We start from the raw sequence: 281705 nt of genomic DNA, 5'->3' as shown, positions 1-281705 counted from the left end.
TGGCCAATATGCTTGTGCTTGTGCGAGGGTTAGGCAGGCACTTGACAACACAGGGTCTTTAGCTTACCATAAGCTGTCCCTTTGGGCTGAAGCAGGCGGCGTGTGTGGATCACAGCCTGGGAAGCAGGGCCTCAGGGGAGTCTGCCAACAGACTGCCCTCCAGTATGGCCAGCTGAGAAAAGGTGGCAAGGCTGATGGAACCCGCTTACAACGAAATGTTTCTCTTCAGCAGAGGAGGTTTTACTGCCACACGTCAGCAGCTCCTCTCCCTCAGAGTGCTGTTCCTGGGTAGACTAGGACAAGCCACCAAGTTCCCCAGCTTAGTAGAGGCACTTTTCCTAGTTGGTTTCATCCGTGAGAGAGCCAGAAGGGCTGATCTCAACCAGTCGGGCTGCACAGCCTGAGTCCTTGGGGCAGGGCAGTCCTGAGCCATAGTGCCACCTAAGGAATGCAAGCCAAGTTTCCTTGCCACAGGAAAGCACACCGAGGCCTCGTGTTTTCTCTATGAAATTGACGTGGGCTTGAAGGGTGAGGCCTTTACTACATTGTGGAAAAGCTCGGGGTTACGGCTCTCTTTCTCCCTCTCTCGGTCCCATAACCTGGGCTCAGCCTTGAGGGAATGCTGAGTGGCAGAGACTGCCTCTCTGCCGGACTCAGAAGGCTTCTTCCCTTTAGGGCAATGCCGTTTGTGTCTTACTTCGTGGAGGAGGAATGAGGGCGCCTAGAGATATTCTGACATGAAATACCTAACGACAGAGGATCTGGAGGAGCTGGTTTCTCGGTGGAAGGAGCCCAAAAGCCTGCATTGCTAAGGTCTCTTTGAGAGCTGCCAGACACTCTGCCGTCCTAGGCCTAAGAATTGGACATTGTGACGGCATGGCAACACTTGGAATCCTAGGACACAGTGGAAGCGCACCTCGCAAACTGGATGGAAGAAGCTTCCAAGCACAGTGTTCTTTCATGTCCCAAAGAGAACGCTAGTGTCTGAGGCTGGTAGCCTTGTTGCTAGAGAGAACTGGCATCCCCGTGGGCCTGTTGGCTACTTTCCTCTTTCCGACCCTCTCAGGAAACTCCTCCAGAAAGCCTTTAGGACCCGCATAGAGAGAACAGCTGCCAAGTGGATGCACAGAACATTAACCTAGCTCCCAGCCCAGGGTCCCAAGCATCCATCTTTCTCTGGAGGGTACGTACCCCACCCAGGGATTCAAGCACGGAGTTTGCCTTGTACAACTTACACAGGAAATTGGGAGGAGATGTAGGGCCACTCTACTTGCGATCACACTACGTGGCCCGGACAAGTTATCACGCAGCAGAATTCAACCCCCTTCCTCTACACGTGTGTACCCCAAAGAAGCGCTGGACAGTGGGTGTTCTCAGGCCAAGAGCAGTCCTTGTTCTGGGCTGCACCTGCTCTGTGGTTCAAAGTTTCTCTGACTCTGCTCCTTCGGAAGCATTTCAGAGCTGACGCTATCCCTGGGCTGCCAAAGCAAAGAGGCCTAGAGGCCTTTCACACTGAAGGCATGGGTTTGTTTCCCCTGAAGAAAGTGTACCTCGCCCCTCCCAGGCCGGAGGCGTGTAAGATGACACCATTTGCTCTGCCCATGGAAAATGCAAGTAGGTGTACTCCATTTGGGCTGCCTGGTGAAACAACCTGCGCTCACCAGCACCCTGAGTACCTTTCCTGCACTTTGATTCCTAGCTAGGTCAACTCGGCCTTCGGAGGCTAGATGGGACCAAACGTGTTCAGCTTGTGGGGAAAGACTTTGACCAATGGCCAATATGCTTGTGCTTGTGCGAGGGTTAGGCAGGCACTTGACAACACAGGGTCTTTAGCTTACCATAAGCTGTCCCTTTGGGCTGAAGCAGGTGGCGTGGGTGGATCACAGCCTGGGAAGCAAGGCCTCAGGGGATTCTGCCAACAGACTGCCCTCCAGTATAGCCAGCTGAGAAAAGGTGGCAAGGCTGATGGAACCCGCTTACAACGAAATGTTTCTCTTCAGCAGAGGAGGTTTTGCTGCCACACGTCAGCAGCTCCTCTCCCTCAGAGTGCTGTTCCTGGGTAGACTAGGAAAAGCCACCACGTTCCCCAGCTTAGGAGAGGCACTTTTCCTAGTTGGTTTCATCCGTGAGAGAGCCAGAAGGGCTGTTCTCCACCAGTCGGGCTACACAGCCTGAGTCCTTGGGGTGGGGCAGTCCTGAGCCAATGTGCCACCTAAGGAATGCAAGCCAAGTTTCCTTGCCACAGGAAAGCACACCGAGGCCTGGTGTTTTCTCTATGAAATTGACGTGGGCTTGAAGGGTGAGGCCTTTACTATATTGTGTACGGAGATACTCGATTTGGGCTGCCTGGTGAAACAACCTGCGCTCACCAGCACCCTGAGTACCTTTCCTGAACTTTGATTCCTAGCTAGGTCAACTCGGCCTTCGGAGGCTAGATGGGACCAAACGTGTTCAGCTTGTGGGGAAGCCTTTGAAAAATGGCCAATATGCTTCTGCTTGTTCGAGGGTTAGGCAGGCACTTGACAACACAGGGTCTTTACCTTACCATAAGCTGTCCCTTTGGGCTGAAGCAGGCGGCGTGTGTGGATCACAGCCTGGGAAGCAGGGCGTCAGAGGAGTCTGCCAACACACTGCCCTCCAGTATAGCCAGCTGAGAAAAGGTGGCAAGGCTGATGGAACATGCTTACAACGAAATGTTTCTCTTCAGCAGAGGAGATTTTGATACCACACGTCAGCAGCTCCTCTCCGTCAGATTGCTGTTCCTGTGTAGACTAGGAAAAGCCACCACGTTCCCCAGCTTAGAAGAGGCTCTTTTCCTAGTTGGTTTCATCCGTGAGAGAGCCAGAAGGGCTGATCTCAACCAGTCGGGCTGCACAGCCTGAGTCCTTGGGGCAGGGCAGTCCTGAGCCATAGTGCCACCTAAGGAATGCAAGCCAAGTTTCCTTGCCACAGGAAAGCACACCGAGGCCTGGTGTTTTCTCTATGAAATTGACGTGGGCTTGAAGGGTGAGGCCTTTACTACATTGTGGAAAAGCTCGGGGTTACGGCTCTCTTTCTCCCTCTCTCGGTCCCATAACCTGGGCTAAGCCTTGAGGGAATGCTGAGTGGCAGAGACTGCCTCTCTGCCGGACTCAGAAGGCTTCTTCCCTTTAGGGCAATGCCGTTTGTGTCTTACTTCGTGGAGGAGGAATGAGGGCGCCTAGAGATATTCTGACATGAAATACCTAACGACAGAGGATCTGGAGGAGCTGGTTTCTCGGTGGAAGGAGCCCCAAAGCCTGCATTGCTAAGGTCTCTTTGAGAGCTGCCAGACACTCTGCCGTCCTAGGCCTAAGAATTGGACATTGTGACGGCATGGCAACACTTGGAATCCTAGGACACAGTGGAAGCGCACCTCGCAAACTGGATGGAAGAAGCTTCCAAGCACAGTGTTCTTTCCTGTCCCAAAGAGAACGCTAGTGTCTGAGGCTGGTAGCCTTGTTGCTAGAGAGAACTGGCATCCCCGTGGGCCTGTTGGCTACTTTCCTCTTTCCGACCCTCTCAGGAAACTCCTCCAGAAAGCCTTTAGGACCCGCTTAGAGAGAACAGCTGCCAAGTGGATGCACAGAACATTAACCTAGCTCCCAGCCCAGGGTCCCAAGCATCCATCTTTCTCTGGAGGGTACGTACCCCACCCAGGGATTCAAGCACGGAGTTTGCCTTGTACAACTTACACAGGAAATTGGGAGGAGATGTAGGGCCACTCTACTTGCGATCACACTACGTGGCCCGGACAAGTTATCACGCAGCAGAATTCAACCCCCTTCCTCTGCACGTGTGTACCCCAAAGAAGCGCTGGGCAGTGGGTGTTCTCAGGCCAAGAGCAGTCCTTGTTCTGGGCTGCACCTGCTCTGTGGTTCAAAGTTTCTCTGACTCTGCTCCTTCGGAAGCATTTCAGAGCTGACGCTATCCCTGGGCTGCCAAAGCAAAGAGGCCTAGAGGCCTTTCACACTGAAGGCATGGGTTTGTTTCCCCTGAAGAAAGTGTACCTCGCCCCTCCCAGGCCGGAGGCATGTAAGATGACACCATTTGCTCTGCCCATGGAAAATGCAAGTAGGTGTACTCCATTTGGGCTGCCTGGTGAAACAACCTGCGCTCACCAGCACCCTGAGTACCTTTCCTGAACTTTGATTCCTAGCTAGGTCAACTCGGCCTTCGGAGGCTAGATGGGACCAAACGTGTTCAGCTTGTGGGGAAAGCCTTTGACCAATGGCCATTATGCTTGTGCTTGTGCGAGGGTTAGGCAGGCACTTGCCAACACAGGGTCTTTACCTTACCATAAGCTGTCCCTTTGGGATGAAGCAGGTGGCGTGGGTGGATCACAGCCTGGGAAGCAGGGCCTCAGGGGAGTCTGCCAACAGACTGCCCTCCAGTATAGCCAGCTGAGAAAAGGTGGCAAGGCTGATGGAACCCGCTTACAACGAAATGTTTCTCTTCAGCAGAGGAGGTTTTGCTGCCACACGTCAGCAGCTCCTCTCCCTCAGAGTGCTGTTCCTGGGTAGACTAGGAAAAGCCACCACGTTCCCCAGCTTAGGAGAGGCACTTTTCCTAGTTGGTTTCATCCGTGAGAGAGCCAGAAGGGCTGATCTCAACCAGTTGGGCTGCACAGCCTGAGTCCTTGGGGCAGGGCAGTCCTGAGCCATAGTGCCACCTAAGGAATGCAAGCCAAGTTTCCTTGCCACAGGAAAGCACACCGAGGCCTGGTGTTTTCTCTATGAAATTGACGTGGGCTTGAAGGGTGAGGCCTTTACTACATTGTGTACGGAGATACTCGATTTGGGCTGCCTGGTGAAACAACCTGCGCTCACCAGCACCCTGAGTACCTTTCCTGAACTTTGATTCCTAGCTAGGTCAACTCGGCCTTCGGAGGCTAGATGGGACCAAACGTGTTCAGCTTGTGGGGAAAGCCTTTGACCAATGGCCAATATGCTTGTGCTTGTGCGAGGGTTAGGCAGGCACTTGACAACACAGGGTCTTTAGCTTACCATAAGCTGTCCCTTTGGGCTGAAGCAGGCGGCGTGTGTGGATCACAGCCTGGGAAGCAGGGCCTCAGGGGAGTCTGCCAACAGACTGCCCTCCAGTATGGCCAGCTGAGAAAAGGTGGCAAGGCTGATGGAACCCGCTTACAACGAAATGTTTCTCTTCAGCAGAGGAGGTTTTACTGCCACACGTCAGCAGCTCCTCTCCCTCAGAGTGCTGTTCCTGGGTAGACTAGGACAAGCCACCAAGTTCCCCAGCTTAGTAGAGGCACTTTTCCTAGTTGGTTTCATCCGTGAGAGAGCCAGAAGGGCTGATCTCAACCAGTCGGGCTGCACAGCCTGAGTCCTTGGGGCAGGGCAGTCCTGAGCCATAGTGCCACCTAAGGAATGCAAGCCAAGTTTCCTTGCCACAGGAAAGCACACCGAGGCCTCGTGTTTTCTCTATGAAATTGACGTGGGCTTGAAGGGTGAGGCCTTTACTACATTGTGGAAAAGCTCGGGGTTACGGCTCTCTTTCTCCCTCTCTCGGTCCCATAACCTGGGCTCAGCCTTGAGGGAATGCTGAGTGGCAGAGACTGCCTCTCTGCCGGACTCAGAAGGCTTCTTCCCTTTAGGGCAATGCCGTTTGTGTCTTACTTCGTGGAGGAGGAATGAGGGCGCCTAGAGATATTCTGACATGAAATACCTAACGACAGAGGATCTGGAGGAGCTGGTTTCTCGGTGGAAGGAGCCCAAAAGCCTGCATTGCTAAGGTCTCTTTGAGAGCTGCCAGACACTCTGCCGTCCTAGGCCTAAGAATTGGACATTGTGACGGCATGGCAACACTTGGAATCCTAGGACACAGTGGAAGCGCACCTCGCAAACTGGATGGAAGAAGCTTCCAAGCACAGTGTTCTTTCATGTCCCAAAGAGAACGCTAGTGTCTGAGGCTGGTAGCCTTGTTGCTAGAGAGAACTGGCATCCCCGTGGGCCTGTTGGCTACTTTCCTCTTTCCGACCCTCTCAGGAAACTCCTCCAGAAAGCCTTTAGGACCCGCATAGAGAGAACAGCTGCCAAGTGGATGCACAGAACATTAACCTAGCTCCCAGCCCAGGGTCCCAAGCATCCATCTTTCTCTGGAGGGTACGTACCCCACCCAGGGATTCAAGCACGGAGTTTGCCTTGTACAACTTACACAGGAAATTGGGAGGAGATGTAGGGCCACTCTACTTGCGATCACACTACGTGGCCCGGACAAGTTATCACGCAGCAGAATTCAACCCCCTTCCTCTACACGTGTGTACCCCAAAGAAGCGCTGGACAGTGGGTGTTCTCAGGCCAAGAGCAGTCCTTGTTCTGGGCTGCACCTGCTCTGTGGTTCAAAGTTTCTCTGACTCTGCTCCTTCGGAAGCATTTCAGAGCTGACGCTATCCCTGGGCTGCCAAAGCAAAGAGGCCTAGAGGCCTTTCACACTGAAGGCATGGGTTTGTTTCCCCTGAAGAAAGTGTACCTCGCCCCTCCCAGGCCGGAGGCGTGTAAGATGACACCATTTGCTCTGCCCATGGAAAATGCAAGTAGGTGTACTCCATTTGGGCTGCCTGGTGAAACAACCTGCGCTCACCAGCACCCTGAGTACCTTTCCTGCACTTTGATTCCTAGCTAGGTCAACTCGGCCTTCGGAGGCTAGATGGGACCAAACGTGTTCAGCTTGTGGGGAAAGACTTTGACCAATGGCCAATATGCTTGTGCTTGTGCGAGGGTTAGGCAGGCACTTGACAACACAGGGTCTTTAGCTTACCATAAGCTGTCCCTTTGGGCTGAAGCAGGTGGCGTGGGTGGATCACAGCCTGGGAAGCAAGGCCTCAGGGGATTCTGCCAACAGACTGCCCTCCAGTATAGCCAGCTGAGAAAAGGTGGCAAGGCTGATGGAACCCGCTTACAACGAAATGTTTCTCTTCAGCAGAGGAGGTTTTGCTGCCACACGTCAGCAGCTCCTCTCCCTCAGAGTGCTGTTCCTGGGTAGACTAGGAAAAGCCACCACGTTCCCCAGCTTAGGAGAGGCACTTTTCCTAGTTGGTTTCATCCGTGAGAGAGCCAGAAGGGCTGTTCTCCACCAGTCGGGCTACACAGCCTGAGTCCTTGGGGTGGGGCAGTCCTGAGCCAATGTGCCACCTAAGGAATGCAAGCCAAGTTTCCTTGCCACAGGAAAGCACACCGAGGCCTGGTGTTTTCTCTATGAAATTGACGTGGGCTTGAAGGGTGAGGCCTTTACTATATTGTGTACGGAGATACTCGATTTGGGCTGCCTGGTGAAACAACCTGCGCTCACCAGCACCCTGAGTACCTTTCCTGAACTTTGATTCCTAGCTAGGTCAACTCGGCCTTCGGAGGCTAGATGGGACCAAACGTGTTCAGCTTGTGGGGAAGCCTTTGAAAAATGGCCAATATGCTTCTGCTTGTTCGAGGGTTAGGCAGGCACTTGACAACACAGGGTCTTTACCTTACCATAAGCTGTCCCTTTGGGCTGAAGCAGGCGGCGTGTGTGGATCACAGCCTGGGAAGCAGGGCGTCAGAGGAGTCTGCCAACACACTGCCCTCCAGTATAGCCAGCTGAGAAAAGGTGGCAAGGCTGATGGAACATGCTTACAACGAAATGTTTCTCTTCAGCAGAGGAGATTTTGATACCACACGTCAGCAGCTCCTCTCCGTCAGATTGCTGTTCCTGTGTAGACTAGGAAAAGCCACCACGTTCCCCAGCTTAGAAGAGGCTCTTTTCCTAGTTGGTTTCATCCGTGAGAGAGCCAGAAGGGCTGATCTCAACCAGTCGGGCTGCACAGCCTGAGTCCTTGGGGCAGGGCAGTCCTGAGCCATAGTGCCACCTAAGGAATGCAAGCCAAGTTTCCTTGCCACAGGAAAGCACACCGAGGCCTGGTGTTTTCTCTATGAAATTGACGTGGGCTTGAAGGGTGAGGCCTTTACTACATTGTGGAAAAGCTCGGGGTTACGGCTCTCTTTCTCCCTCTCTCGGTCCCATAACCTGGGCTAAGCCTTGAGGGAATGCTGAGTGGCAGAGACTGCCTCTCTGCCGGACTCAGAAGGCTTCTTCCCTTTAGGGCAATGCCGTTTGTGTCTTACTTCGTGGAGGAGGAATGAGGGCGCCTAGAGATATTCTGACATGAAATACCTAACGACAGAGGATCTGGAGGAGCTGGTTTCTCGGTGGAAGGAGCCCCAAAGCCTGCATTGCTAAGGTCTCTTTGAGAGCTGCCAGACACTCTGCCGTCCTAGGCCTAAGAATTGGACATTGTGACGGCATGGCAACACTTGGAATCCTAGGACACAGTGGAAGCGCACCTCGCAAACTGGATGGAAGAAGCTTCCAAGCACAGTGTTCTTTCCTGTCCCAAAGAGAACGCTAGTGTCTGAGGCTGGTAGCCTTGTTGCTAGAGAGAACTGGCATCCCCGTGGGCCTGTTGGCTACTTTCCTCTTTCCGACCCTCTCAGGAAACTCCTCCAGAAAGCCTTTAGGACCCGCTTAGAGAGAACAGCTGCCAAGTGGATGCACAGAACATTAACCTAGCTCCCAGCCCAGGGTCCCAAGCATCCATCTTTCTCTGGAGGGTACGTACCCCACCCAGGGATTCAAGCACGGAGTTTGCCTTGTACAACTTACACAGGAAATTGGGAGGAGATGTAGGGCCACTCTACTTGCGATCACACTACGTGGCCCGGACAAGTTATCACGCAGCAGAATTCAACCCCCTTCCTCTGCACGTGTGTACCCCAAAGAAGCGCTGGGCAGTGGGTGTTCTCAGGCCAAGAGCAGTCCTTGTTCTGGGCTGCACCTGCTCTGTGGTTCAAAGTTTCTCTGACTCTGCTCCTTCGGAAGCATTTCAGAGCTGACGCTATCCCTGGGCTGCCAAAGCAAAGAGGCCTAGAGGCCTTTCACACTGAAGGCATGGGTTTGTTTCCCCTGAAAAAAGTGTACCTCGCCCCTCCCAGGCCGGAGGCGTGTAAGATGACACCATTTGCTCTGCCCATGGAAAATGCAAGTAGGTGTACTCCATTTGGGCTGCCTGGTGAAACAACCTGCGCTCACCAGCACCCTGAGTACCTTTCCTGCACTTTGATTCCTAGCTAGGTGAACTCGGCCTTCGGAGGCTAGATGGGACCAAACGTGTTCAGCTTGTGGGGAAAGACTTTGACCAATGGCCAATATGCTTGTGCTTGTGCGAGGGTTAGGCAGGCACTTGACAACACAGGGTCTTTAGCTTACCATAAGCTGTCCCTTTGGGCTGAAGCAGGTGGCGTGGGTGGATCACAGCCTGGGAAGCAAGGCCTCAGGGGATTCTGCCAACAGACTGCCCTCCAGTATAGCCAGCTGAGAAAAGGTGGCAAGGCTGATGGAACCCGCTTACAACGAAATGTTTCTCTTCAGCAGAGGAGGTTTTGCTGCCACACGTCAGCAGCTCCTCTCCCTCAGAGTGCTGTTCCTGGGTAGACTAGGAAAAGCCACCACGTTCCCCAGCTTAGGAGAGGCACTTTTCCTAGTTGGTTTCATCCGTGAGAGAGCCAGAAGGGCTGTTCTCCACCAGTCGGGCTACACAGCCTGAGTCCTTGGGGTGGGGCAGTCCTGAGCCAATGTGCCACCTAAGGAATGCAAGCCAAGTTTCCTTGCCACAGGAAAGCACACCGAGGCCTGGTGTTTTCTCTATGAAATTGACGTGGGCTTGAAGGGTGAGGCCTTTACTATATTGTGTACGGAGATACTCGATTTGGGCTGCCTGGTGAAACAACCTGCGCTCACCAGCACCCTGAGTACCTTTCCTGAACTTTGATTCCTAGCTAGGTCAACTCGGCCTTCGGAGGCTAGATGGGACCAAACGTGTTCAGCTTGTGGGGAAGCCTTTGAAAAATGGCCAATATGCTTCTGCTTGTTCGAGGGTTAGGCAGGCACTTGACAACACAGGGTCTTTACCTTACCATAAGCTGTCCCTTTGGGCTGAAGCAGGCGGCGTGTGTGGATCACAGCCTGGGAAGCAGGGCGTCAGAGGAGTCTGCCAACACACTGCCCTCCAGTATAGCCAGCTGAGAAAAGGTGGCAAGGCTGATGGAACATGCTTACAACGAAATGTTTCTCTTCAGCAGAGGAGATTTTGATACCACACGTCAGCAGCTCCTCTCCGTCAGATTGCTGTTCCTGTGTAGACTAGGAAAAGCCACCACGTTCCCCAGCTTAGAAGAGGCTCTTTTCCTAGTTGGTTTCATCCGTGAGAGAGCCAGAAGGGCTGATCTCAACCAGTCGGGCTGCACAGCCTGAGTCCTTGGGGCAGGGCAGTCCTGAGCCATAGTGCCACCTAAGGAATGCAAGCCAAGTTTCCTTGCCACAGGAAAGCACACCGAGGCCTGGTGTTTTCTCTATGAAATTGACGTGGGCTTGAAGGGTGAGGCCTTTACTACATTGTGGAAAAGCTCGGGGTTACGGCTCTCTTTCTCCCTCTCTCGGTCCCATAACCTGGGCTAAGCCTTGAGGGAATGCTGAGTGGCAGAGACTGCCTCTCTGCCGGACTCAGAAGGCTTCTTCCCTTTAGGGCAATGCCGTTTGTGTCTTACTTCGTGGAGGAGGAATGAGGGCGCCTAGAGATATTCTGACATGAAATACCTAACGACAGAGGATCTGGAGGAGCTGGTTTCTCGGTGGAAGGAGCCCCAAAGCCTGCATTGCTAAGGTCTCTTTGAGAGCTGCCAGACACTCTGCCGTCCTAGGCCTAAGAATTGGACATTGTGACGGCATGGCAACACTTGGAATCCTAGGACACAGTGGAAGCGCACCTCGCAAACTGGATGGAAGAAGCTTCCAAGCACAGTGTTCTTTCCTGTCCCAAAGAGAACGCTAGTGTCTGAGGCTGGTAGCCTTGTTGCTAGAGAGAACTGGCATCCCCGTGGGCCTGTTGGCTACTTTCCTCTTTCCGACCCTCTCAGGAAACTCCTCCAGAAAGCCTTTAGGACCCGCTTAGAGAGAACAGCTGCCAAGTGGATGCACAGAACATTAACCTAGCTCCCAGCCCAGGGTCCCAAGCATCCATCTTTCTCTGGAGGGTACGTACCCCACCCAGGGATTCAAGCACGGAGTTTGCCTTGTACAACTTACACAGGAAATTGGGAGGAGATGTAGGGCCACTCTACTTGCGATCACACTACGTGGCCCGGACAAGTTATCACGCAGCAGAATTCAACCCCCTTCCTCTGCACGTGTGTACCCCAAAGAAGCGCTGGGCAGTGGGTGTTCTCAGGCCAAGAGCAGTCCTTGTTCTGGGCTGCACCTGCTCTGTGGTTCAAAGTTTCTCTGACTCTGCTCCTTCGGAAGCATTTCAGAGCTGACGCTATCCCTGGGCTGCCAAAGCGAAGAGGCCTAGAGGCCTTTCACACTGAAGGCATGGGTTTGTTTCCCCTGAAGAAAGTGTACCTCGCCCCTCCCAGGCCGGAGGCGTGTAAGATGACACCATTTGCTCTGCCCATGGAAAATGCAAGTAGGTGTACTCCATTTGGGCTGCCTGGTGAAACAACCTGCGCTCACCAGCACCCTGAGTACCTTTCCTGAACTTTGATTCCTAGCTAGGTCAACTCGGCCTTCGGAGGCTAGATGGGACCAAACGTGTTCAGCTTGTGGGGAAAGCCTTTGACCAATGGCCATTATGCTTGTGCTTGTGCGAGGGTTAGGCAGGCACTTGCCAACACAGGGTCTTTACCTTACCATAAGCTGTCCCTTTGGGCTGAAGCAGGTGGCGTGGGTGGATCACAGCCTGGGAAGCAGGGCCTCAGGGGAGTCTGCCAACAGACTGCCCTCCAGTATAGCCAGCTGAGAAAAGGTGGCAAGGCTGATGGAACCCGCTTACAACGAAATGTTTCTCTTCAGCAGAGGAGGTTTTGCTGCCACACGTCAGCAGCTCCTCTCCCTCAGAGTGCTGTTCCTGGGTAGACTAGGAAAAGCCACCACGTTCCCCAGCTTAGGAGAGGCACTTTTCGTAGTTGGTTTCATCCGTGAGAGAGCCAGAAGGGCTGATCTCAACCAGTTGGGCTGCACAGCCTGAGTCCTTGGGGCAGGGCAGTCCTGAGCCATAGTGCCACCTAAGGAATGCAAGCCAAGTTTCCTTGCCACAGGAAAGCACACCGAGGCCTGGTGTTTTCTCTATGAAATTGACGTGGGCTTGAAGGGTGAGGCCTTTACTACATTGTGTACGGAGATACTCGATTTGGGCTGCCTGGTGAAACAACCTGCGCTCACCAGCACCCTGAGTACCTTTCCTGAACTTTGATTCCTAGCTAGGTCAACTCGGCCTTCGGAGGCTAGATGGGACCAAACGTGTTCAGCTTGTGGGGAAAGCCTTTGACCAATGGCCAATATGCTTGTGCTTGTGCGAGGGTTAGGCAGGCACTTGACAACACAGGGTCTTTAGCTTACCATAAGCTGTCCCTTTGGGCTGAAGCAGGCGGCGTGTGTGGATCACAGCCTGGGAAGCAGGGCCTCAGGGGAGTCTGCCAACAGACTGCCCTCCAGTATGGCCAGCTGAGAAAAGGTGGCAAGGCTGATGGAACCCGCTTACAACGAAATGTTTCTCTTCAGCAGAGGAGGTTTTACTGCCACACGTCAGCAGCTCCTCTCCCTCAGAGTGCTGTTCCTGGGTAGACTAGGACAAGCCACCAAGTTCCCCAGCTTAGTAGAGGCACTTTTCCTAGTTGGTTTCATCCGTGAGAGAGCCAGAAGGGCTGATCTCAACCAGTCGGGCTGCACAGCCTGAGTCCTTGGGGCAGGGCAGTCCTGAGCCATAGTGCCACCTAAGGAATGCAAGCCAAGTTTCCTTGCCACAGGAAAGCACACCGAGGCCTCGTGTTTTCTCTATGAAATTGACGTGGGCTTGAAGGGTGAGGCCTTTACTACATTGTGGAAAAGCTCGGGGTTACGGCTCTCTTTCTCCCTCTCTCGGTCCCATAACCTGGGCTCAGCCTTGAGGGAATGCTGAGTGGCAGAGACTGCCTCTCTGCCGGACTCAGAAGGCTTCTTCCCTTTAGGGCAATGCCGTTTGTGTCTTACTTCGTGGAGGAGGAATGAGGGCGCCTAGAGATATTCTGACATGAAATACCTAACGACAGAGGATCTGGAGGAGCTGGTTTCTCGGTGGAAGGAGCCCAAAAGCCTGCATTGCTAAGGTCTCTTTGAGAGCTGCCAGACACTCTGCCGTCCTAGGCCTAAGAATTGGACATTGTGACGGCATGGCAACACTTGGAATCCTAGGACACAGTGGAAGCGCACCTCGCAAACTGGATGGAAGAAGCTTCCAAGCACAGTGTTCTTTCATGTCCCAAAGAGAACGCTAGTGTCTGAGGCTGGTAGCCTTGTTGCTAGAGAGAACTGGCATCCCCGTGGGCCTGTTGGCTACTTTCCTCTTTCCGACCCTCTCAGGAAACTCCTCCAGAAAGCCTTTAGGACCCGCATAGAGAGAACAGCTGCCAAGTGGATGCACAGAACATTAACCTAGCTCCCAGCCCAGGGTCCCAAGCATCCATCTTTCTCTGGAGGGTACGTACCCCACCCAGGGATTCAAGCACGGAGTTTGCCTTGTACAACTTACACAGGAAATTGGGAGGAGATGTAGGGCCACTCTACTTGCGATCACACTACGTGGCCCGGACAAGTTATCACGCAGCAGAATTCAACCCCCTTCCTCTACACGTGTGTACCCCAAAGAAGCGCTGGACAGTGGGTGTTCTCAGGCCAAGAGCAGTCCTTGTTCTGGGCTGCACCTGCTCTGTGGTTCAAAGTTTCTCTGACTCTGCTCCTTCGGAAGCATTTCAGAGCTGACGCTATCCCTGGGCTGCCAAAGCAAAGAGGCCTAGAGGCCTTTCACACTGAAGGCATGGGTTTGTTTCCCCTGAAGAAAGTGTACCTCGCCCCTCCCAGGCCGGAGGCGTGTAAGATGACACCATTTGCTCTGCCCATGGAAAATGCAAGTAGGTGTACTCCATTTGGGCTGCCTGGTGAAACAACCTGCGCTCACCAGCACCCTGAGTACCTTTCCTGCACTTTGATTCCTAGCTAGGTGAACTCGGCCTTCGGAGGCTAGATGGGACCAAACGTGTTCAGCTTGTGGGGAAAGACTTTGACCAATGGCCAATATGCTTGTGCTTGTGCGAGGGTTAGGCAGGCACTTGACAACACAGGGTCTTTAGCTTACCATAAGCTGTCCCTTTGGGCTGAAGCAGGTGGCGTGGGTGGATCACAGCCTGGGAAGCAAGGCCTCAGGGGATTCTGCCAACAGACTGCCCTCCAGTATAGCCAGCTGAGAAAAGGTGGCAAGGCTGATGGAACCCGCTTACAACGAAATGTTTCTCTTCAGCAGAGGAGGTTTTGCTGCCACACGTCAGCAGCTCCTCTCCCTCAGAGTGCTGTTCCTGGGTAGACAAGGAAAAGCCACCACGTTCCCCAGCTTAGGAGAGGCACTTTTCCTAGTTGGTTTCATCCGTGAGAGAGCCAGAAGGGCTGTTCTCCACCAGTCGGGCTACACAGCCTGAGTCCTTGGGGTGGGGCAGTCCTGAGCCAATGTGCCACCTAAGGAATGCAAGCCAAGTTTCCTTGCCACAGGAAAGCACACCGAGGCCTGGTGTTTTCTCTATGAAATTGACGTGGGCTTGAAGGGTGAGGCCTTTACTATATTGTGTACGGAGATACTCGATTTGGGCTGCCTGGTGAAACAACCTGCGCTCACCAGCACCCTGAGTACCTTTCCTGAACTTTGATTCCTAGCTAGGTCAACTCGGCCTTCGGAGGCTAGATGGGACCAAACGTGTTCAGCTTGTGGGGAAGCCTTTGAAAAATGGCCAATATGCTTCTGCTTGTTCGAGGGTTAGGCAGGCACTTGACAACACAGGGTCTTTACCTTACCATAAGCTGTCCCTTTGGGCTGAAGCAGGCGGCGTGTGTGGATCACAGCCTGGGAAGCAGGGCGTCAGAGGAGTCTGCCAACACACTGCCCTCCAGTATAGCCAGCTGAGAAAAGGTGGCAAGGCTGATGGAACATGCTTACAACGAAATGTTTCTCTTCAGCAGAGGAGATTTTGATACCACACGTCAGCAGCTCCTCTCCGTCAGATTGCTGTTCCTGTGTAGACTAGGAAAAGCCACCACGTTCCCCAGCTTAGAAGAGGCTCTTTTCCTAGTTGGTTTCATCCGTGAGAGAGCCAGAAGGGCTGATCTCAACCAGTCGGGCTGCACAGCCTGAGTCCTTGGGGCAGGGCAGTCCTGAGCCATAGTGCCACCTAAGGAATGCAAGCCAAGTTTCCTTGCCACAGGAAAGCACACCGAGGCCTGGTGTTTTCTCTATGAAATTGACGTGGGCTTGAAGGGTGAGGCCTTTACTACATTGTGGAAAAGCTCGGGGTTACGGCTCTCTTTCTCCCTCTCTCGGTCCCATAACCTGGGCTAAGCCTTGAGGGAATGCTGAGTGGCAGAGACTGCCTCTCTGCCGGACTCAGAAGGCTTCTTCCCTTTAGGGCAATGCCGTTTGTGTCTTACTTCGTGGAGGAGGAATGAGGGCGCCTAGAGATATTCTGACATGAAATACCTAACGACAGAGGATCTGGAGGAGCTGGTTTCTCGGTGGAAGGAGCCCCAAAGCCTGCATTGCTAAGGTCTCTTTGAGAGCTGCCAGACACTCTGCCGTCCTAGGCCTAAGAATTGGACATTGTGACGGCATGGCAACACTTGGAATCCTAGGACACAGTGGAAGCGCACCTCGCAAACTGGATGGAAGAAGCTTCCAAGCACAGTGTTCTTTCCTGTCCCAAAGAGAACGCTAGTGTCTGAGGCTGGTAGCCTTGTTGCTAGAGAGAACTGGCATCCCCGTGGGCCTGTTGGCTACTTTCCTCTTTCCGACCCTCTCAGGAAACTCCTCCAGAAAGCCTTTAGGACCCGCTTAGAGAGAACAGCTGCCAAGTGGATGCACAGAACATTAACCTAGCTCCCAGCCCAGGGTCCCAAGCATCCATCTTTCTCTGGAGGGTACGTACCCCACCCAGGGATTCAAGCACGGAGTTTGCCTTGTACAACTTACACAGGAAATTGGGAGGAGATGTAGGGCCACTCTACTTGCGATCACACTACGTGGCCCGGACAAGTTATCACGCAGCAGAATTCAACCCCCTTCCTCTGCACGTGTGTACCCCAAAGAAGCGCTGGACAGTGGGTGTTCTCAGGCCAAGAGCAGTCCTTGTTCTGGGCTGCACCTGCTCTGTGGTTCAAAGTTTCTCTGACTCTGCTCCTTCGGAAGCATTTCAGAGCTGACGCTATCCCTGGGCTGCCAAAGCAAAGAGGCCTAGAGGCCTTTCACACTGAAGGCATGGGTTTGTTTCCCCTGAAAAAAGTGTACCTCGCCCCTCCCAGGCCGGAGGCGTGTAAGATGACACCATTTGCTCTGCCCATGGAAAATGCAAGTAGGTGTACTCCATTTGGGCTGCCTGGTGAAACAACCTGCGCTCACCAGCACCCTGAGTACCTTTCCTGAACTTGGATTCCTAGCTAGGTCAACTCGGCCTTCCGAGGCTAGATGGGACCAAACGTGTTCAGCTTGTGGGGAAAGCCTTTGACCAATGGCCAATATGCTTGTGCTTGTGCGAGGGTTAGGCAGGCACTTGCCAACACAGGGTCTTTACCTTACCATAAGCTGTCCCTTTGGGCTGAAGCAGGTGGCGTGGGTGGATCACAGCCTGGGAAGCAGGGCCTCAGGGGAGTCTGCCAACAGACTGCCCTCCAGTATAGCCAGCTGAGAAAAGGTGGCAAGGCTGATGGAACCCGCTTACAACGAAATGTTTCTCTTCAGCAGAGGAGGTTTTGCTGCCACACGTCAGCAGCTCCTCTCCCTCAGAGTGCTGTTCCTGGGTAGACTAGGAAAAGCCACCACGTTCCCCAGCTTAGTAGAGGCTCTTTTCCTAGTTGGTTTCATCCGTGAGAGAGCCAGAAGGGCTGATCTCAACCAGTCGGGCTGCACAGCCTGAGTCCTTGGGGCAGGGCAGTCCTGAGCCATAGTGCCACCTAAGGAATGCAAGCCAAGTTTCCTTGCCACAGGAAAGCACACCGAGGCCTGGTGTTTTCTCTATGAAATTGACGTGGGCTTGAAGGGTGAGGCCTTTACTACATTGTGGAAAAGCTCGATGTTACGGCTCTCTTTCTCCCTCTCTCGGTCCCATAACCTGGGCTAAGCCTTGAGGGAATGCTGAGTGGCAGAGACTGCCTCTCTGCCGGACTCAGAAGGCTTCTTCCCTTTAGGGCAATGCCGTTTGTGTCTTACTTCGTGGAGGAGGAATGAGGGCGCCTAGAGATATTCTGACATGAAATACCTAACGACAGAGGATCTGGAGGAGCTGGTTTCTCGGTGGAAGGAGCCCCAAAGCCTGCATTGCTAAGGTCTCTTTGAGAGCTGCCAGACACTCTGCCGTCCTAGGCCTAAGAATTGGACATTGTGACGGCATGGCAACACTTGGAATCCTAGGACACAGTGGAAGCGCACCTCGCAAACTGGATGGAAGAAGCTTCCAAGCACAGTGTTCTTTCCTGTCCCAAAGAGAACGCTAGTGTCTGAGGCTGGTAGCCTTGTTGCTAGAGAGAACTGGCATCCCCGTGGGCCTGTTGGCTACTTTCCTCTTTCCGACCCTCTCAGGAAACTCCTCCAGAAAGCCTTTAGGACCCGCTTAGAGAGAACAGCTGCCAAGTGGATGCACAGAACATTAACCTAGCTCCCAGCCCAGGGTCCCAAGCATCCATCTTTCTCTGGAGGGTACGTACCCCACCCAGGGATTCAAGCACGGAGTTTGCCTTGTACAACTTACACAGGAAATTGGGAGGAGATGTAGGGCCACTCTACTTGCGATCACACTACGTGGCCCGGACAAGTTATCACGCAGCAGAATTCAACCCCCTTCCTCTGCACGTGTGTACCCCAAAGAAGCGCTGGGCAGTGGGTGTTCTCAGGCCAAGAGCAGTCCTTGTTCTGGGCTGCACCTGCTCTGTGGTTCAAAGTTTCTCTGACTCTGCTCCTTCGGAAGCATTTCAGAGCTGACGCTATCCCTGGGCTGCCAAAGCAAAGAGGCCTAGAGGCCTTTCACACTGAAGGCATGGGTTTGTTTCCCCTGAAAAAAGTGTACCTCGCCCCTCCCAGGCCGGAGGCGTGTAAGATGACACCATTTGCTCTGCCCATGGAAAATGCAAGTAGGTGTACTCCATTTGGGCTGCCTGGTGAAACAACCTGCGCTCACCAGCACCCTGAGTACCTTTCCTGAACTTGGATTCCTAGCTAGGTCAACTCGGCCTTCCGAGGCTAGATGGGACCAAACGTGTTCAGCTTGTGGGGAAAGCCTTTGACCAATGGCCAATATGCTTGTGCTTGTGCGAGGGTTAGGCAGGCACTTGCCAACACAGGGTCTTTACCTTACCATAAGCTGTCCCTTTGGGCTGAAGCAGGTGGCGTGGGTGGATCACAGCCTGGGAAGCAGGGCCTCAGGGGAGTCTGCCAACAGACTGCCCTCCAGTATAGCCAGCTGAGAAAAGGTGGCAAGGCTGATGGAACCCGCTTACAACGAAATGTTTCTCTTCAGCAGAGGAGGTTTTGCTGCCACACGTCAGCAGCTCCTCTCCCTCAGAGTGCTGTTCCTGGGTAGACTAGGAAAAGCCACCACGTTCCCCAGCTTAGTAGAGGCTCTTCTCCTAGTTGGTTTCATCCGTGAGAGAGCCAGAAGGGCTGATCTCAACCAGTCGGGCTGCATACCCTGAGTCCTTGGGGTGGGGCAGTCCTGAGCCATAGTGCCACCTAAGGAATGCAAGCCAAGTTTCCTTGCCACAGGAAAGCACACCGAGGCCTCGTGTTTTGTCTATGAAATTGACGTGGGCTTGAAGGGTGAGGCCTTTACTACATTGTGGAAAAGCTCGGGGTTACGGCTCTCTTTCTCCCTCTCTCGGTCCCATAACCTGGGCTCAGCCTTGAGGGAATGCTGAGTGGCAGAGACTGCCTCTCTGCCGGACTCAGAAGGCTTCTTCCCTTTAGGGCAATGCCGTTTGTGTCTTACTTCGTGGAGGAGGAATGAGGGCGCCTAGAGATATTCTGACATGAAATACCTAACGACAGAGGATCTGGAGGAGCTGGTTTCTCGGTGGAAGGAGCCCAAAAGCCTGCATTGCTAAGGTCTCTTTGAGAGCTGCCAGACACTCTGCCGTCCTAGGCCTAAGAATTGGACATTGTGACGGCATGGCAACACTTGGAATCCTAGGACACAGTGGAAGCGCACCTCGCAAACTGGATGGAAGAAGCTTCCAAGCACAGTGTTCTTTCATGTCCCAAAGACAACGCTAGTGTCTGAGGCTGGTAGCCTTGTTGCTAGAGAGAACTGGCATCCCCGTGGGCCTGTTGGCTACTTTCCTCTTTCCGACCCTCTCAGGAAACTCCTCCAGAAAGCCTTTAGGACCCGCTTAGAGAGAACAGCTGCCAAGTGGATGCACAGAACATTAACCTAGCTCCCAGCCCAGGGTCCCAAGCATCCATCTTTCTCTGGAGGGTACGTACCCCACCCAGGGATTCAAGCACGGAGTTTGCCTTGTACAACTTACACAGGAAATTGGGAGGAGATGTAGGGCCACTCTACTTGCGATCACACTACGTGGCCCGGACAAGTTATCACGCAGCAGAATTCAACCCCCTTCCTCTACACGTGTGTACCCCAAAGAAGCGCTGGACAGTGGGTGTTCTCAGGCCAAGAGCAGTCCTTGTTCTGGGCTGCACCTGCTCTGTGGTTCAAAGTTTCTCTGACTCTGCTCCTTCGGAAGCATTTCAGAGCTGACGCTATCCCTGGGCTGCCAAAGCAAAGAGGCCTAGAGGCCTTTCACACTGAAGGCATGGGTTTGTTTCCCCTGAAGAAAGTGTACCTCGCCCCTCCCAGGCCGGAGGCGTGTAAGATGACACCATTTGCTCTGCCCATGGAAAATGCAAGTAGGTGTACTCCATTTGGGCTGCCTGGTGAAACAACCTGCGCTCACCAGCACCCTGAGTACCTTTCCTGCACTTTGATTCCTAGCTAGGTGAACTCGGCCTTCGGAGGCTAGATGGGACCAAACGTGTTCAGCTTGTGGGGAAAGACTTTGACCAATGGCCAATATGCTTGTGCTTGTGCGAGGGTTAGGCAGGCACTTGACAACACAGGGTCTTTAGCTTACCATAAGCTGTCCCTTTGGGCTGAAGCAGGTGGCGTGGGTGGATCACAGCCTGGGAAGCAAGGCCTCAGGGGATTCTGCCAACAGACTGCCCTCCAGTATAGCCAGCTGAGAAAAGGTGGCAAGGCTGATGGAACCCGCTTACAACGAAATGTTTCTCTTCAGCAGAGGAGGTTTTGCTGCCACACGTCAGCAGCTCCTCTCCCTCAGAGTGCTGTTCCTGGGTAGACTAGGAAAAGCCACCACGTTCCCCAGCTTAGGAGAGGCACTTTTCCTAGTTGGTTTCATCCGTGAGAGAGCCAGAAGGGCTGTTCTCCACCAGTCGGGCTACACAGCCTGAGTCCTTGGGGTGGGGCAGTCCTGAGCCAATGTGCCACCTAAGGAATGCAAGCCAAGTTTCCTTGCCACAGGAAAGCACACCGAGGCCTGGTGTTTTCTCTATGAAATTGACGTGGGCTTGAAGGGTGAGGCCTTTACTATATTGTGTACGGAGATACTCGATTTGGGCTGCCTGGTGAAACAACCTGCGCTCACCAGCACCCTGAGTACCTTTCCTGAACTTTGATTCCTAGCTAGGTCAACTCGGCCTTCGGAGGCTAGATGGGACCAAACGTGTTCAGCTTGTGGGGAAGCCTTTGAAAAATGGCCAATATGCTTCTGCTTGTTCGAGGGTTAGGCAGGCACTTGCCAACACAGGGTCTTTAGCTTACCATAAGCTGTCCCTTTGGGCTGAAGCAGGCGGCGTGTGTGGATCACAGCCTGGGAAGCAGGGCCTCAGGGGAGTCTGCCAACAGACTGCCCTCCAGTATAGCCAGCTGAGAAAAGGTGGCAAGGCTGATGGAACCCGCTTACAACGAAATGTTTCTCTTCAGCAGAGGAGGTTTTACTGCCACACGTCAGCAGCTCCTCTCCCTCAGAGTGCTGTTCCTGGGTAGACTAGGACAAGCCACCAAGTTCCCCAGCTTAGTAGAGGCACTTTTCCTAGTTGGTTTCATCCGTGAGAGAGCCAGAAGGGCTGATCTCAACCAGTCGGGCTGCACAGCCTGAGTCCTTGGGGCAGGGCAGTCCTGAGCCATAGTGCCACCTAAGGAATGCAAGCCAAGTTTCCTTGCCACAGGAAAGCACACCGAGGCCTCGTGTTTTCTCTATGAAATTGACGTGGGCTTGAAGGGTGAGGCCTTTACTACATTGTGGAAAAGCTCGGGGTTACGGCTCTCTTTCTCCCTCTCTCGGTCCCATAACCTGGGCTCAGCCTTGAGGGAATGCTGAGTGGCAGAGACTGCCTCTCTGCCGGACTCAGAAGGCTTCTTCCCTTTAGGGCAATGCCGTTTGTGTCTTACTTCATGGAGGAGGAATGAGGGCGCCTAGAGATATTCTGACATGAAATACCTAACGACAGAGGATCTGGAGGAGCTGGTTTCTCGGTGGAAGGAGCCCAAAAGCCTGCATTGCTAAGGTCTCTTTGAGAGCTGCCAGACACTCTGCCGTCCTAGGCCTAAGAATTGGACATTGTGACGGCATGGCAACACTTGGAATCCTAGGACACAGTGGAAGCGCACCTCGCAAACTGGATGGAAGAAGCTTCCAAGCACAGTGTTCTTTCATGTCCCAAAGAGAACGCTAGTGTCTGAGGCTGGTAGCCTTGTTGCTAGAGAGAACTGGCATCCCCGTGGGCCTGTTGGCTACTTTCCTCTTTCCGACCCTCTCAGGAAACTCCTCCAGAAAGCCTTTAGGACCCGCTTAGAGAGAACAGCTGCCAAGTGGATGCACAGAACATTAACCTAGCTCCCAGCCCAGGGTCCCAAGCATCCATCTTTCTCTGGAGGGTACGTACCCCACCCAGGGATTCAAGCACGGAGTTTGCCTTGTACAACTTACACAGGAAATTGGGAGGAGATGTAGGGCCACTCTACTTGCGATCACACTACCTGGCCCGGACTAGTTATCATGCAGCAGAATTCAACCCCCTTCCTCTACACGTGTGTACCCCAAAGAAGCGCTGGACAGTGGGTGTTCTCAGGCCAAGAGCAGTCCTTGTTCTGGGCTGCACCTGCTCTGTGGTTCAAAGTTTCTCTGACTCTGCTCCTTCGGAAGCATTTCAGAGCTGATGCTATCCCTGGGCTGCCAAAGCAAAGAGGCCTAGAGGCCTTTCACACTGAAGGCATGGGTTTGTTTCCCCTGAAGAAAGTGTACCTGGCCCCTCCCAGGCCGGAGGCGTGTAAGATGACACCATTTGCTCTGCCCATGGAAAATGCAAGTAGGTGTACTCCATTTGGGCTGCCTGGTGAAACAACCTGCGCTCACCAGCACCCTGAGTACCTTTCCTGAACTTTGATTCCTAGCTAGGTCAACTCGGCCTTCGGAGGCTAGATGGGACCAAACGTGTTCAGCTTGTGGGGAAAGCCTTTGACCAATGGCCAATATGCTTGTGCTTGTGCGAGGGTTAGGCAGGCACTTGCCAACACAGGGTCTTTACCTTACCATAAGCTGTCCCTTTGGGCTGAAGCAGGTGGCGTGGGTGGATCACAGCCTGGGAAGCAGGGCCTCAGGGGAGTCTGCCAACAGACTGCCCTCCAGTATAGCCAGCTGAGAAAAGGTGGCAAGGCTGATGGAACCCGCTTACAACGAAATGTTTCTCTTCAGCAGAGGAGGTTTTGCTGCCACACGTCAGCAGCTCCTCTCCCTCAGAGTGCTGTTCCTGGGTAGACTAGGAAAAGCCACCACGTTCCCCAGCTTAGGAGAGGCACTTTTCCTAGTTGGTTTCATCCGTGAGAGAGCCAGAAGGGCTGTTCTCCACCAGTCGGTCTACACAGCCTGAGTCCCTGGGGTGGGGCAGTCCTGAGCCAATGTGCCACCTAAGGAATGCAAGCCAAGTTTCCTTGCCACAGGAAAGCACACCGAGGCCTGGTGTTTTCTCTATGAAATTGACGTGGGCTTGAAGGGTGAGGCCTTTACTACATTGTGGAAAAGCTCGGGGTTACGGCTCTCTTTCTCCCTCTCTCGGTCCCATAACCTGGGCTCAGCCTTGAGCGAATGCTGAGTGGCAGAGACTGCCTCTCTGCCAGACTCAGAAGGCTTCTTCCCTTTAGGGCAATGCCGTTTGTGTCTTACTTCGTGGAGGAGGAATGAGGGCGCCTAGAGATATTCTGACATGAAATACCTAACGACAGAGGATCTGGAGGAGCTGGTTTCTCGGTGGAAGGAGCCCAAAAGCCTGCATTGCTAAGGTCTCTTTGAGAGCTGCCAGACACTCTGCCGTCCTAGGCCTAAGAATTGGACATTGTGACGGCATGGCAACACTTGGAATCCTAGGACACAGTGGAAGCGCACCTCGCAAACTGGATGGAAGAAGCTTCCAAGCACAGTGTTCTTTCCTGTCCCAAAGAGAACGCTAGTGTCTGAGGCTGGTAGCCTTGTTGCTAGAGAGAACTGGCATCCCCCTGGGCCTGTTGGCTACTTTCCTCTTTCCGACCCTCTCAGGAAACTCCTCCAGAAAGCCTTTAGGACCCGCTTAGAGAGAACAGCTGCGAAGTGGATGCACAGAACATTAACCTAGCTCCCAGCCCAGGGTCCCAAGCATCCATCTTTCTCTGGAGGGTACGTACCCCACCCAGGGATTCAAGCACGGAGTTTGCCTTGTACAACTTACACAGGAAATTGGGAGGAGATGTAGGGCCACTCTACTTGCGATCACACTATGTGGCCCGGACAAGTTATCACGCAGCAGAATTCAACCCCCTTCCTCTGCACGTGTGTACCCCAAAGAAGCGCTGGGCAGTGGGTGTTCTCAGGCCAAGAGCAGTCCTTGTTCTGGGCTGCACCTGCTCTGTGGTTCAAAGTTTCTCTGACTCTGCTCCTTCGGAAGCATTTCAGAGCTGACGCTATCCCTGGGCTGCCAAAGCAAAGAGGCCTAGAGGCCTTTCACACTGAAGGCATGGGTTTGTTTCCCCTGAAGAAAGTGTACCTCGCCCCTCCCAGGCCGGAGGCATGTAAGATGACACCATTTGCTCTGCCCATGGAAAATGCAAGTAGGTGTACTCCATTTGGGCTGCCTGGTGAAACAACCTGCGCTCACCAGCACCCTGAGTACCTTTCCTGAACTTTGATTCCTAGCTAGGTCAACTCGGCCTTCGGAGGCTAGATGGGACCAAACGTGTTCAGCTTGTGGGGAAAGCCTTTGACCAATGGCCAATATGCTTGTGCTTGTGCGAGGGTTAGGCAGGCACTTGACAACACAGGGTCTTTAGCTTACCATAAGCTGTCCCTTTGGGCTGAAGCAGGCGGCGTGTGTGGATCACAGCCTGGGAAGCAGGGCCTCAGGGGAGTCTGCCAACAGACTGCCCTCCAGTATAGCCAGCTGAGAAAAGGTGGCAAGGCTGATGGAACCCGCTTACAACGAAATGTTTCTCTTCAGCAGAGGAGGTTTTACTGCCACACGTCAGCAGCTCCTCTCCCTCAGAGTGCTGTTCCTGGGTAGACTAGGACAAGCCACCAAGTTCCCCAGCTTAGTAGAGGCACTTTTCCTAGTTGGTTTCATCCGTGAGAGAGCCAGAAGGGCTGATCTCAACCAGTCGGGCTGCACAGCCTGAGTCCTTGGGGCAGGGCAGTCCTGAGCCATAGTGCCACCTAAGGAATGCAAGCCAAGTTTCCTTGCCACAGGAAAGCACACCGAGGCCTCGTGTTTTCTCTATGAAATTGACGTGGGCTTGAAGGGTGAGGCCTTTACTACATTGTGGAAAAGCTCGGGGTTACGGCTCTCTTTCTCCCTCTCTCGGTCCCATAACCTGGGCTCAGCCTTGAGGGAATGCTGAGTGGCAGAGACTGCCTCTCTGCCGGACTCAGAAGGCTTCTTCCCTTTAGGGCAATGCCGTTTGTGTCTTACTTCGTGGAGGAGGAATGAGGGCGCCTAGAGATATTCTGACATGAAATACCTAACGACAGAGGATCTGGAGGAGCTGGTTTCTCGGTGGAAGGAGCCCAAAAGCCTGCATTGCTAAGGTCTCTTTGAGAGCTGCCAGACACTCTGCCGTCCTAGGCCTAAGAATTGGACATTGTGACGGCATGGCAACACTTGGAATCCTAGGACACAGTGGAAGCGCACCTCGCAAACTGGATGGAAGAAGCTTCCAAGCACAGTGTTCTTTCATGTCCCAAAGAGAACGCTAGTGTCTGAGGCTGGTAGCCTTGTTGCTAGAGAGAACTGGCATCCCCGTGGGCCTGTTGGCTACTTTCCTCTTTCCGACCCTCTCAGGAAACTCCTCCAGAAAGCCTTTAGGACCCGCTTAGAGAGAACAGCTGCCAAGTGGATGCACAGAACATTAACCTAGCTCCCAGCCCAGGGTCCCAAGCATCCATCTTTCTCTGGAGGGTACGTACCCCACCCAGGGATTCAAGCACGGAGTTTGCCTTGTACAACTTACACAGGAAATTGGGAGGAGATGTAGGGCCACTCTACTTGCGATCACACTACCTGGCCCGGACTAGTTATCATGCAGCAGAATTCAACCCCCTTCCTCTACACGTGTGTACCCCAAAGAAGCGCTGGACAGTGGGTGTTCTCAGGCCAAGAGCAGTCCTTGTTCTGGGCTGCACCTGCTCTGTGGTTCAAAGTTTCTCTGACTCTGCTCCTTCGGAAGCATTTCAGAGCTGATGCTATCCCTGGGCTGCCAAAGCAAAGAGGCCTAGAGGCCTTTCACACTGAAGGCATGGGTTTGTTTCCCCTGAAGAAAGTGTACCTGGCCCCTCCCAGGCCGGAGGCGTGTAAGATGACACCATTTGCTCTGCCCATGGAAAATGCAAGTAGGTGTACTCCATTTGGGCTGCCTGGTGAAGCAACCTGCGCTCACCAGCACCCTGAGTACCTTTCCTGAACTTTGATTCCTAGCTAGGTCAACTCGGCCTTCGGAGGCTAGATGGGACCAAACGTGTTCAGCTTGTGGGGAAAGCCTTTGACCAATGGCCAATATGCTTGTGCTTGTGCGAGGGTTAGGCAGGCACTTGACAACACAGGGTCTTTAGCTTACCATAAGCTGTCCCTTTGGGCTGAAGCAGGCGGCGTGTGTGGATCACAGCCTGGGAAGCAGGGCCTCAGGGGAGTCTGCCAACAGACTGCCCTCCAGTATAGCCAGCTGAGAAAAGGTGGCAAGGCTGATGGAACCCGCTTACAACGAAATGTTTCTCTTCAGCAGAGGAGGTTTTACTGCCACACGTCAGCAGCTCCTCTCCCTCAGAGTGCTGTTCCTGGGTAGACTAGGAAAAGCCACCAAGTTCCCCAGCTTAGTAGAGGCACTTTTCCTAGTTGGTTTCATCCGTGAGAGAGCCAGAAGGGCTGATCTCAACCAGTCGGGCTGCACAGCCTGAGTCCTTGGGGCAGGGCAGTCCTGAGCCATAGTGCCACCTAAGGAATGCAAGCCAAGTTTCCTTGCCACAGGAAAGCACACCGAGGCCTCGTGTTTTCTCTATGAAATTGACGTGGGCTTGAAGGGTGAGGCCTTTACTACATTGTGGAAAAGCTCGGGGTTACGGCTCTCTTTCTCCCTCTCTCGGTCCCATAACCTGGGCTCAGCCTTGAGGGAATGCTGAGTGGCAGAGACTGCCTCTCTGCCGGACTCAGAAGGCTTCTTCCCTTTAGGGCAATGCCGTTTGTGTCTTACTTCGTGGAGGAGGAATGAGGGCGCCTAGAGATATTCTGACATGAAATACCTAACGACAGAGGATCTGGAGGAGCTGGTTTCTCGGTGGAAGGAGCCCAAAAGCCTGCATTGCTAAGGTCTCTTTGAGAGCTGCCAGACACTCTGCCGTCCTAGGCCTAAGAATTGGACATTGTGACGGCATGGCAACACTTGGAATCCTAGGACACAGTGGAAGCGCACCTCGCAAACTGGATGGAAGAAGCTTCCAAGCACAGTGTTCTTTCATGTCCCAAAGAGAACGCTAGTGTCTGAGGCTGGTAGCCTTGTTGCTAGAGAGAACTGGCATCCCCGTGGGCCTGTTGGCTACTTTCCTCTTTCCGACCCTCTCAGGAAACTCCTCCAGAAAGCCTTTAGGACCCGCTTAGAGAGAACAGCTGCCAAGTGGATGCACAGAACATTAACCTAGCTCCCAGCCCAGGGTCCCAAGCATCCATCTTTCTCTGGAGGGTACGTACCCCACCCAGGGATTCAAGCACGGAGTTTGCCTTGTACAACTTACACAGGAAATTGGGAGGAGATGTAGGGCCACTCTACTTGCGATCACACTACCTGGCCCGGACTAGTTATCATGCAGCAGAATTCAACCCCCTTCCTCTACACGTGTGTACCCCAAAGAAGCGCTGGACAGTGGGTGTTCTCAGGCCAAGAGCAGTCCTTGTTCTGGGCTGCACCTGCTCTGTGGTTCAAAGTTTCTCTGACTCTGCTCCTTCGGAAGCATTTCAGAGCTGATGCTATCCCTGGGCTGCCAAAGCAAAGAGGCCTAGAGGCCTTTCACACTGAAGGCATGGGTTTGTTTCCCCTGAAGAAAGTGTACCTGGCCCCTCCCAGGCCGGAGGCGTGTAAGATGACACCATTTGCTCTGCCCATGGAAAATGCAAGTAGGTGTACTCCATTTGGGCTGCCTGGTGAAACAACCTGCGCTCACCAGCACCCTGAGTACCTTTCCTGAACTTTGATTCCTAGCTAGGTCAACTCGGCCTTCGGAGGCTAGATGGGACCAAACGTGTTCAGCTTGTGGGGAAAGCCTTTGACCAATGGCCAATATGCTTGTGCTTGTGCGAGGGTTAGGCAGGCACTTGCCAACACAGGGTCTTTACCTTACCATAAGCTGTCCCTTTGGGCTGAAGCAGGTGGCGTGGGTGGATCACAGCCTGGGAAGCAGGGCCTCAGGGGAGTCTGCCAACAGACTGCCCTCCAGTATAGCCAGCTGAGAAAAGGTGGCAAGGCTGATGGAACCCGCTTACAACGAAATGTTTCTCTTCAGCAGAGGAGGTTTTGCTGCCACACGTCAGCAGCTCCTCTCCCTCAGAGTGCTGTTCCTGGGTAGACTAGGAAAAGCCACCACGTTCCCCAGCTTAGGAGAGGCACTTTTCCTAGTTGGTTTCATCCGTGAGAGAGCCAGAAGGGCTGTTCTCCACCAGTCGGTCTACACAGCCTGAGTCCCTGGGGTGGGGCAGTCCTGAGCCAATGTGCCACCTAAGGAATGCAAGCCAAGTTTCCTTGCCACAGGAAAGCACACCGAGGCCTGGTGTTTTCTCTATGAAATTGACGTGGGCTTGAAGGGTGAGGCCTTTACTACATTGTGGAAAAGCTCGGGGTTACGGCTCTCTTTCTCCCTCTCTCGGTCCCATAACCTGGGCTCAGCCTTGAGCGAATGCTGAGTGGCAGAGACTGCCTCTCTGCCAGACTCAGAAGGCTTCTTCCCTTTAGGGCAATGCCGTTTGTGTCTTACTTCGTGGAGGAGGAATGAGGGCGCCTAGAGATATTCTGACATGAAATACCTAACGACAGAGGATCTGGAGGAGCTGGTTTCTCGGTGGAAGGATCCCAAAAGCCTGCATTGCTAAGGTCTCTTTGAGAGCTGCCAGACACTCTGCCGTCCTAGGCCTAAGAATTGGACATTGTGACGGCATGGCAACACTTGGAATCCTAGGACACAGTGGAAGCGCACCTCGCAAACTGGATGGAAGAAGCTTCCAAGCACAGTGTTCTTTCCTGTCCCAAAGAGAACGCTAGTGTCTGAGGCTGGTAGCCTTGTTGCTAGAGAGAACTGGCATCCCCCTGGGCCTGTTGGCTACTTTCCTCTTTCCGACCCTCTCAGGAAACTCCTCCAGAAAGCCTTTAGGACCCGCTTAGAGAGAACAGCTGCGAAGTGGATGCACAGAACATTAACCTAGCTCCCAGCCCAGGGTCCCAAGCATCCATCTTTCTCTGGAGGGTACGTACCCCACCCAGGGATTCAAGCACGGAGTTTGCCTTGTACAACTTACACAGGAAATTGGGAGGAGATGTAGGGCCACTCTACTTGCGATCACACTATGTGGCCCGGACAAGTTATCACGCAGCAGAATTCAACCCCCTTCCTCTGCACGTGTGTACCCCAAAGAAGCGCTGGGCAGTGGGTGTTCTCAGGCCAAGAGCAGTCCTTGTTCTGGGCTGCACCTGCTCTGTGGTTCAAAGTTTCTCTGACTCTGCTCCTTCGGAAGCATTTCAGAGCTGACGCTATCCCTGGGCTGCCAAAGCAAAGAGGCCTAGAGGCCTTTCACACTGAAGGCATGGGTTTGTTTCCCCTGAAGAAAGTGTACCTCGCCCCTCCCAGGCCGGAGGCATGTAAGATGACACCATTTGCTCTGCCCATGGAAAATGCAAGTAGGTGTACTCCATTTGGGCTGCCTGGTGAAACAACCTGCGCTCACCAGCACCCTGAGTACCTTTCCTGAACTTTGATTCCTAGCTAGGTCAACTCGGCCTTCGGAGGCTAGATGGGACCAAACGTGTTCAGCTTGTGGGGAAAGCCTTTGACCAATGGCCAATATGCTTGTGCTTGTGCGAGGGTTAGGCAGGCACTTGACAACACAGGGTCTTTAGCTTACCATAAGCTGTCCCTTTGGGCTGAAGCAGGCGGCGTGTGTGGATCACAGCCTGGGAAGCAGGGCCTCAGGGGAGTCTGCCAACAGACTGCCCTCCAGTATAGCCAGCTGAGAAAAGGTGGCAAGGCTGATGGAACCTGCTTACAACGAAATGTTTCTCTTCAGCAGAGGAGGTTTTACTGCCACACGTCAGCAGCTCCTCTCCCTCAGAGTGCTGTTCCTGGGTAGACTAGGACAAGCCACCAAGTTCCCCAGCTTAGTAGAGGCACTTTTCCTAGTTGGTTTCATCCGTGAGAGAGCCAGAAGGGCTGATCTCAACCAGTCGGGCTGCACAGCCTGAGTCCTTGGGGCAGGGCAGTCCTGAGCCATAGTGCCACCTAAGGAATGCAAGCCAAGTTTCCTTGCCACAGGAAAGCACACCGAGGCCTCGTGTTTTCTCTATGAAATTGACGTGGGCTTGAAGGGTGAGGCCTTTACTACATTGTGGAAAAGCTCGGGGTTACGGCTCTCTTTCTCCCTCTCTCGGTCCCATAACCTGGGCTCAGCCTTGAGGGAATGCTGAGTGGCAGAGACTGCCTCTCTGCCGGACTCAGAAGGCTTCTTCCCTTTAGGGCAATGCCGTTTGTGTCTTACTTCGTGGAGGAGGAATGAGGGCGCCTAGAGATATTCTGACATGAAATACCTAACGACAGAGGATCTGGAGGAGCTGGTTTCTCGGTGGAAGGAGCCCAAAAGCCTGCATTGCTAAGGTCTCTTTGAGAGCTGCCAGACACTCTGCCGTCCTAGGCCTAAGAATTGGACATTGTGACGGCATGGCAACACTTGGAATCCTAGGACACAGTGGAAGCGCACCTCGCAAACTGGATGGAAGAAGCTTCCAAGCACAGTGTTCTTTCATGTCCCAAAGAGAACGCTAGTGTCTGAGGCTGGTAGCCTTGTTGCTAGAGAGAACTGGCATCCCCGTGGGCCTGTTGGCTACTTTCCTCTTTCCGACCCTCTCAGGAAACTCCTCCAGAAAGCCTTTAGGACCCGCTTAGAGAGAACAGCTGCGAGTGGATGCACAGAACATTAACCTAGCTCCCAGCCCAGGGTCCCAAGCATCCATCTTTCTCTGGAGGGTACGTACCCCACCCAGGGATTCAAGCACGGAGTTTGCCTTGTACAACTTACACAGGAAATTGGGAGGAGATGTAGGGCCACTCTACTTGCGATCACACTACCTGGCCCGGACTAGTTATCATGCAGCAGAATTCAACCCCCTTCCTCTACACGTGTGTACCCCAAGGAAGCGCTGGACAGTGGGTGTTCTCAGGCCAAGAGCAGTCCTTGTTCTGGGCTGCACCTGCTCTGTGGTTCAAAGTTTCTCTGACTCTGCTCCTTCGGAAGCATTTCAGAGCTGACGCTATCCCTGGGCTGCCAAAGCAAAGAGGCCTAGAGGCCTTTCACACTGAAGGCATGGGTTTGTTTCCCCTGAAGAAAGTGTACCTCGCCCCTCCCAGGCCGGAGGCGTGTAAGATGACACCATTTGCTCTGCCCATGGAAAATGCAAGTAGGTGTACTCCATTTGGGCTGCCTGGTGAAACAACCTGCGCTCACCAGCACCCTGAGTACCTTTCCTGAACTTTGATTCCTAGCTAGGTCAACTCGGCCTTCGGAGGCTAGATGGGACCAAACGTGTTCAGCTTGTGGGGAAAGCCTTTGACCAATGGCCAATATGCTTGTGCTTGTGCGAGGGTTAGGCAGGCACTTGCCAACACAGGGTCTTTACCTTACCATAAGCTGTCCCTTTGGGCTGAAGCAGGTGGCGTGGGTGGATCACAGCCTGGGAAGCAGGGCCTCAGGGGAGTCTGCCAACAGACTGCCCTCCAGTATAGCCAGCTGAGAAAAGGTGGCAAGGCTGATGGAACCCGCTTACAACGAAATGTTTCTCTTCAGCAGAGGAGGTTTTGCTGCCACACGTCAGCAGCTCCTCTCCCTCAGAGTGCTGTTCCTGGGTAGACTAGGAAAAGCCACCACGTTCCCCAGCTTAGGAGAGGCACTTTTCCTAGTTGGTTTCATCCGTGAGAGAGCCAGAAGGGCTGTTCTCCACCAGTCGGTCTACACAGCCTGAGTCCCTGGGGTGGGGCAGTCCTGAGCCAATGTGCCACCTAAGGAATGCAAGCCAAGTTTCCTTGCCACAGGAAAGCACACCGAGGCCTGGTGTTTTCTCTATGAAATTGACGTGGGCTTGAAGGGTGAGGCCTTTACTACATTGTGGAAAAGCTCGGGGTTACGGCTCTCTTTCTCCCTCTCTCGGTCCCATAACCTGGGCTCAGCCTTGAGCGAATGCTGAGTGGCAGAGACTGCCTCTCTGCCGGACTCAGAAGGCTTCTTCCCTTTAGGGCAATGCCGTTTGTGTCTTACTTCGTGGAGGAGGAATGAGGGCGCCTAGAGATATTCTGACATGAAATACCTAACGACAGAGGATCTGGAGGAGCTGGTTTCTCGGTGGAAGGAGCCCAAAAGCCTGCATTGCTAAGGTCTCTTTGAGAGCTGCCAGACACTCTGCCGTCCTAGGCCTAAGAATTGGACATTGTGACGGCATGGCAACACTTGGAATCCTAGGACACAGTGGAAGCGCACCTCGCAAACTGGATGGAAGAAGCTTCCAAGCACAGTGTTCTTTCCTGTCCCAAAGAGAACGCTAGTGTCTGAGGCTGGTAGCCTTGTTGCTAGAGAGAACTGGCATCCCCGTGGGCCTGTTGGCTACTTTCCTCTTTCCGACCCTCTCAGGAAACTCCTCCAGAAAGCCTTTAGGACCCGCTTAGAGAGAACAGCTGCGAAATGGATGCACAGAACATTAACCTAGCTCCCAGCCCAGGGTCCCAAGCATCCATCTTTCTCTGGAGGGTACGTACCCCACCCAGGGATTCAAGCACGGAGTTTGCCTTGTACAACTTACACAGGAAATTGGGAGGAGATGTAGGGCCACTCTACTTGCGATCACACTACGTGGCCCGGACAAGTTATCACGCAGCAGAATTCAACCCCCTTCCTCTGCACGTGTGTACCCCAAAGAAGCGCTGGGCAGTGGGTGTTCTCAGGCCAAGAGCAGTCCTTGTTCTGGGCTGCACCTGCTCTGTGGTTCAAAGTTTCTCTGACTCTGCTCCTTCGGAAGCATTTCAGAGCTGACGCTATCCCTGGGCTGCCAAAGCAAAGAGGCCTAGAGGCCTTTCACACTGAAGGCATGGGTTTGTTTCCCCTGAAGAAAGTGTACCTCGCCCCTCCCAGGCCGGAGGCGTGTAAGATGACACCATTTGCTCTGCCCATGGAAAATGCAAGTAGGTGTACTCCATTTGGGCTGCCTGGTGAAACAACCTGCGCTCACCAGCACCCTGAGTACCTTTCCTGAACTTTGATTCCTAGCTAGGTCAACTCGGCCTTCGGAGGCTAGATGGGACCAAACGTGTTCAGCTTGTGGGGAAAGCCTTTGACCAATGGCCAATATGCTTGTGCTTGTGCGAGGGTTAGGCAGGCACTTGCCAACACAGGGTCTTTACCTTACCATAAGCTGTCCCTTTGGGCTGAAGCAGGTGGCGTGGGTGGATCACAGCCTGGGAAGCAGGGCCTCAGGGGAGTCTGCCAACAGACTGCCCTCCAGTATAGCCAGCTGAGAAAAGGTGGCAAGGCTGATGGAACCCGCTTACAACGAAATGTTTCTCTTCAGCAGAGGAGGTTTTGCTGCCACACGTCAGCAGCTCCTATCCCTCAGAGTGCTGTTCCTGGGTAGACTAGGAAAAGCCACCACGTTCCCCAGCTTAGGAGAGGCACTTTTCCTAGTTGGTTTCATCCGTGAGAGAGCCAGAAGGGCTGATCTCAACCAGTCGGGCTGCACAGCCTGAGTCCTTGGGGCAGGGCAGTCCTGAGCCATAGTGCCACCTAAGGAATGCAAGCCAAGTTTCCTTGCCACAGGAAAGCACACCGAGGCCTGGTGTTTTCTCTATGAAATTGACGTGGGCTTGAAGGGTGAGGGCTTTACTACATTGTGTACGGAGATACTCGATTTGGGCTGCCTGGTGAAACAACCTGCGCTCACCAGCACCCTGAGTACCTTTCCTGAACTTTGATTCCTAGCTAGGTCAACTCGGCCTTCGGAGGCTAGATGGGACCAAACGTGTTCAGCTTGTGGGGAAAGCCTTTGACCAATGGCCAATATGCTTGTGCTTGTGCGAGGGTTAGGCAGGCACTTGACAACACAGGGTCTTTAGCTTACCATAAGCTGTCCCTTTGGGCTGAAGCAGGCGGCGTGTGTGGATCACAGCCTGGGAAGCAGGGCCTCAGGGGAGTCTGCCAACAGACTGCCCTCCAGTATAGCCAGCTGAGAAAAGGTGGCAAGGCTGATGGAACCCGCTTACAACGAAATGTTTCTCTTCAGCAGAGGAGGTTTTACTGCCACACGTCAGCAGCTCCTCTCCCTCAGAGTGCTGTTCCTGGGTAGACTAGGACAAGCCACCAAGTTCCCCAGCTTAGTAGAGGCACTTTTCCTAGTTGGTTTCATCCGTGAGAGAGCCAGAAGGGCTGATCTCAACCAGTCGGGCTGCACAGCCTGAGTCCTTGGGGCAGGGCAGTCCTGAGCCATAGTGCCACCTAAGGAATGCAAGCCAAGTTTCCTTGCCACAGGAAAGCACACCGAGGCCTCGTGTTTTCTCTATGAAATTGACGTGGGCTTGAAGGGTGAGGCCTTTACTACATTGTGGAAAAGCTCGGGGTTACGGCTCTCTTTCTCCCTCTCTCGGTCCCATAACCTGGGCTCAGCCTTGAGGGAATGCTGAGTGGCAGAGACTGCCTCTCTGCCGGACTCAGAAGGCTTCTTCCCTTTAGGGCAATGCCGTTTGTGTCTTACTTCGTGGAGGAGGAATGAGGGCGCCTAGAGATATTCTGACATGAAATACCTAACGACAGAGGATCTGGAGGAGCTGGTTTCTCGGTGGAAGGAGCCCAAAAGCCTGCATTGCTAAGGTCTCTTTGAGAGCTGCCAGACACTCTGCCGTCCTAGGCCTAAGAATTGGACATTGTGACGGCATGGCAACACTTGGAATCCTAGGACACAGTGGAAGCGCACCTCGCAAACTGGATGGAAGAAGCTTCCAAGCACAGTGTTCTTTCATGTCCCAAAGAGAACGCTAGTGTCTGAGGCTGGTAGCCTTGTTGCTAGAGAGAACTGGCATCCCCGTGGGCCTGTTGGCTACTTTCCTCTTTCCGACCCTCTCAGGAAACTCCTCCAGAAAGCCTTTAGGACCCGCTTAGAGAGAACAGCTGCCAAGTGGATGCACAGAACATTAACCTAGCCCCCAGCCCAGGGTCCCAAGCATCCATCTTTCTCTGGAGGGTACGTACCCCACCCAGGGATTCAAGCACGGAGTTTGCCTTGTACAACTTACACAGGAAATTGGGAGGAGATGTAGGGCCACTCTACTTGCGATCACACTACCTGGCCCGGACTAGTTATCATGCAGCAGAATTCAACCCCCTTCCTCTACACGTGTGTACCCCAAAGAAGCGCTGGACAGTGGGTGTTCTCAGGCCAAGAGCAGTCCTTGTTCTGGGCTGCACCTGCTCTGTGGTTCAAAGTTTCTCTGACTCTGCTCCTTCGGAAGCATTTCAGAGCTGATGCTATCCCTGGGCTGCCAAAGCAAAGAGGCCTAGAGGCCTTTCACAGTGAAGGCATGGGTTTGTTTCCCCTGAAGAAAGTGTACCTCGCCCCTCCCAGGCCGGAGGCCTGTAAGATGACACCATTTGCTCTGCCCATGGAAAATGCAAGTAGGTGTACTCCATTTGGGCTGCCTGGTGAAACAACCTGCGCTCACCAGCACCCTGAGTACCTTTCCTGAACTTTGATTCCTAGCTAGGTCAACTCGGCCTTCGGAGGCTAGATGGGACCAAACGTGTTCAGCTTGTGGGGAAAGCCTTTGACCAATGGCCAATATGCTTGTGCTTGTGCGAGGGTTAGGCAGGCACTTGCCAACACAGGGTCTTTACCTTACCATAAGCTGTCCCTTTGGGCTGAAGCAGGTGGCGTGGGTGGATCACAGCCTGGGAAGCAGGGCCTCAGGGGAGTCTGCCAACAGACTGCCCTCCAGTATAGCCAGCTGAGAAAAGGTGGCAAGGCTGATGGAACCCGCTTACAACGAAATGTTTCTCTTCAGCAGAGGAGGTTTTGCTGCCACACGTCAGCAGCTCCTCTCCCTCAGAGTGCTGTTCCTGGGTAGACTAGGAAAAGCCACCACGTTCCCCAGCTTAGGAGAGGCACTTTTCCTAGTTGGTTTCATCCGTGAGAGAGCCAGAAGGGCTGTTCTCCACCAGTCGGTCTACACAGCCTGAGTCCCTGGGGTGGGGCAGTCCTGAGGCAATGTGCCACCTAAGGAATGCAAGCCAAGTTTCCTTGCCACAGGAAAGCACACCGAGGCCTGGTGTTTTCTCTATGAAATTGACGTGGGCTTGAAGGGTGAGGCCTTTACTACATTGTGGAAAAGCTCGGGGTTACGGCTCTCTTTCTCCCTCTCTCGGTCCCATAACCTGGGCTCAGCCTTGAGGGAATGCTGAGTGGCAGAGACTGCCTCTCTGCCGGACTCAGAAGGCTTCTTCCCTTTAGGGCAATGCCGTTTGTGTCTTACTTCGTGGAGGAGGAATGAGGGCGCCTAGAGATATTCTGACATGAAATACCTAACGACAGAGGATCTGGAGGAGCTGGTTTCTCGGTGGAAGGAGCCCAAAAGCCTGCATTGCTAAGGTCTCTTTGAGAGCTGCCAGACACTCTGCCGTCCTAGGCCTAAGAATTGGACATTGTGACGGCATGGCAACACTTGGAATCCTAGGACACAGTGGAAGCGCACCTCGCAAACTGGATGGAAGAAGCTTCCAAGCACAGTGTTCTTTCCTGTCCCAAAGAGAACGCTAGTGTCTGAGGCTGGTAGCCTTGTTGCTAGAGAGAACTGGCATCCCCCTGGGCCTGTTGGCTACTTTCCTCTTTCCGACCCTCTCAGGAAACTCCTCCAGAAAGCCTTTAGGACCCGCTTAGAGAGAACAGCTGCGAAGTGGATGCACAGAACATTAACCTAGCTCCCAGCCCAGGGTCCCAAGCATCCATCTTTCTCTGGAGGGTACGTACCCCACCCAGGGATTCAAGCACGGAGTTTGCCTTGTACAACTTACACAGGAAATTGGGAGGAGATGTAGGGCCACTCTACTTGCGATCACACTATGTGGCCCGGACAAGTTATCACGCAGCAGAATTCAACCCCCTTCCTCTGCACGTGTGTACCCCAAAGAAGCGCTGGGCAGTGGGTGTTCTCAGGCCAAGAGCAGTCCTTGTTCTGGGCTGCACCTGCTCTGTGGTTCAAAGTTTCTCTGACTCTGCTCCTTCGGAAGCATTTCAGAGCTGACGCTATCCCTGGGCTGCCAAAGCAAAGAGGCCTAGAGGCCTTTCACACTGAAGGCATGGGTTTGTTTCCCCTGAAGAAAGTGTACCTCGCCCCTCCCAGGCCGGAGGCGTGTAAGATGACACCATTTGCTCTGCCCATGGAAAATGCAAGTAGGTGTACTCCATTTGGGCTGCCTGGTGAAACAACCTGCGCTCACCAGCACCCTGAGTACCTTTCCTGAACTTTGATTCCTAGCTAGGTCAACTCGGCCTTCGGAGGCTAGATGGGACCAAACGTGTTCAGCTTGTGGGGAAAGCCTTTGACCAATGGCCAATATGCTTGTGCTTGTGCGAGGGTTAGGCAGGCACTTGCCAACACAGGGTCTTTACCTTACCATAAGCTGTCCCTTTGGGCTGAAGCAGGTGGCGTGGGTGGATCACAGCCTGGGAAGCAGGGCCTCAGGGGAGTCTGCCAACAGACTGCCCTCCAGTATAGCCAGCTGAGAAAAGGTGGCAAGGCTGATGGAACCCGCTTACAACGAAATGTTTCTCTTCAGCAGAGGAGGTTTTGCTGCCACACGTCAGCAGCTCCTCTCCCTCAGAGTGCTGTTCCTGGGTAGACTAGGAAAAGCCACCACGTTCCCCAGCTTAGGAGAGGCACTTTTCCTAGTTGGTTTCATCCGTGAGAGAGCCAGAAGGGCTGATCTCAACCAGTCGGGCTGCACAGCCTGAGTCCTTGGGGCAGGGCAGTCCTGAGCCAATGTGCCACCTAAGGAATGCAAGCCAAGTTTCCTTGCCACAGGAAAGCACACCGAGGCCTGGTGTTTTCTCTATGAAATTGACGTGGGCTTGAAGGGTGAGGCCTTTACTACATTGTGTACGGAGATACTCGATTTGGGCTGCCTGGTGAAACAACCTGCGCTCACCAGCAACCTGAGTACCTTTCCTGAACTTTGATTCCTAGCTAGGTCAACTCGGCCTTCGGAGGCTAGATGGGACCAAACGTGTTCAGCTTGTGGGGAAAGCCTTTGACCAATGGCCAATATGCTTGTGCTTGTGCAAGGGTTAGGCAGGCACTTGACAACACAGGGTCTTTAGCTTACCATAAGCTGTCCCTTTGGGCTGAAGCAGGCGGCGTGTGTGGATCACAGCCTGGGAAGCAGGGCCTCAGGGGAGTCTGCCAACAGACTGCCCTCCAGTAGAGCCAGCTGAGAAAAGGTGGCAAGGCTGATGGAACCCGCTTACAACGAAATGTTTCTCTTCAGCAGAGGAGGTTTTGCTGCCACACGTCAGCAGCTCCTCTCCCTCAGAGTGCTGTTCCTGGGTAGACTAGGACAAGCCACCAAGTTCCCCAGCTTAGTAGAGGCACTTTTCCTAGTTGGATTCATCCGTGAGAGAGCCAGAAGGGCTGATCTCAACCAGTCGGGCTGCACAGCCTGAGTCCTTGGGGCAGGGCAGTCCTGAGCCATAGTGCCACCTAAGGAATGCAAGCCAAGTTTCCTTGCCACAGGAAAGCACACCGAGGCCTCGTGTTTTCTCTATGAAATTGACGTGGGCTTGAAGGGTGAGGCCTTTACTACATTGTGGAAAAGCTCGGGGTTACGGCTCTCTTTCTCCCTCTCTCGGTCCCATAACCTGGGCTCAGCCTTGAGGGAATGCTGAGTGGCAGAGACTGCCTCTCTGCCGGACTCAGAAGGCTTCTTCCCTTTAGGGCAATGCCGTTTGTGTCTTACTTCGTGGAGGAGGAATGAGGGCGCCTAGAGATATTCTGACATGAAATACCTAACGACAGAGGATCTGGAGGAGCTGGTTTCTCGGTGGAAGGAGCCCAAAAGCCTGCATTGCTAAGGTCTCTTTGAGAGCTGCCAGACACTCTGCCGTCCTAGGCCTAAGAATTGGACATTGTGACGGCATGGCAACACTTGGAATCCTAGGACACAGTGGAAGCGCACCTCGCAAACTGGATGGAAGAAGCTTCCAAGCACAGTGTTCTTTCATGTCCCAAAGAGAACGCTAGTGTCTGAGGCTGGTAGCCTTGTTGCTAGAGAGAACTGGCATCCCCGTGGGCCTGTTGGCTACTTTCCTCTTTCCGACCCTCTCAGGAAACTCCTCCAGAAAGCCTTTAGGACCCGCTTAGAGAGAACAGCTGCCAAGTGGATGCACAGAACATTAACCTAGCTCCCAGCCCAGGGTCCCAAGCATCCATCTTTCTCTGGAGGGTACGTACCCCACCCAGGGATTCAAGCACGGAGTTTGCCTTGTACAACTTACACAGGAAATTGGGAGGAGATGTAGGGCCACTCTACTTGCGATCACACTACGTGGCCCGGAGAAGTTATCACGCAGCAGAATTCAACCCCCTTCCTCTACACGTGTGTACCCCAAAGAAGCGCTGGACAGTGGGTGTTCTCAGGCCAAGAGCAGTCCTTGTTCTGGGCTGCACCTGCTCTGTGGTTCAAAGTTTCTCTGACTCTGCTCCTTCGGAAGCATTTCAGAGCTGACGCTATCCCTGGGCTGCCAAAGCGAAGAGGACAAGAGGCCTCTCACACTGAAGGCATGGGCTTGTTTCCCCTGAAGAAAGTGTACCTCGCCCCTCCCAGGCCGGAGGCGTGTAAGAAGACACCATTTGCTCTGCCCATGGAAAATGCAAGTAGGTGTACTCCATTTGGGCTGCCTGGTGAAACAACCTGCGCTCACCAGCACCCTGAGTACCTTTCCTGAACTTTGATTCCTAGCTAGGTCAACTCGGCCTTCGGAGGCTAGATGGGACCAAACGTGTTCAGCTTGTGGGGAAAGCCTTTGACCAATGGCCAATATGCTTGTGCTTGTGCGAGGGTTAGGCAGGCACTTGCCAACACAGGGTCTTTACCTTACCATAAGCTGTCCCTTTGGGCTGAAGCAGGTGGCGTGGGTGGATCACAGCCTGGGAAGCAGGGCCTCAGGGGAGTCTGCCAACAGACTGCCCTCCAGTATAGCCAGCTGAGAAAAGGTGGCAAGGCTGATGGAACCCGCTTACAACGAAATGTTTCTCTTCAGCAGAGGAGGTTTTGCTGCCACACGTCAGCAGCTCCTCTCCCTCAGAGTGCTGTTCCTGGGTAGACTAGGAAAAGCCACCACGTTCCCCAGCTTAGGAGAGGCACTTTTCCTAGTTGGTTTCATCCGTGAGAGAGCCAGAAGGGCTGATCTCAACCAGTCGGGCTGCACAGCCTGAGTCCTTGGGGCAGGGCAGTCCTGAGCCAATGTGCCACCTAAGGAATGCAAGCCAAGTTTCCTTGCCACAGGAAAGCACACCGAGGCCTGGTGTTTTCTCTATGAAATTGACGTGGGCTTGAAGGGTGAGGCCTTTACTACATTGTGGAAAAGCTCGGGGTTACGGCTCTCTTTCTCCCTCTCTCGGTCCCATAACCTGGGCTCAGCCTTGAGGGAATGCTGAGTGGCAGAGACTGCCTCTCTGCCGGACTCAGAAGGCTTCTTCCCTTTAGGGCAATGCCGTTTGTGTCTTACTTCGTGGAGGAGGAATGAGGGCGCCTAGAGATATTCTGACATGAAATACCTAACGACAGAGGATCTGGAGGAGCTGGTTTCTCGGTGGAAGGAGCCCAAAAGCCTGCATTGCTAAGGTCTCTTTGAGAGCTGCCAGACACTCTGCCGTCCTAGGCCTAAGAATTGGACATTGTGACGGCATGGCAACACTTGGCATCCTAGGACACAGTGGAAGCGCACCTCGCAAACTGGATGGAAGAAGCTTCCAAGCACAGTGTTCTTTCATGTCCCAAAGAGAACGCTAGTGTCTGAGGCTGGTAGCCTTGTTGCTAGAGAGAACTGGCATCCCCGTGGGCCTGTTGGCTACTTTCCTCTTTCCGACCCTCTCAGGAAACTCCTCCAGAAAGCCTTTAGGACCCGCTTAGAGAGAACAGCTGCCAAGTGGATGCACAGAACATTAACCTAGCTCCCAGCCCAGGGTCCCAAGCATCCATCTTTCTCTGGAGGGTACGTACCCCACCCAGGGATTCAAGCACGGAGTTTGCCTTGTACAACTTACACAGGAAATTGGGAGGAGATGTAGGGCCACTCTACTTGCGATCACACTACGTGGCCCGGACAAGTTATCACGCAGCAGAATTCAACCCCCTTCCTCTACACGTGTGTACCCCAAAGAAGCGCTGGACAGTGGGTGTTCTCAGGCCAAGAGCAGTCCTTGTTCTGGGCTGCACCTGCTCTGTGGTTCAAAGTTTCTCTGACTCTGCTCCTTCGGAAGCATTTCAGAGCTGACGCTATCCCTGGGCTGCCAAAGCGAAGAGGACAAGAGGCCTCTCACACTGAAGGCATGGGCTTGTTTCCCCTGAAGAAAGTGTACCTCGCCCCTCCCAGGCCGGAGGCGTGTAAGAAGACACCATTTGCTCTGCCCATGGAAAATGCAAGTAGGTGTACTCCATTTGGGCTGCCTGGTGAAACAACCTGCGCTCACCAGCACCCTGAGTACCTTTCCTGAACTTTGATTCCTAGCTAGGTCAACTCGGCCTTCGGAGGCTAGATGGGACCAAACGTGTTCAGCTTGTGGGGAAAGCCTTTGACCAATGGCCAATATGCTTGTGCTTGTGCGAGGGTTAGGCAGGCACTTGCCAACACAGGGTCTTTACCTTACCATAAGCTGTCCCTTTGGGCTGAAGCAGGTGGCGTGGGTGGATCACAGCCTGGGAAGCAGGGCCTCAGGGGAGTCTGCCAACAGACTGCCCTCCAGTATAGCCAGCTGAGAAAAGGTGGCAAGGCTGATGGAACCCGCTTACAACGAAATGTTTCTCTTCAGCAGAGGAGGTTTTGCTGCCACACGTCAGCAGCTCCTCTCCCTCAGAGTGCTGTTCCTGGGTAGACTAGGAAAAGCCACCACGTTCCCCAGCTTAGGAGAGGCACTTTTCCTAGTTGGTTTCATCCGTGAGAGAGCCAGAAGGGCTGATCTCAACCAGTCGGGCTGCACAGCCTGAGTCCTTGGGGCAGGGCAGTCCTGAGCCATAGTGCCACCTAAGGAATGCAAGCCAAGTTTCCTTGCCACAGGAAAGCACACCGAGGCCTGGTGTTTTCTCTATGAAATTGACGTGGGCTTGAAGGGTGAGGCCTTTACTACATTGTGTACGGAGATACTCGATTTGGGCTGCCTGGTGAAACAACCTGCGCTCACCAGCACCCTGAGTACCTTTCCTGAACTTTGATTCCTAGCTAGGTCAACTCGGCCTTCGGAGGCTAGATGGGACCAAACGTGTTCAGCTTGTGGGGAAAGCCTTTGACCAATGGCCAATATGCTTGTGCTTGTGCAAGGGTTAGGCAGGCACTTGACAACACAGGGTCTTTAGCTTACCATAAGCTGTCCCTTTGGGCTGAAGCAGGCGGCGTGTGTGGATCACAGCCTGGGAAGCAGGGCCTCAGGGGAGTCTGCCAACAGACTGCCCTCCAGTAGAGCCAGCTGAGAAAAGGTGGCAAGGCTGATGGAACCCGCTTACAACGAAATGTTTCTCTTCAGCAGAGGAGGTTTTACTGCCACACGTCAGCAGCTCCTCTCCCTCAGAGTGCTGTTCCTGGGTAGACTAGGACAAGCCACCAAGTTCCCCAGCTTAGTAGAGGCACTTTTCCTAGTTGGATTCATCCGTGAGAGAGCCAGAAGGGCTGATCTCAACCAGTCGGGCTGCACAGCCTGAGTCCTTGGGGCAGGGCAGTCCTGAGCCATAGTGCCACCTAAGGAATGCAAGCCAAGTTTCCTTGCCACAGGAAAGCACACCGAGGCCTGGTGTTTTCTCTATGAAATTGACGTGGGCTTGAAGGGTGAGGCCTTTACTACATTGTGGAAAAGCTCGGGGTTACGGCTCTCTTTCTCCCTCTCTCGGTCCCATAACCTGGGCTCAGCCTTGAGGGAATGCTGAGTGGCAGAGACTGCCTCTCTGCCGGACTCAGAAGGCTTCTTCCCTTTAGGGCAATGCCGTTTGTGTCTTACTTCGTGGAGGAGGAATGAGGGCGCCTAGAGATATTCTGACATGAAATACCTAACGACAGAGGATCTGGAGGAGCTGGTTTCTCGGTGGAAGGAGCCCAAAAGCCTGCATTGCTAAGGTCTCTTTGAGAGCTGCCAGACACTCTGCCGTCCTAGGCCTAAGAATTGGACATTGTGACGGCATGGCAACACTTGGCATCCTAGGACACAGTGGAAGCGCACCTCGCAAACTGGATGGAAGAAGCTTCCAAGCACAGTGTTCTTTCATGTCCCAAAGACAACGCTAGTGTCTGAGGCTGGTAGCCTTGTTGCTAGAGAGAACTGGCATCCCCGTGGGCCTGTTGGCTACTTTCCTCTTTCCGACCCTCTCAGGAAACTCCTCCAGAAAGCCTTTAGGACCCGCTTAGAGAGAACAGCTGCGAAGTGGATGCACAGAACATTAACCTAGCTCCCAGCCCAGGGTCCCAAGCATCCATCTTTCTCTGGAGGGTACGTACCCCACCCAGGGATTCAAGCACGGAGTTTGCCTTGTACAACTTACACAGGAAATTGGGAGGAGATGTAGGGCCACTCTACTTGCGATCACACTACGTGGCCCGGAGAAGTTATCACGCAGCAGAATTCAACCCCCTTCCTCTACACGTGTGTACCCCAAAGAAGCGCTGGACAGTGGGTGTTCTCAGGCCAAGAGCAGTCCTTGTTCTGGGCTGCACCTGCTCTGTGGTTCAAAGTTTCTCTGACTCTGCTCCTTCGGAAGCATTTCAGAGCTGACGCTATCCCTGGGCTGCCAAAGCGAAGAGGACAAGAGGCCTCTCACACTGAAGGCATGGGCTTGTTTCCCCTGAAGAAAGTGTACCTCGCCCCTCCCAGGCCGGAGGCGTGTAAGAAGACACCATTTGCTCTGCCCATGGAAAATGCAAGTAGGTGTACTCCATTTGGGCTGCCTGGTGAAACAACCTGCGCTCACCAGCACCCTGAGTACCTTTCCTGAACTTTGATTCCTAGCTAGGTCAACTCGGCCTTCGGAGGCTAGATGGGACCAAACGTGTTCAGCTTGTGGGGAAAGCCTTTGACCAATGGCCAATATGCTTGTGCTTCTGCGAGGGTTAGGCAGGCACTTGCCAACACAGGGTCTTTACCTTACCATAAGCTGTCCCTTTGGGCTGAAGCAGGTGGCGTGGGTGGATCACAGCCTGGGAAGCAGGGCCTCAGGGGAGTCTGCCAACAGACTGCCCTCCAGTATAGCCAGCTGAGAAAAGGTGGCAAGGCTGATGGAACCCGCTTACAACGAAATGTTTCTCTTCAGCAGAGGAGGTTTTGCTGCCACACGTCAGCAGCTCCTCTCCCTCAGAGTGCTGTTCCTGGGTAGACTAGGAAAAGCCACCACGTTCCCCAGCTTAGGAGAGGCACTTTTCCTAGTTGGTTTCATCCGTGAGAGAGCCAGAAGGGCTGATCTCAACCAGTCGGGCTGCACAGCCTGAGTCCTTGGGGCAGGGCAGTCCTGAGCCAATGTGCCACCTAAGGAATGCAAGCCAAGTTTCCTTGCCACAGGAAAGCACACCGAGGCCTGGTGTTTTCTCTATGAAATTGACGTGGGCTTGAAGGGTGAGGCCTTTACTACATTGTGGAAAAGCTCGGGGTTACGGCTCTCTTTCTCCCTCTCTCGGTCCCATAACCTGGGCTCAGCCTTGAGGGAATGCTGAGTGGCAGAGACTGCCTCTCTGCCGGACTCAGAAGGCTTCTTCCCTTTAGGGCAATGCCGTTTGTGTCTTACTTCGTGGAGGAGGAATGAGGGCGCCTAGAGATATTCTGACATGAAATACCTAACGACAGAGGATCTGGAGGAGCTGGTTTCTCGGTGGAAGGAGCCCAAAAGCCTGCATTGCTAAGGTCTCTTTGAGAGCTGCCAGACACTCTGCCGTCCTAGGCCTAAGAATTGGACATTGTGACGGCATGGCAACACTTGGCATCCTAGGACACAGTGGAAGCGCACCTCGCAAACTGGATGGAAGAAGCTTCCAAGCACAGTGTTCTTTCATGTCCCAAAGAGAACGCTAGTGTCTGAGGCTGGTAGCCTTGTTGCTAGAGAGAACTGGCATCCCCGTGGGCCTGTTGGCTACTTTCCTCTTTCCGACCCTCTCAGGAAACTCCTCCAGAAAGCCTTTAGGACCCGCTTAGAGAGAACAGCTGCCAAGTGGATGCACAGAACATTAACCTAGCTCCCAGCCCAGGGTCCCAAGCATCCATCTTTCTCTGGAGGGTACGTACCCCACCCAGGGATTCAAGCACGGAGTTTGCCTTGTACAACTTACACAGGAAATTGGGAGGAGATGTAGGGCCACTCTACTTGCGATCACACTACGTGGCCCGGACAAGTTATCACGCAGCAGAATTCAACCCCCTTCCTCTACACGTGTGTACCCCAAAGAAGCGCTGGACAGTGGGTGTTCTCAGGCCAAGAGCAGTCCTTGTTCTGGGCTGCACCTGCTCTGTGGTTCAAAGTTTCTCTGACTCTGCTCCTTCGGAAGCATTTCAGAGCTGACGCTATCCCTGGGCTGCCAAAGCGAAGAGGACAAGAGGCCTCTCACACTGAAGGCATGGGCTTGTTTCCCCTGAAGAAAGTGTACCTCGCCCCTCCCAGGCCGGAGGCGTGTAAGAAGACACCATTTGCTCTGCCCATGGAAAATGCAAGTAGGTGTACTCCATTTGGGCTGCCTGGTGAAACAACCTGCGCTCACCAGCACCCTGAGTACCTTTCCTGAACTTTGATTCCTAGCTAGGTCAACTCGGCCTTCGGAGGCTAGATGGGACCAAACGTGTTCAGCTTGTGGGGAAAGCCTTTGACCAATGGCCAATATGCTTGTGCTTGTGCGAGGGTTAGGCAGGCACTTGCCAACACAGGGTCTTTACCTTACCATAAGCTGTCCCTTTGGGCTGAAGCAGGTGGCGTGGGTGGATCACAGCCTGGGAAGCAGGGCCTCAGGGGAGTCTGCCAACAGACTGCCCTCCAGTATAGCCAGCTGAGAAAAGGTGGCAAGGCTGATGGAACCCGCTTACAACGAAATGTTTCTCTTCAGCAGAGGAGGTTTTGCTGCCACACGTCAGCAGCTCCTCTCCCTCAGAGTGCTGTTCCTGGGTAGACTAGGAAAAGCCACCACGTTCCCCAGCTTAGGAGAGGCACTTTTCCTAGTTGGTTTCATCCGTGAGAGAGCCAGAAGGGCTGATCTCAACCAGTCGGGCTGCACAGCCTGAGTCCTTGGGGCAGGGGAGTCCTGAGCCATAGTGCCACCTAAGGAATGCAAGCCAAGTTTCCTTGCCACAGGAAAGCACACCGAGGCCTGGTGTTTTCTCTATGAAATTGACGTGGGCTTGAAGGGTGAGGCCTTTACTACATTGTGTACGGAGATACTCGATTTGGGCTGCCTGGTGAAACAACCTGCGCTCACCAGCACCCTGAGTACCTTTCCTGAACTTTGATTCCTAGCTAGGTCAACTCGGCCTTCGGAGGCTAGATGGGACCAAACGTGTTCAGCTTGTGGGGAAAGCCTTTGACCAATGGCCAATATGCTTGTGCTTGTGCAAGGGTTAGGCAGGCACTTGACAACACAGGGTCTTTAGCTTACCATAAGCTGTCCCTTTGGGCTGAAGCAGGCGGCGTGTGTGGATCACAGCCTGGGAAGCAGGGCCTCAGGGGAGTCTGCCAACAGACTGCCCTCCAGTAGAGCCAGCTGAGAAAAGGTGGCAAGGCTGATGGAACCCGCTTACAACGAAATGTTTCTCTTCAGCAGAGGAGGTTTTACTGCCACACGTCAGCAGCTCCTCTCCCTCAGAGTGCTGTTCCTGGGTAGACTAGGACAAGCCACCAAGTTCCCCAGCTTAGTAGAGGCACTTTTCCTAGTTGGATTCATCCGTGAGAGAGCCAGAAGGGCTGATCTCAACCAGTCGGGCTGCACAGCCTGAGTCCTTGGGGCAGGGCAGTCCTGAGCCATAGTGCCACCTAAGGAATGCAAGCCAAGTTTCCTTGCCACAGGAAAGCACACCGAGGCCTCGTGTTTTCTCTATGAAATTGACGTGGGCTTGAAGGGTGAGGCCTTTACTACATTGTGGAAAAGCTCGGGGTTACGGCTCTCTTTCTCCCTCTCTCGGTCCCATAACCTGGGCTCAGCCTTGAGGGAATGCTGAGTGGCAGAGACTGCCTCTCTGCCGGACTCAGAAGGCTTCTTCCCTTTAGGGCAATGCCGTTTGTGTCTTACTTCGTGGAGGAGGAATGAGGGCGCCTAGAGATATTCTGACATGAAATACCTAACGACAGAGGATCTGGAGGAGCTGGTTTCTCGGTGGAAGGAGCCCAAAAGCCTGCATTGCTAAGGTCTCTTTGAGAGCTGCCAGACACTCTGCCGTCCTAGGCCTAAGAATTGGACATTGTGACGGCATGGCAACACTTGGAATCCTAGGACCCAGTGGAAGCGCACCTCGCAAACTGGATGGAAGAAGCTTCCAAGCACAGTGTTCTTTCATGTCCCAAAGAGAACGCTAGTGTCTGAGGCTGGTAGCCTTGTTGCTAGAGAGAACTGGCATCCCCGTGGGCCTGTTGGCTACTTTCCTCTTTCCGACCCTCTCAGGAAACTCCTCCAGAAAGCCTTTAGGACCCGCTTAGAGAGAACAGCTGCCAAGTGGATGCACAGAACATTAACCTAGCTCCCAGCCCAGGGTCCCAAGCATCCATCTTTCTCTGGAGGGTACGTACCCCACCCAGGGATTCAAGCACGGAGTTTGCCTTGTACAACTTACACAGGAAATTGGGAGGAGATGTAGGGCCACTCTACTTGCGATCACACTACGTGGCCCGGACAAGTTATCACGCAGCAGAATTCAACCCCCTTCCTCTGCACGTGTGTACCCCAAAGAAGCGCTGGGCAGTGGGTGTTCTCAGGCCAAGAGCAGTCCTTGTTCTGGGCTGCACCTGCTCTGTGGTTCAAAGTTTCTCTGACTCTGCTCCTTCGGAAGCATTTCAGAGCTGACGCTATCCCTGGGCTGCCAAAGCAAAGAGGCCTAGAGGCCTTTCACACTGAAGGCATGGGTTTGTTTCCCCTGAAGAAAGTGTACCTCGCCCCTCCCAGGCCGGAGGCGTGTAAGATGACACCATTTGCTCTGCCCATGGAAAATGCAAGTAGGTGTACTCCATTTGGGCTGCCTGGTGAAACAACCTGCGCTCACCAGCACCCTGAGTACCTTTCCTGAACTTTGATTCCTAGCTAGGTCAACTCGGCCTTCGGAGGCTAGATGGGACCAAACGTGTTCAGCTTGTGGGGAAAGCCTTTGACCAATGGCCAATATGCTTGTGCTTGTGCGAGGGTTAGGCAGGCACTTGCCAACACAGGGTCTTTACCTTACCATAAGCTGTCCCTTTGGGCTGAAGCAGGTGGCGTGGGTGGATCACAGCCTGGGAAGCAGGGCCTCAGGGGAGTCTGCCAACAGACTGCCCTCCAGTATAGCCAGCTGAGAAAAGGTGGCAAGGCTGATGGAACCCGCTTACAACGAAATGTTTCTCTTCAGCAGAGGAGGTTTTGCTGCCACACGTCAGCAGCTCCTCTCCCTCAGAGTGCTGTTCCTGGGTAGACTAGGAAAAGCCACCACGTTCCCCAGCTTAGGAGAGGCACTTTTCCTAGTTGGTTTCATCCGTGAGAGAGCCAGAAGGGCTGTTCTCCACCAGTCGGTCTACACAGCCTGAGTCCCTGGGGTGGGGCAGTCCTGAGCCAATGTGCCACCTAAGGAATGCAAGCCAAGTTTCCTTGCCACAGGAAAGCACACCGAGGCCTGGTGTTTTCTCTATGAAATTGACGTGGGCTTGAAGGGTGAGGCCTTTACTACATTGTGTACGGAGATACTCGATTTGGGCTGCCTGGTGAAACAACCTGCGCTCACCAGCACCCTGAGTACCTTTCCTGAACTTTGATTCCTAGCTAGGTCAACTCGGCTTTCGGAGGCTAGATGGGACCAAACGTGTTCAGCTTGTGGGGAAAGCCTTTGACCAATGGCCAATATGCTTGTGCTTGTGCGAGGGTTAGGCAGGCACTTGCCAACACAGGGTCTTTACCTTACCATAAGCTGTCCCTTTGGGCTGAAGCAGGTGGCGTGGGTGGATCACAGCCTGGGAAGCAGGGCCTCAGGGGAGTCTGCCAACAGACTGCCCTCCAGTATAGCCAGCTGAGAAAAGGTGGCAAGGCTGATGGAACCCGCTTACAACGAAATGTTTCTCTTCAGCAGAGGAGGTTTTGCTGCCACACGTCAGCAGCTCCTCTCCCTCAGAGTGCTGTTCCTGGGTAGACTAGGAAAAGCCACCACGTTCCCCAGCTTAGGAGAGGCACTTTTCCTAGTTGGTTTCATCCGTGAGAGAGCCAGAAGGGCTGTTCTCCACCAGTCGGTCTACACAGCCTGAGTCCCTGGGGTGGGGCAGTCCTGAGCCAATGTGCCACCTAAGGAATGCAAGCCAAGTTTCCTTGCCACAGGAAAGCACACCGAGGCCTGGTGTTTTCTCTATGAAATTGACGTGGGCTTGAAGGGTGAGGCCTTTACTACATTGTGGAAAAGCTCGGGGTTACGGCTCTCTTTCTCCCTCTCTCGGTCCCATAACCTGGGCTCAGCCTTGAGCGAATGCTGAGTGGCAGAGACTGCCTCTCTGCCGGACTCAGAAGGCTTCTTCCCTTTAGGGCAATGCCGTTTGTGTCTTACTTCGTGGAGGAGGAATGAGGGCGCCTAGAGATATTCTGACATGAAATACCTAACGACAGAGGATCTGGAGGAGCTGGTTTCTCGGTGGAAGGAGCCCAAAAGCCTGCATTGCTAAGGTCTCTTTGAGAGCTGCCAGACACTCTGCCGTCCTAGGCCTAAGAATTGGACATTGTGACGGCATGGCAACACTTGGAATCCTAGGACACAGTGGAAGCGCACCTCGCAAACTGGATGGAAGAAGCTTCCAAGCACAGTGTTCTTTCCTGTTCCAAAGAGAACGCTAGTGTCTGAGGCTGGTAGCCTTGTTGCTAGAGAGAACTGGCATCCCCCTGGGCCTGTTGGCTACTTTCCTCTTTCCGACCCTCTCAGGAAACTCCTCCAGAAAGCCTTTAGGACCCGCTTAGAGAGAACAGCTGCGAAGTGGATGCACAGAACATTAACCTAGCTCCCAGCCCAGGGTCCCAAGCATCCATCTTTCTCTGGAGGGTACGTACCCCACCCAGGGATTCAAGCACGGAGTTTGCCTTGTACAACTTACACAGGAAATTGGGAGGAGATGTAGGGCCACTCTACTTGCGATCACACTACGTGGCCCGGACAAGTTATCACGCAGCAGAATTCAACCCCCTTCCTCTGCACGTGTGTACCCCAAAGAAGCGCTGGGCAGTGGGTGTTCTCAGGCCAAGAGCAGTCCTTGTTCTGGGCTGCACCTGCTCTGTGGTTCAAAGTTTCTCTGACTCTGCTCCTTCGGAAGCATTTCAGAGCTGACGCTATCCCTGGGCTGCCAAAGCAAAGAGGCCTAGAGGCCTTTCACACTGAAGGCATGGGTTTGTTTCCCCTGAAGAAAGTGTACCTCGCCCCTCCCAGGCCGGAGGCGTGTAAGATGACACCATTTGCTCTGCCCATGGAAAATGCAAGTAGGTGTACTCCATTTGGGCTGCCTGGTGAAACAACCTGCGCTCACCAGCACCCTGAGTACCTTTCCTGAACTTTGATTCCTAGCTAGGTCAACTCGGCCTTCGGAGGCTAGATGGGACCAAACGTGTTCAGCTTGTGGGGAAAGCCTTTGACCAATGGCCAATATGCTTGTGCTTGTGCGAGGGTTAGGCAGGCACTTGCCAACACAGGGTCTTTACCTTACCATAAGCTGTCCCTTTGGGCTGAAGCAGGTGGCGTGGGTGGATCACAGCCTGGGAAGCAGGGCCTCAGGGGAGTCTGCCAACAGACTGCCCTCCAGTATAGCCAGCTGAGAAAAGGTGGCAAGGCTGATGGAACCCGCTTACAACGAAATGTTTCTCTTCAGCAGAGGAGGTTTTGCTGCCACACGTCAGCAGCTCCTCTCCCTCAGAGTGCTGTTCCTGGGTAGACTAGGAAAAGCCACCACGTTCCCCAGCTTAGGAGAGGCACTTTTCCTAGTTGGTTTCATCCGTGAGAGAGCCAGAAGGGCTGATCTCAACCAGTCGGGCTGCACAGCCTGAGTCCTTGGGGCAGGGCAGTCCTGAGCCATAGTGCCACCTAAGGAATGCAAGCCAAGTTTCCTTGCCACAGGAAAGCACACCGAGGCCTGGTGTTTTCTCTATGAAATTGACGTGGGCTTGAAGGGTGAGGCCTTTACTACATTGTGTACGGAGATACTCGATTTGGGCTGCCTGGTGAAACAACCTGCGCTCACCAGCACCCTGAGTACCTTTCCTGAACTTTGATTCCTAGCTAGGTCAACTCGGCCTTCGGAGGCTAGATGGGACCAAACGTGTTCAGCTTGTGGGGAAAGCCTTTGACCAATGGCCAATATGCTTGTGCTTGTGCGAGGGTTAGGCAGGCACTTGACAACACAGGGTCTTTAGCTTACCATAAGCTGTCCCTTTGGGCTGAAGCAGGCGGCGTGTGTGGATCACAGCCTGGGAAGCAGGGCCTCAGGGGAGTCTGCCAACAGACTGCCCTCCAGTATAGCCAGCTGAGAAAAGGTGGCAAGGCTGATGGAACCCGCTTACAACGAAATGTTTCTCTTCAGCAGAGGAGGTTTTACTGCCACACGTCAGCAGCTCCTCTCCCTCAGAGTGCTGTTCCTGGGTAGACTAGGACAAGCCACCAAGTTCCCCAGCTTAGTAGAGGCACTTTTCCTAGTTGGTTTCATCCGTGAGAGAGCCAGAAGGGCTGATCTCAACCAGTCGGGCTGCACAGCCTGAGTCCTTGGGGCAGGGCAGTCCTGAGCCATAGTGCCACCTAAGGAATGCAAGCCAAGTTTCCTTGCCACAGGAAAGCACACCGAGGCCTCGTGTTTTCTCTATGAAATTGACGTGGGCTTGAAGGGTGAGGCCTTTACTACATTGTGGAAAAGCTCGGGGTTACGGCTCTCTTTCTCCCTCTCTCGGTCCCATAACCTGGGCTCAGCCTTGAGCGAATGCTGAGTGGCAGAGACTGCCTCTCTGCCGGACTCAGAAGGCTTCTTCCCTTTAGGGCAATGCCGTTTGTGTCTTACTTCGTGGAGGAGGAATGAGGGCGCCTAGAGATATTCTGACATGAAATACCTAACGACAGAGGATCTGGAGGAGCTGGTTTCTCGGTGGAAGGAGCCCAAAAGCCTGCATTGCTAAGGTCTCTTTGAGAGCTGCCAGACACTCTGCCGTCCTAGGCCTAAGAATTGGACATTGTGACGGCATGGCAACACTTGGAATCCTAGGACACAGTGGAAGCGCACCTCGCAAACTGGATGGAAGAAGCTTCCAAGCACAGTGTTCTTTCATGTCCCAAAGAGAACGCTAGTGTCTGAGGCTGGTAGCCTTGTTGCTAGAGAGAACTGGCATCCCCGTGGGCCTGTTGGCTACTTTCCTCTTTCCGACCCTCTCAGGAAACTCCTCCAGAAAGCCTTTAGGACCCGCTTAGAGAGAACAGCTGCCAAGTGGATGCACAGAACATTAACCTAGCTCCCAGCCCAGGGTCCCAAGCATCCATCTTTCTCTGGAGGGTACGTACCCCACCCAGGGATTCAAGCACGGAGTTTGCCTTGTACAACTTACACAGGAAATTGGGAGGAGATGTAGGGCCACTCTACTTGCGATCACACTACGTGGCCCGGACAAGTTATCACGCAGCAGAATTCAACCCCCTTCCTCTGCACGTGTGTACCCCAAAGAAGCGCTGGGCAGTGGGTGTTCTCAGGCCAAGAGCAGTCCTTGTTCTGGGCTGCACCTGCTCTGTGGTTCAAAGTTTCTCTGACTCTGCTCCTTCGGAAGCATTTCAGAGCTGACGCTATCCCTGGGCTGCCAAAGCAAAGAGGCCTAGAGGCCTTTCACACTGAAGGCATGGGTTTGTTTCCCCTGAAGAAAGTGTACCTCGCCCCTCCCAGGCCGGAGGCGTGTAAGATGACACCATTTGCTCTGCCCATGGAAAATGCAAGTAGGTGTACTCCATTTGGGCTGCCTGGTGAAACAACCTGCGCTCACCAGCACCCTGAGTACCTTTCCTGAACTTTGATTCCTAGCTAGGTCAACTCGGCCTTCGGAGGCTAGATGGGACCAAACGTGTTCAGCTTGTGGGGAAAGCCTTTGACCAATGGCCAATATGCTTGTGCTTGTGCGAGGGTTAGGCAGGCACTTGCCAACACAGGGTCTTTACCTTACCATAAGCTGTCCCTTTGGGCTGAAGCAGGTGGCGTGGGTGGATCACAGCCTGGGAAGCAGGGCCTCAGGGGAGTCTGCCAACAGACTGCCCTCCAGTATAGCCAGCTGAGAAAAGGTGGCAAGGCTGATGGAACCCGCTTACAACGAAATGTTTCTCTTCAGCAGAGGAGGTTTTGCTGCCACACGTCAGCAGCTCCTCTCCCTCAGAGTGCTGTTCCTGGGTAGACTAGGAAAAGCCACCACGTTCCCCAGCTTAGGAGAGGCACTTTTCCTAGTTGGTTTCATCCGTGAGAGAGCCAGAAGGGCTGATCTCAACCAGTCGGGCTGCACAGCCTGAGTCCTTGGGGCAGGGCAGTCCTGAGCCATAGTGCCACCTAAGGAATGCAAGCCAAGTTTCCTTGCCACAGGAAAGCACACCGAGGCCTGGTGTTTTCTCTATGAAATTGACGTGGGCTTGAAGGGTGAGGCCTTTACTACATTGTGTACGGAGATACTCGATTTGGGCTGCCTGGTGAAACAACCTGCGCTCACCAGCACCCTGAGTACCTTTCCTGAACTTTGATTCCTAGCTAGGTCAACTCGGCCTTCGGAGGCTAGATGGGACCAAACGTGTTCAGCTTGTGGGGAAAGCCTTTGACCAATGGCCAATATGCTTGTGCTTGTGCGAGGGTTAGGCAGGCACTTGACAACACAGGGTCTTTAGCTTACCATAAGCTGTCCCTTTGGGCTGAAGCAGGCGGCGAGTGTGGATCACAGCCTGGGAAGCAGGGCCTCAGGGGAGTCTGCCAACAGACTGCCCTCCAGTATAGCCAGCTGAGAAAAGGTGGCAAGGCTGATGGAACCCGCTTACAACGAAATGTTTCTCTTCAGCAGAGGAGGTTTTACTGCCACACGTCAGCAGCTCCTCTCCCTCAGAGTGCTGTTCCTGGGTAGACTAGGACAAGCCACCAAGTTCCCCAGCTTAGTAGAGGCACTTTTCCTAGTTGGTTTCATCCGTGAGAGAGCCAGAAGGGCTGATCTCAACCAGTCGGGCTGCACAGCCTGAGTCCTTGGGGCAGGGCAGTCCTGAGCCATAGTGCCACCTAAGGAATGCAAGCCAAGTTTCCTTGCCACAGGAAAGCACACCGAGGCCTCGTGTTTTCTCTATGAAATTGACGTGGGCTTGAAGGGTGAGGCCTTTACTACATTGTGGAAAAGCTCGGGGTTACGGCTCTCTTTCTCCCTCTCTCGGTCCCATAACCTGGGCTCAGCCTTGAGGGAATGCTGAGTGGCAGAGACTGCCTCTCTGCCGGACTCAGAAGGCTTCTTCCCTTTAGGGCAATGCCGTTTGTGTCTTACTTCGTGGAGGAGGAATGAGGGCGCCTAGAGATATTCTGACATGAAATACCTAACGACAGAGGATCTGGAGGAGCTGGTTTCTCGGTGGAAGGAGCCCAAAAGCCTGCATTGCTAAGGTCTCTTTGAGAGCTGCCAGACACTCTGCCGTCCTAGGCCTAAGAATTGGACATTGTGACGGCATGGCAACACTTGGAATCCTAGGACACAGTGGAAGCGCACCTCGCAAACTGGATGGAAGAAGCTTCCAAGCACAGTGTTCTTTCATGTCCCAAAGAGAACGCTAGTGTCTGAGGCTGGTAGCCTTGTTGCTAGAGAGAACTGGCATCCCCGTGGGCCTGTTGGCTACTTTCCTCTTTCCGACCCTCTCAGGAAACTCCTCCAGAAAGCCTTTAGGACCCGCTTAGAGAGAACAGCTGCGAAGTGGATGCACAGAACATTAACCTAGCTCCCAGCCCAGGGTCCCAAGCATCCATCTTTCTCTGGAGGGTACGTACCCCACCCAGGGATTCAAGCACGGAGTTTGCCTTGTACAACTTACACAGGAAATTGGGAGGAGATGTAGGGCCACTCTACTTGCGATCACACTACGTGGCCCAGAGAAATTATCACGCAGCAGAATTCAACCCCCTTCCTCTACACGTGTGTACCCCAAAGAAGCGCTGGACATTGGGTGTTCTCAGGCCAAGAGCAGTCCTTGTTCTGGGCTGCACCTGCTCTGTGGTTCAAAGTTTCTCTGACTCTGCTCCTTCGGAAGCATTTCAGAGCTGATGCTATCCCTGGGCTGCCAAAGCAAAGAGGCCTAGAGGCCTTTCACACTGAAGGCATGGGTTTGTTTCCCCTGAAGAAAGTGTACCTCGCCCCTCCCAGGCTGGAGGCGTGTAAGATGACACCATTTGCTCTGCCCATGGAAAATGCAAGTAGGTGTACTCCATTTGGGCTGCCAGGTGAAACAACCTGCGCTCACCAGCACCCTGAGTACCTTTCCTGAACTTTGATTCCTAGCTAGGTCAACTCGGCCTTCGGAGGCTAGATGGGACCAAACGTGTTCAGCTTGTGGGGAAAGCCTTTGACCAATGGCCAATATGCTTGTGCTTGTGCGAGGGTTAGGCAGGCACTTGCCAACACAGGGTCTTTACCTTACCATAAGCTGTCCCTTTGGGCTGAAGCAGGTGGCGTGGGTGGATCACAGCCTGGGAAGCAGGGCCTCAGGGGAGTCTGCCAACAGACTGCCCTCCAGTATAGCCAGCTGAGAAAAGGTGGCAAGGCTGATGGAACCCGCTTACAACGAAATGTTTCTCTTCAGCAGAGGAGGTTTTGCTGCCACACGTCAGCAGCTCCTCTCCCTCAGAGTGCTGTTCCTGGGTAGACTAGGAAAAGCCACCACGTTCCCCAGCTTAGGAGAGGCACTTTTCCTAGTTGGTTTCATCCGTGAGAGAGCCAGAAGGGCTGTTCTCCACCAGTCGGTCTACACAGCCTGAGTCCCTGGGGTGGGGCAGTCCTGAGCCAATGTGCCACCTAAGGAATGCAAGCCAAGTTTCCTTGCCACAGGAAAGCACACCGAGGCCTCGTGTTTTCTCTATGAAATTGACGTGGGCTTGAAGGGTGAGGCCTTTACTACATTGTGGAAAAGCTCGGGGTTACGGCTCTCTTTCTCCCTCTCTCGGTCCCATAACCTGGGCTCAGCCTTGAGCGAATGCTGAGTGGCAGAGACTGCCTCTCTGCCGGACTCAGAAGGCTTCTTCCCTTTAGGGCAATGCCGTTTGTGTCTTACTTCGTGGAGGAGGAATGAGGGCGCCTAGAGATATTCTGACATGAAATACCTAACGACAGAGGATCTGGAGGAGCTGGTTTCTCGGTGGAAGGAGCCCAAAAGCCTGCATTGCTAAGGTCTCTTTGAGAGCTGCCAGACACTCTGCCGTCCTAGGCCTAAGAATTGGACATTGTGACGGCATGGCAACACTTGGAATCCTAGGACACAGTGGAAGCGCACCTCGCAAACTGGATGGAAGAAGCTTCCAAGCACAGTGTTCTTTCCTGTCCCAAAGAGAACGCTAGTGTCTGAGGCTGGTAGCCTTGTTGCTAGAGAGAACTGGCATCCCCCTGGGCCTGTTGGCTACTTTCCTCTTTCCGACCCTCTCAGGAAACTCCTCCAGAAAGCCTTTAGGACCCGCTTAGAGAGAACAGCTGCGAAGTGGATGCACAGAACATTAACCTAGCTCCCAGCCCAGGGTCCCAAGCATCCATCTTTCTCTGGAGGGTACGTACCCCACCCAGGGATTCAAGCACGGAGTTTGCCTTGTACAACTTACACAGGAAATTGGGAGGAGATGTAGGGCCACTCTACTTGCGATCACACTACGTGGCCCGGACAAGTTATCACGCAGCAGAATTCAACCCCCTTCCTCTGCACGTGTGTACCCCAAAGAAGCGCTGGGCAGTGGGTGTTCTCAGGCCAAGAGCAGTCCTTGTTCTGGGCTGCACCTGCTCTGTGGTTCAAAGTTTCTCTGACTCTGCTCCTTCGGAAGCATTTCAGAGCTGACGCTATCCCTGGGCTGCCAAAGCAAAGAGGCCTAGAGGCCTTTCACACTGAAGGCATGGGTTTGTTTCCCCTGAAGAAAGTGTACCTCGCCCCTCCCAGGCCGGAGGCGTGTAAGATGACACCATTTGCTCTGCCCATGGAAAATGCAAGTAGGTGTACTCCATTTGGGCTGCCTGGTGAAACAACCTGCGCTCACCAGCACCCTGAGTACCTTTCCTGAACTTTGATTCCTAGCTAGGTCAACTCGGCCTTCGGAGGCTAGATGGGACCAAACGTGTTCAGCTTGTGGGGAAAGCCTTTGACCAATGGCCAATATGCTTGTGCTTGTGCGAGGGTTAGGCAGGCACTTGCCAACACAGGGTCTTTACCTTACCATAAGCTGTCCCTTTGGGCTGAAGCAGGTGGCGTGGGTGGATCACAGCCTGGGAAGCAGGGCCTCAGGGGAGTCTGCCAACAGACTGCCCTCCAGTATAGCCAGCTGAGAAAAGGTGGCAAGGCTGATGGAACCCGCTTACAACGAAATGTTTCTCTTCAGCAGAGGAGGTTTTGCTGCCACACGTCAGCAGCTCCTCTCCCTCAGAGTGCTGTTCCTGGGTAGACTAGGAAAAGCCACCACGTTCCCCAGCTTAGGAGAGGCACTTTTCCTAGTTGGTTTCATCCGTGAGAGAGCCAGAAGGGCTGTTCTCCACCAGTCGGTCTACACAGCCTGAGTCCCTGGGGTGGGGCAGTCCTGAGCCAATGTGCCACCTAAGGAATGCAAGCCAAGTTTCCTTGCCACAGGAAAGCACACCGAGGCCTGGTGTTTTCTCTATGAAATTGACGTGGGCTTGAAGGGTGAGGCCTTTACTACATTGTGGAAAAGCTCGGGGTTACGGCTCTCTTTCTCCCTCTCTCGGTCCCATAACCTGGGCTCAGCCTTGAGGGAATGCTGAGTGGCAGAGACTGCCTCTCTGCCGGACTCAGAAGGCTTCTTCCCTTTAGGGCAATGCCGTTTGTGTCTTACTTCGTGGAGGAGGAATGAGGGCGCCTAGAGATATTCTGACATGAAATACCTAACGACAGAGGATCTGGAGGAGCTGGTTTCTCGGTGGAAGGAGCCCAAAAGCCTGCATTGCTAAGGTCTCTTTGAGAGCTGCCAGACACTCTGCCGTCCTAGGCCTAAGAATTGGACATTGTGACGGCATGGCAACACTTGGAATCCTAGGACACAGTGGAAGCGCACCTCGCAAACTGGATGGAAGAAGCTTCCAAGCACAGTGTTCTTTCCTGTCCCAAAGAGAACGCTAGTGTCTGAGGCTGGTAGCCTTGTTGCTAGAGAGAACTGGCATCCCCCTGGGCCTGTTGGCTACTTTCCTCTTTCCGACCCTCTCAGGAAACTCCTCCAGAAAGCCTTTAGGACCCGCTTAGAGAGAACAGCTGCGAAGTGGATGCACAGAACATTAACCTAGCTCCCAGCCCAGGGTCCCAAGCATCCATCTTTCTCTGGAGGGTACGTACCCCACCCAGGGATTCAAGCACGGAGTTTGCCTTGTACAACTTACACAGGAAATTGGGAGGAGATGTAGGGCCACTCTACTTGCGATCACACTACGTGGCCCGGACAAGTTATCACGCAGCAGAATTCAACCCCCTTCCTCTGCACGTGTGTACCCCAAAGAAGCGCTGGGCAGTGGGTGTTCTCAGGCCAAGAGCAGTCCTTGTTCTGGGCTGCACCTGCTCTGTGGTTCAAAGTTTCTCTGACTCTGCTCCTTCGGAATCATTTCAGAGCTGACGCTATCCCTGGGCTGCCAAAGCAAAGAGGCCTAGAGGCCTTTCACACTGAAGGCATGGGTTTGTTTCCCCTGAAGAAAGTGTACCTCGCCCCTCCCAGGCCGGAGGCCTGTAAGATGACACCATTTGCTCTGCCCATGGAAAATGCAAGTAGGTGTACTCCATTTGGGCTGCCTGGTGAAACAACCTGCGCTCACCAGCACCCTGAGTACCTTTCCTGAACTTTGATTCCTAGCTAGGTCAACTCGGCCTTCGGAGGCTAGATGGGACCAAACGTGTTCAGCTTGTGGGGAAAGCCTTTGACCAATGGCCAATATGCTTGTGCTTGTGCGAGGGTTAGGCAGGCACTTGCCAACACAGGGTCTTTACCTTACCATAAGCTGTCCCTTTGGGCTGAAGCAGGTGGCGTGGGTGGATCACAGCCTGGGAAGCAGGGCCTCAGGGGAGTCTGCCAACAGACTGCCCTCCAGTATAGCCAGCTGAGAAAAGGTGGCAAGGCTGATGGAACCCGCTTACAACGAAATGTTTCTCTTCAGCAGAGGAGGTTTTGCTGCCACACGTCAGCAGCTCCTCTCCCTCAGAGTGCTGTTCCTGGGTAGACTAGGAAAAGCCACCACGTTCCCCAGCTTAGGAGAGGCACTTTTCCTAGTTGGTTTCATCCGTGAGAGAGCCAGAAGGGCTGTTCTCCACCAGTCGGTCTACACAGCCTGAGTCCCTGGGGTGGGGCAGTCCTGAGCCAATGTGCCACCTAAGGAATGCAAGCCAAGTTTCCTTGCCACAGGAAAGCACACCGAGGCCTGGTGTTTTCTCTATGAAATTGACGTGGGCTTGAAGGGTGAGGCCTTTACTACATTGTGGAAAAGCTCGGGGTTACGGCTCTCTTTCTCCCTCTCTCGGTCCCATAACCTGGGCTCAGCCTTGAGCGAATGCTGAGTGGCAGAGACTGCCTCTCTGCCGGACTCAGAAGGCTTCTTCCCTTTAGGGCAATGCCGTTTGTGTCTTACTTCGTGGAGGAGGAATGAGGGCGCCTAGAGATATTCTGACATGAAATACCTAACGACAGAGGATCTGGAGGAGCTGGTTTCTCGGTGGAAGGAGCCCAAAAGCCTGCATTGCTAAGGTCTCTTTGAGAGCTGCCAGACACTCTGCCGTCCTAGGCCTAAGAATTGGACATTGTGACGGCATGGCAACACTTGGCATCCTAGGACACAGTGGAAGCGCACCTCGCAAACTGGATGGAAGAAGCTTCCAAGCACAGTGTTCTTTCATGTCCCAAAGACAACGCTAGTGTCTGAGGCTGGTAGCCTTGTTGCTAGAGAGAACTGGCATCCCCGTGGGCCTGTTGGCTACTTTCCTCTTTCCGACCCTCTCAGGAAACTCCTCCAGAAAGCCTTTAGGACCCGCTTAGAGAGAACAGCTGCCAAGTGGATGCACAGAACATTAACCTAGCTCCCAGCCCAGGGTCCCAAGCATCCATCTTTCTCTGGAGGGTACGTACCCCACCCAGGGATTCAAGCACGGAGTTTGCCTTGTACAACTTACACAGGAAATTGGGAGGAGATGTAGGGCCACTCTACTTGCGATCACACTACGTGGCCCAGAGAAATTATCACGCAGCAGAATTCAACCCCCTTCCTCTACACGTGTGTACCCCAAAGAAGCGCTGGACATTGGGTGTTCTCAGGCCAAGAGCAGTCCTTGTTCTGGGCTGCACCTGCTCTGTGGTTCAAAGTTTCTCTGACTCTGCTCCTTCGGAAGCATTTCAGAGCTTATGCTATCCCTGGGCTGCCAAAGCAAAGAGGCCTAGAGGCCTTTCACAGTGAAGGCATGGGTTTGTTTCCCCTGAAGAAAGTGTACCTCGCCCCTCCCAGGCTGGAGGCGTGTAAGATGACACCATTTGCTCTGCCCATGGAAAATGCAAGTAGGTGTACTCCATTTGGGCTGCCAGGTGAAACAACCTGCGCTCACCAGCACCCTGAGTACCTTTCCTGAACTTTGATTCCTAGCTAGGTCAACTCGGCCTTCGGAGGCTAGATGGGACCAAACGTGTTCAGCTTGTGGGGAAAGCCTTTGACCAATGGCCAATATGCTTGTGCTTGTGCGAGGGTTAGGCAGGCACTTGCCAACACAGGGTCTTTACCTTACCATAAGCTGTCCATTTGGGCTGAAGCAGGTGGCGTGGGTGGATCACAGCCTGGGAAGCAGGGCCTCAGGGGAGTCTGCCAACAGACTGCCCTCCAGTATAGCCAGCTGAGAAAAGGTGGCAAGGCTGATGGAACCCGCTTACAACGAAATGTTTCTCTTCAGCAGAGGAGGTTTTGCTGCCACACGTCAGCAGCTCCTCTCCCTCAGAGTGCTGTTCCTGGGTAGACTAGGAAAAGCCACCACGTTCCCCAGCTTAGGAGAGGCACTTTTCCTAGTTGGTTTCATCCGTGAGAGAGCCAGAAGGGCTGTTCTCCACCAGTCGGTCTACACAGCCTGAGTCCCTGGGGTGGGGCAGTCCTGAGCCAATGTGCCACCTAAGGAATGCAAGCCAAGTTTCCTTGCCACAGGAAAGCACACCGAGGCCTGGTGTTTTCTCTATGAAATTGACGTGGGCTTGAAGGGTGAGGCCTTTACTACATTGTGGAAAAGCTCGGGGTTACGGCTCTCTTTCTCCCTCTCTCGGTCCCATAACCTGGGCTCAGCCTTGAGCGAATGCTGAGTGGCAGAGACTGCCTCTCTGCCGGACTCAGAAGGCTTCTTCCCTTTAGGGCAATGCCGTTTGTGTCTTACTTCGTGGAGGAGGAATGAGGGCGCCTAGAGATATTCTGACATGAAATACCTAACGACAGAGGATCTGGAGGAGCTGGTTTCTCGGTGGAAGGAGCCCAAAAGCCTGCATTGCTAAGGTCTCTTTGAGAGCTGCCAGACACTCTGCCGTCCTAGGCCTAAGAATTGGACATTGTGACGGCATGGCAACACTTGGAATCCTAGGACACAGTGGAAGCGCACCTCGCAAACTGGATGGAAGAAGCTTCCAAGCACAGTGTTCTTTCCTGTCCCAAAGAGAACGCTAGTGTCTGAGGCTGGTAGCCTTGTTGCTAGAGAGAACTGGCATCCCCGTGGGCCTGTTGGCTACTTTCCTCTTTCCGACCCTCTCAGGAAACTCCTCCAGAAAGCCTTTAGGACCCGCTTAGAGAGAACAGCTGCGAAGTGGATGCACAGAACATTAACCTAGCTCCCAGCCCAGGGTCCCAAGCATCCATCTTTCTCTGGAGGGTACGTACCCCACCCAGGGATTCAAGCACGGAGTTTGCCTTGTACAACTTACACAGGAAATTGGGAGGAGATGTAGGGCCACTCTACTTGCGATCACACTACGTGGCCCGGACAAGTTATCACGCAGCAGAATTCAACCCCCTTCCTCTGCACGTGTGTACCCCAAAGAAGCGCTGGGCAGTGGGTGTTCTCAGGCCAAGAGCAGTCCTTGTTCTGGGCTGCACCTGCTCTGTGGTTCAAAGTTTCTCTGACTCTGCTCCTTCGGAAGCATTTCAGAGCTGACGCTATCCCTGGGCTGCCAAAGCAAAGAGGCCTAGAGGCCTTTCACACTGAAGGCATGGGTTTGTTTCCCCTGAAGAAAGTGTACCTCGCCCCTCCCAGGCCGGAGGCGTGTAAGATGACACCATTTGCTCTGCCCATGGAAAATGCAAGTAGGTGTACTCCATTTGGGTTGCCTGGTGAAACAACCTGCGCTCACCAGCACCCTGAGTACCTTTCCTGAACTTTGATTCCTAGCTAGGTCAACTCGGCCTTCGGAGGCTAGATGGGACCAAACGTGTTCAGCTTGTGGGGAAAGCCTTTGACCAATGGCCAATATGCTTGTGCTTGTGCGAGGGTTAGGCAGGCACTTGCCAACACAGGGTCTTTACCTTACCATAAGCTGTCCCTTTGGGCTGAAGCAGGTGGCGTGGGTGGATCACAGCCTGGGAAGCAGGGCCTCAGGGGAGTCTGCCAACAGACTGCCCTCCAGTATAGCCAGCTGAGAAAAGGTGGCAAGGCTGATGGAACCCGCTTACAACGAAATGTTTCTCTTCAGCAGAGGAGGTTTTGCTGCCACACGTCAGCAGCTCCTCTCCCTCAGAGTGCTGTTCCTGGGTAGACTAGGAAAAGCCACCACGTTCCCCAGCTTAGGAGAGGCACTTTTCCTAGTTGGTTTCATCCGTGAGAGAGCCAGAAGGGCTGTTCTCCACCAGTCGGTCTACACAGCCTGAGTCCCTGGGGTGGGGCAGTCCTGAGCCAATGTGCCACCTAAGGAATGCAAGCCAAGTTTCCTTGCCACAGGAAAGCACACCGAGGCCTGGTGTTTTCTCTATGAAATTGACGTGGGCTTGAAGGGTGAGGCCTTTACTACATTGTGGAAAAGCTCGGGGTTACGGCTCTCTTTCTCCCTCTCTCGGTCCCATAACCTGGGCTCAGCCTTGAGCGAATGCTGAGTGGCAGAGACTGCCTCTCTGCCGGACTCAGAAGGCTTCTTCCCTTTAGGGCAATGCCGTTTGTGTCTTACTTCGTGGAGGAGGAATGAGGGCGCCTAGAGATATTCTGACATGAAATACCTAACGACAGAGGATCTGGAGGAGCTGGTTTCTCGGTGGAAGGAGCCCAAAAGCCTGCATTGCTAAGGTCTCTTTGAGAGCTGCCAGACACTCTGCCGTCCTAGGCCTAAGAATTGGACATTGTGACGGCATGGCAACACTTGGCATCCTAGGACACAGTGGAAGCGCACCTCGCAAACTGGATGGAAGAAGCTTCCAAGCACAGTGTTCTTTCATGTCCCAAAGACAACGCTAGTGTCTGAGGCTGGTAGCCTTGTTGCTAGAGAGAACTGGCATCCCCGTGGGCCTGTTGGCTACTTTCCTCTTTCCGACCCTCTCAGGAAACTCCTCCAGAAAGCCTTTAGGACCCGCTTAGAGAGAACAGCTGCGAAGTGGATGCACAGAACATTAACCTAGCTCCCAGCCCAGGGTCCCAAGCATCCATCTTTCTCTGGAGGGTACGTACCCCACCCAGGGATTCAAGCACGGAGTTTGCCTTGTACAACTTACACAGGAAATTGGGAGGAGATGTAGGGCCACTCTACTTGCGATCACACTACGTGGCCCAGAGAAATTATCACGCAGCAGAATTCAACCCCCTTCCTCTACACGTGTGTACCCCAAAGAAGCGCTGGACATTGGGTGTTCTCAGGCCAAGAGCAGTCCTTGTTCTGGGCTGCACCTGCTCTGTGGTTCAAAGTTTCTCTGACTCTGCTCCTTCGGAAGCATTTCAGAGCTGATGCTATCCCTGGGCTGCCAAAGCAAAGAGGCCTAGAGGCCTTTCACAGTGAAGGCATGGGTTTGTTTCCCCTGAAGAAAGTGTACCTCGCCCCTCCCAGGCTGGAGGCGTGTAAGATGACACCATTTGCTCTGCCCATGGAAAATGCAAGTAGGTGTACTCCATTTGGGCTGCCAGGTGAAACAACCTGCGCTCACCAGCACCCTGAGTACCTTTCCTGAACTTTGATTCCTAGCTAGGTCAACTCGGCCTTCGGAGGCTAGATGGGACCAAACGTGTTCAGCTTGTGGGGAAAGCCTTTGACCAATGGCCAATATGCTTGTGCTTGTGCGAGGGTTAGGCAGGCACTTGCCAACACAGGGTCTTTACCTTACCATAAGCTGTCCATTTGGGCTGAAGCAGGTGGCGTGGGTGGATCACAGCCTGGGAAGCAGGGCCTCAGGGGAGTCTGCCAACAGACTGCCCTCCAGTATAGCCAGCTGAGAAAAGGTGGCAAGGCTGATGGAACCCGCTTACAACGAAATGTTTCTCTTCAGCAGAGGAGGTTTTGCTGCCACACGTCAGCAGCTCCTCTCCCTCAGAGTGCTGTTCCTGGGTAGACTAGGAAAAGCCACCACGTTCCCCAGCTTAGGAGAGGCACTTTTCCTAGTTGGTTTCATCCGTGAGAGAGCCAGAAGGGCTGTTCTCCACCAGTCGGTCTACACAGCCTGAGTCCCTGGGGTGGGGCAGTCCTGAGCCAATGTGCCACCTAAGGAATGCAAGCCAAGTTTCCTTGCCACAGGAAAGCACACCGAGGCCTCGTGTTTTCTCTATGAAATTGACGTGGGCTTGAAGGGTGAGGCCTTTACTACATTGTGGAAAAGCTCGGGGTTACGGCTCTCTTTCTCCCTCTCTCGGTCCCATAACCTGGGCTCAGCCTTGAGCGAATGCTGAGTGGCAGAGACTGCCTCTCTGCCGGACTCAGAAGGCTTCTTCCCTTTAGGGCAATGCCGTTTGTGTCTTACTTCGTGGAGGAGGAATGAGGGCGCCTAGAGATATTCTGACATGAAATACCTAACGACAGAGGATCTGGAGGAGCTGGTTTCTCGGTGGAAGGAGCCCAAAAGCCTGCATTGCTAAGGTCTCTTTGAGAGCTGCCAGACACTCTGCCGTCCTAGGCCTAAGAATTGGACATTGTGACGGCATGGCAACACTTGGAATCCTAGGACACAGTGGAAGCGCACCTCGCAAACTGGATGGAAGAAGCTTCCAAGCACAGTGTTCTTTCCTGTCCCAAAGAGAACGCTAGTGTCTGAGGCTGGTAGCCTTGTTGCTAGAGAGAACTGGCATCCCCCTGGGCCTGTTGGCTACTTTCCTCTTTCCGACCCTCTCAGGAAACTCCTCCAGAAAGCCTTTAGGACCCGCTTAGAGAGAACAGCTGCGAAGTGGATGCACAGAACATTAACCTAGCTCCCAGCCCAGGGTCCCAAGCATCCATCTTTCTCTGGAGGGTACGTACCCCACCCAGGGATTCAAGCACGGAGTTTGCCTTGTACAACTTACACAGGAAATTGGGAGGAGATGTAGGGCCACTCTACTTGCGATCACACTACGTGGCCCGGACAAGTTATCACGCAGCAGAATTCAACCCCCTTCCTCTGCACGTGTGTACCCCAAAGAAGCGCTGGGCAGTGGGTGTTCTCAGGCCAAGAGCAGTCCTTGTTCTGGGCTGCACCTGCTCTGTGGTTCAAAGTTTCTCTGACTCTGCTCCTTCGGAAGCATTTCAGAGCTGACGCTATCCCTGGGCTGCCAAAGCAAAGAGGCCTAGAGGCCTTTCACACTGAAGGCATGGGTTTGTTTGCCCTGAAGAAAGTGTACCTCGCCCCTCCCAGGCCGGAGGCGTGTAAGATGACACCATTTGCTCTGCCCATGGAAAATGCAAGTAGGTGTACTCCATTTGGGCTGCCTGGTGAAACAACCTGCGCTCACCAGCACCCTGAGTACCTTTCCTGAACTTTGATTCCTAGCTAGGTCAACTCGGCCTTTGGAGGCTAGATGGGACCAAACGTGTTCAGCTTGTGGGGAAAGCCTTTGACCAATGGCCAATATGCTTGTGCTTGTGCGAGGGTTAGGCAGGCACTTGCCAACACAGGGTCTTTACCTTACCATAAGCTGTCCATTTGGGCTGAAGCAGGTGGCGTGGGTGGATCACAGCCTGGGAAGCAGGGCCTCAGGGGAGTCTGCCAACAGACTGCCCTCCAGTATAGCCAGCTGAGAAAAGGTGGCAAGGCTGATGGAACCCGCTTACAACGAAATGTTTCTCTTCAGCAGAGGAGGTTTTGCTGCCACACGTCAGCAGCTCCTCTCCCTCAGAGTGCTGTTCCTGGGTAGACTAGGAAAAGCCACCACGTTCCCCAGCTTAGGAGAGGCACTTTTCCTAGTTGGTTTCATCCGTGAGAGAGCCAGAAGGGCTGTTCTCCACCAGTCGGTCTACACAGCCTGAGTCCCTGGGGTGGGGCAGTCCTGAGCCAATGTGCCACCTAAGGAATGCAAGCCAAGTTTCCTTGCCACAGGAAAGCACACCGAGGCCTGGTGTTTTCTCTATGAAATTGACGTGGGCTTGAAGGGTGAGGCCTTTACTACATTGTGGAAAAGCTCGGGGTTACGGCTCTCTTTCTCCCTCTCTCGGTCCCATAACCTGGGCTCAGCCTTGAGGGAATGCTGAGTGGCAGAGACTGCCTCTCTGCCGGACTCAGAAGGCTTCTTCCCTTTAGGGCAATGCCGTTTGTGTCTTACTTCGTGGAGGAGGAATGAGGGCGCCTAGAGATATTCTGACATGAAATACCTAACGACAGAGGATCTGGAGGAGCTGGTTTCTCGGTGGAAGGAGCCCAAAAGCCTGCATTGCTAAGGTCTCTTTGAGAGCTGCCAGACACTCTGCCGTCCTAGGCCTAAGAATTGGACATTGTGACGGCATGGCAACACTTGGAATCCTAGGACACAGTGGAAGCGCACCTCGCAAACTGGATGGAAGAAGCTTCCAAGCACAGTGTTCTTTCCTGTCCCAAAGAGAACGCTAGTGTCTGAGGCTGGTAGCCTTGTTGCTAGAGAGAACTGGCATCCCCCTGGGCCTGTTGGCTACTTTCCTCTTTCCGACCCTCTCAGGAAACTCCTCCAGAAAGCCTTTAGGACCCGCTTAGAGAGAACAGCTGCGAAGTGGATGCACAGAACATTAACCTAGCTCCCAGCCCAGGGTCCCAAGCATCCATCTTTCTCTGGAGGGTACGTACCCCACCCAGGGATTCAAGCACGGAGTTTGCCTTGTACAACTTACACAGGAAATTGGGAGGAGATGTAGGGCCACTCTACTTGCGATCACACTACGTGGCCCGGACAAGTTATCACGCAGCAGAATTCAACCCCCTTCCTCTGCACGTGTGTACCCCAAAGAAGCGCTGGGCAGTGGGTGTTCTCAGGCCAAGAGCAGTCCTTGTTCTGGGCTGCACCTGCTCTGTGGTTCAAAGTTTCTCTGACTCTGCTCCTTCGGAAGCATTTCAGAGCTGATGCTATCCCTGGGCTGCCAAAGCAAAGAGGCCTAGAGGCCTTTCACACTGAAGGCATGGGTTTGTTTCCCCTGAAGAAAGTGTACCTCGCCCCTCCCAGGCCGGAGGCGTGTAAGATGACACCATTTGCTCTGCCCATGGAAAATGCAAGTAGGTGTACTCCATTTGGGCTGCCTGGTGAAACAACCTGCGCTCACCAGCACCCTGAGTACCTTTCCTGAACTTTGATTCCTAGCTAGGTCAACTCGGCCTTCGGAGGCTAGATGGGACCAAACGTGTTCAGCTTGTGGGGAAAGCCTTTGACCAATGGCCAATATGCTTGTGCTTGTGCGAGGGTTAGGCAGGCACTTGCCAACACAGGGTCTTTACCTTACCATAAGCTGTCCCTTTGGGCTGAAGCAGGTGGCGTGGGTGGATCACAGCCTGGGAAGCAGGGCCTCAGGGGAGTCTGCCAACAGACTGCCCTCCAGTATAGCCAGCTGAGAAAAGGTGGCAAGGCTGATGGAACCCGCTTACAACGAAATGTTTCTCTTCAGCAGAGGAGGTTTTGCTGCCACACGTCAGCAGCTCCTCTCCCTCAGAGTGCTGTTCCTGGGTAGACTAGGAAAAGCCACCACGTTCCCCAGCTTAGGAGAGGCACTTTTCCTAGTTGGTTTCATCCGTGAGAGAGCCAGAAGGGCTGTTCTCCACCAGTCGGTCTACACAGCCTGAGTCCCTGGGGTGGGGCAGTCCTGAGCCAATGTGCCACCTAAGGAATGCAAGCCAAGTTTCCTTGCCACAGGAAAGCACACCGAGGCCTGGTGTTTTCTCTATGAAATTGACGTGGGCTTGAAGGGTGAGGCCTTTACTACATTGTGGAAAAGCTCGGGGTTACGGCTCTCTTTCTCCCTCTCTCGGTCCCATAACCTGGGCTCAGCCTTGAGCGAATGCTGAGTGGCAGAGACTGCCTCTCTGCCGGACTCAGAAGGCTTCTTCCCTTTAGGGCAATGCCGTTTGTGTCTTACTTCGTGGAGGAGGAATGAGGGCGCCTAGAGATATTCTGACATGAAATACCTAACGACAGAGGATCTGGAGGAGCTGGTTTCTCGGTGGAAGGAGCCCAAAAGCCTGCATTGCTAAGGTCTCTTTGAGAGCTGCCAGACACTCTGCCGTCCTAGGCCTAAGAATTGGACATTGTGACGGCATGGCAACACTTGGCATCCTAGGACACAGTGGAAGCGCACCTCGCAAACTGGATGGAAGAAGCTTCCAAGCACAGTGTTCTTTCATGTCCCAAAGACAACGCTAGTGTCTGAGGCTGGTAGCCTTGTTGCTAGAGAGAACTGGCATCCCCGTGGGCCTGTTGGCTACTTTCCTCTTTCCGACCCTCTCAGGAAACTCCTCCAGAAAGCCTTTAGGACCCGCTTAGAGAGAACAGCTGCGAAGTGGATGCACAGAACATTAACCTAGCTCCCAGCCCAGGGTCCCAAGCATCCATCTTTCTCTGGAGGGTACGTACCCCACCCAGGGATTCAAGCACGGAGTTTGCCTTGTACAACTTACACAGGAAATTGGGAGGAGATGTAGGGCCACTCTACTTGCGATCACACTACGTGGCCCAGAGAAATTATCACGCAGCAGAATTCAACCCCCTTCCTCTACACGTGTGTACCCCAAAGAAGCGCTGGACATTGGGTGTTCTCAGGCCAAGAGCAGTCCTTGTTCTGGGCTGCACCTGCTCTGTGGTTCAAAGTTTCTCTGACTCTGCTCCTTCGGAAGCATTTCAGAGCTGATGCTATCCCTGGGCTGCCAAAGCAAAGAGGCCTAGAGGCCTTTCACAGTGAAGGCATGGGTTTGTTTCCCCTGAAGAAAGTGTACCTCGCCCCTCCCAGGCTGGAGGCGTGTAAGATGACACCATTTGCTCTGCCCATGGAAAATGCAAGTAGGTGTACTCCATTTGGGCTGCCAGGTGAAACAACCTGCGCTCACCAGCACCCTGAGTACCTTTCCTGAACTTTGATTCCTAGCTAGGTCAACTCGGCCTTCGGAGGCTAGATGGGACCAAACGTGTTCAGCTTGTGGGGAAAGCCTTTGACCAATGGCCAATATGCTTGTGCTTGTGCGAGGGTTAGGCAGGCACTTGCCAACACAGGGTCTTTACCTTACCATAAGCTGTCCATTTGGGCTGAAGCAGGTGGCGTGGGTGGATCACAGCCTGGGAAGCAGGGCCTCAGGGGAGTCTGCCAACAGACTGCCCTCCAGTATAGCCAGCTGAGAAAAGGTGGCAAGGCTGATGGAACCCGCTTACAACGAAATGTTTCTCTTCAGCAGAGGAGGTTTTGCTGCCACACGTCAGCAGCTCCTCTCCCTCAGAGTGCTGTTCCTGGGTAGACTAGGAAAAGCCACCACGTTCCCCAGCTTAGGAGAGGCACTTTTCCTAGTTGGTTTCATCCGTGAGAGAGCCAGAAGGGCTGTTCTCCACCAGTCGGTCTACACAGCCTGAGTCCCTGGGGTGGGGCAGTCCTGAGCCAATGTGCCACCTAAGGAATGCAAGCCAAGTTTCCTTGCCACAGGAAAGCACACCGAGGCCTCGTGTTTTCTCTATGAAATTGACGTGGGCTTGAAGGGTGAGGCCTTTACTACATTGTGGAAAAGCTCGGGGTTACGGCTCTCTTTCTCCCTCTCTCGGTCCCATAACCTGGGCTCAGCCTTGAGCGAATGCTGAGTGGCAGAGACTGCCTCTCTGCCGGACTCAGAAGGCTTCTTCCCTTTAGGGCAATGCCGTTTGTGTCTTACTTCGTGGAGGAGGAATGAGGGCGCCTAGAGATATTCTGACATGAAATACCTAACGACAGAGGATCTGGAGGAGCTGGTTTCTCGGTGGAAGGAGCCCAAAAGCCTGCATTGCTAAGGTCTCTTTGAGAGCTGCCAGACACTCTGCCGTCCTAGGCCTAAGAATTGGACATTGTGACGGCATGGCAACACTTGGAATCCTAGGACACAGTGGAAGCGCACCTCGCAAACTGGATGGAAGAAGCTTCCAAGCACAGTGTTCTTTCCTGTCCCAAAGAGAACGCTAGTGTCTGAGGCTGGTAGCCTTGTTGCTAGAGAGAACTGGCATCCCCGTGGGCCTGTTGGCTACTTTCCTCTTTCCGACCCTCTCAGGAAACTCCTCCAGAAAGCCTTTAGGACCCGCTTAGAGAGAACAGCTGCGAAGTGGATGCACAGAACATTAACCTAGCTCCCAGCCCAGGGTCCCAAGCATCCATCTTTCTCTGGAGGGTACGTACCCCACCCAGGGATTCAAGCACGGAGTTTGCCTTGTACAACTTACACAGGAAATTGGGAGGAGATGTAGGGCCACTCTACTTGCGATCACACTACGTGGCCCGGACAAGTTATCACGCAGCAGAATTCAACCCCCTTCCTCTGCACGTGTGTACCCCAAAGAAGCGCTGGGCAGTGGGTGTTCTCAGGCCAAGAGCAGTCCTTGTTCTGGGCTGCACCTGCTCTGTGGTTCAAAGTTTCTCTGACTCTGCTCCTTCGGAAGCATTTCAGAGCTGACGCTATCCCTGGGCTGCCAAAGCAAAGAGGCCTAGAGGCCTTTCACACTGAAGGCATGGGTTTGTTTCCCCTGAAGAAAGTGTACCTCGCCCCTCCCAGGCCGGAGGCGTGTAAGATGACACCATTTGCTCTGCCCATGGAAAATGCAAGTAGGTGTACTCCATTTGGGCTGCCTGGTGAAACAACCTGCGCTCACCAGCACCCTGAGTACCTTTCCTGAACTTTGATTCCTAGCTAGGTCAACTCGGCCTTCGGAGGCTAGATGGGACCAAACGTGTTCAGCTTGTGGGGAAAGCCTTTGACCAATGGCCAATATGCTTGTGCTTGTGCGAGGGTTAGGCAGGCACTTGCCAACACAGGGTCTTTACCTTACCATAAGCTGTCCCTTTGGGCTGAAGCAGGTGGCGTGGGTGGATCACAGCCTGGGAAGCAGGGCCTCAGGGGAGTCTGCCAACAGACTGCCCTCCAGTAGAGCCAGCTGAGAAAAGGTGGCAAGGCTGATGGAACCCGCTTACAACGAAATGTTTCTCTTCAGCAGAGGAGGTTTTGCTGCCACACGTCAGCAGCTCCTCTCCCTCAGAGTGCTGTTCCTGGGTAGACTAGGAAAAGCCACCACGTTCCCCAGCTTAGGAGAGGCACTTTTCCTAGTTGGTTTCATCCGTGAGAGAGCCAGAAGGGCTGTTCTCCACCAGTCGGTCTACACAGCCTGAGTCCCTGGGGTGGGGCAGTCCTGAGCCAATGTGCCACCTAAGGAATGCAAGCCAAGTTTCCTTGCCACAGGAAAGCACACCGAGGCCTGGTGTTTTCTCTATGAAATTGACGTGGGCTTGAAGGGTGAGGCCTTTACTACATTGTGGAAAAGCTCGGGGTTACGGCTCTCTTTCTCCCTCTCTCGGTCCCATAACCTGGGCTCAGCCTTGAGCGAATGCTGAGTGGCAGAGACTGCCTCTCTGCCGGACTCAGAAGGCTTCTTCCCTTTAGGGCAATGCCGTTTGTGTCTTACTTCGTGGAGGAGGAATGAGGGCGCCTAGAGATATTCTGACATGAAATACCTAACGACAGAGGATCTGGAGGAGCTGGTTTCTCGGTGGAAGGAGCCCAAAAGCCTGCATTGCTAAGGTCTCTTTGAGAGCTGCCAGACACTCTGCCGTCCTAGGCCTAAGAATTGGACATTGTGACGGCATGGCAACACTTGGCATCCTAGGACACAGTGGAAGCGCACCTCGCAAACTGGATGGAAGAAGCTTCCAAGCACAGTGTTCTTTCATGTCCCAAAGACAACGCTAGTGTCTGAGGCTGGTAGCCTTGTTGCTAGAGAGAACTGGCATCCCCGTGGGCCTGTTGGCTACTTTCCTCTTTCCGACCCTCTCAGGAAACTCCTCCAGAAAGCCTTTAGGACCCGCTTAGAGAGAACAGCTGCGAAGTGGATGCACAGAACATTAACCTAGCTCCCAGCCCAGGGTCCCAAGCATCCATCTTTCTCTGGAGGGTACGTACCCCACCCAGGGATTCAAGCACGGAGTTTGCCTTGTACAACTTACACAGGAAATTGGGAGGAGATGTAGGGCCACTCTACTTGCGATCACACTACGTGGCCCAGAGAAATTATCACGCAGCAGAATTCAACCCCCTTCCTCTACACGTGTGTACCCCAAAGAAGCGCTGGACATTGGGTGTTCTCAGGCCAAGAGCAGTCCTTGTTCTGGGCTGCACCTGCTCTGTGGTTCAAAGTTTCTCTGACTCTGCTCCTTCGGAAGCATTTCAGAGCTGATGCTATCCCTGGGCTGCCAAAGCAAAGAGGCCTAGAGGCCTTTCACAGTGAAGGCATGGGTTTGTTTCCCCTGAAGAAAGTGTACCTCGCCCCTCCCAGGCTGGAGGCGTGTAAGATGACACCATTTGCTCTGCCCATGGAAAATGCAAGTAGGTGTACTCCATTTGGGCTGCCAGGTGAAACAACCTGCGCTCACCAGCACCCTGAGTACCTTTCCTGAACTTTGATTCCTAGCTAGGTCAACTCGGCCTTCGGAGGCTAGATGGGACCAAACGTGTTCAGCTTGTGGGGAAAGCCTTTGACCAATGGCCAATATGCTTGTGCTTGTGCGAGGGTTAGGCAGGCACTTGCCAACACAGGGTCTTTACCTTACCATAAGCTGTCCATTTGGGCTGAAGCAGGTGGCGTGGGTGGATCACAGCCTGGGAAGCAGGGCCTCAGGGGAGTCTGCCAACAGACTGCCCTCCAGTATACCCAGCTGAGAAAAGGTGGCAAGGCTGATGGAACCCGCTTACAACGAAATGTTTCTCTTCAGCAGAGGAGGTTTTGCTGCCACACGTCAGCAGCTCCTCTCCCTCAGAGTGCTGTTCCTGGGTAGACTAGGAAAAGCCACCACGTTCCCCAGCTTAGGAGAGGCACTTTTCCTAGTTGGTTTCATCCGTGAGAGAGCCAGAAGGGCTGTTCTCCACCAGTCGGTCTACACAGCCTGAGTCCCTGGGGTGGGGCAGTCCTGAGCCAATGTGCCACCTAAGGAATGCAAGCCAAGTTTCCTTGCCACAGGAAAGCACACCGAGGCCTCGTGTTTTCTCTATGAAATTGACGTGGGCTTGAAGGGTGAGGCCTTTACTACATTGTGGAAAAGCTCGGGGTTACGGCTCTCTTTCTCCCTCTCTCGGTCCCATAACCTGGGCTCAGCCTTGAGCGAATGCTGAGTGGCAGAGACTGCCTCTCTGCCGGACTCAGAAGGCTTCTTCCCTTTAGGGCAATGCCGTTTGTGTCTTACTTCGTGGAGGAGGAATGAGGGCGCCTAGAGATATTCTGACATGAAATACCTAACGACAGAGGATCTGGAGGAGCTGGTTTCTCGGTGGAAGGAGCCCAAAAGCCTGCATTGCTAAGGTCTCTTTGAGAGCTGCCAGACACTCTGCCGTCCTAGGCCTAAGAATTGGACATTGTGACGGCATGGCAACACTTGGAATCCTAGGACACAGTGGAAGCGCACCTCGCAAACTGGATGGAAGAAACTTCCAAGCACAGTGTTCTTTCCTGTCCCAAAGAGAACGCTAGTGTCTGAGGCTGGTAGCCTTGTTGCTAGAGAGAACTGGCATCCCCCTGGGCCTGTTGGCTACTTTCCTCTTTCCGACCCTCTCAGGAAACTCCTCCAGAAAGCCTTTAGGACCCGCTTAGAGAGAACAGCTGCGAAGTGGATGCACAGAACATTAACCTAGCTCCCAGCCCAGGGTCCCAAGCATCCATCTTTCTCTGGAGGGTACGTACCCCACCCAGGGATTCAAGCACGGAGTTTGCCTTGTACAACTTACACAGGAAATTGGGAGGAGATGTAGGGCCACTCTACTTGCGATCACACTACGTGGCCCGGACAAGTTATCACGCAGCAGAATTCAACCCCCTTCCTCTGCACGTGTGTACCCCAAAGAAGCGCTGGGCAGTGGGTGTTCTCAGGCCAAGAGCAGTCCTTGTTCTGGGCTGCACCTGCTCTGTGGTTCAAAGTTTCTCTGACTCTGCTCCTTCGGAAGCATTTCAGAGCTGACGCTATCCCTGGGCTGCCAAAGCAAAGAGGCCTAGAGGCCTTTCACACTGAAGGCATGGGTTTGTTTGCCCTGAAGAAAGTGTACCTCGCCCCTCCCAGGCAGGAGGCGTGTAAGATGACACCATTTGCTCTGCCCATGGAAAATGCAAGTAGGTGTACTCCATTTGGGCTGCCTGGTGAAACAACCTGCGCTCACCAGCACCCTGAGTACCTTTCCTGAACTTTGATTCCTAGCTAGGTCAACTCGGCCTTCGGAGGCTAGATGGGACCAAACGTGTTCAGCTTGTGGGGAAAGCCTTTGACCAATGGCCAATATGCTTGTGCTTGTGCGAGGGTTAGGCAGGCACTTGCCAACACAGGGTCTTTACCTTACCATAAGCTGTCCATTTGGGCTGAAGCAGGTGGCGTGGGTGGATCACAGCCTGGGAAGCAGGGCCTCAGGGGAGTCTGCCAACAGACTGCCCTCCAGTATAGCCAGCTGAGAAAAGGTGGCAAGGCTGATGGAACCCGCTTACAACGAAATGTTTCTCTTCAGCAGAGGAGGTTTTGCTGCCACACGTCAGCAGCTCCTCTCCCTCAGAGTGCTGTTCCTGGGTAGACTAGGAAAAGCCACCACGTTCCCCAGCTTAGGAGAGGCACTTTTCCTAGTTGGTTTCATCCGTGAGAGAGCCAGAAGGGCTGTTCTCCACCAGTCGGTCTACACAGCCTGAGTCCCTGGGGTGGGGCAGTCCTGAGCCAATGTGCCACCTAAGGAATGCAAGCCAAGTTTCCTTGCCACAGGAAAGCACACCGAGGCCTGGTGTTTTCTCTATGAAATTGACGTGGGCTTGAAGGGTGAGGCCTTTACTACATTGTGGAAAAGCTCGGGGTTACGGCTCTCTTTCTCCCTCTCTCGGTCCCATAACCTGGGCTCAGCCTTGAGGGAATGCTGAGTGGCAGAGACTGCCTCTCTGCCGGACTCAGAAGGCTTCTTCCCTTTAGGGCAATGCCGTTTGTGTCTTACTTCGTGGAGGAGGAATGAGGGCGCCTAGAGATATTCTGACATGAAATACCTAACGACAGAGGATCTGGAGGAGCTGGTTTCTCGGTGGAAGGAGCCCAAAAGCCTGCATTGCTAAGGTCTCTTTGAGAGCTGCCAGACACTCTGCCGTCCTAGGCCTAAGAATTGGACATTGTGACGGCATGGCAACACTTGGAATCCTAGGACACAGTGGAAGCGCACCTCGCAAACTGGATGGAAGAAGCTTCCAAGCACAGTGTTCTTTCCTGTCCCAAAGAGAACGCTAGTGTCTGAGGCTGGTAGCCTTGTTGCTAGAGAGAACTGGCATCCCCCTGGGCCTGTTGGCTACTTTCCTCTTTCCGACCCTCTCAGGAAACTCCTCCAGAAAGCCTTTAGGACCCGCTTAGAGAGAACAGCTGCGAAGTGGATGCACAGAACATTAACCTAGCTCCCAGCCCAGGGTCCCAAGCATCCATCTTTCTCTGGAGGGTACGTACCCCACCCAGGGATTCAAGCACGGAGTTTGCCTTGTACAACTTACACAGGAAATTGGGAGGAGATGTAGGGCCACTCTACTTGCGATCACACTACGTGGCCCGGACAAGTTATCACGCAGCAGAATTCAACCCCCTTCCTCTGCACGTGTGTACCCCAAAGAAGCGCTGGGCAGTGGGTGTTCTCAGGCCAAGAGCAGTCCTTGTTCTGGGCTGCACCTGCTCTGTGGTTCAAAGTTTCTCTGACTCTGCTCCTTCGGAAGCATTTCAGAGCTGACGCTATCCCTGGGCTGCCAAAGCAAAGAGGCCTAGAGGCCTTTCACACTGAAGGCATGGGTTTGTTTCCCCTGAAGAAAGTGTACCTCGCCCCTCCCAGGCCGGAGGCGTGTAAGATGACACCATTTGCTCTGCCCATGGAAAATGCAAGTAGGTGTACTCCATTTGGGCTGCCTGGTGAAACAACCTGCGCTCACCAGCACCCTGAGTACCTTTCCTGAACTTTGATTCCTAGCTAGGTCAACTCGGCCTTCGGAGGCTAGATGGGACCAAACGTGTTCAGCTTGTGGGGAAAGCCTTTGACCAATGGCCAATATGCTTGTGCTTGTGCGAGGGTTAGGCAGGCACTTGCCAACACAGGGTCTTTACCTTACCATAAGCTGTCCCTTTGGGCTGAAGCAGGTGGCGTGGGTGGATCACAGCCTGGGAAGCAGGGCCTCAGGGGAGTCTGCCAACAGACTGCCCTCCAGTATAGCCAGCTGAGAAAAGGTGGCAAGGCTGATGGAACCCGCTTACAACGAAATGTTTCTCTTCAGCAGAGGAGGTTTTGCTGCCACACGTCAGCAGCTCCTCTCCCTCAGAGTGCTGTTCCTGGGTAGACTAGGAAAAGCCACCACGTTCCCCAGCTTAGGAGAGGCACTTTTCCTAGTTGGTTTCATCCGTGAGAGAGCCAGAAGGGCTGTTCTCCACCAGTCGGTCTACACAGCCTGAGTCCCTGGGGTGGGGCAGTCCTGAGCCAATGTGCCACCTAAGGAATGCAAGCCAAGTTTCCTTGCCACAGGAAAGCACACCGAGGCCTGGTGTTTTCTCTATGAAATTGACGTGGGCTTGAAGGGTGAGGCCTTTACTACATTGTGTACGGAGATACTCGATTTGGGCTGCCTGGTGAAACAACCTGCGCTCACCAGCACCCTGAGTACCTTTCCTGAACTTTGATTCCTAGCTAGGTCAACTCGGCCTTCGGAGGCTAGATGGGACCAAACGTGTTCAGCTTGTGGGGAAAGCCTTTGACCAATGGCCAATATGCTTGTGCTTGTGCGAGGGTTAGGCAGGCACTTGACAACACAGGGTCTTTAGCTTACCATAAGCTGTCCCTTTGGGCTGAAGCAGGCGGCGTGTGTGGATCACAGCCTGGGAAGCAGGGCCTCAGGGGAGTCTGCCAACAGACTGCCCTCCAGTATAGCCAGCTGAGAAAAGGTGGCAAGGCTGATGGAACCCGCTTACAACGAAATGTTTCTCTTCAGCAGAGGAGGTTTTACTGCCACACGTCAGCAGCTCCTCTCCCTCAGAGTGCTGTTCCTGGGTAGACTAGGACAAGCCACCAAGTTCCCCAGCTTAGTAGAGGCACTTTTCCTAGTTGGTTTCATCCGTGAGAGAGCCAGAAGGGCTGATCTCAACCAGTCGGGCTGCACAGCCTGAGTCCTTGGGGCAGGGCAGTCCTGAGCCATAGTGCCACCTAAGGAATGCAAGCCAAGTTTCCTTGCCACAGGAAAGCACACCGAGGCCTCGTGTTTTCTCTATGAAATTGACGTGGGCTTGAAGGGTGAGGCCTTTACTACATTGTGGAAAAGCTCGGGGTTACGGCTCTCTTTCTCCCTCTCTCGGTCCCATAACCTGGGCTCAGCCTTGAGGGAATGCTGAGTGGCAGAGACTGCCTCTCTGCCGGACTCAGAAGGCTTCTTCCCTTTAGGGCAATGCCGTTTGTGTCTTACTTCGTGGAGGAGGAATGAGGGCGCCTAGAGATATTCTGACATGAAATACCTAACGACAGAGGATCTGGAGGAGCTGGTTTCTCGGTGGAAGGAGCCCAAAAGCCTGCATTGCTAAGGTCTCTTTGAGAGCTGCCAGACACTCTGCCGTCCTAGGCCTAAGAATTGGACATTGTGACGGCATGGCAACACTTGGCATCCTAGGACACAGTGGAAGCGCACCTCGCAAACTGGATGGAAGAAGCTTCCAAGCACAGTGTTCTTTCATGTCCCAAAGACAACGCTAGTGTCTGAGGCTGGTAGCCTTGTTGCTAGAGAGAACTGGCATCCCCGTGGGCCTGTTGGCTACTTTCCTCTTTCCGACCCTCTCAGGAAACTCCTCCAGAAAGCCTTTAGGACCCGCTTAGAGAGAACAGCTGCCAAGTGGATGCACAGAACATTAACCTAGCTCCCAGCCCAGGGTCCCAAGCATCCATCTTTCTCTGGAGGGTACGTACCCCACCCAGGGATTCAAGCACGGAGTTTGCCTTGTACAACTTACACAGGAAATTGGGAGGAGATGTAGGGCCACTCTACTTGCGATCACACTACGTGGCCCGGACAAGTTATCACGCAGCAGAATTCAACCCCCTTCCTCTGCACGTGTGTACCCCAAAGAAGCGCTGGGCAGTGGGTGTTCTCAGGCCAAGAGCAGTCCTTGTTCTGGGCTGCACCTGCTCTGTGGTTCAAAGTTTCTCTGACTCTGCTCCTTCGGAAGCATTTCAGAGCTGACGCTATCCCTGGGCTGCCAAAGCAAAGAGGCCTAGAGGCCTTTCACACTGAAGGCATGGGTTTGTTTCCCCTGAAGAAAGTGTACCTCGCCCCTCCCAGGCCGGAGGCGTGTAAGATGACACCATTTGCTCTGCCCATGGAAAATGCAAGTAGGTGTACTCCATTTGGGCTGCCTGGTGAAACAACCTGCGCTCACCAGCACCCTGAGTACCTTTCCTGAACTTTGATTCCTAGCTAGGTCAACTCGGCCTTCGGAGGCTAGATGGGACCAAACGTGTTCAGCTTGTGGGGAAAGCCTTTGACCAATGGCCAATATGCTTGTGCTTGTGCGAGGGTTAGGCAGGCACTTGCCAACACAGGGTCTTTACCTTACCATAAGCTGTCCCTTTGGGCTGAAGCAGGTGGCGTGGGTGGATCACAGCCTGGGAAGCAGGGCCTCAGGGGAGTCTGCCAACAGACTGCCCTCCAGTATAGCCAGCTGAGAAAAGGTGGCAAGGCTGATGGAACCCGCTTACAACGAAATGTTTCTCTTCAGCAGAGGAGGTTTTGCTGCCACACGTCAGCAGCTCCTCTCCCTCAGAGTGCTGTTCCTGGGTAGACTAGGAAAAGCCACCACGTTCCCCAGCTTAGGAGAGGCACTTTTCCTAGTTGGTTTCATCCGTGAGAGAGCCAGAAGGGCTGATCTCAACCAGTCGGGCTGCACAGCCTGAGTCCTTGGGGCAGGGCAGTCCTGAGCCATAGTGCCACCTAAGGAATGCAAGCCAAGTTTCCTTGCCACAGGAAAGCACACCGAGGCCTGGTGTTTTCTCTATGAAATTGACGTGGGCTTGAAGGGTGAGGCCTTTACTACATTGTGTACGGAGATACTCGATTTGGGCTGCCTGGTGAAACAACCTGCGCTCACCAGCACCCTGAGTACCTTTCCTGAACTTTGATTCCTAGCTAGGTCAACTCGGCCTTCGGAGGCTAGATGGGACCAAACGTGTTCAGCTTGTGGGGAAAGCCTTTGACCAATGGCCAATATGCTTGTGCTTGTGCGAGGGTTAGGCAGGCACTTGACAACACAGGGTCTTTAGCTTACCATAAGCTGTCCCTTTGGGCTGAAGCAGGCGGCGTGTGTGGATCACAGCCTGGGAAGCAGGGCCTCAGGGGAGTCTGCCAACAGACTGCCCTCCAGTATAGCCAGCTGAGAAAAGGTGGCAAGGCTGATGGAACCCGCTTACAACGAAATGTTTCTCTTCAGCAGAGGAGGTTTTACTGCCACACGTCAGCAGCTCCTCTCCCTCAGAGTGCTGTTCCTGGGTAGACTAGGACAAGCCACCAAGTTCCCCAGCTTAGTAGAGGCACTTTTCCTAGTTGGTTTCATCCGTGAGAGAGCCAGAAGGGCTGATCTCAACCAGTCGGGCTGCACAGCCTGAGTCCTTGGGGCAGGGCAGTCCTGAGCCATAGTGCCACCTAAGGAATGCAAGCCAAGTTTCCTTGCCACAGGAAAGCACACCGAGGCCTCGTGTTTTCTCTATGAAATTGACGTGGGCTTGAAGGGTGAGGCCTTTACTACATTGTGGAAAAGCTCGGGGTTACGGCTCTCTTTCTCCCTCTCTCGGTCCCATAACCTGGGCTCAGCCTTGAGGGAATGCTGAGTGGCAGAGACTGCCTCTCTGCCGGACTCAGAAGGCTTCTTCCCTTTAGGGCAATGCCGTTTGTGTCTTACTTCGTGGAGGAGGAATGAGGGCGCCTAGAGATATTCTGACATGAAATACCTAACGACAGAGGATCTGGAGGAGCTGGTTTCTCGGTGGAAGGAGCCCAAAAGCCTGCATTGCTAAGGTCTCTTTGAGAGCTGCCAGACACTCTGCCGTCCTAGGCCTAAGAATTGGACATTGTGACGGCATGGCAACACTTGGCATCCTAGGACACAGTGGAAGCGCACCTCGCAAACTGGATGGAAGAAGCTTCCAAGCACAGTGTTCTTTCATGTCCCAAAGACAACGCTAGTGTCTGAGGCTGGTAGCCTTGTTGCTAGAGAGAACTGGCATCCCCGTGGGCCTGTTGGCTACTTTCCTCTTTCCGACCCTCTCAGGAAACTCCTCCAGAAAGCCTTTAGGACCCGCTTAGAGAGAACAGCTGCGAAGTGGATGCACAGAACATTAACCTAGCTCCCAGCCCAGGGTCCCAAGCATCCATCTTTCTCTGGAGGGTACGTACCCCACCCAGGGATTCAAGCACGGAGTTTGCCTTGTACAACTTACACAGGAAATTGGGAGGAGATGTAGGGCCACTCTACTTGCGATCACACTACGTGGCCCAGAGAAATTATCACGCAGCAGAATTCAACCCCCTTCCTCTACACGTGTGTACCCCAAAGAAGCGCTGGACATTGGGTGTTCTCAGGCCAAGAGCAGTCCTTGTTCTGGGCTGCACCTGCTCTGTGGTTCAAAGTTTCTCTGACTCTGCTCCTTCGGAAGCATTTCAGAGCTGACGCTATCCCTGGGCTGCCAAAGCAAAGAGGCCTAGAGGCCTTTCACACTGAAGGCATGGGTTTGTTTCCCCTGAAGAAAGTGTACCTCGCCCCTCCCAGGCCTGAGGCGTGTAAGATGACACCATTTGCTCTGCCCATGGAAAATGCAAGTAGGTGTACTCCATTTGGGCTGCCTGGTGAAACAACCTGCGCTCACCAGCACCCTGAGTACCTTTCCTGAACTTTGATTCCTAGCTAGGTCAACTCGGCCTTCGGAGGCTAGATGGGACCAAACGTGTTCAGCTTGTGGGGAAAGCCTTTGACCAATGGCCAATATGCTTGTGCTTGTGCGAGGGTTAGGCAGGCACTTGCTAACACAGGGTCTTTACCTTACCATAAGCTGTCCATTTGGGCTGAAGCAGGTGGCGTGGGTGGATCACAGCCTGGGAAGCAGGGCCTCAGGGGAGTCTGCCAACAGACTGCCCTCCAGTATAGCCAGCTGAGAAAAGGTGGCAAGGCTGATGGAACCCGCTTACAACGAAATGTTTCTCTTCAGCAGAGGAGGTTTTGCTGCCACACGTCAGCAGCTCCTCTCCCTCAGAGTGCTGTTCCTGGGTAGACTAGGAAAAGCCACCACGTTCCCCAGCTTAGGAGAGGCACTTTTCCTAGTTGGTTTCATCCGTGAGAGAGCCAGAAGGGCTGTTCTCCACCAGTCGGTCTACACAGCCTGAGTCCCTGGGGTGGGGCAGTCCTGAGCCAATGTGCCACCTAAGGAATGCAAGCCAAGTTTCCTTGCCACAGGAAAGCACACCGAGGCCTGGTGTTTTCTCTATGAAATTGACGTGGGCTTGAAGGGTGAGGCCTTTACTACATTGTGGAAAAGCTCGGGGTTACGGCTCTCTTTCTCCCTCTCTCGGTCCCATAACCTGGGCTCAGCCTTGAGCGAATGCTGAGTGGCAGAGACTGCCTCTCTGCCGGACTCAGAAGGCTTCTTCCCTTTAGGGCAATGCCGTTTGTGTCTTACTTCGTGGAGGAGGAATGAGGGCGCCTAGAGATATTCTGACATGAAATACCTAACGACAGAGGATCTGGAGGAGCTGGTTTCTCGGTGGAAGGAGCCCAAAAGCCTGCATTGCTAAGGTCTCTTTGAGAGCTGCCAGACACTCTGCCGTCCTAGGCCTAAGAATTGGACATTGTGACGGCATGGCAACACTTGGAATCCTAGGACACAGTGGAAGCGCACCTCGCAAACTGGATGGAAGAAGCTTCCAAGCACAGTGTTCTTTCCTGTCCCAAAGAGAACGCTAGTGTCTGAGGCTGGTAGCCTTGTTGCTAGAGAGAACTGGCATCCCCCTGGGCCTGTTGGCTACTTTCCTCTTTCCGACCCTCTCAGGAAACTCCTCCAGAAAGCCTTTAGGACCCGCTTAGAGAGAACAGCTGCGAAGTGGATGCACAGAACATTAACCTAGCTCCCAGCCCAGGGTCCCAAGCATCCATCTTTCTCTGGAGGGTACGTACCCCACCCAGGGATTCAAGCACGGAGTTTGCCTTGTACAACTTACACAGGAAATTGGGAGGAGATGTAGGGCCACTCTACTTGCGATCACACTACGTGGCCCGGACAAGTTATCACGCAGCAGAATTCAACCCCCTTCCTCTGCACGTGTGTACCCCAAAGAAGCGCTGGGCAGTGGGTGTTCTCAGGCCAAGAGCAGTCCTTGTTCTGGGCTGCACCTGCTCTGTGGTTCAAAGTTTCTCTGACTCTGCTCCTTCGGAAGCATTTCAGAGCTGACGCTATCCCTGGGCTGCCAAAGCAAAGAGGCCTAGAGGCCTTTCACACTGAAGGCATGGGTTTGTTTCCCTTGAAGAAAGTGTACCTCGCCCCTCCCAGGCCTGAGGCGTGTAAGATGACACCATTTGCTCTGCCCATGGAAAATGCAAGTAGGTGTACTCCATTTGGGCTGCCTGGTGAAACAACCTGCGCTCACCAGCACCCTGAGTACCTTTCCTGAACTTTGATTCCTAGCTAGGTCAACTCGGCCTTCGGAGGCTAGATGGGACCAAACGTGTTCAGCTTGTGGGGAAAGCCTTTGACCAATGGCCAATATGCTTGTGCTTGTGCGAGGGTTAGGCAGGCACTTGCCAACACAGGGTCTTTACCTTACCATAAGCTGTCCCTTTGGGCTGAAGCAGGTGGCGTGGGTGGATCACAGCCTGGGAAGCAGGGCCTCAGGGGAGTCTGCCAACAGACTGCCCTCCAGTATAGCCAGCTGAGAAAAGGTGGCAAGGCTGATGGAACCCGCTTACAACGAAATGTTTCTCTTCAGCAGAGGAGGTTTTGCTGCCACACGTCAGCAGCTCCTCTCCCTCAGAGTGCTGTTCCTGGGTAGACTAGGAAAAGCCACCACGTTCCCCAGCTTAGGAGAGGCACTTTTCCTAGTTGGTTTCATCCGTGAGAGAGCCAGAAGGGCTGTTCTTCACCAGTCGGTCTACACAGCCTGAGTCCCTGGGGTGGGGCAGTCCTGAGCCAATGTGCCACCTAAGGAATGCAAGCCAAGTTTCCTTGCCACAGGAAAGCACACCGAGGCCTGGTGTTTTCTCTATGAAATTGACGTGGGCTTGAAGGGTGAGGCCTTTACTACATTGTGGAAAAGCTCGGGGTTACGGCTCTCTTTCTCCCTCTCTCGGTCCCATAACCTGGGCTCAGCCTTGAGCGAATGCTGAGTGGCAGAGACTGCCTCTCTGCCGGACTCAGAAGGCTTCTTCCCTTTAGGGCAATGCCGTTTGTGTCTTACTTCGTGGAGGAGGAATGAGGGCGCCTAGAGATATTCTGACATGAAATACCTCACGACAGAGGATCTGGAGGAGCTGGTTTCTCGGGGGAAGGAGCCCAAAAGCCTGCATTGCTAAGGTCTCTTTGAGAGCTGCCAGACACTCTGCCGTCCTAGGCCTAAGAATTGGACATTGTGACGGCATGGCAACACTTGGAATCCTAGGACACAGTGGAAGCGCACCTCGCAAACTGGATGGAAGAAGCTTCCAAGCACAGTGTTCTTTCATGTCCCAAAGAGAACGCTAGTGTCTGAGGCTGGTAGCCTTGTTGCTAGAGAGAACTGGCATCCCCGTGGGCCTGTTGGCTACTTTCCTCTTTCCGACCCTCTCAGGAAACTCCTCCAGAAAGCCTTTAGGACCCGCTTAGAGAGAACAGCTGCGAAGTGGATGCACAGAACATTAACCTAGCTCCCAGCCCAGGGTCCCAAGCATCCATCTTTCTCTGGAGGGTACGTACCCCACCCAGGGATTCAAGCACGGAGTTTGCCTTGTACAACTTACACAGGAAATTGGGAGGAGATGTAGGGCCACTCTACTTGCGATCACACTACCTGGCCCGGACTAGTTATCATGCAGCAGAATTCAACCCCCTTCCTCTACACGTGTGTACCCCAAAGAAGCGCTGGACAGTGGGTGTTCTCAGGCCAAGAGCAGTCCTTGTTCTGGGCTGCACCTGCTCTGTGGTTCAAAGTTTCTCTGACTCTGCTCCTTCGGAAGCATTTCAGAGCTGACGCTATCCCTGGGCTGCCAAAGCAAAGAGGCCTAGAGGCCTTTCACACTGAAGGCATGGGTTTGTTTCCCCTGAAGAAAGTGTACCTGGCCCCTCCCAGGCCGGAGGCGTGTAAGATGACACCATTTGCTCTGCCCATGGAAAATGCAAGTAGGTGTACTCCATTTGGGCTGCCTGGTGAAACAACCTGCGCTCACCAGCACCCTGAGTACCTTTCCTGAACTTTGATTCCTAGCTAGGTCAACTCGGCCTTCGGAGGCTAGATGGGACCAAACGTGTTCAGCTTGTGGGGAAAGCCTTTGACCAATGGCCAATATGCTTGTGCTTGTGCGAGGGTTAGGCAGGCACTTGCCAACACAGGGTCTTTACCTTACCATAAGCTGTCCCTTTGGGCTGAAGCAGGTGGCGTGGGTGGATCACAGCCTGGGAAGCAGGGCCTCAGGGGAGTCTGCCAACAGACTGCCCTCCAGTAGAGCCAGCTGAGAAAAGGTGGCAAGGCTGATGGAACCCGCTTACAACGAAATGTTTCTCTTCAGCAGAGGAGGTTTTGCTGCCACACGTCAGCAGCTCCTCTCCCTCAGAGTGCTGTTCCTGGGTAGACTAGGAAAAGCCACCACGTTCCCCAGCTTAGGAGAGGCACTTTTCCTAGTTGGTTTCATCCGTGAGAGAGCCAGAAGGGCTGATCTCAACCAGTCGGGCTGCACAGCCTGAGTCCTTGGGGCAGGGCAGTCCTGAGCCATAGTGCCACCTAAGGAATGCAAGCCAAGTTTCCTTGCCACAGGAAAGCACACCGAGGCCTGGTGTTTTCTCTATGAAATTGACGTGGGCTTGAAGGGTGAGGCCTTTACTACATTGTGTACGGAGGTACTCGATTTGGGCTGCCTGGTGAAACAACCTGCGCTCACCAGCACCCTGAGTACCTTTCCTGAACTTTGATTCCTAGCTAGGTCAACTCGGCCTTCGGAGGCTAGATGGGACCAAACGTGTTCAGCTTGTGGGGAAAGCCTTTGACCAATGGCCAATATGCTTGTGCTTGTGCGAGGGTTAGGCAGGCACTTGACAACACAGGGTCTTTAGCTAACCATAAGCTGTCCCTTTGTGCTGAAGCAGGCGGCGTGTGTGGATCACAGCCTGGGAAGCAGGGCCTCAGGGGAGTCTGCCAACAGACTGCCCTCCAGTATAGCCAGCTGAGAAAAGGTGGCAAGGCTGATGGAACCCGCTTACAACGAAATGTTTCTCTTCAGCAGAGGAGGTTTTACTGCCACACGTCAGCAGCTCCTCTCCCTCAGAGTGCTGTTCCTGGGTAGACTAGGACAAGCCACCAAGTTCCCCAGCTTAGTAGAGGCACTTTTCCTAGTTGGTTTCATCCGTGAGAGAGCCAGAAGGGCTGATCTCAACCAGTCGGGCTGCACAGCCTGAGTCCTTGGGGCAGGGCAGTCCTGAGCCATAGTGCCACCTAAGGAATGCAAGCCAAGTTTCCTTGCCACAGGAAAGCACACCGAGGCCTCGTGTTTTCTCTATGAAATTGACGTGGGCTTGAAGGGTGAGGCCTTTACTACATTGTGGAAAAGCTCGGGGTTACGGCTCTCTTTCTCCCTCTCTCGGTCCCATAACCTGGGCTCAGCCTTGAGGGAATGCTGAGTGGCAGAGACTGCCTCTCTGCCGGACTCAGAAGGCTTCTTCCCTTTAGGGCAATGCCGTTTGTGTCTTACTTCGTGGAGGAGGAATGAGGGCGCCTAGCGATATTCTGACATGAAATACCTAACGACAGAGGATCTGGAGGAGCTGGTTTCTCGGTGGAAGGAGCCCAAAAGCCTGCATTGCTAAGGTCTCTTTGAGAGCTGCCAGACACTCTGCCGTCCTAGGCCTAAGAATTGGACATTGTGACGGCATGGCAACACTTGGAATCCTAGGACACAGTGGAAGCGCACCTCGCAAACTGGATGGAAGAAGCTTCCAAGCACAGTGTTCTTTCATGTCCCAAAGACAACGCTAGTGTCTGAGGCTGGTAGCCTTGTTGCTAGAGAGAACTGGCATCCCCGTGGGCCTGTTGGCTACTTTCCTCTTTCCGACCCTCTCAGGAAACTCCTCCAGAAAGCCTTTAGGACCCGCTTAGAGAGAACAGCTGCGAAGTGGATGCACAGAACATTAACCTAGCTCCCAGCCCAGGGTCCCAAGCATCCATCTTTCTCTGGAGGGTACGTACCCCACCCAGGGATTCAAGCACGGAGTTTGCCTTGTACAACTTACACAGGAAATTGGGAGGAGATGTAGGGCCACTCTACTTGCGATCACACTACGTGGCCCAGAGAAATTATCACGCAGCAGAATTCAACCCCCTTCCTCTACACGTGTGTACCCCAAAGAAGCGCTGGACATTGGGTGTTCTCAGGCCAAGAGCAGTCCTTGTTCTGGGCTGCACCTGCTCTGTGGTTCAAAGTTTCTCTGACTCTGCTCCTTCGGAAGCATTTCAGAGCTGACGCTATCCCTGGGCTGCCAAAGCAAAGAGGCCTAGAGGCCTTTCACACTGAAGGCATGGGTTTGTTTCCCCTGAAGAAAGTGTACCTCGCCCCTCCCAGGCCGGAGGCGTGTAAGATGACACCATTTGCTCTGCCCATGGAAAATGCAAGTAGGTGTACTCCATTTGGGCTGCCTGGTGAAACAACCTGCGCTCACCAGCACCCTGAGTACCTTTCCTGAACTTTGATTCCTAGCTAGGTCAACTCGGCCTTCGGAGGCTAGATGGGACCAAACGTGTTCAGCTTGTGGGGAAAGCCTTTGACCAATGGCCAATATGCTTGTGCTTGTGCGAGGGTTAGGCAGGCACTTGCCAACACAGGGTCTTTACCTTACCATAAGCTGTCCCTTTGGGCTGAAGCAGGTGGCGTGGGTGGATCACAGCCTGGGAAGCAGGGCCTCAGGGGAGTCTGCCAACAGACTGCCCTCCAGTAGAGCCAGCTGAGAAAAGGTGGCAAGGCTGATGGAACCCGCTTACAACGAAATGTTTCTCTTCAGCAGAGGAGGTTTTGCTGCCACACGTCAGCAGCTCCTCTCCCTCAGAGTGCTGTTCCTGGGTAGACTAGGAAAAGCCACCACGTTCCCCAGCTTAGTAGAGGCACTTTTCCTAGTTGGTTTCATCCGTGAGAGAGCCAGAAGGGCTGATCTCAACCAGTCGGGCTGCACAGCCTGAGTCCTTGGGGCAGGGCAGTCCTGAGCCATAGTGCCACCTAAGGAATGCAAGCCAAGTTTCCTTGCCACAGGAAAGCACACCGAGGCCTGGTGTTTTCTCTATGAAATTGACGTGGGCTTGAAGGGTGAGGCCTTTACTACATTGTGTACGGAGATACTCGATTTGGGCTGCCTGGTGAAACAACCTGCGCTCACCAGCACCCTGAGTACCTTTCCTGAACTTTGATTCCTAGCTAGGTCAACTCGGCCTTCGGAGGCTAGATGGGACCAAACGTGTTCAGCTTGTGAGGAAAGCCTTTGACCAATGGCCAATATGCTTGTGCTTGTGCGAGGGTTAGGCAGGCACTTGCCAACACAGGGTCTTTAGCTTACCATAAGCTGTCCCTTTGGGCTGAAGCAGGCGGCGTGTGTGGATCACAGCCTGGGAAGCAGGGCCTCAGGGGAGTCTGCCAACAGACTGCCCTCCAGTATAGCCAGCTGAGAAAAGGTGGCAAGGCTGATGGAACCCGCTTACAACGAAATGTTTCTCTTCAGCAGAGGAGGTTTTACTGCCACACGTCAGCAGCTCCTCTCCCTCAGAGTGCTGTTCCTGGGTAGACTAGGACAAGCCACCAAGTTCCCCAGCTTAGTAGAGGCACTTTTCCTAGTTGGTTTCATCCGTGAGAGAGCCAGAAGGGCTGATCTCAACCAGTCGGGCTGCACAGCCTGAGTCCTTGGGGCAGGGCAGTCCTGAGCCATAGTGCCACCTAAGGAATGCAAGCCAAGTTTCCTTGCCACAGGAAAGCACACCGAGGCCTCGTGTTTTCTCTATGAAATTGACGTGGGCTTGAAGGGTGAGGCCTTTACTACATTGTGGAAAAGCTCGGGGTTACGGCTCTCTTTCTCCCTCTCTCGGTCCCATAACCTGGGCTCAGCCTTGAGGGAATGCTGAGTGGCAGAGACTGCCTCTCTGCCGGACTCAGAAGGCTTCTTCCCTTTAGGGCAATGCCGTTTGTGTCTTACTTCGTGGAGGAGGAATGAGGGCACCTAGAGATATTCTGACATGAAATACCTAACGACAGAGGATCTGGAGGAGCTGGTTTCTCGGTGGAAGGAGCCCAAAAGCCTGCATTGCTAAGGTCTCTTTGAGAGCTGCCAGACACTCTGCCGTCCTAGGCCTAAGAATTGGACATTGTGACGGCATGGCAACACTTGGAATCCTAGGACACAGTGGAAGCGCACCTCGCAAACTGGATGGAAGAAGCTTCCAAGCACAGTGTTCTTTCATGTCCCAAAGAGAACGCTAGTGTCTGAGGCTGGTAGCCTTGTTGCTAGAGAGAACTGGCATCCCCGTGGGCCTGTTGGCTACTTTCCTCTTTCCGACCCTCTCAGGAAACTCCTCCAGAAAGCCTTTAGGACCCGCTTAGAGAGAACAGCTGCGAAGTGGATGCACAGAACATTAACCTAGCTCCCAGCCCAGGGTCCCAAGCATCCATCTTTCTCTGGAGGGTACGTACCCCACCCAGGGATTCAAGCACGGAGTTTGCCTTGTACAACTTACACAGGAAATTGGGAGGAGATGTAGGGCCACTCTACTTGCGATCACACTACGTGGCCCGGACAAGTTATCACGCAGCAGAATTCAACCCCCTTCCTCTACACGTGTGTACCCCAAAGAAGCGCTGGACAGTGGGTGTTCTCAGGCCAAGAGCAGTCCTTGTTCTGGGCTGCACCTGCTCTGTGGTTCAAAGTTTCTCTGACTCTGCTCCTTCGGAAGCATTTCAGAGCTGACGCTATCCCTGGGCTGCCAAAGCAAAGAGGACTAGAGGCCTTTCACACTGAAGGCATGGGTTTGTTTCCCCTGAAGAAAGTGTACCTCGCCCCTCCCAGGCCTGAGGCGTGTAAGATGACACCATTTGCTCTGCCCATGGAAAATGCAAGTAGGTGTACTCCATTTGGGCTGCCTGGTGAAACAACCTGCGCTCACCAGCACCCTGAGTACCTTTCCTGAACTTTGATTCCTAGCTAGGTCAACTCGGCCTTCGGAGGCTAGATGGGACCAAACGTGTTCAGCTTGTGGGGAAAGCCTTTGACCAATGGCCAATATGCTTGTGCTTGTGCGAGGGTTAGGCAGGCACTTGCCAACACAGGGTCTTTACCTTACCATAAGCTGTCCCTTTGGGCTGAAGCAGGTGGCGTGGGTGGATCACAGCCTGGGAAGCAGGGCCTCAGGGGAGTATGCCAACAGACTGCCCTCCAGTATAGCCAGCTGAGAAAAGGTGGCAAGGCTGATGGAACCCGCTTACAACGAAATGTTTCTCTTCAGCAGAGGAGGTTTTGCTGCCACACGTCAGCAGCTCCTCTCCCTCAGAGTGCTGTTCCTGGGTAGACTAGGAAAAGCCACCACGTTCCCCAGCTTAGGAGAGGCACTTTTCCTAGTTGGTTTCATCCGTGAGAGAGCCAGAAGGGCTGTTCTCCACCAGTCGGTCTACACAGCCTGAGTCCCTGGGGTGGGGCAGTCCTGAGCCAATGTGCCACCTAAGGAATGCAAGCCAAGTTTCCTTGCCACAGGAAAGCACACCGAGGCCTGGTGTTTTCTCTATGAAATTGACGTGGGCTTGAAGGGTGAGGCCTTTACTACATTGTGGAAAACCTCGGGGTTACGGCTCTCTTTCTCCCTCTCTCGGTCCCATAACCTGGGCTCAGCCTTGAGGGAATGCTGAGTGGCAGAGACTGCCTCTCTGCCGGACTCAGAAGGCTTCTTCCCTTTAGGGCAATGCCATTTGTGTCTTACTTCGTGGAGGAGGAATGAGGGCGCCTAGAGATATTCTGACATGAAATACCTAACGACAGAGGATCTGGAGGAGCTGGTTTCTCGGTGGAAGGAGCCCAAAAGCCTGCATTGCTAAGGTCTCTTTGAGAGCTGCCAGATACTCTGCCGTCCTAGGCCTAAGAATTGGACATTGTGACGGCATGGCAACACTCGGAATCCTAGGACCCAGTGGAAGCGCACCTCGCAAACTGGATGGAAGAAGCTTCCAAGCACAGTGTTCTTTCCTGTCCCAAAGAGAACGCTAGTGTCTGAGGCTGGTAGCCTTGTTGCTAGAGAGAACTGGCATCCCCGTGGGCCTGTTGGCTACTTTCCTCTTTCCGACCCTCTCAGGAAACTCCTCCAGAAAGCCTTTAGGACCCGCTTAGAGAGAACAGCTGCGAAGTGGATGCACAGAACATTAACCTAGCTCCCAGCCCAGGGTCCCAAGCATCCATCTTTCTCTGGAGGGTACGTACCCCACCCAGGGATTCAAGCACGGAGTTTGCCTTGTACAACTTACACAGGAAATTGGGAGGAGATGTAGGGCCACTCTACTTGCGATCACACTACGTGGCCCGGACAAGTTATCACGCAGCAGAATTCAACCCCCTTCCTCTGCACGTGTGTACCCCAAAGAAGCGCTGGGCAGTGGGTGTTCTCAGGCCAAGAGCAGTCCTTGTTCTGGGCTGCACCTGCTCTGTGGTTCAAAGTTTCTCTGACTCTGCTCCTTCGGAAGCATTTCAGAGCTGACGCTATCCCTGGGCTGCCAAAGCAAAGAGGCCTAGAGGCCTTTCACACTGAAGGCATGGGTTTGTTTCCCCTGAAGAAAGTGTACCTCGCCCCTCCCAGGCCGGAGGCGTGTAAGATGACACCATTTGCTCTGCCCATGGAAAATGCAAGTAGGTGTACTCCATTTGGGCTGCCTGGTGAAACAACCTGCGCTCACCAGCACCCTGAGTACCTTTCCTGAACTTTGATTCCTAGCTAGGTCAACTCGGCCTTCGGAGGCTAGATGGGACCAAACGTGTTCAGCTTGTGGGGAAAGCCTTTGACCAATGGCCAATATGCTTGTGCTTGTGCGAGGGTTAGGCAGGCACTTGACAACACAGGGTCTTTAGCTTACCATAAGCTGTCCCTTTGGGCTGAAGCAGGCGGCGTGTGTGGATCACAGCCTGGGAAGCAGGGCCTCAGGGGAGTCTGCCAACAGACTGCCCTCCAGTGTAGCCAGCTGAGAAAAGGTGGCAAGGCTGATGGAACCCGCTTACAACGAAATGTTTCTCTTCAGCAGAGGAGGTTTTACTGCCACACGTCAGCAGCTCCTCTCCCTCAGAGTGCTGTTCCTGGGTAGACTAGGACAAGCCACCAAGTTCCCCAGCTTAGTAGAGGCACTTTTCCTAGTTGGTTTCATCCGTGAGAGAGCCAGAAGGGCTGATCTCAACCAGTCGGGCTGCACAGCCTGAGTCCTTGGGGCAGGGCAGTCCTGAGCCATAGTGCCACCTAAGGAATGCAAGCCAAGTTTCCTTGCCACAGGAAAGCACACCGAGGCCTCGTGTTTTCTCTATGAAATTGACGTGGGCTTGAAGGGTGAGGCCTTTACTACATTGTGGAAAAGCTCGGGGTTACGGCTCTCTTTCTCCCTCTCTCGGTCCCATAACCTGGGCTCAGCCTTGAGGGAATGCTGAGTGGCAGAGACTGCCTCTCTGCCGGACTCAGAAGGCTTCTTCCCTTTAGGGCAATGCCGTTTGTGTCTTACTTCGTGGAGGAGGAATGAGGGCGCCTAGAGATATTCTGACATGAAATACCTAACGACAGAGGATCTGGAGGAGCTGGTTTCTCGGTGGAAGGAGCCCAAAAGCCTGCATTGCTAAGGTCTCTTTGAGAGCTGCCAGACACTCTGCCGTCCTAGGCCTAAGAATTGGACATTGTGACGGCATGGCAACACTTGGAATCCTAGGACACAGTGGAAGCGCACCTCGCAAACTGGATGGAAGAAGCTTCCAAGCACAGTGTTCTTTCATGTCCCAAAGAGAACGCTAGTGTCTGAGGCTGGTAGCCTTGTTGCTAGAGAGAACTGGCATCCCCGTGGGCCTGTTGGCTACTTTCCTCTTTCCGACCCTCTCAGGAAACTCCTCCAGAAAGCCTTTAGGACCCGCTTAGAGAGAACAGCTGCGAAGTGGATGCACAGAACATTAACCTAGCTCCCAGCCCAGGGTCCCAAGCATCCATCTTTCTCTGGAGGGTACGTACCCCACCCAGGGATTCAAGCACGGAGTTTGCCTTGTACAACTTACACAGGAAATTGGGAGGAGATGTAGGGCCACTCTACTTGCGATCACACTACCTGGCCCGGACTAGTTATCATGCAGCAGAATTCAACCCCCTTCCTCTACACGTGGGTACCCCAAAGAAGCGCTGGACAGTGGGTGTTCTCAGGCCAAGAGCAGTCCTTGTTCTGGGCTGCACCTGCTCTGTGGTTCAAAGTTTCTCTGACTCTGCTCCTTCGGAAGCATTTCAGAGCTGACGCTATCCCTGGGCTGCCAAAGCAAAGAGGCCTAGAGGCCTTTCACACTGAAGGCATGGGTTTGTTTCCCCTGAAGAAAGTGTACCTCGCCCCTCCCAGGCCGGAGGCGTGTAAGATGACACCATTTGCTCTGCCCATGGAAAATGCAAGTAGGTGTACTCCATTTGGGCTGCCTGGTGAAACAACCTGCGCTCACCAGCACCCTGAGTACCTTTCCTGAACTTTGATTCCTAGCTAGGTCAACTCGGCCTTCGGAGGCTAGATGGGACCAAACGTGTTCAGCTTGTGGGGAAAGCCTTTGACCAATGGCCAATATGCTTGTGCTTGTGCGAGGGTTAGGCAGGCACTTGCCAACACAGGGTCTTTACCTTACCATAAGCTGTCCCTTTGGGCTGAAGCAGGTGGCGTGGGTGGATCACAGCCTGGGAAGCAGGGCCTCAGGGGAGTCTGCCAACAGACTGCCCTCCAGTATAGCCAGCTGAGAAAAGGTGGCAAGGCTGATGGAACCCGCTTACAACGAAATGTTTCTTTTCAGCAGAGGAGGTTTTGCTGCCACACGTCAGCAGCTCCTCTCCCTCAGAGTGCTGTTCCTGGGTAGACTAGGAAAAGCACCACGTTCCCCAGCTTAGGAGAGGCACTTTTCCTAGTTGGTTTCATCCGTGAGAGAGCCAGAAGGGCTGTTCTCCACCAGTCGGTCTACACAGCCTGAGTCCCTGGGGTGGGGCAGTCCTGAGCCAATGTGCCACCTAAGGAATGCAAGCCAAGTTTCCTTGCCACAGGAAAGCACACCGAGGCCTGGTGTTTTCTCTATGAAATTGACGTGGGCTTGAAGGGTGAGGCCTTTACTACATTGTGGAAAAGCTCGGGGTTACGGCTCTCTTTCTCCCTCTCTCGGTCCCATAACCTGGGCTCAGCCTTGAGCGAATGCTGAGTGGCAGAGACTGCCTCTCTGCCGGACTCAGAAGGCTTCTTCCCTTTAGGGCAATGCCGTTTGTGTCTTACTTCGTGGAGGAGGAATGAGGGCGCCTAGAGATATTCTGACATGAAATACCTAACGACAGAGGATCTGGAGGAGCTGGTTTCTCGGTGGAAGGAGCCCAAAAGCCTGCATTGCTAAGGTCTCTTTGAGAGCTGCCAGACACTCTGCCGTCCTAGGCCTAAGAATTGGACATTGTGACGGCATGGCAACACTTGGAATCCTAGGACACAGTGGAAGCGCACCTCGCAAACTGGATGGAAGAAGCTTCCAAGCACAGTGTTCTTTCCTGTCCCAAAGAGAACGCTAGTGTCTGAGGCTGGTAGCCTTGTTGCTAGAGAGAACTGGCATCCCCGTGGGCCTGTTGGCTACTTTCCTCTTTCCGACCCTCTCAGGAAACTCCTCCAGAAAGCCTTTAGGACCCGCTTAGAGAGAACAGCTGCCAAGTGGATGCACAGAACATTAACCTAGCTCCCAGCCCAGGGTCCCAAGCATCCATCTTTCTCTGGAGGGTACGTACCCCACCCAGGGATTCAAGCACGGAGTTTGCCTTGTACAACTTACACAGGAAATTGGGAGGAGATGTAGGGCCACTCTACTTGCGATCACACTACGTGGCCCGGACAAGTTATCACGCAGCAGAATTCAACCCCCTTCCTCTACACGTGTGTACCCCAAAGAAGCGCTGGGCAGTGGGTATTCTCAGGCCAAGAGCAGTCCTTGTTCTGGGCTGCACCTGCTCTGTGGTTCAAAGTTTCTCTGACTCTGCTCCTTCGGAAGCATTTCAGAGCTGACGCTATCCCTGGGCTGCCAAAGCAAAGAGGCCTAGAGGCCTTTCACACTGAAGGCATGGGTTTGTTTCCCCTGAAAAAAGTGTACCTCGCCCCTCCCAGGCCAGAGGCGTGTAAGATGACACCATTTGCTCTGCCCATGGAAAATGCAAGTAGGTGTACTCCATTTGGGCTGCCTGGTGAAACAACCTGCGCTCACCAGCACCCTGAGTACCTTTCCTGAACTTTGATTCCTAGCTAGGTCAACTCGGCCTTCGGAGGCTAGATGGGCCCAAACGTGTTCAGCTTGTGGGGAAAGCCTTTGACCAATGGCCAATATGCTTGTGCTTGTGCGAGGGTTAGGCAGGCACTTGCCAACACAGGGTCTTTACCTTACCATAAGCTGTCCCTTTGGGCTGAAGCAGGTGGCGTGGGTGGATCACAGCCTGGGAAGCAGGGCCTCAGGGGAGTCTGCCAACAGACTGCCCTCCAGTAGAGCCAGCTGAGAAAAGGTGGCAAGGCTGATGGAACCCGCTTACAACGAAATGTTTCTCTTCAGCAGAGGAGGTTTTGCTGCCACACGTCAGCAGCTCCTCTCCCTCAGAGTGCTGTTCCTGGGTAGACTAGGAAAAGCCACCACGTTCCCCAGCTTAGGAGAGGCACTTTTCCTAGTTGGTTTCATCCGTGAGAGAGCCAGAAGGGCTGATCTCAACCAGTCGGGCTGCACAGCCTGAGTCCTTGGGGCAGGGCAGTCCTGAGCCATAGTGCCACCTAAGGAATGCAAGCCAAGTTTCCTTGCCACAGGAAAGCACACCGAGGCCTGGTGTTTTCTCTACGAAATTGACGTGGGCTTGAAGGGTGAGGCCTTTACTACATTGTGTACGGAGATACTCGATTTGGGCTGCCTGGTGAAACAACCTGCGCTCACCAGCACCCTGAGTACCTTTCCTGAACTTTGATTCCTAGCTAGGTCAACTCGGCCTTCGGAGGCTAGATGGGACCAAACGTGTTCAGCTTGTGGGGAAAGCCTTTGACCAATGGCCAATATGCTTGTGCTTGTGCGAGGGTTAGGCAGGCACTTGACAACACAGGGTCTTTAGCTTACCATAAGCTGTCCCTTTGGGCTGAAGCAGGCGGCGTGTGTGGATCACAGCCTGGGAAGCAGGGCCTCAGGGGAGTCTGCCAACAGACTGCCCTCCAGTAGAGCCAGCTGAGAAAAGGTGGCAAGGCTGATGGAACCCGCTTACAACGAAATGTTTCTCTTCAGCAGAGGAGGTTTTACTGCCACACGTCAGCAGCTCCTCTCCCTCAGAGTGCTGTTCCTGGGTAGACTAGGACAAGCCACCAAGTTCCCCAGCTTAGTAGAGGCACTTTTCCTAGTTGGTTTCATCCGTGAGAGAGCCAGAAGGGCTGATCTCAACCAGTCGGGCTGCACAGCCTGAGTCCTTGGGGCAGGGCAGTCCTGAGCCATAGTGCCACCTAAGGAATGCAAGCCAAGTTTCCTTGCCACAGGAAAGCACACCGAGGCCTCGTGTTTTCTCTATGAAATTGACGTGGGCTTGAAGGGTGAGGCCTTTACTACATTGTGGAAAAGCTCGGGGTTACGGCTCTCTTTCTCCCTCTCTCGGTCCCATAACCTGGGCTCAGCCTTGAGGGAATGCTGAGTGGCAGAGACTGCCTCTCTGCCGGACTCAGAAGGCTTCTTCCCTTTAGGGCAATGCCGTTTGTGTCTTACTTCGTGGAGGAGGAATGAGGGCGCCTAGAGATATTCTGACATGAAATACCTAACGACAGAGGATCTGGAGGAGCTGGTTTCTCGGTGGAAGGAGCCCAAAAGCCTGCATTGCTAAGGTCTCTTTGAGAGCTGCCAGACACTCTGCCGTCCTAGGCCTAAGAATTGGACATTGTGACGGCATGGCAACACTTGGAATCCTAGGACACAGTGGAAGCGCACCTCGCAAACTGGATGGAAGAAGCTTCCAAGCACAGTGTTCTTTCATGTCCCAAAGAGAACGCTAGTGTCTGAGGCTGGTAGCCTTGTTGCTAGAGAGAACTGGCATCCCCGTGGGCCTGTTGGCTACTTTCCTCTTTCCGACCCTCTCAGGAAACTCCTCCAGAAAGCCTTTAGGACCCGCTTAGAGAGAACAGCTGCGAAGTGGATGCACAGAACATTAACCTAGCTCCCAGCCCAGGGTCCCAAGCATCCATCTTTCTCTGGAGGGTACGTACCCCACCCAGGGATTCAAGCACGGAGTTTGCCTTGTACAACTTACACAGGAAATTGGGAGGAGATGTAGGGCCACTCTACTTGCGATCACACTACGTGGCCCAGAGAAATTATCACGCAGCAGAATTCAACCCCCTTCCTCTACACGTGTGTACCCCAAAGAAGCGCTGGACAGTGGGTGTTCTCAGGCCAAGAGCAGTCCTTGTTCTGGGCTGCACCTGCTCTGTGGTTCAAAGTTTCTCTGACTCTGCTCCTTCGGAAGCATTTCAGAGCTGACGCTATCCCTGGGCTGCCAAAGCAAAGAGGCCTAGAGGCCTTTCACACTGAAGGCATGGGTTTGTTTCCCCTGAAGAAAGTGTACCTCGCCCCTCCCAGGCCGGAGGCGTGTAAGATGACACCATTTGCTCTGCCCATGGAAAATGCAAGTAGGTGTACTCCATTTGGGCTGCCTGGTGAAACAACCTGCGCTCACCAGCACCCTGAGTACCTTTCCTGAACTTTGATTCCTAGCTAGGTCAACTCGGCCTTCGGAGGCTAGATGGGACCAAACGTGTTCAGCTTGTGGGGAAAGCCTTTGACCAATGGCCAATATGCTTGTGCTTGTGCGAGGGTTAGGCAGGCACTTGCCAACACAGGGTCTTTACCTTACCATAAGCTGTCCCTTTGGGCTGAAGCAGGTGGCGTGGGTGGATCACAGCCTGGGAAGCAGGGCCTCAGGGGAGTCTGCCAACAGACTGCCCTCCAGTAGAGCCAGCTGAGAAAAGGTGGCAAGGCTGATGGAACCCGCTTACAACGAAATGTTTCTCTTCAGCAGAGGAGGTTTTGCTGCCACACGTCAGCAGCTCCTCTCCCTCAGAGTGCTGTTCCTGGGTAGACTAGGAAAAGCCACCACGTTCCCCAGCTTAGGAGAGGCACTTTTCCTAGTTGGTTTCATCCGTGAGAGAGCCAGAAGGGCTGATCTCAACCAGTCGGGCTGCACAGCCTGAGTCCTTGGGGCAGGGCAGTCCTGAGCCATAGTGCCACCTAAGGAATGCAAGCCAAGTTTCCTTGCCACAGGAAAGCACACCGAGGCCTGGTGTTTTCTCTATGAAATTGACGTGGGCTTGAAGGGTGAGGCCTTTACTACATTGTGTACGGAGATACTCGATTTGGGCTGCCTGGTGAAACAACCTGCGCTCACCAGCACCCTGAGTACCTTTCCTGAACTTTGATTCCTAGCTAGGTCAACTCGGCCTTCGGAGGCTAGATGGGACCAAACGTGTTCAGCTTGTGAGGAAAGCCTTTGACCAATGGCCAATATGCTTGTGCTTGTGCGAGGGTTAGGCAGGCACTTGCCAACACAGGGTCTTTAGCTTACCATAAGCTGTCCCTTTGGGCTGAAGCAGGCGGCGTGTGTGGATCACAGCCTGGGAAGCAGGGCCTCAGGGGAGTCTGCCAACAGACTGCCCTCCAGTATAGCCAGCTGAGAAAAGGTGGCAAGGCTGATGGAACCCGCTTACAACGAAATGTTTCTCTTCAGCAGAGGAGGTTTTACTGCCACACGTCAGCAGCTCCTCTCCCTCAGAGTGCTGTTCCTGGGTAGACTAGGACAAGCCACCAAGTTCCCCAGCTTAGTAGAGGCACTTTTCCTAGTTGGTTTCATCCGTGAGAGAGCCAGAAGGGCTGATCTCAACCAGTCGGGCTGCACAGCCTGAGTCCTTGGGGCAGGGCAGTCCTGAGCCATAGTGCCACCTAAGGAATGCAAGCCAAGTTTCCTTGCCACAGGAAAGCACACCGAGGCCTCGTGTTTTCTCTATGAAATTGACGTGGGCTTGAAGGGTGAGGCCTTTACTACATTGTGGAAAAGCTCGGGGTTACGGCTCTCTTTCTCCCTCTCTCGGTCCCATAACCTGGGCTCAGCCTTGAGGGAATGCTGAGTGGCAGAGACTGCCTCTCTGCCGGACTCAGAAGGCTTCTTCCCTTTAGGGCAATGCCGTTTGTGTCTTACTTCGTGGAGGAGGAATGAGGGCACCTAGAGATATTCTGACATGAAATACCTAACGACAGAGGATCTGGAGGAGCTGGTTTCTCGGTGGAAGGAGCCCAAAAGCCTGCATTGCTAAGGTCTCTTTGAGAGCTGCCAGACACTCTGCCGTCCTAGGCCTAAGAATTGGACATTGTGACGGCATGGCAACACTTGGAATCCTAGGACACAGTGGAAGCGCACCTCGCAAACTGGATGGAAGAAGCTTCCAAGCACAGTGTTCTTTCATGTCCCAAAGAGAACGCTAGTGTCTGAGGCTGGTAGCCTTGTTGCTAGAGAGAACTGGCATCCCCGTGGGCCTGTTGGCTACTTTCCTCTTTCCGACCCTCTCAGGAAACTCCTCCAGAAAGCCTTTAGGACCCGCTTAGAGAGAACAGCTGCGAAGTGGATGCACAGAACATTAACCTAGCTCCCAGCCCAGGGTCCCAAGCATCCATTTTTCTCTGGAGGGTACGTACCCCACCCAGGGATTCAAGCACGGAGTTTGCCTTGTACAACTTACACAGGAAATTGGGAGGAGATGTAGGGCCACTCTACTTGCGATCACACTACGTGGCCCGGACAAGTTATCACGCAGCAGAATTCAACCCCCTTCCTCTACACGTGTGTACCCCAAAGAAGCGCTGGACAGTGGGTGTTCTCAGGCCAAGAGCAGTCCTTGTTCTGGGCTGCACCTGCTCTGTGGTTCAAAGTTTCTCTGACTCTGCTCCTTCGGAAGCATTTCAGAGCTGACGCTATCCCTGGGCTGCCAAAGCAAAGAGGACTAGAGGCCTTTCACACTGAAGGCATGGGTTTGTTTCCCCTGAAGAAAGTGTACCTCGCCCCTCCCAGGCCTGAGGCGTGTAAGATGACACCATTTGCTCTGCCCATGGAAAATGCAAGTAGGTGTACTCCATTTGGGCTGCCTGGTGAAACAACCTGCGCTCACCAGCACCCTGAGTACCTTTCCTGAACTTTGATTCCTAGCTAGGTCAACTCGGCCTTCGGAGGCTAGATGGGACCAAACGTGTTCAGCTTGTGGGGAAAGCCTTTGACCAATGGCCAATATGCTTGTGCTTGTGCGAGGGTTAGGCAGGCACTTGCCAACACAGGGTCTTTACCTTACCATAAGCTGTCCCTTTGGGCTGAAGCAGGTGGCGTGGGTGGATCACAGCCTGGGAAGCAGGGCCTCAGGGGAGTCTGCCAACAGACTGCCCTCCAGTATAGCCAGCTGAGAAAAGGTGGCAAGGCTGATGGAACCCGCTTACAACGAAATGTTTCTCTTCAGCAGAGGAGGTTTTGCTGCCACACGTCAGCAGCTCCTCTCCCTCAGAGTGCTGTTCCTGGGTAGACTAGGAAAAGCCACCACGTTCCCCAGCTTAGGAGAGGCACTTTTCCTAGTTGGTTTCATCCGTGAGAGAGCCAGAAGGGCTGTTCTCCACCAGTCGGTCTACACAGCCTGAGTCCCTGGGGTGGGGCAGTCCTGAGCCAATGTGCCACCTAAGGAATGCAAGCCAAGTTTCCTTGCCACAGGAAAGCACACCGAGGCCTGGTGTTTTCTCTATGAAATTGACGTGGGCTTGAAGGGTGAGGCCTTTACTACATTGTGGAAAACCTCGGGGTTACGGCTCTCTTTCTCCCTCTCTCGGTCCCATAACCTGGGCTCAGCCTTGAGGGAATGCTGAGTGGCAGAGACTGCCTCTCTGCCGGACTCAGAAGGCTTCTTCCCTTTAGGGCAATGCCATTTGTGTCTTACTTCGTGGAGGAGGAATGAGGGCGCCTAGAGATATTCTGACATGAAATACCTAACGACAGAGGATCTGGAGGAGCTGGTTTCTCGGTGGAAGGAGCCCAAAAGCCTGCATTGCTAAGGTCTCTTTGAGAGCTGCCAGATACTCTGCCGTCCTAGGCCTAAGAATTGGACATTGTGACGGCATGGCAACACTCGGAATCCTAGGACCCAGTGGAAGCGCACCTCGCAAACTGGATGGAAGAAGCTTCCAAGCACAGTGTTCTTTCCTGTCCCAAAGAGAACGCTAGTGTCTGAGGCTGGTAGCCTTGTTGCTAGAGAGAACTGGCATCCCCGTGGGCCTGTTGGCTACTTTCCTCTTTCCGACCCTCTCAGGAAACTCCTCCAGAAAGCCTTTAGGACCCGCTTAGAGAGAACAGCTGCGAAGTGGATGCACAGAACATTAACCTAGCTCCCAGCCCAGGGTCCCAAGCATCCATCTTTCTCTGGAGGGTACGTACCCCACCCAGGGATTCAAGCACGGAGTTTGCCTTGTACAACTTACACAGGAAATTGGGAGGAGATGTAGGTCCACTCTACTTGCGATCACACTACGTGGCCCGGACAAGTTATCACGCAGCAGAATTCAACCCCCTTCCTCTGCACGTGTGTACCCCAAAGAAGCGCTGGGCAGTGGGTGTTCTCAGGCCAAGAGCAGTCCTTGTTCTGGGCTGCACCTGCTCTGTGGTTCAAAGTTTCTCTGACTCTGCTCCTTCGGAAGCATTTCAGAGCTGACGCTATCCCTGGGCTGCCAAAGCAAAGAGGCCTAGAGGCCTTTCACACTGAAGGCATGGGTTTGTTTCCCCTGAAGAAAGTGTACCTCGCCCCTCCCAGGCCGGAGGCGTGTAAGATGACACCATTTGCTCTGCCCATGGAAAATGCAAGTAGGTGTACTCCATTTGGGCTGCCTGGTGAAACAACCTGCGCTCACCAGCACCCTGAGTACCTTTCCTGAACTTTGATTCCTAGCTAGGTCAACTCGGCCTTCGGAGGCTAGATGGGACCAAACGTGTTCAGCTTGTGGGGAAAGCCTTTGACCAATGGCCAATATGCTTGTGCTTGTGCGAGGGTTAGGCAGGCACTTGACAACACAGGGTCTTTAGCTTACCATAAGCTGTCCCTTTGGGCTGAAGCAGGCGGCGTGTGTGGATCACAGCCTGGGAAGCAGGGCCTCAGGGGAGTCTGCCAACAGACTGCCCTCCAGTAGAGCCAGCTGAGAAAAGGTGGCAAGGCTGATGGAACCCGCTTACAACGAAATGTTTCTCTTCAGCAGAGGAGGTTTTACTGCCACACGTCAGCAGCTCCTCTCCCTCAGAGTGCTGTTCCTGGGTAGACTAGGACAAGCCACCAAGTTCCCCAGCTTAGTAGAGGCACTTTTCCTAGTTGGTTTCATCCGTGAGAGAGCCAGAAGGGCTGATCTCCACCAGTCGGGCTGCACAGCCTGAGTCCCTGGGGCAGGGCAGTCCTGAGCCATAGTGCCACCTAAGGAATGCAAGCCAAGTTTCCTTGCCACAGGAAAGCACACCGAGGCCTCGTGTTTTCTCTATGAAATTGACGTGGGCTTGAAGGGTGAGGCCTTTACTACATTGTGGAAAAGCTCGGGGTTACGGCTCTCTTTCTCCCTCTCTCGGTCCCATAACCTGGGCTCAGCCTTGAGGGAATGCTGAGTGGCAGAGACTGCCTCTCTGCCGGACTCAGAAGGCTTCTTCCCTTTAGGGCAATGCCATTTGTGTCTTACTTCGTGGAGGAGGAATGAGGGCGCCTAGAGATATTCTGACATGAAATACCTAACGACAGAGGATCTGGAGGAGCTGGTTTCTCGGTGGAAGGAGCCCAAAAGCCTGCATTGCTAAGGTCTCTTTGAGAGCTGCCAGATACTCTGCCGTCCTAGGCCTAAGAATTGGACATTGTGACGGCATGGCAACACTCGGAATCCTAGGACCCAGTGGAAGCGCACCTCGCAAACTGGATGGAAGAAGCTTCCAAGCACAGTGTTCTTTCCTGTCCCAAAGAGAACGCTAGTGTCTGAGGCTGGTAGCCTTGTTGCTAGAGAGAACTGGCATCCCCGTGGGCCTGTTGGCTACTTTCCTCTTTCCGACCCTCTCAGGAAACTCCTCCAGAAAGCCTTTAGGACCCGCTTAGAGAGAACAGCTGCGAAGTGGATGCACAGAACATTAACCTAGCTCCCAGCCCAGGGTCCCAAGCATCCATCTTTCTCTGGAGGGTACGTACCCCACCCAGGGATTCAAGCACGGAGTTTGCCTTGTACAACTTACACAGGAAATTGGGAGGAGATGTAGGTCCACTCTACTTGCGATCACACTACGTGGCCCGGACAAGTTATCACGCAGCAGAATTCAACCCCCTTCCTCTGCACGTGTGTACCCCAAAGAAGCGCTGGGCAGTGGGTGTTCTCAGGCCAAGAGCAGTCCTTGTTCTGGGCTGCACCTGCTCTGTGGTTCAAAGTTTCTCTGACTCTGCTCCTTCGGAAGCATTTCAGAGCTGACGCTATCCCTGGGCTGCCAAAGCAAAGAGGCCTAGAGGCCTTTCACACTGAAGGCATGGGTTTGTTTCCCCTGAAGAAAGTGTACCTCGCCCCTCCCAGGCCGGAGGCGTGTAAGATGACACCATTTGCTCTGCCCATGGAAAATGCAAGTAGGTGTACTCCATTTGGGCTGCCTGGTGAAACAACCTGCGCTCACCAGCACCCTGAGTACCTTTCCTGAACTTTGATTCCTAGCTAGGTCAACTCGGCCTTCGGAGGCTAGATGGGACCAAACGTGTTCAGCTTGTGGGGAAAGCCTTTGACCAATGGCCAATATGCTTGTGCTTGTGCGAGGGTTAGGCAGGCACTTGACAACACAGGGTCTTTAGCTTACCATAAGCTGTCCCTTTGGGCTGAAGCAGGCGGCGTGTGTGGATCACAGCCTGGGAAGCAGGGCCTCAGGGGAGTCTGCCAACAGACTGCCCTCCAGTAGAGCCAGCTGAGAAAAGGTGGCAAGGCTGATGGAACCCGCTTACAACGAAATGTTTCTCTTCAGCAGAGGAGGTTTTACTGCCACACGTCAGCAGCTCCTCTCCCTCAGAGTGCTGTTCCTGGGTAGACTAGGACAAGCCACCAAGTTCCCCAGCTTAGTAGAGGCACTTTTCCTAGTTGGTTTCATCCGTGAGAGAGCCAGAAGGGCTGATCTCAACCAGTCGGGCTGCACAGCCTGAGTCCTTGGGGCAGGGCAGTCCTGAGCCATAGTGCCACCTAAGGAATGCAAGCCAAGTTTCCTTGCCACAGGAAAGCACACCGAGGCCTCGTGTTTTCTCTATGAAATTGACGTGGGCTTGAAGGGTGAGGCCTTTACTACATTGTGGAAAAGCTCGGGGTTACGGCTCTCTTTCTCCCTCTCTCGGTCCCATAACCTGGGCTCAGCCTTGAGGGAATGCTGAGTGGCAGAGACTGCCTCTCTGCCGGACTCAGAAGGCTTCTTCCCTTTAGGGCAATGCCGTTTGTGTCTTACTTCGTGGAGGAGGAATGAGGGCGCCTAGAGATATTCTGACATGAAATACCTAACGACAGAGGATCTGGAGGAGCTGGTTTCTCGGTGGAAGGAGCCCAAAAGCCTGCATTGCTAAGGTCTCTTTGAGAGCTGCCAGACACTCTGCCGTCCTAGGCCTAAGAATTGGACATTGTGACGGCATGGCAACACTTGGAATCCTAGGACACAGTGGAAGCGCACCTCGCAAACTGGATGGAAGAAGCTTCCAAGCACAGTGTTCTTTCATGTCCCAAAGAGAACGCTAGTGTCTGAGGCTGGTAGCCTTGTTGCTAGAGAGAACTGGCATCCCCCTGGGCCTGTTGGCTACTTTCCTCTTTCCGACCCTCTCAGGAAACTCCTCCAGAAAGCCTTTAGGACCCGCTTAGAGAGAACAGCTGCGAAGTGGATGCACAGAACATTAACCTAGCTCCCAGCCCAGGGTCCCAAGCATCCATCTTTCTCTGGAGGGTACGTACCCCACCCAGGGATTCAAGCACGGAGTTTGCCTTGTACAACTTACACAGGAAATTGGGAGGAGATGTAGGGCCACTCTACTTGCGATCACACTACCTGGCCCGGACTAGTTATCATGCAGCAGAATTCAACCCCCTTCCTCTACACGTGTGTACCCCAAAGAAGCGCTGGACAGTGGGTGTTCTCAGGCCAAGAGCAGTCCTTGTTCTGGGCTGCACCTGCTCTGTGGTTCAAAGTTTCTCTGACTCTGCTCCTTCGGAAGCATTTCAGAGCTGACGCTATCCCTGGGCTGCCAAAGCAAAGAGGCCTAGAGGCCTTTCACACTGAAGGCATGGGTTTGTTTCCCCTGAAAAAAGTGTACCTCGCCCCTCCCAGGCCAGAGGCGTGTAAGATGACACCATTTGCTCTGCCCATGGAAAATGCAAGTAGGTGTACTCCATTTGGGCTGCCTGGTGAAACAACCTGCGCTCACCAGCACCCTGAGTACCTTTCCTGAACTTTGATTCCTAGCTAGGTCAACTCGGCCTTCGGAGGCTAGATGGGCCCAAACGTGTTCAGCTTGTGGGGAAAGCCTTTGACCAATGGCCAATATGCTTGTGCTTGTGCGAGGGTTAGGCAGGCACTTGCCAACACAGGGTCTTTACCTTACCATAAGCTGTCCCTTTGGGCTGAAGCAGGTGGCGTGGGTGGATCACAGCCTGGGAAGCAGGGACTCAGGGGAGTCTGCCAACAGACTGCCCTCCAGTAGAGCCAGCTGAGAAAAGGTGGCAAGGCTGATGGAACCCGCTTACAACGAAATGTTTCTCTTCAGCAGAGGAGGTTTTGCTGCCACACGTCAGCAGCTCCTCTCCCTCAGAGTGCTGTTCCTGGGTAGACTAGGAAAAGCCACCACGTTCCCCAGCTTAGGAGAGGCACTTTTCCTAGTTGGTTTCATCCGTGAGAGAGCCAGAAGGGCTGATCTCAACCAGTCGGGCTGCACAGCCTGAGTCCTTGGGGCAGGGCAGTCCTGAGCCATAGTGCCACCTAAGGAATGCAAGCCAAGTTTCCTTGCCACAGGAAAGCACACCGAGGCCTGGTGTTTTCTCTACGAAATTGACGTGGGCTTGAAGGGTGAGGCCTTTACTACATTGTGTACGGAGATACTCGATTTGGGCTGCCTGGTGAAACAACCTGCGCTCACCAGCACCCTGAGTACCTTTCCTGAACTTTGATTCCTAGCTAGGTCAACTCGGCCTTCGGAGGCTAGATGGGACCAAACGTGTTCAGCTTGTGGGGAAAGCCTTTGACCAATGGCCAATATGCTTGTGCTTGTGCGAGGGTTAGGCAGGCACTTGACAACACAGGGTCTTTAGCTTACCATAAGCTGTCCCTTTGGGCTGAAGCAGGCGGCGTGTGTGGATCACAGCCTGGGAAGCAGGGCCTCAGGGGAGTCTGCCAACAGACTGCCCTCCAGTAGAGCCAGCTGAGAAAAGGTGGCAAGGCTGATGGAACCCGCTTACAACGAAATGTTTCTCTTCAGCAGAGGAGGTTTTACTGCCACACGTCAGCAGCTCCTCTCCCTCAGAGTGCTGTTCCTGGGTAGACTAGGACAAGCCACCAAGTTCCCCAGCTTAGTAGAGGCACTTTTCCTAGTTGGTTTCATCCGTGAGAGAGCCAGAAGGGCTGATCTCAACCAGTCGGGCTGCACAGCCTGAGTCCTTGGGGCAGGGCAGTCCTGAGCCATAGTGCCACCTAAGGAATGCAAGCCAAGTTTCCTTGCCACAGGAAAGCACACCGAGGCCTCGTGTTTTCTCTATGAAATTGACGTGGGCTTGAAGGGTGAGGCCTTTACTACATTGTGGAAAAGCTCGGGGTTACGGCTCTCTTTCTCCCTCTCTCGGTCCCATAACCTGGGCTCAGCCTTGAGGGAATGCTGAGTGGCAGAGACTGCCTCTCTGCCGGACTCAGAAGGCTTCTTCCCTTTAGGGCAATGCCGTTTGTGTCTTACTTCGTGGAGGAGGAATGAGGGCGCCTAGAGATATTCTGACATGAAATACCTAACGACAGAGGATCTGGAGGAGCTGGTTTCTCGGTGGAAGGAGCCCAAAAGCCTGCATTGCTAAGGTCTCTTTGAGAGCTGCCAGACACTCTGCCGTCCTAGGCCTAAGAATTGGACATTGTGACGGCATGGCAACACTTGGAATCCTAGGACACAGTGGAAGCGCACCTCGCAAACTGGATGGAAGAAGCTTCCAAGCACAGTGTTCTTTCATGTCCCAAAGAGAACGCTAGTGTCTGAGGCTGGTAGCCTTGTTGCTAGAGAGAACTGGCATCCCCGTGGGCCTGTTGGCTACTTTCCTCTTTCCGACCCTCTCAGGAAACTCCTCCAGAAAGCCTTTAGGACCCGCTTAGAGAGAACAGCTGCGAAGTGGATGCACAGAACATTAACCTAGCTCCCAGCCCAGGGTCCCAAGCATCCATCTTTCTCTGGAGGGTACGTACCCCACCCAGGGATTCAAGCACGGAGTTTGCCTTGTACAACTTACACAGGAAATTGGGAGGAGATGTAGGGCCACTCTACTTGCGATCACACTACCTGGCCCGGACTAGTTATCATGCAGCAGAATTCAACCCCCTTCCTCTACACGTGTGTACCCCAAAGAAGCGCTGGACAGTGGGTGTTCTCAGGCCAAGAGCAGTCCTTGTTCTGGGCTGCACCTGCTCTGTGGTTCAAAGTTTCTCTGACTCTGCTCCTTCGGAAGCATTTCAGAGCTGACGCTATCCCTGGGCTGCCAAAGCAAAGAGGCCTAGAGGCCTTTCACACTGAAGGCATGGGTTTGTTTCCCCTGAAGAAAGTGTACCTCGCCCCTCCCAGGCCGGAGGCGTGTAAGATGACACCATTTGCTCTGCCCATGGAAAATGCAAGTAGGTGTACTCCATTTGGGCTGCCTGGTGAAACAACCTGCGCTCACCAGCACCCTGAGTACCTTTCCTGAACTTTGATTCCTAGCTAGGTCAACTCGGCCTTCGGAGGCTAGATGGGACCAAACGTGTTCAGCTTGTGGGGAAAGCCTTTGACCAATGGCCAATATGCTTGTGCTTGTGCGAGGGTTAGGCAGGCACTTGCCAACACAGGGTCTTTACCTTACCATAAGCTGTCCCTTTGGGCTGAAGCAGGTGGCGTGGGTGGATCACAGCCTGGGAAGCAGGGCCTCAGGGGAGTCTGCCAACAGACTGCCCTCCAGTATAGCCAGCTGAGAAAAGGTGGCAAGGCTGATGGAACCCGCTTACAACGAAATGTTTCTCTTCAGCAGAGGAGGTTTTGCTGCCACACGTCAGCAGCTCCTCTCCCTCAGAGTGCTGTTCCTGGGTAGACTAGGAAAAGCCACCACGTTCCCCAGCTTAGGAGAGGCACTTTTCCTAGTTGGTTTCATCCGTGAGAGAGCCAGAAGGGCTGTTCTCCACCAGTCGGTCTACACAGCCTGAGTCCCTGGGGTGGGGCAGTCCTGAGCCAATGTGCCACCTAAGGAATGCAAGCCAAGTTTCCTTGCCACAGGAAAGCACACCGAGGCCTGGTGTTTTCTCTATGAAATTGACGTGGGCTTGAAGGGTGAGGCCTTTACTACATTGTGGAAAAGCTCGGGGTTACGGCTCTCTTTCTCCCTCTCTCGGTCCCATAACCTGGGCTCAGCCTTGAGGGAATGCTGAGTGGCAGAGACTGCCTCTCTGCCGGACTCAGAAGGCTTCTTCCCTTTAGGGCAATGCCATTTGTGTCTTACTTCGTGGAGGAGGAATGAGGGCGCCTAGAGATATTCTGACATGAAATACCTAACGACAGAGGATCTGGAGGAGCTGGTTTCTCGGTGGAAGGAGCCCAAAAGCCTGCATTGCTAAGGTCTCTTTGAGAGCTGCCAGATACTCTGCCGTCCTAGGCCTAAGAATTGGACATTGTGACGGCATGGCAACACTCGGAATCCTAGGACCCAGTGGAAGCGCACCTCGCAAACTGGATGGAAGAAGCTTCCAAGCACAGTGTTCTTTCCTGTCCCAAAGAGAACGCTAGTGTCTGAGGCTGGTAGCCTTGTTGCTAGAGAGAACTGGCATCCCCGTGGGCCTGTTGGCTACTTTCCTCTTTCCGACCCTCTCAGGAAACTCCTCCAGAAAGCCTTTAGGACCCGCTTAGAGAGAACAGCTGCGAAGTGGATGCACAGAACATTAACCTAGCTCCCAGCCCAGGGTCCCAAGCATCCATCTTTCTCTGGAGGGTACGTACCCCACCCAGGGATTCAAGCACGGAGTTTGCCTTGTACAACTTACACAGGAAATTGGGAGGAGATGTAGGTCCACTCTACTTGCGATCACACTACGTGGCCCGGACAAGTTATCACGCAGCAGAATTCAACCCCCTTCCTCTGCACGTGTGTACCCCAAAGAAGCGCTGGGCAGTGGGTGTTCTCAGGCCAAGAGCAGTCCTTGTTCTGGGCTGCACCTGCTCTGTGGTTCAAAGTTTCTCTGACTCTGCTCCTTCGGAAGCATTTCAGAGCTGACGCTATCCCTGGGCTGCCAAAGCAAAGAGGCCTAGAGGCCTTTCACACTGAAGGCATGGGTTTGTTTCCCCTGAAGAAAGTGTACCTCGCCCCTCCCAGGCCGGAGGCGTGTAAGATGACACCATTTGCTCTGCCCATGGAAAATGCAAGTAGGTGTACTCCATTTGGGCTGCCTGGTGAAACAACCTGCGCTCACCAGCACCCTGAGTACCTTTCCTGAACTTTGATTCCTAGCTAGGTCAACTCGGCCTTCGGAGGCTAGATGGGACCAAACGTGTTCAGCTTGTGGGGAAAGCCTTTGACCAATGGCCAATATGCTTGTGCTTGTGCGAGGGTTAGGCAGGCACTTGACAACACAGGGTCTTTAGCTTACCATAAGCTGTCCCTTTGGGCTGAAGCAGGCGGCGTGTGTGGATCACAGCCTGGGAAGCAGGGCCTCAGGGGAGTCTGCCAACAGACTGCCCTCCAGTAGAGCCAGCTGAGAAAAGGTGGCAAGGCTGATGGAACCCGCTTACAACGAAATGTTTCTCTTCAGCAGAGGAGGTTTTACTGCCACACGTCAGCAGCTCCTCTCCCTCAGAGTGCTGTTCCTGGGTAGACTAGGACAAGCCACCAAGTTCCCCAGCTTAGTAGAGGCACTTTTCCTAGTTGGTTTCATCCGTGAGAGAGCCAGAAGGGCTGATCTCAACCAGTCGGGCTGCACAGCCTGAGTCCTTGGGGCAGGGCAGTCCTGAGCCATAGTGCCACCTAAGGAATGCAAGCCAAGTTTCCTTGCCACAGGAAAGCACACCGAGGCCTCGTGTTTTCTCTATGAAATTGACGTGGGCTTGAAGGGTGAGGCCTTTACTACATTGTGGAAAAGCTCGGGGTTACGGCTCTCTTTCTCCCTCTCTCGGTCCCATAACCTGGGCTCAGCCTTGAGGGAATGCTGAGTGGCAGAGACTGCCTCTCTGCCGGACTCAGAAGGCTTCTTCCCTTTAGGGCAATGCCGTTTGTGTCTTACTTCGTGGAGGAGGAATGAGGGCGCCTAGAGATATTCTGACATGAAATACCTAACGACAGAGGATCTGGAGGAGCTGGTTTCTCGGTGGAAGGAGCCCAAAAGCCTGCATTGCTAAGGTCTCTTTGAGAGCTGCCAGACACTCTGCCGTCCTAGGCCTAAGAATTGGACATTGTGACGGCATGGCAACACTTGGAATCCTAGGACACAGTGGAAGCGCACCTCGCAAACTGGATGGAAGAAGCTTCCAAGCACAGTGTTCTTTCATGTCCCAAAGAGAACGCTAGTGTCTGAGGCTGGTAGCCTTGTTGCTAGAGAGAACTGGCATCCCCCTGGGCCTGTTGGCTACTTTCCTCTTTCCGACCCTCTCAGGAAACTCCTCCAGAAAGCCTTTAGGACCCGCTTAGAGAGAACAGCTGCGAAGTGGATGCACAGAACATTAACCTAGCTCCCAGCCCAGGGTCCCAAGCATCCATCTTTCTCTGGAGGGTACGTACCCCACCCAGGGATTCAAGCACGGAGTTTGCCTTGTACAACTTACACAGGAAATTGGGAGGAGATGTAGGGCCACTCTACTTGCGATCACACTACCTGGCCCGGACTAGTTATCATGCAGCAGAATTCAACCCCCTTCCTCTACACGTGTGTACCCCAAAGAAGCGCTGGACAGTGGGTGTTCTCAGGCCAAGAGCAGTCCTTGTTCTGGGCTGCACCTGCTCTGTGGTTCAAAGTTTCTCTGACTCTGCTCCTTCGGAAGCATTTCAGAGCTGACGCTATCCCTGGGCTGCCAAAGCAAAGAGGCCTAGAGGCCTTTCACACTGAAGGCATGGGTTTGTTTCCCCTGAAGAAAGTGTACCTCGCCCCTCCCAGGCCGGAGGCGTGTAAGATGACACCATTTGCTCTGCCCATGGAAAATGCAAGTAGGTGTACTCCATTTGGGCTGCCTGGTGAAACAACCTGCGCTCACCAGCACCCTGAGTACCTTTCCTGAACTTTGATTCCTAGCTAGGTCAACTCGGCCTTCGGAGGCTAGATGGGACCAAACGTGTTCAGCTTGTGGGGAAAGCCTTTGACCAATGGCCAATATGCTTGTGCTTGTGCGAGGGTTAGGCAGGCACTTGACAACACAGGGTCTTTAGCTTACCATAAGCTGTCCTTTGGGCTGAAGCAGGCGGCGTGTGTGGATCACAGCCTGGGAAGCAGGGCCTCAGGGGAGTCTGCCAACAGACTGCCCTCCAGTATAGCCAGCTGAGAAAAGGTGGCAAGGCTGATGGAACCCGCTTACAACGAAATGTTTCTCTTCAGCAGAGGAGGTTTTACTGCCACACGTCAGCAGCTCCTCTCCCTCAGAGTGCTGTTCCTGGGTAGACTAGGACAAGCCACCAAGTTCCCCAGCTTAGTAGAGGCACTTTTCCTAGTTGGTTTCATCCGTGAGAGAGCCAGAAGGGCTGATCTCAACCAGTCGGGCTGCACAGCCTGAGTCCTTGGGGCAGGGCAGTCCTGAGCCATAGTGCCACCTAAGGAATGCAAGCCAAGTTTCCTTGCCACAGGAAAGCACACCGAGGCCTCGTGTTTTCTCTATGAAATTGACGTGGGCTTGAAGGGTGGGGCCTTTACTACATTGTGGAAAAGCTCGGGGTTACGGCTCTCTTTCTCCCTCTCTCGGTCCCATAACCTGGGCTCAGCCTTGAGGGAATGCTGAGTGGCAGAGACTGCCTCTCTGCCGGACTCAGAAGGCTTCTTCCCTTTAGGGCAATGCCGTTTGTGTCTTACTTCGTGGAGGAGGAATGAGGGCGCCTAGAGATATTCTGACATGAAATACCTAACGACAGAGGATCTGGAGGAGCTGGTTTCTCGGTGGAAGGAGCCCAAAAGCCTGCATTGCTAAGGTCTCTTTGAGAGCTGCCAGACACTCTGCCGTCCTAGGCCTAAGAATTGGACATTGTGACGGCATGGCAACACTTGGAATCCTAGGACACAGTGGAAGCGCACCTCGCAAACTGGATGGAAGAAGCTTCCAAGCACAGTGTTCTTTCATGTCCCAAAGAGAACGCTAGTGTCTGAGGCTGGTAGCCTTGTTGCTAGAGAGAACTGGCATCCCCGTGGGCCTGTTGGCTACTTTCCTCTTTCCGACCCTCTCAGGAAACTCCTCCAGAAAGCCTTTAGGACCCGCTTAGAGAGAACAGCTGCGAAGTGGATGCACAGAACATTAACCTAGCTCCCAGCCCAGGGTCCCAAGCATCCATCTTTCTCTGGAGGGTACGTACCCCACCCAGGGATTCAAGCACGGAGTTTGCCTTGTACAACTTACACAGGAAATTGGGAGGAGATGTAGGGCCACTCTACTTGCGATCACAGTACCTGGCCCGGACTAGTTATCATGCAGCAGAATTCAACCCCCTTCCTCTACACGTGGGTACCCCAAAGAAGCGCTGGACAGTGGGTGTTCTCAGGCCAAGAGCAGTCCTTGTTCTGGGCTGCACCTGCTCTGTGGTTCAAAGTTTCTCTGACTCTGCTCCTTCGGAAGCATTTCAGAGCTGACGCTATCCCTGGGCTGCCAAAGCAAAGAGGCCTAGAGGCCTTTCACACTGAAGGCATGGGTTTGTTTCCCCTGAAGAAAGTGTACCTCGCCCCTCCCAGGCCGGAGGCGTGTAAGATGACACCATTTGCTCTGCCCATGGAAAATGCAAGTAGGTGTACTCCATTTGGGCTGCCTGGTGAAACAACCTGCGCTCACCAGCACCCTGAGTACCTTTCCTGAACTTTGATTCCTAGCTAGGTCAACTCGGCCTTCGGAGGCTAGATGGGACCAAACGTGTTCAGCTTGTGGGGAAAGCCTTTGACCAATGGCCAATATGCTTGTGCTTGTGCGAGGGTTAGGCAGGCACTTGCCAACACAGGGTCTTTACCTTACCATAAGCTGTCCCTTTGGGCTGAAGCAGGTGGCGTGGGTGGATCACAGCCTGGGAAGCAGGGCCTCAGGGGAGTCTGCCAACAGACTGCCCTCCAGTGTAGCCAGCTGAGAAAAGGTGGCAAGGCTGATGGAACCCGCTTACAACGAAATGTTTCTTTTCAGCAGAGGAGGTTTTGCTGCCACACGTCAGCAGCTCCTCTCCCTCAGAGTGCTGTTCCTGGGTAGACTAGGAAAAGCCACCACGTTCCCCAGCTTAGGAGAGGCACTTTTCCTAGTTGGTTTCATCCGTGAGAGAGCCAGAAGGGCTGTTCTCCACCAGTCGGTCTACACAGCCTGAGTCCCTGGGGTGGGGCAGTCCTGAGCCAATGTGCCACCTAAGGAATGCAAGCCAAGTTTCCTTGCCACAGGAAAGCACACCGAGGCCTGGTGTTTTCTCTATGAAATTGACGTGGGCTTGAAGGGTGAGGCCTTTACTACATTGTGGAAAAGCTCGGGGTTACGGCTCTCTTTCTCCCTCTCTCGGTCCCATAACCTGGGCTCAGCCTTGAGCGAATGCTGAGTGGCAGAGACTGCCTCTCTGCCGGACTCAGAAGGCTTCTTCCCTTTAGGGCAATGCCGTTTGTGTCTTACTTCGTGGAGGAGGAATGAGGGCGCCTAGAGATATTCTGACATGAAATACCTAACGACAGAGGATCTGGAGGAGCTGGTTTCTCGGTGGAAGGAGCCCAAAAGCCTGCATTGCTAAGGTCTCTTTGAGAGCTGCCAGACACTCTGCCGTCCTAGGCCTAAGAATTGGACATTGTGACGGCATGGCAACACTTGGAATCCTAGGACACAGTGGAAGCGCACCTCGCAAACTGGATGGAAGAAGCTTCCAAGCACAGTGTTCTTTCCTGTCCCAAAGAGAACGCTAGTGTCTGAGGCTGGTAGCCTTGTTGCTAGAGAGAACTGGCATCCCCGTGGGCCTGTTGGCTACTTTCCTCTTTCCGACCCTCTCAGGAAACTCCTCCAGAAAGCCTTTAGGACCCGCTTAGAGAGAACAGCTGCCAAGTGGATGCACAGAACATTAACCTAGCTCCCAGCCCAGGGTCCCAAGCATCCATCTTTCTCTGGAGGGTACGTACCCCACCCAGGGATTCAAGCACGGAGTTTGCCTTGTACAACTTACACAGGAAATTGGGAGGAGATGTAGGGCCACTCTACTTGCGATCACACTACGTGGCCCGGACAAGTTATCACGCAGCAGAATTCAACCCCCTTCCTCTACACGTGTGTACCCCAAAGAAGCGCTGGGCAGTGGGTATTCTCAGGCCAAGAGCAGTCCTTGTTCTGGGCTGCACCTGCTCTGTGGTTCAAAGTTTCTCTGACTCTGCTCCTTCGGAAGCATTTCAGAGCTGACGCTATCCCTGGGCTGCCAAAGCAAAGAGGCCTAGAGGCCTTTCACACTGAAGGCATGGGTTTGTTTCCCCTGAAAAAAGTGTACCTCGCCCCTCCCAGGCCAGAGGCGTGTAAGATGACACCATTTGCTCTGCCCATGGAAAATGCAAGTAGGTGTACTCCATTTGGGCTGCCTGGTGAAACAACCTGCGCTCACCAGCACCCTGAGTACCTTTCCTGAACTTTGATTCCTAGCTAGGTCAACTCGGCCTTCGGAGGCTAGATGGGCCCAAACGTGTTCAGCTTGTGGGGAAAGCCTTTGACCAATGGCCAATATGCTTGTGCTTGTGCGAGGGTTAGGCAGGCACTTGCCAACACAGGGTCTTTACCTTACCATAAGCTGTCCCTTTGGGCTGAAGCAGGTGGCGTGGGTGGATCACAGCCTGGGAAGCAGGGCCTCAGGGGAGTCTGCCAACAGACTGCCCTCCAGTAGAGCCAGCTGAGAAAAGGTGGCAAGGCTGATGGAACCCGCTTACAACGAAATGTTTCTCTTCAGCAGAGGAGGTTTTGCTGCCACACGTCAGCAGCTCCTCTCCCTCAGAGTGCTGTTCCTGGGTAGACTAGGAAAAGCCACCACGTTCCCCAGCTTAGGAGAGGCACTTTTCCTAGTTGGTTTCATCCGTGAGAGAGCCAGAAGGGCTGATCTCAACCAGTCGGGCTGCACAGCCTGAGTCCTTGGGGCAGGGCAGTCCTGAGCCATAGTGCCACCTAAGGAATGCAAGCCAAGTTTCCTTGCCACAGGAAAGCACACCGAGGCCTGGTGTTTTCTCTATGAAATTGACGTGGGCTTGAAGGGTGAGGCCTTTACTACATTGTGTACGGAGATACTCGATTTGGGCTGCCTGGTGAAACAACCTGCGCTCACCAGCACCCTGAGTACCTTTCCTGAACTTTGATTCCTAGCTAGGTCAACTCGGCCTTCGGAGGCTAGATGGGACCAAACGTGTTCAGCTTGTGGGGAAAGCCTTTGACCAATGGCCAATATGCTTGTGCTTGTGCGAGGGTTAGGCAGGCACTTGACAACACAGGGTCTTTAGCTTACCATAAGCTGTCCCTTTGGGCTGAAGCAGGCGGCGTGTGTGGATCACAGCCTGGGAAGCAGGGCCTCAGGGGAGTCTGCCAACAGACTGCCCTCCAGTAGAGCCAGCTGAGAAAAGGTGGCAAGGCTGATGGAACCCGCTTACAACGAAATGTTTCTCTTCAGCAGAGGAGGTTTTACTGCCACACGTCAGCAGCTCCTCTCCCTCAGAGTGCTGTTCCTGGGTAGACTAGGACAAGCCACCAAGTTCCCCAGCTTAGTAGAGGCACTTTTCCTAGTTGGTTTCATCCGTGAGAGAGCCAGAAGGGCTGATCTCAACCAGTCGGGCTGCACAGCCTGAGTCCTTGGGGCAGGGCAGTCCTGAGCCATAGTGCCACCTAAGGAATGCAAGCCAAGTTTCCTTGCCACAGGAAAGCACACCGAGGCCTCGTGTTTTCTCTATGAAATTGACGTGGGCTTGAAGGGTGAGGCCTTTACTACATTGTGGAAAAGCTCGGGGTTACGGCTCTCTTTCTCCCTCTCTCGGTCCCATAACCTGGGCTCAGCCTTGAGGGAATGCTGAGTGGCAGAGACTGCCTCTCTGCCGGACTCAGAAGGCTTCTTCCCTTTAGGGCAATGCCGTTTGTGTCTTACTTCGTGGAGGAGGAATGAGGGCGCCTAGAGATATTCTGACATGAAATACCTAACGACAGAGGATCTGGAGGAGCTGGTTTCTCGGTGGAAGGAGCCCAAAAGCCTGCATTGCTAAGGTCTCTTTGAGAGCTGCCAGACACTCTGCCGTCCTAGGCCTAAGAATTGGACATTGTGACGGCATGGCAACACTTGGAATCCTAGGACACAGTGGAAGCGCACCTCGCAAACTGGATGGAAGAAGCTTCCAAGCACAGTGTTCTTTCCTGTCCCAAAGAGAACGCTAGTGTCTGAGGCTGGTAGCCTTGTTGCTAGAGAGAACTGGCATCCCCGTGGGCCTGTTGGCTACTTTCCTCTTTCCGACCCTCTCAGGAAACTCCTCCAGAAAGCCTTTAGGACCCGCTTAGAGAGAACAGCTGCCAAGTGGATGCACAGAACATTAACCTAGCTCCCAGCCCAGGGTCCCAAGCATCCATCTTTCTCTGGAGGGTACGTACCCCACCCAGGATTTCAAGCACGGAGTTTGCCTTGTACAACTTACACAGGAAATTGGGAGGAGATGTAGGGCCACTCTACTTGCGATCACACTACGTGGCCCGGAGAAGTTATCACGCAGCAGAACTCAACCCCCTTCCTCTACACGTGTGTACCCCAAAGAAGCGCTGGACAGTGGGTGTTCTCAGGCCAAGAGCAGTCCTTGTTCTGGGCTGCACCTGCTCTGTGGTTCAAAGTTTCTCTGACTCTGCTCCTTCGGAAGCATTTCAGAGCTGACGCTATCCCTGGGCTGCCAAAGCAAAGAGGCCTAGAGGCCTTTCACACTGAAGGCATGGGTTTGTTTCCCCTGAAAAAAGTGTACCTCGCCCCTCCCAGGCCGGAGGCGTGTAAGATGACACCATTTGCTCTGCCCATGGAAAATGCAAGTAGGTGTACTGGATTTGGGCTGCCTGGTGAAACAACCTGCAGTCACCAGCACCCTGAGTACCTTTCCTGAACTTTGATTCCTAGCTAGGTCAACTCGGCCTTCGGAGGCTAGATGGGACCAAACGTGTTCAGCTTGTGGGGAAAGCCTTTGACCAATGGCCAATATGCTTGTGCTTGTGCGAGGGTTAGGCAGGCACTTGCCAACACAGGGTCTTTACCTTACCATAAGCTGTCCCTTTGGGCTGAAGCAGGCGGCGTGTGTGGATCACAGCCTGGGAAGCAGGGCCTCAGGGGAGTCTGCCAACAGACTGCCCTCCAGTAAAGCCAGCTGAGAAAAGGTGGCAAGGCTGATGGAACCCGCTTACAACGAAATGTTTCTCTTCAGCAGAGGAGGTTTTGCTGCCACACGTCAGCAGCTCCTCTCCCTCAGAGTGCTGTTCCTGGGTAGACTAGGAAAAGCCACCACGTTCCCCAGCTTAGGAGAGGCACTTTTCCTAGTTGGTTTCATCCGTGAGAGAGCCAGAAGGGCTGTTCTCCACCAGTCGGTCTACACAGCCTGAGTCCCTGGGGTGGGGCAGTCCTGAGCCAATGTGCCACCTAAGGAATGCAAGCCAAGTTTCCTTGCCACAGGAAAGCACACCGAGGCCTGGTGTTTTCTCTATGAAATTGACATGGGCTTGAAGGGTGAGGCCTTTACTACATTGTGGAAAAGCTCGGGGTTACGGCTCTCTTTCTCCCTCTCTCGGTCCCATAACCTGGGCTCAGCCTTGAGGGAATGCTGAGTGGCAGAGACTGCCTCTCTGCCGGACTCAGAAGGCTTCTTCCCTTTAGGGCAATGCCATTTGTGTCTTACTTCGTGGAGGAGGAATGAGGGCGCCTAGAGATATTCTGACATGAAATACCTAACGACAGAGGATCTGGAGGAGCTGGTTTCTCGGTGGAAGGAGCCCAAAAGCCTGCATTGCTAAGGTCTCTTTGAGAGCTGCCAGACACTCTGCCGTCCTAGGCCTAAGAATTGGACATTGTGACGGCATGGCAACACTCGGAATCCTAGGACCCAGTGGAAGCGCACCTCGCAAACTGGATGGAAGAAGCTTCCAAGCACAGTGTTCTTTCATGTCCCAAAGAGAACGCTAGTGTCTGAGGCTGGTAGCCTTGTTGCTAGTGAGAACTGGCATCCCCGTGGGCCTGTTGGCTACTTTCCTCTTTCCGACCCTCTCAGGAAACTCCTCCAGAAAGCATTTAGGACCCGCTTAGAGAGAACAGCTGCCAAGTGGATGCACAGAACATTAACCTAGCTCCCAGCCCAGGGTCCCAAGCATCCATCTTTCTCTGGAGGGTACGTACCCCACCCAGGGATTCAAGCACGGAGTTTGCCTTGTACAACTTACACAGGAAATTGGGAGGAGATGTAGGGCCACTCTACTTGCGATCACACTACCTGGCCCGGACTAGTTATCACGCAGCAGAATTCAACCCCCTTTCTCTACACGTGTGTACCCCAAAGAAGCGCTGGACAGTGGGTGTTCTCAGGCCAAGAGCAGTCCTTGTTCTGGGCTGCACCTGCTCTGTGGTTCAAAGTTTCTCTGACTCTGCTCCTTCGGAAGCATTTCAGAGCTGACGCTATCCCTGGGCTGCCAAAGCAAAGAGGCCTAGAGGCCTTTCACACTGAAGGCATGGGTTTGTTTCCCCTGAAGAAAGTGTACCTCGCCCCTCCCAGGCCGGAGGCATGTAAGATGACACCATTTGCTCTGCCCATGGAAAATGCAAGTAGGTGTACTCCATTAGGGCTGCCTGGTGAAATAACCTGCAGTCACCAGCACCCTGAGTACCTTTCCTGAACTTTGATTCCTAGCTAGGTCAACTCGACCTTCGGAGGCTAGATGGGACCAAACGTGTTCAGCTTGTGGGGAAAGCCTTTGACCAATGGCCAATATGCTTGTGCTTGTGCGAGGGTTAGGCAGGCACTTGCCAACACAGGGTCTTTACCTTACCATAAGCTGTCCCTTTGGGCTGAAGCAGGCGGCATGTGTGGATCACAGCCTGGGAAGCAGGGCCTCAGGGGAGTCTGCCAACAGACTGCCCTCCAGTGTAGCCAGCTGAGAAAAGGTGGCAAGGCTGATGGAACCTGCTTACAACGAAATGTTTCTCTTCAGCAGACGAGGTTTTGCTGCCAGAAGTCAGCAGCTCCTCTCCCTCAGAGTGCTGTTCCTGGGTAGACTAGGAAAAGCCACCACGTTCCCCAGCTTAGGAGAGGCACTTTTCCTAGTTGGTTTCATCCGTGAGAGAGCAAGAAGGGCTGTTCTCCACCAGTCGGGCTACACAGCCTGAGTCCTTGGGGTGGGGCAGTCCTGAGCCAATGTGCCACCTAAGGAATGCAAGCCAAGTTTCCTTGCCACAGGAAAGCACACCGAGGCCTGGTGTTTTCTCTATGAAATTGACGTGGGCTTGAAGGGTGAGGCCTTTACTACATTGTGTACGGAGATACTCGATTTGGGCTGCCTGGTGAAACAACCTGCGCTCACCAGCACCCTGAGTACCATTCCTGAACTTTGATTCCTAGCTAGGTCAACTCGGCCTTCGGAGGCTAGATGGGACCAAACGTGTTCAGCTTGTGGGGAAAGCCTTTGACCAATGGCCAATATGCTTGTGCTTGTGCGAGGGTTAGGCAGGCACTTGACAACACAGGGTCTTTAGCTTCCCATAAGCTGTCCCTTTCGGCTGAAGCAGGCGGCGTGTGTGGATCACAGCCTGGGAAGCAGGGCCTCAGGGGAGTCTGCCAACAGACTGCCCTCCAGTATAGCCAGCTGAGAAAAGGTGGCAAGGCTGATGGAACCCGCTTACAACGAAATGTTTCTCTTCAGCAGAGGAGATTTTGCTACCACACGTCAGCAGCTCCTCTCCGTCAGAGTGCTGTTCCTGTGTAGACTAGGAAAAGCCACCACGTTCCCCAGCTTAGAAGAGGCTCTTTTCCTAGTTGGTTTCATCCGTGAGAGAGCCAGAAGGGCTGATCTCAACCAGTCGGGCTGCACAGCCTGAGTCCTTGGGGCACGGCAGTCCTGAGCCATAGTGCCACCTAAGGAATGCAAGCCAAGTTTCCTTGCCACAGGAAAGCACACCGAGGCCTGGTGTTTTCTCTATGAAATTGACGTGGGCTTGAAGGGTGAGGCCTTTACTACATTGTGGAATATCTCGGGGTTACGGCTCTCTTTCTCCCTCTCTCGGTCCCATAAACTGGGCTCAGCCTTGAGGGAATGCTGAGTGGCAGAGACTGCCTCTCTGCCGGACTCAGAAGGCTTCTTCCCTTTAGGGCAATGCCGTTTGTGTCTTAGTTCGTGGAGGAGGAATGAGGGCGCCTAGAGATATTCTGACATGAAATACCTAACGACAGAGGATCTGCAGGAGGTGGTTTCTCGGTGGAAGGAGCCCAAAAGCCTGCATTGCTAAGGTCTCTTTGAGAGCTGCCAGACACTCTGCCGTCCTAGGCCTAAGAATTGGACATTGTGACGGCATGGCAACACTTGGAATCCTAGGACACAGTGGAAGCGCACCTCGCAAACTGGATGGAAGAAGCTTCCAAGCACAGTGTTCTTTCCTGTCCCAAAGAGAACGCTAGTGTCTGAGGCTGGTAGCCTTGTTGCTAGAGAGAACTGGCATCCCCGTGGGCCTGTTGGCTACTTTCCTCTTTCCGACCCTCTCAGGAAACTCCTCCAGAAAGCCTTTAGGACCCGCTTAGAGAGAACAGCTGCCAAGTGGATGCACAGAACATTAACCTAGCTCCCAGCCCAGGGTCCCAAGCATCCATCTTTCTCTGGAGGGTACGTACCCCACCCAGGATTTCAAGCACGGAGTTTGCCTTGTACAACTTACACAGGAAATTGGGAGGAGATGTAGGGCCACTCTACTTGCGATCACACTACGTGGCCCGGAGAAGTTATCACGCAGCAGAACTCAACCCCCTTCCTCTACACGTGTGTACCCCAAAGAAGCGCTGGGCAGTGGGTGTTCTCAGGCCAAGAGCAGTCCTTGTTCTGGGCTGCACCTGCTCTGTGGTTCAAAGTTTCTCTGACTCTGCTCCTTCGGAAGCATTTCAGAGCTGACGCTATCCCTGGGCTGCCAAAGCAAAGAGGCCTAGAGGCCTTTCACACTGAAGGCATGGGTTTGTTTCCCCTGAAAAAAGTGTACCTCGCCCCTCCCAGGCCGGAGGCGTGTAAGATGACACCATTTGCTCTGCCCATGGAAAATGCAAGTAGGTGTACTGGATTTGGGCTGCCTGGTGAAACAACCTGCAGTCACCAGCACCCTGAGTACCTTTCCTGAACTTTGATTCCTAGCTAGGTCAACTCGGCCTTCGGAGGCTAGATGGGACCAAACGTGTTCAGCTTGTGGGGAAAGCCTTTGACCAATGGCCAATATGCTTGTGCTTGTGCGAGGGTTAGGCAGGCACTTGCCAACACAGGGTCTTTACCTTACCATAAGCTGTCCCTTTGGGCTGAAGCAGGCGGCGTGTGTGGATCACAGCCTGGGAAGCAGGGCCTCAGGGGAGTCTGCCAACAGACTGCCCTCCAGTAAAGCCAGCTGAGAAAAGGTGGCAAGGCTGATGGAACCCGCTTACAACGAAATGTTTCTCTTCAGCAGAGGAGGTTTTGCTGCCACACGTCAGCAGCTCCTCTCGCCCAGAGTGCTGTTCCTGGGTAGACTAGGAAAAGCCACCACGTTCCCCAGCTTAGAAGAGGCACTTTTCCTAGTTGGTTTCATCCGTGAGAGAGCCAGAAGGGCTGATCTCAACCAGTCGGGCTGCACAGCCTGAGTCCTTGGGGCAGGGCAGTCCTGAGCCATAGTGCCACCTAAGGAATGCAAGCCAAGTTTCCTTGCCACAGGAAAGCACACCGAGGCCTGGTGTTTTCTCTATGAAATTGACGTGGGCTTGAAGGGTGAGGCCTTTACTACATTGTGTACGGAGATACTCGATTTGGGCTGCCTGGTGAAACAACCTGCGCTCACCAGCACCCTGAGTACCTTTCCTGAACTTTGATTCCTAGCTAGGTCAACTCGGCCTTCGGAGGCTAGATGGGACCAAACGTGTTCAGCTTGTGGGGAAAGCCTTTGACCAATGGCCAATATGCTTGTGCTTGTGCGAGGGTTAGGCAGGCACTTGACAACACAGGGTCTTTAGCTTACCATAAGCTGTCCCTTTGGGCTGAAGCAGGCCGCGTGTGTGGATCACAGCCTGGGAAGCAGGGCCTCAGGGGAGTCTGCCAACAGACTGCCCTCCAGTATAGCCAGCTGAGAAAAGGTGGCAAGGCTGATGGAACCTGCTTACAACGAAATGTTTCTCTTCAGCAGAGGAGATTTTGCTACCACACGTCAGCAGCTCCTCTCCGTCAGAGTGCTGTTCCTGTGTAGACTAGGAAAAGCCACCACGTTCCCCAGCTTAGAAGAGGCTCTTTTCCTAGTTGGTTTCATCCGTGAGAGAGCCAGAAGGGCTGATCTCAACCAGTCGGGCTGCACAGCCTGAGTCCTTGGGGCAGGGCAGTCCTGAGCCATAGTGCCACCTAAGGAATGCAAGCCAAGTTTCCTTGCCACAGGAAAGCACACCGAGGCCTGGTGTTTTCTCTATGAAATCGACGTGGGCTTGAAGGGTGAGGCCTTTACTACATTGTGGAATAGCTCGGGGTTACGGCTCTCTTTCTCCCTCTCTCGGTCCCATAACCTGGGCTCAGCCTTGAGGGAATGCTGAGTGGCAGAGACTGCCTCTCTGCCGGACTCAGAAGGCTTCTTCCCTTTAGGGCAATGCCGTTTGTGTCTTACTTCGTGGAGGAGGAATGAGGGCGCCCAGAGATATTCTGACATGAAATACCTAACGACAGAGGATCTGGAGGAGCTGGTTTCTCGGTGGAAGGAGCCCAAAAGCCTGCATTGCTAAGGTCTCTTTGAGAGCTGCCAGACACTCTGCCGTCCTAGGCCTAAGAATTGGACATTGTGACGGCATGGCAACACTTGGAATCCTAGGACACAGTGGAAGCGCACCCGCAAACTGGATGGAAGAAGATTCCAAGCACAGTGTTCTTTCATGTCCCAAAGAGAACGCTAGTGTCTGAGGCTGGTAGCCTTGTTGCTAGAGAGAACTGGCATCCCCGTGGGCCTGTTGGCTACTTTCCTCTTTCCGACCCTCTCAGGAAACTCCTCCAGAAAGCCTTTAGGACCCGCTTAGAGAGAACAGCTGCCAAGTGGATGCACAGAACATTAACCTAGCTCCCAGCCCAGGGTCCCAAGCATCCATCTTTCTCTGGAGGGTACGTACCCCACCCAGGGATTCAAGCACGGAGTTTGCCTTGTACAACTTACACAGGAAATTGGGAGGAGATGTAGGGCCACTCTACTTGCGATCACACTACGTGGCCCGGACAAGTTATCACGCAGCAGAATTCAACCCCCTTTCTCTACACGTGTGTACCCCAAAGAAGCGCTGGACAGTGGGTGTTCTCAGGCCAAGAGCAGTCCTTGTTCTGGGCTGCACCTGCTCTGTGGTTCAAAGTTTCTCTGACTCTGCTCCTTCGGAAGCATTTCAGAGCTGACGCTATCCCTGGGCTGCCAAAGCAAAGAGGCCTAGAGGCCTTTCACACTGAAGGCATGGGTTTGTTTCCCCTGAAGAAAGTGTACCTCGCCCCTCCCAGGCCGGAGGCGTGTAAGATGACACCATTTGCTCTGCCCATGGAAAATGCAAGTAGGTGTACTCCATTTGGGCTGCCTGGTGAAACAACCTGCGCTCACCAGCACCCTGAGTACCTTTCCTGAACTTTGATTCCTTGCTAGGTCAACTCGACCTTCGGAGGCTAGATGGGACCAAACGTGTACAGCTTGTGGGGAAAGCCTTTGACCAATGGCCAATATGCTTGTGCTTGTGCGAGGGTTAGGCAGGCACTTGCCAACACAGGGTCTTTACCTTACCATAAGCTGTCCCTTTGGGCTGAAGCAGGCGGCGTGTGTGGATCACAGCCTGGGAAGCAGGGCCTCAGGGGAGTCTGCCAACAGACTGCCCTCCAGTATAGCCAGCTGAGAAAAGGTGGCAAGGCTGATGGAACCTGCTTACAACGAAATGTTTCTCTTCAGCAGAGGAGGTTTTGCTGCCAGAAGTCAGCAGCTCCTCTCCCTCAGAGTGCTGTTCCTGGGTAGACTAGGAAAAGCCACCACGTTCCCCAGCTTAGGAGAGGCACTTTTCCTAGTTGGTTTCATCCGTGAGAGAGCCAGAAGGGCTATTCTCCACCAGTCGGGCTACACAGCCTGAGTCCTTGGGGTGGGGCAGTCCTGAGCCAATGTGCCACCTAAGGAATGCAAGCCAAGTTTCCTTGCCACAGGAAAGCACACCGAGGCCTGGTGTTTTCTCTATGAAATTGACGTGGGCTTGAAGGGTGAGGCCTTTACTACATTGTGTACGGAGGTACTCGATTTGGGCTGCCTGGTGAAACAACCTTCGCTCACCAGCACCCTGAGTACCTTTCCTGAAGTTGGATTCCTAGCTAGGTCAACTCGGCTTTCGGAGGCTAGATGGGACCAAACGTGTTCAGCTTGTGGGGAAAGCCTTTGACCAATGGCCAATATGCTTGTGCTTGTGCGAGGGTTAGGCAGGCACTTGACAACACAGGGTCTTTAGCTTACCATAAGCTGTCCCTTTGGGCTGAAGCAGGCCGCGTGTGTGGATCACAGCCTGGGAAGCAGGGCCTCAGGTGAGTCTGCCAACAGACTGCCCTCCAGTATAGCCAGCTGAGAAAAGGTGGCAAGGCTGATGGAACCTGCTTACAACGAAATGTTTCTCTTCAGCAGAGGAGATTTTGCTACCACACGTCAGCAGCTCCTCTCCCTCAGAGTGCTGTTCCTGGGTAGACTAGGACAAGCCACCAAGTTCCCCAGCTTAGTAGAGGCACTTTTCCTAGTTGGTTTCATCCGTGAGAGAGCCAGAAGGGCTGATCTCAACCAGTCGGGCTGCATAGCCTGAGTCCTTGGGGCAGGGCAGTCCTGAGCCATAGTGCCACCTAAGGAATGCAAGCCAAGTTTCCTTGCCACAGGAAAGCACACCGAGGCCTCGTGTTTTCTCTATGAAATTGACGTGGGCTTGAAGGGTGAGGCCTTTACTACATTGTGGAAAAGCTCGGGGTTACGGCTCTCTTTCTCCCTCTCTCGGTCCCATAACCTGGGCTCAGCCTTGAGGGAATGCTGAGTGGCAGAGACTGCCTCTCTGCCGGACTCAGAAGGCTTCTTCCCTTTAGGGCAATGCCGTTTGTGTCTTACTTCGTGGAGGAGGAATGAGGGCGCCTAGAGATATTCTGACATGAAATACCTAACGACAGAGGATCTGGAGGAGCTGGTTTCTCGGTGGAAGGAGCCCAAAAGCCTGCATTGCTAAGGTCTCTTTGAGAGCTGCCAGACACTCTGCCGTCCTAGGCCTAAGAATTGGACATTGTGACGGCATGGCAACACTTGGAATCCTAGGACACAGTGGAAGCGCACCTCGCAAACTGGATGGAAGAAGCTTCCAAGCACAGTGTTCTTTCATGTCCCAAAGACAACGCTAGTGTCTGAGGCTGGTAGCCTTGTTGCTAGAGAGAACTGGCATCCCCGTGGGCCTGTTGGCTACTTTCCTCTTTCCGACCCTCTCAGGAAACTCCTCCAGAAAGCCTTTAGGACCCGCTTAGAGAGAACAGCTGCCAAGTGGATGCACAGAACATTAACCTAGCTCCCAGCCCAGGGTCCCAAGCATCCATCTTTCTCTGGAGGGTACGAACCCCACCCAGGGATTCAAGCACGGAGTTTGCCTTGTACAACTTACACAGGAAATTGGGAGGAGATGTAGGGCCACTCTACTTGCGATCACACTACGTGGCCCGGAGAAGTTATCACGCAGCAGAATTCAACCCCCTTCCTCTACACGTGTGTACCCCAAAGAAGCGCTGGACAGTGGGTGTTCTCAGGCCAAGAGCAGTCCTTGTTCTGGGCTGCACCTGCTCTGTGGTTCAAAGTTTCTCTGACTCTGCTCCTTCGGAAGCATTTCAGAGCTGACGCTATCCCTGGGCTGCCAAAGCAAAGAGGCCTAGAGGCCTTTCACACTGAAGGCATGGGTTTGTTTCCCCTGAAGAAAGTGTACCTCGCCCCTCCCAGGCCGGAGGCGTGTAAGATGACAGCATTAGCTCTGCCCATGGAAAATGCAAGTAGGTGTACTCCATTTGGGCTGCCTGGTGAAACAACTTGCGCTCACCAGCACCCTGAGTACCTTTCCTGCACTTTGATTCCTAGCTAGGTGAACTCGGCCTTCGGAGGCTAGATGGGACCAAACGTGTTCAGCTTGTGGGGAAAGCCTTTGACCAATGGCCAATATGCTTGTGCTTGTGCGAGGGTTAGGCAGGCACTTGCCAACACAGGGTCTTTACCTTACCATAAGCTGTCCCTTTGGGCTGAAGCAGGCGGCGTGTGTGGATCACAGCCTGGGAAGCTGGGCCTCAGGGGAGTCTGCCAACAGACTGCCCTCCAGTGTAGCCAGCTGAGAAAAGGTGGCAAGGCTGATGGAACCTGCTTACAACGAAATGTTTCTCTTCAGCAGACGAGGTTTTGCTGCCAGAAGTCAGCAGCTCCTCTCCCTCAGAGTCCTGTTCCTGGGTAGACTAGGAAAAGCCACCACGTTCCCCAGCTTAGGAGAGGCACTTTTCCTAGTTGGTTTCATCCGTGAGAGAGCCAGAAGGGCTGTTCTCCACCAGTCGGGCTACACAGCCTGAGTCCTTGGGGTGGGGCAGTCCTGAGCCAAAGTGCCACCTAAGGAATGCAAGCCAAGTTTCCTTGCCACAGGAAAGCACACCGAGGCCTGGTGTTTTCTCTATGAAATTGACGTGGGCTTGAAGGGTGAGGCCTTTACTACATTGTGTACGGAGATACTCGATTTGGGCTGCCTGGTGAAACAACCTGCGCTCACCAGCACCCTGAGTACCTTTCCTGAACTTTGATTCCTAGCTAGGTCAACTCGGCCTTCGGAGGCTAGATGGGACCAAACGTGTTCAGCTTGTGGGGAAGCCTTTGACCAATGGCCAATATGCTTGTGCTTGTTCGAGGGTTAGGCAGGCACTTGCCAACACAGGGTCTTTAGCTTACCATAAGCTGTCCCTTTGGGCTGAAGCAGGCGGCGTGTGTGGATCACAGCCTGGGAAGCAGGGCCTCAGGGGAGTCTGCCAACAGACTGCCCTCCAGTATAGCCAGCTGAGAAAAGGTGGCAAGGCTGATGGAACCTGCTTACAACGAAATGTTTCTCTTCAGCAGAGGAGATTTTGCTACCACACGTCAGCAGCTCCTCTCCGTCAGATTGCTGTTCCTGTGTAGACTAGGAAAAGCCACCACGTTCCCCAGCTTAGAAGAGGCTCTTTTCCTAGTTGGTTTCATCCGTGAGAGAGCCAGAAGGGCTGATCTCAACCAGTCGGGCTGCACAGCCTGAGTCCTTGGGGCAGGGCAGTCCTGAGCCATAGTGCCACCTAAGGAATGCAAGCCAAGTTTCCTTGCCACAGGAAAGCACACCGAGGCCTGGTGTTTTCTCTATGAAATTGACGTGGGCTTGAAGGGTGAGGCCTTACTACATTGTGGAATAGCTCGGGGTTACGGCTCTCTTTCTCCCTCTCTCGGTCCCATAACCTGGGCTCAGCCTTGAGGGAATGCTGAGTGGCAGAGACTGCCTCTCTGCCGGACTCAGAAGGCTTCTTCCCTTTAGGGCAATGCCGTTTGTGTCTTACTTCGTGGAGGAGGAATGAGGGTGCCCAGAGATATTCTGACATGAAATACCTAACGACAGAGGATCTGGAGGAGCTGGTTTCTCGGTGGAAGGAGCCCAAAAGCCTGCATTGCTAAGGTCTCTTTGAGAGCTGCCAGACACTCTGCCGTCCTAGGCCTAAGAATTGGACATTGTGACAGCATGGCAACACTTGGAATCCTAGGACACAGTGGAAGCGCACCCGCAAACTGGATGGAAGAAGCTTCCAAGCACAGTGTTCTTTCATGTCCCAAAGTGAACGCTAGTGTCTGAGGCTGGTAGCCTTGTTGCTAGAGAGAACTGGCATCCCCGTGGGCCTGTTGGCTACTTTCCTCTTTCCGACCCTCTCAGGAAACTCCTCCAGAAAGCCTTTAGGACCCGCTTAGAGAGAACAGCTGCCAAGTGGATGCACAGAACATTAACCTAGCTCCCAGCCCAGGGTCCCAAGCATCCATCTTTCTCTGGAGGGTACGTACCCCACCCAGGGATTCAAGCACGGAGTTTGCCTTGTACAACTTACACAGGAAATTGGGAGGAGATGTAGGGCCACTCTACTTGCGATCACACTACGTGGCCCGGACAAGTTATCACGCAGCAGAATTCAACCCCCTTCCTCTGCACGTGTGTACCCCAAAGAAGCGCTGGGCAGTGGGTATTCTCAGGCCAAGAGCAGTCCTTGTTCTGGGCTGCACCTGCTCTGTGGTTCAAAGTTTCTCTGACTCTGCTCCTTCGGAAGCATTTCAGAGCTGACGCTATCCCTGGGCTGCCAAAGCAAAGAGGCCTAGAGGCCTTTCACACTGAAGGCATGGGTTTGTTTCCCCTGAAGAAAGTGTACCTCGCCCCTCCCAGGCCGGAGGCGTGTAAGATGACAGCATTAGCTCTGCCCATGGAAAATGCAAGTAGGTGTACTCCATTAGGGCTGCCTGGTGAAACAACCTGCAGTCACCAGCACCCTGACTACCTTTCCTGAACTTTGATTCCTAGCTAGGTCAACTCGACCTTCGGAGGCTAGATGGGACCAAACGTGTTCAGCTTGTGGGGAAAGCCTTTGACCAATGGCCAATATGCTTGTGCTTGTGCGAGGGTTAGGCAGGCACTTGCCAACACAGGGTCTTTACCTTACCATAAGCTGTCCCATTGGGCTGAAGCAGGCGGCGTGTGTGGATCACAGCCTGGGAAGCAGGGCCTCAGGGGAGTCTGCCAACAGACTGCCCTCCAGTGTAGCCAGCTGAGAAAAGGTGGCAAGGCTGATGGAACCTGCTTACAACGAAATGTTTCTCTTCAGCAGACGAAGTTTTGCTGCCAGAAGTCAGCAGCTCCTCTCCCTCAGAGTGCTGTTCCTGGGTAGACTAGGAAAAGCCACCACGTTCCCCAGCTTAGGAGAGGCACTTTTCCTAGTTGGTTTCATCCGTGAGAGAGCCAGAAGGGCTGTTCTCCACCAGTCGGGCTACACAGCCTGAGTCCTTGGGGTGGGGCAGTCCTGAGCCAATGTGCCACCTAAGGAATGCAAGCCAAGTTTCCTTGCCACAGGAAAGCACACCGAGGCCTGGTGTTTTCTCTATGAAATTGACGTGGGCTTGAAGGGTGAGGCCTTTACTACATTGTGTACGGAGATACTCGATTTGGGCTGCCTGGTGAAACAACCTGCGCTCACCAGCACCCTGAGTACCTTTCCTGAACTTTGATTCCTAGCTAGGTCAACTCGGCCTTCGGAGGCTAGATTGGACCAAACGTGTTCAGCTTGTGGGGAAGCCTTTGACCAATGGCCAATATGCTTGTGCTTGTTCGAGGGTTAGGCAGGCACTTGACAACACAGGGTCTTTAGCTTACCATAAGCTGTCCCTTTGGGCTGAAGCAGGCGGCGTGTGTGGATCACAGCCTGGGAAGCAGGGCCTCAGGGGAGTCTGCCAACAGACTGCCCTCCAGTATAGCCAGCTGAGAAAAGGTGGCAAGGCTGATGGAACCCGCTTACAACGAAATGTTTCTCTTCAGCAGAGGAGATTTTGCTACCACACGTCAGCAGCTCCTCTCCGTCAGATTGCTGTTCCTGTGTAGACTAGGAAAAGCCACCACGTTCCCCAGCTTAGAAGAGGCTCTTTTCCTAGTTGGTTTCATCCGTGAGAGAGCCAGAAGGGCTGATCTCAACCAGTCGGGCTGCACAGCCTGAGTCCTTGGGGCAGGGCAATCCTGAGCCATAGTGCCACCTAAGGAATGCAAGCCAAGTTTCCTTGCCACAGGAAAGCACACCGAGGCCTCGTGTTTTCTCTATGAAATTGACGTGGGCTTGAAGGGTGAGGCCTTTACTACATTGTGGAATAGCTCGGGGTTACGGCTCTCTTTCTCCCTCTCTCGGTCCCATAACCTGGGGTCAGCCTTGAGGGAATGCTGAGTGGCAGAGACTGCCTCTCTGCCGGACTCAGAAGGCTTCTTCCCTTTAGGGCAATGCCGTTTGTGTCTTACTTCGTGGAGGAGGAATGAGGGCGCCCAGAGATATTCTGACATGAAATACCTAACGACAGAGGATCTGGAGGAGCTGGTTTCTCGGTGGAAGGAGCCCAAAAGCCTGCATTGCTAAGGTCTCTTTGAGAGCTGCCAGACACTCTGCCATCCTAGGCCTAAGAATTGGACATTGTGACGGCATGGCAACACTTGGAATCCTAGGACACATTGGAAGCGCACCCGCAAACTGGATGGAAGAAGCTTCCAAGCACAGTGTTCTTTCCTGTCCCAAAGAGAACGCTAGTGTCTGAGGCTGGTAGCCTTGTTGCTAGAGAGAACTGGCATCCCCGTGGGCCTGTTGGCTACTTTCCTCTTTCCGACCCTCTCAGGAAACTCCTCCAGAAAGCCTTTAGGACCCGCTTAGAGAGAACAGCTGCCAAGTGGATGCACAGAACATTAACCTAGCTCCCAGCCCAGGGTCCCAAGCATCCATCTTTCTCTGGAGGGTACGTACCCCACCCAGGGATTCAAGCACGGAGTTTGCCTTGTACAACTTACACAGGAAATTGGGAGGAGATGTAGGGCCACTCTACTTGCGATCACACTACGTGGCCCGGACAAGTTATCACGCAGCAGAATTCAACCCCCTTCCTCTGCACGTGTGTACCCCAAAGAAGCGCTGGGCAGTGGGTGTTCTCAGGCCAAGAGCAGTCCTTGTTCTGGGCTGCACCTGCTCTGTGGTTCAAAGTTTCTCTGACTCTGCTCCTTCGGAAGCATTTCAGAGCTGATGCTATCCCTGGGCTGCCAAAGCAAAGAGGCCTAGAGGCCTTTCACACTGAAGGCATGGGTTTGTTTCCCCTGAAGAAAGTGTACCTCGCCCCTCCCAGGCCTGAGGCGTGTAAGATGACACCATTTGCTCTGCCCATGGAAAATGCAAGTAGGTGTACTCCATTTGGGCTGCCTGGTGAAACAACCTGCGCTCACCAGCACCCTGAGTACCTTTCCTGAACTTGGATTCCTAGCTAGGTCAACTCGGCCTTCGGAGGCTAGATGGGACCAAACGTGTTCAGCTTGTGGGGAAAGCCTTTGACCAATGGCCAATATGCTTGTGCTTGTGCGAGGGTTAGGCAGGCACTTGCCAACACAGGGTCTTTACCTTACCATAAGCTGTCCCTTTGGGCTGAAGCAGGTGGCGTGGGTGGATCACAGCCTGGGAAGCAGGGCCTCAGGGGAGTCTGCCAACAGACTGCCCTCCAGTATAGCCAGCTGAGAAAAGGTGGCAAGGCTGATGGAACCCGCTTACAACGAAATGTTTCTCTTCAGCAGAGGAGGTTTTGCTGCCACACGTCAGCAGCTCCTCTCCCTCAGAGTGCTGTTCCTGGGTAGACTAGGAAAAGCCACCACGTTCCCCAGCTTAGTAGAGGCACTTTTCCTAGTTGGTTTCATCCGTGAGAGAGCCAGAAGGGCTGATCTCAACCAGTCGGGCCTCATAGCCTGAGTCCTTGGGGTGGGGCAGTCCTGAGCCATAGTGCCACCTAAGGAATGCAAGCCAAGTTTCCTTGCCACAGGAAAGCACACCGAGGCCTCGTGTTTTCTCTATGAAATTGACGTGGGCTTGAAGGGTGAGGCCTTTACTACATTGTGGAAAAGCTCGGGGTTACGGCTCTCTTTCTCCCTCTCTCGGTTCCATAACCTGGGCTCAGCCTTGAGGGAATGCTGAGTGGCAGAGACTGCCTCTCTGCCGGACTCAGAAGGCTTCTTCCCTTTAGGGCAATGCCGTTTGTGTCTTATTTCGTGGAGAAGGAATGAGGGCGCCTAGAGATATTCTGACATGAAATACCTAACGACAGAGGATCTGGAGGAGCTGGTTTCTCGGTGGAAGGAGCCCAAAAGCCTGCATTGCTAAGGTCTCTTTGAGAGCTGCCAGACACTCTGCCGTCCTAGGCCTAAGAATTGGACATTGTGACGGCATGGCAACACTTGGAATCCTAGGACACAGTGGAAGCGCACCTCGCAAACTGGATGGAAGAAGCTTCCAAGCACAGTGTTCTTTCATGTCCCAAAGAGAACGCTAGTGTCTGAGGCTGGTAGCCTTGTTGCTAGAGAGAACTGTCATCCCCGTGGGCCTGTTGGCTACTTTCCTCTTTCCGACCCTCTCAGGAAACTCCTCCAGAAAGCCTTTAGGAACCGCTTAGAGAGAACAGCTGCCAAGTGGATGCACAGAACATTAACCTAGCTCCCAGCCCAGGGTCCCAAGCATCCATCTTTCTCTGGAGGGTACGTACCCCACCCAGGGATTCAAGCACGGAGTTTGCCTTGTACAACTTACACAGGAAATTGGGAGGAGATGTAGGGCCACTCTACTTGCGATCACACTACGTGGCCCGGAGAAGTTATCACGCAGCAGAATTCAACCCCCTTCCTCTACACGTGTGTACCCCAAAGAAGCGCTGGACAGTGGGTGTTCTCAGGCCAAGAGCAGTCCTTGTTCTGGGCTGCACCTGCTCTGTGGTTCAAAGTTTCTCTGACTCTGCTCCTTCGGAAGCATTTCAGAGCTGACGCTATCCCTGGGCTGCCAAAGCAAAGAGGCCTAGAGGCCTTTCACACTGAAGGCTTGGGTTTGTTTCCCCTGAAAAAAGTGTACCTCGCCCCTCCCAGGCCGGAGGCGTGTAAGATGACACCATTTGCTCTGCCCATGGAAAATGCAAGTAGGTGTACTGGATTTGGGCTGCCTGGTGAAACAACCTGCAGTCACCAGCACCCTGAGTACCTTTCCTGAACTTTGATTCCTAGCTAGGTCAACTCGAACTTCGGAGGCTAGATGGGACCAAACGTGTTCAGCTTGTGGGGAAAGACTTTAACCAATGGCCAATATGCTTGTGCTTGTGCGAGGGTTAGGCAGGCACTTGCCAACACAGGGTCTTTACCTTACCATAAGCTGTCCCTTTGGGCTGAAGCAGGCGGCGTGTGTGGATCACAGTCTGGGAAGCAGGGCCTCAGGGGAGTCTGCCAACAGACTGCCCTCCAGTGTAGCCAGCTGTGAAAAGGTGGCAAGGCTGATGGAACCTGCTTACAACGAAATGTTTCTCTTCAGCAGACTAGGATTTGCTGCCAGAAGTCAGCAGCTCCTCTCCCTCAGAGTCCTGTTCCTGGGTAGACTAGGAAAAGCCACCACGTTCCCCAGCTTAGGAGAGGCACTTTTCCTAGTTGGTTTCATCCGTGAGAGAGCCAGAAGGGCTGTTCTCCACCAGTCGGGCTGCACAGCCTGAGTCCTTGGGGCAGGGCAGTCCTGAGCCATAGTGCCACCTAAGGAATGCAAGCCAAGTTTCCTTGCCACAGGAAAGCACACCGAGGCCTGGTGTTTTCTCTATGAAATTGACGTGGGCTTGAAGGGTGAGGCCTTTACTACATTGTGTACGGAGATACTCGATTTGGGCTGCCTGGTGAAACAACCTGCGCTCACCAGCACCCTGAGTACCTTTCCTGAACTTTGATTCCTAGCTAGGTCAACTCGGCCTTCGGAGGCTAGATGGGACCAAACGTGTTCAGCTTGTGGGGAAAGCCTTTGACCAATGGCCAATATGCTTGTGCTTGTGCGAGGGTTAGGCAGGCACTTGACAACACAGGGTCTTTAGCTTCCCATAAGCTGTCCCTTTGGGCTGAAGCAGGCGGCGTGTGTGGATCACAGCCTGGGAAGCAGGGCCTCAGGGGAGTCTGCCAACAGACTGCCCTCCAGTATAGCCAGCTGAGAAAAGGTGGCAAGGCTGATGGAACATGCTTACAACGAAATGTTTCTCTTCAACAGAGGAGATTTTGCTACCACACGTCAGCAGCTCCTCTCCGTCAGAGTGCTGTTCCTGTGTAGACTAGGAAAAGCCACCACGTTCCCCAGCTTAGAAGAGGCTCTTTTCCTAGTTGGTTTCATCCGTGAGAGAGCCAGAAGGGCTGATCTCCACCAGTCGGGCTGCACAGCCTGAGTCCTTGGGGCAGGGCAGTCCTGAGCCAATGTGCCACCTAAGGAATGCAAGCCAAGTTTCCTTGCCACAGGAAAGCACACCGAGGCCTGGTGTTTTCTCTATGAAATTGACGTGGGCTTGAAGGGTGAGGCCTTTACTACATTGTGGAAAAGCTCGGGGTTACGGCTCTCTTTCTCCCTCTCTCGGTCCCATAACCTGGGCTCAGCCTTGAGGGAATGCTGAGTGGCAGAGACTGCCTCTCTGCCGGACTCAGAAGGCTTCTTCCCTTTAGGGCAATGCCGTTTGTGTCTTACTTCGTGGAGGAGGAATGAGGGCGCCCAGAGATATTCTGACATGAAATACCTAACGACAGAGGATCTGGAGGAGCTGGTTTCTCGGTGGAAGGAGCCCAAAAGCCTGCATTGCTAAGGTCTCTTTGAGAGCTGCCAGACACTCTGCCGTCCTAGGCCTAAGAATTGGACATTGTGACGGCATGGCAACACTTGGAATCCTAGGACACAGTGGAAGCGCACCCGCAAACTGGATGGAAGAAGCTTCCAAGCACAGTGTTCTTTCCTGTCCCAAAGAGAACGCTAGTGTCTGAGGCTGGTAGCCTTGTTGCTAGAGAGAACTGGCATCCCCGTGGGCCTGTTGGCTACTTTCCTCTTTCCGACCCTCTCAGGAAACTCCTCCAGAAAGCCTTTAGGACCCGCTTAGAGAGAACAGCTGCCAAGTGGATGCACAGAACATTAACCTAGCTCCCAGCCCAGGGTCCCAAGCATCCATCTTTCTCTGGAGGGTACGTACCCCACCCAGGGATTCAAGCACGGAGTTTGCCTTGTACAACTTACACAGGAAATTGGGAGGAGATGTAGGGCCACTCTACTTGCGATCACACTACGTGGCCCGGACAAGTTATCACGCAGCAGAATTCAACCCCCTTCCTCTGCACGTGTGTACCCCAAAGAAGCGCTGGACAGTGGGTGTTCTCAGGCCAAGAGCAGTCCTTGTTCTGGGCTGCACCTGCTCTGTGGTTCAAAGTTTCTCTGACTCTGCTCCTTCGGAAGCATTTCAGAGCTGACGCTATCCCTGGGCTGCCAAAGCAAAGAGGCCTAGAGGCCTTTCACACTGAAGGCATGGGTTTGTTTGCCCTGAAGAAAGTGTACCTCGCCCCTCCCAGGCCAGAGGCGTGTAAGATGACACCATTTGCTCTGCCCATGGAAAATGCAAGTAGGTGTACTCCATTTGGGCTGCCTGGTGAAACAACCTGCCCTCACCAGCACCCTGAGTACCTTTTCTGAACTTTGATTCCTAGCTAGGTCAACTCGACCTTCGGAGGCTAGATGGGACCAAACGTGTTCAGCTTGTGGGGAAAGCCTATGACTAATGGCCAATATGCTTGTGCTTGTGCGAGGGTTAGGCAGGCACTTGCCAACACAGAGTCTTTACCTTACCATAAGCTGTCCCTTTGGGCTGAAGCAGGCGGCGTGTGTGGATCACAGCCTGGGAAGCAGGGCCTCTGGGGAGTCTGCCAACAGACTGCCCTCCAGTATGGCCAGCTGAGAAAAGGTGGCAAGGCTGATGGAACCCGCTTACAACGAAATGTTTCTCTTCAGCAGAGGAGGTTTTGCTGCCACAAGTCAGCAGCTCCTCTCCCTCAGAGTGCTGTTCCTGGGTAGACTAGGACAAGCCACCAAGTTCCCCAGCTTAGTAGAGGCACTTTTCCTAGTTGGTTTCATCCGTGAGAGAGCCAGAAGTGCTGATCTCAACCAGTCGGGCTGCACAGCCTGAGTCCTTGGGGCAGGGCAGTCCTGAGCCATAGTGCCACCTAAGGAATGCAAGCCAAGTTTCCTTGCCACAGGAAAGCACACCGAGGCCTGGTGTTTTCTCTATGAAATTGACGTGGGCTTGAAGGCTGAGGCCTTTACTACATTGTGGAAAAGCTCGGGGTTACGGCTCTCTTTCTCCCTCTCTCGGTCCCATAACCTGGGCTAAGCCTTGAGGGAATGCTGAGTGGCAGAGACTGCCTCTCTGCCGGACTCAGAAGGCTTCTTCCCTTTAGGGCAATGCCGTTTGTGTCTTACTTCGTGGAGAAGGAATGAGGGCGCCTAGAGATATTCTGACATGAAATACCTAACGACAGAGGATCTGGAGGAGCTGGTTTCTCGGTGGAAGGAGCCCAAAAGCCTGCATTGCTAAGGTCTCTTTGAGAGCTGCCAGACACTCTGCCGTCCTAGGCCTAAGAATTGGACATTGTGACGGCATGGCAACACTTGGAATCCTAGGACACAGTGGAAGCGCACCTCGCAAACTGGATGGAAGAAGCTTCCAAGCACAGTGTTCTTTCCTGTCCCAAAGAGAACGCTAGTGTCTGAGGCTGGTAGCCTTGTTGCTAGAGAGAACTGGCATCCCCGTGGGCCTGTTGGCTACTTTCCTCTTTCCGACCCTCTCAGGAAACTCCTCCAGAAAGCCTTTAGGACCCGCTTAGAGAGAACAGCTGCCAAGTGGATGCACAGAACATTAACCTAGCTCCCAGCCCAGGGTCCCAAGCATCCATCTTTCTCTGGAGGGTACGTACCCCACCCAGGGATTCAAGCACGGAGTTTGCCTTGTACAACTTACACAGGAAATTGGGAGGAGATGTAGGGCCACTCTACTTGCGATCACACTACGTGGCCCGGACAAGTTATCACGCAGCAGAATTCAACCCCCTTCCTCTGCACGTGTGTACCCCAAAGAAGCGCTGGGCAGTGGGTGTTCTCAGGCCAAGAGCAGTCCTTGTTCTGGGCTGCACCTGCTCTGTGGTTCAAAGTTTCTCTGACTCTGCTCCTTCGGAAGCATTTCAGAGCTGACGCTATCCCTGGGCTGCCAAAGCAAAGAGGCCTAGAGGCCTTTCACACTGAAGGCATGGGTTTGTTTCCCCTGAAGAAAGTGTACCTCGCCCCTCCCAGGCCGGAGGCGTGTAAGATGACACCATTTGCTCTGCCCATGGAAAATGCAAGTAGGTGTACTCCATTTGGGCTGCCTGGTGAAACAACCTGCGCTCACCAGCACCCTGAGTACCTTTCCTGAACTTTGATTCCTAGCTAGGTCAACTCGGCCTTCGGAGGCTAGATGGGACCAAACGTGTTCAGCTTGTGGGGAAAGCCTTTGACCAATGGCCAATATGCTTGTGCTTGTGCGAGGGTTAGGCAGGCACTTGCCAACACAGGGTCTTTACCTTACCATAAGCTGTCCCTTTGGGCTGAAGCAGGCGGCGTGTGTGGATCACAGCCTGGGAAGCAGGGCCTCAGGGGAGTCTGCCAACAGACTGCCCTCCAGTATAGCCAGCTGAGAAAAGGTGGCAAGGCTGATGGAACCCGCTTACAACGAAATGTTTCTCTTCAGCAGAGGAGGTTTTGCTGCCACACGTCAGCAGCTCCTCTCCCTCAGAGTGCTGTTCCTGGGTAGACTAGGAAAAGCCACCACGTTCCCCAGCTTAGGAGAGGCACTTTTCCTAGTTGGTTTCATCCGTGAGAGAGCCAGAACGGCTGATCTCAACCAGTCGGGCTGCACAGCCTGATTCCTTGGGGCAGGGCAGTCCTGAGCCATAGTGCCACCTAAGGAATGCAAGCCAAGTTTCCTTGCCACAGGAAAGCACACCGAGGCCTGGTGTTTTCTCTATGAAATTGACGTGGGCTTGAAGGGTGAGGCCTTTACTACATTGTGTACGGAGATACTCGATTTGGGCTGCCTGGTGAAACAACCTGCGCTCACCAGCACCCTGAGTACCTTTCCTGAACTTTGATTCCTAGCTAGGTCAACTCGGCTTTCGGAGGCTAGATGGGACCAAACGTGTTCAGCTTGTGGGGAAAGCCTTTGACCAACGGCCAATATGCTTGTGCTTGTGCGAGGGTTAGGCAGGCACTTGACAACACAGGGTGTTTAGCTTACCATAAGCTGTCCCTTTGGGCTGAAGCAGGCGGCGTGTGTGGATCACAGCCTGGGAAGCAGGGCCTCAGGGGAGTCTGCCAACAGACTGCCCTCCAGTATAGCCAGCTGAGAAAAGGTGGCAAGGCTGATGGAACCTGCTTACAACGAAATGTTTCTCTTCAGCAGAGGAGGTTTTACTGCCACACGTCAGCAGCTCCTCTCCCTCAGAGTGCTGTTCCTGGGTAGACTAGGACAAGCCACCAAGTTCCCCAGCTTAGTAGAGGCACTTTTCCTAGTTGGTTTCATCCGTGAGAGAGCCAGAAGGGCTGATCTCAACCAGTCGGGCTGCACAGCCTGAGTCCTTGGGGCAGGGCAGTCCTGAGCCATAGTGCCACCTAAGGAATGCAAGCCAAGTTTCCTTGCCACAGGAAAGCACACCGAGGCCTGGTGTTTTCTCTATGAAATTGACGTGGGCTTGAAGGGTGAGGCCTTTACTACATTGTGGAAAAGCTCGGGGTTACGGCTCTCTTTCTCCCTCTCTCGGTCCCATAACCTGGGCTAAGCCTTGAGGGAATGCTGAGTGGCAGAGACTGCCTCTCTGCCGGACTCAGAAGGCTTCTTCCCTTTAGGGCAATGCCGTTTGTGTCTTACTTCGTGGAGGAGGAATGAGGGCGCCTAGAGATATTCTGACATGAAATACCTAACGACAGAGGATCTGGAGGAGCTGGTTTCTCGGTGGAAGGAGCCCCAAAGCCTGCATTGCTAAGGTCTCTTTGAGAGCTGCCAGACACTCTGCCGTCCTAGGCCTAAGAATTGGACATTGTGACGGCATGGCAACACTTGGAATCCTAGGACACAGTGGAAGCGCACCTCGCAAACTGGATGGAAGAAGCTTCCAAGCACAGTGTTCTTTCCTGTCCCAAAGAGAACGCTAGTGTCTGAGGCTGGTAGCCTTGTTGCTAGAGAGAACTGGCATCCCCGTGGGCCTGTTGGCTACTTTCCTCTTTCCGACCCTCTCAGGAAACTCCTCCAGAAAGCCTTTAGGACCCGCTTAGAGAGAACAGCTGCCAAGTGGATGCACAGAACATTAACCTAGCTCCCAGCCCAGGGTCCCAAGCATCCATCTTTCTCTGGAGGGTACGTACCCCACCCAGGGATTCAAGCACGGAGTTTGCCTTGTACAACTTACACAGGAAATTGGGAGGAGATGTAGGGCCACTCTACTTGCGATCACACTACGTGGCCCGGACAAGTTATCACGCAGCAGAATTCAACCCCCTTCCTCTGCACGTGTGTACCCCAAAGAAGCGCTGGGCAGTGGGTGTTCTCAGGCCAAGAGCAGTCCTTGTTCTGGGCTGCACCTGCTCTGTGGTTCAAAGTTTCTCTGACTCTGCTCCTTCGGAAGCATTTCAGAGCTGACACTATCTCTGGGCTGCCAAAGCAAAGAGGCCTAGAGGCCTTTCACACTGAAGGCATGGGTTTGTTTCCCCTGAAGAAAGTGTACCTCGCCCCTCCCAGGCCGGAGGCATGTAAGATGACACCATTTGCTCTGCCCATGGAAAATGCAAGTAGGTGTACTCCATTTGGGCTGCCTGGTGAAACAACCTGCGCTCACCAGCACCCTGAGTACCTTTCCTGAACTTTGATTCCTAGCTAGGTCAACTCGGCCTTCGGAGGCTAGATGGGACCAAACGTGTTCAGCTTGTGGGGAAAGCCTTTGACCAATGGCCATTATGCTTGTGCTTGTGCGAGGGTTAGGCAGGCACTTGCCAACATAGGGTCTTTACCTTACCATAAGCTGTCCCTTTGGGCTGAAGCAGGCGGCGTGTGTGGATCACAGCCTGGGAAGCAGGGCCTCAGGGGAGTCTGCCAACAGACTGCCCTCCAGTATAGCCAGCTGAGAAAAGGTGGCAAGGCTGATGGAACCCGCTTACAACGAAATGTTTCTCTTCAGCAGAGGAGGTTTTGCTGCCAGAAGTCAGCAGCTCCTCTCCCTCAGAGTGCTGTTCCTGGGTAGACTAGGAAAAGCCACCACGTTCCCCAGCTTAGGAGAGGCACTTTTCCTAGTTGGTTTCATCCGTGAGAGAGCCAGAAGGGCTGTTCTCCACCAGTCGGGCTACACAGCCTGAGTCCTTGGGGTGGGGCAGTCCTGAGCCAAAGTGCCACCTAAGGAATGCAAGCCAAGTTTCCTTGCCACAGGAAAGCACACCGAGGCCTGGTGTTTTCTCTATGAAATTGACGTGGGCTTGAAGGGTGAGGCCTTTACTACATTGTGTACGGAGATACTCGATTTTGGGCTGCCTGGTGAAACAACCTGCGCTCACCAGCACCCTGAGTACCTTTCCTGAACTTTGATTCCTAGCTAGGTCAACTCGGCCTTCGGAGGCTAGATGGGACCAAACGTGTTCAGCTTGTGGGGAAGCCTTTGACCAATGGCCAATATGCTTGTGCTTGTGCGAGGGTTAGGCAGGCACTTGCCAACACAGGGTCTTTACCTTACCATAAGCTGTCCCTTAGGACTGAAGCAGGCGGCGTGTGTGGATCACAGCCTGGGAAGCAGGGCCTCAGGGGAGTCTGCCAACAGACTGCCCTCCAGTATGGCCAGCTGAGAAAAGGTGGCAAGGCTGATGGAACCCGCTTACAACGAAATGTTTCTCTTCAGCAGAGGAGGTTTTGCTGCCACACGTCAGCAGCTCCTCTCCCTCAGAGTGCTGTTCCTGGGTAGACTACGACAAGCCACCAAGTTCCCCAGCTTAGTAGAGGCACTTTTCCTAGTTGGTTTCATCCGTGAGAGAGCCAGAAGGGCTGATCTCAACCAGTCGGGCTGCACAGCCTGAGTCCTTGGGGCAGGGCAGTCCTGAGCCATAGTGCCACCTAAGGAATGCAAGCCAAGTTTCCTTGCCACAGGAAAGCACACCGAGGCCTCGTGTTTTCTCTATGAAATTGACGTGGGCTTGAAGGGTGAGGCCTTTACTACATTGTGGAAAAGCTCGGGGTTACGGCTCTCTTTCTCCCTCTCTCGGTCCCATAACCTGGGCTCAGCCTTGAGGGAATGCTGAGTGGCAGAGACTGCCTCTCTGCCGGACTCAGAAGGCTTCTTCCCTTTAGGGCAATGTCGTTTGTGTCTTACTTCGTGGAGGAGGAATGAGGGCGCCTAGAGATATTCTGACATGAAATACATAACGACAGAGGATCTGGAGGAGCTGGTTTCTCGGTGGAAGGAGCCCCAAAGCCTGCATTGCTAAGGTCTCTTTGAGAGCTGCCAGACACTCTGCCGTCCTAGGCCTAAGAATTGGACATTGTGACGGCATGGCAACACTTGGAATCCTAGGACACAGTGGAAGCGCACCTCGCAAACTGGATGGAAGAAGCTTCCAAGCACAGTGTTCTTTCCTGTCCCAAAGAGAACGCTAGTGTCTGAGGCTGGTAGCCTTGTTGCTAGAGAGAACTGGCATCCCCGTGGGCCTGTTGGCTACTTTCCTCTTTCCGACCCTCTCAGGAAACTCCTCCAGAAAGCCTTTAGGACCCGCTTAGAGAGAACAGCTGCCAAGTGGATGCACAGAACATTAACCTAGCTCCCAGCCCAGGGTCCCAAGCATCCATCTTTCTCTGGAGGGTACGTACCCCACCCAGGGATTCAAGCACGGAGTTTGCCTTGTACAACTTACACAGGAAATTGGGAGGAGATGTAGGGCCACTCTACTTGCGATCACACTACGTGGCCCGGACAAGTTATCACGCAGCAGAATTCAACCCCCTTCCTCTACACGTGTGTACCCCAAAGAAGCGCTGGACAGTGGGTGTTCTCAGGCCAAGAGCAGTCCTTGTTCTGGGCTGCACCTGCTCTGTGGTTCAAAGTTTCTCTGACTCTGCTCCTTCGGAAGCATTTCAGAGCTGATGCTATCCCTGGGCTGCCAAAGCAAAGAGGCCTAGAGGCCTTTCACACTGAAGGCATGGGTTTGTTTCCCCTGAAGAAAGTGTACCTCGCCCCTCCCAGGCCGGAGGCGTGTAAGATGACACCATTTGCTCTGCCCATGGAAAATGCAAGTAGGTGTACTCCATTTGGGCTGCGTGGTGAAACAACTTGCCCTCACCAGCACCCTGAGTACCTTTCCTGCACTTTGATTCCTAGCTAGGTGAACTCGGCCTTCGGAGGCTAGATGGGACCAAACGTGTTCAGCTTGTGGGGAAAGCCTTTGACCAATGGCCAATATGCTTGTGCTTGTGCGAGGGTTAGGCAGGCACTTGCCAACACAGGGTCTTTAACTTACCATAAGCTGTCCCTTTGGGCTGAAGCAGGCGGCGTGTGTGGATCACAGCCTGGGAAGCAGGGCCTCAGGGGAGTCTGCCAACAGACTGCCCTCCAGTGTAGCCAGCTGAGAAAAGGTGGCAAGGCTGATGGAACCTGCTTACAACGAAATGTTTCTCTTCAGCAGACGAGGTTTTGCTGCCAGAAGTCAGCAGCTCCTCTCCCTCAGAGTCCTGTTCCTGGGTAGACTAGGAAAAGCCACCACGTTCCCCAGCTTAGGAGAGGCACTTTTCCTAGTTGGTTTCATCCGTGAGAGAGCCAGAAGGGCTGTTCTCCACCAGTCGGGCTACACAGCCTGAGTCCTTGGGGTGGGGCAGTCCTGAGCCAATGTGCCACCTAAGGAATGCAAGCCAAGTTTCCTTGCCACAGGAAAGCACACCGAGGCCTGGTGTTTTCTCTATGAAATTGACGTGGGCTTGAAGGGTGAGGCCTTTACTACATTGTGTACGGAGATACTCGATTTGGGCTGCCTGGTGAAACAACCTGCGATCACCAGCACCCTGAGTACCTTTCCTGCACTTTGATTCCTAGCTAGGTGAACTCGGCCTTCGGAGGCTAGATGGGACCAAACGTGTTCAGCTTGTGGGGAAGCCTTTGACCAATGGCCAATATGCTTGTGCTTGTTCGAGGGTTAGGCAGGCACTTGACAACACAGGGTCTTTAGCTTACCATAAGCTGTCCCTTTGGGCTGAAGCAGGCGGCGTGTGTGGATCACAGCCTGGGAAGCAGGGCCTCAGGGGAGTCTGCCAACAGACTGCCCTCCAGTATAGCCAGCTGAGAAAAGGTGGCAAGGCTGATGGAACCCGCTTACAACGAAATGTTTCTCTTCAGCAGAGGAGATTTTGCTACCACACGTCAGCAGCTCCTCTCCGTCAGATTGCTGTTCCTGTGTAGACTAGGAAAAGCCACCACGTTCACCAGCTTAGAAGAGGCTCTTTTCCTAGTTGGTTTCATCCGTGAGAGAGCCAGAAGGGCTGATCTCAACCAGTCGGGCTGCACAGCCTGAGTCCTTGGGGCAGGGCAATCCTGAGCCATAGTGCCACCTAAGGAATGCAAGCCAAGTTTCCTTGCCACAGGAAAGCACACCGAGGCCTGGTGTTTTCTCTATGAAATTGACGTGGGCTTGAAGGGTGAGGCCTTTACTACATTGTGGAATAGCTCGGGGTTACGGCTCTCTTTCTCCCTCTCTCGGTCCCATAACCTGGGGTCAGCCTTGAGGGAATGCTGAGTGGCAGAGACTGCCTCTCTGCCGGACTCAGAAGGCTTCTTCCCTTTAGGGCAATGCCGTTTGTGTCTTACTTCGTGGAGGAGGAATGAGGGCGCCCAGAGATATTCTGACATGAAATACCTAACGACAGAGGATCTGGAGGAGCTGGTTTCTCGGTGGAAGGAGCCCAAAAGCCTGCATTGCTAAGGTCTCTTTGAGGGCTGCCAGACACTCTGCCGTCCTAGGCCTAAGAATTGGACATTGTGACGGCATGGCAACACTTGGAATCCTAGGACACATTGGAAGCGCACCCGCAAACTGGATGGAAGAAGCTTCCAAGCACAGTGTTCTTTCCTGTCCCAAAGAGAACGCTAGTGTCTGAGGCTGGTAGCCTTGTTGCTAGAGAGAACTGGCATCCCCGTGGGCCTGTTGGCTACTTTCCTCTTTCCGACCCTCTCAGGAAACTCCTCCAGAAAGCCTTTAGGACCCGCTTAGAGAGAACAGCTGCCAAGTGGATGCACAGAACATTAACCTAGCTCCCAGCCCAGGGTCCCAAGCATCCATCTTTCTCTGGAGGGTACGTACCCCACCCAGGGATTCAAGCACGGAGTTTGCCTTGTACAACTTACACAGGAAATTGGGAGGAGATGTAGGGCCACTCTACTTGCGATCACACTACGTGGCCCGGACAAGTTATCACGCAGCAGAATTCAACCCCCTTCCTCTGCACGTGTGTACCCCAAAGAAGCGCTGGGCAGTGGGTGTTCTCAGGCCAAGAGCAGTCCTTGTTCTGGGCTGCACCTGCTCTGTGGTTCAAAGTTTCTCTGACTCTGCTCCTTCGGAAGCATTTCAGAGCTGACGCTATCCCTGGGCTGCCAAAGCAAAGAGGCCTAGAGGCCTTTCACACTGAAGGCATGGGTTTGTTTCCCCTGAAGAAAGTGTACCTCGCCCCTCCCAGGCCGGAGGCCTGTAAGATGACACCATTTGCTCTGCCCATGGAAAATGCAAGTAGGTGTACTCCATTTGGGCTGCCTGGTGAAACAACCTGCGCTCACCAGCACCCTGAGTACCTTTCCTGAACTTGGATTCCTAGCTAGGTCAACTCGGCCTTCGGAGGCTAGATGGGACCAAACGTGTTCAGCTTGTGGGGAAAGCCTTTGACCAATGGCCAATATGCTTGTGCTTGTGCGAGGGTTAGGCAGGCACTTGCCAACACAGGGTCTTTAGCTTACCATAAGCTGTCCCTTTGGGCTGAAGCAGGTGGCGTGGGTGGATCACAGCCTGGGAAGCAGGGCCTCAGGGGAGTCTGCCAACAGACTGCCCTCCAGTATAGCCAGCTGAGAAAAGGTGGCAAGGCTGATGGAACCCGCTTACAACGAAATGTTTCTCTTCAGCAGAGGAGGTTTTGCTGCCACACGTCAGCAGCTCCTCTCCCTCAGAGTGCTGTTCCTGGGTAGACTAGGAAAAGCCACCACGTTCCCCAGCTTAGGAGAGGCAGTTTTCCTAGTTGGTTTCATCCGTGAGAGAGCCAGAAGGGCTGTTCTCCACCAGTCGGTCTACACAGCCTGAGTCCCTGGGGTGGGGCAGTCCTGAGCCAATGTGCCACCTAAGGAATGCAAGCCAAGTTTCCTTGCCACAGGAAAGCACACCGAGGCCTGGTGTTTTCTCTATGAAATTGACGTGGGCTTGAAGGGTGAGGCCTTTACTACATTGTGGAAAAGCTCGGGGTTACGGCTCTCTTTCTCCCTCTCTCGGTCCCATAACCTGGGTTCAGCCTTGAGGGAATGCTGAGTGGCAGAGACTGCCTCTCTGCCGGACTCAGAAGGCTTCTTCCCTTTAGGGCAATGCCGTTTGTGTCTTACTTCGTGGAGAAGGAATGAGGGCGCCTAGAGATATTCTGACATGAAATACCTAACGACAGAGGATCTGGAGGAGCTGGTTTCTCGGTGGAAGGAGCCCAAAAGCCTGCATTGCTAAGGTCTCTTTGAGAGCTGCCAGACACTCTGCCGTCCTAGGCCTAAGAATTGGACATTGTGACGGCATGGCAACACTTGGAAACCTAGGACACAGTGGAAGCGCACCTCGCAAACTGGATGGAAGAAGCTTCCAAGCACAGTGTTCTTTCATGTCCCAAAGAGAACGCTAGTGTCTGAGGCTGGTAGCCTTGTTGCTAGAGAGAACTGGCATCCCCGTGGGCCTGTTGGCTACTTTCCTCTTTCCGACCCTCTCAGGAAACTCCTCCAGAAAGCCTTTAGGACCCGCTTAGAGAGAACAGCTGCGAAGTGGATGCACAGAACATTAACCTAGCTCCCAGCCCAGGGTCCCAAGCATCCATCTTTCTCTGGAGGGTACGTACCCCACCCAGGGATTCAAGCACGGAGTTTGCCTTGTACAACTTACACAGGAAATTGGGAGGAGATGTAGGGCCACTCTACTTGCGATCACACTACGTGGCCCGGACAAGTTATCACGCAGCAGAATTCAACCCCCTTCCTCTGCACGTGTGTACCCCAAAGAAGCGCTGGGCAGTGGGTGTTCTCAGGCCAAGAGCAGTCCTTGTTCTGGGCTGCACCTGCTCTGTGGTTCAAAGTTTCTCTGACTCTGCTCCTTCGGAAGCATTTCAGAGCTGACGCTATCCCTGGGCTGCCAAAGCAAAGAGGCCTAGAGGCCTTTCACACTGAAGGCATGGGTTTGTTTCCCCTGAAGAAAGTGTACCTCGCCCCTCCCAGGCCTGAGGCGTGTAAGATGACACCATTTGCTCTGCCCATGGAAAATGCAAGTAGGTGTACTCCATTTGGGCTGCCTGGTGAAACAACCTGCGCTCACCAGCACCCTGAGTACCTTTCCTGAACTTTGATTCCTAGCTAGGTCAACTCGGCCTTCGGAGGCTAGATGGGACCAAACGTGTTCAGCTTGTGGGGAAAGCCTTTGACCAATGGCCAATATGCTTGTGCTTGTGCGAGGGTTAGGCAGGCACTTGCCAACACAGGGTCTTTACCTTACCATAAGCTGTCCCTTTGGGCTGAAGCAGGTGGCGTGGGTGGATCACAGCCTGGGAAGCAGGGCCTCAGGGGAGTCTGCCAACAGACTGCCCTCGAGTATAGCCAGCTGAGAAAAGGTGGCAAGGCTGATGGAACCCGCTTACAACGAAATGTTTCTCTTCAGCAGAGGAGGTTTTGCTGCCACACGTCAGCAGCTCCTCTCCCTCAGAGTGCTGTTCCTGGGTAGACTAGGAAAAGCCACCACGTTCCCCAGCTTAGTAGAGGCACTTTTCCTAGTTGGTTTCATCCGTGAGAGAGCCAGAAGGGCTGATCTCAACCAGTCGGGCCTCATAGCCTGAGTCCTTGGGGTGGGGCAGTCCTGAGCCATAGTGCCACCTAAGGAATGCAAGCCAAGTTTCCTTGCCACAGGAAAGCACACCGAGGCCTCGTGTTTTCTCTATGAAATTGACGTGGGCTTGAAGGGTGAGGCCTTTACTACATTGTGGAAAAGCTCGGGGTTACGGCTCTCTTTCTCCCTCTCTCGGTTCCATAACCTGGGCTCAGCCTTGAGGGAATGCTGAGTGGCAGAGACTGCCTCTCTGCCGGACTCAGAAGGCTTCTTCCCTTTAGGGCAATGCCGTTTGTGTCTTATTTCGTGGAGAAGGAATGAGGGCGCCTAGAGATATTCTGACATGAAATACCTAACGACAGAGGATCTGGAGGAGCTGGTTTCTCGGTGGAAGGAGCCCAAAAGCCTGCATTGCTAAGGTCTCTTTGAGAGCTGCCAGACCCTCTGCCGTCCTAGGCCTAAGAATTGGACATTGTGACGGCATGGCAACACTTGGAATCCTAGGACACAGTGGAAGCGCACCTCGCAAACTGGATGGAAGAAGCTTCCAAGCACAGTGTTCTTTCATGTCCCAAAGAGAACGCTAATGTCTGAGGCTGGTAGCCTTGTTGCTAGAGAGAACTGGCATCCCCGTGGGCCTGTTGGCTACTTTCCTCTTTCCGACCCTCTCAGGAAACTCCTCCAGAAAGCCTTTAGGACCCGCTTAGAGAGAACAGCTGCCAAGTGGATGCACAGAACATTAACCTAGCTCCCAGCCCAGGGTCCCAAGCATCCATCTTTCTCTGGAGGGTACGTACCCCACCCAGGGATTCAAGCACGGAGTTTGCCTTGTACAACTTACACAGGAAATTGGGAGGAGATGTAGGGCCACTCTACTTGCGATCACACTACGTGGCCCGGAGAAGTTATCACGCAGCAGAATTCAACCCCCTTCCTCTACACGTGTGTACCCCAAAGAAGCGCTGGACAGTGGGTGTTCTCAGGCCAAGAGCAGTCCTTGTTCTGGGCTGCACCTGCTCTGTGGTTCAAAGTTTCTCTGACTCTGCTCCTTCGGAAGCATTTCAGAGCTGACGCTATCCCTGGGCTGCCAAAGCAAAGAGGCCTAGAGGCCTTTCACACTGAAGGCTTGGGTTTGTTTCCCCTGAAAAAAGTGTACCTCGCCCCTCCCAGGCCGGAGGCGTGTAAGATGACACCATTTGCTCTGCCCATGGAAAATGCAAGTAGGTGTACTGGATTTGGGCTGCCTGGTGAAACAACCTGCAGTCACCAGCACCCTGAGTACCTTTCCTGAACTTTGATTCCTAGCTAGGTCAACTCGAACTTCGGAGGCTAGATGGGACCAAACGTGTTCAGCTTGTGGGGAAAGACTTTGACCAATGGCCAATATGCTTGTGCTTGTGCGAGGGTTAGGCAGGCACTTGCCAACACAGGGTCTTTACCTTACCATAAGCTGTCCCTTTGGGCTGAAGCAGGCGGCGTGTGTGGATCACAGCCTGGGAAGCAGGGCCTCAGGGGAGTCTTCCAACAGACTGCCCTCCAGTGTAGCCAGCTGAGAAAAGGTGGCAAGGCTGATGGAACCTGCTTACAACGAAATGTTTCTCTTCAGCAGACTAGGATTTGCTGCCAGAAGTCAGCAGCTCCTCTCCCTCAGAGTCCTGTTCCTGGGTAGACTAGGAAAAGCCACCACGTTCCCCAGCTTAGGAGAGGCACTTTTCCTAGTTGGTTTCATCCGTGAGAGAGCCAGAAGGGCTGATCTCCACCAGTCGGGCTACACAGCCTGAGTCCTTGGGGTGGGGCTGTCCTGAGCCAATGTGCCACCTAAGGAATGCAAGCCAAGTTTCCTTGACACAGGAAAGCACACCGAGGCCTGGTGTTTTCTCTATGAAATTGACGTGGGCTTGAAGGGTGAGGCCTTTACTACATTGTGTACTGAGATACTCGATTTGGGCTGCCTGGTGAAACAACCTGCGCTCACCAGCACCCTGAGTACCTTTCCTGAACTTTGATTCCTAGCTAGGTCAACTCGGCCTTCGGAGGCTAGATGGGACCAAACGTGTTCAGCTTGTGGGGAAGCCTTTGACCAATGGCCAATATGCTTGTGCTTGTTCGAGGGTTAGGCAGGCACTTGACAACACAGGGTTTTAGCTTACCATAAGCTGTCCCTTTGGGCTGAAGCAGGCGGCGTGTGTGGATCACAGCCTGGGAAGCAGGGCCTCAGAGGAGTCTGCCAACAGACTGCCCTCCAGTATAGCCAGCTGAGAAAAGGTGGCAAGGCTGATGGAACATGCTTACAACGAAATGTTTCTCTTCAGCAGAGGAGATTTTGCTACCACACGTCAGCAGCTCCTCTCCGTCAGATTGCTGTTCCTGTGTAGACTAGGAAAAGCCACCACGTTCCCCAGCTTAGAAGAGGCTCTTTTCCTAGTTGGTTTCATCCGTGAGAGAGCCAGAAGGGCTGATCTCAACCAGTCAGGCTGCACAGCCTGAGTCCTTGGGGCAGGGCAGTCCTGAGCCATAGTGCCACCTAAGGAATGCAAGCCAAGTTTCCTTGCCACAGGAAAGCACACCGAGGCCTGGTGTTTTCTCTATGAAATTGACGTGGGCTTGAAGGGTGAGGCCTTTACTACATTGTGGAAAAGCTCGGGGTTACGGCTCTCTTTCTCCCTCTCTCGGTCCCATAACCTGGGCTAAGCCTTGAGGGAATGCTGAGTGGCAGAGACTGCCTCTCTGCCGGACTCAGAAGGCTTCTTCCCTTTAGGGCAATGCCGTTTGTGTCTTACTTCGTGGAGGAGGAATGAGGGCGCCTAGAGATATTCTGACATGAAATACCTAACGACAGAGGATCTGGAGGAGGTGGTTTCTCGGTGGAAGGAGCCCAAAAGCCTGCATTGCTAAGGTCTCTTTGAGAGCTGCCAGACACTCTGCCGTCCTAGGCCTAAGAATTGGACATTGTGACGGCATGGCAACACTTGGAATCCTAGGACACAGTGGAAGCGCACCTCGCAAACTGGATGGAAGAAGCTTCCAAGCACAGTGTTCTTTCCTGTCCCAAAGAGAACGCTAGTGTCTGAGGCTGGTAGCCTTGTTGCTAGAGAGAACTGGCATCCCCGTGGGCCTGTTGGCTACTTTCCTCTTTCCGACCCTCTCAGGAAACTCCTCCAGAAAGCCTTTAGGACCCGCTTAGAGAGAACAGCTGCCAAGTGGATGCACAGAACATTAACCTAGCTCCCAGCCCAGGGTCCCAAGCATCCATCTTTCTCTGGAGGGTACGTACCCCACCCAGGGATTCAAGCACGGAGTTTGCCTTGTACAACTTACACAGGAAATTGGGAGGAGATGTAGGGCCACTCTACTTGCGATCACACTACGTGGCCCGGACAAGTTATCACGCAGCAGAATTCAACCCCCTTCCTCTGCACGTGTGTACCCCAAAGAAGCGCTGGGCAGTGGGTGTTCTCAGGCCAAGAGCAGTCCTTGTTCTGGGCTGCACCTGCTCTGTGGTTCAAAGTTTCTCTGACTCTGCTCCTTCGGAAGCATTTCAGAGCTGACGCTATCCCTGGGCTGCCAAAGCAAAGAGGCCTAGAGGCCTTTCACACTGAAGGCATGGGTTTGTTTCCCCTGAAGAAAGTGTACCTCGCCCCTCCCAGGCAGGAGGCGTGTAAGATGACACCATTTGCTCTGCCCATGGAAAATGCAAGTAGGTGTACTGGATTTGGGCTGCCTGGTGAAACAACCTGCAGTCACCAGCACCCTGAGTACCTTTCCTGAACTTTGATTCCTAGCTAGGTCAACTCGAACTTCGGAGGCTAGATGGGACCAAACGTGTTCAGCTTGTGGGGAAAGACTTTGACCAATGGCCAATATGCTTGTGCTTGTGCGAGGGTTAGGCAGGCACTTGCCAACACAGGGTCTTTACCTTACCATAAGCTGTCCCTTTGGGCTGAAGCAGGCGGCGTGTGTGGATCACAGCCTGGGAAGCAGGGCCTCAGGGGAGTCTTCCAACAGACTGCCCTCCAGTGTAGCCAGCTGAGAAAAGGTGGCAAGGCTGATGGAACCTGCTTACAACGAAATGTTTCTCTTCAGCAGACTAGGATTTGCTGCCAGAAGTCAGCAGCTCCTCTCCCTCAGAGTCCTGTTCCTGGGTAGACTAGGAAAAGCCACCACGTTCCCCAGCTTAGGAGAGGCACTTTTCCTAGTTGGTTTCATCCGTGAGAGAGCCAGAAGGGCTGATCTCCACCAGTCGGGCTACACAGCCTGAGTCCTTGGGGTGGGGCTGTCCTGAGCCAATGTGCCACCTAAGGAATGCAAGCCAAGTTTCCTTGACACAGGAAAGCACACCGAGGCCTGGTGTTTTCTCTATGAAATTGACGTGGGCTTGAAGGGTGAGGCCTTTACTACATTGTGTACTGAGATACTCGATTTGGGCTGCCTGGTGAAACAACCTGCGCTCACCAGCACCCTGAGTACCTTTCCTGAACTTTGATTCCTAGCTAGGTCAACTCGGCCTTCGGAGGCTAGATGGGACCAAACGTGTTCAGCTTGTGGGGAAGCCTTTGACCAATGGCCAATATGCTTGTGCTTGTTCGAGGGTTAGGCAGGCACTTGACAACACAGGGTTTTAGCTTACCATAAGCTGTCCCTTTGGGCTGAAGCAGGCGGCGTGTGTGGATCACAGCCTGGGAAGCAGGGCCTCAGAGGAGTCTGCCAACAGACTGCCCTCCAGTATAGCCAGCTGAGAAAAGGTGGCAAGGCTGATGGAACATGCTTACAACGAAATGTTTCTCTTCAGCAGAGGAGATTTTGCTACCACACGTCAGCAGCTCCTCTCCGTCAGATTGCTGTTCCTGTGTAGACTAGGAAAAGCCACCACGTTCCCCAGCTTAGAAGAGGCTCTTTTCCTAGTTGGTTTCATCCGTGAGAGAGCCAGAAGGGCTGATCTCAACCAGTCAGGCTGCACAGCCTGAGTCCTTGGGGCAGGGCAGTCCTGAGCCATAGTGCCACCTAAGGAATGCAAGCCAAGTTTCCTTGCCACAGGAAAGCACACCGAGGCCTGGTGTTTTCTCTATGAAATTGACGTGGGCTTGAAGGGTGAGGCCTTTACTACATTGTGGAAAAGCTCGGGGTTACGGCTCTCTTTCTCCCTCTCTCGGTCCCATAACCTGGGCTAAGCCTTGAGGGAATGCTGAGTGGCAGAGACTGCCTCTCTGCCGGACTCAGAAGGCTTCTTCCCTTTAGGGCAATGCCGTTTGTGTCTTACTTCGTGGAGGAGGAATGAGGGCGCCTAGAGATATTCTGACATGAAATACCTAACGACAGAGGATCTGGAGGAGGTGGTTTCTCGGTGGAAGGAGCCCAAAAGCCTGCATTGCTAAGGTCTCTTTGAGAGCTGCCAGACACTCTGCCGTCCTAGGCCTAAGAATTGGACATTGTGACGGCATGGCAACACTTGGAATCCTAGGACACAGTGGAAGCGCACCTCGCAAACTGGATGGAAGAAGCTTCCAAGCACAGTGTTCTTTCCTGTCCCAAAGAGAACGCTAGTGTCTGAGGCTGGTAGCCTTGTTGCTAGAGAGAACTGGCATCCCCGTGGGCCTGTTGGCTACTTTCCTCTTTCCGACCCTCTCAGGAAACTCCTCCAGAAAGCCTTTAGGACCCGCTTAGAGAGAACAGCTGCCAAGTGGATGCACAGAACATTAACCTAGCTCCCAGCCCAGGGTCCCAAGCATCCATCTTTCTCTGGAGGGTACGTACCCCACCCAGGGATTCAAGCACGGAGTTTGCCTTGTACAACTTACACAGGAAATTGGGAGGAGATGTAGGGCCACTCTACTTGCGATCACACTACGTGGCCCGGACAAGTTATCACGCAGCAGAATTCAACCCCCTTCCTCTGCACGTGTGTACCCCAAAGAAGCGCTGGGCAGTGGGTGTTCTCAGGCCAAGAGCAGTCCTTGTTCTGGGCTGCACCTGCTCTGTGGTTCAAAGTTTCTCTGACTCTGCTCCTTCGGAAGCATTTCAGAGCTGACGCTATCCCTGGGCTGCCAAAGCAAAGAGGCCTAGAGGCCTTTCACACTGAAGGCATGGGTTTGTTTCCCCTGAAGAAAGTGTACCTCGCCCCTCCCAGGCAGGAGGCGTGTAAGATGACACCATTTGCTCTGCCCATGGAAAATGCAAGTAGGTGTACTGGATTTGGGCTGCCTGGTGAAACAACCTGCAGTCACCAGCACCCTGAGTACCTTTCCTGAACTTTGATTCCTAGCTAGGTCAACTCGAACTTCGGAGGCTAGATGGGACCAAACGTGTTCAGCTTGTGGGGAAAGACTTTGACCAATGGCCAATATGCTTGTGCTTGTGCGAGGGTTAGGCAGGCACTTGCCAACACAGGGTCTTTACCTTACCATAAGCTGTCCCTTTGGGCTGAAGCAGGCGGCGTGTGTGGATCACAGCCTGGGAAGCAGGGCCTCAGGGGAGTCTTCCAACAGACTGCCCTCCAGTGTAGCCAGCTGAGAAAAGGTGGCAAGGCTGATGGAACCTGCTTACAACGAAATGTTTCTCTTCAGCAGACTAGGATTTGCTGCCAGAAGTCAGCAGCTCCTCTCCCTCAGAGTCCTGTTCCTGGGTAGACTAGGAAAAGCCACCACGTTCCCCAGCTTAGGAGAGGCACTTTTCCTAGTTGGTTTCATCCGTGAGAGAGCCAGAAGGGCTGATCTCCACCAGTCGGGCTACACAGCCTGAGTCCTTGGGGTGGGGCTGTCCTGAGCCAATGTGCCACCTAAGGAATGCAAGCCAAGTTTCCTTGACACAGGAAAGCACACCGAGGCCTGGTGTTTTCTCTATGAAATTGACGTGGGCTTGAAGGGTGAGGCCTTTACTACATTGTGTACTGAGATACTCGATTTGGGCTGCCTGGTGAAACAACCTGCGCTCACCAGCACCCTGAGTACCTTTCCTGAACTTTGATTCCTAGCTAGGTCAACTCGGCCTTCGGAGGCTAGATGGGACCAAACGTGTTCAGCTTGTGGGGAAGCCTTTGACCAATGGCCAATATGCTTGTGCTTGTTCGAGGGTTAGGCAGGCACTTGACAACACAGGGTTTTAGCTTACCATAAGCTGTCCCTTTGGGCTGAAGCAGGCGGCGTGTGTGGATCACAGCCTGGGAAGCAGGGCCTCAGAGGAGTCTGCCAACAGACTGCCCTCCAGTATAGCCAGCTGAGAAAAGGTGGCAAGGCTGATGGAACATGCTTACAACGAAATGTTTCTCTTCAGCAGAGGAGATTTTGCTACCACACGTCAGCAGCTCCTCTCCGTCAGATTGCTGTTCCTGTGTAGACTAGGAAAAGCCACCACGTTCCCCAGCTTAGAAGAGGCTCTTTTCCTAGTTGGTTTCATCCGTGAGAGAGCCAGAAGGGCTGATCTCAACCAGTCAGGCTGCACAGCCTGAGTCCTTGGGGCAGGGCAGTCCTGAGCCATAGTGCCACCTAAGGAATGCAAGCCAAGTTTCCTTGCCACAGGAAAGCACACCGAGGCCTGGTGTTTTCTCTATGAAATTGACGTGGGCTTGAAGGGTGAGGCCTTTACTACATTGTGGAAAAGCTCGGGGTTACGGCTCTCTTTCTCCCTCTCTCGGTCCCATAACCTGGGCTAAGCCTTGAGGGAATGCTGAGTGGCAGAGACTGCCTCTCTGCCGGACTCAGAAGGCTTCTTCCCTTTAGGGCAATGCCGTTTGTGTCTTACTTCGTGGAGGAGGAATGAGGGCGCCTAGAGATATTCTGACATGAAATACCTAACGACAGAGGATCTGGAGGAGGTGGTTTCTCGGTGGAAGGAGCCCAAAAGCCTGCATTGCTAAGGTCTCTTTGAGAGCTGCCAGACACTCTGCCGTCCTAGGCCTAAGAATTGGACATTGTGACGGCATGGCAACACTTGGAATCCTAGGACACAGTGGAAGCGCACCTCGCAAACTGGATGGAAGAAGCTTCCAAGCACAGTGTTCTTTCCTGTCCCAAAGAGAACGCTAGTGTCTGAGGCTGGTAGCCTTGTTGCTAGAGAGAACTGGCATCCCCGTGGGCCTGTTGGCTACTTTCCTCTTTCCGACCCTCTCAGGAAACTCCTCCAGAAAGCCTTTAGGACCCGCTTAGAGAGAACAGCTGCCAAGTGGATGCACAGAACATTAACCTAGCTCCCAGCCCAGGGTCCCAAGCATCCATCTTTCTCTGGAGGGTACGTACCCCACCCAGGGATTCAAGCACGGAGTTTGCCTTGTACAACTTACACAGGAAATTGGGAGGAGATGTAGGGCCACTCTACTTGCGATCACACTACGTGGCCCGGACAAGTTATCACGCAGCAGAATTCAACCCCCTTCCTCTGCACGTGTGTACCCCAAAGAAGCGCTGGGCAGTGGGTGTTCTCAGGCCAAGAGCAGTCCTTGTTCTGGGCTGCACCTGCTCTGTGGTTCAAAGTTTCTCTGACTCTGCTCCTTCGGAAGCATTTCAGAGCTGACGCTATCCCTGGGCTGCCAAAGCAAAGAGGCCTAGAGGCCTTTCACACTGAAGGCATGGGTTTGTTTCCCCTGAAGAAAGTGTACCTCGCCCCTCCCAGGCCGGAGGCGTGTAAGATGACACCATTTGCTCTGCCCATGGAAAATGCAAGTAGGTGTACTCCATTTGGGCTGCCTGGTGAAACAACCTGCGCTCACCAGCACCCTGAGTACCTTTCCTGAACTTTGATTCCTAGCTAGGTCAACTCGGCCTTCGGAGGCTAGATGGGACCAAACGTGTTCAGCTTGTGGGGAAAGCCTTTGACCAATGGCCAATATGCTTGTGCTTGTGCGAGGGTTAGGCAGGCACTTGCCAACACAGGGTCTTTACCTTACCATAAGCTGTCCCTTTGGGCTGAAGCAGGCGGCGTGTGTGGATCACAGCCTGGGAAGCAGGGCCTCAGGGGAGTCTGCCAACAGACTGCTCTCCAGTATAGCCAGCTGAGAAAAGGTGGCAAGGCTGATGGAACCCGCTTACAACGAAATGTTTCTCTTCAGCAGAGGAGGTTTTGCTGCCACACGTCAGCAGCTCCTCTCCCTCAGAGTGCTGTTCCTGGGTAGACTAGGAAAAGCCACCACGTTCCCCAGCTTAGGAGAGGCACTTTTCCTAGTTGGTTTCATCCGTGAGAGAGCCAGAAGGGCTGATCTCAACCAGTCGGGCTGCACAGCCTGATTCCTTGGGGCAGGGCAGTCCTGAGCCATAGTGCCACCTAAGGAATGCAAGCCAAGTTTCCTTGCCACAGGAAAGCACACCGAGGCCTGGTGTTTTCTCTATGAAATTGACGTGGGCTTGAAGGGTGAGGCCTTTACTACATTGTGTACGGAGATACTCGATTTTGGGCTGCCTGGTGAAACAACCTGCGCTCACCAGCACCCTGAGTACCTTTCCTGAACTTTGATTCCTAGCTAGGTCAACTCGGCCTTCGGAGGCTAGATGGGACCAAACGTGTTCAGCTTGTGGGGAAGCCTTTGACCAATGGCCAATATGCTTGTGCTTGTTCGAGGGTTAGGCAGGCACTTGCCAACACAGGGTCTTTACCTTACCATAAGCTGTCCCTTTGGGCTGAAGCAGGCGGCGTGTGTGGATCACAGCCTGGGAAGCAGGGCCTCAGGGGAGTCTGCCAACAGACTGCCCTCCAGTATGGCCAGCTGAGAAAAGGTGGCAAGGCTGATGGAACCCGCTTACAACGAAATGTTTCTCTTCAGCAGAGGAGGTTTTGCTGCCACACGTCAGCAGCTCCTCTCCCTCAGAGTGCTGTTCCTGGGTAGACTAGGACAAGCCACCAAGTTCCCCAGCTTAGTAGAGGCACTTTTCCTAGTTGGTTTCATCCGTGAGAGAGCCAGAAGGGCTGATCTCAACCAGTCGGGCTGCACAGCCTGAGTCCTTGGGGCAGGGCAGTCCTGAGCCATAGTGCCACCTAAGGAATGCAAGCCAAGTTTCCTTGCCACAGGAAAGCACACCGAGGCCTCGTGTTTTCTCTATGAAATTGACGTGGGCTTGAAGGGTGAGGCCTTTACTACATTGTGGAAAAGCTCGGGGTTACGGCTCTCTTTCTCCCTCTCTCGGTCCCATAACCTGGGCTCAGCCTTGAGGGAATGCTGAGTGGCAGAGACTGCCTCTCTGCCGGACTCAGAAGGCTTCTTCCCTTTAGGGCAATGCCGTTTGTGTCTTACTTCGTGGAGGAGGAATGAGGGCGCCTAGAGATATTCTGACATGAAATACCTAACGACAGAGGATCTGGAGGAGCTGGTTTCTCGGTGGAAGGAGCCCAAAAGCCTGCATTGCTAAGGTCTCTTTGAGAGCTGCCAGACACTCTGCCGTCCTAGGCCTAAGAATTGGACATTGTGACGGCATGGCAACACTTGGAATCCTAGGACACAGTGGAAGCGCACCTCGCAAACTGGATGGAAGAAGCTTCCAAGCACAGTGTTCTTTCATGTCCCAAAGAGAACGCTAGTGTCTGAGGCTGGTAGCCTTGTTGCTAGAGAGAACTGGCATCCCCGTGGGCCTGTTGGCTACTTTCCTCTTTCCGACCCTCTCAGGAAACTCCTCCAGAAAGCCTTTAGGACCCGCTTAGAGAGAACAGCTGCCAAGTGGATGCACAGAACATTAACCTAGCTCCCAGCCCAGGGTCCCAAGCATCCATCTTTCTCTGGAGGGTACGTACCCCACCCAGGGATTCAAGCACGGAGTTTGCCTTGTACAACTTACACAGGAAATTGGGAGGAGATGTAGGGCCACTCTACTTGCGATCACACTACGTGGCCCGGACAAGTTATCACGCAGCAGAATTCAACCCCCTTCCTCTACACGTGTGTACCCCAAAGAAGCGCTGGACAGTGGGTGTTCTCAGGCCAAGAGCAGTCCTTGTTCTGGGCTGCACCTGCTCTGTGGTTCAAAGTTTCTCTGACTCTGCTCCTTCGGAAGCATTTCAGAGCTGACGCTATCCCTGGGCTGCCAAAGCAAAGAGGCCTAGAGGCCTTTCACACTGAAGGCATGGGTTTGTTTCCCCTGAAGAAAGTGTACCTCGCCCCTCCCAGGCCGGAGGCGTGTAAGATGACACCATTTGCTCTGCCCATGGAAAATGCAAGTAGGTGTACTCCATTTGGGCTGCATGGTGAAACAACTTGCCCTCACCAGCACCCTGAGTACCTTTCCTGCACTTTGATTCCTAGCTAGGTGAACTCGGCCTTCGGAGGCTGGATGGGACCAAACGTGTTCAGCTTGTGGGGAAAGCCTTTGACCAATGGCCAATATGCTTGTGCTTGTGCGAGGGTTAGGCAGGCACTTGCCAACACAGGGTCTTTACCTTACCATAAGCTGTCCCTTTGGGCTGAAGCAGGCGGCGTGTGTGGATCACAGCCTGGGAAGCAGGGCCTCAGGGGAGTCTGCCAACAGACTGCCCTCCAGTGTAGCCAGCTGAGAAAAGGTGGCAAGGCTGATGGAACCTGCTTACAACGAAATGTTTCTCTTCAGCAGACGAGGTTTTGCTGCCAGAAGTCAGCAGCTCCTCTCCCTCAGAGTGCTGTTCCTGGGTAGACTAGGAAAAGCCACCACGTTCCCCAGCTTAGGAGAGGCACTTATCCTAGTTGGTTTCATCCGTGAGAGAGCCAGAAGGGCTGTTCTCCACCAGTCGGGCTACACAGCCTGAGTCCTTGGGGTGGGGCAGTCCTGAGCCAATGTGCCACCTAAGGAATGCAAGCCAAGTTTCCTTGCCACAGGAAAGCACACCGAGGCCTGGTGTTTTCTCTATGAAATTGACGTGGGCTTGAAGGGTGAGGCCTTTACTACATTGTGTACGGAGATACTCGATTTGGGCTGCCTGGTGAAACAACCTGCGCTCACCAGCACCCTGAGTACCTTTCCTGAACTTTGATTCCTAGCTAGGTCAACTCGGCCTTCGGAGGCTTGATTGGACCAAACGTGTTCAGCTTGTGGGGAAGCCTTTGACCAATGGCCAATATGCTTGTGCTTGTTCGAGGGTTAGGCAGGCACTTGACAACACAGGGTCTTTAGCTTACCATAAGCTGTCCCTTTGGGCTGAAGCAGGCGGCGTGTGTGGATCACAGCCTGGGAAGCAGGGCCTCAGGGGAGTCTGCCAACAGACTGCCCTCCAGTATAGCCAGCTGAGAAAAGGTGGCAAGGCTGATGGAACATGCTTACAACGAAATGTTTCTCTTCAGCAGAGGAGATTTTGCTACCACACGTCAGCAGCTCCTCTCCGTCAGATTGCTGTTCCTGTGTAGACTAGGAAAAGCCACCACGTTCCCCAGCTTAGAAGAGGCTCTTTTCCTAGTTGGTTTCATCCGTGAGAGAGCCAGAAGGGCTGATCTCAACCAGTCGGGCTGCACAGCCTGAGTCCTTGGGGCAGGGCAGTCCTGAGCCATAGTGCCACCTAAGGAATGCAAGCCAAGTTTCCTTGCCACAGGAAAGCACACCGAGGCCTCGTGTTTTCTCTATGAAATTGACGTGGGCTTGAAGGGTGAGGCCTTACTACATTGTGGAATAGCTCGGGGTTACGGCTCTCTTTCTCCCTCTCTCGGTCCCATAACCTGGGCTCAGCCTTGAGGGAATGCTGAGTGGCAGAGACTGCCTCTCTGCCGGACTCAGAAGGCTTCTTCCCTTTAGGGCAATGCCGTTTGTGTCTTACTTCGTGGAGGAGGAATGAGGGTGCCCAGAGATATTCTGACATGAAATACCTAACGACAGAGGATCTGGAGGAGCTGGTTTCTCGGTGGAAGGAACCCAAAAGCCTGCATTGCTAAGGTCTCTTTGAGAGCTGCCAGACACTCTGCCGTCCTAGGCCTAAGAATTGGACATTGTGACAGCATGGCAACACTTGGAATCCTAGGACACAGTGGAAGCGCACCCGCAAACTGGATGGAAGAAGCTTCCAAGCACAGTGTTCTTTCATGTCCCAAAGAGAACGCTAGTGTCTGAGGCTGGTAGCCTTGTTGCTAGAGAGAACTGGCATCCCCGTGGGCCTGTTGGCTACTTTCCTCTTTCCGACCCTCTCAGGAAACTCCTCCAGAAAGCCTTTAGGACCCGCTTAGAGAGAACAGCTGCGAAGTGGATGCACAGAACATTAACCTAGCTCCCAGCCCAGGGTCCCAAGCATCCATCTTTCTCTGGAGGGTACGTACCCCACCCAGGGATTCAAGCACGGAGTTTGCCTTGTACAACTTACACAGGAAATTGGGAGGAGATGTAGGGCCACTCTACTTGCGATCACACTACGTGGCCCGGACAAGTTATCACGCAGCAGAATTCAACCCCCTTCCTCTGCACGTGTGTACCCCAAAGAAGCGCTGGGCAGTGGGTGTTCTCAGGCCAAGAGCAGTCCTTGTTCTGGGCTGCACCTGCTCTGTGGTTCAAAGTTTCTCTGACTCTGCTCCTTCGGAAGCATTTCAGAGCTGACGCTATCCCTGGGCTGCCAAAGCAAAGAGGCCTAGAGGCCTTTCACACTGAAGGCATGGGTTTGTTTCCCCTGAAGAAAGTGTACCTCGCCCCTCCCAGGCCGGAGGCGTGTAAGATGACACCATTTGCTCTGCCCATGGAAAATGCAAGTAGGTGTACTCCATTTGGGCTGCCTGGTGAAACAACCTGCGCTCACCAGCACCCTGAGTACCTTTCCTGAACTTGGATTCCTAGCTAGGTCAACTCGGCCTTCGGAGGCTAGATGGGACCAAACGTGTTCAGCTTGTGGGGAAAGCCTTTGACCAATGGCCAATATGCTTGTGCTTGTGCGTGGGTTAGGCAGGCACTTGCCAACACAGGGTCTTTACCTTACCATAAGCTGTCCCTTTGGGCTGAAGCAGGTGGCGTGGGTGGATCACAGCCTGGGAAGCAGGGCCTCAGGGGAGTCTGCCAACAGACTGCCCTCCAGTAGAGCCAGCTGAGAAAAGGAGGCAAGGCTGATGGAACCCGCTTACAACGAAATGTTTCTCTTCAGCAGAGGAGGTTTTGCTGCCACACGTCAGCAGCTCCTCTCCCTCAGAGTGCTGTTCCTGGGTAGACTAGGAAAAGCCACCACGTTCCCCAGCTTAGGAGAGGCAGTTTTCCTAGTTGGTTTCATCCGTGAGAGAGCCAGAAGGGCTGTTCTCCACCAGTCGGTCTACACAGCCTGAGTCCCTGGGGTGGGGCAGTCCTGAGCCAATGTGCCACCTAAGGAATGCAAGCCAAGTTTCCTTGCCACAGGAAAGCACACCGAGGCCTGGTGTTTTCTCTATGAAATTGACGTGGGCTTGAAGGGTGAGGCCTTTACTACATTGTGGAAAAGCTCGGGGTTACGGCTCTCTTTCTCCCTCTCTCGGTCCCATAACCTGGGCTCAGCCTTGAGGGAATGCTGAGTGGCAGAGACTGCCTCTCTGCCGGACTCAGAAGGCTTCTTCCCTTTAGGACAATGCCGTTTGTGTCTTACTTCGTGGAGAAGGAATGAGGGCGCCTAGAGATATTCTGACATGAAATACCTAACGACAGAGGATCTGGAGGAGCTGGTTTCTCGGTGGAAGGAGCCCAAAAGCCTGCATTGCTAAGGTCTCTTTGAGAGCTGCCAGACCCTCTGCCGTCCTAGGCCTAAGAATTGGACATTGTGACGGCATGGCAACACTTGGAATCCTAGGACCCAGTGGAAGCGCACCTCGCAAACTGGATGGAAGAAGCTTCCAAGCACAGTGTTCTTTCATGTCCCAAAGAGAACGCTAGTGTCTGAGGCTGGTAGCCTTGTTGCTAGAGAGAACTGTCATCCCCGTGGGCCTGTTGGCTACTTTCCTCTTTCCGACCCTCTCAGGAAACTCCTCCAGAAAGCCTTTAGGACCCGCTTAGAGAGAACAGCTGCCAAGTGGATGCACAGAACATTAACCTAGCTCCCAGCCCAGGGTCCCAAGCATCCATCTTTCTCTGGAGGGTACGTACCCCACCCAGGGATTCAAGCATGGAGTTTGCCTTGTACAACTTACACAGGAAATTGGGAGGAGATGTAGGGCCACTCTACTTGCGATCACACTACGTGGCCCGGACAAGTTATCACGCAGCAGAATTCAACCCCCTTCCTCTGCACGTGTGTACCCCAAAGAAGCGCTGGGCAGTGGGTGTTCTCAGGCCAAGAGCAGTCCTTGTTCTGGGCTGCACCTGCTCTGTGGTTCAAAGTTTCTCTGACTCTGCTCCTTCGGAAGCATTTCAGAGCTGACGCTATCCCTGGGCTGCCAAAGCAAAGAGGCCTAGAGGCCTTTCACACTGAAGGCATGGGTTTGTTTCCCCTGAAGAAAGTGTACCTCGCCCCTCCCAGGCCGGAGGCGTGTAAGATGACACCATTTGCTCTGCCCATGGAAAATGCAAGTAGGTGTACTCCATTTGGGCTGCCTGGTGAAACAACCTGCGCTCACCAGCACCCTGAGTACCTTTCCTGAACTTGGATTCCTAGCTAGGTCAACTCGGCCTTCGGAGGCTAGATGGGACCAAACGTGTTCAGCTTGTGGGGAAAGCCTTTGACCAATGGCCAATATGCTTGTGCTTGTGCGTGGGTTAGGCAGGCACTTGCCAACACAGGGTCTTTACCTTACCATAAGCTGTCCCTTTGGGCTGAAGCAGGTGGCGTGGGTGGATCACAGCCTGGGAAGCAGGGCCTCAGGGGAGTCTGCCAACAGACTGCCCTCCAGTAGAGCCAGCTGAGAAAAGGAGGCAAGGCTGATGGAACCCGCTTACAACGAAATGTTTCTCTTCAGCAGAGGAGGTTTTGCTGCCACACGTCAGCAGCTCCTCTCCCTCAGAGTGCTGTTCCTGGGTAGACTAGGAAAAGCCACCACGTTCCCCAGCTTAGGAGAGGCAGTTTTCCTAGTTGGTTTCATCCGTGAGAGAGCCAGAAGGGCTGTTCTCCACCAGTCGGTCTACACAGCCTGAGTCCCTGGGGTGGGGCAGTCCTGAGCCAATGTGCCACCTAAGGAATGCAAGCCAAGTTTCCTTGCCACAGGAAAGCACACCGAGGCCTGGTGTTTTCTCTATGAAATTGACGTGGGCTTGAAGGGTGAGGCCTTTACTACATTGTGGAAAAGCTCGGGGTTACGGCTCTCTTTCTCCCTCTCTCGGTCCCATAACCTGGGCTCAGCCTTGAGGGAATGCTGAGTGGCAGAGACTGCCTCTCTGCCGGACTCAGAAGGCTTCTTCCCTTTAGGACAATGCCGTTTGTGTCTTACTTCGTGGAGAAGGAATGAGGGCGCCTAGAGATATTCTGACATGAAATACCTAACGACAGAGGATCTGGAGGAGCTGGTTTCTCGGTGGAAGGAGCCCAAAAGCCTGCATTGCTAAGGTCTCTTTGAGAGCTGCCAGACCCTCTGCCGTCCTAGGCCTAAGAATTGGACATTGTGACGGCATGGCAACACTTGGAATCCTAGGACCCAGTGGAAGCGCACCTCGCAAACTGGATGGAAGAAGCTTCCAAGCACAGTGTTCTTTCATGTCCCAAAGAGAACGCTAGTGTCTGAGGCTGGTAGCCTTGTTGCTAGAGAGAACTGTCATCCCCGTGGGCCTGTTGGCTACTTTCCTCTTTCCGACCCTCTCAGGAAACTCCTCCAGAAAGCCTTTAGGACCCGCTTAGAGAGAACAGCTGCCAAGTGGATGCACAGAACATTAACCTAGCTCCCAGCCCAGGGTCCCAAGCATCCATCTTTCTCTGGAGGGTACGTACCCCACCCAGGGATTCAAGCATGGAGTTTGCCTTGTACAACTTACACAGGAAATTGGGAGGAGATGTAGGGCCACTCTACTTGCGATCACACTACGTGGCCCGGACAGGTTATCACGCAGCAGAATTCAACCGCCTTCCTCTGCACGTGTGTACCCCAAAGAAGCGCTGGGCAGTGGGTGTTCTCAGGCCAAGAGCAGTCCTTGTTCTGGGCTGCACCTGCTCTGTGGTTCAAAGTTTCTCTGACTCTGCTCCTTCGGAAGCATTTCAGAGCTGACGCTATCCCTGGGCTGCCAAAGCAAAGAGGCCTAGAGGCCTTTCACACTGAAGGCATGGGTTTGTTTCCCCTGAAGAAAGTGTACCTCGCCCCTCCCAGGCCGGAGGCGTGTAAGATGACACCATTTGCTCTGCCCATGGAAAATGCAAGTAGGTGTACTCCATTTGGGCTGCCTGGTGAAACAACCTGCGCTCACCAGCACCCTGAGTACCTTTCCTGAACTTTGATTCCTAGCTAGGTCAACTCGGCCTTCGGAGGCTAGATGGGACCAAACGTGTTCAGCTTGTGGGGAAAGCCTTTGACCAATGGCCAATATGCTTGTGCTTGTGCGAGGGTTAGGCAGGCACTTGCCAACACAGGGTCTTTACCTTACCATAAGCTGTCCCTTTGGGCTGAAGCAGGCGGCGTGTGTGGATCACAGCCTGGGAAGCAGGGCCTCAGGGGAGTCTGCCAACAGACTGCCCTCCAGTATAGCCAGCTGAGAAAAGGTGGCAAGGCTGATGGAACCCGCTTACAACGAAATGTTTCTCTTCAGCAGAGGAGGTTTTGCTGCCACACGTCAGCAGCTCCTCTCCCTCAGAGTGCTGTTCCTGGGTAGACTAGGAAAAGCCACCACGTTCCCCAGCTTAGGAGAGGCACTTTTCCTAGTTGGTTTCATCCGTGAGAGAGCCAGAAGGGCTGATCTCAACCAGTCGGGCTGCACAGCCTGATTCCTTGGGGCAGGGCAGTCCTGAGCCATAGTGCCACCTAAGGAATGCAAGCCAAGTTTCCTTGCCACAGGAAAGCATACCGAGGCCTGGTGTTTTCTCTATGAAATTGACGTGGGCTTGAAGGGTGAGGCCTTTACTACATTGTGTACGGAGATACTCGATTTGGGCTGCCTGGTGAAACAACCTGCGCTCACCAGCACCCTGAGTACCTTTCCTGAACTTTGATTCCTAGCTAGGTCAACTCGGCTTTCGGAGGCTAGATGGGACCAAACGTGTTCAGCTTGTGGGGAAAGCCTTTGACCAATGGCCAATATGCTTGTGCTTGTGCGAGGGTTAGGCAGGCACTTGACAACACAGGGTCTTTAGCTTACCATAAGCTGTCCCTTTGGGCTGAAGCAGGCGGCGTGTGTGGATCACAGCCTGGGAAGCAGGGCCTCAGGGGAGTCTGCCAACAGACTGCCCTCCAGTATAGCCAGCTGAGAAAAGGTGGCAAGGCTGATGGAACCTGCTTACAACGAAATGTTTCTCTTCAGCAGAGGAGGTTTTACTGCCACACGTCAGCAGCTCCTCTCCCTCAGAGTGCTGTTCCTGGGTAGACTAGGACAAGCCACCAAGTTCCCCAGCTTAGTAGAGGCACTTTTCCTAGTTGGTTTCATCCGTGAGAGAGCCAGAAGGGCTGATCTCAAGCAGTCGGGCTGCACAGCCTGAGTCCTTGGGGCAGGGCAGTCCTGAGCCATAGTGCCACCTAAGGAATGCAAGCCAAGTTTCCTTGCCACAGGAAAGCACACCGAGGCCTGGTGTTTTCTCTATGAAATTGACGTGGGCTTGAAGGGTGAGGCCTTTACTACATTGTGGAAAAGCTCGGGGTTACGGCTCTCTTTCTCCCTCTCTCGGTCCCATAACCTGGGCTAAGCCTTGAGGGAATGCTGAGTGGCAGAGACTGCCTCTCTGCCGGACTCAGAAGGCTTCTTCCCTTTAGGGCAATGCCGTTTGTGTCTTACTTCGTGGAGGAGGAATGAGGGCGCCTAGAGATATTCTGACATGAAATACCTAACGACAGAGGATCTGGAGGAGCTGGTTTCTCGGTGGAAGGAGCCCCAAAGCCTGCATTGCTAAGGTCTCTTTGAGAGCTGCCAGACACTCTGCCGTCCTAGGCCTAAGAATTGGACATTGTGACGGCATGGCAACACTTGGAATCCTAGGACACAGTGGAAGCGCACCTCGCAAACTGGATGGAAGAAGCTTCCAAGCACAGTGTTCTTTCCTGTCCCAAAGAGAACGCTAGTGTCTGAGGCTGGTAGCCTTGTTGCTAGAGAGAACTGGCATCCCCGTGGGCCTGTTGGCTACTTTCCTCTTTCCGACCCTCTCAGGAAACTCCTCCAGAAAGCCTTTAGGACCCGCTTAGAGAGAACAGCTGCCAAGTGGATGCACAGAACATTAACCTAGCTCCCAGCCCAGGGTCCCAAGCATCCATCTTTCTCTGGAGGGTACGTACCCCACCCAGGGATTCAAGCACGGAGTTTGCCTTGTACAACTTACACAGGAAATTGGGAGGAGATGTAGGGCCACTCTACTTGCGATCACACTACGTGGCCCGGACAAGTTATCACGCAGCAGAATTCAACCCCCTTCCTCTGCACGTGTGTACCCCAAAGAAGCGCTGGGCAGTGGGTGTTCTCAGGCCAAGAGCAGTCCTTGTTCTGGGCTGCACCTGCTCTGTGGTTCAAACTTTCTCTGACTCTGCTCCTTCGGAAGCATTTCAGAGCTGACGCTATCCCTGGGCTGCCAAAGCAAAGAGGCCTAGAGGCCTTTCACACTGAAGGCATGGGTTTGTTTCCCCTGAAGAAAGTGTACCTCGCCCCTCCCAGGCCGGAGGCGTGTAAGATGACACCATTTGCTCTGCCCATGGAAAATGCAAGTAGGTGTACTCCATTTGGGCTGCCTGGTGAAACAACCTGCGCTCACCAGCACCCTGAGTACCTTTCCTGAACTTTGATTCCTAGCTAGGTCAACTCGGCCTTCGGAGGCTAGATGGGACCAAACGTGTTCAGCTTGTGGGGAAAGCCTTTGACCAATGGCCATTATGCTTGTGCTTGTGCGAGGGTTAGGCAGGCACTTGCCAACACAGGGTCTTTACCTTACCATAAGCTGTCCCTTTGGGCTGAAGCAGGTGGCGTGGGTGGATCACAGCCTGGGAAGCAGGGCCTCAGGGGAGTCTGCCAACAGACTGCCCTCCAGTATAGCCAGCTGAGAAAAGGTGGCAAGGCTGATGGAACCTGCTTACAACGAAATGTTTCTCTTCAGCAGAGGAGGTTTTGCTGCCAGAAGTCAGCAGCTCCTCTCCCTCAGAGTGCTGTTCCTGGGTAGACTAGGAAAAGCCACCACGTTCCCCAGCTTAGGAGAGGCACTTTTCCTAGTTGGTTTCATCTGTGAGAGAGCCAGAAGGGCTGTTCTCCACCAGTCGGGCTACACAGCCTGAGTCCTTGGGGTGGGGCAGTCCTGAGCCAAAGTGCCACCTAAGGAATGCAAGCCAAGATTCCTTGCCACAGGAAAGCACACCGAGGCCTGGTGTTTTCTCTATGAAATTGACGTGGGCTTGAAGGCTGAGGCCTTTACTACAGTGTGTACGGAGATACTCGATTTGGGCTGCCTGGTGAAACAACCTGCGCTCACCAGCACCTTGAGTACCTTTCCTGAACTTTGATTCCTAGCTAGGTCAACTCGGCCTTCGGAGGCTAGATGGGACCAAACGTGTTCAGCTTGTGGGGAAGCCTTTGACCAATGGCCAATATGCTTGTGCTTGTTCGAGGGTTAGGCAGGCACTTGCCAACACAGGGTCTTTAGCTTACCATAAGCTGTCCCTTTGGGCTGAAGCAGGCGGCGTGTGTGGATCACAGCCTGGGAAGCAGGGCCTCTGGGGAGTCTGCCAACAGACTGCCCTCCAGTATGGCCAGCTGAGAAAAGGTGGCAAGGCTGATGGAACCCGCTTACAACGAAATGTTTCTCTTCAGCAGAGGAGGTTTTGCTGCCACACGTCAGCAGCTCCTCTCCGTCAGAGTGCTGTTCCTGGGTAGACTAGGACAAGCCACCAAGTTCCCCAGCTTAGTAGAGGCACTTTTCCTAGTTGGTTTCATCCGTGAGAGAGCCAGAAGGGCTGATCTCAACCAGTCGGGCTGCACAGCCTGAGTCCTTGGGGCAGGGCAGTCCTGAGCCATAGTGCCACCTAAGGAATGCAAGCCAAGTTTCCTTGCCACAGGAAAGCACACCGAGGCCTGGTGTTTTCTCTATGAAATTGACGTGGGCTTGAAGGGTGAGGCCTTTACTACATTGTGGAAAAGCTCGGGGTTACGGCTCTCTTTCTCCCTCTCTCGGTCCCATAACCTGGGCTAAGCCTTGAGGGAATGCTGAGTGGCAGAGACTGCCTCTCTGCCGGACTCAGAAGGCTTCTTCCCTTTAGGGCAATGCCGTTTGTGTCTTACTTCGTGGAGGAGGAATGAGGGCGCCTAGAGATATTCTGACATGAAATACCTAACGACAGAGGATCTGGAGGAGCTGGTTTCTCGGTGGAAGGAGCCCCAAAGCCTGCATTGCTAAGGTCTCTTTGAGAGCTGCCAGACACTCTGCCGTCCTAGGCCTAAGAATTGGACATTGTGACGGCATGGCAACACTTGGAATCCTAGGACCCAGTGGAAGCGCACCTCGCAAACTGGATGGAAGAAGCTTCCAAGCACAGTGTTCTTTCCTGTCCCAAAGAGAACGCTAGTGTCTGAGGCTGGTAGCCTTGTTGCTAGAGAGAACTGGCATCCCCGTGGGCCTGTTGGCTACTTTCCTCTTTCCGACCCTCTCAGGAAACTCCTCCAGAAAGCCTTTAGGACCCGCTTAGAGAGAACAGCTGCCAAGTGGATGCACAGAACATTAACCTAGCTCCCAGCCCAGGGTCCCAAGCATCCATCTTTCTCTGGAGGGTACGTACCCCACCCAGGGATTCAAGCACGGAGTTTGCCTTGTACAACTTACACAGGAAATTGGGAGGAGATGTAGGGCCACTCTACTTGCGATCACACTACGTGGCCCGGAGAAGTTATCACGCAGCAGAATTCAACCCCCTTCCTCTGCACGTGTGTACCCCAAAGAAGCGCTGGGCAGTGGGTGTTCTCAGGCCAAGAGCAGTCCTTGTTCTGGGCTGCACCTGCTCTGTGGTTCAAAGTTTCTCTGACTCTGCTCCTTCGGAAGCATTTCAGAGCTGACGCTATTCCTGGGCTGCCAAAGCAAAGAGGCCTAGAGGCCTTTCACACTGAAGGCATGGGTTTGTTTCCCCTGAAGAAAGTGTACCTCGCCCCTCCCAGGCCAGAGGCATGTAAGATGACACCATTTGCTCTGCCCATGGAAAATGCAAGTAGGTGTACTCCATTTGGGCTGCCTGGTGAAACAACCTGCGCTCACCAGCACCCTGAGTACCTTTCCTGAACTTTGATTCCTAGCTAGGTCAACTCGGCCTTCGGAGGCTAGATGGGACCAAACGTGTTCAGCTTGTGGGGAAAGCCTTTGACCAATGGCCATTATGCTTGTGCTTGTGCGAGGGTTAGGCAGGCACTTGCCAACACAGGGTCTTTACCTTACCATAAGCTGTCCCTTTGGGCTGAAGCAGGTGGCGTGGGTGGATCACAGCCTGGGAAGCAGGGCCTCAGGGGAGTCTGCCAACAGACTGCCCTCCAGTATAGCCAGCTGAGAAAAGGTGGCAAGGCTGATGGAACCCGCTTACAACGAAATGTTTCTCTTCAGCAGAGGAGGTTTTGCTGCCACACGTCAGCAGCTCCTCTCCCTCAGAGTGCTGTTCCTGGGTAGACTAGGAAAAGCCACCACGTTCCCCAGCTTAGGAGAGGCACTTTTCCTAGTTGGTTTCATCCGTGAGAGAGCCAGAAGGGCTGATCTCAACCAGTCGGGCTGCACAGCCTGAGTCCTTGGGGCAGGGCAGTCCTGAGCCATAGTGCCACCTAAGGAATGCAAGCCAAGTTTCCTTGCCACAGGAAAGCACACCGAGGCCTGGTGTTTTCTCTATGAAATTGACGTGGGCTTGAAGGGTGAGGCCTTTACTACATTGTGTACGGAGATACTCGATTTGGGCTGCCTGGTGAAACAACCTGCGCTCACCAGCACCCTGAGTACCTTTCCTGAACTTTGATTCCTAGCTAGGTCAACTCGGCCTTCGGAGGCTAGATGGGACCAAACGTGTTCAGCTTGTGGGGAAAGCCTTTGACCAATGGCCAATATGCTTGTGCTTGTTCGAGGGTTAGGCAGGCACTTGACAACACAGGGTCTTTAGCTTACCATAAGCTGTCCCTTTGGGCTGAAGCAGGCGGCATGTGTGGATCACAGCCTGGGAAGCAGGGCCTCAGGGGAGTCTGCCAACAGACTGCCCTCCAGTATAGCCAGCTGAGAAAAGGTGGCAAGCCTGATGGAACCCGCTTACAACGAAATGTTTCTCTTCAGCAGAGGAGGTTTTACTGCCACACGTCAGCAGCTCCTCTCCCTCAGAGTGCTGTTCCTGGGTAGACTAGGACAAGCCACCAAGTTCCCCAGCTTAGTAGAGGCACTTTTCCTAGTTGGTTTCATCCGTGAGAGAGCCAGAAGGGCTGATCTCAACCAGTCGGGCTGCACAGCCTGAGTCCTTGGGGCAGGGCAGTCCTGAGCCATAGTGCCACCTAAGGAATGCAAGCCAAGTTTCCTTGCCACAGGAAAGCACACCGAGGCCTCGTGTTTTCTCTATGAAATTGACGTGGGCTTGAAGGGTGAGGCCTTTACTACATTGTGGAAAAGCTCGGGGTTACGGCTCTCTTTCTCCCTCTCTCGGTCCCATAACCTGGGCTCAGCCTTGAGGGAATGCTGAGTGGCAGAGACTGCCTCTCTGCCGGACTCAGAAGGCTTCTTCCCTTTAGGGCAATGCCGTTTGTGTCTTACTTCGTGGAGGAGGAATGAGGGCGCCTAGAGATATTCTGACATGAAATACCTAACGACAGAGGATCTGGAGGAGCTGGTTTCTCGGTGGAAGGAGCCCAAAAGCCTGCATTGCTAAGGTCTCTTTGAGAGCTGCCAGACACTCTGCCGTCCTAGGCCTAAGAATTGGACATTGTGACGGCATGGCAACACTTGGAATCCTAGGACACAGTGGAAGCGCACCTCGCAAACTGGATGGAAGAAGCTTCCAAGCACAGTGTTCTTTCATGTCCCAAAGAGAACGCTAGTGTCTGAGGCTGGTAGCCTTGTTGCTAGAGAGAACTGGCATCCCCGTGGGCCTGTTGGCTACTTTCCTCTTTCCGACCCTCTCAGGAAACTCCTCCAGAAAGCCTTTAGGACCCGCTTAGAGACAACAGCTGCGAAGTGGATGCACAGAACATTAACCTAGCTCCCAGCCCAGGGTCCCAAGCATCCATCTTTCTCTGGAGGGTACGTACCCCACCCAGGGATTCAAGCACGGAGTTTGCCTTGTACAACTTACACAGGAAATTGGGAGGAGATGTAGGGCCACTCTACTTGCGATCACACTACGTGGCCCAGAGAAATTATCACGCAGCAGAATTCAACCCCCTTCCTCTGCACGTGTGTACCCCAAAGAAGCGCTGGACAGTGGGTGTTCTCAGGCCAAGAGCAGTCCTTGTTCTGGGCTGCACCTGCTCTGTGGTTCAAACTTTCTCTGACTCTGCTCCTTCGGAAGCATTTCAGAGCTGACGCTATCCCTGGGCTGCCAAAGCAAAGAGGCCTAGAGGCCTTTCACACTGAAGGCATGGGTTTGTTTCCCCTGAAGAAAGTGTACCTCGCCCCTCCCAGGCCGGAGGCCTGTAAGATGACACCATTTGCTCTGCCCATGGAAAATGCAAGTAGGTGTACTCCATTTGGGCTGCCTGGTGAAAGAACCTGCGCTCACCAGCACCCTGAGTACCTTTCCTGAACTTTGATTCCTAGCTAGGTCAACTCGGCCTTCGGAGGCTAGATGGGACCAAACGTGTTCAGCTTGTGGGGAAAGCCTTTGACCAATGGCCAATATGCTTGTGCTTGTGCGAGGGTTAGGCAGGCACTTGCCAACACAGGGTCTTTACCTTACCATAAGCTGTCCCTTTGGGCTGAAGCAGGTGGCGTGGGTGGATCACAGCCTGGGAAGCAGGGCCTCAGGGGAGTCTGCCAACAGACTGCCCTCCAGTATAGCCAGCTGAGAAAAGGTGGCAAGGCTGATGGAACCCGCTTACAACTAAAGGTTTCTCTTCAGCAGAGGAGGTTTTGCTGCCACACGTCAGCAGCTCCTCTCCCTCAGAGTGCTGTTCCTGGGTAGACTAGGAAAAGCCACCACGTTCCCCAGCTTAGGAGAGGCACTTTTCCTAGTTGGTTTCATCCGTGAGAGAGCCAGAAGGGCTGATCTCAACCAGTCGGGCTGCACAGCCTGAGTCCTTGGGGCGGGGCAGTCCTGAGCCATAGTGCCACCTAAGGAATGCAAGCCAAGTTTCCTTGCCACAGGAAAGCACACCGAGGCCTGGTGTTTTCTCTATGAAATTGACGTGGGCTTGAAGGGTGAGGCCTTTACTACATTGTGTACGGAGATACTCGATTTGGGCTGCCTGGTGAAACAACCTGCGCTCACCAGCACCCTGAGTACCTTTCCTGAACTTTGATTCCTAGCTAGGTCAACTCGGCCTTCGGAGGCTAGATGGGACCAAACGTGTTCAGCTTGTGGGGAAAGCCTTTGACCAATGGCCAATATGCTTGTGCTTGTGCGAGGGTTAGGCAGGCACTTGACAACACAGGGTCTTTAGCTTACCATAAGCTGTCCCTTTGGGCTGAAGCAGGCGGCATGTGTGGATCACAGCCTGGGAAGCAGGGCCTCAGGGGAGTCTGCCAACAGACTGCCCTCCAGTATAGCCAGCTGAGAAAAGGTGGCAAGCCTGATGGAACCCGCTTACAACGAAATGTTTCTCTTCAGCAGAGGAGGTTTTACTGCCACACGTCAGCAGCTCCTCTCCCTCAGAGTGCTGTTCCTGGGTAGACTAGGACAAGCCACCAAGTTCCCCAGCTTAGTAGAGGCACTTTTCCTAGTTGGTTTCATCCGTGAGAGAGCCAGAAGGGCTGATCTCAACCAGTCGGGCTGCACAGCCTGATTCCTTGGGGCAGGGCAGTCCTGAGCCATAGTGCCACCTAAGGAATGCAAGCCAAGTTTCCTTGCCACAGGAAAGCACACCGAGGCCTCGTGTTTTCTCTATGAAATTGACGTGGGCTTGAAGGGTGAGGCCTTTACTACATTGTGGAAAAGCTCGGGGTTACGGCTCTCTTTCTCCCTCTCTCGGTCCCATAACCTGGGCTCAGCCTTGAGGGAATGCTGAGTGGCAGAGACTGCCTCTCTGCCGGACTCAGAAGGCTTCTTCCCTTTAGGGCAATGCCGTTTGTGTCTTACTTCGTGGAGGAGGAATGAGGGCGCCTAGAGATATTCTGACATGAAATACCTAACGACAGAGGATCTGGAGGAGCTGGTTTCTCGGTGGAAGGAGCCCAAAAGCCTGCATTGCTAAGGTCTCTTTGAGAGCTGCCAGACACTCTGCCGTCCTAGGCCTAAGAATTGGACATTGTGACGGCATGGCAACACTTGGAATCCTAGGACACAGTGGAAGCGCACCTCGCAAACTGGATGGAAGAAGCTTCCAAGCACAGTGTTCTTTCATGTCCCAAAGAGAACGCTAGTGTCTGAGGCTGGTAGCCTTGTTGCTAGAGAGAACTGGCATCCCCGTGGGCCTGTTGGCTACTTTCCTCTTTCCGACCCTCTCAGGAAACTCCTCCAGAAAGCCTTTAGGACCCGCTTAGAGACAACAGCTGCGAAGTGGATGCACAGAACATTAACCTAGCTCCCAGCCCAGGGTCCCAAGCATCCATCTTTCTCTGGAGGGTACGTACCCCACCCAGGGATTCAAGCACGGAGTTTGCCTTGTACAACTTACACAGGAAATTGGGAGGAGATGTAGGGCCACTCTACTTGCGATCACACTACGTGGCCCAGAGAAATTATCACGCAGCAGAATTCAACCCCCTTCCTCTACACGTGTGTACCCCAAAGAAGCGCTGGACAGTGGGTGTTCTCAGGCCAAGAGCAGTCCTTGTTCTGGGCTGCACCTGCTCTGTGGTTCAAAGTTTCTCTGACTCTGCTCCTTCGGAAGCATTTCAGAGCTGACGCTATCCCTGGGCTGCCAAATCAACGAGGCCTAGAGGCCTTTCACACTGAAGGCATGGGTTTGTTTCCCCTGAAGAAAGTGTACCTTGCCCCTCCCAGGCCGGAGGCCTGTAAGATGACACCATTTGCTCTGCCCATGGAAAATGCAAGTAGGTGTACTCCATTTGGGCTGCCTGGTGAAACAACCTGCGCTCACCAGCACCCTGAGTACCTTTCCTGAACTTTGATTCCTAGCTAGGTCAACTCGGCCTTCGGAGGCTAGATGGGACCAAACGTGTTCAGCTTGTGGGGAAAGCCTTTGACCAATGGCCAATATGCTTGTGCTTGTGCGAGGGTTAGGCAGGCACTTGCCAACACAGGGTCTTTACCTTACCATAAGCTGTCCCTTTGGGCTGAAGCAGGTGGCGTGGGTGGATCACAGCCTGGGAAGCAGGGCCTCAGGGGAGTCTGCCAACAGACTGCCCTCCAGTATAGCCAGCTGAGAAAAGGTGGCAAGGCTGATGGAACCCGCTTACAACTAAAGGTTTCTCTTCAGCAGAGGAGGTTTTGCTGCCACACGTCAGCAGCTCCTCTCCCTCAGAGTGCTGTTCCTGGGTAGACTAGGAAAAGCCACCACGTTCCCCAGCTTAGGAGAGGCACTTCTCCTAGTTGGTTTCATCCGTGAGAGAGCCAGAAGGGCTGATCTCCACCAGTCGGGCTACACAGCCTGAGTCCTTGGGGTGGGGCAGTCCTGAGCCAATGTGCCACCTAAGGAATGCAAACCAAGTTTCCTTGCCACAGGAAAGCACACCGAGGCCTGGTGTTTTCTCTATGAAATTGACGTGGGCTTGAAGGGTGAGGCCTTTACTACATTGTGTACGGAGGTACTCGATTTGGGCTGCCTGGTGAAAGAACCTGCGCTCACCAGCACCCTGAGTACCTTTCCTGAACTTTGATTCCTAGCTAGGTCAACTCGGCCTTCGGAGGCTAGATGGGACCAAACGTGTTCAGCTTGTGGGGAAAGCCTTTGACCAATGGCCAATATGCTTGTGCTTGTGCGAGGGTTAGGCAGGCACTTGACAACACAGGGTTTTTACCTTACCATAAGCTGTCCCTTTGGGCTGAAGCAGGCGGCGTGTGTGGATCACAGCCTGGGAAGCAGGGCCTCAGGGGAGTCTGCCAACAGACTGCCCTCCAGTAGAGCCAGCTGAGAAAAGGTGGCAAGGCTGATGGAACCTGCTTACAACCAAATGTTTCTCTTCAGCAGAGGAGATTTTGCTGCCACACGTCAGCAGCTCCTCTCCCTCAGAGTGCTGTTCCTGTGTAGACTAGGAAAAGCCACCACGTTCCCCAGCTTAGAAGAGGCTCTTTTCCTAGTTGGTTTCATCCGTGAGAGAGCCAGAAGGGCTGATCTCAACCAGTCGGGCTGCACAGCCTGAGTCCTTGGGGCGGGGCAGTCCTGAGCCAATGTGCCACCTAAGGAATGCAAGCCAAGTTTCCTTGCCACAGGAAAGCACACCGAGGCCTGGTGTTTTCTCTATGAAATTGACGTGGGCTTGAAGGGTGAGGCCTTTACTACATTGTGGAAAAGCTCGGGGTTACGGCTCTCTTTCTCCCTCTCTCGGTCCCATAACCTGGGCTCAGCCTTGAGGGAATGCTGAGTGGCAGAGACTGCCTCTCTGCCGGACTCAGAAGGCTTCTTCCCTTTAGGGCAATGCCGTTTGTGTCTTACTTCGTGGAGGAGGAATGAGGGCGCCCAGAGATATTCTGACATGAAATACCTAACGACAGAGGATCTGGAGGAGCCGGTTTCTCGGTGGAAGGAGCCCAAAAGCCTGCATTGCTAAGGTCTCTTTGAGAGCTGCCAGACACTCTGCCGTCCTAGGCCTAAGAATTGGACATTGTGACGGCATGGCAACACTTGGAATCCTAGGACCCAGTGGAAGCGCACCTCGCAAACTGGATGGAAGAAGCTTCCAAGCACAGTGTTCTTTCATGTCCCAAAGAGAACGCTAGTGTCTGAGGCTGGTAGCCTTGTTGCTAGAGAGAACTGGCATCCCCGTGGGCCTGTTGGCTACTTTCCTCTTTCCGACCCTCTCAGGAAACTCCTCCAGAAAGCCTTTAGGACCCGCTTAGAGAGAACAGCTGCGAAGTGGATGCACAGAACATTAACCTAGCTCCCAGCCCAGGGTCCCAAACATCCATCTTTCTCTGGAGGGTACGTACCCCACCCAGGGATTCAAGCACGGAGTTTGCCTTGTACAACTTACACAGGAAATTGGGAGGAGATGTAGGGCCACTCTACTTGCGATCACACTACGTGGCCCGGAGAAGTTATCACGCAGCAGAATTCAACCCCCTTCCTCTACACGTGTCTACCCCAAAGAAGCGCTGGACAGTGGGTGTTCTCAGGCCAAGAGCAGTCCTTGTTCTGGGCTGCACCTGCTCTGTGGTTCAAAGTTTCTCTGACTCTGCTCCTTCGGAAGCATTTCAGAGCTGACGCTATCCCTGGGCTGCCAAATCAACGAGGCCTAGAGGCCTTTCACACTGAAGGCATGGGTTTCTTTCCCCTGAAGAAAGTGTACCTCGCCCCTCCCAAGCCTGAGGCGTGTAAGATGACACCATTTGCTCTGCCCATGGAAAATGCAAGTAGGTGTACTCCATTTGGGCTGCCTGGTGAAACAACCTGCGCTCACCAGCACCCTGAGTACCTTTCCTGAACTTTGGTTCCTAGCTAGGTCAACTCGGCCTTCGGAGGCTAGATGGGTCCAAACGTGTTCAGCTTGTGGGGAAAGCCTTTGACCAATGGCCAATATGCTTGTGCTTGTGCGAGGGTTAGGCAGGCACTTGCCAACACAGGGTCTTTACCTTACCATAAGCTGTCCCTTTGGGCTGAAGCAGGCGGCGTGTGTGGCTCACAGCCTGGGAAGCAGGGCCTCAGGGGAGTCTGCCAACAGACTGCCCTCCAGTATAGCCAGCTGAGAAAAGGTGGCAAGGCTGATGGAACCCGCTTACAACGAAATGTTTCTCTTCAGCAGAGGAGGTTTTGCTGCCACACGTCAGCAGCTCCTCTCCCTCAGAGTGCTGTTCCTAGGTAGACTAGGAAAAGCCACCACGTTCCCCAGCTTAGAAGAGGCTCTTCTCCTAGTTGGTTTCATCCGTGAGAGAGCCAGAAGGGCTGATCTCCACCAGTCGGGCTACACAGCCTGAGTCCTTGGGGCGGGGCAGTCCTGAGCCAATGTGCCACCTAAGGAATGCAAGCCAAGTTTCCTTGCCACAGGAAAGCACACCGAGGCCTGGTGTTTTCTCTATGAAATTGACGTGGGCTTGAAGGGTGAGGCCTTTACTACATTGTGTACGGAGGTACTCGATTTGGGCTGCCTGGTGAAAGAACCTGCGCTCACCAGCACCCTGAGTACCTTTCCTGAACTTTGATTCCTAGCTAGGTCAACTCGGCCTTCGGAGGCTAGATGGGACCAAACGTGTTCAGCTTGTGGGGAAAGCCTTTGACCAATGGCCAATATGCTTGTGCTTGTGCGAGGGTTAGGCAGGCACTTGACAACACAGGGTCTTTACCTTACCATAAGCTGTCCCTTTGGGCTGAAGCAGGCGGCGTGTGTGGATCACAGCCTGGGAAGCAGGGCCTCAGGGGAGTCTGCCAACAGACTGCCCTCCAGTATAGCCAGCTGAGAAAAGGTGGCAAGGCTGATGGAACCCGCTTACAACGAAATGTTTCTCTTCAGCAGAGGAGATTTTGCTACCACACGTCAGCAGCTCCTCTCCGTCAGAGTGCTGTTCCTGTGTAGACTAGGAAAAGCCACCACGTTCCCCAGCTTAGAAGAGGCTCTTTTCCTAGTTGGTTTCATCCGTGAGAGAGCCAGAAGGGCTGATCTCAACCAGTCGGGCTGCACAGCCTGAGTCCTTGGGGCGGGGCAGTCCTGAGCCAATGTGCCACCTAAGGAATGCAAGCCAAGTTTCCTTGCCACAGGAAAGCACACCGAGGCCTGGTGTTTTCTCTATGAAATTGACGTGGGCTTGAAGGGTGAGGCCTTTACTACATTGTGGAAAAGCTCGGGGTTACGGCTCTCTTTCTCCCTCTCTCGGTCCCATAACCTGGGCTCAGCCTTGAGGGAATGCTGAGTGGCAGAGACTGCCTCTCTGCCGGACTCAGAAGGCTTCTTCCCTTTAGGGCAATGCCGTTTGTGTCTTACTTCGTGGAGGAGGAATGAGGGCGCCCAGAGATATTCTGACATGAAATACCTAACGACAGAGGATCTGGAGGAGCCGGTTTCTCGGTGGAAGGAGCCCAAAAGCCTGCATTGCTAAGGTCTCTTTGAGAGCTGCCAGACACTCTGCCGTCCTAGGCCTAAGAATTGGACATTGTGACGGCATGGCAACACTTGGAATCCTAGGACCCAGTGGAAGCGCACCTCGCAAACTGGATGGAAGAAGCTTCCAAGCACAGTGTTCTTTCATGTCCCAAAGAGAACGCTAGTGTCTGAGGCTGGTAGCCTTGTTGCTAGAGAGAACTGGCATCCCCGTGGGCCTGTTGGCTACTTTCCTCTTTCCGACCCTCTCAGGAAACTCCTCCAGAAAGCCTTTAGGACCCGCTTAGAGAGAACAGCTGCGAAGTGGATGCACAGAACATTAACCTAGCTCCCAGCCCAGGGTCCCAAACATCCATCTTTCTCTGGAGGGTACGTACCCCACCCAGGGATTCAAGCACGGAGTTTGCCTTGTACAACTTACACAGGAAATTGGGAGGAGATGTAGGGCCACTCTACTTGCGATCACACTACGTGGCCCGGAGAAGTTATCACGCAGCAGAATTCAACCCCCTTCCTCTACACGTGTCTACCCCAAAGAAGCGCTGGACAGTGGGTGTTCTCAGGCCAAGAGCAGTCCTTGTTCTGGGCTGCACCTGCTCTGTGGTTCAAAGTTTCTCTGACTCTGCTCCTTCGGAAGCATTTCAGAGCTGACGCTATCCCTGGGCTGCCAAAGCAAAGAGGACAAGAGGCCTCTCACACTGAAGGCATGGGCTTGTTTCCCCTGAAGAAAGTGTAAGTCGCCCCTCCCAGGCCTGAGGCGTGTAAGAAGACACCATTTGCTCTGCGCAAGGAAAATGCAAGTAGGTGTACTCGATTTGGGCTGCCTGGTGAAACAACCTGCGCTCACCAGCACCCTGAGTACCTTTCCTGAACTTTGGTTCCTAGCTAGGTCAACTCGGCCTTCGGAGGCTAGATGGGTCCAAACGTGTTCAGCTTGTGGGGAAAGCCTTTGACCAATGGCCAATATGCTTGTGCTTGTGCGAGGGTTAGGCAGGCACTTGCCAACACAGGGTCTTTACCTTACCATAAGCTGTCCCTTTGGGCTGAAGCAGGCGGCGTGTGTGGATCACAGCCTGGGAAGCAGGGCCTCAGGGGAGTCTGCCAACAGACTGCCCTCCAGTAGAGCCAGCTGAGAAAAGGTGGCAAGGCTGATGGAACCCGCTTACAACGAAATGTTTCTCTTCAGCAGAGGAGGTTTTGCTGCCACACGTCAGCAGCTCCTCTCCCTCAGAGTGCTGTTCCTAGGTAGACTAGGAAAAGCCACCACGTTCCCCAGCTTAGAAGAGGCTCTTCTCCTAGTTGGTTTCATCCGTGAGAGAGCCAGAAGGGCTGATCTCCACCAGTCGGGCTACACAGCCTGAGTCCTTGGGGCGGGGCAGTCCTGAGCCAATGTGCCACCTAAGGAATGCAAGCCAAGTTTCCTTGCCACAGGAAAGCACACCGAGGCCTGGTGTTTTCTCTATGAAATTGACGTGGGCTTGAAGGGTGAGGCCTTTACTACATTGTGTACGGAGGTACTCGATTTGGGCTGCCTGTTGAAACAACCTGCGCTCACCAGCACCCTGAGTACCTTTCCTGAACTTTGATTCCTAGCTAGGTCAACTCGGCCTTCGGAGGCTAGATGGGACCAAACGTGTTCAGCTTGTGGGGAAAGCCTTTGACCAATGGCCAATATGCTTGTGCTTGTGCGAGGGTTAGGCAGGCACTTGACAACACAGGGTTTTTACCTTACCATAAGCTGTCCCTTTGGGCTGAAGCAGGCGGCGTGTGTGGATCACAGCCTGGGAAGCAGGGCCTCAGGGGAGTCTGCCAACAGACTGCCCTCCAGTATAGCCAGCTGAGAAAAGGTGGCAAGGCTGATGGAACCCGCTTACAACGAAATGTTTCTCTTCAGCAGAGGAGATTTTGCTACCACACGTCAGCAGCTCCTCTCCGTCAGAGTGCTGTTCCTGTGTAGACTAGGAAAAGCCACCACGTTCCCCAGCTTAGAAGAGGCTCTTTTCCTAGTTGGTTTCATCCGTGAGAGAGCCAGAAGGGCTGATCTCAACCAGTCGGGCTGCACAGCCTGAGTCCTTGGGGCGGGGCAGTCCTGAGCCAATGTGCCACCTAAGGAATGCAAGCCAAGTTTCCTTGCCACAGGAAAGCACACCGAGGCCTGGTGTTTTCTCTATGAAATTGACGTGGGCTTGAAGGGTGAGGCCTTTACTACATTGTGGAAAAGCTCGGGGTTACGGCTCTCTTTCTCCCTCTCTCGGTCCCATAACCTGGGCTCAGCCTTGAGGGAATGCTGAGTGGCAGAGACTGCCTCTCTGCCGGACTCAGAAGGCTTCTTCCCTTTAGGGCAATGCCGTTTGTGTCTTACTTCGTGGAGGAGGAATGAGGGCGCCCAGAGATATTCTGACATGAAATACCTAACGACAGAGGATCTGGAGGAGCCGGTTTCTCGGTGGAAGGAGCCCAAAAGCCTGCATTGCTAAGGTCTCTTTGAGAGCTGCCAGACACTCTGCCGTCCTAGGCCTAAGAATTGGACATTGTGACGGCATGGCAACACTTGGAATCCTAGGACCCAGTGGAAGCGCACCTCGCAAACTGGATGGAAGAAGCTTCCAAGCACAGTGTTCTTTCATGTCCCAAAGAGAACGCTAGTGTCTGAGGCTGGTAGCCTTGTTGCTAGAGAGAACTGGCATCCCCGTGGGCCTGTTGGCTACTTTCCTCTTTCCGACCCTCTCAGGAAACTCCTCCAGAAAGCCTTTAGGACCCGCTTAGAGAGAACAGCTGCGAAGTGGATGCACAGAACATTAACCTAGCTCCCAGCCCAGGGTCCCAAACATCCATCTTTCTCTGGAGGGTACGTACCCCACCCAGGGATTCAAGCACGGAGTTTGCCTTGTACAACTTACACAGGAAATTGGGAGGAGATGTAGGGCCACTCTACTTGCGATCACACTACGTGGCCCGGAGAAGTTATCACGCAGCAGAATTCAACCCCCTTCCTCTACACGTGTCTACCCCAAAGAAGCGCTGGACAGTGGGTGTTCTCAGGCCAAGAGCAGTCCTTGTTCTGGGCTGCACCTGCTCTGTGGTTCAAAGTTTCTCTGACTCTGCTCCTTCGGAAGCATTTCAGAGCTGACGCTATCCCTGGGCTGCCAAAGCAAAGAGGACAAGAGGCCTCTCACACTGAAGGCATGGGCTTGTTTCCCCTGAAGAAAGTGTAAGTCGCCCCTCCCAGGCCTGAGGCGTGTAAGAAGACACCATTTGCTCTGCGCAAGGAAAATGCAAGTAGGTGTACTCGATTTGGGCTGCCTGGTGAAACAACCTGCGCTCACCAGCACCCTGAGTACCTTTCCTGAACTTTGGTTCCTAGCTAGGTCAACTCGGCCTTCGGAGGCTAGATGGGTCCAAACGTGTTCAGCTTGTGGGGAAAGCCTTTGACCAATGGCCAATATGCTTGTGCTTGTGCGAGGGTTAGGCAGGCACTTGCCAACACAGGGTCTTTACCTTACCATAAGCTGTCCCTTTGGGCTGAAGCAGGCGGCGTGTGTGGATCACAGCCTGGGAAGCAGGGCCTCAGGGGAGTCTGCCAACAGACTGCCCTCCAGTAGAGCCAGCTGAGAAAAGGTGGCAAGGCTGATGGAACCCGCTTACAACGAAATGTTTCTCTTCAGCAGAGGAGGTTTTGCTGCCACACGTCAGCAGCTCCTCTCCCTCAGAGTGCTGTTCCTAGGTAGACTAGGAAAAGCCACCACGTTCCCCAGCTTAGAAGAGGCTCTTCTCCTAGTTGGTTTCATCCGTGAGAGAGCCAGAAGGGCTGATCTCCACCAGTCGGGCTACACAGCCTGAGTCCTTGGGGCGGGGCAGTCCTGAGCCAATGTGCCACCTAAGGAATGCAAGCCAAGTTTCCTTGCCACAGGAAAGCACACCGAGGCCTGGTGTTTTCTCTATGAAATTGACGTGGGCTTGAAGGGTGAGGCCTTTACTACATTGTGTACGGAGGTACTCGATTTGGGCTGCCTGGTGAAACAACCTGCGCTCACCAGCACCCTGAGTACCTTTCCTGAACTTTGATTCCTAGCTAGGTCAACTCGGCCTTCGGAGGCTAGATGGGACCAAACGTGTTCAGCTTGTGGGGAAAGCCTTTGACCAATGGCCAATATGCTTGTGCTTGTGCGAGGGTTAGGCAGGCACTTGACAACACAGGGTTTTTACCTTACCATAAGCTGTCCCTTTGGGCTGAAGCAGGCGGCGTGTGTGGATCACAGCCTGGGAAGCAGGGCCTCAGGGGAGTCTGCCAACAGACTGCCCTCCAGTATAGCCAGCTGAGAAAAGGTGGCAAGGCTGATGGAACCCGCTTACAACGAAATGTTTCTCTTCAGCAGAGGAGATTTTGCTACCACACGTCAGCAGCTCCTCTCCGTCAGAGTGCTGTTCCTGTGTAGACTAGGAAAAGCCACCACGTTCCCCAGCTTAGAAGAGGCTCTTTTCCTAGTTGGTTTCATCCGTGAGAGAGCCAGAAGGGCTGATCTCAACCAGTCGGGCTGCACAGCCTGAGTCCTTGGGGCGGGGCAGTCCTGAGCCAATGTGCCACCTAAGGAATGCAAGCCAAGTTTCCTTGCCACAGGAAAGCACACCGAGGCCTGGTGTTTTCTCTATGAAATTGACGTGGGCTTGAAGGGTGAGGCCTTTACTACATTGTGGAAAAGCTCGGGGTTACGGCTCTCTTTCTCCCTCTCTCGGTCCCATAACCTGGGCTCAGCCTTGAGGGAATGCTGAGTGGCAGAGACTGCCTCTCTGCCGGACTCAGAAGGCTTCTTCCCTTTAGGGCAATGCCGTTTGTGTCTTACTTCGTGGAGGAGGAATGAGGGCGCCCAGAGATATTCTGACATGAAATACCTAACGACAGAGGATCTGGAGGAGCCGGTTTCTCGGTGGAAGGAGCCCAAAAGCCTGCATTGCTAAGGTCTCTTTGAGAGCTGCCAGACACTCTGCCGTCCTAGGCCTAAGAATTGGACATTGTGACGGCATGGCAACACTTGGAATCCTAGGACCCAGTGGAAGCGCACCTCGCAAACTGGATGGAAGAAGCTTCCAAGCACAGTGTTCTTTCATGTCCCAAAGAGAACGCTAGTGTCTGAGGCTGGTAGCCTTGTTGCTAGAGAGAACTGGCATCCCCGTGGGCCTGTTGGCTACTTTCCTCTTTCCGACCCTCTCAGGAAACTCCTCCAGAAAGCCTTTAGGACCCGCTTAGAGAGAACAGCTGCGAAGTGGATGCACAGAACATTAACCTAGCTCCCAGCCCAGGGTCCCAAACATCCATCTTTCTCTGGAGGGTACGTACCCCACCCAGGGATTCAAGCACGGAGTTTGCCTTGTACAACTTACACAGGAAATTGGGAGGAGATGTAGGGCCACTCTACTTGCGATCACACTACGTGGCCCGGAGAAGTTATCACGCAGCAGAATTCAACCCCCTTCCTCTACACGTGTCTACCCCAAAGAAGCGCTGGACAGTGGGTGTTCTCAGGCCAAGAGCAGTCCTTGTTCTGGGCTGCACCTGCTCTGTGGTTCAAAGTTTCTCTGACTCTGCTCCTTCGGAAGCATTTCAGAGCTGACGCTATCCCTGGGCTGCCAAAGCAAAGAGGACAAGAGGCCTCTCACACTGAAGGCATGGGCTTGTTTCCCCTGAAGAAAGTGTAAGTCGCCCCTCCCAGGCCTGAGGCGTGTAAGAAGACACCATTTGCTCTGCGCAAGGAAAATGCAAGTAGGTGTACTCGATTTGGGCTGCCTGGTGAAACAACCTGCGCTCACCAGCACCCTGAGTACCTTTCCTGAACTTTGGTTCCTAGCTAGGTCAACTCGGCCTTCGGAGGCTAGATGGGTCCAAACGTGTTCAGCTTGTGGGGAAAGCCTTTGACCAATGGCCAATATGCTTGTGCTTGTGCGAGGGTTAGGCAGGCACTTGCCAACACAGGGTCTTTACCTTACCATAAGCTGTCCCTTTGGGCTGAAGCAGGCGGCGTGTGTGGATCACAGCCTGGGAAGCAGGGCCTCAGGGGAGTCTGCCAACAGACTGCCCTCCAGTAGAGCCAGCTGAGAAAAGGTGGCAAGGCTGATGGAACCCGCTTACAACGAAATGTTTCTCTTCAGCAGAGGAGGTTTTGCTGCCACACGTCAGCAGCTCCTCTCCCTCAGAGTGCTGTTCCTAGGTAGACTAGGAAAAGCCACCACGTTCCCCAGCTTAGAAGAGGCTCTTCTCCTAGTTGGTTTCATCCGTGAGAGAGCCAGAAGGGCTGATCTCCACCAGTCGGGCTACACAGCCTGAGTCCTTGGGGCGGGGCAGTCCTGAGCCAATGTGCCACCTAAGGAATGCAAGCCAAGTTTCCTTGCCACAGGAAAGCACACCGAGGCCTGGTGTTTTCTCTATGAAATTGACGTGGGCTTGAAGGGTGAGGCCTTTACTACATTGTGTACGGAGGTACTCGATTTGGGCTGCCTGGTGAAACAACCTGCGCTCACCAGCACCCTGAGTACCTTTCCTGAACTTTGATTCCTAGCTAGGTCAACTCGGCCTTCGGAGGCTAGATGGGACCAAACGTGTTCAGCTTGTGGGGAAAGCCTTTGACCAATGGCCAATATGCTTGTGCTTGTGCGAGGGTTAGGCAGGCACTTGACAACACAGGGTTTTTACCTTACCATAAGCTGTCCCTTTGGGCTGAAGCAGGCGGCGTGTGTGGATCACAGCCTGGGAAGCAGGGCCTCAGGGGAGTCTGCCAACAGACTGCCCTCCAGTATAGCCAGCTGAGAAAAGGTGGCAAGGCTGATGGAACCCGCTTACAACGAAATGTTTCTCTTCAGCAGAGGAGATTTTGCTACCACACGTCAGCAGCTCCTCTCCGTCAGAGTGCTGTTCCTGTGTAGACTAGGAAAAGCCACCACGTTCCCCAGCTTAGAAGAGGCTCTTTTCCTAGTTGGTTTCATCCGTGAGAGAGCCAGAAGGGCTGATCTCAACCAGTCGGGCTGCACAGCCTGAGTCCTTGGGGCGGGGCAGTCCTGAGCCAATGTGCCACCTAAGGAATGCAAGCCAAGTTTCCTTGCCACAGGAAAGCACACCGAGGCCTGGTGTTTTCTCTATGAAATTGACGTGGGCTTGAAGGGTGAGGCCTTTACTACATTGTGGAAAAGCTCGGGGTTACGGCTCTCTTTCTCCCTCTCTCGGTCCCATAACCTGGGCTCAGCCTTGAGGGAATGCTGAGTGGCAGAGACTGCCTCTCTGCCGGACTCAGAAGGCTTCTTCCCTTTAGGGCAATGCCGTTTGTGTCTTACTTCGTGGAGGAGGAATGAGGGCGCCCAGAGATATTCTGACATGAAATACCTAACGACAGAGGATCTGGAGGAGCCGGTTTCTCGGTGGAAGGAGCCCAAAAGCCTGCATTGCTAAGGTCTCTTTGAGAGCTGCCAGACACTCTGCCGTCCTAGGCCTAAGAATTGGACATTGTGACGGCATGGCAACACTTGGAATCCTAGGACCCAGTGGAAGCGCACCTCGCAAACTGGATGGAAGAAGCTTCCAAGCACAGTGTTCTTTCATGTCCCAAAGAGAACGCTAGTGTCTGAGGCTGGTAGCCTTGTTGCTAGAGAGAACTGGCATCCCCGTGGGCCTGTTGGCTACTTTCCTCTTTCCGACCCTCTCAGGAAACTCCTCCAGAAAGCCTTTAGGACCCGCTTAGAGAGAACAGCTGCGAAGTGGATGCACAGAACATTAACCTAGCTCCCAGCCCAGGTTCCCAAACATCCATCTTTCTCTGGAGGGTACGTACCCCACCCAGGGATTCAAGCACGGAGTTTGCCTTGTACAACTTACACAGGAAATTGGGAGGAGATGTAGGGCCACTCTACTTGCGATCACACTACGTGGCCCGGAGAAGTTATCACGCAGCAGAATTCAACCCCCTTCCTCTACACGTGTCTACCCCAAAGAAGCGCTGGACAGTGGGTGTTCTCAGGCCAAGAGCAGTCCTTGTTCTGGGCTGCACCTGCTCTGTGGTTCAAAGTTTCTCTGACTCTGCTCCTTCGGAAGCATTTCAGAGCTGACGCTATCCCTGGGCTGCCAAAGCAAAGAGGACAAGAGGCCTCTCACACTGAAGGCATGGGCTTGTTTCCCCTGAAGAAAGTGTAAGTCGCCCCTCCCAGGCCTGAGGCGTGTAAGAAGACACCATTTGCTCTGCGCAAGGAAAATGCAAGTAGGTGTACTCGATTTGGGCTGCCTGGTGAAACAACCTGCGCTCACCAGCACCCTGAGTACCTTTCCTGAACTTTGGTTCCTAGCTAGGTCAACTCGGCCTTCGGAGGCTAGATGGGTCCAAACGTGTTCAGCTTGTGGGGAAAGCCTTTGACCAATGGCCAATATGCTTGTGCTTGTGCGAGGGTTAGGCAGGCACTTGCCAACACAGGGTCTTTACCTTACCATAAGCTGTCCCTTTGGGCTGAAGCAGGCGGCGTGTGTGGATCACAGCCTGGGAAGCAGGGCCTCAGGGGAGTCTGCCAACAGACTGCCCTCCAGTAGAGCCAGCTGAGAAAAGGTGGCAAGGCTGATGGAACCCGCTTACAACGAAATGTTTCTCTTCAGCAGAGGAGGTTTTGCTGACACACGTCAGCAGCTCCTCTCCCTCAGAGTGCTGTTCCTAGGTAGACTAGGAAAAGCCACCACGTTCCCCAGCTTAGAAGAGGCTCTTCTCCTAGTTGGTTTCATCCGTGAGAGAGCCAGAAGGGCTGATCTCCACCAGTCGGGCTACACAGCCTGAGTCCTTGGGGCGGGGCAGTCCTGAGCCAATGTGCCACCTAAGGAATGCAAGCCAAGTTTCCTTGCCACAGGAAAGCACACCGAGGCCTGGTGTTTTCTCTATGAAATTGACGTGGGCTTGAAGGGTGAGGCCTTTACTACATTGTGTACGGAGGTACTCGATTTGGGCTGCCTGGTGAAAGAACCTGCGCTCACCAGCACCCTGAGTACCTTTCCTGAACTTTGATTCCTAGCTAGGTCAACTCGGCCTTCGGAGGCTAGATGGGACCAAACGTGTTCAGCTTGTGGGGAAAGCCTTTGACCAATGGCCAATATGCTTGTGCTTGTGCGAGGGTTAGGCAGGCACTTGACAACACAGGGTTTTTACCTTACCATAAGCTGTCCCTTTGGGCTGAAGCAGGCGGCGTGTGTGGATCACAGCCTGGGAAGCAGGGCCTCAGGGGAGTTTGCCAACAGACTGCCCTCCAGTATAGCCAGCTGAGAAAAGGTGGCAAGGCTGATGGAACCCGCTTACAACGAAATGTTTCTCTTCAGCAGAGGAGATTTTGCTACCACACGTCAGCAGCTCCTCTCCGTCAGAGTGCTGTTCCTGTGTAGACTAGGAAAAGCCACCACGTTCCCCAGCTTAGAAGAGGCTCTTTTCCTAGTTGGTTTCATCCGTGAGAGAGCCAGAAGGGCTGATCTCAACCAGTCGGGCTGCACAGCCTGAGTCCTTGGGGCGGGGCAGTCCTGAGCCAATGTGCCACCTAAGGAATGCAAGCCAAGTTTCCTTGCCACAGGAAAGCACACCGAGGCCTGGTGTTTTCTCTATGAAATTGACGTGGGCTTGAAGGGTGAGGCCTTTACTACATTGTGGAAAAGCTCGGGGTTACGGCTCTCTTTCTCCCTCTCTCAGTCCCATAACCTGGGCTCAGCCTTGAGGGAATGCTGAGTGGCAGAGACTGCCTCTCTGCCGGACTCAGAAGGCTTCTTCCCTTTAGGGCAATGCCGTTTGTGTCTTACTTCGTGGAGGAGGAATGAGGGCGCCCAGAGATATTCTGACATGAAATACCTAACGACAGAGGATCTGGAGGAGCCGGTTTCTCGGTGGAAGGAGCCCAAAAGCCTGCATTGCTAAGGTCTCTTTGAGAGCTGCCAGACACTCTGCCGTCCTAGGCCTAAGAATTGGACATTGTGACGGCATGGCAACACTTGGAATCCTAGGACTCAGTGGAAGCGCACCTCGCAAACTGGATGGAAGAAGCTTCCAAGCACAGTGTTCTTTCATGTCCCAAAGAGAACGCTAGTGTCTGAGGCTGGTAGCCTTGTTGCTAGAGAGAACTGGCATCCCTGTGGGCCTGTTGGCTACTTTCCTCTTTCCGACCCTCTCAGGAAACTCCTCCAGAAAGCCTTTAGGACCCGCTTAGAGAGAACAGCTGCGACGTGGATGCACAGAACATTAACCTAGCTCCCAGCCCAGGGTCCCAAACATCCATCTTTCTCTGGAGGGTACGTACCCCACCCAGGGATTCAAGCACGGAGTTTGCCTTGTACAACTTACACAGGAAATTGGGAGGAGATGTAGGGCCACTCTACTTGCGATCACACTACGTGGCCCGGAGAAGTTATCACGCAGCAGAACTCAACCCCCTTCCTCTACACGTGTGTACCCCAAAGAAGCGCTGGACAGTGGGTGTTCTCAGGCCAAGAGCAGTCCTTGTTCTGGGCTGCACCTGCTCTGTGGTTCAAAGTTTCTCTGACTCTGCTCCTTCGGAAGCATTTCAGAGCTGACGCTATCCCTGGGCTGCCAAAGCAAAGAGGACAAGAGGCCTCTCACACTGAAGGCATGGGCTTGTTTCCCCTGAAGAAAGTGTAAGTCGCCCCTCCCAGGCCTGAGGCGTGTAAGAAGACACCATTTGCTCTGCGCAAGGAAAATGCAAGTAGGTGTACTCGATTTGGGCTGCCTGGTGAAACAACCTGCGCTCACCAGCACCCTGAGTACCTTTCCTGCACTTTGATTCCTAGCTGGGTGAACTCGGCCTTCGGAGGCTAGATGGGACCAAACGTGTTCAGCTTGTAGGGAAAGCCTTTGACCAATGGCCAATATGCTTGTGCTTGTGCGAGGGTTAGGCAGGCACTTGCCAACACAGGGTCTTTACCTTACCATAAGCTGTCCCTTTGGGCTGAAGCAGGCGGCGTGTGTGGATCACAGCCTGGGAAGCAGGGCCTCAGGGGAGTCTGCCAACAGACTGCCCTCCAGTAGAGCCAGCTGAGAAAAGGTGGCAAGGCTGATGGAACCCGCTTACAACGAAATGTTTCTCTTCAGCAGAGGAGGTTTTGCTGCCACACGTCAGCAGCTCCTCTCCCTCAGAGTGCTGTTCCTAGGTAGACTAGGAAAAGCCACCACGTTCCCCAGCTTAGAAGAGGCTCTTTTCCTAGTTGGTTTCATCCGTGAGAGAGCCAGAAGGGCTGATCTCCACCAGTCGGGCTGCACAGCCTGAGTCCTTGGGGCAGGGCACTCCTGAGCCAATGTGCCACCTAAGGAATGCAAGCCAAGTTTCCTTGCCACAGGAAAGCACACCGAGGCCTGGTGTTTTCTCTATGAAATTGACGTGGGCTTGAAGGGTGAGGCCTTTACTACATTGTGGAAAAGCTCGGGGTTACGGCTCTCTTTCTCCCTCTCTCGGTCCCATAACCTGGGCTCAGCCTTGAGGGAATGCTGAGTGGCAGAGACTGCCTCTCTGCCGGACTCAGAAGGCTTCTTCCCTTTAGGGCAATGCCGTTTGTGTCTTACTTCGTGGAGGAGGAATGAGGGCGCCCAGAGATATTCTGACATGAAATACCTAACGACAGAGGATCTGGAGGAGCCGGTTTCTCGGTGGAAGGAGCCCAAAAGCCTGCATTGCTAAGGTCTCTTTGAGAGCTGCCAGACACTCTGCCGTCCTAGGCCTAAGAATTGGACATTGTGACGGCATGGCAACACTTGGAATCCTAGGACCCAGTGGAAGCGCACCTCGCAAACTGGATGGAAGAAGCTTCCAAGCACAGTGTTCTTTCATGTCCCAAAGAGAACGCTAGTGTCTGAGGCTGGTAGCCTTGTTGCTAGAGAGAACTGGCATCCCCGTGGGCCTGTTGGCTACTTTCCTCTTTCCGACCCTCTCAGGAAACTCCTCCAGAAAGCCTTTAGGACCCGCTTAGAGAGAACAGCTGCGAAGTGGATGCACAGAACATTAACCTAGCTCCCAGCCCAGGGTCCCAAACATCCATCTTTCTCTGGAGGGTACGTACCCCACCCAGGGATTCAAGCACGGAGTTTGCCTTGTACAACTTACACAGGAAATTGGGAGGAGATGTAGGGCCACTCTACTTGCGATCACACTACGTGGCCCGGAGAAGTTATCACGCAGCAGAACTCAACCCCCTTCCTCTACACGTGTGTACCCCAAAGAAGCGCTGGACAGTGGGTGTTCTCAGGCCAAGAGCAGTCCTTGTTCTGGGCTGCACCTGCTCTGTGGTTCAAAGTTTCTCTGACTCTGCTCCTTCGGAAGCATTTCAGAGCTGACGCTATCCCTGGGCTGCCAAAGCAAAGAGGACAAGAGGCCTCTCACACTGAAGGCATGGGCTTGTTTCCCCTGAAGAAAGTGTAAGTCGCCCCTCCCAGGCCTGAGGCGTGTAAGAAGACACCATTTGCTCTGCGCAAGGAAAATGCAAGTAGGTGTACTCGATTTGGGCTGCCTGGTGAAACAACCTGCGCTCACCAGCACCCTGAGTACCTTTCCTGCACTTTGATTCCTAGCTGGGTGAACTCGGCCTTCGGAGGCTAGATGGGACCAAACGTGTTCAGCTTGTAGGGAAAGCCTTTGACCAATGGCCAATATGCTTGTGCTTGTGCGAGGGTTAGGCAGGCACTTGCCAACACAGGGTCTTTACCTTACCATAAGCTGTCCCTTTGGGCTGAAGCAGGCGGCGTGTGTGGATCACAGCCTGGGAAGCAGGGCCTCAGGGGAGTCTGCCAACAGACTGCCCTCCAGTAGAGCCAGCTGAGAAAAGGTGGCAAGGCTGATGGAACCCGCTTACAACGAAATGTTTCTCTTCAGCAGAGGAGGTTTTGCTGCCACACGTCAGCAGCTCCTCTCCCTCAGAGTGCTGTTCCTAGGTAGACTAGGAAAAGCCACCACGTTCCCCAGCTTAGAAGAGGCTCTTCTCCTAGTTGGTTTCATCCGTGAGAGAGCCAGAAGGGCTGATCTCCACCAGTCGGGCTACACAGCCTGAGTCCTTGGGGTGGGGCAGTCCTGAGCCAATGTGCCACCTAAGGAATGCAAGCCAAGTTTCCTTGCCACAGGAAAGCACACCGAGGCCTGGTGTTTTCTCTATGAAATTGACGTGGGCTTGAAGGGTGAGGCCTTTACTACATTGTGTACGGAGGTACTCGATTTGGGCTGCCTGGTGAAACAACCTGCGCTCACCAGCACCCTGAGTACCTTTCCTGAACTTTGATTCCTAGCTAGGTCAACTCGGCCTTCGGAGGCTAGATGGGACCAAACGTGTTCAGCTTGTGGGGAAAGCCTTTGACCAATGGCCAATATGCTTGTGCTTGTGCGAGGGTTAGGCAGGCACTTGCCAACACAGGGTTTTTACCTTACCATAAGCTGTCCCTTTGGGCTGAAGCAGGCGGCGTGTGTGGATCACAGCCTGGGAAGCAGGGCCTCAGGGGAGTCTTCCAACAGACTGCCCTCCAGTATAGCCAGCTGAGAAAAGGTGGCAAGGCTGATGGAACCCGCTTACAACGAAATGTTTCTCTTCAGCAGAGGAGATTTTGCTACCACACGTCAGCAGCTCCTCTCCGTCAGAGTGCTGTTCCTGTGTAGACTAGGAAAAGCCACCACGTTCCCCAGCTTAGAAGAGGCTCTTTTCCTAGTTGGTTTCATCCGTGAGAGAGCCAGAAGGGCTGATCTCCACCAGTCGGGCTGCACAGCCTGAGTCCTTGGGGCAGGGCACTCCTGAGCCAATGTGCCACCTAAGGAATGCAAGCCAAGTTTCCTTGCCACAGGAAAGCACACCGAGGCCTGGTGTTTTCTCTATGAAATTGACGTGGGCTTGAAGGGTGAGGCCTTTACTACATTGTGGAAAAGCTCGGGGTTACGGCTCTCTTTCTCCCTCTCTCGGTCCCATAACCTGGGCTCAGCCTTGAGGGAATGCAGAGTGGCAGAGACTGCCTCTCTGCCGGACTCAGAAGGCTTCTTCCCTTTAGGGCAATGCCGTTTGTGTCTTACTTCGTGGAGGAGGAATGAGGGCGCCCAGAGATATTCTGACATGAAATACCTAACGACAGAGGATCTGGAGGAGCCGGTTTCTCGGTGGAAGGAGCCCAAAAGCCTGCATTGCTAAGGTCTCTTTGAGAGCTGCCAGACACTCTGCCGTCCTAGGCCTAAGAATTGGACATTGTGACGGCATGGCAACACTTGGAATCCTAGGACCCAGTGGAAGCGCACCTCGCAAACTGGATGGAAGAAGCTTCCAAGCACAGTGTTCTTTCATGTCCCAAAGAGAACGCTAGTGTCTGAGGCTGGTAGCCTTGTTGCTAGAGAGAACTGGCATCCCCGTGGGCCTGTTGGCTACTTTCCTCTTTCCGACCCTCTCAGGAAACTCCTCCAGAAAGCCTTTAGGACCCGCTTAGAGAGAACAGCTGCGAAGTGGATGCACAGAACATTAACCTAGCTCCCAGCCCAGGGTCCCAAACATCCATCTTTCTCTGGAGGGTACGTACCCCACCCAGGGATTCAAGCACGGAGTTTGCCTTGTACAACTTACACAGGAAATTGGGAGGAGATGTAGGGCCACTCTACTTGCGATCACACTACGTGGCCCGGAGAAGTTATCACGCAGCAGAATTCAACCCCCTTCCTCTACACGTGTCTACCCCAAAGAAGCGCTGGACAGTGGGTGTTCTCAGGCCAAGAGCAGTCCTTGTTCTGGGCTGCACCTGCTCTGTGGTTCAAAGTTTCTCTGACTCTGCTCCTTCGGAAGCATTTCAGAGCTGACGCTATCCCTGGGCTGCCAAAGCAAAGAGGACAAGAGGCCTCTCACACTGAAGGCATGGGCTTGTTTCCCCTGAAGAAAGTGTAAGTCGCCCCTCCCAGGCCTGAGGCGTGTAAGAAGACACCATTTGCTCTGCGCAAGGAAAATGCAAGTAGGTGTACTCGATTTGGGCTGCCTGGTGAAACAACCTGCGCTCACCAGCACCCTGAGTACCTTTCCTGCACTTTGATTCCTAGCTGGGTGAACTCGGCCTTCGGAGGCTAGATGGGACCAAACGTGTTCAGCTTGTAGGGAAAGCCTTTGACCAATGGCCAATATGCTTGTGCTTGTGCGAGGGTTAGGCAGGCACTTGCCAACACAGGGTCTTTACCTTACCATAAGCTGTCCCTTTGGGCTGAAGCAGGCGGCGTGTGTGGATCACAGCCTGGGAAGCAGGGCCTCAGGGGAGTCTGCCAACAGACTGCCCTCCAGTAGAGCCAGCTGAGAAAAGGTGGCAAGGCTGATGGAACCCGCTTACAACGAAATGTTTCTCTTCAGCAGAGGAGGTTTTGCTGCCACACGTCAGCAGCTCCTCTCCCTCAGAGTGCTGTTCCTAGGTAGACTAGGAAAAGCCACCACGTTCCCCAGCTTAGAAGAGGCTCTTCTCCTAGTTGGTTTCATCCGTGAGAGAGCCAGAAGGGCTGATCTCCACCAGTCGGGCTACACAGCCTGAGTCCTTGGGGCGGGGCAGTCCTGAGCCAATGTGCCACCTAAGGAATGCAAGCCAAGTTTCCTTGCCACAGGAAAGCACACCGAGGCCTGGTGTTTTCTCTATGAAATTGACGTGGGCTTGAAGGGTGAGGCCTTTACTACATTGTGTACGGAGGTACTCGATTTGGGCTGCCTGGTGAAACAACCTGCGCTCACCAGCACCCTGAGTACCTTTCCTGAACTTTGATTCCTAGCTAGGTCAACTCGGCCTTCGGAGGCTAGATGGGACCAAACGTGTTCAGCTTGTGGGGAAAGCCTTTGACCAATGGCCAATATGCTTGTGCTTGTGCGAGGGTTAGGCAGGCACTTGACAACACAGGGTTTTTACCTTACCATAAGCTGTCCCTTTGGGCTGAAGCAGGCGGCGTGTGTGGATCACAGCCTGGGAAGCAGGGCCTCAGGGGAGTCTGCCAACAGACTGCCCTCCAGTATAGCCAGCTGAGAAAAGGTGGCAAGGCTGATGGAACCCGCTTACAACGAAATGTTTCTCTTCAGCAGAGGAGATTTTGCTACCACACGTCAGCAGCTCCTCTCCGTCAGAGTGCTGTTCCTGTGTAGACTAGGAAAAGCCACCACGTTCCCCAGCTTAGAAGAGGCTCTTTTCCTAGTTGGTTTCATCCGTGAGAGAGCCAGAAGGGCTGATCTCCACCAGTCGGGCTGCACAGCCTGAGTCCTTGGGGCAGGGCAGTCCTGAGCCAATGTGCCACCTAAGGAATGCAAGCCAAGTTTCCTTGCCACAGGAAAGCACACCGAGGCCTGGTGTTTTCTCTATGAAATTGACGTGGGCTTGAAGGGTGAGGCCTTTACTACATTGTGGAAAAGCTCGGGGTTACGGCTCTCTTTCTCCCTCTCTCGGTCCCATAACCTGGGCTCAGCCTTGAGGGAATGCTGAGTGGCAGAGACTGCCTCTCTGCCGGACTCAGAAGGCTTCTTCCCTTTAGGGCAATGCCGTTTGTGTCTTACTTCGTGGAGGAAGAATGAGGGCGCCCAGAGATATTCTGACATGAAATACCTAACGACAGAGGATCTGGAGGAGCCGGTTTCTCGGTGGAAGGAGCCCAAAAGCCTGCATTGCTAAGGTCTCTTTGAGAGCTGCCAGACACTCTGCCGTCCTAGGCCTAAGAATTGGACATTGTGACGGCATGGCAACACTTGGAATCCTAGGACCCAGTGGAAGCGCACCTCGCAAACTGGATGGAAGAAGCTTCCAAGCACAGTGTTCTTTCATGTCCCAAAGAGAACGCTAGTGTCTGAGGCTGGTAGCCTTGTTGCTAGAGAGAACTGGCATCCCCGTGGGCCTGTTGGCTACTTTCCTCTTTCCGACCCTCTCAGGAAACTCCTCCAGAAAGCCTTTAGGACCCGCTTAGAGAGAACAGCTGCGAAGTGGATGCACAGAACATTAACCTAGCTCCCAGCCCAGGGTCCCAAACATCCATCTTTCTCTGGAGGGTACGTACCCCACCCAGGGATTCAAGCACGGAGTTTGCCTTGTCCAACTTACACAGGAAATTGGGAGGAGATGTAGGGCCACTCTACTTGCGATCACACTACGTGGCCCGGAGAAGTTATCACGCAGCAGAACTCAACCCCCTTCCTCTACACGTGTGTACCCCAAAGAAGCGCTGGACAGTGGGTGTTCTCAGGCCAAGAGCAGTCCTTGTTCTGGGCTGCACCTGCTCTGTGGTTCAAAGTTTCTCTGACTCTGCTCCTTCGGAAGCATTTCAGAGCTGACGCTATCCCTGGGCTGCCAAAGCAAAGAGGACAAGAGGCCTCTCACACTGAAGGCATGGGCTTGTTTCCCCTGAAGAAAGTGTAAGTCGCCCCTCCCAGGCCTGAGGCGTGTAAGAAGACACCATTTGCTCTGCGCAAGGAAAATGCAAGTAGGTGTACTCGATTTGGGCTGCCTGGTGAAACAACCTGCGCTCACCAGCACCCTGAGTACCTTTCCTGCACTTTGATTCCTAGCTGGGTGAACTCGGCCTTCGGAGGCTAGATGGGACCAAACGTGTTCAGCTTGTAGGGAAAGCCTTTGACCAATGGCCAATATGCTTGTGCTTGTGCGAGGGTTAGGCAGGCACTTGCCAACACAGGGTCTTTACCTTACCATAAGCTGTCCCTTTGGGCTGAAGCAGGCGGCGTGTGTGGATCACAGCCTGGGAAGCAGGGCCTCAGGGGAGTCTGCCAACAGACTGCCCTCCAGTAGAGCCAGCTGAGAAAAGGTGGCAAGGCTGATGGAACCCGCTTACAACGAAATGTTTCTCTTCAGCAGAGGAGGTTTTGCTGCCACACGTCAGCAGCTCCTCTCCCTCAGAGTGCTGTTCCTAGGTAGACTAGGAAAAGCCACCACGTTCCCCAGCTTGGAAGAGGCTCTTCTCCTAGTTGGTTTCATCCGTGAGAGAGCCAGAAGGGCTGATCTCCACCAGTCGGGCTACACAGCCTGAGTCCTTGGGGTGGGGCAGTCCTGAGCCAATGTGCCACCTAAGGAATGCAAGCCAAGTTTCCTTGCCACAGGAAAGCACACCGAGGCCTGGTGTTTTCTCTATGAAATTGACGTGGGCTTGAAGGGTGAGGCCTTTACTACATTGTGTACGGAGGTACTCGATTTGGGCTGCCTGGTGAAACAACCTGCGCTCACCAGCACCCTGAGTACCTTTCCTGAACTTTGATTCCTAGCTAGGTCAACTCGGCCTTCGGAGGCTAGATGGGACCAAACGTGTTCAGCTTGTGGGGAAAGCCTTTGACCAATGGCCAATATGCTTGTGCTTGTGCGAGGGTTAGGCAGGCACTTGACAACACAGGGTTTTTACCTTACCATAAGCTGTCCCTTTGGGCTGAAGCAGGCGGCGTGTGTGGATCACAGCCTGGGAAGCAGGGCCTCAGGGGAGTCTGCCAACAGACTGCCCTCCAGTAGAGCCAGCTGAGAAAAGGTGGCAAGGCTGATGGAACCCGCTTACAACGAAATGTTTCTCTTCAGCAGAGGAGATTTTGCTACCACACGTCAGCAGCTCCTCTCCGTCAGAGTGCTGTTCCTGTGTAGACTAGGAAAAGCCACCACGTTCCCCAGCTTAGAAGAGGCTCTTTTCCTAGTTGGTTTCATCCGTGAGAGAGCCAGAAGGGCTGATCTCCACCAGTCGGGCTGCACAGCCTGAGTCCTTGGGGCAGGGCAGTCCTGAGCCAATGTGCCACCTAAGGAATGCAAGCCAAGTTTCCTTGCCACAGGAAAGCACACCGAGGCCTGGTGTTTTCTCTATGAAATTGACGTGGGCTTGAAGGGTGAGGCCTTTACTACATTGTGGAAAAGCTCGGGGTTACGGCTCTCTTTCTCCCTCTCTCGGTCCCATAACCTGGGCTCAGCCTTGAGGGAATGCTGAGTGGCAGAGACTGCCTCTCTGCCGGACTCAGAAGGCTTCTTCCCTTTAGGGCAATGCCGTTTGTGTCTTACTTCGTGGAGGAGGAATGAGGGCGCCCAGAGATATTCTGACATGAAATACCTAACGACAGAGGATCTGGAGGAGCCGGTTTCTCGGTGGAAGGAGCCCAAAAGCCTGCATTGCTAAGGTCTCTTTGAGAGCTGCCAGACACTCTGCCGTCCTAGGCCTAAGAATTGGACATTGTGACGGCATGGCAACACTTGGAATCCTAGGACCCAGTGGAAGCGCACCTCGCAAACTGGATGGAAGAAGCTTCCAAGCACAGTGTTCTTTCATGTCCCAAAGAGAACGCTAGTGTCTGAGGCTGGTAGCCTTGTTGCTAGAGAGAACTGGCATCCCCGTGGGCCTGTTGGCTACTTTCCTCTTTCCGACCCTCTCAGGAAACTCCTCCAGAAAGCCTTTAGGACCCGCTTAGAGAGAACAGCTGCCAAGTGGATGCACAGAACATTAACCTAGCTCCCAGCCCAGGGTCCCAAACATCCATCTTTCTCTGGAGGGTACGTACCCCACCCAGGGATTCAAGCACGGAGTTTGCCTTGTACAACTTACACAGGAAATTGGGAGGAGATGTAGGGCCACTCTACTTGCGATCACACTACGTGGCCCGGAGAAGTTATCACGCAGCAGAACTCAACCCCCTTCCTCTACACGTGTGTACCCCAAAGAAGCGCTGGACAGTGGGTGTTCTCAGGCCAAGAGCAGTCCTTGTTCTGGGCTGCACCTGCTCTGTGGTTCAAAGTTTCTCTGACTCTGCTCCTTCGGAAGCATTTCAGAGCTGACGCTATCCCTGGGCTGCCAAAGCAAAGAGGACAAGAGGCCTCTCACACTGAAGGCATGGGCTTGTTTCCCCTGAAGAAAGTGTAAGTCGCCCCTCCCAGGCCTGAGGCGTGTAAGAAGACACCATTTGCTCTGCGCAAGGAAAATGCAAGTAGGTGTACTCGATTTGGGCTGCCTGGTGAAACAACCTGCGCTCACCAGCACCCTGAGTACCTTTCCTGCACTTTGATTCCTAGCTGGGTGAACTCGGCCTTCGGAGGCTAGATGGGACCAAACGTGTTCAGCTTGTAGGGAAAGCCTTTGACCAATGGCCAATATGCTTGTGCTTGTGCGAGGGTTAGGCAGGCACTTGCCAACACAGGGTCTTTACCTTACCATAAGCTGTCCCTTTGGGCTGAAGCAGGCGGCGTGTGTGGATCACAGCCTGGGAAGCAGGACCTCAGGGGAGTCTGCCAACAGACTGCCCTCCAGTAGAGCCAGCTGAGAAAAGGTGGCAAGGCTGATGGAACCCGCTTACAACGAAATGTTTCTCTTCAGCAGAGGAGGTTTTGCTGCCACACGTCAGCAGCTCCTCTCCCTCAGAGTGCTGTTCCTAGGTAGACTAGGAAAAGCCACCACGTTCCCCAGCTTAGAAGAGGCTCTTCTCCTAGTTGGTTTCATCCGTGAGAGAGCCAGAAGGGCTGATCTCCACCAGTCGGGCTACACAGCCTGAGTCCTTGGGGCGGGGCAGTCCTGAGCCAATGTGCCACCTAAGGAATGCAAGCCAAGTTTCCTTGCCACAGGAAAGCACACCGAGGCCTGGTGTTTTCTCTATGAAATTGACGTGGGCTTGAAGGGTGAGGCCTTTACTACATTGTGTACGGAGGTACTCGATTTGGGCTGCCTGGTGAAACAACCTGCGCTCACCAGCACCCTGAGTACCTTTCCTGAACTTTGATTCCTAGCTAGGTCAACTCGGCCTTCGGAGGCTAGATGGGACCAAACGTGTTCAGCTTGTGGGGAAAGCCTTTGACCAATGGCCAATATGCTTGTGCTTGTGCGAGGGTTAGGCAGGCACTTGACAACACAGGGTTTTTACCTTACCATAAGCTGTCCCTTTGGGCTGAAGCAGGCGGCGTGTGTGGATCACAGCCTGGGAAGCAGGGCCTCAGGGGAGTCTGCCAACAGACTGCCCTCCAGTATAGCCAGCTGAGAAAAGGTGGCAAGGCTGATGGAACCCGCTTACAACGAAATGTTTCTCTTCAGCAGAGGAGATTTTGCTACCACACGTCAGCAGCTCCTCTCCGTCAGAGTGCTGTTCCTGTGTAGACTAGGAAAAGCCACCACGTTCCCCAGCTTAGAAGAGGCTCTTTTCCTAGTTGGTTTCATCCGTGAGAGAGCCAGAAGGGCTGATCTCCACCAGTCGGGCTGCACAGCCTGAGTCCTTGGGGCAGGGCAGTCCTGAGCCAATGTGCCACCTAAGGAATGCAAGCCAAGTTTCCTTGCCACAGGAAAGCACACCGAGGCCTGGTGTTTTCTCTATGAAATTGACGTGGGCTTGAAGGGTGAGGCCTTTACTACATTGTGGAAAAGCTCGGGGTTACGGCTCTCTTTCTCCCTCTCTCGGTCCCATAACCTGGGCTCAGCCTTGAGGGAATGCTGAGTGGCAGAGACTGCCTCTCTGCCGGACTCAGAAGGCTTCTTCCCTTTAGGGCAATGCCGTTTGTGTCTTACTTCGTGGAGGAGGAATGAGGGCGCCCAGAGATATTCTGACATGAAATACCTAACGACAGAGGATCTGGAGGAGCCGGTTTCTCGGTGGAAGGAGCCCAAAAGCCTGCATTGCTAAGGTCTCTTTGAGAGCTGCCAGACACTCTGCCGTCCTAGGCCTAAGAATTGGACATTGTGACGGCATGGCAACACTTGGAATCCTAGGACCCAGTGGAAGCGCACCTCGCAAACTGGATGGAAGAAGCTTCCAAGCACAGTGTTCTTTCATGTCCCAAAGAGAACGCTAGTGTCTGAGGCTGGTAGCCTTGTTGCTAGAGAGAACTGGCATCCCCGTGGGCCTGTTGGCTACTTTCCTCTTTCCGACCCTCTCAGGAAACTCCTCCAGAAAGCCTTTAGGACCCGCTTAGAGAGAACAGCTGCCAAGTGGATGCACAGAACATTAACCTAGCTCCCAGCCCAGGGTCCCAAACATCCATCTTTCTCTGGAGGGTACGTACCCCACCCAGGGATTCAAGCACGGAGTTTGCCTTGTACAACTTACACAGGAAATTGGGAGGAGATGTAGGGCCACTCTACTTGCGATCACACTACGTGGCCCGGAGAAGTTATCACGCAGCAGAACTCAACCCCCTTCCTCTACACGTGTGTACCCCAAAGAAGCGCTGGACAGTGGGTGTTCTCAGGCCAAGAGCAGTCCTTGTTCTGGGCTGCACCTGCTCTGTGGTTCAAAGTTTCTCTGACTCTGCTCCTTCGGAAGCATTTCAGAGCTGACGCTATCCCTGGGCTGCCAAAGCAAAGAGGACAAGAGGCCTCTCACACTGAAGGCATGGGCTTGTTTCCCCTGAAGAAAGTGTAAGTCGCCCCTCCCAGGCCTGAGGCGTGTAAGAAGACACCATTTGCTCTGCGCAAGGAAAATGCAAGTAGGTGTACTCGATTTGGGCTGCCTGGTGAAACAACCTGCGCTCACCAGCACCCTGAGTACCTTTCCTGCACTTTGATTCCTAGCTGGGTGAACTCGGCCTTCGGAGGCTAGATGGGACCAAACGTGTTCAGCTTGTAGGGAAAGCCTTTGACCAATGGCCAATATGCTTGTGCTTGTGCGAGGGTTAGGCAGGCACTTGCCAACACAGGGTCTTTACCTTACCATAAGCTGTCCCTTTGGGCTGAAGCAGGCGGCGTGTGTGGATCACAGCCTGGGAAGCAGGGCCTCAGGGGAGTCTGCCAACAGACTGCCCTCCAGTAGAGCCAGCTGAGAAAAGGTGGCAAGGCTGATGGAACCCGCTTACAACGAAATGTTTCTCTTCAGCAGAGGAGGTTTTGCTGCCACACGTCAGCAGCTCCTCTCCCTCAGAGTGCTGTTCCTAGGTAGACTAGGAAAAGCCACCACGTTCCCCAGCTTAGAAGAGGCTCTTCTCCTAGTTGGTTTCATCCGTGAGAGAGCCAGAAGGGCTGATCTCCACCAGTCGGGCTACACAGCCTGAGTCCTTGGGGTGGGGCAGTCCTGAGCCAATGTGCCACCTAAGGAATGCAAGCCAAGTTTCCTTGCCACAGGAAAGCACACCGAGGCCTGGTGTTTTCTCTATGAAATTGACGTGGGCTTGAAGGGTGAGGCCTTTACTACATTGTGTACGGAGGTACTCGATTTGGGCTGCCTGGTGAAACAACCTGCGCTCACCAGCACCCTGAGTACCTTTCCTGAACTTTGATTCCTAGCTAGGTCAACTCGGCCTTCGGAGGCTAGATGGGACCAAACGTGTTCAGCTTGTGGGGAAAGCCTTTGACCAATGGCCAATATGCTTGTGCTTGTGCGAGGGTTAGGCAGGCACTTGACAACACAGGGTTTTTACCTTACCATAAGCTGTCCCTTTGGGCTGAAGCAGGCGGCGTGTGTGGATCACAGCCTGGGAAGCAGGGCCTCAGGGGAGTCTGCCAACAGACTGCCCTCCAGTATAGCCAGCTGAGAAAAGGTGGCAAGGCTGATGGAACCCGCTTACAACGAAATGTTTCTCTTCAGCAGAGGAGATTTTGCTACCACACTTCAGCAGCTCCTCTCCGTCAGAGTGCTGTTCCTGTGTAGACTAGGAAAAGCCACCACGTTCCCCAGCTTAGAAGAGGCTCTTTTCCTAGTTGGTTTCATCCGTGAGAGAGCCAGAAGGGCTGATCTCAACCAGTCGGGCTGCACAGCCTGAGTCCTTGGGGCAGGGCAGTCCTGAGCCAATGTGCCACCTAAGGAATGCAAGCCAAGTTTCCTTGCCACAGGAAAGCACACCGAGGCCTGGTGTTTTCTCTATGAAATTGACGTGGGCTTGAAGGGTGAGGCCTTTACTACATTGTGGAAAAGCTCGGGGTTACGGCTCTCTTTCTCCCTCTCTCGGTCCCATAACCTGGGCTCAGCCTTGAGGGAATGCTGAGTGGCAGAGACTGCCTCTCTGCCGGACTCAGAAGGCTTCTTCCCTTTAGGGCAATGCCGTTTGTGTCTTACTTCGTGGAGGAGGAATGAGGGCGCCCAGAGATATTCTGACATGAAATACCTAACGACAGAGGATCTGGAGGAGCCGGTTTCTCGGTGGAAGGAGCCCAAAAGCCTGCATTGCTAAGGTCTCTTTGAGAGCTGCCAGACACTCTGCCGTCCTAGGCCTAAGAATTGGACATTGTGACGGCATGGCAACACTTGGAATCCTAGGACCCAGTGGAAGCGCACCTCGCAAACTGGATGGAAGAAGCTTCCAAGCACAGTGTTCTTTCATGTCCCAAAGAGAACGCTAGTGTCTGAGGCTGGTAGCCTTGTTGCTAGAGAGAACTGGCATCCCCGTGGGCCTGTTGGCTACTTTCCTCTTTCCGACCCTCTCAGGAAACTCCTCCAGAAAGCCTTTAGGACCCGCTTAGAGAGAACAGCTGCCAAGTGGATGCACAGAACATTAACCTAGCTCCCAGCCCAGGGTCCCAAACATCCATCTTTCTCTGGAGGGTACGTACCCCACCCAGGGATTCAAGCACGGAGTTTGCCTTGTACAACTTACACAGGAAATTGGGAGGAGATGTAGGGCCACTCTACTTGCGATCACACTACGTGGCCCGGAGAAGTTATCACGCAGCAGAACTCAACCCCCTTCCTCTACACGTGTGTACCCCAAAGAAGCGCTGGACAGTGGGTGTTCTCAGGCCAAGAGCAGTCCTTGTTCTGGGCTGCACCTGCTCTGTGGTTCAAAGTTTCTCTGACTCTGCTCCTTCGGAAGCATTTCAGAGCTGACGCTATCCCTGGGCTGCCAAAGCAAAGAGGACAAGAGGCCTCTCACACTGAAGGCATGGGCTTGTTTCCCCTGAAGAAAGTGTAAGTCGCCCCTCCCAGGCCTGAGGCGTGTAAGAAGACACCATTTGCTCTGCGCAAGGAAAATGCAAGTAGGTGTACTCGATTTGGGCTGCCTGGTGAAACAACCTGCGCTCACCAGCACCCTGAGTACCTTTCCTGCACTTTGATTCCTAGCTGGGTGAACTCGGCCTTCGGAGGCTAGATGGGACCAAACGTGTTCAGCTTGTAGGGAAAGCCTTTGACCAATGGCCAATATGCTTGTGCTTGTGCGAGGGTTAGGCAGGCACTTGCCAACACAGGGTCTTTACCTTACCATAAGCTGTCCCTTTGGGCTGAAGCAGGCGGCGTGTGTGGATCACAGCCTGGGAAGCAGGGCCTCAGGGGAGTCTGCCAACAGACTGCCCTCCAGTAGAGCCAGCTGAGAAAAGGTGGCAAGGCTGATGGAACCCGCTTACAACGAAATGTTTCTCTTCAGCAGAGGAGGTTTTGCTGCCACACGTCAGCAGCTCCTCTCCCTCAGAGTGCTGTTCCTAGGTAGACTAGGAAAAGCCACCACGTTCCCCAGCTTAGAAGAGGCTCTTCTCCTAGTTGGTTTCATCCGTGAGAGAGCCAGAAGGGCTGATCTCCACCAGTCGGGCTACACAGCCTGAGTCCTTGGGGCGGGGCAGTCCTGAGCCAATGTGCCACCTAAGGAATGCAAGCCAAGTTTCCTTGCCACAGGAAAGCACACCGAGGCCTGGTGTTTTCTCTATGAAATTGACGTGGGCTTGAAGGGTGAGGCCTTTACTACATTGTGTACGGAGGTACTCGATTTGGGCTGCCTGGTGAAAGAACCTGCGCTCACCAGCACCCTGAGTACCTTTCCTGAACTTTGATTCCTAGCTAGGTCAACTCGGCCTTCGGAGGCTAGATGGGACCAAACGTGTTCAGCTTGTGGGGAAAGCCTTTGACCAATGGCCAATATGCTTGTGCTTGTGCGAGGGTTAGGCAGGCACTTGACAACACAGGGTTTTTACCTTACCATAAGCTGTCCCTTTGGGCTGAAGCAGGCGGCGTGTGTGGATCACAGCCTGGGAAGCAGGGCCTCAGGGGAGTCTGCCAACAGACTGCCCTCCAGTATAGCCAGCTGAGAAAAGGTGGCAAGGCTGATGGAACCCGCTTACAACGAAATGTTTCTCTTCAGCAGAGGAGATTTTGCTACCACACGTCAGCAGCTCCTCTCCGTCAGAGTGCTGTTCCTGTGTAGACTAGGAAAAGCCACCACGTTCCCCAGCTTAGAAGAGGCTCTTTTCCTAGTTGGTTTCATCCGTGAGAGAGCCAGAAGGGCTGATCTCCACCAGTCGGGCTGCACAGCCTGAGTCCTTGGGGCAGGGCAGTCCTGAGCCAATGTGCCACCTAAGGAATGCAAGCCAAGTTTCCTTGCCACAGGAAAGCACACCGAGGCCTGGTGTTTTCTCTATGAAATTGACGTGGGCTTGAAGGGTGAGGCCTTTACTACATTGTGGAAAAGCTCGGGGTTACGGCTCTCTTTCTCCCTCTCTCGGTCCCATAACCTGGGCTCAGCCTTGAGGGAATGCTGAGTGGCAGAGACTGCCTCTCTGCCGGACTCAGAAGGCTTCTTCCCTTTAGGGCAATGCCGTTTGTGTCTTACTTCGTGGAGGAGGAATGAGGGCGCCCAGAGATATTCTGACATGAAATACCTAACGACAGAGGATCTGGAGGAGCCGGTTTCTCGGTGGAAGGAGCCCAAAAGCCTGCATTGCTAAGGTCTCTTTGAGAGCTGCCAGACACTCTGCCGTCCTAGGCCTAAGAATTGGACATTGTGACGGCATGGCAACACTTGGAATCCTAGGACCCAGTGGAAGCGCACCTCGCAAACTGGATGGAAGAAGCTTCCAAGCACAGTGTTCTTTCATGTCCCAAAGAGAACGCTAGTGTCTGAGGCTGGTAGCCTTGTTGCTAGAGAGAACTGGCATCCCCGTGGGCCTGTTGGCTACTTTCCTCTTTCCGACCCTCTCAGGAAACTCCTCCAGAAAGCCTTTAGGACCCGCTTAGAGAGAACAGCTGCCAAGTGGATGCACAGAACATTAACCTAGCTCCCAGCCCAGGGTCCCAAACATCCATCTTTCTCTGGAGGGTACGTACCCCACCCAGGGATTCAAGCACGGAGTTTGCCTTGTACAACTTACACAGGAAATTGGGAGGAGATGTAGGGCCACTCTACTTGCGATCACACTACGTGGCCCGGAGAAGTTATCACGCAGCAGAATTCAACCCCCTTCCTCTACACGTGTGTACCCCAAAGAAGCGCTGGACAGTGGGTGTTCTCAGGCCAAGAGCAGTCCTTGTTCTGGGCTGCACCTGCTCTGTGGTTCAAAGTTTCTCTGACTCTGCTCCTTCGGAAGCATTTCAGAGCTGACGCTATCCCTGGGCTGCCAAAGCAAAGAGGACAAGAGGCCTCTCACACTGAAGGCATGGGCTTGTTTCCCCTGAAGAAAGTGTAAGTCGCCCCTCCCAGGCCTGAGGCGTGTAAGAAGACACCATTTGCTCTGCGCAAGGAAAATGCAAGTAGGTGTACTCGATTTGGGCTGCCTGGTGAAACAACCTGCGCTCACCAGCACCCTGAGTACCTTTCCTGCACTTTGATTCCTAGCTGGGTGAACTCGGCCTTCGGAGGCTAGATGGGACCAAACGTGTTCAGCTTGTAGGGAAAGCCTTTGACCAATGGCCAATATGCTTGTGCTTGTGCGAGGGTTAGGCAGGCACTTGCCAACACAGGGTCTTTACCTTACCATAAGCTGTCCCTTTGGGCTGAAGCAGGCGGCGTGTGTGGATCACAGCCTGGGAAGCAGGGCCTCAGGGGAGTCTGCCAACAGACTGCCCTCCAGTAGAGCCAGCTGAGAAAAGGTGGCAAGGCTGATGGAACCCGCTTACAACGAAATGTTTCTCTTCAGCAGAGGAGGTTTTGCTGCCACACGTCAGCAGCTCCTCTCCCTCAGAGTGCTGTTCCTAGGTAGACTAGGAAAAGCCACCACGTTCCCCAGCTTAGAAGAGGCTCTTCTCCTAGTTGGTTTCATCCGTGAGAGAGCCAGAAGGGCTGATCTCCACCAGTCGGGCTACACAGCCTGAGTCCTTGGGGTGGGGCAGTCCTCAGCCAATGTGCCACCTAAGGAATGCAAGCCAAGTTTCCTTGCCACAGGAAAGCACACCGAGGCCTGGTGTTTTCTCTATGAAATTGACGTGGGCTTGAAGGGTGAGGCCTTTACTACATTGTGTACGGAGGTACTCGATTTGGGCTGCCTGGTGAAACAACCTGCGCTCACCAGCACCCTGAGTACCTTTCCTGAACTTTGATTCCTAGCTAGGTCAACTCGGCCTTCGGAGGCTAGATGGGACCAAACGTGTTCAGCTTGTGGGGAAAGCCTTTGACCAATGGCCAATATGCTTGTGCTTGTGCGAGGGTTAGGCAGGCACTTGACAACACAGGGTTTTTACCTTACCATAAGCTGTCCCTTTGGGCTGAAGCAGGCGGCGTGTGTGGATCACAGCCTGGGAAGCAGGGCCTCAGGGGAGTCTGCCAACAGACTGCCATCCAGTATAGCCAGCTGAGAAAAGGTGGCAAGGCTGATGGAACCCGCTTACAACGAAATGTTTCTCTTCAGCAGAGGAGATTTTGCTACCACACGTCAGCAGCTCCTCTCCGTCAGAGTGCTGTTCCTGTGTAGACTAGGAAAAGCCACCACGTTCCCCAGCTTAGAAGAGGCTCTTTTCCTAGTTGGTTTCATCCGTGAGAGAGCCAGAAGGGCTGATCTCCACCAGTCGGGCTGCACAGCCTGAGTCCTTGGGGCAGGGCAGTCCTGAGCCAATGTGCCACCTAAGGAATGCAAGCCAAGTTTCCTTGCCACAGGAAAGCACACCGAGGCCTGGTGTTTTCTCTATGAAATTGACGTGGGCTTGAAGGGTGAGGCCTTTACTACATTGTGGAAAAGCTCGGGGTTACGGCTCTCTTTCTCCCTCTCTCGGTCCCATAACCTGGGCTCAGCCTTGAGGGAATGCAGAGTGGCAGAGACTGCCTCTCTGCCGGACTCAGAAGGCTTCTTCCCTTTAGGGCAATGCCGTTTGTGTCTTACTTCGTGGAGGAGGAATGAGGGCGCCCAGAGATATTCTGACATGAAATACCTAACGACAGAGGATCTGGAGGAGCCGGTTTCTCGGTGGAAGGAGCCCAAAAGCCTGCATTGCTAAGGTCTCTTTGAGAGCTGCCAGACACTCTGCCGTCCTAGGCCTAAGAATTGGACATTGTGACGGCATGGCAACACTTGGAATCCTAGGACCCAGTGGAAGCGCACCTCGCAAACTGGATGGAAGAAGCTTCCAAGCACAGTGTTCTTTCATGTCCCAAAGAGAACGCTAGTGTCTGAGGCTGGTAGCCTTGTTGCTAGAGAGAACTGGCATCCCCGTGGGCCTGTTGGCTACTTTCCTCTTTCCGACCCTCTCAGGAAACTCCTCCAGAAAGCCTTTAGGACCCGCTTAGAGAGAACAGCTGCGAAGTGGATGCACAGAACATTAACCTAGCTCCCAGCCCAGGGTCCCAAACATCCATCTTTCTCTGGAGGGTACGTACCCCACCCAGGGATTCAAGCACGGAATTTGCCTTGTACAACTTACACAGGAAATTGGGAGGAGATGTAGGGCCACTCTACTTGCGATCACACTACGTGGCCCGGAGAAGTTATCACGCAGCAGAACTCAACCCCCTTCCTCTACACGTGTGTACCCCAAAGAAGCGCTGGACAGTGGGTGTTCTCAGGCCAAGAGCAGTCCTTGTTCTGGGCTGCACCTGCTCTGTGGTTCAAAGTTTCTCTGACTCTGCTCCTTCGGAAGCATTTCAGAGCTGACGCTATCCCTGGGCTGCCAAAGCAAAGAGGACAAGAGGCCTCTCACACTGAAGGCATGGGCTTGTTTCCCCTGAAGAAAGTGTAAGTCGCCCCTCCCAGGCCTGAGGCGTGTAAGAAGACACCATTTGCTCTGCGCAAGGAAAATGCAAGTAGGTGTACTCGATTTGGGCTGCCTGGTGAAACAACCTGCGCTCACCAGCACCCTGAGTACCTTTCCTGCACTTTGATTCCTAGCTGGGTGAACTCGGCCTTCGGAGGCTAGATGGGACCAAACGTGTTCAGCTTGTAGGGAAAGCCTTTGACCAATGGCCAATATGCTTGTGCTTGTGCGAGGGTTAGGCAGGCACTTGCCAACACAGGGTCTTTACCTTACCATAAGCTGTCCCTTTGGGCTGAAGCAGGCGGCGTGTGTGGATCACAGCCTGGGAAGCAGGGCCTCAGGGGAGTCTGCCAACAGACTGCCCTCCAGTAGAGCCAGCTGAGAAAAGGTGGCAAGGCTGATGGAACCCGCTTACAACGAAATGTTTCTCTTCAGCAGAGGAGGTTTTGCTGCCACACGTCAGCAGCTCCTCTCCCTCAGAGTGCTGTTCCTAGGTAGACTAGGAAAAGCCACCACGTTCCCCAGCTTAGAAGAGGCTCTTCTCCTAGTTGGTTTCATCCGTGAGAGAGCCAGAAGGGCTGATCTCCACCAGTCGGGCTACACAGCCTGAGTCCTTGGGGCGGGGCAGTCCTGAGCCAATGTGCCACCTAAGGAATGCAAGCCAAGTTTCCTTGCCACAGGAAAGCACACCGAGGCCTGGTGTTTTCTCTATGAAATTGACGTGGGCTTGAAGGGTGAGGCCTTTACTACATTGTGTACGGAGGTACTCGATTTGGGCTGCCTGGTGAAAGAACCTGCGCTCACCAGCACCCTGAGTACCTTTCCTGAACTTTGATTCCTAGCTAGGTCAACTCGGCCTTCGGAGGCTAGATGGGACCAAACGTGTTCAGCTTGTGGGGAAAGCCTTTGACCAATGGCCAATATGCTTGTGCTTGTGCGAGGGTTAGGCAGGCACTTGACAACACAGGGTTTTTACCTTACCATAAGCTGTCCCTTTGGGCTGAAGCAGGCGGCGTGTGTGGATCACAGCCTGGGAAGCAGGGCCTCAGGGGAGTCTGCCAACAGACTGCCCTCCAGTATAGCCAGCTGAGAAAAGGTGGCAAGGCTGATGGAACCCGCTTACAACGAAATGTTTCTCTTCAGCAGAGGAGATTTTGCTACCACACGTCAGCAGCTCCTCTCCGTCAGAGTGCTGTTCCTGTGTAGACTAGGAAAAGCCACCACGTTCCCCAGCTTAGAAGAGGCTCTTTTCCTAGTTGGTTTCATCCGTGAGAGAGCCAGAAGGGCTGATCTCCACCAGTCGGGCTGCACAGCCTGAGTCCTTGGGGCAGGGCAGTCCTGAGCCAATGTGCCACCTAAGGAATGCAAGCCAAGTTTCCTTGCCACAGGAAAGCACACCGAGGCCTGGTGTTTTCTCTATGAAATTGACGTGGGCTTGAAGGGTGAGGCCTTTACTACATTGTGGAAAAGCTCGGGGTTACGGCTCTCTTTCTCCCTCTCTCGGTCCCATAACCTGGGCTCAGCCTTGAGGGAATGCTGAGTGGCAGAGACTGCCTCTCTGCCGGACTCAGAAGGCTTCTTCCCTTTAGGGCAATGCCGTTTGTGTCTTACTTCGTGGAGGAGGAATGAGGGCGCCCAGAGATATTCTGACATGAAATACCTAACGACAGAGGATCTGGAGGAGCCGGTTTCTCGGTGGAAGGAGCCCAAAAGCCTGCATTGCTAAGGTCTCTTTGAGAGCTGCCAGACACTCTGCCGTCCTAGGCCTAAGAATTGGACATTGTGACGGCATGGCAACACTTGGAATCCTAGGACCCAGTGGAAGCGCACCTCGCAAACTGGATGGAAGAAGCTTCCAAGCACAGTGTTCTTTCATGTCCCAAAGAGAACGCTAGTGTCTGAGGCTGGTAGCCTTGTTGCTAGAGAGAACTGGCATCCCCGTGGGCCTGTTGGCTACTTTCCTCTTTCCGACCCTCTCAGGAAATTCCTCCAGAAAGCCTTTAGGACCCGCTTAGAGAGAACAGCTGCGAAGTGGATGCACAGAACATTAACCTAGCTCCCAGCCCAGGGTCCCAAACATCCATCTTTCTCTGGAGGGTACGTACCCCACCCAGGGATTCAAGCACGGAGTTTGCCTTGTACAACTTACACAGGAAATTGGGAGGAGATGTAGGGCCACTCTACTTGCGATCACACTACGTGGCCCGGAGAAGTTATCACGCAGCAGAATTCAACCCCCTTCCTCTACACGTGTGTACCCCAAAGAAGCGCTGGACAGTGGGTGTTCTCAGGCCAAGAGCAGTCCTTGTTCTGGGCTGCACCTGCTCTGTGGTTCAAAGTTTCTCTGACTCTGCTCCTTCGGAAACATTTCAGAGCTGACGCTATCCCTGGGCTGCCAAAGCAAAGAGGACAAGAGGCCTCTCACACTGAAGGCATGGGCTTGTTTCCCCTGAAGAAAGTGTAAGTCGCCCCTCCCAGGCCTGAGGCGTGTAAGAAGACACCATTTGCTCTGCGCAAGGAAAATGCAAGTAGGTGTACTCGATTTGGGCTGCCTGGTGAAACAACCTGCGCTCACCAGCACCCTGAGTACCTTTCCTGCACTTTAATTCCTAGCTGGGTGAACTCGGCCTTCGGAGGCTAGATGGGACCAAACGTGTTCAGCTTGTAGGGAAAGCCTTTGACCAATGGCCAATATGCTTGTGCTTGTGCGAGGGTTAGGCAGGCACTTGCCAACACAGGGTCTTTACCTTACCATAAGCTGTCCCTTTGGGCTGAAGCAGGCGGCGTGTGTGGATCACAGCCTGGGAAGCAGGGCCTCAGGGGAGTCTGCCAACAGACTGCCCTCCAGTAGAGCCAGCTGAGAAAAGGTGGCAAGGCTGATGGAACCCGCTTACAACGAAATGTTTCTCTTCAGCAGAGGAGGTTTTGCTGCCACACGTCAGCAGCTCCTCTCCCTCAGAGTGCTGTTCCTAGGTAGACTAGGAAAAGCCACCACGTTCCCCAGCTTAGAAGAGGCTCTTCTCCTAGTTGGTTTCATCCGTGAGAGAGCCAGAAGGGCTGATCTCCACCAGTCGGGCTACACAGCCTGAGTCCTTGGGGCGGGGCAGTCCTGAGCCAATGTGCCACCTAAGGAATGCAAGCCAAGTTTCCTTGCCACAGGAAAGCACACCGAGGCCTGGTGTTTTCTCTATGAAATTGACGTGGGCTTGAAGGGTGAGGCCTTTACTACATTGTGTACGGTGGTACTCGATTTGGGCTGCCTGGTGAAAGAACCTGCGCTCACCAGCACCCTGAGTACCTTTCCTGAACTTTGATTCCTAGCTAGGTCAACTCGGCCTTTGGAGGCTAGATGGGACCAAACGTGTTCAGCTTGTGGGGAAAGCCTTTGACCAATGGCCAATATGCTTGTGCTTGTGCGAGGGTTAGGCAGGCACTTGACAACACAGGGTTTTTACCTTACCATAAGCTGTCCCTTTGGGCTGAAGCAGGCGGCGTGTGTGGATCACAGCCTGGGAAGCAGGGCCTCAGGGGAGTCTGCCAACAGACTGCCCTCCAGTATAGCCAGCTGAGAAAAGGTGGCAAGGCTGATGGAACCCGCTTACAACGAAATGTTTCTCTTCAGCAGAGGAGATTTTGCTACCACACGTCAGCAGCTCCTCTCCGTCAGAGTGCTGTTCCTGTGTAGACTAGGAAAAGCCACCACGTTCCCCAGCTTAGAAGAGGCTCTTTTCCTAGTTGGTTTCATCCGTGAGAGAGCCAGAAGGGCTGATCTCAACCAGTCGGGCTGCACAGCCTGAGTCCTTGGGGCAGGGCAGTCCTGAGCCAATGTGCCACCTAAGGAATGCAAGCCAAGTTTCCTTGCCACAGGAAAGCACACCGAGGCCTGGTGTTTTCTCTATGAAATTGACGTGGGCTTGAAGGGTGAGGCCTTTACTACATTGTGGAAAAGCTCGGGGTTATGGCTCTCTTTCTCCCTCTCTCGGTCCCATAACCTGGGCTCAGCCTTGAGGGAATGCTGAGTGGCAGAGACTGCCTCTCTGCCGGACTCAGAAGGCTTCTTCCCTTTAGGGCAATGCCGTTTGTGTCTTACTTCGTGGAGGAGGAATGAGGGCGCCCAGAGATATTCTGACATGAAATACCTAACGACAGAGGATCTGGAGGAGCCGGTTTCTCGGTGGAAGGAGCCCAAAAGCCTGCATTGCTAAGGTCTCTTTGAGAGCTGCCAGACACTCTGCCGTCCTAGGCCTAAGAATTGGACATTGTGACGGCATGGCAACACTTGGAATCCTAGGACCCAGTGGAAGCGCACCTCGCAAACTGGATGGAAGAAGCTTCCAAGCACAGTGTTCTTTCATGTCCCAAAGAGAACGCTAGTGTCTGAGGCTGGTAGCCTTGTTGCTAGAGAGAACTGGCATCCCCGTGGGCCTGTTGGCTACTTTTCTCTTTCCGACCCTCTCAGGAAACTCCTCCAGAAAGCCTTTAGGACCCGCTTAGAGAGAACAGCTGCGAAGTGGATGCACAGAACATTAACCTAGCTCCCAGCCCAGGGTCCCAAACATCCATCTTTCTCTGGAGGGTACGTACCCCACCCAGGGATTCAAGCACGGAGTTTGCCTTGTACAACTTACACAGGAAATTGGGAGGAGATGTAGGGCCACTCTACTTGCGATCACACTACGTGGCCCGGAGAAGTTATCACGCAGCAGAATTCAACCCCCTTCCTCTACACGTGTGTACCCCAAAGAAGCGCTGGACAGTGGGTGTTCTCAGGCCAAGAGCAGTCCTTGTTCTGGGCTGCACCTGCTCTGTGGTTCAAAGTTTCTCTGACTCTGCTCCTTCGGAAGCATTTCAGAGCTGACGCTATCCCTGGGCTGCCAAAGCAAAGAGGACAAGAGGCCTCTCACACTGAAGGCATGGGCTTGTTTCCCCTGAAGAAAGTGTAAGTCGCCCCTCCCAGGCCTGAGGCGTGTAAGAAGACACCATTTGCTCTGCGCAAGGAAAATGCAAGTAGGTGTACTCGATTTGGGCTGCCTGGTGAAACAACCTGCGCTCACCAGCACCCTGAGTACCTTTCCTGCACTTTGATTCCTAGCTGGGTGAACTCGGCCTTCGGAGGCTAGATGGGACCAAACGTGTTCAGCTTGTAGGGAAAGCCTTTGACCAATGGCCAATATGCTTGTGCTTGTGCGAGGGTTAGGCAGGCACTTGCCAACACAGGGTCTTTACCTTACCATAAGCTGTCCCTTTGGGCTGAAGCAGGCGGCGTGTGTGGATCACAGCCTGGGAAGCAGGGCCTCAGGGGAGTCTGCCAACAGACTGCCCTCCAGTAGAGCCAGCTGAGAAAAGGTGGCAAGGCTGATGGAACCCGCTTACAACGAAATGTTTCTCTTCAGCAGAGGAGGTTTTGCTGCCACACGTCAGCAGCTCCTCTCCCTCAGAGTGCTGTTCCTAGGTAGACTAGGAAAAGCCACCACGTTCCGCAGCTTAGAAGAGGCTCTTCTCCTAGTTGGTTTCATCCGTGAGAGAGCCAGAAGGGCTGATCTCCACCAGTCGGGCTACACAGCCTGAGTCCTTGGGGCGGGGCAGTCCTGAGCCAATGTGCCACCTAAGGAATGCAAGCCAAGTTTCCTTGCCACAGGAAAGCACACCGAGGCCTGGTGTTTTCTCTATGAAATTGACGTGGGCTTGAAGGGTGAGGCCTTTACTACATTGTGTACGGAGGTACTCGATTTGGGCTGCCTGGTGAAAGAACCTGCGCTCACCAGCACCCTGAGTACCTTTCCTGAACTTTGATTCCTAGCTAGGTCAACTCGGCCTTCGGAGGCTAGATGGGACCAAACGTGTTCAGCTTGTGGGGAAAGCCTTTGACCAATGGCCAATATGCTTGTGCTTGTGCGAGGGTTAGGCAGGCACTTGACAACACAGGGTTTTTACCTTACCATAAGCTGTCCCTTTGGGCTGAAGCAGGCGGCGTGTGTGGATCACAGCCTGGGAAGCAGGGCCTCAGGGGAGTCTGCCAACAGACTGCCCTCCAGTATAGCCAGCTGAGAAAAGGTGGCAAGGCTGATGGAACCCGCTTACAACGAAATGTTTCTCTTCAGCAGAGGAGATTTTGCTACCACACGTCAGCAGCTCCTCTCCGTCAGAGTGCTGTTCCTGTGTAGACTAGGAAAAGCCACCACGTTCCCCAGCTTAGAAGAGGCTCTTTTCCTAGTTGGTTTCATCCGTGAGAGAGCCAGAAGGGCTGATCTCAACCAGTCGGGCTGCACAGCCTGAGTCCTTGGGGCAGGGCAGTCCTGAGCCAATGTGCCACCTAAGGAATGCAAGCCAAGTTTCCTTGCCACAGGAAAGCACACCGAGGCCTGGTGTTTTCTCTATGAAATTGACGTGGGCTTGAAGGGTGAGGCCTTTACTACATTGTGGAAAAGCTCGGGGTTACGGCTCTCTTTCTCCCTCTCTCGGTCCCATAACCTGGGCTCAGCCTTGAGGGAATGCTGAGTGGCAGAGACTGCCTCTCTGCCGGACTCAGAAGGCTTCTTCCCTTTAGGGCAATGCCGTTTGTGTCTTACTTCGTGGAGGAGGAATGAGGGCGCCCAGAGATATTCTGACATGAAATACCTAACGACAGAGGATCTGGAGGAGCCGGTTTCTCGGTGGAAGGAGCCCAAAAGCCTGCATTGCTAAGGTCTCTTTGAGAGCTGCCAGACACTCTGCCGTCCTAGGCCTAAGAATTGGACATTGTGACGGCATGGCAACACTTGGAATCCTAGGACCCAGTGGAAGCGCACCTCGCAAACTGGATGGAAGAAGCTTCCAAGCACAGTGTTCTTTCATGTCCCAAAGAGAACGCTAGTGTCTGAGGCTGGTAGCCTTGTTGCTAGAGAGAACTGGCATCCCCGTGGGCCTGTTGGCTACTTTCCTCTTTCCGACCCTCTCAGGAAACTCCTCCAGAAAGCCTTTAGGACCCGCTTAGAGATAACAGCTGCGAAGTGGATGCACAGAACATTAACCTAGCTCCCAGCCCAGGGTCCCAAACATCCATCTTTCTCTGGAGGGTACGTACCCCACCCAGGGATTCAAGCACGGAGTTTGCCTTGTACAACTTACACAGGAAATTGGGAGGAGATGTAGGGCCACTCTACTTGCGATCACACTACGTGGCCCGGAGAAGTTATCACGCAGCAGAATTCAACCCCCTTCCTCTACACGTGTGTACCCCAAAGAAGCGCTGGACAGTGGGTGTTCTCAGGCCAAGAGCAGTCCTTGTTCTGGGCTGCACCTGCTCTGTGGTTCAAAGTTTCTCTGACTCTGCTCCTTCGGAAGCATTTCAGAGCTGACGCTATCCCTGGGCTGCCAAAGCAAAGAGGACAAGAGGCCTCTCACACTGAAGGCATGGGCTTGTTTCCCCTGAAGAAAGTGTAAGTCGCCCCTCCCAGGCCTGAGGCGTGTAAGAAGACACCATTTGCTCTGCGCAAGGAAAATGCAAGTAGGTGTACTCGATTTGGGCTGCCTGGTGAAACAACCTGCGCTCACCAGCACCCTGAGTACCTTTCCTGCACTTTGATTCCTAGCTGGGTCAACTCGGCCTTCGGAGGCTAGATGGGACCAAACGTGTTCAGCTTGTAGGGAAAGCCTTTGACCAATGGCCAAGATGCTTGTGCTTGTGCGAGGGTTAGGCAGGCACTTGCCAACACAGGGTCTTTACCTTACCATAAGCTGTCCCTTTGGGCTGAAGCAGGCGGCGTGTGTGGATCACAGCCTGGGAAGCAGGGCCTCAGGGGAGTCTGCCAACAGACTGCCCTCCAGTAGAGCCAGCTGAGAAAAGGTGGCAAGGCTGATGGAACCCGCTTACAACGAAATGTTTCTCTTCAGCAGAGGAGGTTTTGCTGCCACACGTCAGCAGCTCCTCTCCCTCAGAGTGCTGTTCCTAGGTAGACTAGGAAAAGCCACCACGTTCCCCAGCTTAGAAGAGGCTCTTCTCCTAGTTGGTTTCATCCGTGAGAGAGCCAGAAGGGCTGATCTCCACCAGTCGGGCTACACAGCCTGAGTCCTTGGGGCGGGGCAGTCCTGAGCCAATGTGCCACCTAAGGAATGCAAGCCAAGTTTCCTTGCCACAGGAAAGCACACCGAGGCCTGGTGTTTTCTCTATGAAATTGACGTGGGCTTGAAGGGTGAGGCCTTTACTACATTGTGTACGGAGGTACTCGATTTGGGCTGCCTGGTGAAAGAACCTGCGCTCACCAGCACCCTGAGTACCTTTCCTGAACTTTGATTCCTAGCTAGGTCAACTCGGCCTTCGGAGGCTAGATGGGACCAAACGTGTTCAGCTTGTGGGGAAAGCCTTTGACCAATGGCCAATATGCTTGTGCTTGTGCGAGGGTTAGGCAGGCACTTGACAACACAGGGTTTTTACCTTACCATAAGCTGTCCCTTTGGGCTGAAGCAGGCGGCGTGTGTGGATCACAGCCTGGGAAGCAGGGCCTCAGGGGAGTCTGCCAACAGACTGCCCTCCAGTATAGCCAGCTGAGAAAAGGTGGCAAGGCTGATGGAACCCGCTTACAACGAAATGTTTCTCTTCAGCAGAGGAGATTTTGCTACCACACGTCAGCAGCTCCTCTCCGTCAGAGTGCTGTTCCTGTGTAGACTAGGAAAAGCCACCACGTTCCCCAGCTTAGAAGAGGCTCTTTTCCTAGTTGGTTTCATCCGTGAGAGAGCCAGAAGGGCTGATCTCCACCAGTCGGGCTGCACAGCCTGAGTCCTTGGGGCAGGGCAGTCCTGAGCCAATGTGCCACCTAAGGAATGCAAGCCAAGTTTCCTTGCCACAGGAAAGCACACCGAGGCCTGGTGTTTTCTCTATGAAATTGACGTGGGCTTGAAGGGTGAGGCCTTTACTACATTGTGGAAAAGCTCGGGGTTACGGCTCTCTTTCTCCCTCTCTCGGTCCCATAACCTGGGCTCAGCCTTGAGGGAATGCTGAGTGGCAGAGACTGCCTCTCTGCCGGACTCAGAAGGCTTCTTCCCTTTAGGGCAATGCCGTTTGTGTCTTACTTCGTGGAGGAGGAATGAGGGCGCCCAGAGATATTCTGACATGAAATACCTAACGACAGAGGATCTGGAGGAGCCGGTTTCTCGGTGGAAGGAGCCCAAAAGCCTGCATTGCTAAGGTCTCTTTGAGAGCTGCCAGACACTCTGCCGTCCTAGGCCTAAGAATTGGACATTGTGACGGCATGGCAACACTTGGAATCCTAGGACCCAGTGGAAGCGCACCTCGCAAACTGGATGGAAGAAGCTTCCAAGCACAGTGTTCTTTCATGTCCCAAAGAGAACGCTAGTGTCTGAGGCTGGTAGCCTTGTTGCTAGAGAGAACTGGCATCCCCGTGGGCCTGTTGGCTACTTTCCTCTTTCCGACCCTCTCAGGAAATTCCTCCAGAAAGCCTTTAGGACCCGCTTAGAGAGAACAGCTGCGAAGTGGATGCACAGAACATTAACCTAGCTCCCAGCCCAGGGTCCCAAACATCCATCTTTCTCTGGAGGGTACGTACCCCACCCAGGGATTCAAGCACGGAGTTTGCCTTGTACAACTTACACAGGAAATTGGGAGGAGATGTAGGGCCACTCTACTTGCGATCACACTACGTGGCCCGGAGAAGTTATCACGCAGCAGAATTCAACCCCCTTCCTCTACACGTGTGTACCCCAAAGAAGCGCTGGACAGTGGGTGTTCTCAGGCCAAGAGCAGTCCTTGTTCTGGGCTGCACCTGCTCTGTGGTTCAAAGTTTCTCTGACTCTGCTCCTTCGGAAACATTTCAGAGCTGACGCTATCCCTGGGCTGCCAAAGCAAAGAGGACAAGAGGCCTCTCACACTGAAGGCATGGGCTTGTTTCCCCTGAAGAAAGTGTAAGTCGCCCCTCCCAGGCCTGAGGCGTGTAAGAAGACACCATTTGCTCTGCGCAAGGAAAATGCAAGTAGGTGTACTCGATTTGGGCTGCCTGGTGAAACAACCTGCGCTCACCAGCACCCTGAGTACCTTTCCTGCACTTTAATTCCTAGCTGGGTGAACTCGGCCTTCGGAGGCTAGATGGGACCAAACGTGTTCAGCTTGTAGGGAAAGCCTTTGACCAATGGCCAATATGCTTGTGCTTGTGCGAGGGTTAGGCAGGCACTTGCCAACACAGGGTCTTTACCTTACCATAAGCTGTCCCTTTGGGCTGAAGCAGGCGGCGTGTGTGGATCACAGCCTGGGAAGCAGGGCCTCAGGGGAGTCTGCCAACAGACTGCCCTCCAGTAGAGCCAGCTGAGAAAAGGTGGCAAGGCTGATGGAACCCGCTTACAACGAAATGTTTCTCTTCAGCAGAGGAGGTTTTGCTGCCACACGTCAGCAGCTCCTCTCCCTCAGAGTGCTGTTCCTAGGTAGACTAGGAAAAGCCACCACGTTCCCCAGCTTAGAAGAGGCTCTTCTCCTAGTTGGTTTCATCCGTGAGAGAGCCAGAAGGGCTGATCTCCACCAGTCGGGCTACACAGCCTGAGTCCTTGGGGCGGGGCAGTCCTGAGCCAATGTGCCACCTAAGGAATGCAAGCCAAGTTTCCTTGCCACAGGAAAGCACACCGAGGCCTGGTGTTTTCTCTATGAAATTGACGTGGGCTTGAAGGGTGAGGCCTTTACTACATTGTGGAAAAGCTCGGGGTTATGGCTCTCTTTCTCCCTCTCTCGGTCCCATAACCTGGGCTCAGCCTTGAGGGAATGCTGAGTGGCAGAGACTGCCTCTCTGCCGGACTCAGAAGGCTTCTTCCCTTTAGGGCAATGCCGTTTGTGTCTTACTTCGTGGAGGAGGAATGAGGGCGCCCAGAGATATTCTGACATGAAATACCTAACGACAGAGGATCTGGAGGAGCCGGTTTCTCGGTGGAAGGAGCCCAAAAGCCTGCATTGCTAAGGTCTCTTTGAGAGCTGCCAGACACTCTGCCGTCCTAGGCCTAAGAATTGGACATTGTGACGGCATGGCAACACTTGGAATCCTAGGACCCAGTGGAAGCGCACCTCGCAAACTGGATGGAAGAAGCTTCCAAGCACAGTGTTCTTTCATGTCCCAAAGAGAACGCTAGTGTCTGAGGCTGGTAGCCTTGTTGCTAGAGAGAACTGGCATCCCCGTGGGCCTGTTGGCTACTTTTCTCTTTCCGACCCTCTCAGGAAACTCCTCCAGAAAGCCTTTAGGACCCGCTTAGAGAGAACAGCTGCGAAGTGGATGCACAGAACATTAACCTAGCTCCCAGCCCAGGGTCCCAAACATCCATCTTTCTCTGGAGGGTACGTACCCCACCCAGGGATTCAAGCACGGAGTTTGCCTTGTCCAACTTACACAGGAAATTGGGAGGAGATGTAGGGCCACTCTACTTGCGATCACACTACGTGGCCCGGAGAAGTTATCACGCAGCAGAATTCAACCCCCTTCCTCTACACGTGTGTACCCCAAAGAAGCGCTGGACAGTGGGTGTTCTCAGGCCAAGAGCAGTCCTTGTTCTGGGCTGCACCTGCTCTGTGGTTCAAAGTTTCTCTGACTCTGCTCCTTCGGAAGCATTTCAGAGCTGACGCTATCCCTGGGCTGCCAAAGCAAAGAGGACAAGAGGCCTCTCACACTGAAGGCATGGGCTTGTTTCCCCTGAAGAAAGTGTAAGTCGCCCCTCCCAGGCCTGAGGCGTGTAAGAAGACACCATTTGCTCTGCGCAAGGAAAATGCAAGTAGGTGTACTCGATTTGGGCTGCCTGGTGAAACAACCTGCGCTCACCAGCACCCTGAGTACCTTTCCTGCACTTTGATTCCTAGCTGGGTGAACTCGGCCTTCGGAGGCTAGATGGGACCAAACGTGTTCAGCTTGTAGGGAAAGCCTTTGACCAATGGCCAATATGCTTGTGCTTGTGCGAGGGTTAGGCAGGCACTTGCCAACACAGGGTCTTTACCTTACCATAAGCTGTCCCTTTGGGCTGAAGCAGGCGGCGTGTGTGGATCACAGCCTGGGAAGCAGGGCCTCAGGGGAGTCTGCCAACAGACTGCCCTCCAGTAGAGCCAGCTGAGAAAAGGTGGCAAGGCTGATGGAACCCGCTTACAACGAAATGTTTCTCTTCAGCAGAGGAGGTTTTGCTGCCACACGTCAGCAGCTCCTCTCCCTCAGAGTGCTGTTCCTAGGTAGACTAGGAAAAGCCACCACGTTCCGCAGCTTAGAAGAGGCTCTTCTCCTAGTTGGTTTCATCCGTGAGAGAGCCAGAAGGGCTGATCTCCACCAGTCGGGCTACACAGCCTGAGTCCTTGGGGCGGGGCAGTCCTGAGCCAATGTGCCACCTAAGGAATGCAAGCCAAGTTTCCTTGCCACAGGAAAGCACACCGAGGCCTGGTGTTTTCTCTATGAAATTGACGTGGGCTTGAAGGGTGAGGCCTTTACTACATTGTGTACGGAGGTACTCGATTTGGGCTGCCTGGTGAAAGAACCTGCGCTCACCAGCACCCTGAGTACCTTTCCTGAACTTTGATTCCTAGCTAGGTCAACTCGGCCTTCGGAGGCTAGATGGGACCAAACGTGTTCAGCTTGTGGGGAAAGCCTTTGACCAATGGCCAATATGCTTGTGCTTGTGCGAGGGTTAGGCAGGCACTTGACAACACAGGGTTTTTACCTTACCATAAGCTGTCCCTTTGGGCTGAAGCAGGCGGCGTGTGTGGATCACAGCCTGGGAAGCAGGGCCTCAGGGGAGTCTGCCAACAGACTGCCCTCCAGTATAGCCAGCTGAGAAAAGGTGGCAAGGCTGATGGAACCCGCTTACAACGAAATGTTTCTCTTCAGCAGAGGAGATTTTGCTACCACACGTCAGCAGCTCCTCTCCGTCAGAGTGCTGTTCCTGTGTAGACTAGGAAAAGCCACCACGTTCCCCAGCTTAGAAGAGGCTCTTTTCCTAGTTGGTTTCATCCGTGAGAGAGCCAGAAGGGCTGATCTCAACCAGTCGGGCTGCACAGCCTGAGTCCTTGGGGCAGGGCAGTCCTGAGCCAATGTGCCACCTAAGGAATGCAAGCCAAGTTTCCTTGCCACAGGAAAGCACACCGAGGCCTGGTGTTTTCTCTATGAAATTGACGTGGGCTTGAAGGGTGAGGCCTTTACTACATTGTGGAAAAGCTCGGGGTTACGGCTCTCTTTCTCCCTCTCTCGGTCCCATAACCTGGGCTCAGCCTTGAGGGAATGCTGAGTGGCAGAGACTGCCTCTCTGCCGGACTCAGAAGGCTTCTTCCCTTTAGGGCAATGCCGTTTGTGTCTTACTTCGTGGAGGAGGAATGAGGGCGCCCAGAGATATTCTGACATGAAATACCTAACGACAGAGGATCTGGAGGAGCCGGTTTCTCGGTGGAAGGAGCCCAAAAGCCTGCATTGCTAAGGTCTCTTTGAGAGCTGCCAGACACTCTGCCGTCCTAGGCCTAAGAATTGGACATTGTGACGGCATGGCAACACTTGGAATCCTAGGACCCAGTGGAAGCGCACCTCGCAAACTGGATGGAAGAAGCTTCCAAGCACAGTGTTCTTTCATGTCCCAAAGAGAACGCTAGTGTCTGAGGCTGGTAGCCTTGTTGCTAGAGAGAACTGGCATCCCCGTGGGCCTGTTGGCTACTTTCCTCTTTCCGACCCTCTCAGGAAACTCCTCCAGAAAGCCTTTAGGACCCGCTTAGAGAGAACAGCTGCGACGTGGATGCACAGAACATTAACCTAGCTCCCAGCCCAGGGTCCCAAACATCCATCTTTCTCTGGAGGGTACGTACCCCACCCAGGGATTCAAGCACGGAGTTTGCCTTGTACAACTTACACAGGAAATTGGGAGGAGATGTAGGGCCACTCTACTTGCGATCACACTACGTGGCCCGGAGAAGTTATCACGCAGCAGAATTCAACCCCCTTCCTCTACACGTGTGTACCCCAAAGAAGCGCTGGACAGTGGGTGTTCTCAGGCCAAGAGCAGTCCTTGTTCTGGGCTGCACCTGCTCTGTGGTTCAAAGTTTCTCTGACTCTGCTCCTTCGGAAGCATTTCAGAGCTGACGCTATCCCTGGGCTGCCAAAGCAAAGAGGACAAGAGGCCTCTCACACTGAAGGCATGGGCTTGTTTCCCCTGAAGAAAGTGTAAGTCGCCCCTCCCAGGCCTGAGGCGTGTAAGAAGACACCATTTGCTCTGCGCAAGGAAAATGCAAGTAGGTGTACTCGATTTGGGCTGCCTGGTGAAACAACCTGCGCTCACCAGCACCCTGAGTACCTTTCCTGCACTTTGATTCCTAGCTGGGTCAACTCGGCCTTCGGAGGCTAGATGGGACCAAACGTGTTCAGCTTGTAGGGAAAGCCTTTGACCAATGGCCAAGATGCTTGTGCTTGTGCGAGGGTTAGGCAGGCACTTGCCAACACAGGGTCTTTACCTTACCATAAGCTGTCCCTTTGGGCTGAAGCAGGCGGCGTGTGTGGATCACAGCCTGGGAAGCAGGGCCTCAGGGGAGTCTGCCAACAGACTGCCCTCCAGTAGAGCCAGCTGAGAAAAGGTGGCAAGGCTGATGGAACCCGCTTACAACGAAATGTTTCTCTTCAGCAGAGGAGGTTTTGCAGCCACACGTCACAGCTCCTCTCCCTCAGAGTGCTGTTCCTAGGTAGACTAGGAAAAGCCACCACGTTCCCCAGCTTAGAAGAGGCTCTTCTCCTAGTTGGTTTCATCCGTGAGAGAGCCAGAAGGGCTGATCTCCACCAGTCGGGCTACACAGCCTGAGTCCTTGGGGCGGGGTAGTCCTGAGCCAATGTGCCACCTAAGGAATGCAAGCCAAGTTTCCTTGCCACAGCAAAGCACACCGAGGCCTGGTGTTTTCTCTATGAAATTGACGTGGGCTTGAAGGGTGAGGCCTTTACTACATTGTGTACGGAGGTACTCGATTTGGGCTGCCTGGTGAAAGAACCTGCGCTCACCAGCACCCTGAGTACCTTTCCTGAACTTTGATTCCTAGCTAGGTCAACTCGGCCTTCGGAGGCTAGATGGGACCAAACGTGTTCAGCTTGTGGGGAAAGCCTTTGACCAATGGCCAATATGCTTGTGCTTGTGCGAGGGTTAGGCAGGCACTTGACAACACAGGGTTTTTACCTTACCATAAGCTGTCCCTTTGGGCTGAAGCAGGCGGCGTGTGTGGATCACAGCCTGGGAAGCAGGGCCTCAGGGGAGTCTGCCAACAGACTGCCCTCCAGTATAGCCAGCTGAGAAAAGGTGGCAAGGCTGATGGAACCCGCTTACAACGAAATGTTTCTCTTCAGCAGAGGAGATTTTGCTACCACACGTCAGCAGCTCCTCTCCGTCAGAGTGCTGTTCCTGTGTAGACTAGGAAAAGCCACCACGTTCCCCAGCTTAGAAGAGGCTCTTTTCCTAGTTGGTTTCATCCGTGAGAGAGCCAGAAGGGCTGATCTCAACCAGTCGGGCTGCACAGCCTGAGTCCTTGGGGCAGGGCAGTCCTGAGCCAATGTGCCACCTAAGGAATGCAAGCCAAGTTTCCTTGCCACAGGAAAGCACACCGAGGCCTGGTGTTTTCTCTATGAAATTGACGTGGGCTTGAAGGGTGAGGCCTTTACTACATTGTGGAAAAGCTCGGGGTTACGGCTCTCTTTCTCCCTCTCTCGGTCCCATAACCTGGGCTCAGCCTTGAGGGAATGCTGAGTGGCAGAGACTGCCTCTCTGCCGGACTCAGAAGGCTTCTTCCCTTTAGGGCAATGCCGTTTGTGTCTTACTTCGTGGAGGAGGAATGAGGGCGCCCAGAGATATTCTGACATGAAATACCTAACGACAGAGGATCTGGAGGAGCCGGTTTCTCGGTGGAAGGAGCCCAAAAGCCTGCATTGCTAAGGTCTCTTTGAGAGCTGCCAGACACTCTGCCGTCCTAGGCCTAAGAATTGGACATTGTGACGGCATGGCAACACTTGGAATCCTAGGACCCAGTGGAAGCGCACCTCGCAAACTGGATGGAAGAAGCTTCCAAGCACAGTGTTCTTTCATGTCCCAAAGAGAACGCTAGTGTCTGAGGCTGGTAGCCTTGTTGCTAGAGAGAACTGGCATCCCCGTGGGCCTGTTGGCTACTTTCCTCTTTCCGACCCTCTCAGGAAACTCCTCCAGAAAGCCTTTAGGACCCGCTTAGAGAGAACAGCTGCGAAGTGGATGCACAGAACATTAACCTAGCTCCCAGCCCAGGGTCCCAAACATCCATCTTTCTCTGGAGGGTACATACCCCACCCAGGGATTCAAGCACGGAGTTTGCCTTGTACAACTTACACAGGAAATTGGGAGGAGATGTAGGGCCACTCTACTTGCGATCACACTACGTGGCCCGGAGAAGTTATCACGCAGCAGAATTCAACTCCCTTCCTCTACACGTGTGTACCCCAAAGAAGCGCTGGACAGTGGGTGTTCTCAGGCCAAGAGCAGTCCTTGTTCTGGGCTGCACCTGCTCTGTGGTTCAAAGTTTCTCTGACTCTGCTCCTTTGGAAGCATTTCAGAGCTGACGCTATCCCTGGGCTGCCAAAGCAAAGAGGACAAGAGGCCTCTCACACTGAAGGCATGGGCTTGTTTCCCCTGAAGAAAGTGTAAGTCGCCCCTCCCAGGCCTGAGGCGTGTAAGAAGACACCATTTGCTCTGCGCAAGGAAAATGCAAGTAGGTGTACTCAATTTGGGCTGCCTGGTGAAACAACCTGCGCTCACCAGCACCCTGAGTACCTTTCCTGAACTTTGATTCCTAGCTAGGTCAACTCGGCCTTCGGAGGCTAGATGGGACCAAACGTGTTCAGCTTGTAGGGAAAGCCTTTGACCAATGGCCAATATGCTTGTGCTTGTGCGAGGGTTAGGCAGGCACTTGCCAACACAGGGTCTTTACCTTACCATAAGCTGTCCCTTTGGGCTGAAGCAGGCGGCGTGTGTGGATCACAGCCTGGGAAGCAGGGCCTCAGGGGAGTCTGCTAACAGACTGCCCTCCAGTAGAGCCAGCTGAGAAAAAGTGGCAAGGCTGATGGAACCCACTTACAACGAAATGTTTCTCTTCAGCAGAGGAGGTTTTGCTGCCACACGTCAGCAGCTCCTCTCCCTCAGAGTGCTGTTCCTAGGTAGACTAGGAAAAGCCACCACGTTCCCCAGCTTAGAAGAGGCTCTTCTCCTAGTTGGTTTCATCCGTGAGAGAGCCAGAAGGGCTGATCTCCACCAGTCGGGCTACACAGCCTGAGTCCTTGGGGCGGGGCAGTCCTGAGCCAATGTGCCACCTAAGGAATGCAAGCCAAGTTTCCTTGCCACAGGAAAGCACACCGAGGCCTGGTGTTTTCTCTATGAAATTGACGTGGGCTTGAAGGGTGAGGCCTTTACTACATTGTGTACGGAGGTACTCGATTTGGGCTGCCTGGTGAAAGAACCTGCGCTCACCAGCACCCTGAGTACCTTTCCTGAACTTTGATTCCTAGCTAGGTCAACTCGGCCTTCGGAGGCTAGATGGGACCAAACGTGTTCAGCTTGTGGGGAAAGCCTTTGACCAATGGCCAATATGCTTGTGCTTGTGCGAGGGTTAGGCAGGCACTTGACAACACAGGGTTTTTACCTTACCATAAGCTGTCCCTTTGGGCTGAAGCAGGCGGCGTGTGTGGATCACAGCCTGGGAAGCAGGGCCTCAGGGGAGTCTGCCAACAGACTGCCCTCCAGTATAGCCAGCTGAGAAAAGGTGGCAAGGCTGATGGAACCCGCTTACAACGAAATGTTTCTCTTCAGCAGAGGAGATTTTGCTACCACACGTCAGCAGCTCCTCTCCGTCAGAGTGCTGTTCCTGTGTAGACTAGGAAAAGCCACCACGTTCCCCAGCTTAGAAGAGGCTCTTTTCCTAGTTGGTTTCATCCGTGAGAGAGCCAGAAGGGCTGATCTCAACCAGTCGGGCTGCACAGCCTGAGTCCTTGGGGCAGGGCAGTCCTGAGCCAATGTGCCACCTAAGGAATGCAAGCCAAGTTTCCTTGCCACAGGAAAGCACACCGAGGCCTGGTGTTTTCTCTATGAAATTGACGTGGGCTTGAAGGGTGAGGCCTTTACTACATTGTGGAAAAGCTCGGGGTTACGGCTCTCTTTCTCCCTCTCTCGGTCCCATAACCTGGGCTCAGCCTTGAGGGAATGCTGAGTGGCAGAGACTGCCTCTCTGCCGGACTCAGAAGGCTTCTTCCCTTTAGGGCAATGCCGTTTGTGTCTTACTTCGTGGAGGAGGAATGAGGGCGCCCAGAGATATTCTGACATGAAATACCTAACGACAGAGGATCTGGAGGAGCCGGTTTCTCGGTGGAAGGAGCCCAAAAGCCTGCATTGCTAAGGTCTCTTTGAGAGCTGCCAGACACTCTGCCGTCCTAGGCCTAAGAATTGGACATTGTGACGGCATGGCAACACTTGGAATCCTAGGACCCAGTGGAAGCGCACCTCGCAAACTGGATGGAAGAAGCTTCCAAGCACAGTGTTCTTTCATGTCCCAAAGAGAACGCTAGTGTCTGAGGCTGGTAGCCTTGTTGCTAGAGAGAACTGGCATCCCCGTGGGCCTGTTGGCTACTTTCCTCTTTCCGACCCTCTCAGGAAACTCCTCCAGAAAGCCTTTAGGACCCGCTTAGAGAGAACAGCTGCCAAGTGGATGCACAGAACATTAACCTAGCTCCCAGCCCAGGGTCCCAAACATCCATCTTTCTCTGGAGGGTACGTACCCCACCCAGGGATTCAAGCACGGAGTTTGCCTTGTACAACTTACACAGGAAATTGGGAGGAGATGTAGGGCCACTCTACTTGCGATCACACTACGTGGCCCGGAGAAGTTATCACGCAGCAGAATTCAACCCCCTTCCTCTACACGTGTGTACCCCAAAGAAGCGCTGGACAGTGGGTGTTCTCAGGCCAAGAGCAGTCCTTGTTCTGGGCTGCACCTGCTCTGTGGTTCAAAGTTTCTCTGACTCTGCTCCTTCGGAAGCATTTCAGAGCTGACGCTATCCCTGGGCTGCCAAAGCAAAGAGGACAAGAGGCCTCTCACACTGAAGGCATGGGCTTGTTTCCCCTGAAGAAAGTGTAAGTCGCCCCTCCCAGGCCTGAGGCGTGTAAGAAGACACCATTTGCTCTGCGCAAGGAAAATGCAAGTAGGTGTACTCGATTTGGGCTGCCTGGTGAAACAACCTGCGCTCACCAGCACCCTGAGTACCTTTCCTGCACTTTGATTCCTAGCTGGGTGAACTCGGCCTTCGGAGGCTAGATGGGACCAAACGTGTTCAGCTTGTAGGGAAAGCCTTTGACCAATGGCCAATATGCTTGTGCTTGTGCGAGGGTTAGGCAGGCACTTGCCAACACAGGGTCTTTACCTTACCATAAGCTGTCCCTTTGGGCTGAAGCAGGCGGCGTGTGTGGATCACAGCCTGGGAAGCAGGGCCTCAGGGGAGTCTGCCAACAGACTGCCCTCCAGTAGAGCCAGCTGAGAAAAGGTGGCAAGGCTGATGGAACCCGCTTACAACGAAATGTTTCTCTTCAGCAGAGGAGGTTTTGCTGCCACACGTCAGCAGCTCCTCTCCCTCAGAGTGCTGTTCCTAGGTAGACTAGGAAAAGCCACCACGTTCCCCAGCTTAGAAGAGGCTCTTCTCCTAGTTGGTTTCATCCGTGAGAGAGCCAGAAGGGCTGATCTCCACCAGTCGGGCTACACAGCCTGAGTCCTTGGGGCGGGGCAGTCCTGAGCCAATGTGCCACCTAAGGAATGCAAGCCAAGTTTCCTTGCCACAGGAAAGCACACCGAGGCCTGGTGTTTTCTCTATGAAATTGACGTGGGCTTGAAGGGTGAGGCCTTTACTACATTGTGTACGGAGGTACTCGATTTGGGCTGCCTGGTGAAAGAACCTGCGCTCACCAGCACCCTGAGTACCTTTCCTGAACTTTGATTCCTAGCTAGGTCAACTCGGCCTTCGGAGGCTAGATGGGACCAAACGTGTTCAGCTTGTGGGGAAAGCCTTTGACCAATGGCCAATATGCTTGTGCTTGTGCGAGGGTTAGGCAGGCACTTGACAACACAGGGTTTTTACCTTACCATAAGCTGTCCCTTTGGGCTGAAGCAGGCGGCGTGTGTGGATCACAGCCTGGGAAGCAGGGCCTCAGGGGAGTCTGCCAACAGACTGCCCTCCAGTATAGCCAGCTGAGAAAAGGTGGCAAGGCTGATGGAACCCGCTTACAACGAAATGTTTCTCTTCAGCAGAGGAGATTTTGCTACCACACGTCAGCAGCTCCTCTCCGTCAGAGTGCTGTTCCTGTGTAGACTAGGAAAAGCCACCACGTTCCCCAGCTTAGAAGAGGCTCTTTTCCTAGTTGGTTTCATCCGTGAGAGAGCCAGAAGGGCTGATCTCAACCAGTCGGGCTGCACAGCCTGAGTCCTTGGGGCAGGGCAGTCCTGAGCCAATGTGCCACCTAAGGAATGCAAGCCAAGTTTCCTTGCCACAGGAAAGCACACCGAGGCCTGGTGTTTTCTCTATGAAATTGACGTGGGCTTGAAGGGTGAGGCCTTTACTACATTGTGGAAAAGCTCGGGGTTACGGCTCTCTTTCTCCCTCTCTCGGTCCCATAACCTGGGCTCAGCCTTGAGGGAATGCTGAGTGGCAGAGACTGCCTCTCTGCCGGACTCAGAAGGCTTCTTCCCTTTAGGGCAATGCCGTTTGTGTCTTACTTCGTGGAGGAGGAATGAGGGCGCCCAGAGATATTCTGACATGAAATACCTAACGACAGAGGATCTGGAGGAGCCGGTTTCTCGGTGGAAGGAGCCCAAAAGCCTGCATTGCTAAGGTCTCTTTGAGAGCTGCCAGACACTCTGCCGTCCTAGGCCTAAGAATTGGACATTGTGACGGCATGGCAACACTTGGAATCCTAGGACCCAGTGGAAGCGCACCTCGCAAACTGGATGGAAGAAGCTTCCAAGCACAGTGTTCTTTCATGTCCCAAAGAGAACGCTAGTGTCTGAGGCTGGTAGCCTTGTTGCTAGAGAGAACTGGCATCCCCGTGGGCCTGTTGGCTACTTTCCTCTTTCCGACCCTCTCAGGAAACTCCTCCAGAAAGCCTTTAGGACCCGCTTAGAGAGAACAGCTGCGACGTGGATGCACAGAACATTAACCTAGCTCCCAGCCCAGGGTCCCAAACATCCATCTTTCTCTGGAGGGTACGTACCCCACCCAGGGATTCAAGCACGGAGTTTGCCTTGTACAACTTACACAGGAAATTGGGAGGAGATGTAGGGCCACTCTACTTGCGATCACACTACGTGGCCCGGAGAAGTTATCACGCAGCAGAATTCAACCCCCTTCCTCTACACGTGTGTACCCCAAAGAAGCGCTGGACAGTGGGTGTTCTCAGGCCAAGAGCAGTCCTTGTTCTGGGCTGCACCTGCTCTGTGGTTCAAAGTTTCTCTGACTCTGCTCCTTCGGAAGCATTTCAGAGCTGACGCTATCCCTGGGCTGCCAAAGCAAAGAGGACAAGAGGCCTCTCACACTGAAGGCATGGGCTTGTTTCCCCTGAAGAAAGTGTAAGTCGCCCCTCCCAGGCCTGAGGCGTGTAAGAAGACACCATTTGCTCTGCGCAAGGAAAATGCAAGTAGGTGTACTCGATTTGGGCTGCCTGGTGAAACAACCTGCGCTCACCAGCACCCTGAGTACCTTTCCTGCACTTTGATTCCTAGCTGGGTGAACTCGGCCTTCGGAGGCTAGATGGGACCAAACGTGTTCAGCTTGTAGGGAAAGCCTTTGACCAATGGCCAAGATGCTTGTGCTTGTGCGAGGGTTAGGCAGGCACTTGCCAACACAGGGTCTTTACCTTACCATAAGCTGTCCCTTTGGGCTGAAGCAGGCGGCGTGTGTGGATCACAGCCTGGGAAGCAGGGCCTCAGGGGAGTCTGCCAACAGACTGCCCTCCAGTAGAGCCAGCTGAGAAAAGGTGGCAAGGCTGATGGAACCCGCTTACAACGAAATGTTTCTCTTCAGCAGAGGAGGTTTTGCTGACACACGTCAGCAGCTCCTCTCCCTCAGAGTGCTGTTCCTAGGTAGACTAGGAAAAGCCACCACGTTCCCCAGCTTAGAAGAGGCTCTTCTCCTAGTTGGTTTCATCCGTGAGAGAGCCAGAAGGGCTGATCTCCACCAGTCGGGCTACACAGCCTGAGTCCTTGGGGCGGGGTAGTCCTGAGCCAATGTGCCACCTAAGGAATGCAAGCCAAGTTTCCTTGCCACAGCAAAGCACACCGAGGCCTGGTGTTTTCTCTATGAAATTGACGTGGGCTTGAAGGGTGAGGCCTTTACTACATTGTGTACGGAGGTACTCGATTTGGGCTGCCTGGTGAAAGAACCTGCGCTCACCAGCACCCTGAGTACCTTTCCTGAACTTTGATTCCTAGCTAGGTCAACTCGGCCTTCGGAGGCTAGATGGGACCAAACGTGTTCAGCTTGTGGGGAAAGCCTTTGACCAATGGCCAATATGCTTGTGCTTGTGCGAGGGTTAGGCAGGCACTTGACAACACAGGGTTTTTACCTTACCATAAGCTGTCCCTTTGGGCTGAAGCAGGCGGCGTGTGTGGATCACAGCCTGGGAAGCAGGGCCTCAGGGGAGTCTGCCAACAGACTGCCCTCCAGTATAGCCAGCTGAGAAAAGGTGGCAAGGCTGATGGAACCCGCTTACAACGAAATGTTTCTCTTCAGCAGAGGAGATTTTGCTACCACACGTCAGCAGCTCCTCTCCGTCAGAGTGCTGTTCCTGTGTAGACTAGGAAAAGCCACCACGTTCCCCAGCTTAGAAGAGGCTCTTTTCCTAGTTGGTTTCATCCGTGAGAGAGCCAGAAGGGCTGATCTCAACCAGTCGGGCTGCACAGCCTGAGTCCTTGGGGCAGGGCAGTCCTGAGCCAATGTGCCACCTAAGGAATGCAAGCCAAGTTTCCTTGCCACAGGAAAGCACACCGAGGCCTGGTGTTTTCTCTATGAAATTGACGTGGGCTTGAAGGGTGAGGCCTTTACTACATTGTGGAAAAGCTCGGGGTTACGGCTCTCTTTCTCCCTCTCTCGGTCCCATAACCTGGGCTCAGCCTTGAGGGAATGCTGAGTGGCAGAGACTGCCTCTCTGCCGGACTCAGAAGGCTTCTTCCCTTTAGGGCAATGCCGTTTGTGTCTTACTTCGTGGAGGAGGAATGAGGGCGCCCAGAGATATTCTGACATGAAATACCTAACGACAGAGGATCTGGAGGAGCCGGTTTCTCGGTGGAAGGAGCCCAAAAGCCTGCATTGCTAAGGTCTCTTTGAGAGCTGCCAGACACTCTGCCGTCCTAGGCCTAAGAATTGGACATTGTGACGGCATGGCAACACTTGGAATCCTAGGACCCAGTGGAAGCGCACCTCGCAAACTGGATGGAAGAAGCTTCCAAGCACAGTGTTCTTTCATGTCCCAAAGAGAACGCTAGTGTCTGAGGCTGGTAGCCTTGTTGCTAGAGAGAACTGGCATCCCCGTGGGCCTGTTGGCTACTTTCCTCTTTCCGACCCTCTCAGGAAACTCCTCCAGAAAGCCTTTAGGACCCGCTTAGAGAGAACAGCTGCGAAGTGGATGCACAGAACATTAACCTAGCTCCCAGCCCAGGGTCCCAAACATCCATCTTTCTCTGGAGGGTACATACCCCACCCAGGGATTCAAGCACGGAGTTTGCCTTGTACAACTTACACAGGAAATTGGGAGGAGATGTAGGGCCACTCTACTTGCGATCACACTACGTGGCCCGGAGAAGTTATCACGCAGCAGAATTCAACTCCCTTCCTCTACACGTGTGTACCCCAAAGAAGCGCTGGACAGTGGGTGTTCTCAGGCCAAGAGCAGTCCTTGTTCTGGGCTGCACCTGCTCTGTGGTTCAAAGTTTCTCTGACTCTGCTCCTTTGGAAGCATTTCAGAGCTGACGCTATCCCTGGGCTGCCAAAGCAAAGAGGACAAGAGGCCTCTCACACTGAAGGCATGGGCTTGTTTCCCCTGAAGAAAGTGTAAGTCGCCCCTCCCAGGCCTGAGGCGTGTAAGAAGACACCATTTGCTCTGCGCAAGGAAAATGCAAGTAGGTGTACTCAATTTGGGCTGCCTGGTGAAACAACCTGCGCTCACCAGCACCCTGAGTACCTTTCCTGAACTTTGATTCCTAGCTAGGTCAACTCGGCCTTCGGAGGCTAGATGGGACCAAACGTGTTCAGCTTGTAGGGAAAGCCTTTGACCAATGGCCAATATGCTTGTGCTTGTGCGAGGGTTAGGCAGGCACTTGCCAACACAGGGTCTTTACCTTACCATAAGCTGTCCCTTTGGGCTGAAGCAGGCGGCGTGTGTGGATCACAGCCTGGGAAGCAGGGCCTCAGGGGAGTCTGCTAACAGACTGCCCTCCAGTAGAGCCAGCTGAGAAAAAGTGGCAAGGCTGATGGAACCCACTTACAACGAAATGTTTCTCTTCAGCAGAGGAGGTTTTGCTGCCACACGTCAGCAGCTCCTCTCCCTCAGAGTGCTGTTCCTAGGTAGACTAGGAAAAGCCACCACGTTCCCCAGCTTAGAAGAGGCTCTTCTCCTAGTTGGTTTCATCCGTGAGAGAGCCAGAAGGGCTGATCTCCACCAGTCGGGCTACACAGCCTGAGTCCTTGGGGCGGGGCAGTCCTGAGCCAATGTGCCACCTAAGGAATGCAAGCCAAGTTTCCTTGCCACAGGAAAGCACACCGAGGCCTGGTGTTTTCTCTATGAAATTGACGTGGGCTTGAAGGGTGAGGCCTTTACTACATTGTGTACGGAGGTACTCGATTTGGGCTGCCTGGTGAAAGAACCTGCGCTCACCAGCACCCTGAGTACCTTTCCTGAACTTTGATTCCTAGCTAGGTCAACTCGGCCTTCGGAGGCTAGATGGGACCAAACGTGTTCAGCTTGTGGGGAAAGCCTTTGACCAATGGCCAATATGCTTGTGCTTGTGCGAGGGTTAGGCAGGCACTTGACAACACAGGGTTTTTACCTTACCATAAGCTGTCCCTTTGGGCTGAAGCAGGCGGCGTGTGTGGATCACAGCCTGGGAAGCAGGGCCTCAGGGGAGTCTGCCAACAGACTGCCCTCCAGTATAGCCAGCTGAGAAAAGGTGGCAAGGCTGATGGAACCCGCTTACAACGAAATGTTTCTCTTCAGCAGAGGAGATTTTGCTACCACACGTCAGCAGCTCCTCTCCGTCAGAGTGCTGTTCCTGTGTAGACTAGGAAAAGCCACCACGTTCCCCAGCTTAGAAGAGGCTCTTTTCCTAGTTGGTTTCATCCGTGAGAGAGCCAGAAGGGCTGATCTCAACCAGTCGGGCTGCACAGCCTGAGTCCTTGGGGCAGGGCAGTCCTGAGCCAATGTGCCACCTAAGGAATGCAAGCCAAGTTTCCTTGCCACAGGAAAGCACACCGAGGCCTGGTGTTTTCTCTATGAAATTGACGTGGGCTTGAAGGGTGAGGCCTTTACTACATTGTGGAAAAGCTCGGGGTTACGGCTCTCTTTCTCCCTCTCTCGGTCCCATAACCTGGGCTCAGCCTTGAGGGAATGCTGAGTGGCAGAGACTGCCTCTCTGCCGGACTCAGAAGGCTTCTTCCCTTTAGGGCAATGCCGTTTGTGTCTTACTTCGTGGAGGAGGAATGAGGGCGCCCAGAGATATTCTGACATGAAATACCTAACGACAGAGGATCTGGAGGAGCCGGTTTCTCGGTGGAAGGAGCCCAAAAGCCTGCATTGCTAAGGTCTCTTTGAGAGCTGCCAGACACTCTGCCGTCCTAGGCCTAAGAATTGGACATTGTGACGGCATGGCAACACTTGGAATCCTAGGACCCAGTGGAAGCGCACCTCGCAAACTGGATGGAAGAAGCTTCCAAGCACAGTGTTCTTTCATGTCCCAAAGAGAACGCTAGTGTCTGAGGCTGGTAGCCTTGTTGCTAGAGAGAACTGGCATCCCCGTGGGCCTGTTGGCTACTTTCCTCTTTCCGACCCTCTCAGGAAACTCCTCCAGAAAGCCTTTAGGACCCGCTTAGAGAGAACAGCTGCCAAGTGGATGCACAGAACATTAACCTAGCTCCCAGCCCAGGGTCCCAAACATCCATCTTTCTCTGGAGGGTACGTACCCCACCCAGGGATTCAAGCACGGAGTTTGCCTTGTACAACTTACACAGGAAATTGGGAGGAGATGTAGGGCCACTCTACTTGCGATCACACTACGTGGCCCGGAGAAGTTATCACGCAGCAGAATTCAACCCCCTTCCTCTACACGTGTGTACCCCAAAGAAGCGCTGGACAGTGGGTGTTCTCAGGCCAAGAGCAGTCCTTGTTCTGGGCTGCACCTGCTCTGTGGTTCAAAGTTTCTCTGACTCTGCTCCTTCGGAAGCATTTCAGAGCTGACGCTATCCCTGGGCTGCCAAAGCAAAGAGGACAAGAGGCCTCTCACACTGAAGGCATGGGCTTGTTTCCCCTGAAGAAAGTGTAAGTCGCCCCTCCCAGGCCTGAGGCGTGTAAGAAGACACCATTTGCTCTGCGCAAGGAAAATGCAAGTAGGTGTACTCGATTTGGGCTGCCTGGTGAAACAACCTGCGCTCACCAGCACCCTGAGTACCTTTCCTGCACTTTGATTCCTAGCTGGGTCAACTCGGCCTTCGGAGGCTAGATGGGACCAAACGTGTTCAGCTTGTAGGGAAAGCCTTTGACCAATGGCCAAGATGCTTGTGCTTGTGCGAGGGTTAGGCAGGCACTTGCCAACACAGGGTCTTTACCTTACCATAAGCTGTCCCTTTGGGCTGAAGCAGGCGGCGTGTGTGGATCACAGCCTGGGAAGCAGGGCCTCAGGGGAGTCTGCCAACAGACTGCCCTCCAGTAGAGCCAGCTGAGAAAAGGTGGCAAGGCTGATGGAACCCGCTTACAACGAAATGTTTCTCTTCAGCAGAGGAGGTTTTGCTGCCACACGTCAGCAGCTCCTCTCCCTCAGAGTGCTGTTCCTAGGTAGACTAGGAAAAGCCACCACGTTCCCCAGCTTAGAAGAGGCTCTTCTCCTAGTTGGTTTCATCCGTGAGAGAGCCAGAAGGGCTGATCTCCACCAGTCGGGCTACACAGCCTGAGTCCTTGGGGCGGGGTAGTCCTGAGCCAATGTGCCACCTAAGGAATGCAAGCCAAGTTTCCTTGCCACAGCAAAGCACACCGAGGCCTGGTGTTTTCTCTATGAAATTGACGTGGGCTTGAAGGGTGAGGCCTTTACTACATTGTGTACGGAGGTACTCGATTTGGGCTGCCTGGTGAAAGAACCTGCGCTCACCAGCACCCTGAGTACCTTTCCTGAACTTTGATTCCTAGCTAGGTCAACTCGGCCTTCGGAGGCTAGATGGGACCAAACGTGTTCAGCTTGTGGGGAAAGCCTTTGACCAATGGCCAATATGCTTGTGCTTGTGCGAGGGTTAGGCAGGCACTTGACAACACAGGGTTTTTACCTTACCATAAGCTGTCCCTTTGGGCTGAAGCAGGCGGCGTGTGTGGATCACAGCCTGGGAAGCAGGGCCTCAGGGGAGTCTGCCAACAGACTGCCCTCCAGTATAGCCAGCTGAGAAAAGGTGGCAAGGCTGATGGAACCCGCTTACAACGAAATGTTTCTCTTCAGCAGAGGAGATTTTGCTACCACACGTCAGCAGCTCCTCTCCGTCAGAGTGCTGTTCCTGTGTAGACTAGGAAAAGCCACCACGTTCCCCAGCTTAGAAGAGGCTCTTTTCCTAGTTGGTTTCATCCGTGAGAGAGCCAGAAGGGCTGATCTCAACCAGTCGGGCTGCACAGCCTGAGTCCTTGGGGCAGGGCAGTCCTGAGCCAATGTGCCACCTAAGGAATGCAAGCCAAGTTTCCTTGCCACAGGAAAGCACACCGAGGCCTGGTGTTTTCTCTATGAAATTGACGTGGGCTTGAAGGGTGAGGCCTTTACTACATTGTGGAAAAGCTCGGGGTTACGGCTCTCTTTCTCCCTCTCTCGGTCCCATAACCTGGGCTCAGCCTTGAGGGAATGCTGAGTGGCAGAGACTGCCTCTCTGCCGGACTCAGAAGGCTTCTTCCCTTTAGGGCAATGCCGTTTGTGTCTTACTTCGTGGAGGAGGAATGAGGGCGCCCAGAGATATTCTGACATGAAATACCTAACGACAGAGGATCTGGAGGAGCCGGTTTCTCGGTGGAAGGAGCCCAAAAGCCTGCATTGCTAAGGTCTCTTTGAGAGCTGCCAGACACTCTGCCGTCCTAGGCCTAAGAATTGGACATTGTGACGGCATGGCAACACTTGGAATCCTAGGACCCAGTGGAAGCGCACCTCGCAAACTGGATGGAAGAAGCTTCCAAGCACAGTGTTCTTTCATGTCCCAAAGAGAACGCTAGTGTCTGAGGCTGGTAGCCTTGTTGCTAGAGAGAACTGGCATCCCCGTGGGCCTGTTGGCTACTTTCCTCTTTCCGACCCTCTCAGGAAACTCCTCCAGAAAGCCTTTAGGACCCGCTTAGAGAGAACAGCTGCGAAGTGGATGCACAGAACATTAACCTAGCTCCCAGCCCAGGGTCCCAAACATCCATCTTTCTCTGGAGGGTACATACCCCACCCAGGGATTCAAGCACGGAGTTTGCCTTGTACAACTTACACAGGAAATTGGGAGGAGATGTAGGGCCACTCTACTTGCGATCACACTACGTGGCCCGGAGAAGTTATCACGCAGCAGAATTCAACTCCCTTCCTCTACACGTGTGTACCCCAAAGAAGCGCTGGACAGTGGGTGTTCTCAGGCCAAGAGCAGTCCTTGTTCTGGGCTGCACCTGCTCTGTGGTTCAAAGTTTCTCTGACTCTGCTCCTTTGGAAGCATTTCAGAGCTGACGCTATCCCTGGGCTGCCAAAGCAAAGAGGACAAGAGGCCTCTCACACTGAAGGCATGGGCTTGTTTCCCCTGAAGAAAGTGTAAGTCGCCCCTCCCAGGCCTGAGGCGTGTAAGAAGACACCATTTGCTCTGCGCAAGGAAAATGCAAGTAGGTGTACTCAATTTGGGCTGCCTGGTGAAACAACCTGCGCTCACCAGCACCCTGAGTACCTTTCCTGAACTTTGATTCCTAGCTAGGTCAACTCGGCCTTCGGAGGCTAGATGGGACCAAACGTGTTCAGCTTGTAGGGAAAGCCTTTGACCAATGGCCAATATGCTTGTGCTTGTGCGAGGGTTAGGCAGGCACTTGCCAACACAGGGTCTTTACCTTACCATAAGCTGTCCCTTTGGGCTGAAGCAGGCGGCGTGTGTGGATCACAGCCTGGGAAGCAGGGCCTCAGGGGAGTCTGCTAACAGACTGCCCTCCAGTAGAGCCAGCTGAGAAAAAGTGGCAAGGCTGATGGAACCCACTTACAACGAAATGTTTCTCTTCAGCAGAGGAGGTTTTGCTGCCACACGTCAGCAGCTCCTCTCCCTCAGAGTGCTGTTCCTAGGTAGACTAGGAAAAGCCACCACGTTCCCCAGCTTAGAAGAGGCTCTTCTCCTAGTTGGTTTCATCCGTGAGAGAGCCAGAAGGGCTGATCTCCACCAGTCGGGCTACACAGCCTGAGTCCTTGGGGCGGGGCAGTCCTGAGCCAATGTGCCACCTAAGGAATGCAAGCCAAGTTTCCTTGCCACAGGAAAGCACACCGAGGCCTGGTGTTTTCTCTATGAAATTGACGTGGGCTTGAAGGGTGAGGCCTTTACTACATTGTGTACGGAGGTACTCGATTTGGGCTGCCTGGTGAAAGAACCTGCGCTCACCAGCACCCTGAGTACCTTTCCTGAACTTTGATTCCTAGCTAGGTCAACTCGGCCTTCGGAGGCTAGATGGGACCAAACGTGTTCAGCTTGTGGGGAAAGCCTTTGACCAATGGCCAATATGCTTGTGCTTGTGCGAGGGTTAGGCAGGCACTTGACAACACAGGGTTTTTACCTTACCATAAGCTGTCCCTTTGGGCTGAAGCAGGCGGCGTGTGTGGATCACAGCCTGGGAAGCAGGGCCTCAGGGGAGTCTGCCAACAGACTGCCCTCCAGTATAGCCAGCTGAGAAAAGGTGGCAAGGCTGATGGAACCCGCTTACAACGAAATGTTTCTCTTCAGCAGAGGAGATTTTGCTACCACACGTCAGCAGCTCCTCTCCGTCAGAGTGCTGTTCCTGTGTAGACTAGGAAAAGCCACCACGTTCCCCAGCTTAGAAGAGGCTCTTTTCCTAGTTGGTTTCATCCGTGAGAGAGCCAGAAGGGCTGATCTCAACCAGTCGGGCTGCACAGCCTGAGTCCTTGGGGCAGGGCAGTCCTGAGCCAATGTGCCACCTAAGGAATGCAAGCCAAGTTTCCTTGCCACAGGAAAGCACACCGAGGCCTGGTGTTTTCTCTATGAAATTGACGTGGGCTTGAAGGGTGAGGCCTTTACTACATTGTGGAAAAGCTCGGGGTTACGGCTCTCTTTCTCCCTCTCTCGGTCCCATAACCTGGGCTCAGCCTTGAGGGAATGCTGAGTGGCAGAGACTGCCTCTCTGCCGGACTCAGAAGGCTTCTTCCCTTTAGGGCAATGCCGTTTGTGTCTTACTTCGTGGAGGAGGAATGAGGGCGCCCAGAGATATTCTGACATGAAATACCTAACGACAGAGGATCTGGAGGAGCCGGTTTCTCGGTGGAAGGAGCCCAAAAGCCTGCATTGCTAAGGTCTCTTTGAGAGCTGCCAGACACTCTGCCGTCCTAGGCCTAAGAATTGGACATTGTGACGGCATGGCAACACTTGGAATCCTAGGACCCAGTGGAAGCGCACCTCGCAAACTGGATGGAAGAAGCTTCCAAGCACAGTGTTCTTTCATGTCCCAAAGAGAACGCTAGTGTCTGAGGCTGGTAGCCTTGTTGCTAGAGAGAACTGGCATCCCCGTGGGCCTGTTGGCTACTTTCCTCTTTCCGACCCTCTCAGGAAACTCCTCCAGAAAGCCTTTAGGACCCGCTTAGAGAGAACAGCTGCCAAGTGGATGCACAGAACATTAACCTAGCTCCCAGCCCAGGGTCCCAAACATCCATCTTTCTCTGGAGGGTACGTACCCCACCCAGGGATTCAAGCACGGAGTTTGCCTTGTACAACTTACACAGGAAATTGGGAGGAGATGTAGGGCCACTCTACTTGCGATCACACTACGTGGCCCGGAGAAGTTATCACGCAGCAGAATTCAACCCCCTTCCTCTACACGTGTGTACCCCAAAGAAGCGCTGGACAGTGGGTGTTCTCAGGCCAAGAGCAGTCCTTGTTCTGGGCTGCACCTGCTCTGTGGTTCAAAGTTTCTCTGACTCTGCTCCTTCGGAAGCATTTCAGAGCTGACGCTATCCCTGGGCTGCCAAAGCAAAGAGGACAAGAGGCCTCTCACACTGAAGGCATGGGCTTGTTTCCCCTGAAGAAAGTGTAAGTCGCCCCTCCCAGGCCTGAGGCGTGTAAGAAGACACCATTTGCTCTGCGCAAGGAAAATGCAAGTAGGTGTACTCGATTTGGGCTGCCTGGTGAAACAACCTGCGCTCACCAGCACCCTGAGTACCTTTCCTGCACTTTGATTCCTAGCTAGGTGAACTCGGCCTTCGGAGGCTAGATGGGACCAAACGTGTTCAGCTTGTAGGGAAAGCCTTTGACCAATGGCCAATATGCTTGTGCTTGTGCGAGGGTTAGGCAGGCACTTGCCAACACAGGGTCTTTACCTTACCATAAGCTGTCCCTTTGGGCTGAAGCAGGCGGCGTGTGTGGATCACAGCCTGGGAAGCAGGGCCTCAGGGGAGTCTGCCAACAGACTGCCCTCCAGTAGAGCCAGCTGAGAAAAGGTGGCAAGGCTGATGGAACCCGCTTACAACGAAATGTTTCTCTTCAGCAGAGGAGGTTTTGCTGCCACACGTCAGCAGCTCCTCTCCCTCAGAGTGCTGTTCCTAGGTAGACTAGGAAAAGCCACCACGTTCCCCAGCTTAGAAGAGGCTCTTCTCCTAGTTGGTTTCATCCGTGAGAGAGCCAGAAGGGCTGATCTCCACCAGTCGGACTACACAGCCTGAGTCCTTGGGGTGGGGCAGTCCTGAGCCAATGTGCCACCTAAGGAATGCAAGCCAAGTTTCCTTGCCACAGGAAAGCACACCGAGGCCTGGTGTTTTCTCTATGAAATTGACGTGGGCTTGAAGGGTGAGGCCTTTACTACATTGTGTACGGAGGTACTCGATTTGGGCTGCCTGGTGAAACAACCTGCGCTCACCAGCACCCTGAGTACCTTTCCTGAACTTTGATTCCTAGCTAGGTCAACTCGGCCTTCGGAGGCTAGATGGGACCAAACGTGTTCAGCTTGTGGGGAAAGCCTTTGACCAATGGCCAATATGCTTGTGCTTGTGCGAGGGTTAGGCAGGCACTTGCCAACACAGGGTCTTTACCTTACCATAAGCTGTCCCTTTGGGCTGAAGCAGGCGGCGTGTGTGGATCACAGCCTGGGAAGCAGGGCCTCAGGGGAGTCTGCCAACAGACTGCCCTCCAGTAGAGCCAGCTGAGAAAAGGTGGCAAGGCTGATGGAACCTGCTTACAACGAAATGTTTCTCTTCAGCAGAGGAGATTTTGCTACCACACGTCAGCAGCTCCTCTCCGTCAGAGTGCTGTTCCTGTGTAGACTAGGAAAAGCCACCACGTTCCCCAGCTTAGAAGAGGCTCTTTTCCTAGTTGGTTTCATCCGTGAGAGAGCCAGAAGGGCTGATCTCAACCAGTCGGGCTGCACAGCCTGAGTCCTTGGGGCAGGGCAGTCCTGAGCCAATGTGCCACCTAAGGAATGCAAGCCAAGTTTCCTTGCCACAGGAAAGCACACCGAGGCCTGGTGTTTTCTCTATGAAATTGACGTGGGCTTGAAGGGTGAGGCCTTTACTACATTGTGGAAAAGCTCGGGGTTACGGCTCTCTTTCTCCCTCTCTCGGTCCCATAACCTGGGCTCAGCCTTGAGGGAATGCAGAGTGGCAGAGACTGCCTCTCTGCCGGACTCAGAAGGCTTCTTCCCTTTAGGGCAATGCCGTTTGTGTCTTACTTCGTGGAGGAGGAATGAGGGCGCCCAGAGATATTCTGACATGAAATACCTAACGACAGAGGATCTGGAGGAGCCGGTTTCTCGGTGGAAGGAGCCCAAAAGCCTGCATTGCTAAGGTCTCTTTGAGAGCTGCCAGACACTCTGCCGTCCTAGGCCTAAGAATTGGACATTGTGACGGCATGGCAACACTTGGAATCCTAGGACCCAGTGGAAGCGCACCTCGCAAACTGGATGGAAGAAGCTTCCAAGCACAGTGTTCTTTCATGTCCCAAAGAGAACGCTAGTGTCTGAGGCTGGTAGCCTTGTTGCTAGAGAGAACTGGCATCCCCGTGGGCCTGTTGGCTACTTTCCTCTTTCCGACTCTCTCAGGAAACTCCTCCAGAAAGCCTTTAGGACCCGCTTAGAGAGAACAGCTGCGACGTGGATGCACAGAACATTAACCTAGCTCCCAGCCCAGGGTCCCAAACATCCATCTTTCTCTGGAGGGTACGTACCCCACCCAGGGATTCAAGCACGGAGTTTGCCTTGTACAACTTACACAGGAAATTGGGAGGAGATGTAGGGCCACTCTACTTGCGATCACACTACATGGCCCGGAGAAGTTATCACGCAGCAGAATTCAACCCCCTTCCTCTACACGTGTGTACCCCAAAGAAGCGCTGGACAGTGGGTGTTCTCAGGCCAAGAGCAGTCCTTGTTCTGGGCTGCACCTGCTCTGTGGTTCAAAGTTTCTCTGACTCTGCTCCTTCGGAAGCATTTCAGAGCTGACGCTATCCCTGGGCTGCCAAAGCAAAGAGGACAAGAGGCCTCTCACACTGAAGGCATGGGCTTGTTTCCCCTGAAGAAAGTGTAAGTCGCCCCTCCCAGGCCTGAGGCGTGTAAGAAGACACCATTTGCTCTGCGCAAGGAAAATGCAAGTAGGTGTACTCGATTTGGGCTGCCTGGTGAAACAACCTGCGCTCACCAGCACCCTGAGTACCTTTCCTGCACTTTGATTCCTAGCTAGGTGAACTCGGCCTTCGGAGGCTAGATGGGACCAAACGTGTTCAGCTTGTAGGGAAAGCCTTTGACCAATGGCCAATATGCTTGTGCTTGTGCGAGGGTTAGGCAGGCACTTGCCAACACAGGGTCTTTACCTTACCATAAGCTGTCCCTTTGGGCTGAAGCAGGCGGCGTGTGTGGATCACAGCCTGGGAAGCAGGGCCTCAGGGGAGTCTGCCAACAGACTGCCCTCCAGTAGAGCCAGCTGAGAAAAGGTGGCAAGGCTGATGGAACCCGCTTACAACGAAATGTTTCTCTTCAGCAGAGGAGGTTTTGCTGCCACACGTCAGCAGCTCCTCTCCCTCAGAGTGCTGTTCCTAGGTAGACTAGGAAAAGCCACCACGTTCCCCAGCTTAGAAGAGGCTCTTCTCCTAGTTGGTTTCATCCGTGAGAGAGCCAGAAGGGCTGATCTCCACCAGTCGGACTACACAGCCTGAGTCCTTGGGGTGGGGCAGTCCTGAGCCAATGTGCCACCTAAGGAATGCAAGCCAAGTTTCCTTGCCACAGGAAAGCACACCGAGGCCTGGTGTTTTCTCTATGAAATTGACGTGGGCTTGAAGGGTGAGGCCTTTACTACATTGTGTACGGAGGTACTCGATTTGGGCTGCCTGGTGAAAGAACCTGCGCTCACCAGCACCCTGAGTACCTTTCCTGAACTTTGATTCCTAGCTAGGTCAACTCGGCCTTCGGAGGCTAGATGGGACCAAACGTGTTCAGCTTGTGGGGAAAGACTTTGACCAATGGCCAATATGCTTGTGCTTGTGCGAGGGTTAGGCAGGCACTTGACAACACAGGGTTTTTACCTTACCATAAGCTGTCCCTTTGGGCTGAAGCAGGCGGCGTGTGTGGATCACAGCCTGGGAAGCAGGGCCTCAGGGGAGTCTGCCAACAGACTGCCCTCCAGTATAGCCAGCTGAGAAAAGGTGGCAAGGCTGATGGAACCCGCTTACAACGAAATGTTTCTCTTCAGCAGAGGAGATTTTGCTACCACACGTCAGCAGCTCCTCTCCGTCAGAGTGCTGTTCCTGTGTAGACTAGGAAAAGCCACCACGTTCCCCAGCTTAGAAGAGGCTCTTTTCCTAGTTGGTTTCATCCGTGAGAGAGCCAGAAGGGCTGATCTCAACCAGTCGGGCTGCACAGCCTGAGTCCTTGGGGCAGGGCAGTCCTGAGCCAATGTGCCACCTAAGGAATGCAAGCCAAGTTTCCTTGCCACAGGAAAGCACACCGAGGCCTGGTGTTTTCTCTATGAAATTGACGTGGGCTTGAAGGGTGAGGCCTTTACTACATTGTGGAAAAGCTCGGGGTTACGGCTCTCTTTCTCCCTCTCTCGGTCCCATAACCTGGGCTCAGCCTTGAGGGAATGCTGAGTGGCAGAGACTGCCTCTCTGCCGGACTCAGAAGGCTTCTTCCCTTTAGGGCAATGCCGTTTGTGTCTTACTTCGTGGAGGAGGAATGAGGGCGCCCAGAGATATTCTGACATGAAATACCTAACGACAGAGGATCTGGAGGAGCCGGTTTCTCGGTGGAAGGAGCCCAAAAGCCTGCATTGCTAAGGTCTCTTTGAGAGCTGCCAGACACTCTGCCGTCCTAGGCCTAAGAATTGGACATTGTGACGGCATGGCAACACTTGGAATCCTAGGACCCAGTGGAAGCGCACCTCGCAAACTGGATGGAAGAAGCTTCCAAGCACAGTGTTCTTTCATGTCCCAAAGAGAACGCTAGTGTCTGAGGCTGGTAGCCTTGTTGCTAGAGAGAACTGGCATCCCCGTGGGCCTGTTGGCTACTTTCCTCTTTCCGACCCTCTCAGGAAACTCCTCCAGAAAGCCTTTAGGACCCGCTTAGAGAGAACAGCTGCGAAGTGGATGCACAGAACATTAACCTAGCTCCCAGCCCAGGGTCCCAAACATCCATCTTTCTCTGGAGGGTACGTACCCCACCCAGGGATTCAAGCACGGAGTTTGCCTTGTACAACTTACACAGGAAATTGGGAGGAGATGTAGGGCCACTCTACTTGCGATCACACTACGTGGCCCGGAGAAGTTATCACGCAGCAGAATTCAACCCCCTTCCTCTACACGTGTGTACCCCAAAGAAGCGCTGGACAGTGGGTGTTCTCAGGCCAAGAGCAGTCCTTGTTCTGGGCTGCACCTGCTCTGTGGTTCAAAGTTTCTCTGACTCTGCTCCTTCGGAAGCATTTCAGAGCTGACGCTATCCCTGGGCTGCCAAAGCAAAGAGGACAAGAGGCCTCTCACACTGAAGGCATGGGCTTGTTTCCCCTGAAGAAAGTGTAAGTCGCCCCTCCCAGGCCTGAGGCGTGTAAGAAGACACCATTTGCTCTGCGCAAGGAAAATGCAAGTAGGTGTACTCGATTTGGGCTGCCTGGTGAAACAACCTGCGCTCACCAGCACCCTGAGTACCTTTCCTGCACTTTGATTCCTAGCTGGGTCAACTCGGCCTTCGGAGGCTAGATGGGACCAAACGTGTTCAGCTTGTAGGGAAAGCCTTTGACCAATGGCCAAGATGCTTGTGCTTGTGCGAGGGTTAGGCAGGCACTTGCCAACACAGGGTCTTTACCTTACCATAAGCTGTCCCTTTGGGCTGAAGCAGGCGGCGTGTGTGGATCACAGCCTGGGAAGCAGGGCCTCAGGGGAGTCTGCCAACAGACTGCCCTCCAGTAGAGCCAGCTGAGAAAAGGTGGCAAGGCTGATGGAACCCGCTTACAACGAAATGTTTCTCTTCAGCAGAGGAGGTTTTGCTGCCACACGTCAGCAGCTCCTCTCCCTCAGAGTGCTGTTCCTAGGTAGACTAGGAAAAGCCACCACGTTCCCCAGCTTAGAAGAGGCTCTTCTCCTAGTTGGTTTCATCCGTGAGAGAGCCAGAAGGGCTGATCTCCACCAGTCGGGCTACACAGCCTGAGTCCTTGGGGCGGGGTAGTCCTGAGCCAATGTGCCACCTAAGGAATGCAAGCCAAGTTTCCTTGCCACAGCAAAGCACACCGAGGCCTGGTGTTTTCTCTATGAAATTGACGTGGGCTTGAAGGGTGAGGCCTTTACTACATTGTGTACGGAGGTACTCGATTTGGGCTGCCTGGTGAAAGAACCTGCGCTCACCAGCACCCTGAGTACCTTTCCTGAACTTTGATTCCTAGCTAGGTCAACTCGGCCTTCGGAGGCTAGATGGGACCAAACGTGTTCAGCTTGTGGGGAAAGCCTTTGACCAATGGCCAATATGCTTGTGCTTGTGCGAGGGTTAGGCAGGCACTTGACAACACAGGGTTTTTACCTTACCATAAGCTGTCCCTTTGGGCTGAAGCAGGCGGCGTGTGTGGATCACAGCCTGGGAAGCAGGGCCTCAGGGGAGTCTGCCAACAGACTGCCCTCCAGTATAGCCAGCTGAGAAAAGGTGGCAAGGCTGATGGAACCCGCTTACAACGAAATGTTTCTCTTCAGCAGAGGAGATTTTGCTACCACACGTCAGCAGCTCCTCTCCGTCAGAGTGCTGTTCCTGTGTAGACTAGGAAAAGCCACCACGTTCCCCAGCTTAGAAGAGGCTCTTTTCCTAGTTGGTTTCATCCGTGAGAGAGCCAGAAGGGCTGATCTCAACCAGTCGGGCTGCACAGCCTGAGTCCTTGGGGCAGGGCAGTCCTGAGCCAATGTGCCACCTAAGGAATGCAAGCCAAGTTTCCTTGCCACAGGAAAGCACACCGAGGCCTGGTGTTTTCTCTATGAAATTGACGTGGGCTTGAAGGGTGAGGCCTTTACTACATTGTGGAAAAGCTCGGGGTTACGGCTCTCTTTCTCCCTCTCTCGGTCCCATAACCTGGGCTCAGCCTTGAGGGAATGCTGAGTGGCAGAGACTGCCTCTCTGCCGGACTCAGAAGGCTTCTTCCCTTTAGGGCAATGCCGTTTGTGTCTTACTTCGTGGAGGAGGAATGAGGGCGCCCAGAGATATTCTGACATGAAATACCTAACGACAGAGGATCTGGAGGAGCCGGTTTCTCGGTGGAAGGAGCCCAAAAGCCTGCATTGCTAAGGTCTCTTTGAGAGCTGCCAGACACTCTGCCGTCCTAGGCCTAAGAATTGGACATTGTGACGGCATGGCAACACTTGGAATCCTAGGACCCAGTGGAAGCGCACCTCGCAAACTGGATGGAAGAAGCTTCCAAGCACAGTGTTCTTTCATGTCCCAAAGAGAACGCTAGTGTCTGAGGCTGGTAGCCTTGTTGCTAGAGAGAACTGGCATCCCCGTGGGCCTGTTGGCTACTTTCCTCTTTCCGACCCTCTCAGGAAACTCCTCCAGAAAGCCTTTAGGACCCGCTTAGAGAGAACAGCTGCGAAGTGGATGCACAGAACATTAACCTAGCTCCCAGCCCAGGGTCCCAAACATCCATCTTTCTCTGGAGGGTACATACCCCACCCAGGGATTCAAGCACGGAGTTTGCCTTGTACAACTTACACAGGAAATTGGGAGGAGATGTAGGGCCACTCTACTTGCGATCACACTACGTGGCCCGGAGAAGTTATCACGCAGCAGAATTCAACTCCCTTCCTCTACACGTGTGTACCCCAAAGAAGCGCTGGACAGTGGGTGTTCTCAGGCCAAGAGCAGTCCTTGTTCTGGGCTGCACCTGCTCTGTGGTTCAAAGTTTCTCTGACTCTGCTCCTTCGGAAGCATTTCAGAGCTGACGCTATCCCTGGGCTGCCAAAGCAAAGAGGACAAGAGGCCTCTCACACTGAAGGCATGGGCTTGTTTCCCCTGAAGAAAGTGTAAGTCGCCCCTCCCAGGCCTGAGGCGTGTAAGAAGACACCATTTGCTCTGCGCAAGGAAAATGCAAGTAGGTGTACTCAATTTGGGCTGCCTGGTGAAACAACCTGCGCTCACCAGCACCCTGAGTACCTTTCCTGAACTTTGATTCCTAGCTAGGTCAACTCGGCCTTCAGAGGCTAGATGGGACCAAACGTGTTCAGCTTGTGGGGAAAGCCTTTGACCAATGGCCAATATGCTTGTGCTTGTGCGAGGGTTAGGCAGGCACTTGCCAACACAGGGTCTTTACCTTACCATAAGCTGTCCCTTTGGGCTGAAGCAGGCGGCGTGTGTGGATCACAGCCTGGGAAGCAGGGCCTCAGGGGAGTCTGCTAACAGACTGCCCTCCAGTAGAGCCAGCTGAGAAAAAGTGGCAAGGCTGATGGAACTCACTTACAACGAAATGTTTCTCTTCAGCAGAGGAGGTTTTGCTGCCACACGTCAGCAGCTCCTCTCCCTCAGAGTGCTGTTCCTAGGTAGACTAGGAAAAGCCACCACGTTCCCCAGCTTAGAAGAGGCTCTTCTCCTAGTTGGTTTCATCCGTGAGAGAGCCAGAAGGGCTGATCTCCACCAGTCGGGCTACACAGCCTGAGTCCTTGGGGCGGGGCAGTCCTGAGCCAATGTGCCACCTAAGGAATGCAAGCCAAGTTTCCTTGCCACAGGAAAGCACACCGAGGCCTGGTGTTTTCTCTATGAAATTGACGTGGGCTTGAAGGGTGAGGCCTTTACTACATTGTGTACGGAGGTACTCGATTTGGGCTGCCTGGTGAAAGAACCTGCGCTCACCAGCACCCTGAGTACCTTTCCTGAACTTTGATTCCTAGCTAGGTCAACTCGGCCTTCGGAGGCTAGATGGGACCAAACGTGTTCAGCTTGTGGGGAAAGCCTTTGACCAATGGCCAATATGCTTGTGCTTGTGCGAGGGTTAGGCAGGCACTTGACAACACAGGGTTTTTACCTTACCATAAGCTGTCCCTTTGGGCTGAAGCAGGCGGCGTGTGTGGATCACAGCCTGGGAAGCAGGGCCTCAGGGGAGTCTGCCAACAGACTGCCCTCCAGTATAGCCAGCTGAGAAAAGGTGGCAAGGCTGATGGAACCCGCTTACAACGAAATGTTTCTCTTCAGCAGAGGAGATTTTGCTACCACACGTCAGCAGCTCCTCTCCGTCAGAGTGCTGTTCCTGTGTAGACTAGGAAAAGCCACCACGTTCCCCAGCTTAGAAGAGGCTCTTTTCCTAGTTGGTTTCATCCGTGAGAGAGCCAGAAGGGCTGATCTCAACCAGTCGGGCTGCACAGCCTGAGTCCTTGGGGCAGGGCAGTCCTGAGCCAATGTGCCACCTAAGGAATGCAAGCCAAGTTTCCTTGCCACAGGAAAGCACACCGAGGCCTGGTGTTTTCTCTATGAAATTGACGTGGGCTTGAAGGGTGAGGCCTTTACTACATTGTGGAAAAGCTCGGGGTTACGGCTCTCTTTCTCCCTCTCTCGGTCCCATAACCTGGGCTCAGCCTTGAGGGAATGCTGAGTGGCAGAGACTGCCTCTCTGCCGGACTCAGAAGGCTTCTTCCCTTTAGGGCAATGCCGTTTGTGTCTTACTTCGTGGAGGAGGAATGAGGGCGCCCAGAGATATTCTGACATGAAATACCTAACGACAGAGGATCTGGAGGAGCCGGTTTCTCGGTGGAAGGAGCCCAAAAGCCTGCATTGCTAAGGTCTCTTTGAGAGCTGCCAGACACTCTGCCGTCCTAGGCCTAAGAATTGGACATTGTGACGGCATGGCAACACTTGGAATCCTAGGACCCAGTGGAAGCGCACCTCGCAAACTGGATGGAAGAAGCTTCGAAGCACAGTGTTCTTTCATGTCCCAAAGAGAACGCTAGTGTCTGAGGCTGGTAGCCTTGTTGCTAGAGAGAACTGGCATCCCCGTGGGCCTGTTGGCTACTTTCCTCTTTCCGACCCTCTCAGGAAACTCCTCCAGAAAGCCTTTAGGACCCGCTTAGAGAGAACAGCTGCCAAGTGGATGCACAGAACATTAACCTAGCTCCCAGCCCAGGGTCCCAAACATCCATCTTTCTCTGGAGGGTACGTACCCCACCCAGGGATTCAAGCACGGAGTTTGCCTTGTACAACTTACACAGGAAATTGGGAGGAGATGTAGGGCCACTCTACTTGCGATCACACTACGTGGCCCGGAGAAGTTATCACGCAGCAGAATTCAACCCCCTTCCTCTACACGTGTGTACCCCAAAGAAGCGCTGGACAGTGGGTGTTCTCAGGCCAAGAGCAGTCCTTGTTCTGGGCTGCACCTGCTCTGTGGTTCAAAGTTTCTCTGACTCTGCTCCTTCGGAAGCATTTCAGAGCTGACGCTATCCCTGGGCTGCCAAAGCAAAGAGGACAAGAGGCCTCTCACACTGAAGGCATGGGCTTGTTTCCCCTGAAGAAAGTGTAAGTCGCCCCTCCCAGGCCTGAGGCGTGTAAGAAGACACCATTTGCTCTGCGCAAGGAAAATGCAAGTAGGTGTACTCGATTTGGGCTGCCTGGTGAAACAACCTGCGCTCACCAGCACCCTGAGTACCTTTCCTGCACTTTGATTCCTAGCTAGGTGAACTCGGCCTTCGGAGGCTAGATGGGACCAAACGTGTTCAGCTTGTAGGGAAAGCCTTTGACCAATGGCCAATATGCTTGTGCTTGTGCGAGGGTTAGGCAGGCACTTGCCAACACAGGGTCTTTACCTTACCATAAGCTGTCCCTTTGGGCTGAAGCAGGCGGCGTGTGTGGATCACAGCCTGGGAAGCAGGGCCTCAGGGGAGTCTGCCAACAGACTGCCCTCCAGTAGAGCCAGCTGAGAAAAGGTGGCAAGGCTGATGGAACCCGCTTACAACGAAATGTTTCTCTTCAGCAGAGGAGGTTTTGCTGCCACACGTCAGCAGCTCCTCTCCCTCAGAGTGCTGTTCCTAGGTAGACTAGGAAAAGCCACCACGTTCCCCAGCTTAGAAGAGGCTCTTCTCCTAGTTGGTTTCATCCGTGAGAGAGCCAGAAGGGCTGATCTCCACCAGTCGGACTACACAGCCTGAGTCCTTGGGGTGGGGCAGTCCTGAGCCAATGTGCCACCTAAGGAATGCAAGCCAAGTTTCCTTGCCACAGGAAAGCACACCGAGGCCTGGTGTTTTCTCTATGAAATTGACGTGGGCTTGAAGGGTGAGGCCTTTACTACATTGTGTACGGAGGTACTCGATTTGGGCTGCCTGGTGAAACAACCTGCGCTCACCAGCACCCTGAGTACCTTTCCTGAACTTTGATTCCTAGCTAGGTCAACTCGGCCTTCGGTGGCTAGATGGGACCAAACGTGTTCAGCTTGTGGGGAAAGCCTTTGACCAATGGCCAATATGCTTGTGCTTGTGCGAGGGTTAGGCAGGCACTTGCCAACACAGGGTCTTTACCTTACCATAAGCTGTCCCTTTGGGCTGAAGCAGGCGGCGTGTGTGGATCACAGCCTGGGAAGCAGGGCCTCAGGGGAGTCTGCCAACAGACTGCCCTCCAGTAGAGCCAGCTGAGAAAAGGTGGCAAGGCTGATGGAACCTGCTTACAACGAAATGTTTCTCTTCAGCAGAGGAGATTTTGCTACCACACGTCAGCAGCTCCTCTCCGTCAGAGTGCTGTTCCTGTGTAGACTAGGAAAAGCCACCACGTTCCCCAGCTTAGAAGAGGCTCTTTTCCTAGTTGGTTTCATCCGTGAGAGAGCCAGAAGGGCTGATCTCAACCAGTCGGGCTGCACAGCCTGAGTCCTTGGGGCAGGGCAGTCCTGAGCCAATGTGCCACCTAAGGAATGCAAGCCAAGTTTCCTTGCCACAGGAAAGCACACCGAGGCCTGGTGTTTTCTCTATGAAATTGACGTGGGCTTGAAGGGTGAGGCCTTTACTACATTGTGGAAAAGCTCGGGGTTACGGCTCTCTTTCTCCCTCTCTCGGTCCCATAACCTGGGCTCAGCCTTGAGGGAATGCAGAGTGGCAGAGACTGCCTCTCTGCCGGACTCAGAAGGCTTCTTCCCTTTAGGGCAATGCCATTTGTGTCTTACTTCGTGGAGGAGGAATGAGGGCGCCCAGAGATATTCTGACATGAAATACCTAACGACAGAGGATCTGGAGGAGCCGGTTTCTCGGTGGAAGGAGCCCAAAAGCCTGCATTGCTAAGGTCTCTTTGAGAGCTGCCAGACACTCTGCCGTCCTAGGCCTAAGAATTGGACATTGTGACGGCATGGCAACACTTGGAATCCTAGGACCCAGTGGAAGCGCACCTCGCAAACTGGATGGAAGAAGCTTCCAAGCACAGTGTTCTTTCATGTCCCAAAGAGAACGCTAGTGTCTGAGGCTGGTAGCCTTGTTGCTAGAGAGAACTGGCATCCCCGTGGGCCTGTTGGCTACTTTCCTCTTTCCGACTCTCTCAGGAAACTCCTCCAGAAAGCCTTTAGGACCCGCTTAGAGAGAACAGCTGCGACGTGGATGCACAGAACATTAACCTAGCTCCCAGCCCAGGGTCCCAAACATCCATCTTTCTCTGGAGGGTACGTACCCCACCCAGGGATTCAAGCACGGAGTTTGCCTTGTACAACTTACACAGGAAATTGGGAGGAGATGTAGGGCCACTCTACTTGCGATCACACTACGTGGCCCGGAGAAGTTATCACGCAGCAGAATTCAACCCCCTTCCTCTACACGTGTGTACCCCAAAGAAGCGCTGGACAGTGGGTGTTCTCAGGCCAAGAGCAGTCCTTGTTCTGGGCTGCACCTGCTCTGTGGTTCAAAGTTTCTCTGACTCTGCTCCTTCGGAAGCATTTCAGAGCTGACGCTATCCCTGGGCTGCCAAAGCAAAGAGGACAAGAGGCCTCTCACACTGAAGGCATGGGCTTGTTTCCCCTGAAGAAAGTGTAAGTCGCCCCTCCCAGGCCTGAGGCGTGTAAGAAGACACCATTTGCTCTGCGCAAGGAAAATGCAAGTAGGTGTACTCGATTTGGGCTGCCTGGTGAAACAACCTGCGCTCACCAGCACCCTGAGTACCTTTCCTGCACTTTGATTCCTAGCTAGGTGAACTCGGCCTTCGGAGGCTAGATGGGACCAAACGTGTTCAGCTTGTAGGGAAAGCCTTTGACCAATGGCCAATATGCTTGTGCTTGTGCGAGGGTTAGGCAGGCACTTGCCAACACAGGGTCTTTACCTTACCATAAGCTGTCCCTTTGGGCTGAAGCAGGCGGCGTGTGTGGATCACAGCCTGGGAAGCAGGGCCTCAGGGGAGTCTGCCAACAGACTGCCCTCCAGTAGAGCCAGCTGAGAAAAGGTGGCAAGGCTGATGGAACCCGCTTACAACGAAATGTTTCTCTTCAGCAGAGGAGGTTTTGCTGCCACACGTCAGCAGCTCCTCTCCCTCAGAGTGCTGTTCCTAGGTAGACTAGGAAAAGCCACCACGTTCCCCAGCTTAGAAGAGGCTCTTCTCCTAGTTGGTTTCATCCGTGAGAGAGCCAGAAGGGCTGATCTCCACCAGTCGGACTACACAGCCTGAGTCCTTGGGGTGGGGCAGTCCTGAGCCAATGTGCCACCTAAGGAATGCAAGCCAAGTTTCCTTGCCACAGGAAAGCACACCGAGGCCTGGTGTTTTCTCTATGAAATTGACGTGGGCTTGAAGGGTGAGGCCTTTACTACATTGTGTACGGAGGTACTCGATTTGGGCTGCCTGGTGAAACAACCTGCGCTCACCAGCACCCTGAGTACCTTTCCTGAACTTTGATTCCTAGCTAGGTCAACTCGGCCTTCGGAGGCTAGATGGGACCAAACGTGTTCAGCTTGTGGGGAAAGCCTTTGACCAATGGCCAATATGCTTGTGCTTGTGCGAGGGTTAGGCAGGCACTTGCCAACACAGGGTCTTTACCTTACCATAAGCTGTCCCTTTGGGCTGAAGCAGGCGGCGTGTGTGGATCACAGCCTGGGAAGCAGGGCCTCAGGGGAGTCTGCCAACAGACTGCCCTCCAGTAGAGCCAGCTGAGAAAAGGTGGCAAGGCTGATGGAACCTGCTTACAACGAAATGTTTCTCTTCAGCAGAGGAGATTTTGCTACCACACGTCAGCAGCTCCTCTCCGTCAGAGTGCTGTTCCTGTGTAGACTAGGAAAAGCCACCACGTTCCCCAGCTTAGAAGAGGCTCTTTTCCTAGTTGGTTTCATCCGTGAGAGAGCCAGAAGGGCTGATCTCCACCAGTCGGGCTGCACAGCCTGAGTCCTTGGGGCAGGGCAGTCCTGAGCCAATGTGCCACCTAAGGAATGCAAGCCAAGTTTCCTTGCCACAGGAAAGCACACCGAGGCCTGGTGTTTTCTCTATGAAATTGACGTGGGCTTGAAGGGTGAGGCCTTTACTACATTGTGGAAAAGCTCGGGGTTACGGCTCTCTTTCTCCCTCTCTCGGTCCCATAACCTGGGCTCAGCCTTGAGGGAATGCAGAGTGGCAGAGACTGCCTCTCTGCCGGACTCAGAAGGCTTCTTCCCTTTAGGGCAATGCCGTTTGTGTCTTACTTCGTGGAGGAGGAATGAGGGCGCCCAGAGATATTCTGACATGAAATACCTAACGACAGAGGATCTGGAGGAGCCGGTTTCTCGGTGGAAGGAGCCCAAAAGCCTGCATTGCTAAGGTCTCTTTGAGAGCTGCCAGACACTCTGCCGTCCTAGGCCTAAGAATTGGACATTGTGACGGCATGGCAACACTTGGAATCCTAGGACCCAGTGGAAGCGCACCTCGCAAACTGGATGGAAGAAGCTTCCAAGCACAGTGTTCTTTCATGTCCCAAAGAGAACGCTAGTGTCTGAGGCTGGTAGCCTTGTTGCTAGAGAGAACTGGCATCCCCGTGGGCCTGTTGGCTACTTTCCTCTTTCCGACCCTCTCAGGAAACTCCTCCAGAAAGCCTTTAGGACCCGCTTAGAGAGAACAGCTGCGAAGTGGATGCACAGAACATTAACCTAGCTCCCAGCCCAGGGTCCCAAACATCCATCTTTCTCTGGAGGGTACGTACCCCACCCAGGGATTCAAGCACGGAATTTGCCTTGTACAACTTACACAGGAAATTGGGAGGAGATGTAGGGCCACTCTACTTGCGATCACACTACGTGGCCCGGAGAAGTTATCACGCAGCAGAACTCAACCCCCTTCCTCTACACGTGTGTACCCCAAAGAAGCGCTGGACAGTGGGTGTTCTCAGGCCAAGAGCAGTCCTTGTTCTGGGCTGCACCTGCTCTGTGGTTCAAAGTTTCTCTGACTCTGCTCCTTCGGAAGCATTTCAGAGCTGACGCTATCCCTGGGCTGCCAAAGCAAAGAGGACAAGAGGCCTCTCACACTGAAGGCATGGGCTTGTTTCCCCTGAAGAAAGTGTAAGTCGCCCCTCCCAGGCCTGAGGCGTGTAAGAAGACACCATTTGCTCTGCGCAAGGAAAATGCAAGTAGGTGTACTCGATTTGGGCTGCCTGGTGAAACAACCTGCGCTCACCAGCACCCTGAGTACCTTTCCTGCACTTTGATTCCTAGCTGGGTGAACTCGGCCTTCGGAGGCTAGATGGGACCAAACGTGTTCAGCTTGTAGGGAAAGCCTTTGACCAATGGCCAATATGCTTGTGCTTGTGCGAGGGTTAGGCAGGCACTTGCCAACACAGGGTCTTTACCTTACCATAAGCTGTCCCTTTGGGCTGAAGCAGGCGGCGTGTGTGGATCACAGCCTGGGAAGCAGGGCCTCAGGGGAGTCTGCCAACAGACTGCCCTCCAGTAGAGCCAGCTGAGAAAAGGTGGCAAGGCTGATGGAACCCGCTTACAACGAAATGTTTCTCTTCAGCAGAGGAGGTTTTGCTGCCACACGTCAGCAGCTCCTCTCCCTCAGAGTGCTGTTCCTAGGTAGACTAGGAAAAGCCACCACGTTCCCCAGCTTAGAAGAGGCTCTTCTCCTAGTTGGTTTCATCCGTGAGAGAGCCAGAAGGGCTGATCTCCACCAGTCGGGCTACACAGCCTGAGTCCTTGGGGCGGGGCAGTCCTGAGCCAATGTGCCACCTAAGGAATGCAAGCCAAGTTTCCTTGCCACAGGAAAGCACACCGAGGCCTGGTGTTTTCTCTATGAAATTGACGTGGGCTTGAAGGGTGAGGCCTTTACTACATTGTGTACGGAGGTACTCGATTTGGGCTGCCTGGTGAAAGAACCTGCGCTCACCAGCACCCTGAGTACCTTTCCTGAACTTTGATTCCTAGCTAGGTCAACTCGGCCTTCGGAGGCTAGATGGGACCAAACGTGTTCAGCTTGTGGGGAAAGCCTTTGACCAATGGCCAATATGCTTGTGCTTGTGCGAGGGTTAGGCAGGCACTTGACAACACAGGGTTTTTACCTTACCATAAGCTGTCCCTTTGGGCTGAAGCAGGCGGCGTGTGTGGATCACAGCCTGGGAAGCAGGGCCTCAGGGGAGTCTGCCAACAGACTGCCCTCCAGTATAGCCAGCTGAGAAAAGGTGGCAAGGCTGATGGAACCCGCTTACAACGAAATGTTTCTCTTCAGCAGAGGAGATTTTGCTACCACACGTCAGCAGCTCCTCTCCGTCAGAGTGCTGTTCCTGTGTAGACTAGGAAAAGCCACCACGTTCCCCAGCTTAGAAGAGGCTCTTTTCCTAGTTGGTTTCATCCGTGAGAGAGCCAGAAGGGCTGATCTCCACCAGTCGGGCTGCACAGCCTGAGTCCTTGGGGCAGGGCAGTCCTGAGCCAATGTGCCACCTAAGGAATGCAAGCCAAGTTTCCTTGCCACAGGAAAGCACACCGAGGCCTGGTGTTTTCTCTATGAAATTGACGTGGGCTTGAAGGGTGAGGCCTTTACTACATTGTGGAAAAGCTCGGGGTTACGGCTCTCTTTCTCCCTCTCTCGGTCCCATAACCTGGGCTCAGCCTTGAGGGAATGCTGAGTGGCAGAGACTGCCTCTCTGCCGGACTCAGAAGGCTTCTTCCCTTTAGGGCAATGCCGTTTGTGTCTTACTTCGTGGAGGAGGAATGAGGGCGCCCAGAGATATTCTGACATGAAATACCTAACGACAGAGGATCTGGAGGAGCCGGTTTCTCGGTGGAAGGAGCCCAAAAGCCTGCATTGCTAAGGTCTCTTTGAGAGCTGCCAGACACTCTGCCGTCCTAGGCCTAAGAATTGGACATTGTGACGGCATGGCAACACTTGGAATCCTAGGACCCAGTGGAAGCGCACCTCGCAAACTGGATGGAAGAAGCTTCCAAGCACAGTGTTCTTTCATGTCCCAAAGAGAACGCTAGTGTCTGAGGCTGGTAGCCTTGTTGCTAGAGAGAACTGGCATCCCCGTGGGCCTGTTGGCTACTTTCCTCTTTCCGACCCTCTCAGGAAATTCCTCCAGAAAGCCTTTAGGACCCGCTTAGAGAGAACAGCTGCGAAGTGGATGCACAGAACATTAACCTAGCTCCCAGCCCAGGGTCCCAAACATCCATCTTTCTCTGGAGGGTACGTACCCCACCCAGGGATTCAAGCACGGAGTTTGCCTTGTACAACTTACACAGGAAATTGGGAGGAGATGTAGGGCCACTCTACTTGCGATCACACTACGTGGCCCGGAGAAGTTATCACGCAGCAGAATTCAACCCCCTTCCTCTACACGTGTGTACCCCAAAGAAGCGCTGGACAGTGGGTGTTCTCAGGCCAAGAGCAGTCCTTGTTCTGGGCTGCACCTGCTCTGTGGTTCAAAGTTTCTCTGACTCTGCTCCTTCGGAAGCATTTCAGAGCTGACGCTATCCCTGGGCTGCCAAAGCAAAGAGGACAAGAGGCCTCTCACACTGAAGGCATGGGCTTGTTTCCCCTGAAGAAAGTGTAAGTCGCCCCTCCCAGGCCTGAGGCGTGTAAGAAGACACCATTTGCTCTGCGCAAGGAAAATGCAAGTAGGTGTACTCGATTTGGGCTGCCTGGTGAAACAACCTGCGCTCACCAGCACCCTGAGTACCTTTCCTGCACTTTAATTCCTAGCTGGGTGAACTCGGCCTTCGGAGGCTAGATGGGACCAAACGTGTTCAGCTTGTAGGGAAAGCCTTTGACCAATGGCCAATATGCTTGTGCTTGTGCGAGGGTTAGGCAGGCACTTGCCAACACAGGGTCTTTACCTTACCATAAGCTGTCCCTTTGGGCTGAAGCAGGCGGCGTGTGTGGATCACAGCCTGGGAAGCAGGGCCTCAGGGGAGTCTGCCAACAGACTGCCCTCCAGTAGAGCCAGCTGAGAAAAGGTGGCAAGGCTGATGGAACCCGCTTACAACGAAATGTTTCTCTTCAGCAGAGGAGGTTTTGCTGCCACACGTCAGCAGCTCCTCTCCCTCAGAGTGCTGTTCCTAGGTAGACTAGGAAAAGCCACCACGTTCCCCAGCTTAGAAGAGGCTCTTCTCCTAGTTGGTTTCATCCGTGAGAGAGCCAGAAGGGCTGATCTCCACCAGTCGGGCTACACAGCCTGAGTCCTTGGGGCGGGGCAGTCCTGAGCCAATGTGCCACCTAAGGAATGCAAGCCAAGTTTCCTTGCCACAGGAAAGCACACCGAGGCCTGGTGTTTTCTCTATGAAATTGACGTGGGCTTGAAGGGTGAGGCCTTTACTACATTGTGTACGGTGGTACTCGATTTGGGCTGCCTGGTGAAAGAACCTGCGCTCACCAGCACCCTGAGTACCTTTCCTGAACTTTGATTCCTAGCTAGGTCAACTCGGCCTTTGGAGGCTAGATGGGACCAAACGTGTTCAGCTTGTGGGGAAAGCCTTTGACCAATGGCCAATATGCTTGTGCTTGTGCGAGGGTTAGGCAGGCACTTGACAACACAGGGTTTTTACCTTACCATAAGCTGTCCCTTTGGGCTGAAGCAGGCGGCGTGTGTGGATCACAGCCTGGGAAGCAGGGCCTCAGGGGAGTCTGCCAACAGACTGCCCTCCAGTATAGCCAGCTGAGAAAAGGTGGCAAGGCTGATGGAACCCGCTTACAACGAAATGTTTCTCTTCAGCAGAGGAGATTTTGCTACCACACGTCAGCAGCTCCTCTCCGTCAGAGTGCTGTTCCTGTGTAGACTAGGAAAAGCCACCACGTTCCCCAGCTTAGAAGAGGCTCTTTTCCTAGTTGGTTTCATCCGTGAGAGAGCCAGAAGGGCTGATCTCAACCAGTCGGGCTGCACAGCCTGAGTCCTTGGGGCAGGGCAGTCCTGAGCCAATGTGCCACCTAAGGAATGCAAGCCAAGTTTCCTTGCCACAGGAAAGCACACCGAGGCCTGGTGTTTTCTCTATGAAATTGACGTGGGCTTGAAGGGTGAGGCCTTTACTACATTGTGGAAAAGCTCGGGGTTATGGCTCTCTTTCTCCCTCTCTCGGTCCCATAACCTGGGCTCAGCCTTGAGGGAATGCTGAGTGGCAGAGACTGCCTCTCTGCCGGACTCAGAAGGCTTCTTCCCTTTAGGGCAATGCCGTTTGTGTCTTACTTCGTGGAGGAGGAATGAGGGCGCCCAGAGATATTCTGACATGAAATACCTAACGACAGAGGATCTGGAGGAGCCGGTTTCTCTGTGGAAGGAGCCCAAAAGCCTGCATTGCTAAGGTCTCTTTGAGAGCTGCCAGACACTCTGCCGTCCTAGGCCTAAGAATTGGACATTGTGACGGCATGGCAACACTTGGAATCCTAGGACCCAGTGGAAGCGCACCTCGCAAACTGGATGGAAGAAGCTTCCAAGCACAGTGTTCTTTCATGTCCCAAAGAGAACGCTAGTGTCTGAGGCTGGTAGCCTTGTTGCTAGAGAGAACTGGCATCCCCGTGGGCCTGTTGGCTACTTTTCTCTTTCCGACCCTCTCAGGAAACTCCTCCAGAAAGCCTTTAGGACCCGCTTAGAGAGAACAGCTGCGAAGTGGATGCACAGAACATTAACCTAGCTCCCAGCCCAGGGTCCCAAACATCCATCTTTCTCTGGAGGGTACGTACCCCACCCAGGGATTCAAGCACGGAGTTTGCCTTGTACAACTTACACAGGAAATTGGGAGGAGATGTAGGGCCACTCTACTTGCGATCACACTACGTGGCCCGGAGAAGTTATCACGCAGCAGAATTCAACCCCCTTCCTCTACACGTGTGTACCCCAAAGAAGCGCTGGACAGTGGGTGTTCTCAGGCCAAGAGCAGTCCTTGTTCTGGGCTGCACCTGCTCTGTGGTTCAAAGTTTCTCTGACTCTGCTCCTTCGGAAGCATTTCAGAGCTGACGCTATCCCTGGGCTGCCAAAGCAAAGAGGACAAGAGGCCTCTCACACTGAAGGCATGGGCTTGTTTCCCCTGAAGAAAGTGTAAGTCGCCCCTCCCAGGCCTGAGGCGTGTAAGAAGACACCATTTGCTCTGCGCAAGGAAAATGCAAGTAGGTGTACTCGATTTGGGCTGCCTGGTGAAACAACCTGCGCTCACCAGCACCCTGAGTACCTTTCCTGCACTTTGATTCCTAGCTGGGTGAACTCGGCCTTCGGAGGCTAGATGGGACCAAACGTGTTCAGCTTGTAGGGAAAGCCTTTGACCAATGGCCAATATGCTTGTGCTTGTGCGAGGGTTAGGCAGGCACTTGCCAACACAGGGTCTTTACCTTACCATAAGCTGTCCCTTTGGGCTGAAGCAGGCGGCGTGTGTGGATCACAGCCTGGGAAGCAGGGCCTCAGGGGAGTCTGCCAACAGACTGCCCTCCAGTAGAGCCAGCTGAGAAAAGGTGGCAAGGCTGATGGAACCCGCTTACAACGAAATGTTTCTCTTCAGCAGAGGAGGTTTTGCTGCCACACGTCAGCAGCTCCTCTCCCTCAGAGTGCTGTTCCTAGGTAGACTAGGAAAAGCCACCACGTTCCCCAGCTTAGAAGAGGCTCTTCTCCTAGTTGGTTTCATCCGTGAGAGAGCCAGAAGGGCTGATCTCCACCAGTCGGGCTACACAGCCTGAGTCCTTGGGGCGGGGCAGTCCTGAGCCAATGTGCCACCTAAGGAATGCAAGCCAAGTTTCCTTGCCACAGGAAAGCACACCGAGGCCTGGTGTTTTCTCTATGAAATTGACGTGGGCTTGAAGGGTGAGGCCTTTACTACATTGTGTACGGAGGTACTCGATTTGGGCTGCCTGGTGAAAGAACCTGCGCTCACCAGCACCCTGAGTACCTTTCCTGAACTTTGATTCCTAGCTAGGTCAACTCGGCCTTCGGAGGCTAGATGGGACCAAACGTGTTCAGCTTGTGGGGAAAGCCTTTGACCAATGGCCAATATGCTTGTGCTTGTGCGAGGGTTAGGCAGGCACTTGACAACACAGGGTTTTTACCTTACCATAAGCTGTCCCTTTGGGCTGAAGCAGGCGGCGTGTGTGGATCACAGCCTGGGAAGCAGGGCCTCAGGGGAGTCTGCCAACAGACTGCCCTCCAGTATAGCCAGCTGAGAAAAGGTGGCAAGGCTGATGGAACCCGCTTACAACGAAATGTTTCTCTTCAGCAGAGGAGATTTTGCTACCACACGTCAGCAGCTCCTCTCCGTCAGAGTGCTGTTCCTGTGTAGACTAGGAAAAGCCACCACGTTCCCCAGCTTAGAAGAGGCTCTTTTCCTAGTTGGTTTCATCCGTGAGAGAGCCAGAAGGGCTGATCTCAACCAGTCGGGCTGCACAGCCTGAGTCCTTGGGGCAGGGCAGTCCTGAGCCAATGTGCCACCTAAGGAATGCAAGCCAAGTTTCCTTGCCACAGGAAAGCACACCGAGGCCTGGTGTTTTCTCTATGAAATTGACGTGGGCTTGAAGGGTGAGGCCTTTACTACATTGTGGAAAAGCTCGGGGTTACGGCTCTCTTTCTCCCTCTCTCGGTCCCATAACCTGGGCTCAGCCTTGAGGGAATGCTGAGTGGCAGAGACTGCCTCTCTGCCGGACTCAGAAGGCTTCTTCCCTTTAGGGCAATGCCGTTTGTGTCTTACTTCGTGGAGGAGGAATGAGGGCGCCCAGAGATATTCTGACATGAAATACCTAACGACAGAGGATCTGGAGGAGCCGGTTTCTCGGTGGAAGGAGCCCAAAAGCCTGCATTGCTAAGGTCTCTTTGAGAGCTGCCAGACACTCTGCCGTCCTAGGCCTAAGAATTGGACATTGTGACGGCATGGCAACACTTGGAATCCTAGGACCCAGTGGAAGCGCACCTCGCAAACTGGATGGAAGAAGCTTCCAAGCACAGTGTTCTTTCATGTCCCAAAGAGAACGCTAGTGTCTGAGGCTGGTAGCCTTGTTGCTAGAGAGAACTGGCATCCCCGTGGGCCTGTTGGCTACTTTCCTCTTTCCGACCCTCTCAGGAAACTCCTCCAGAAAGCCTTTAGGACCCGCTTAGAGAGAACAGCTGCGAAGTGGATGCACAGAACATTAACCTAGCTCCCAGCCCAGGGTCCCAAACATCCATCTTTCTCTGGAGGGTACGTACCCCACCCAGGGATTCAAGCACGGAGTTTGCCTTGTACAACTTACACAGGAAATTGGGAGGAGATGTAGGGCCACTCTACTTGCGATCACACTACGTGGCCCGGAGAAGTTATCACGCAGCAGAATTCAACCCCCTTCCTCTACACGTGTGTACCCCAAAGAAGCGCTGGACAGTGGGTGTTCTCAGGCCAAGAGCAGTCCTTGTTCTGGGCTGCACCTGCTCTGTGGTTCAAAGTTTCTCTGACTCTGCTCCTTCGGAAGCATTTCAGAGCTGACGCTATCCCTGGGCTGCCAAAGCAAAGAGGACAAGAGGCCTCTCACACTGAAGGCATGGGCTTGTTTCCCCTGAAGAAAGTGTAAGTCGCCCCTCCCAGGCCTGAGGCGTGTAAGAAGACACCATTTGCTCTGCGCAAGGAAAATGCAAGTAGGTGTACTCGATTTGGGCTGCCTGGTGAAACAACCTGCGCTCACCAGCACCCTGAGTACCTTTCCTGCACTTTGATTCCTAGCTGGGTCAACTCGGCCTTCGGAGGCTAGATGGGACCAAACGTGTTCAGCTTGTAGGGAAAGCCTTTGACCAATGGCCAAGATGCTTGTGCTTGTGCGAGGGTTAGGCAGGCACTTGCCAACACAGGGTCTTTACCTTACCATAAGCTGTCCCTTTGGGCTGAAGCAGGCGGCGTGTGTGGATCACAGCCTGGGAAGCAGGGCCTCAGGGGAGTCTGCCAACAGACTGCCCTCCAGTAGAGCCAGCTGAGAAAAGGTGGCAAGGCTGATGGAACCCGCTTACAACGAAATGTTTCTCTTCAGCAGAGGAGGTTTTGCTGCCACACGTCAGCAGCTCCTCTCCCTCAGAGTGCTGTTCCTAGGTAGACTAGGAAAAGCCACCACGTTCCCCAGCTTAGAAGAGGCTCTTCTCCTAGTTGGTTTCATCCGTGAGAGAGCCAGAAGGGCTGATCTCCACCAGTCGGGCTACACAGCCTGAGTCCTTGGGGCGGGGTAGTCCTGAGCCAATGTGCCACCTAAGGAATGCAAGCCAAGTTTCCTTGCCACAGCAAAGCACACCGAGGCCTGGTGTTTTCTCTATGAAATTGACGTGGGCTTGAAGGGTGAGGCCTTTACTACATTGTGTACGGAGGTACTCGATTTGGGCTGCCTGGTGAAAGAACCTGCGCTCACCAGCACCCTGAGTACCTTTCCTGAACTTTGATTCCTAGCTAGGTCAACTCGGCCTTCGGAGGCTAGATGGGACCAAACGTGTTCAGCTTGTGGGGAAAGCCTTTGACCAATGGCCAATATGCTTGTGCTTGTGCGAGGGTTAGGCAGGCACTTGACAACACAGGGTTTTTACCTTACCATAAGCTGTCCCTTTGGGCTGAAGCAGGCGGCGTGTGTGGATCACAGCCTGGGAAGCAGGGCCTCAGGGGAGTCTGCCAACAGACTGCCCTCCAGTATAGCCAGCTGAGAAAAGGTGGCAAGGCTGATGGAACCCGCTTACAACGAAATGTTTCTCTTCAGCAGAGGAGATTTTGCTACCACACGTCAGCAGCTCCTCTCCGTCAGAGTGCTGTTCCTGTGTAGACTAGGAAAAGCCACCACGTTCCCCAGCTTAGAAGAGGCTCTTTTCCTAGTTGGTTTCATCCGTGAGAGAGCCAGAAGGGCTGATCTCAACCAGTCGGGCTGCACAGCCTGAGTCCTTGGGGCAGGGCAGTCCTGAGCCAATGTGCCACCTAAGGAATGCAAGCCAAGTTTCCTTGCCACAGGAAAGCACACCGAGGCCTGGTGTTTTCTCTATGAAATTGACGTGGGCTTGAAGGGTGAGGCCTTTACTACATTGTGGAAAAGCTCGGGGTTACGGCTCTCTTTCTCCCTCTCTCGGTCCCATAACCTGGGCTCAGCCTTGAGGGAATGCTGAGTGGCAGAGACTGCCTCTCTGCCGGACTCAGAAGGCTTCTTCCCTTTAGGGCAATGCCGTTTGTGTCTTACTTCGTGGAGGAGGAATGAGGGCGCCCAGAGATATTCTGACATGAAATACCTAACGACAGAGGATCTGGAGGAGCCGGTTTCTCGGTGGAAGGAGCCCAAAAGCCTGCATTGCTAAGGTCTCTTTGAGAGCTGCCAGACACTCTGCCGTCCTAGGCCTAAGAATTGGACATTGTGACGGCATGGCAACACTTGGAATCCTAGGACCCAGTGGAAGCGCACCTCGCAAACTGGATGGAAGAAGCTTCCAAGCACAGTGTTCTTTCATGTCCCAAAGAGAACGCTAGTGTCTGAGGCTGGTAGCCTTGTTGCTAGAGAGAACTGGCATCCCCGTGGGCCTGTTGGCTACTTTTCTCTTTCCGACCCTCTCAGGAAACTCCTCCAGAAAGCCTTTAGGACCCGCTTAGAGAGAACAGCTGCGAAGTGGATGCACAGAACATTAACCTAGCTCCCAGCCCAGGGTCCCAAACATCCATCTTTCTCTGGAGGGTACGTACCCCACCCAGGGATTCAAGCACGGAGTTTGCCTTGTACAACTTACACAGGAAATTGGGAGGAGATGTAGGGCCACTCTACTTGCGATCACACTACGTGGCCCGGAGAAGTTATCACGCAGCAGAATTCAACCCCCTTCCTCTACACGTGTGTACCCCAAAGAAGCGCTGGACAGTGGGTGTTCTCAGGCCAAGAGCAGTCCTTGTTCTGGGCTGCACCTGCTCTGTGGTTCAAAGTTTCTCTGACTCTGCTCCTTCGGAAGCATTTCAGAGCTGACGCTATCCCTGGGCTGCCAAAGCAAAGAGGACAAGAGGCCTCTCACACTGAAGGCATGGGCTTGTTTCCCCTGAAGAAAGTGTAAGTCGCCCCTCCCAGGCCTGAGGCGTGTAAGAAGACACCATTTGCTCTGCGCAAGGAAAATGCAAGTAGGTGTACTCGATTTGGGCTGCCTGGTGAAACAACCTGCGCTCACCAGCACCCTGAGTACCTTTCCTGCACTTTGATTCCTAGCTGGGTGAACTCGGCCTTCGGAGGCTAGATGGGACCAAACGTGTTCAGCTTGTAGGGAAAGCCTTTGACCAATGGCCAATATGCTTGTGCTTGTGCGAGGGTTAGGCAGGCACTTGCCAACACAGGGTCTTTACCTTACCATAAGCTGTCCCTTTGGGCTGAAGCAGGCGGCGTGTGTGGATCACAGCCTGGGAAGCAGGGCCTCAGGGGAGTCTGCCAACAGACTGCCCTCCAGTAGAGCCAGCTGAGAAAAGGTGGCAAGGCTGATGGAACCCGCTTACAACGAAATGTTTCTCTTCAGCAGAGGAGGTTTTGCTGCCACACGTCAGCAGCTCCTCTCCCTCAGAGTGCTGTTCCTAGGTAGACTAGGAAAAGCCACCACGTTCCCCAGCTTAGAAGAGGCTCTTCTCCTAGTTGGTTTCATCCGTGAGAGAGCCAGAAGGGCTGATCTCCACCAGTCGGGCTACACAGCCTGAGTCCTTGGGGCGGGGCAGTCCTGAGCCAATGTGCCACCTAAGGAATGCAAGCCAAGTTTCCTTGCCACAGGAAAGCACACCGAGGCCTGGTGTTTTCTCTATGAAATTGACGTGGGCTTGAAGGGTGAGGCCTTTACTACATTGTGTACGGAGGTACTCGATTTGGGCTGCCTGGTGAAAGAACCTGCGCTCACCAGCACCCTGAGTACCTTTCCTGAACTTTGATTCCTAGCTAGGTCAACTCGGCCTTCGGAGGCTAGATGGGACCAAACGTGTTCAGCTTGTGGGGAAAGCCTTTGACCAATGGCCAATATGCTTGTGCTTGTGCGAGGGTTAGGCAGGCACTTGACAACACAGGGTTTTTACCTTACCATAAGCTGTCCCTTTGGGCTGAAGCAGGCGGCGTGTGTGGATCACAGCCTGGGAAGCAGGGCCTCAGGGGAGTCTGCCAACAGACTGCCCTCCAGTATAGCCAGCTGAGAAAAGGTGGCAAGGCTGATGGAACCCGCTTACAACGAAATGTTTCTCTTCAGCAGAGGAGATTTTGCTACCACACGTCAGCAGCTCCTCTCCGTCAGAGTGCTGTTCCTGTGTAGACTAGGAAAAGCCACCACGTTCCCCAGCTTAGAAGAGGCTCTTTTCCTAGTTGGTTTCATCCGTGAGAGAGCCAGAAGGGCTGATCTCAACCAGTCGGGCTGCACAGCCTGAGTCCTTGGGGCAGGGCAGTCCTGAGCCAATGTGCCACCTAAGGAATGCAAGCCAAGTTTCCTTGCCACAGGAAAGCACACCGAGGCCTGGTGTTTTCTCTATGAAATTGACGTGGGCTTGAAGGGTGAGGCCTTTACTACATTGTGGAAAAGCTCGGGGTTACGGCTCTCTTTCTCCCTCTCTCGGTCCCATAACCTGGGCTCAGCCTTGAGGGAATGCTGAGTGGCAGAGACTGCCTCTCTGCCGGACTCAGAAGGCTTCTTCCCTTTAGGGCAATGCCGTTTGTGTCTTACTTCGTGGAGGAGGAATGAGGGCGCCCAGAGATATTCTGACATGAAATACCTAACGACAGAGGATCTGGATGAGCCGGTTTCTCGGTGGAAGGAGCCCAAAAGCCTGCATTGCTAAGGTCTCTTTGAGAGCTGCCAGACACTCTGCCGTCCTAGGCCTAAGAATTGGACATTGTGACGGCATGGCAACACTTGGAATCCTAGGACCCAGTGGAAGCGCACCTCGCAAACTGGATGGAAGAAGCTTCCAAGCACAGTGTTCTTTCATGTCCCAAAGAGAACGCTAGTGTCTGAGGCTGGTAGCCTTGTTGCTAGAGAGAACTGGCATCCCCGTGGGCCTGTTGGCTACTTTCCTCTTTCCGACCCTCTCAGGAAACTCCTCCAGAAAGCCTTTAGGACCCGCTTAGAGAGAACAGCTGCGAAGTGGATGCACAGAACATTAACCTAGCTCCCAGCCCAGGGTCCCAAACATCCATCTTTCTCTGGAGGGTACGTACCCCACCCAGGGATTCAAGCACGGAGTTTGCCTTGTACAACTTACACAGGAAATTGGGAGGAGATGTAGGGCCACTCTACTTGCGATCACACTACGTGGCCCGGAGAAGTTATCACGCAGCAGAATTCAACCCCCTTCCTCTACACGTGTGTACCCCAAAGAAGCGCTGGACAGTGGGTGTTCTCAGGCCAAGAGCAGTCCTTGTTCTGGGCTGCACCTGCTCTGTGGTTCAAAGTTTCTCTGACTCTGCTCCTTCGGAAGCATTTCAGAGCTGACGCTATCCCTGGGCTGCCAAAGCAAAGAGGACAAGAGGCCTCTCACACTGAAGGCATGGGCTTGTTTCCCCTGAAGAAAGTGTAAGTCGCCCCTCCCAGGCCTGAGGCGTGTAAGAAGACACCATTTGCTCTGCGCAAGGAAAATGCAAGTAGGTGTACTCGATTTGGGCTGCCTGGTGAAACAACCTGCGCTCACCAGCACCCTGAGTACCTTTCCTGCACTTTGATTCCTAGCTGGGTCAACTCGGCCTTCGGAGGCTAGATGGGACCAAACGTGTTCAGCTTGTAGGGAAAGCCTTTGACCAATGGCCAAGATGCTTGTGCTTGTGCGAGGGTTAGGCAGGCACTTGCCAACACAGGGTCTTTACCTTACCATAAGCTGTCCCTTTGGGCTGAAGCAGGCGGCGTGTGTGGATCACAGCCTGGGAAGCAGGGCCTCAGGGGAGTCTGCCAACAGACTGCCCTCCAGTAGAGCCAGCTGAGAAAAGGTGGCAAGGCTGATGGAACCCGCTTACAACGAAATGTTTCTCTTCAGCAGAGGAGGTTTTGCTGCCACACGTCAGCAGCTCCTCTCCCTCAGAGTGCTGTTCCTAGGTAGACTAGGAAAAGCCACCACGTTCCCCAGCTTAGAAGAGGCTCTTCTCCTAGTTGGTTTCATCCGTGAGAGAGCCAGAAGGGCTGATCTCCACCAGTCGGGCTACACAGCCTGAGTCCTTGGGGCGGGGTAGTCCTGAGCCAATGTGCCACCTAAGGAATGCAAGCCAAGTTTCCTTGCCACAGCAAAGCACACCGAGGCCTGGTGTTTTCTCTATGAAATTGACGTGGGCTTGAAGGGTGAGGCCTTTACTACATTGTGTACGGAGGTACTCGATTTGGGCTGCCTGGTGAAAGAACCTGCGCTCACCAGCACCCTGAGTACCTTTCCTGAACTTTGATTCCTAGCTAGGTCAACTCGGCCTTCGGAGGCTAGATGGGACCAAACGTGTTCAGCTTGTGGGGAAAGCCTTTGACCAATGGCCAATATGCTTGTGCTTGTGCGAGGGTTAGGCAGGCACTTGACAACACAGGGTTTTTACCTTACCATAAGCTGTCCCTTTGGGCTGAAGCAGGCGGCGTGTGTGGATCACAGCCTGGGAAGCAGGGCCTCAGGGGAGTCTGCCAACAGACTGCCCTCCAGTATAGCCAGCTGAGAAAAGGTGGCAAGGCTGATGGAACCCGCTTACAACGAAATGTTTCTCTTCAGCAGAGGAGATTTTGCTACCACACGTCAGCAGCTCCTCTCCGTCAGAGTGCTGTTCCTGTGTAGACTAGGAAAAGCCACCACGTTCCCCAGCTTAGAAGAGGCTCTTTTCCTAGTTGGTTTCATCCGTGAGAGAGCCAGAAGGGCTGATCTCAACCAGTCGGGCTGCACAGCCTGAGTCCTTGGGGCAGGGCAGTCCTGAGCCAATGTGCCACCTAAGGAATGCAAGCCAAGTTTCCTTGCCACAGGAAAGCACACCGAGGCCTGGTGTTTTCTCTATGAAATTGACGTGGGCTTGAAGGGTGAGGCCTTTACTACATTGTGGAAAAGCTCGGGGTTACGGCTCTCTTTCTCCCTCTCTCGGTCCCATAACCTGGGCTCAGCCTTGAGGGAATGCTGAGTGGCAGAGACTGCCTCTCTGCCGGACTCAGAAGGCTTCTTCCCTTTAGGGCAATGCCGTTTGTGTCTTACTTCGTGGAGGAGGAATGAGGGCGCCCAGAGATATTCTGACATGAAATACCTAACGACAGAGGATCTGGAGGAGCCGGTTTCTCGGTGGAAGGAGCCCAAAAGCCTGCATTGCTAAGGTCTCTTTGAGAGCTGCCAGACACTCTGCCGTCCTAGGCCTAAGAATTGGACATTGTGACGGCATGGCAACACTTGGAATCCTAGGACCCAGTGGAAGCGCACCTCGCAAACTGGATGGAAGAAGCTTCCAAGCACAGTGTTCTTTCATGTCCCAAAGAGAACGCTAGTGTCTGAGGCTGGTAGCCTTGTTGCTAGAGAGAACTGGCATCCCCGTGGGCCTGTTGGCTACTTTTCTCTTTCCGACCCTCTCAGGAAACTCCTCCAGAAAGCCTTTAGGACCCGCTTAGAGAGAACAGCTGCGAAGTGGATGCACAGAACATTAACCTAGCTCCCAGCCCAGGGTCCCAAACATCCATCTTTCTCTGGAGGGTACGTACCCCACCCAGGGATTCAAGCACGGAGTTTGCCTTGTACAACTTACACAGGAAATTGGGAGGAGATGTAGGGCCACTCTACTTGCGATCACACTACGTGGCCCGGAGAAGTTATCACGCAGCAGAATTCAACCCCCTTCCTCTACACGTGTGTACCCCAAAGAAGCGCTGGACAGTGGGTGTTCTCAGGCCAAGAGCAGTCCTTGTTCTGGGCTGCACCTGCTCTGTGGTTCAAAGTTTCTCTGACTCTGCTCCTTCGGAAGCATTTCAGAGCTGACGCTATCCCTGGGCTGCCAAAGCAAAGAGGACAAGAGGCCTCTCACACTGAAGGCATGGGCTTGTTTCCCCTGAAGAAAGTGTAAGTCGCCCCTCCCAGGCCTGAGGCGTGTAAGAAGACACCATTTGCTCTGCGCAAGGAAAATGCAAGTAGGTGTACTCGATTTGGGCTGCCTGGTGAAACAACCTGCGCTCACCAGCACCCTGAGTACCTTTCCTGCACTTTGATTCCTAGCTGGGTGAACTCGGCCTTCGGAGGCTAGATGGGACCAAACGTGTTCAGCTTGTAGGGAAAGCCTTTGACCAATGGCCAATATGCTTGTGCTTGTGCGAGGGTTAGGCAGGCACTTGCCAACACAGGGTCTTTACCTTACCATAAGCTGTCCCTTTGGGCTGAAGCAGGCGGCGTGTGTGGATCACAGCCTGGGAAGCAGGGCCTCAGGGGAGTCTGCCAACAGACTGCCCTCCAGTAGAGCCAGCTGAGAAAAGGTGGCAAGGCTGATGGAACCCGCTTACAACGAAATGTTTCTCTTCAGCAGAGGAGGTTTTGCTGCCACACGTCAGCAGCTCCTCTCCCTCAGAGTGCTGTTCCTAGGTAGACTAGGAAAAGCCACCACGTTCCCCAGCTTAGAAGAGGCTCTTCTCCTAGTTGGTTTCATCCGTGAGAGAGCCAGAAGGGCTGATCTCCACCAGTCGGGCTACACAGCCTGAGTCCTTGGGGCGGGGCAGTCCTGAGCCAATGTGCCACCTAAGGAATGCAAGCCAAGTTTCCTTGCCACAGGAAAGCACACCGAGGCCTGGTGTTTTCTCTATGAAATTGACGTGGGCTTGAAGGGTGAGGCCTTTACTACATTGTGTACGGAGGTACTCGATTTGGGCTGCCTGGTGAAAGAACCTGCGCTCACCAGCACCCTGAGTACCTTTCCTGAACTTTGATTCCTAGCTAGGTCAACTCGGCCTTCGGAGGCTAGATGGGACCAAACGTGTTCAGCTTGTGGGGAAAGCCTTTGACCAATGGCCAATATGCTTGTGCTTGTGCGAGGGTTAGGCAGGCACTTGACAACACAGGGTTTTTACCTTACCATAAGCTGTCCCTTTGGGCTGAAGCAGGCGGCGTGTGTGGATCACAGCCTGGGAAGCAGGGCCTCAGGGGAGTCTGCCAACAGACTGCCCTCCAGTATAGCCAGCTGAGAAAAGGTGGCAAGGCTGATGGAACCCGCTTACAACGAAATGTTTCTCTTCAGCAGAGGAGATTTTGCTACCACACGTCAGCAGCTCCTCTCCGTCAGAGTGCTGTTCCTGTGTAGACTAGGAAAAGCCACCACGTTCCCCAGCTTAGAAGAGGCTCTTTTCCTAGTTGGTTTCATCCGTGAGAGAGCCAGAAGGGCTGATCTCAACCAGTCGGGCTGCACAGCCTGAGTCCTTGGGGCAGGGCAGTCCTGAGCCAATGTGCCACCTAAGGAATGCAAGCCAAGTTTCCTTGCCACAGGAAAGCACACCGAGGCCTGGTGTTTTCTCTATGAAATTGACGTGGGCTTGAAGGGTGAGGCCTTTACTACATTGTGGAAAAGCTCGGGGTTACGGCTCTCTTTCTCCCTCTCTCGGTCCCATAACCTGGGCTCAGCCTTGAGGGAATGCTGAGTGGCAGAGACTGCCTCTCTGCCGGACTCAGAAGGCTTCTTCCCTTTAGGGCAATGCCGTTTGTGTCTTACTTCGTGGAGGAGGAATGAGGGCGCCCAGAGATATTCTGACATGAAATACCTAACGACAGAGGATCTGGAGGAGCCGGTTTCTCGGTGGAAGGAGCCCAAAAGCCTGCATTGCTAAGGTCTCTTTGAGAGCTGCCAGACACTCTGCCGTCCTAGGCCTAAGAATTGGACATTGTGACGGCATGGCAACACTTGGAATCCTAGGACCCAGTGGAAGCGCACCTCGCAAACTGGATGGAAGAAGCTTCCAAGCACAGTGTTCTTTCATGTCCCAAAGAGAACGCTAGTGTCTGAGGCTGGTAGCCTTGTTGCTAGAGAGAACTGGCATCCCCGTGGGCCTGTTGGCTACTTTCCTCTTTCCGACCCTCTCAGGAAACTCCTCCAGAAAGCCTTTAGGACCCGCTTAGAGAGAACAGCTGCGAAGTGGATGCACAGAACATTAACCTAGCTCCCAGCCCAGGGTCCCAAACATCCATCTTTCTCTGGAGGGTACGTACCCCACCCAGGGATTCAAGCACGGAGTTTGCCTTGTACAACTTACACAGGAAATTGGGAGGAGATGTAGGGCCACTCTACTTGCGATCACACTACGTGGCCCGGAGAAGTTATCACGCAGCAGAATTCAACCCCCTTCCTCTACACGTGTGTACCCCAAAGAAGCGCTGGACAGTGGGTGTTCTCAGGCCAAGAGCAGTCCTTGTTCTGGGCTGCACCTGCTCTGTGGTTCAAAGTTTCTCTGACTCTGCTCCTTCGGAAGCATTTCAGAGCTGACGCTATCCCTGGGCTGCCAAAGCAAAGAGGACAAGAGGCCTCTCACACTGAAGGCATGGGCTTGTTTCCCCTGAAGAAAGTGTAAGTCGCCCCTCCCAGGCCTGAGGCGTGTAAGAAGACACCATTTGCTCTGCGCAAGGAAAATGCAAGTAGGTGTACTCGATTTGGGCTGCCTGGTGAAACAACCTGCGCTCACCAGCACCCTGAGTACCTTTCCTGCACTTTGATTCCTAGCTGGGTCAACTCGGCCTTCGGAGGCTAGATGGGACCAAACGTGTTCAGCTTGTAGGGAAAGCCTTTGACCAATGGCCAATATGCTTGTGCTTGTGCGAGGGTTAGGCAGGCACTTGCCAACACAGGGTCTTTACCTTACCATAAGCTGTCCCTTTGGGCTGAAGCAGGCGGCGTGTGTGGATCACAGCCTGGGAAGCAGGGCCTCAGGGGAGTCTGCCAACAGACTGCCCTCCAGTAGAGCCAGCTGAGAAAAGGTGGCAAGGCTGATGGAACCCGCTTACAACGAAATGTTTCTCTTCAGCAGAGGAGGTTTTGCTGCCACACGTCAGCAGCTCCTCTCCCTCAGAGTGCTGTTCCTAGGTAGACTAGGAAAAGCCACCACGTTCCCCAGCTTAGAAGAGGCTCTTCTCCTAGTTGGTTTCATCCGTGAGAGAGCCAGAAGGGCTGATCTCCACCAGTCGGGCTACACAGCCTGAGTCCTTGGGGCGGGGTAGTCCTGAGCCAATGTGCCACCTAAGGAATGCAAGCCAAGTTTCCTTGCCACAGCAAAGCACACCGAGGCCTGGTGTTTTCTCTATGAAATTGACGTGGGCTTGAAGGGTGAGGCCTTTACTACATTGTGTACGGAGGTACTCGATTTGGGCTGCCTGGTGAAAGAACCTGCGCTCACCAGCACCCTGAGTACCTTTCCTGAACTTTGATTCCTAGCTAGGTCAACTCGGCCTTCGGAGGCTAGATGGGACCAAACGTGTTCAGCTTGTGGGGAAAGCCTTTGACCAATGGCCAATATGCTTGTGCTTGTGCGAGGGTTAGGCAGGCACTTGACAACACAGGGTTTTTACCTTACCATAAGCTGTCCCTTTGGGCTGAAGCAGGCGGCGTGTGTGGATCACAGCCTGGGAAGCAGGGCCTCAGGGGAGTCTGCCAACAGACTGCCCTCCAGTATAGCCAGCTGAGAAAAGGTGGCAAGGCTGATGGAACCCGCTTACAACGAAATGTTTCTCTTCAGCAGAGGAGATTTTGCTACCACACGTCAGCAGCTCCTCTCCGTCAGAGTGCTGTTCCTGTGTAGACTAGGAAAAGCCACCACGTTCCCCAGCTTAGAAGAGGCTCTTTTCCTAGTTGGTTTCATCCGTGAGAGAGCCAGAAGGGCTGATCTCAACCAGTCGGGCTGCACAGCCTGAGTCCTTGGGGCAGGGCAGTCCTGAGCCAATGTGCCACCTAAGGAATGCAAGCCAAGTTTCCTTGCCACAGGAAAGCACACCGAGGCCTGGTGTTTTCTCTATGAAATTGACGTGGGCTTGAAGGGTGAGGCCTTTACTACATTGTGGAAAAGCTCGGGGTTACGGCTCTCTTTCTCCCTCTCTCGGTCCCATAACCTGGGCTCAGCCTTGAGGGAATGCTGAGTGGCAGAGACTGCCTCTCTGCCGGACTCAGAAGGCTTCTTCCCTTTAGGGCAATGCCGTTTGTGTCTTACTTCGTGGAGGAGGAATGAGGGCGCCCAGAGATATTCTGACATGAAATACCTAACGACAGAGGATCTGGAGGAGCCGGTTTCTCGGTGGAAGGAGCCCAAAAGCCTGCATTGCTAAGGTCTCTTTGAGAGCTGCCAGACACTCTGCCGTCCTAGGCCTAAGAATTGGACATTGTGACGGCATGGCAACACTTGGAATCCTAGGACCCAGTGGAAGCGCACCTCGCAAACTGGATGGAAGAAGCTTCCAAGCACAGTGTTCTTTCATGTCCCAAAGAGAACGCTAGTGTCTGAGGCTGGTAGCCTTGTTGCTAGAGAGAACTGGCATCCCCGTGGGCCTGTTGGCTACTTTTCTCTTTCCGACCCTCTCAGGAAACTCCTCCAGAAAGCCTTTAGGACCCGCTTAGAGAGAACAGCTGCGAAGTGGATGCACAGAACATTAACCTAGCTCCCAGCCCAGGGTCCCAAACATCCATCTTTCTCTGGAGGGTACGTACCCCACCCAGGGATTCAAGCACGGAGTTTGCCTTGTACAACTTACACAGGAAATTGGGAGGAGATGTAGGGCCACTCTACTTGCGATCACACTACGTGGCCCGGAGAAGTTATCACGCAGCAGAATTCAACCCCCTTCCTCTACACGTGTGTACCCCAAAGAAGCGCTGGACAGTGGGTGTTCTCAGGCCAAGAGCAGTCCTTGTTCTGGGCTGCACCTGCTCTGTGGTTCAAAGTTTCTCTGACTCTGCTCCTTCGGAAGCATTTCAGAGCTGACGCTATCCCTGGGCTGCCAAAGCAAAGAGGACAAGAGGCCTCTCACACTGAAGGCATGGGCTTGTTTCCCCTGAAGAAAGTGTAAGTCGCCCCTCCCAGGCCTGAGGCGTGTAAGAAGACACCATTTGCTCTGCGCAAGGAAAATGCAAGTAGGTGTACTCGATTTGGGCTGCCTGGTGAAACAACCTGCGCTCACCAGCACCCTGAGTACCTTTCCTGCACTTTGATTCCTAGCTGGGTCAACTCGGCCTTCGGAGGCTAGATGGGACCAAACGTGTTCAGCTTGTAGGGAAAGCCTTTGACCAATGGCCAATATGCTTGTGCTTGTGCGAGGGTTAGGCAGGCACTTGCCAACACAGGGTCTTTACCTTACCATAAGCTGTCCCTTTGGGCTGAAGCAGGCGGCGTGTGTGGATCACAGCCTGGGAAGCAGGGCCTCAGGGGAGTCTGCCAACAGACTGCCCTCCAGTAGAGCCAGCTGAGAAAAGGTGGCAAGGCTGATGGAACCCGCTTACAACGAAATGTTTCTCTTCAGCAGAGGAGGTTTTGCTGCCACACGTCAGCAGCTCCTCTCCCTCAGAGTGCTGTTCCTAGGTAGACTAGGAAAAGCCACCACGTTCCCCAGCTTAGAAGAGGCTCTTCTCCTAGTTGGTTTCATCCGTGAGAGAGCCAGAAGGGCTGATCTCCACCAGTCGGGCTACACAGCCTGAGTCCTTGGGGCGGGGCAGTCCTGAGCCAATGTGCCACCTAAGGAATGCAAGCCAAGTTTCCTTGCCACAGGAAAGCACACCGAGGCCTGGTGTTTTCTCTATGAAATTGACGTGGGCTTGAAGGGTGAGGCCTTTACTACATTGTGTACGGAGGTACTCGATTTGGGCTGCCTGGTGAAAGAACCTGCGCTCACCAGCACCCTGAGTACCTTTCCTGAACTTTGATTCCTAGCTAGGTCAACTCGGCCTTCGGAGGCTAGATGGGACCAAACGTGTTCAGCTTGTGGGGAAAGCCTTTGACCAATGGCCAATATGCTTGTGCTTGTGCGAGGGTTAGGCAGGCACTTGACAACACAGGGTTTTTACCTTACCATAAGCTGTCCCTTTGGGCTGAAGCAGGCGGCGTGTGTGGATCACAGCCTGGGAAGCAGGGCCTCAGGGGAGTCTGCCAACAGACTGCCCTCCAGTAGAGCCAGCTGAGAAAAGGTGGCAAGGCTGATGGAACCCGCTTACAACGAAATGTTTCTCTTCAGCAGAGGAGATTTTGCTACCACACGTCAGCAGCTCCTCTCCGTCAGAGTGCTGTTCCTGTGTAGACTAGGAAAAGCCACCACGTTCCCCAGCTTAGAAGAGGCTCTTTTCCTAGTTGGTTTCATCCGTGAGAGAGCCAGAAGGGCTGATCTCAACCAGTCGGGCTGCACAGCCTGAGTCCTTGGGGCAGGGCAGTCCTGAGCCAATGTGCCACCTAAGGAATGCAAGCCAAGTTTCCTTGCCACAGGAAAGCACACCGAGGCCTGGTGTTTTCTCTATGAAATTGACGTGGGCTTGAAGGGTGAGGCCTTTACTACATTGTGGAAAAGCTCGGGGTTACGGCTCTCTTTCTCCCTCTCTCGGTCCCATAACCTGGGCTCAGCCTTGAGGGAATGCTGAGTGGCAGAGACTGCCTCTCTGCCGGACTCAGAAGGCTTCTTCCCTTTAGGGCAATGCCGTTTGTGTCTTACTTCGTGGAGGAGGAATGAGGGCGCCCAGAGATATTCTGACATGAAATACCTAACGACAGAGGATCTGGAGGAGCCGGTTTCTCGGTGGAAGGAGCCCAAACGCCTGCATTGCTAAGGTCTCTTTGAGAGCTGCCAGACACTCTGCCGTCCTAGGCCTAAGAATTGGACATTGTGACGGCATGGCAACACTTGGAATCCTAGGACCCAGTGGAAGCGCACCTCGCAAACTGGATGGAAGAAGCTTCCAAGCACAGTGTTCTTTCATGTCCCAAAGAGAACGCTAGTGTCTGAGGCTGGTAGCCTTGTTGCTAGAGAGAACTGGCATCCCCGTGGGCCTGTTGGCTACTTTCCTCTTTCCGACCCTCTCAGGAAACTCCTCCAGAAAGCCTTTAGGACCCGCTTAGAGAGAACAGCTGCGAAGTGGATGCACAGAACATTAACCTAGCTCCCAGCCCAGGGTCCCAAACATCCATCTTTCTCTGGAGGGTACGTACCCCACCCAGGGATTCAAGCACGGAGTTTGCCTTGTACAACTTACACAGGAAATTGGGAGGAGATGTAGGGCCACTCTACTTGCGATCACACTACGTGGCCCGGAGAAGTTATCACGCAGCAGAATTCAACCCCCTTCCTCTACACGTGTGTACCCCAAAGAAGCGCTGGACAGTGGGTGTTCTCAGGCCAAGAGCAGTCCTTGTTCTGGGCTGCACCTGCTCTGTGGTTCAAAGTTTCTCTGACTCTGCTCCTTCGGAAGCATTTCAGAGCTGACGCTATCCCTGGGCTGCCAAAGCAAAGAGGACAAGAGGCCTCTCACACTGAAGGCATGGGCTTGTTTCCCCTGAAGAAAGTGTAAGTCGCCCCTCCCAGGCCTGAGGCGTGTAAGAAGACACCATTTGCTCTGCGCAAGGAAAATGCAAGTAGGTGTACTCGATTTGGGCTGCCTGGTGAAACAACCTGCGCTCACCAGCACCCTGAGTACCTTTCCTGCACTTTGATTCCTAGCTGGGTCAACTCGGCCTTCGGAGGCTAGATGGGACCAAACGTGTTCAGCTTGTAGGGAAAGCCTTTGACCAATGGCCAAGATGCTTGTGCTTGTGCGAGGGTTAGGCAGGCACTTGCCAACACAGGGTCTTTACCTTACCATAAGCTGTCCCTTTGGGCTGAAGCAGGCGGCGTGTGTGGATCACAGCCTGGGAAGCAGGGCCTCAGGGGAGTCTGCCAACAGACTGCCCTCCAGTAGAGCCAGCTGAGAAAAGGTGGCAAGGCTGATGGAACCCGCTTACAACGAAATGTTTCTCTTCAGCAGAGGAGGTTTTGCTGCCACACGTCAGCAGCTCCTCTCCCTCAGAGTGCTGTTCCTAGGTAGACTAGGAAAAGCCACCACGTTCCCCAGCTTAGAAGAGGCTCTTCTCCTAGTTGGTTTCATCCGTGAGAGAGCCAGAAGGGCTGATCTCCACCAGTCGGGCTACACAGCCTGAGTCCTTGGGGCGGGGTAGTCCTGAGCCAATGTGCCACCTAAGGAATGCAAGCCAAGTTTCCTTGCCACAGCAAAGCACACCGAGGCCTGGTGTTTTCTCTATGAAATTGACGTGGGCATGAAGGGTGAGGCCTTTACTACATTGTGTACGGAGGTACTCGATTTGGGCTGCCTGGTGAAAGAACCTGCGCTCACCAGCACCCTGAGTACCTTTCCTGAACTTTGATTCCTAGCTAGGTCAACTCGGCCTTCGGAGGCTAGATGGGACCAAACGTGTTCAGCTTGTGGGGAAAGCCTTTGACCAATGGCCAATATGCTTGTGCTTGTGCGAGGGTTAGGCAGGCACTTGACAACACAGGGTTTTTACCTTACCATAAGCTGTCCCTTTGGGCTGAAGCAGGCGGCGTGTGTGGATCACAGCCTGGGAAGCAGGGCCTCAGGGGAGTCTGCCAACAGACTGCCCTCCAGTATAGCCAGCTGAGAAAAGGTGGCAAGGCTGATGGAACCCGCTTACAACGAAATGTTTCTCTTCAGCAGAGGAGATTTTGCTACCACACGTCAGCAGCTCCTCTCCGTCAGAGTGCTGTTCCTGTGTAGACTAGGAAAAGCCACCACGTTCCCCAGCTTAGAAGAGGCTCTTTTCCTAGTTGGTTTCATCCGTGAGAGAGCCAGAAGGGCTGATCTCAACCAGTCGGGCTGCACAGCCTGAGTCCTTGGGGCAGGGCAGTCCTGAGCCAATGTGCCACCTAAGGAATGCAAGCCAAGTTTCCTTGCCACAGGAAAGCACACCGAGGCCTGGTGTTTTCTCTATGAAATTGACGTGGGCTTGAAGGGTGAGGCCTTTACTACATTGTGGAAAAGCTCGGGGTTACGGCTCTCTTTCTCCCTCTCTCGGTCCCATAACCTGGGCTCAGCCTTGAGGGAATGCAGAGTGGCAGAGACTGCCTCTCTGCCGGACTCAGAAGGCTTCTTCCCTTTAGGGCAATGCCGTTTGTGTCTTACTTCGTGGAGGAGGAATGAGGGCGCCCAGAGATATTCTGACATGAAATACCTAACGACAGAGGATCTGGAGGAGCCGGTTTCTCGGTGGAAGGAGCCCAAAAGCCTGCATTGCTAAGGTCTCTTTGAGAGCTGCCAGACACTCTGCCGTCCTAGGCCTAAGAATTGGACATTGTGACGGCATGGCAACACTTGGAATCCTAGGACCCAGTGGAAGCGCACCTCGCAAACTGGATGGAAGAAGCTTCCAAGCACAGTGTTCTTTCATGTCCCAAAGAGAACGCTAGTGTCTGAGGCTGGTAGCCTTGTTGCTAGAGAGAACTGGCATCCCCGTGGGCCTGTTGGCTACTTTCCTCTTTCCGACCCTCTCAGGAAACTCCTCCAGAAAGCCTTTAGGACCCGCTTAGAGAGAACAGCTGCGAAGTGGATGCACAGAACATTAACCTAGCTCCCAGCCCAGGGTCCCAAACATCCATCTTTCTCTGGAGGGTACATACCCCACCCAGGGATTCAAGCACGGAGTTTGCCTTGTACAACTTACACAGGAAATTGGGAGGAGATGTAGGGCCACTCTACTTGCGATCACACTACGTGGCCCGGAGAAGTTATCACGCAGCAGAATTCAACTCCCTTCCTCTACACGTGTGTACCCCAAAGAAGCGCTGGACAGTGGGTGTTCTCAGGCCAAGAGCAGTCCTTGTTCTGGGCTGCACCTGCTCTGTGGTTCAAAGTTTCTCTGACTCTGCTCCTTCGGAAGCATTTCAGAGCTGACGCTATCCCTGGGCTGCCAAAGCAAAGAGGACAAGAGGCCTCTCACACTGAAGGCATGGGCTTGTTTCCCCTGAAGAAAGTGTAAGTCGCCCCTCCCAGGCCTGAGGCGTGTAAGAAGACACCATTTGCTCTGCGCAAGGAAAATGCAAGTAGGTGTACTCAATTTGGGCTGCCTGGTGAAACAACCTGCGCTCACCAGCACCCTGAGTACCTTTCCTGAACTTTGATTCCTAGCTAGGTCAACTCGGCCTTCGGAGGCTAGATGGGACCAAACGTGTTCAGCTTGTGGGGAAAGCCTTTGACCAATGGCCAATATGCTTGTGCTTGTGCGAGGGTTAGGCAGGCACTTGCCAACACAGGGTCTTTACCTTACCATAAGCTGTCCCTTTGGGCTGAAGCAGGCGGCTTGTGTGGATCACAGCCTGGGAAGCAGGGCCTCAGGGGAATCTGCTAACAGACTGCCCTCCAGTAGAGCCAGCTGAGAAAAAGTGGCAAGGCTGATGGAACCCACTTACAACGAAATGTTTCTCTTCAGCAGAGGAGGTTTTGCTGCCACACGTCAGCAGCTCCTCTCCCTCAGAATGCTGTTCCTAGGTAGACTAGGAAAAGCCACCACGTTCCCCAGCTTAGAAGAGGCTCTTCTCCTAGTTGGTTTCATCCGTGAGAGAGCCAGAAGGGCTGATCTCCACCAGTCGGGCTACACAGCCTGAGTCCTTGGGGCGGGGCAGTCCTGAGCCAATGTGCCACCTAAGGAATGCAAGCCAAGTTTCCTTGCCACAGGAAAGCACACCGAGGCCTGGTGTTTTCTCTATGAAATTGACGTGGGCTTGAAGGGTGAGGCCTTTACTACATTGTGTACGGAGGTACTCGATTTGGGCTGCCTGGTGAAAGAACCTGCGCTCACCAGCACCCTGAGTACCTTTCCTGAACTTTGATTCCTAGCTAGGTCAACTCGGCCTTCGGAGGCTAGATGGGACCAAACGTGTTCAGCTTGTGGGGAAAGCCTTTGACCAATGGCCAATATGCTTGTGCTTGTGCGAGGGTTAGGCAGGCACTTGACAACACAGGGTTTTTACCTTACCATAAGCTGTCCCTTTGGGCTGAAGCAGGCGGCGTGTGTGGATCACAGCCTGGGAAGCAGGGCCTCAGGGGAGTCTGCCAACAGACTGCCCTCCAGTAGAGCCAGCTGAGAAAAGGTGGCAAGGCTGATGGAACCCGCTTACAACGAAATGTTTCTCTTCAGCAGAGGAGATTTTGCTACCACACGTCAGCAGCTCCTCTCCGTCAGAGTGCTGTTCCTGTGTAGACTAGGAAAAGCCACCACGTTCCCCAGCTTAGAAGAGGCTCTTTTCCTAGTTGGTTTCATCCGTGAGAGAGCCAGAAGGGCTGATCTCAACCAGTCGGGCTGCACAGCCTGAGTCCTTGGGGCAGGGCAGTCCTGAGCCAATGTGCCACCTAAGGAATGCAAGCCAAGTTTCCTTGCCACAGGAAAGCACACCGAGGCCTGGTGTTTTCTCTATGAAATTGACGTGGGCTTGAAGGGTG

The sequence above is a fragment of the Eubalaena glacialis genome, chromosome 18 (genome assembly GCF_028564815.1).
Source record: "Eubalaena glacialis isolate mEubGla1 chromosome 18, mEubGla1.1.hap2.+ XY, whole genome shotgun sequence".
NCBI classification, from domain to species: domain Eukaryota; kingdom Metazoa; phylum Chordata; class Mammalia; order Artiodactyla; family Balaenidae; genus Eubalaena; species Eubalaena glacialis.
This window is presented reverse-complemented; position numbering follows the sequence as displayed.